Source organism: Cloeon dipterum, chromosome X (assembly GCF_949628265.1).
Source record: "Cloeon dipterum chromosome X, ieCloDipt1.1, whole genome shotgun sequence".
Lineage (NCBI taxonomy): Eukaryota > Metazoa > Arthropoda > Insecta > Ephemeroptera > Baetidae > Cloeon > Cloeon dipterum.
The window spans coordinates 15,105,668-15,394,025 of record NC_088790.1 but is presented as its reverse complement, the minus strand read 5'-3'; the positions used below and the strand labels follow the sequence as shown (position 1 = coordinate 15,394,025).

Here is a 288,358-nt window from a genome sequence, read left to right as displayed (position 1 = left end):
CCCCGTCTAAAAACCCCAACCCTACCGATCATTGTCAAGTAAAGCATTTGAAAATTTTTCTGACGATATTTTACAGAAGTTTAACTAACAATAAGACAGTACTTTTCACATTTTTAGCAACTTTTATGTGCATGAAATTGTCTTTGAAGAGATGATTTGAGGCCAATAACCCAATGGTATTTTAGTTTGGACAACATGCAGAGCGCGCGTGCAAGGCGGGTTGGTATAAATAGGAATCCAGCAGGCGCGTCCCCCTGTAGGCCCTGTAGAGACGGGAAAAGAATCCGGTCTTTTTCCAGTGTTTCACATGGAACCCAAAATTTTTTAACCGGAACAGGATCGGACAGGATCTTCTTCGAGTAGCTAAAACAAGAGCTGGAAACAACCGGTATGTTTTTTTCCCGAAACTGGAGTTGACAGGATGGGAAAATCTGTTCTTATGCACGCTCTACAGTCCTCCTCTGCGTTGCCTGAACTTATATATGTAGACTCCTCTGCCCGCTTTTATGGCACAACTGACAAGCGCGTGCAACATTTTTCCGTTCTCAAGGCTCACAAGGCTGTCAATGATTCGATTCATTCGCAAACTTACTTTTTGCACATAAAATAAATACATGGCGTTGGAGAAATAATAACACACCACTTTGTGCTTCAAGGTTGATCAGTACACTGATATGAAATTTATCCAGGCAACAAAAATATAATTTCTTGTACGTGTTCGAGCAAAAGATTATTTTAAAAGGGGAAATTATAGTGTCGAACTGATGAAAATCAGCAGTCGAAGTTTATGTCATTGCGGGCGTTTACAAGCGAACAGTGTAGTTAATGCACGGAAAATGCAAATGATTTCAGGAAATCCGCCCGGTGATGGATGGCCGGTGATGCTTTGGTTCCACCCTGGAATGTTTCAGGCAGGATTCGCCACCCAGTGGGACGCGTCAGCAATGGCCATCAAACACAAGGTACCACAGACAGAAAATTTGCTTGGAGGCAGCCAACTTTGATACAATTTTTATACAACAAACTCACGTTTAAATATTCATATTGGCGATTTTTTTGGAGTGCAAAGCCTAGCTTTAAAAAATATGTCAGTCAGACACGAATGAAGTGTAATAGAAATTTTAAAAAATGACTTCCCTTCTTAGATTAATGTTTTGTGTACATTGTTGTGCACCAGCCGAAAAGTTATCTGAATTGGCTGGAATTGTAATGTTCAAAGATTAAATTTATTTTTTAAAAAAAAAAACAGCACACATTTTAAACTAAGGAAGTTAAAAATTAAATTCTTAGCTTTTTATGTCAAGACAAAATTAGCCAAAATATAAAATATATGCAAAAACTGCTCCATTTCATATACAGAATTTTATGTTCCTTTTCCGGAACGTGATGATGATGAATTATTCATTAACGGGAGCCAATAAAATATATGCCAAGCCTAAAAGCAATTTTTCTGCTCTGACGCGAGTGAAAAATAACAAGGTCGTGTTAAATATTACATTAAAGTGCTGGTTCAAGGCGAAAACTGACATAAAATTTAGGCACTCTCCTCTTGCGAGGAAAAAAACTAAACAGTTGTGCGTTTGCTGTTGTTCATTCTCTCAGAGCTTGCTTATTCTTTTTCTATTTCCTTGCCTGCTCGGGTTTTCCTCTTCCCACACGCCAAATAGGCTTGCGTGACGCGTGCGTGCAAAGATCTGTGATAAGCCGGCCAACTTTGCATACGACAGGGGTCGCGGAGAAATGTTGTGTATTATTACACTTTCTCGTTCGCCGCGGCTGGCCGCGAGTAATGGCTTGCTCTGCACCAAAAAGTCTCCGTCCGCGCTTGATAAATATGCGCGACGCCAGTCAACCGAAAAATGAATGTCCGCAACACAACAATAGACGTGCTTGTGCTCTGTCAATATTTAAATCTCTATTTGTAGCTTTCGTTGAAGAAAGCTACTTGCTGTTCACTCAAAAAATCTTCGTGAGCGCTAAAGTAGGATTTTATCAGGTGGGCTACTAGATTAGAATTTCGAAAGCGAAAACGTTGCCCGATGAGAGAGAAAAATATGTCACGCATAAAAAAATGTGTAATGCACAAAATTTAAGTTTCATATCACATGCTCAATGGTAAAAGTAAGTAAGGCAAAGAGTCTTAAAGTGCAATCATTATTTTGTCCGTAGCGAATAGTATAAATAAAAAAGGAACACCATATATGTTGAAACAATTTATTTTCATCCTTTAAAGTAACGTTTAGAGCAATATTATATATGTTAATAAAAATTTGGCCTGATTTTTTTAATTTAGATTAGATAAATAGAGATATCAAAAATCAAGCGCATTTTAATTTTTTGAAAATCCAAGCACTTCATTTTGATTTAGTTAAAATTTTTCTTAATCTTTGATCAGAAATTCCCATTTCAAATTAACTCACAAGAGTTTATACATCCTGCATACTCTCAGAATTGGGGCAATACCTATCATCTTTCTCTCAGGAAAAAACCCATGTGTTAACATTCAGTCACTTAAGTACGGCTTTTATCATACATATTGTATTACTGTAAATAATGGTAGTTTATCAAAGAGCTAACATGCTATACGTAGCCGCTTGTCAACTAGCTAAGCAATCATAAGACAAACAAAATAAAAAAATATTTATGAGAAATGTGATAATAATTTCAATCTTGACTGTAAATTCATAGTGAGACTGTAGAACCCGAGATTTTGAGTTGCCAAAATTTGCAAAACATAAAAAAAGTAAAAAATCATATCTTTTCGAGTTTTGAGGTGGAATTTCTCGAAATTAAAAATAAGCACCAATCTAAGATTTTCAATCAAGCTCAAATATGTCTTTGGAAAACTTAAAAGCACATTTCAAAAATTTCAATCGGGTTTGGCGAGAGGAATCCAAAGCACAATTTTTGTTTAATTGCACCAAGGGGAGTTGAGATACTAAGGTCTCAAAGTTTTCCAAATTTTTCTAGTAAAAACCCGTAAAAATTAGTATTTGTCGAAATAAATTGTTGTGACGCAATAAATGAGTAAAGTCTGATTTCTGGTGCAAATTTCTCTTGACCTCATGCCACTTTTGTCCTCCGACCCGTGACATTTCGTCTGTCATCAAAATGAAATGCAAAAATTGCGGGTCATGCAGCAATAATTCTGAACTATCCAGATGATCGTGGTGACAGCGGCGTACCGGCTCAACATTCTCGGCTTTCTGTCCACGCTGGACGCCAACTGTCCGGGCAACCTGGGGCTGCACGACCAGGTGGCGGCGCTCGACTGGGTCAACGGCAAGATCTCAGCATTCGGTGGCTCGGCCAATAACATCACAATAATGGGCTACGGCTCAGGAGGCGTGAGCGTCGGCCTGCACCTGGTGTCGCCACTGTCTGAGGGCCGCTTCCACAAGGCCATCGCCATGAGCGGCAACGCTCTCGTCCCTTGGGCCGTGCGCAAGTACGAGGTCGAGAAGATGAAGCTAGCCACCATCGCCGACGCCTATGGCTGTCCGAAAAACACCGCCACCAACTCCGCTAAACTGCTTGAGTGCCTGCGCAAGGTCGACGCAATGACACTGGCCAAGATGGCACCTGAAATTGGCATGTGGGGTCCTGTGGTACGTATCTAAAATGTGTTAATTTCCGTGATTTAAAATTACTGATATATTTGTGTGTAATTGACTTTTTTAATTAATTTTTAGTTTATATAATTTATTAATAGGATGAATTATTTTTGAAATCAATAACAAATAAACTTTTTCAGTTTCGAAATAAAATCATCAAAGAATGCATGTTAAGTATAATTATTGTTTGATGCAGAAATTAATTAATGAATTTTTCTGTGCAATTATTACTAACAATAAGTATAATGTCAATTACAACACATATGAATACACTATTATATATTTTTCTCTAATTCAAAAAAAATCTTAATCTTCCATGTCAGATTGACGGGCCTTTCGCCAATGTCAGTTTCCTTCCGCACGATCCACTGGACATGCTGCGGGAAGGCAAGGCGAAGACGATGGTGCCCTTGCTGCTGGGCTACACGAACATGGAAGAGGCGATGGTTTTCGCCACGATGAACATGGACAAAGGCCTGGATCGGGGCCAGTTCGAGGCCACCATGCTCGAGCACATATCGTCCGAGCTGAACGACGCAAACATGACTTGCACCAACGAACAGTCCATCCTGGACGCGGTGCTCTTCTACTACAGCCCGCAGCCCACGCCCGACGACTCCATGGCTCTCAGGGAGCGCCTCATGGGCTATGCCGTCGACAAGAAATACGCTGCAGGTGCTTTTCTACAAGCGGTAAGCCACAAAAAAGGTTTTGTGTTATAAATGGCACCGTAAAATTTAATTGTATATTTTGTACGGATTTCAAGCAGAATTATGCGATTCATTAGTATGACTGCTTTTTGAAGCAAAACATTTAGATGGTTTTAAATGTATCGTTTGTAGCATTTCAAGCGCTCTAGAATGTTTTAAAAGGAAAGGCTTATTGTTTCGTTGTTTTTTTTCTATGAAAATTAACCCAATGTTAAAATGTTTTCTTTTTTCCAGCTGTCCATTATAGGTTTTGAAAAACCTGCAAATAACTATTTGAAGGGACAAGCTAATGTTTGAAGACATTTTACATTGTTGCAATAAATTCGTGCTATAAAACTGTAAGATGGATTTTCGTGCACAGGAACTGAAAACAAAAATAATATGAATTTTAAGACTGACAACCTTTAACCAAACAACTTTTCATCACAAAAAAATGTTTTGTATATCAAGTTACATATTTGGAAGCTTCTCATTGATTTTGTTTTCTTTCAGAAACATTGTAAGTATTTCATTAGGTTTTACTTGATTTGATTAAAAATCTGATGTTATTTCAAAGATCCAATTAAAAGCTCAGAAGAAATACAGTCAACTGTCAACTTTCCTAACTTTAGTGCACAAAAATATTAAATTGTATTACATGTTTTGATTATAGGTGCACAACAGCAAGCACAGTCCGACGTACATGTACCGGTTCGACTACAAAATGAAGACGAATCTGGTGGACGCGGTGCCGGAGTGGGCCGCGGTGCCGCACCTCTTCGACCTGCCGTTCGTGTGGGGCATGCCGTACTGGCCGCCGGCGGCGACGCAGCAGAAAATCGTGTGGAACAGCGCGGACAAGAAGATCACGGACGTGATCATGATGCTGTGGGCCAACTTCGTGCGCACGGCCAACCCGGTGCACGCCGGCGTGGTGGTCAAGTGGGAGGCGTTCGTCGAGGACAGTCCGGCCATCCTGCTGGTCGACACCAAGTTCAACCTGAGCGACACGCACAACTTCGACTACCGCTCCTTCTCCTTTTGGAACGACTACTACCCCAAGGTGATGGAGCACGCAGCCGCATGCTGCAACATCAGCAGCGCCGCCCTCCCAATCGGACACTCGTGGACGCCTTTCGGACACGTGCACCACCGCCTCTGGACGCTCGCACCCTTGTCCGCTGGATTGTTCGCCGCCAGGATTTTGCCCACCTAGATGATTCAATTTCGTGCCCGTCCCGACGCAGGGTTTGCCAATTTTGTATAAAAAATAAGTCGGAAAATAACATATAATTTTAGGTTTTCCCTCAGTATTTGTCCGCATTTTTCCGAGTTTCTGCATCCTAAAAGATAAAAAAATTCGATAAAATTTGAAAAAACTAACTATTTTGTTAAATCAGATAGGCACTATAGTAATTTTTGTTACGTCTAACATAAATAAATATTTTGATTTAATGTACATATTTGTTTCAGAAAAATGCGCATATACGCAGAAAACACTGCAATTGGAAAAATGTGGCAGGTTTTAGCGAACCCTGCGTCCAAAGCCGTCGTGTGCTGCGTAAGGAGCAATATTTTACCAAAAAACCATCTACGTTTTGGATGTAATGCAAAACGCCAATAATCTGACAAGTTTCAATCTTAATGATTTCAGAAGAATCCGATTTGTCAGAATTTCCAAAATTTGATATGAATCTGCTTAACTATGCCAAGAGATTGAAAATTGCGAACTATTGGCGAAAAGCATTTTTTCTTTTTACGCTCGTAATTTCATACATCAATTTTTTTTAGAAAATCGATTGACATGTCGTTACTTTAAAAATTTAAACTAAACTCATAGATTTTTATAACAAATTTTGTAATTTTTCGTGTAACTGTGTTGGTCTTAAGTCTGCAAACAATCCTTCATTTCGCGTCAATCCTACGAATTTCGCTAAATTTTTTTGGAGTGAATCATTTTCTAAATTTAAGCATCAATTTCAAAAAAAGAATTGAATAATGTTATTAAAATTCCAAAAGTAAAAAGGCGGTAAAAGTGTTACGCATTTTAGCAATAATATGCTTGACAACTGCTGCCATCATCGCATGTGCATTTTAATCCAGTAAAAAAATTTCCGACTGAATGAAAATCCAACTATGGAACAAGAAAAGGGGCCATAAAACACAGACAAATTGAACATTTTCTAGTCAATTTTAGACGTGTAGATTCTTTCAAAGCAAAATAATTAAAAGAATTTCATGCTGGGGTCATGTTGCAAATTGGGGCCAAATCCCTGATATTGTGTCACATTTTATAATAGCGTGTGCTCAAAAGCCAATCAAAGAAAATTAAAGAAGTTCACCCAACCACCATAAATTAACTCTGATTATATTTGTACAAAAATTCTGTAAATAAAAGTTGTAGATAATGAAATAATAAAACATCGTTTGTTGCAGCTATAACATCAACATTTCAATATTTATTTGTCTACGCTAATGAGTTTATTGTTACAAATCCTCAAATCACATTTTGCTCTTTTTTAACTAATACTCTCATCATTTTCTCGAGACAGCACAACAATTATGATAGGAGCTTTTAATTGAGTTTTACATATAGTTTTGATTTTTGAGACTTCGATAAAACTGGAACAAAAAGTGTGTTGTTTAGCGATATAAAAAGTTTTAATCAAGGGGCGTGTGTGTCAGTCTTGCAATCATGAAAATCAAATGTTGATGATTGAATTCAAAAGGCGTCTTTGATGCTCTGCAGCTGCCTCACAGCCAGATCAACGGGCAAATCAAAATTTAGTTCGCCGAGTTTTTCCAAGCACCGGAAGCTGTCCTCGAAGCCCGTCTTCGCCACGTAGCTCCACGGCTGGTAGAATCCCTCCAAAATTGGTTGGTAGCGGAAAATCATGCGCAGCCAAGCGACCAATTTACGGGCACTGCATTTTCAAAATAGCAAAGTTACAAAATATTCATCAACACTAATGTATATAAGAGGTAGTTGGATATCAATCAACTGTTCGTTAACATGATTTTTTTGAAAAATGAAAATAAGATTCATATATTTTTAAATGTTTTAAGGCGCATTTAGCATGATGATGAATGTTTAAATTTGATCAATAAATATTACAATAATTAAATTTTAAAATTTTAATATTGCGCATTTATAATAGTAAATATTTAAAAACGCACACATTTTTTCAGTCAAAAATTCAAACTTACTTTAGAGCTGAGCAAACAAATGCTTTAAAATGAGAATCGTAGCTTCTTTTGTACTTGGTGTGGGTTGATATGATGTTTCCAATTGCGCCTAGCAAGCTCTATAATTAAAGAAACGTGTAATAGAGTTTTAATTTAAATCCACTTAGAACTAACCTCTTTATTTGTGGTGCTGGTGTTTCCCGAAAGGTCTAGGTTGAAGCTCTGTGACAGTTTTCTCGCAGGAGTTGAATTGAAAGTTTCGCCGTTTTTCAGTTCGTAGTATTTCAAAATTAATTCCCAAGCGTGCATCATTCTTCCAGACGAATGACTCCTCGGTGGAAAGCAGCCGATGAACGGCACTAGGCTCACACTTTGGCCAATCTGGAGCGGGTAAATTTTACATCTTTATTATATTGTAACAATTTTGCCACATTAGCAAAAAATATTGTAATAATTCTTAGCTGCAGTTAACTAATTATCAAAAAAAAAAAAAATGACAAAATAAAGCATTTGGTTTTATTAGTTGGTTTAGTCGAGAAGATTATTTGTTGGTTCAAAATTGTTGGTTTTAGTTTATTTTAGAATTTTTCTCTCGTGTGAAGTGTTTTGAATTTAAAATATATTTTTCTATAAAAAATAATAAATAATTTATAATTCAAAAGCAGCAGCAATGAAATTCAAGAAAATGTTTTTATTTTTAGTTTATTATTCAATAATTTTACTCACTGGCATGAGTCCATGTTGAATCAAGTCGCGCAAACTGATCGCCAGCTCTTTCCGAACGGCCGTTACGAGCTCTTCATTGCACAGGACTGCAGGTGCGTCCTCGGTATCTGACGTATAGTCGCTGTCCAAGGGAAGGGGCACGTGTCCGGACGCCAGGAGCAAAATATGTCCGACCGCCATCTCCAGCCTCGCCCTCAAGTCCCTGAGGCAATTTTTTTAAATGGTTTTAAACTTTTTAACTCAACAAGGATTTAAAAATTCAATCATAAATAGTTTTTATAAATGCCAAACTCTGGAACTAAATTTTGCTCTGACCTCCTTAAAAAAAATAAATAAAAAGAAAATTACCCCCAGTGATTGGCTTTAGTTGTTTTCTTGAGGCTATTCTTTTTGAAGGCGGCCTCGGTACCGCACCCAAACTGAGTCACTGCAAACATTTGTAGTAGATCTGACATTTTCTTCATAATACTAATCGTTTTTTCTCTCATCTGAAACAATCAAAATATATTTAAAAATCTAAAATTAGATAGAATCTATGTGAATTTAATTCACCTCATCTTCATTTGCAGTGAAATTTTTGGTTTTTGGTATGGTTTCTGTGAATGCCGGTCTTTTTTTGCCCTTGCTGGTCGCAGAACAGTTTGAAGATTTCGCCGTGCCTTTGCATTTGCACGAACAGTCCTTGATTTTCGCACTCTTGAAAGCGGGTGCTTCGTCTACAATTACGAATCAACAAAAGTGAATCATCATCGTGGGAAATATATAATGAAGCTCACCTTGTAGAAAATCGATGAACCTCTCCAAGTCGGTAATTTGCGTCTTTAACTGAGCCACCAGCGTTTCTTTCATTTTCAAAGGACTCACAAGCTGAAAATTGTACAATAATTCAATTTAAGTTATAACTGATGAAACAAAAAGGCGTATATGATTTACAAGTTGTAAACCGAGGAGTGGATTTTAAAAGGAAAAGAGATTTTTTGCTTAACTCACTTGAGAAATTGCACTGTCGACCTGATGCTTCAAGTCGTCCACGGTTAATTTATCAATGTTGTCCACGTTTAAATTCAGCTTTCCTTTTAATTGGTCTGTCAAAGTTACAGAAGTTATAATTTTGAATAAATAACATACAGAAATGCAACAAACCAATAATAACTCTTTGTCGTTCGAGCACCACACTTTGCGGTAAGCCAGCCTCGCCAGTTTCGTAGGCGTACTTTTCCAACTCCTCTAACTGGGATTTCAGCTGCGTGATCAGCTCTTTCTGCTTTTCCCGTTGTGCGTTCATTTTCTCCTCAAGGTCCTCGCCAACCTTTTGCAAATTAAATTTCATTAACACAAAATACCAAATTAGTTTTTTTTAATTCACATTTAAACAATTTAATTCAGGAAGTGAATTTTTTACGTATTTTACCGAAAATGGTTAGCAAATTTTTGTAAGGAAATTAATTTTACGGCACTATATCCATTTAATTTTTGAATGACAATTCATTCAATAATTCCTTTAATTTTTGGATGTTTTTATTTAGTAAAATAGTCGGTTCTAGAAGATAGTTTCGTGTATGATTCGTGCTCTGAAAACAATTGGAATCTCGTGAAAAATATCCAAACGTAAAATTTATTTGTATAAAGGTACACCTTAAGGGTAAATAAATGTAATTTTTCAATTGCATTAATTTATTTTGGTAGCATAAAAGTTTTTAAATACGGTTTTCTAGCAAACTTTTATATTAAATTATTAGATTTTACCGGTGGCGTAGAGCAGAGCAATTCTTTCGGCGTTTTTTGCTCTCGAATATCTGGAATGCCTCGAAACGCAAACTGCTCTAGATCTTTGAGCAGTTCTTCTTTTTCCGAATTCGGCGCGTCCACGATTTGTCTCAGCCGAAATTGAACCTACTCGCATAGAAGACAAATTGTGAGATGCAAAATTCATAATTACTACACTTTAATTTCCATGCCTGGGCAAAGTGTGTGGTGAGGGCAATCAGCGATGAATTCAACATTTCCTGCTGTTCTTCCAACTCCCGCATTTTATCAGTGTCGAAGTTGAAACTAAAAGGAAGTCACTGTGGTATAATACGCTTGCACGCAGGTACGATAAGAAAAAAAGCTTTTTTCACTGTAAAAGTTTTCTCTTTGTACAAAATTTGATCTTGGACAATTTAACCCTTTCTTCCTATATTTCATCATAAAGTGATATTATAAACATTATGAAACGCACTAGCACAAAAATGGGCATTGTTGACTCTCGAGTTAACAATTAATTTCAAAAGTTTCGTTACCCTAGGTCACTGTTTAAAATTTTAAATTGCCCATCATACTTTGAATAAAAATATATCTTAAATAAATACATTTCTTAATTGTGACCTATAATCATAGAAATGCGAATGGCGAGAGTGGCGTATTATCTAACCCCGAGAAAGAATAATTCTTACTGCGATTTGTGATCGTGGTAAGCATAACAAGTGGCTTCCTCCTCAGGGTCGTTGGCACCGAGTGGGGCCCACCTTTCACCTGCCGGCTTGCCGTCAATTTCCAAATCATCTGCCTCCGACGGCGCTTGATGATTGAACTCTTCCAGAGACATTTTCCTGCGAATTTAGGCCTAATAAAAATGGCATACTATTTTGGATGATATTCATAAGAAATTAAATTATTCAAACTCAAGCAAAATTAATAAATAAATTCAGGGCAAATGAATTTTTCGTGACCTTCGGGATGGAGATTTAATACCTGTTATAACTGTTGCAACTCTTGATTCTTTTACTCCGCGCAGGTTAGAAGAGTTTTGGCGCCGGGGAACTCAAGCTAGTTTTGCTTTCAAGGTCCAACTTATTCCGACTGCGTGCTGCGTGGAAATAAACGAGAAGGAAATAATGAAACACATGACATGCAGGGAGCAACTGATAAATGCGTAATCGCCTTAGTGCGGGTTGCGAGCACAACGTCGGCGCGCGGGTCGGGTCGGAGCGCGGTCGATATCATTTTGCGCTGAAACGGGCATGACCGCGGCCACATCCCTGTCATGCGCCCTTCACCACCGCTCAAAATTCAAATTTTACTTGCTTTTCAAGCAATTAAACTTGACTTGCATTGATCAGATTTTATTAAATATTTCCTTCATTTCTACACAATATTGCAATTTCCTCAGCTGCAAGCTGAAACTTTTTTTCGTAATCTCGAAACACCTATTAATAATTGTTTAATTTTTAGTTTCAATGGATTTTGTAAGTGAAAAATTTTACTTTTATTTAACTTATTATACGCCAATTAGTTATTAGGATAAGCAAAACAACCAGCCCCTTTGCTCGCATTGTTAAGTTATTCTCAAGCAGTGTCAAAGCAGTGTAAGAAATTTGAGCAGATTTCTGGGATCTATTAATACTAGCTGTTTTTGTCAGAGATAGAATCCTTGAATATAATGACTCTAGCAAAAAGTGTTTAGTTAATGTGTTCCTCGAAATGCTCAAAAAGCTCAACGGGCTAGAAGTACTTGCCACTTGCCGTTTTTCGCATATTTCTAGTGGCTTTTTAGGGACAAATATCTGGCGTCTTTATCTTATAAAACCTTCTTTAGAACCAAAAACCGTCTTAAACCGAAAAACTACCCTTTAAGCTAACCTTACTTCGTCGCTCGAAATAATTCACCGAATTAAATTGTTTACTCCGAAAATCTGAATTTTCTAACGATTTTTTATACTATTTATTTAGTATATAGTTAAGTTAAATAAAACATTCAAATGTTTAATTGAACTGTTAGTTTGAAGAAAATTTTAATGGTTGAGACAACCTACACCATGCAAGAAATAACCTGTCAATATATGTCTGTATGTTCGCTGTGTCTGTTTTAAGATTGTACAGAGTTGTAAAATGTGTTTATGGACTGCAAGATTCCCTGAACAGTCTAAATTTAATTTAACACAATTAATTTAATCAAGAAAACCATCTGAACCACTTGAATTCGACACAAAATTCAATTTTCAAGTAAAATGGAATTGCAATCACAGTTCTTTTAATTTTAATCCTATTTGAGATAAAATTGACAACTTTGGCCGAATATGTTTTCCTCCTGGGTGAGCGGAAAAATGAATAATCCCGCAACAGCGCATCTCCTGTGTGGGCTAAAAATAGAGTGGGCGCACGAATGAGGGTGGAAAGGCGTGTGATTACGCAAGTTATGATGTCACGGGGCGCGGAACTGCGTGGGTGGAACTCGCTCAGGAGGATCCCAGACCCAGATGCTTTTTATCACATAGTTAGCAAGCTCCACTTCTATTACGCATGTTTTCTCCAATGCTCTATGCTGAGCAAAATTTCATGAAATTATGATTTCCAATAAGAAGGCAGTGCTCGCCGCTTGATTGGCATGGAAATCATGGAGTTGATTTTTTCACAAATTTAAACGGTAATCTGGGAAATGTTTAGCTATTTCCTCATTTTTAAATAGCTTTTTAAAAAAAGACAAAAATATTTTTCATAATTTGTTTGTTAAGTTTTACTCCAAATTGATTTTGATTTGTTTCCAATTTTATTATTGCTTGTTTATTCTCACCAAAAGATATGTACATACATGTTAAAAAACAATATGTCAAAAATTAAAAATATAAAGCACAGTGAGAAAAGGCACCATTCCTGGCAAACATCTCGCTAAAACTCTACCCAGGAGGGCAGAGCTGGAATGGGCCTTGAAAGGAGGGGAATTTAGCTGCACTAGAAACACGCACTCACATACGCCTTACACTTTGAAGGAAACTGTGCCGCTGAACAGTCTTTCAATGCAGGTGGTGCAGCATTCCAAAAAGCGATGACTCGAAAATCAAACGCACACTGGCCGAGTTCGGTGCGCGCTGGTGGCTGTTTTCTGTATCGTAAATCGCTAAAATCATCTAGCCAAATTATCCAAGACCAAAAAAATCTTCAAAATTATTTCATTATTATCGATTGCCTTGATAGGCCTTCTATAATACGAATATTACAAAATCAGATAATAACATCAGGAGCAGCTGTTAACTTTATTTTTATAGAGCTTTGTATGGGTATTGAAAACATTTTTGTCAATTAACATATGTAATATTTGTTCATGATTCATACATTACATTAAAGAAAAGACAATAAATAAATTACACGAACAAAGGCATGTCCAAGCAAATGTCCAGCAGATTTTTTGCGGCTGGGAAAGAAGGCTGTATGTCAGGCCATCTTTTGGCTGGTGGGCGAATATGCCTCAAAGCTGGCGAACCCTAACGCCATCAAAGAGCTCGTCACACCAATCTTAACAGGCCTTTTAACTTTTCAGAATATGGTTTTTGTTTAATTCATAAAATGTTTGTTAATTGAAAATTAAACCAGCTTAGGCTGCAATAAAAAATACAAATCATCAACATTATTTAAAATAAATTTCGAGTATTTTCTTGATCAAATTGTTAGATTTAATAATTATCTCAACAAAGTGCAATAATCTAATTATGATCGAGTTTTATGTAGTCAAATTTCTCGAAAAACTTAACGGTTTGTAAATATTTTTTTCGCTTGGTTTCGATTCCTCTCGTCTATAATTTAACTATCGTCTTGGTACCGTAAAAATTGCGCAAAGCTCAACAACCAAACGCGATTTTTCCTTGTTGCAAGAATAGGGCAACAATCAATTTGTCAGTGTACTAACTAACTAATCATTGAAATATCATAAAAGATATTTTGAACTTTGCCATGTTTTGAATTCAGTAAAAATTATAGTAATATAATTAGAAATGACCCTTGAAAAACCGAAAAACGGATTTTCGTTTGATATTTCTTTTGTTGTTGCCTACAGAAAGTAATATCAAAATCAGTGCTGATCAATGTGTCATGTTCAAAATAATATTGAATAAATTAAAGTAGCTTTCTCGATGTTATGCTTTTATTTATATTCACAGTCTTGTACTAGTTTTCTTACTATTCAATGCTAAGCTTAACTCCGCATACGTTTCACCATGCGTTCCATTCTTGCTATATTTTTGATTGGACTCCTTTCTCAGCAGGCCTTTGCCATCAGAGAGCCTAAAAGTATCAATCTTCAGAAAATTAGGAGCCGACGAGTGGTACCAAATGAATCTGTCACTGGAGGTAAGATTTATCAGTATTATTTCAAAAATCTTTTCAAATATGTTCTCAATGCGAAACCATTTTTCGAAATTAAAACATTGAACTAGTCAACAACTGCTGAGCAAATTTCTTAGTGTTAAAATTAACGACAAGTTCACGAGGAAACTCGAATTTTGACTAGGTGGGTTGTAAAATTAAGACGATCGATTTTTCTTCTGAGCTTCCATTCGTTGCGGGATCACCAAATGAGCACAAATCACGCAGTTTTAAGCTATTAAAACTGCGTGATTTAAATCGTCTAAAACTGCAAACACCGTCCAAAAGCTGTTAAAAAGCGTACAGAAATAACCTTAACGATTTTAAATTGGTTAGCGTTGTTTATGTATATTATTCTAGGCAATGTCATGCAATCAGAAAAAAAACACATTATATTGTTACAGCAAGAAATGGCACAAAAAAATTTAGCAGATGTCTACAAAAACGATCAGATTACGTCAAAATCACGCCGCACTGGTTCAAAGTCTACAAACAACACAACATTTTTGCTTCGGGACGGGGAATTTTTCTTACGATTCCAAATATTATTTTAGTAATCGGTTTTCCAGTCAAAACAGTTGTTCGTGTGGGAAAGTAAATTTTGTTGCTATTCCTAGACCTGCTGTAAAACAGACAGAACGGTCCACGTGTTTTTGTTCAAAAATATTTTTACCTTTATTTGAAAAGTTTTCATTCGGGTAAAATTCCAGCAAAGAAGATGATGTTTGCTTTTGTAGAGCATCTCAATGCGGTAAAATGTCATGTTTGGTTTGCTGGTAATGCAAAAAGTATTAAAAAGCTAAATTACTTCTCAAGTAAAACCTTTTTTATATAAAAAAGAGCGGAAAAATTATGCAACGCTTTCTTTTTAATAATTTGAAAGATTGCTATGGAAAATATATATTAACTCAAAATGTTTGTTTCAAAAGGAGTTATTAAGGATCGTGCTATTCCCCTAAACATAAATAATAACTTGAAATATGAACAAAACTGTAGGAATTTTCCTTTGCAATTCAAATACTTAAATTTTAAAAGTGACGTATCATAAACGATGTCTAAAAACACTGTCAAAACACGTCTAGTTAGCACGTAAAGTCTTCTATTTTTTTTTTACTTTTTACGAATATTAGTTTTAGAACTTGGACTGGTAGTAATTTGTTACCAACCACACAAAGTAAAATTGGTTAGAAATGTATTTTTGGAGATGGATTATATTTATTCAACTCGTTAATAGATAAACTGAAAACACTTGATCACCATAAAAAGTTAAAAAATAAACGACGCTCACTTTTAGCACTTTATAAGTTAATTACTTATTGAAAATATGATTTCCTTAAAACTATATTAAATCAAAATCATCTTTTATTTCAGTTGCGGAGGCAGCAGACAGGGACGTGGTGATGAATATAAACGAATATGAATATGTCACCAACGTAGAGGATAAAAAACTAAAGGAGACTTTCACCGCGATGCTGTTGAATTTCATCTACACGTTGCTTGGGGAAGCCGAATTCGAGGACGCCCTGATACATCTTGTCGACGGTACGCTGCTGCTGATTTACTCCTTCAACGACAGCATCGCCCGCCAGCCGGTGTGCGACGAAATCCCTTACTGCCCTATGATCACAAAGGCAATGCGAGCGTGGGCTAAGGAATATACAAACTCTGATACTAAGGATACGCTCATTATGGTCGCTATTAAAGGCATCCACGCATTCCTCAGCGTAATTCCTTTGAATGATTAAAGTGGAAAAAACATACTGTTATACTTTTTGATTAACATCAACAAGCAAATAGGAATAATATTAAATTCTAAAGAAACCGATTGGCTCTTCTGATTGGAAAATTAATTCTGGATGGTTAGCCAAAGGTGAAAATTCTACATTAATTATTATTCATTTTATTGGACACCATCGGTGTACAACTAAAGTCAATTACAATTTTATTTATTATAACGGAATGCTTGTGATAAAGTTAAAGGTTTTTTGACACAGTCTAGTAAATGGTACATACTAGAAAGCAAAGAATCACAATAAATACATTTACAATTAGCGGTGACTTCGAGATGAAAACATTTATGTGAACAGACGAGGAAATGATAGCCATGAAAAGAATATCAAGTTAACATAGCCCTGTCTTTACAATTTGTATTAGTCCAATCCAAATTACACATAGCAGGGGTTTCAAAAAATTTTGGGTCAATAGATTGTCGTTTAACATTCATATTATTCAAAAACTTCTCATAGGCAATTGTAGAGGGAAGAGAGTATTTAGATTTAAGGTCATATATTAACAAAATAATCAGTCTGAACCAATTCATAGACAAATCTGGATTTCATTCTCTTGTCTACGCTGAGGGCTTTTTTAAAGAATCTAGATTTAGCACATTCCAACTTGTTAAGATCATTCAGAGATAAATGAGACCAAATTGCTTCTATACCATACGAAGCTACAGGAGAAATTGCCAAGTTAAATAGCTTTTTTGCAGTGGAAATAGACGATTTTGAAAGGTTTTTAATTTTAGATGTTGCAAAAATTGACGCTTTAACTCTCTTATCCAGATGATTTGAAAAGCAAGTTCCAGACGTTTGGAATGTCACGCCAAGATAGTTGACAGAGGATAGTTGAAAATTCTACATTAATAAGTAATTTTTCCTAAATAAATTATCATGTTAGAAAAAGCATAATTTCTCTTTCTTTGGAATTAGCTGTTCATTACAATGGATGGTATTTTTGATCTGTTGAATTTTTGTTAGGGAAGGTTAAATCACAAGAAGGGCGAGTGGTGGTGATGGCAAGATTTCGTCACTTTGTATATTCTTTTCGACTTTGCTCAGAATTGTGTAAAAGCCGGGTGTTTTCGACGATTGCTAATTAAGAATTATATGCAGTTAACTGAAGTTTGATTTTGTTTGGATGCAAAGCACTGCTGATGAGGCCTGCGAGGCCGAATCAGATACTGCACAGTACTAGAACGCGTTATTTAATTTTTCCTCAAAGAATTTTCACTATTACCTAACCGTCGAGGGTTAATTTTCCACGCAGAATTGAGCCATTTAGTTTTTTCTTAAATTTAAAGATTTATTAAGCATTTGTATGTATTTCTTTGTTTGTGTTATGAAATAATATTATATTATTTATACATGTACCAAATAATGTTGTTTCGTTCGTTGAGGAAAACCTATTAAATTCGAACAGATTTGTATAGCAAGTAGTTTTTAAGTATCTACTATCAGATCATAAGTAAATATTGTTTTTTTTAATATTTTATATTGTACGCTTTTTATTCTGATTGCAAAGAATCCATATAGTACTTAATTATAATTGATCAAGCTGATATATGATTCGTTAATTCAGGCATTTAATTTGATCATTCCATCAGAACAAAGTGATAAATTGGATGAAATAAATTAATAAGGGACTGAGGAAAAAATTGAAACAAAAAATTAACACTTGGTTTTTGTTTCTGTTTGGATAAAAACTGTTTTCATTATGGTTTAGACAGACGTTTTGGTACGGTGGAGTTAATCCCCAAAGCTGATCCCTGAGAGCCTTCCGAACTCCTCACAATCAGGAACACCATGATCAAATTTGACCGAAATCCCGACAAATTATTCGCACTGTCACTGTCAAGAGTGGAAAATATCACGTTTTACTAACTCTGAACGTGATTTTCTTGAAGGTATGAAAAGGTTATACCTCGTTATTATATGAAAATCAAAACAAATCTCAAGCATGTCCGCCTTGCACAGGTAGAGGGAAGCTGTGCCGTTGAGCAGAGCATTGGTGCGGGTAACATAACACATTCTTGCATCTTCCCATTGTTTAAGCACACATTTAAAAGTAGCCTTTAGGTAACTTTAGAATAACAGAATCATTTCATGTCTTGATTACAAACTGTTAATAAGCTGAGTTTCGAATAAAAATGCTCAATTAATTTTTATTATATCAGAGTTTAGACTCGTTTAGACATTTATGGACGGTTTTTACTAAATTGGATGGTTTTATGCTGTTTTAGCCATTTTCTTGCAAACCTAAAATCCTTTTGAAGGTTGCTATTCCTATACATGAATGATTTCGATTCCTCTCATCGCGATTTACCCAATGGTATGCGAATTATGACCTAAATTTCCTATTTGGTGGAATTGTGAGAATAAACAACAATAATAAATTATGATTTTTGCAATAGGAAATCAGTGCGCACTGCTTGATTAATAGCATGCAAAATTTTAAACTGAAATTTATACTCAGAAATTTAAACGGCAACCTGAGAAAGTTTTAGCTATATCCTCATTTTCAAACTTTTCAGAGTATGTTTAAGGAAAAGGTTTGTATAATCATGTTTCAGAATTATTCAGTAATGATCCACTATGATTTATAATGTTTTATAAGATAGGAAAAATCTTTGAAAATCTGCTCATTTTTCATACAAAAAGAACTTGATGATTCCTATGATCTATTGATTCAAAAGATGGAAGGGGTGAGTGATATATCGTAAAGAAAAATTCACACATAAATGCTTACGGTGAACATGACCAGCCGCTGTTTCGCCCCCTCAGGTCTCGTCAAAATTTCAATTTATACAAAATGAGTTTCTTTGGTTGTGGGATGAAATTTATAGGAGGGAAATAGGTGAAGCATCAATACTACTAAACAGGACTATAAAATAATAATGAAATTTGGATTCTCTGAATGCATAAATTTTATTTAACAATTTATCACATTAAGAAATGTTTCACAATAATTTTTAATATTTGTGTTTGAACTTTGAACCATATGGCTTAAGATGTAAGTTAACAAAAAATCAGCTCAAAATGAGCAGCATTAATTGTTTTCCCTCAACAGAAAAACTGAAATGTCTCTTTAATATATATATATAGACATAATTACTTTCAAAAATATTGATATTGGTAGTTCACAGCAGCGATATAATATGATTCACAGCATGGTGCAGATCATCCGCAATAAAGAAAGGTTTTACCTCTGGATGACGTTCGTCAGCAGGTCTGAACTTTCCTGTCCTCACCAAAATTCCCTTGATGCCACAACCTTGTGCGCCACCAACGTCAGAAACCAGATCATCACCAACCATCACAGCCTGGATAGCAATTAATATGTACATTAATCATATTTTTTATTTATTCTAATTTAGGGAACAATTATTTTCTCTGAGCTCCATTTTATGAGGAAATAAACATGAAATTAAAAGTCAATTACTTTTTTAAATAAAAATGTCTACAATAAATAGGCCTAAATTTTGTACTATTATTTACCTCTTCGGCTTTGATTTGCATCATGTCCAGCGCTGTCTGGAAAAATGTTGGCTCGGGTTTCCCAACAATTTTTGACTTTGCACCGGTGGCGTACTCAAGGCAAGCGGCGTACGATCCAACGTCTAAGACCAATTCCCCGTCCTCCCGGAAATATTTCCTGCAACAAAATATTAAATATAAGCATCCATCTTCTTCAATTTCCAAAAACTGCATCTTCTAACCCCTTGCCAAGCGAGTACAGTAGAGGTTCAGACATGTTGATCAAGACACGGAAGGCTTTGTTCATGTTTTCATAGCTGAAGTGTTCAGCGCAGTCTCCTATTACGACGCAGTTTGGATTTTCCGTGCTCACACCATCGAACTCCTCCAGAACCTACAACCAGTATAATTAAAAATAAGTTTTGTTAACAATTTTTTTAAATGCTTTCCATACCGTGGGGTGAACCAACAGGTGCGGTCGAAGTCCGGTTCTCCGGAGTTCATGCGCCATGGCAGGGCAAGGCGAGATGACTTCTTCCTCTGTCAGGGTGAAACCCATTTTCGACAAACGTGACACAAGCGACTTTTTAGTTTCTTGCGTTTCATTTGTGACAAATCTAACTTTCATGCCCTTCTCCCGCAACCTAAAATTAAAATCTAGACTTAAACATCAGTGAAAATGTAATAAAATATTCTCACCTTGCTACAGCTTCAACCGAATTCTTTATTGGTGAGTCCCCTTCTTTTAACACGCCAGTGATATCAAGCAGAACTCCGTTGATTTTTGACATTTTAAAATGTCTCAACTGAAAGAAATATTATGAACTATGATTTTGTGAACATTTTTTAACAGAGTTCTATTTTATATAATTTTTTTTAGAAAAAAACATAAATAATTATAATATTCATTGTGTACTGTACAAATAATAATACGGTTTACAAGTGGGTTTAGATGGGTTTGTTTAGAACTATTCGCAATAATTTTACCTTTGCGCTTTTAATACGGCATTTCTAAACTATCATTTTTGAAGTATTTTATGAAACTTAAATTTTTGTAGTAATATCATGCTGGTTTGAAGGAAGAATTTTAGAAATTTCTTTGGCAGTTAACCACTGGAAAATTTATCTTTTTGGCAATAATTGCAATAATATACATTTAAATATTATATTTATTTGATATTTTTCCTACACCGAATAACCAGTGGAACAGTAGAGATCACAAGCACTTCCCAAATAACCGCATTAATTTTAATTGTCATCAAAAATGTTTATTTTGTTAAAAAGCATTTTTTACAAAAATATAATAATCAATGATTTCTATATTGACCACGTTAGTTATTTTTTTTATTCTGTTATAAGTAGAAAGGTTTAGATTTTCTATTTTTAAATAGCAGTTTGATGGAAACTTAATGAAAAAATCTAAAAAGCATAAAATATCAGACTATTAAATCACAATACATATATGTATTGTTTTTTAACATTTTTATGTGTCGTGCAGTATCAAATAGTTGAAATATCTAAATTTTTGCAAAAAAAATTGAAATTATTTTGCTGAAATAGCGAAAATAGTATGGTATAATATTATTCCTGCATAAAAAATTCAAAAATAATTTTAAGCGTTAGAAAAACTCAAGGAGAATGTGTTAACCTCTGTATACGCATGTGTACTAGTGGGTAAGGAACCTAAAGTTGTTAAAGGAACACTAAAATTTTGTTGATAACCACTTAAGAGTTTAAGACGAATTTTAGTGTGCGTAAATAGCTTTAAATTGCGATCCTTGCTCACACATTCCAGTATTGGAAGCTCCGAAAAAGACAACCGTCTAAAATCTAAATTTCACAGCTTCAGCATCAGCAAGCCTAACTCGTACATAATTTGATAATAAAAATGGAAAAAATATAGCAAAAAATATTGAAATTTTACCCTGATGATTGCAGTATTTTGATTCTAGATTAAGACACTGACAACAGAAATACGGCATACGTGCTGTCCCTTAGTTTAACTAATTTTAATCTGAATAGAAACTTATGTTATTTTTATACACCTATCGAAATTAAATTCCCAATGGCCAGATTCCAGAGCTGCTTCCTGGCAATGAAGCCACGCCTTCTTTTTTGTGTTTACAGTATGGTACTACTTCTTGTTAAAGGTGGTTCGAAGCGTTGTTCGAAGTAGTTAAGGATTATAATAATATAATGAGTTCTGACTTTTAAAGTTCATGTGATCTATCAGATTAAAATTGGAGCAATTTTGTTTTCAGATTAGATATTACAATCTTGAATTTTGTAGTGTAGTGGCCAAAACTCTCAAAGTTCATGCTTTAATTCTTTATCTTCTTTACAAACCACCTTTGCACTACGCCCCTTTTACACAGCAGCCTTAATTTTTTGCTGTTGCTTTGCCCAGTTACAGGGCAATGCAGTAACAGTGCAAATTGCTCATTTCTGCCGAGTGGCCAAGTGAATTCTGCCATTTATGCGAGCAAATTTGAAAGTCATCATACACGTCCACGCATACATGCGTGTTTTTCTACAATGACATCGGTTCAAGGGGAGAACCGCATCGGTATATATTAGTAGTGCTTTATTAGATTAAGCCTAGGAAGGGCACACGCGTCAAAGTGCAAAATCATTATGAGTAGGGAAGTTTCACAAGTTGAACAATCTGTGTACAAAGGTGGGAGGCGAAAATGCTTCTACTGGAATAAATATAGGCTTTTCTAACTGGACTCTGATCACTCCGTAGATTATCAAAGCATGGCACGGCTTTTATCAGTATAAAACGACATTATCGGGAGAAAACAAAACATTCCTCACAATCTCGTGCATGCTTTCGGATTTCTGATTGAAGTGGACCGTCAGCCTTTTGAGCAGAAACACTTGCACCCTGGTTATATCTTATCATCTTACAGTAATTAGGACTGGAGAGATTCATTTTTAAAAATTCTCACGTTGTAAGATGGCAAAGGTAAATATTTTTATTTATTTATTGAAAATTTTTCAACATCTGTCCTTGTTAGTTCGACCGTTCAGTATTTTTGACAACCAAAGAGAAAACCTTCGGAAGAGATGACACACTTCCTAAGTTACCAGTGCCTGAGTTAGGAAAAACGATTAAAAAGTACCTGGAATCAGTGCGACCTCACGTTGACGATGCTGCTTTTAAAAAAACTGAAGCGATTGCCAAACAGTTTGAAAATGGAGTTGGCAAATCCCTTCACGAAAAACTCTTGGAGAGAGCAAAGACGGAGAATAATTGGGTAAAAAATCGCTGTAATTAAAATTTTATTATTATAAACTAACTGTCTTATCAGGTCAGCAAATATTGGGATCAGTACGCGTACCTTGTGCTCAGGGAACCTTTAATACCTTACTACAGTATGGGTGGCTCATGGGACCGAAATTCCTTGCCCTGGCCCAAAAATTCCACCATGATCCAGGTGAAATTGATTTATTAATTTAAGCTAGGACCATGCAAGGTCTTGCTTGTTTGACTGCTAATAAGGAAACCCTGCGCACCTTAAAACTAACATTAAATCTTTCAGCAAGCCTCTCTGTACGCCTATTTCCTGCTGGAGCACTGGCAGTTGCTGCGAGACCAGCGGCTGGCGCCTCACAAAGCCGTGGATGGGCGACCGTTCACGATGCTCAACTTCCGCAACCTGTACAACACAAGCCGTGAAGCTGGAGTCCACGTTGACGCCATCCGCAGCCACTTCAGGCCAGATGAGTCGTGCCCTTCGCACATGATCATTATGTGCAGGGGCCGCTTCTTCGTGATTGACGCCCTAAGCGGTCACTCAGGTCTGCTCACGGCACCTGAGCTGGAGGTGCAGTTTGAGCGCGTCCTTGAAGCGAGCACCAGCGATGGTGACGGCGTTGCTGTCCTCACCGCTGACAACAGAACTCAGTGGGCGAAGGTAAAATTTTAATTTCTTTCTGCAGGTATCCATGAGAATTGAGAATATTATGCGTTTATTTTTTTATATGTGTTAATTTATGATTTTATCCGCAGGGCAATTTAGGGAAACCGGCAAGAAATTAAAATTTGTTAAGACTGAAAAAGAAAGTAATTTACACGCTGAAATAAGCTTGTCGTTAAAAATAAAATGAATGAGCTTGTGGATGTGGGAAGGATGGGAAGGGGAAGGTTAAATCACAGGGAAGGTGTGTGGCGGGGTGGACAAAATTTCATTTCTTGTATCCTCTTTTTGATTTAACTCAGCGATGAGAAATGCCAAACTTTTTTGACACTACTTTTTTCAGAATTCCCTACAGCAAACACTGTAGTTATGAATTTTGTTTTGAAGGTGCGGTTCTGCTGATGAGGCCTGCGGGGTCGAATCAGCCGCTGTACAGTACGGAACTGTGTTTTTTATTTTCCCTATGAGCTGAATATTCCTGAATTAATTTGCACGCATATTAGAGCCATGTTTTCAATTTAAAATCATGTCATGTTTTTATTGATCAATTATTTCCTTCCAAGTTATCATGCAAATTATATTAAATTTGTGCTAATGAATAAGAATCTCGTTGTGATATTCTACCTTCAATTTAAATATTGATGGTCTTTTTCCAGAATAAAAATTGGCTTGTGCAGATAAGCGTGAACAATCGGAAGATAATAGAGCTGATCGAGTCTGCCATCACGGTTTTTGTGTTGGAGACTGAAGGTGCTCCTGACGAGGAAGGATGTCTTCGATACTCGCTGGGTGGAAACCTGGCCAACCACTGGGTGGACAAAAGCATCGCCATCACTACCTTTCCGAACGGCTCTGTTTCCTCACTGTGCGATGTGAGATTTAAATTAGACCTTATATTTGAATTATATTTTTTTATTTAATTTTTAATTAAGAAATTAGTCTCTTATTTACTTCAAAGGACTTAATTAATAGCCAATATTCACTATTAAAGAGCTCTTTGGTGATCAAAACCTCTTAAACTTCTTCTGGTAAAGTGATAGTTTAATCTAACACCAAAAGGATTTGGTTTATACAAAACAAATAAATTCCAGTTTAAGTTCCATAGCCTATATATCTGAACACTATATAACTTTAATATTTTTTCTTGCATCAGCATGCAGCTTATGATGGTATGGTGAGCATTTCCGCGTTCATCTACGTGCAGCACGGAATTGGGGAAATGAACGGCAAATGGAGTGGAGAGCGCAGGGTACTGGAGAGTCTGAGACCGCCTCAGGAATTGGTCTTTGACGTTGATTCCATTATCAAGGGCGAAATCGCTCGCTTGCTCAAGGAGGCTGAGGCTGTTGTATGAAAACCACATTCTCTTTTTTGTTTTGTTTTGAATCTCTAGCATAATTTTTCAGACCAAACCTGTCACAGCCACAAGAAAGGCTTTCACCGGCTACGGAAAGAGATTCGTTCAGAGCCAAAAACTCCACCCAGATGCGTGGGTACAGTTAGCGCTGCAGCTTGCCTTTTACAGACTTCATGGCAGGTAAAAATATTTATAGCAATTACAAAAATCCCAGACAGTTAAAATAAATGCATTTATCAAAATCTTTTTACTGATGAATAAATAAGTTAATATCAGGGTTGAGAATTGATCACGGACATTTACGGCAATTTAGAAAGACTACATTTACTAAATTTTATTTAGTTTAACTCTAGTATTAACAGGGCTGAGCTTTAAATTTTTAGATTTGCTCCTATGTATGAAACTGCAACTACAAGACAGTACCGGGAAGGAAGAACTGAAACAGTGCGATCGTGCAGCCTAGAAGCAGCAGCTTGGATGAAAGAAATGACCAATGCGAATGCAGACGTGAGCACATTTTTGCATTACCAAGCTAAATCGACATAGAAAACTGTTATAGGTTAAGAAGTGCAGAGAACTGTTGGCAAAAGCGGCCTTGAAACACAATGCCATGATGAAGGAGTCTCGTGATGGCTTTGGCTGTGATAGACACTTGTTTGGCCTCCAGTGCCTTGCCTATGAAAACGGCATCGCACCACCAGAGATATTCACAGATCCCTCTTGGGCTCTCAGGTACGCATTCTGTATCACCAGTCCAAAGTCCAAGCATTATATGTTGTGCCAGGGTTCGCACAATTTTCTGTCTGCTTTTCCACAGCTGTTTTTTTTTCGGAATAAGAAACAGCAAGAAATGTTTGGTTTTTCCGTTTGATTGATTTTTATGTATTTTTTTTCCTAAAAACCAATATTTTTTTTGCAAATGAAGTCATTTTTCATTGAATAGAACTTGATTTTTAACACGACTTTTTAGTCGATTTTCCACCTGTTTATCAAACACTGTGTTTTTTAAATTATGTTCTCTCCCCGGTATTTAAACATCTAAATTGGTGCTTCAGTGGTGGCAACGGCAATTTCTACCTTTCGACAAGTCTACTGGGCTACCAAGAGAACGGAGGTTGCGTGGCTCCGATGTGCTTGCACGGCTACGGCTGCTTTTACAACATCATGCCTGACCAAATTTTGATTGGCATCAGTGCTTGGAAAACAAGCAACGAAACCAGCTCTGAGAAGCTCTTTGCGGCCTTTACGACTGCTTTGCAGCAAATGCAGTCAGTTATCGTCACTGGTGCTTCGAAAATGTGATTTTTAGAAGTTCATCATTTGCTTAGTTTTTTAATGCCACAGTTATATTTTGTTGTTATTCTTTAATTAAATCGTTTCCTTTTCTATTTGTTGAGTTTTGCTTGGAATCCTTTGATAAAGCTGAAAAGGAAGGCAACGTTTTAACGTTTGGCGATATCATTGACTTGCAGTGTTCTGTTCAACGCGAGTCTTAAGCTATAGGAAAAAATTTCTATTCAATGGAATTTTGCGAGCTATGCACCTCCAAACATTGAAAATCCTTATGGGATTTTAACGTGAAAGTTAACTCTAAATTGATTTTTTAAGCCAGTGCTCCACCAGTTATATGAAATGATAATTTACAGTCTTTATTTGACCAAATGTTCCGTAAAAGTGCCAGAATTTTTGGATTTTGCTGGGGAAATCTTGCTCAAATTCTATATTAATATTAGGGTTATGTTTAAAAAAATATATTAGCCCTATCATAGGTTAGCTTCATTTTGGTCATAGGAAAAAATTATTGAAATATATTCTATTAAATTTAATTTACAGATTTTCATGTTGGTCATCAATGTATCAGGAAATACAAAATTTGATCAACTTTGGAAATATTTGGTTTTTCCAGTTTACTTCGACCATAAAAATAAACTAAAAGGTCCTGGTAAACTAAACTTTCTCAATATGTCAAAAATGTCTAATCAAACACTTTTTCAGGTACAAATTTAAAATTTAAATTAATTGCTGAGCGAAAAAATTTTCAAAAAGATTTTGAAATAAGGTATTGGTAGATATTAAAAATACCGCGAATTCCTAAAAAAAAGATCCACTAGGGTGCACATGATCACATTCATGATAGTGTTTATACGATTTTGATGATTTCAAAGAAACTGAAACGTTGCATCGATCTCTCTATGGTTTCCCTCTTGCAAGAGTTGCAAGTATAATTCCAGAAATAGAATAGAAGATGTGATGTTAAGGAAACACACATAAAAATTACCTCAACATAAGCAGCAATGAAAGTGAAATAATTCCAGCCTGCAACCATTTTTTTAAAGAACGTTAATGCATATATATACATTTTGGATTGAAACAAAGAGCGCAATAATTAACAAGAACGATTTAACATATATATACTTGATATTTTTCACCAGAGATCTGGTTAGATCTCCGGTATATTAATATTTTGGTAAATTATTTTTTGTTTGATTGATATTTGTTTTAATCCAAATAAATACTATGTAGAGTAAAATAATTTTGTGAATAACTGCTGCAGGCATGCATTGCTGTTTTATGATGAGTGAAGTTTTAATTTCCCTTATGATCATTTTGCATTTGGCTCACTTTTTGAAATTATTAAGAGTTGTTGCTTAATAATTTTATTAATTATATCTTGATGTTGTCCCAGAATATTATAGTCATCCTTTGTAATTCTTTGTGGCGCATTTAACAACCGTCCATCTGAGCGATTTTGAGCAGCTCTATTTATTTAATAACAACTTTAAAAATAGAATTGCCTCACAAAATCGATAGCAAAATAAGTGTTAACATCAATATTCCAACTTCAGTCTGTTGCATCATTATTATAAGCTTGAGAAATCAATATTATCCAAGCAGCCTTATTATTGTTACGTTACCACTGATGAATAATAAAAACGAAAAAATTATTCCTTCTCTAGACCTTTACTACTACCAAATCTTAATTGAAATTAAAAAAAATATGTTTTAACTGAAAATGATGGTGTTTTAAGAAATAATCCTTTTTATAGACAATTAAATATATTTTTATTCCGATACGATACACATGATGTTTTGAACATTTTTAAATAATTCGTGATTATTACTTTTCCATCAATACATATCAGTACAAAAACCAGAGGACTCCTTTCGTTTTCGAAGGATGCTGGGTATCAACACATTTACATTCATTTATTTTAGCGAAAAGGAGGTTATTCGCGCTTGTTCTTGTTCCTGCTGTCCTGCTCCTTCTTGGTCAGGATGATGAGGAGGCGGCGGAAGATGCCGACAAGGTCGATGAACAGGTCGACCGAGTGGCCGATGTAATCGTCGTCACCCATCAGCCGCTTCTCCACGATCAGCTGAGTGTCGAAGAGCACAAAGCCGCACATGGCCAACAGGCCGAGGTAGACGTTGGCGTTGAACATGAACGCATACGTGCCAGTGAAGATGGACAGGGTCAGCAGCAGCAGCATCACGTTCATCAGGCTAAGCAGGGGCGCACCCAAGAACAGCCATTTGCCTCGTTCCGCCAGCAGGGCGCACATCGAGAAGGACACGAAGACCACTGAGGTGCTCAACAGGGCCGTCACCACGATGCTAGGGTCGACCTTCAGCACAGAATCCAGCAGGGGTACCAGATTCGTTCCTGGAATTATTTTTCAATCAGGCTTGGTTGGATTACATTGGACTTTATTTTATATCTAACACAAAGAGGATTGCATTTTATTACCACCCGGTTGATTTTTTCCCACCTGCAAATATTTACTGCTATGGGTATAAAATTTGTAATTTAAATGCTATTCTGGACCTTTCATCCGAATTTCTATCCACGCATGGCATTAGTAGAGGTTTTTAACCATGTCGTTTTTCCAGAGGAAGAAAAATCCACTTTTTTAAACTATTAGACAAGGAATAATAATAATTCTGTCTCAAATCAAAATTTTCCCGAATAACTACAAAAAGTTGTAATTCAAGTGGCGATAAATTTTGTTTGTAAAATAAATATTGCACAATGAATGTGTATTGTTTAAATACAAATATTTAGAATCAACATATTGATATGAAAACGTCACTTAAAAGTGGGATCATATTAATAACAGTGTTAGGAAGTGACAATTCAACTAATTAAATGCTCTACATAAATAGATTATCTAACTTTTGGAGGTAATTTCAAAGTTTAAAGTATATATTCATCAAAAAATTTAACATATCACCGCGACATAATATATTTATAGTTTTCATCACCCTTTACTTTTATCATATAATGACATTCTCAAAAGAACCGGCAAGATGTGTAACCTGGCGCAAACTGTAATTTTTCTATTATGCATCAAATTTAAGAATTACAGAGTGAAATGAAAACATCTTCGAGATTTTCCAATAGTGAGAGAATGGGAATCTTTTTGTTTCTAATCATAACCTCTGCAATTAACTCCAGAAATTTCCAGGACAGTAATATTTATGTAAGCTATCCGCCTGACAAAATAAGAACACGTCAGTGGATTGACATGAAATTATGTACCAATGCAGTAGGCGAGGGCGGCGAGCATGCCCATCCTCATCGGCTGGTTCTGCTTGCTGTTCCTGGTGGCCATGAGTCCAATGAGCAGACCAACAGCGCCGAGCTGTGTCAGAAAGCCAGGTTGGACGATGCTCATATTCGGGTAATTGAGGCCGAACCAAGCAGCTCCGCCGCTTAGCATGGTTGACACAGTCAGGCAGGCGTAAACATTCTTCAGGTGGTCCCTGACTGGTGGTTCTCTGCCAAAACAAGTCTTGATTAGATAATGTTTGCGTATGACGTGCAATCGTAAAGGTCGAGCTACGTCATGCTTTGTCAAGTAGTGCGAATATTAATACAGGAAACGAAATCTTACAGTTTCGATTGAAATGTGTTGACAAACTTCCGTGCGAACTGGGTGTCCATCTTGCTGGTTCAAACGAGAACTGAGAGATACTAAAGGCACTGTCCGTCGTCTGGTACAACACTCGTAGACTCAATTTGCTAAGGGAAAACACTTTCTGATGATCCGTTCGGGGTTCTGCTGTTTTGCTATGAATAAACGAGAAACGACTAGAGCCGAACGCATGAGCTGTTAGACTTAAAACGGAATAAGGACACCCTAAAGCGATCAACAATTTTGAACTTGTAACAATCCAAACATATTTTGAAACATACCGCCTCAAACATGGCGCGGTTTGCAAGCCTTGTTGAATTATATCTCACTCTCTATCTATCATGTGATGCATGAACTAGGCTCTACTTTCTCTTATCAGAGGACAAAAAGTTTTAACTTACTCATCAGAGGCGCGCCCAGCACTTTTTCTGCCAATCAGAGGCTGCCAACCGAAAAGCTTGCTCTGCTTTAAGGAGAGCAGATGATGATACTCTCCTTACTCTGCTTACTTAGGAGAGAAAAAAGAAGAGTTTAGAAGTTGGTGGCATTTAATTGGCTGGAAAAAGTGCTCAACCTGCCACCAACGAGCTGCCCTAGAACTTCTAAGTTAGCCTACGTCCAATCCACAATGGTGAGCAGGGGCTGGCATAAGTGGCATATACTGGCCGGGAGGGGGGCAAGGTGAGTGCTGCTCCACGAGAGTGCGCCAAAAGTCTGGTCACGTGACCGACGCTCCGCTGATATATCACCATTTGTGAAATCGCCCTGCCGATTGAGTGCCGAAAAGACGAGCCGAAAATGTCTGCATCAGAAAATTCTGTCGCCGATGTGGCACCCGAACAGGTAGGCTGTCGACTGATGCCATTAACGATAGCTCGCACGTGCTAAATTAGCGCGCAAAGGCGGATGAAAGTGACAACACTTAAGGGGGAGGGTCCATCCATCGATTTTCTTCTCTTTATTTACATTTTCCATTGTAAACACGTCTCCGAGAAAAAATAGGTGTTCGCATTCGAAGCCTTTACATCCATTTGTCTATTTTCGTTTCACATCTCGATTTGAATGCGCTATTTGGCTGCTGATTAGCTCAATTCGAGTTTAAGAAAAATGCTTCGTATCATATGGCTCTATTTACAAAACAAAAAGTCCGCCAACACGACCGACACAAAACACAATTTTTTGCCCCTTTCGCCCTGCATTCGCACTCTTTAGAATGTTAGTGGTATTTCGCTGCTCCGAGCTTGATGCGAAAGTCTGGTTTTAGCCGTTTTTTGAACGCTTTTTTAATTTTAATCAAACCGGCTTTTCGGTCTACGGTGGCGCTATCTGCCGACCACCTTGAAACTAAACGTGTTTTGAATTTGCAGAACAACACTCCGGCAAAGGAGGCGTCCCAAGGAAGGAAGAGGGCCGCAAAGGAAATCGAAGTGAGTGTTTCCAGCAAAAAACAAGTCTTCATCGACAACAACGTCTCTTTAAATTGCAGACACCTTCAGTGGAGAGGCGCGTAACAAGGTCGTCCGCTCGTGGTGGTTCCACTCCAGCTCCTCCTCCTCCAAAGAAGGCAGCCACACCAGCGTCCAGCAAGGGTATTGAATTAAACATTTAATGAAAATCAATGCTAATATAATTGTGTCGATTTCAGGTGGCAGTCGACGCGGCAGACCGCCGAAAAACGCATCTCCAGCTGCTGAGAAGAGCCCTGCTGAGAACGGCAAAGACGAAAGCGAGGAGGACACCAAGAAAGAGGACGCAAATGGCAAAGAACACGAAGAAACGGAGAGTAAACCTGAGCCTGAGGAGAAGCAAGACAAAGAGGAGTCAAAGACCGAGCCTCAGCCCGAAAAGAAAGAGGAAAAACCTACTGAGGAGAAGCCCAAAGTAGAGGAACCTGAGGCCAAGGAGGCTGAACCAGTCAAAGAAGTGCGTTCCTAGCATTGTCAGCCGAGAAAACAACTAAACAAATTTGCTAACAGGCTGAAGCTGCGGCTGCTGAGGCACCAGCTGCACCGGAGTCTGCGGTTGAGGAAAAGAAAGAAGAGAAACCTGAACAGACTGCCACAAATGAACCAGCTAAGGCTGACTAAAGCCTAAAGGCAAACCACGTAATGAACTAAGTTTTTTATTAGTGGATAATTTTTAAAGAAAAACAAGTGCAACTTTTCTAGCCATAAAATCAGAATTAAAGACCTACTTGAATGAAGAAACTTGCTTTAAATTTTACATTTGAAAAGCGCAGTCCTTTGTTGTGTTTCCCACGCGGGCTGATTTTAATTTTCTAATTACCCAAAATGGAGTGTATTTCCTGGACAAGTAATGTTTTTAAAAATAGAAAATCCGATATGAAAAAAACTATAATTAACCTTTAAAAACAACATTTTGGTTAGTGTTTGGTATTTTCTTGAAATATTAGTCACTTTGATATGTTTCTAGACCTTAACCGATAGATTTTCTGGTCAGATTAAGACAACGTCTTTGTTGGACTGTGCCCCTATGGCAGGAGGCTCTGCTTATGTTATTTTTTGTTGATTTAAATCATTTTAAGGACTGCCCAAAAAGGTATTATATCGGTTAAGGTCCTGAAACAGTTCCAGAAGGAGGCTAAAATTATAGGAAATGACCATAATCCATCAAAACTATCAAGGAATTACACTCCTAATTCTAAAAGTATGATTCCTGATGACAAAGCATTTCACAGCACATGGTTCTATCTTAGATTAGGTAGTCTAAAATCTGCATGGTATCCTTGATTTCCTCATTACCAGTGAAAAAATAAATAAGTAAATCTATAGCGACCCATTTAAGAATTGAGTAATAATAATTAGCACACAGGTTGTTTTTTTGGTTGAAAGAAAATAAATATATAAATATACAATAACGAGGTCACCATAAGTTCAAAAACTATGGTTTCTTAATCGATACATACAGCTACATCTTGACTATGTACAAGTAATTGTAATCTAAAGGTACGGGCCTCCATGCATGATGTAATCTTACAAAAACGGTTGTGCGGAAACTTGGAAGCAAATTTGCAACTTTTGCATGAAGTGCAAAACCATTCGTTATTTGAGTGTTTGTGGTTTTATTTTAATTTCCTTGCGCGAGTGATCCATTTCTCTCTCTTCACAAATCCTGGTTAATTACATCCTAATACTGTGTCAAGAGCCTGCTGGTTGGTGAATTAATTAAGTTGTAAAGTTGATTACTATGCAATCAATAAAATACATGTTTGGAAATAGAAACTGAGGCTGCCAGAATTTTTGTTCATTAATTGCCGACGTGCCGAGGCCAAGAGTAATGACAACTTTGCAATAAAATTTCAGATTCTCAGCAGCTCCATCTGTATTGTGCCAAACAAACATTCTTGGCGTTTTCCAAAACAGCTCCTGCAAGAAGTCGAAAGAAAATTGGTTCTGGGCTGACTGAATGCGGTTATCATTCCAAAGCTCTTGTTTGGTTTTACGCCTGTTTCTTTTAATCTAACTTCGGAGTGTTCCTCGTCAGCCAGAGGAAGTCGACTAGACATTACATCAACACTGTACAAAATTTAAATTTTTAACACAGCAGCATTCTGCAACATTTTTTACCACTGTAGTCGTGTGTATGTTCGTTCAATAACTGAGGGGAAAAACAAATATTTTTTAATTCATCCGTGCTGTCTCTAGTTGGTACGCAGGGCCGAAGCTTCTAATTGCGGCGATGAGTGGGCCCTTGTTCCTTATTTAAAGCACAAATCTATTAGTTTGCCAGTAACTATATCCTGTAGAATGCGGAATGCCTAAATCAAAATATCCGGATGGTTCGTTCTTCAAATTGAATGTGGTTTTAATTTGCGACCTGACGAACGTAATGAGTCTACTGTTCGTCAGACAGATTTTGTAATTTATTTGTGTCATAAAAATTTATGCGCTGCTTTTTATTTGTAAAGAGAAAGATTATATTACAATTAAATAACCACATAGAAATGATAAAATATAAATCTACTTACTAGAAGCGATGTGGAAGTGTGAATGGTTGACCTTTATTTTTGCTATTTGCGGGGAGCAAATAAATTGTTCGTACCATCTTGAAAATAAGGATTTTGTCGTTTGCTTGAGGGATGAGTGAGTGTATCTTGTTTGTTCATCCCACCCTCTCAAGCCTTCATCGTGTTTCCTTGTTCTCCCAAATAAAATCAGTCCCTTGGTTCATCTAAGATATCGCATTTTAATTTCTACAGCACTTACTAACACTAATGAAATAATTTAAAACAATATTATATGCTCAATTCCATAATATGTTTAATTTTTTCCGCTAGGTTTCTTGCAACCAAGAAACTCTGATAATTAAAAAGACTAAACGCTCTGAATTTGGTAGCTGATCATTTAAATTTACTGAAAATACTCATTTTAAATAGAAAATTTGTGTGTTTAATGGATTAACCTCAGGAAACCGATAGGGTTTAGTCCAAAATTCTGTGAAGAGAGGTTAAAAAATTATTTCATTAAAAAATAAAAAAATATCAAGTTTAGTAGTAGTTTTCTCTTATTTTAAGTGGATAACTGAAATGGTTAAAAATTAGCTGTCATAGATTTAAGAAAATGTCCAACATGCAAATTTCGTGAGGACACAAAATTTCAATCATTTTATCTCACAATCAGTTAATTATTTTATATTTAAGTTAGTGCTTGGTAGAGGGTTTTCCAAATTAACAAATTTCTAGACTACGCTTGAACGTCTTTACGTACCTCTAAAAATATTCAAAATATTATATTATTGATGACTGTGCTATCCTACCTAGTCTGCTGGTATATGAATTGCGTGATTTGTGTCAATTATTGCGGTGTTCAACCGTATTAAATTCCCAACCTTAGTTTTGATGTCATTGATCAGAAAATTTAATCATAAAAAATAATTTATTCCTATCAAAATTAAAGTAAAAGGATTTTGGGGGCGAGATAATTCGGCTGCGTGAAAATAAAAACTCGCAACAATTTTTCCTTGAGCGGTGCAATTTATTTTACAAACAATCCAAAATATCTAGAATATCACAAATTACTTAAATTGCAAAGTTAATAGTTTCATACTACTAATACTAAGAAATTTTAATGTAATAGATATTTAACATTTTCAACAAGAAAATTCATATAAAGAAATATATATGTAGCACACATTTTAGCAAATTTAGGGAAGCGCTTACCCCGACGAGTCTTGGGTCCAAATTTTTGTAGAGATTTAGCACACGCGCTCAGGGCGCCCTTTAGCTCACGGCTTAACAATGCACGAGTGTTGCAAGGGTTGGAAATTTCAATTACATAGACAATTTATCAATTATTAATAAATTATCACTTAACAAATAAAAGCACTGCGGAAATTAACCTGATATGAATACGAAAATTAATTGATATGCACTCGGATCGTGTCTGCTCGGCCGCTGCAGGGCATGTGAGTATGACACCTGCTGCAGCGATGAGGGTGGAGCAAAGGTAACCCGCCGTGCAGGCTGCCTACTCTGCACGACGGTCTCCATAGGATAAAAGGATGACAAAAACCAAAAAATCGAAAAAACCAAATCAATCCCGAAAGATTTAGCGCCAGTTTCATTGTAGTAAGTATTTTAGCCGCTGAGAAGCGCTCGTGTCGTGAAAACAGAAAACATTGCCCCTGATAGCGCACTGGCACAGCGTAGTGGTGGTGGTCCTTCCGTCATCTGACGTCTGGCTGAGGCTAAGCTTAGCAAGCAATATTATTGCAAACAGTCAGAACGAACAACACTGCTTTCTTTTGAAATCACGTATGGACACTCCTATGCGTGTGTGACTAAATGGGCGTGTAAATCGCTTCGAATCACCGCTGCTCGCACAGGTTGAGATCCTTTTGTTTTCTTGCTGCATGAGTCAGTGCAGCATAAAAATTAATCGAATTCCGCTATGTTAGGGGCATAAGCACAGCCTAAATGGTCGGACACATGACGGGGCCGCACGGATCAGTGAGGAAAATGTCTTTCGTCGACAATAATAATCAGCACCAGGCCAAGATCCTAAACGTTCCCTCCAAGTTGCTGACTGACACCGAGAACGACCAGATTTTCCGACTTCTCGGCCAGAAATGTTTGGTACGTATTAGCAGAGCTGTCAAATTTTTCGAAAAATTAATTTCATGAAATAATGAGACCATAAGTGAACACTGACTGAACATCGATAGAGTTTCCCTGAATTAGCTAAACAATTAAATTATAGTTCAATTATTACTGCGTACTTTCATTAGGAGTTTTCTTTTTCAAAATCATGTTGAAGGTTGTTCGTCTTCTCTGTAAGTATAAAGTTTAGTCACTGGTGTCCAGGTTTTCAATATTTTAATTCTTCGTATTTTCAGCCGTTTCTGGGTGTTTTTCTTCCTATTTTCAATGTCATTTAAAGGGTTTTTAAGGCCATGAAGATAGTAATTTTGTTTGATTTGACCCTTTGCACGCCTAGAGAGTGCTCAGGCACAAGATTGTAGGTAAATCAGGTCGGTTCCTCAGCGTCTTGATGGCATCCAAATGATTAAATTGCACAAATTCTGCAAGCTCCTAACTTAGTCGTCCTAACGGTGTGCAGATCCAATGAATCGAACCGATATAGAGTCTATTAAACTTCAGTTAAGTGGGGTTTGATTTCTCGCCTGTTCTGATGGTCAAAATTAACCCATAGAGAATTTTGATTAAAGTGAACACTAAAACAAATCACGTTTTTTACCCTTTTTGGCCCTCTGTATCTCTCAAACTGAGAGGTGCACCATATTGAAACTTGCTAGGCATGTTTTAGACACTTATAAATTTTTTAACCCCTTAGAAGAAAAATAAAAATCCGTTCTTGAGATAATTTGAACAAGTTGTGGGCTCTCTATGAGTGTTTCTTGGCTAGTACTACTAGCATCATTAAAACTCATATTTGTGAACAAAAGAGACAAACATGTTAATCCAAATTTTCCCCAATTTTTCATAATAGGTACATTTCCATACAACTTGGCTATTAAAACACCTCTATATATATTATACCACATTCAATATTCCTTAGAACATTAAAAAAAACTATAATAGCATTTAAAAAAAATATACAAAAAAAAACTCTAGGGAAAACCCTCATTTGAAATTTGTGTGTTGAATGTTGAGCAGACATTGGCGACGGCGGTGGTGCAGCTGTTCAGCAGCGAGCCTCCGCACCACACGAGCTGGGTGCAGAGAGAGTGTGGAGTGCTGTGCCTAGTCAAGGACAACATTCGACGTTCCTACTTTTTCCGACTCTATTGTCCGACGAGAAACTCGATGATATGGGAGCACGAGGTCTACAACCACATCGATTACAAGTCGCCAAGACCCTTTCTTCACACATTTGAAGCTGAGGTTTGCTCAGTCCTGTGTTATTTGTGGATTTTTTCACCATGTGTATTCTCAGGATGGCATCACCGCTTTCAATTTTGCGGATGATGAGGAAGCAAGCAAGCTGAGAAATGCACTGCTACAAAAAATGGAGGCCAAGCGGAAGAGGAAAATTGGTATGAAACACGAAATTAATTTATTTTAATTCTTAAAATTGCATGAGAATATTAGTAAAAGGGATTTAAATTATTTTCTAATAAAAAAGGACTTTTGATTTAAATTTAGAAGAAATTTCCAGGAGCTTAAATTGCTCTTCGATTAAAATGGTGTTAAATTGAATTGGGCTTAATTTGATTGGTCCTTGACGATTTTTAGCTCAGAAAAAATTGCCAACTGTCTTAAAATCACAGCCCTATGATCATGAACATCTACAAAATCTAAGAATTCATTTTGCCTAGAAAGAGCTGTTTGATGTTATGAAAATAAATGAAAATATTTTCATTTTTTGTCGATATAGTAGTAAATAGTATTAAATTGAATAGCTCATTTATTAAAAGCAATATTTTTCGACATTGATTTAATTGCATGGCTGATAGATAAATCTTTTTGTCAGAGAGGAGAAATCGATTGTCGGTGCTGGGCCCACCGCCGGAAAGGCCGACGCAGGCGAACCAAAACGGTCCACCGCCTCTGATGGCGTCCAAGGCGGCCCTGACAGCGCATCGCCAGAACACGTCGTTCGTGAGCATGGGCAAGAGCCGCAAGGACAAGGAACGAAAACTGACCAAGGCGGACATCGGATGTCCTCAGGACTTCCGGCATGTCACCCACATCGGCTGGGACCCCAACAAGGGCTTTGACATGGACAATGTTGACGACCCGCAGCTCAAGCAGTTCTTCGATAAGGCTGGCGTCAAGGAGTATGAGCTCAGGGATCCCCAGACCAGAGAGTTTATTTACGATTTCATCTCGCAAAATGGAGGCCTCCAGGTATTTAGTAGCTTTGATAAACTGAAATTCGTTTTCCCCCTGTGAGGTTATTGATTAGTACTTCCGGTTTCATGCAGATTACAGAAAGAAACGGATGTGTGATTTAGAATTTAATCTCAACTCTCAACTTTAACCGAGCTCTTTATATCTTTTTTTGTTTAGAAATTTTATGAAATCTTTGAAATAACTGTAATGGTTATCACCAACTAAACTATAAATATTTTAAATTAGTCTTTCAATGATAAAAAATGGTGTAAAATATTAACTGTCAATTATTTTTCCACTCGATGGTTTTGACTAATAAGAAGAGCACACTTACTAATACAATTTTCCTACAGAGTTTCAAACAAGATAAAATTTGTCAAAGGAATTTTTTCGAGTGTTAAATGTTCAAACTAGAATTTTGGACACTATGCACTCACAGAAAAAATTTTCACTATGAGTATGAAAATGCGGCTCTCAAATTGATAATGCAACTTTGAGTCTCACAGTGAGTATCAAAGGCGTCCGGACGCTTCTCGTACTCACTGTGATGACCAAACACTCGTTCTCAGTTGATAATGAAGCGAGCGAGCATTTTGGTCATCACAGTGAGTACGAGAAGCGACTGGACGCTTTTGGTTCTCACTGTGATGACCAAACGTTCATTCTCAGTTGAGACTGACGCGAGCGACGATTTTCGTCATCACAGTGAGTACGAGAAGCCGCCGACCGCTTTTGATACTCACTGTGATGACCAAACGCTCGCTCTCAGTTGATACTGAAGCGAGCGAGCATTTTGGTCATCACAGTGAGACTGAAAAGCGGCCGACCGCTTTTGATACTCACTGTGATGACCAAATCGCTTGCTCGCTTTTCAGTCTCAATCTGAGAGCGAGCGCACATCTCTTTTAAGTACTCACATACCCTGCAGATCATGGTTTCAGTCATTTTTAATCATTTTATAATTCATTTGGATAAGATCTTATAAATTTACACACTCGGCGGCATCCATGTTTGATTTGATTGACATTCTCGAGAGTAGTGTCAAGGACGAGGAACTTAGGACAAGCATTATTTACTTAAGTCGCTAATGGACATTTTTTCATTTTTATTATGTTTTGGCCGATTTAAGTTGCCTTAATTACGAATTATCGCAGCCAAAAGAGGCTTAAATCAGCAAAATTTAGGCAAAAAATATTGGCAAATGAATAAAAATAAAGAAAAAACGTGAGTGTTCAAATATCTAATGCGCTATCTCCTTTCTCTACATGCATTGCTTTAACAGCTGAGTTTTAATTTTTATGTACACGCCTCTCTAAATGTAAAAAACAACTAACTACTACTGGTTTTACTTGCATAAAGATAAAATAGAATAAATCATATTATAATCAACATTTTGTTCAATTTATAATATTATGTGTACAAGATTGACATAGGTTAGCTTCAGAATTAGAGCATAAAATATGTAAAAATTACAGTTTTCGCCACCCATTAAAACTCAGCTGTTAAAGCAATGCATGTAGAGAAAGGAGATAGCGCATTAGATATTTGAAGACTCACGTTTTTTCTTTATTTTTATTCATTTGCCAATATTTTTTGCCTAAATTTTGCTGATTTAAGCCTCTTTTGGCTGCGATAATTCGTAATTAAGGCAACTTAAATCGGCCAAAACATAATAAAAATGAAAAAATGTCCATTAGCGACTTAAGTAAATAATGCTTGTCCTAAGTTCCTCGTCCTTGACACTACTCTCGAGAATGTCAATCAAATCAAACATGGATGCCGCCGAGTGTGTAAATTTATGAGATCTTATCCAAATGAATTATAAAATGATTAAAAATGACTGAAACCATGATCTGCAGGGTATGTGAGTACTTAAAAGAGATGTGCGCTCGCTCTCAGATTGAGACTGAAAAGCGAGCAAGCGATTTGGTCATCACAGTGAGTATCAAAAGCGGTCGGCCGCTTTTCAGTCTCACTGTGATGACCAAAATGCTCGCTCGCTTCAGTATCAACTGAGAGCGAGCGTTTGGTCATCACAGTGAGTATCAAAAGCGGTCGGCGGCTTCTCGTACTCACTGTGATGACGAAAATCGTCGCTCGCGTCAGTCTCAACTGAGAATGAACGTTTGGTCATCACAGTGAGAACCAAAAGCGTCCAGTCGCTTCTCGTACTCACTGTGATGACCAAAATGCTCGCTCGCTTCATTATCAACTGAGAACGAGTGTTTGGTCATCACAGTGAGTACGAGAAGCGTCCGGACGCCTTTGATACTCACTGTGAGACTCAAAGTTGCATTATCAATTTGAGAGCCGCATTTTCATACTCATAGTGAAAAATTTTTCTGTGAGTGTGCGGTTTGTTACAGCTACTAGGTTTTGTTGCAAATGTTGAAATCGTTGAAAAAATCTAGATTTACAAAAATTTTCTCATTTGAAAAAAACCAGATGAATTTCATAAGGGTTTTTAAATTCAGTGGCTATAAGTGCTTGAGCAAAAATCTCGGTAAATTCGTAGATTTGATTAAATTTGCAATCATATCTGGAAAATACCTTGTTTACTATTTCCTGTATAAGCCGTTAAATAAACTCATATTTACCAGCGAGGAAGATATAAGTATCGAATATAAAGGTTGATGGTATGTAAACTATTTAAAAAAATATAGAATTCAACTACAAGCCGTTAAAAATATTAGAAATTTTTAAATGGCAATCATGACAATGTAAAATTTTATATCTAAAGTGATGAGTTAAATTATTTTGATACTATTTAATGAGACAAATCGATTGACGTGTAATTTTTTACTTTCAGTAAGCTACAGAGTCATACTGGATTCTCTCATGATATGCCTATTTTTTATTTTAAATATATTCTGGGGGCTGATACAAATTTTGATAACTTTCACACATTATTAAGTTATTTCAAAAATTAATTTAACAATAATATTCAACCATTAATCTAATGTATGACAAATAAATAAAAAAATAAAAGATGTGGAAATTAAATTAAATGCAATAAACTATTTAATTATAAAGTTACATTGAAATATGCCTACAAATATATAATTTGAACATCTTACAAGTTCCATGATTTTTTTAACCAGTAGATATCAGGAAAGTTTTAAACTAGCAACTTACATTACAAACTCTGCATTTTCTTAAAGCTACCCCATAGAGTTTAAATTATTTATTTTCCTACTGCCATGCTGATTGAAATGAATTTTCAGGCTGTTAAAGAAGAGGTGCATCAGAGTGTGCCGGGTCCTCCGCCTCCGGTGCCTGTGCGGACGGCGCTATCTCAGCCCGCTGAGTCAAAGCAGCGGGGCGCCCCACCTCCACCACCGCCCCCCGACCGCATCAGGGCCACCCCGCCGCCGCCCTCGCAGCAGGTGGCCGCGCCACCACCGCCGCCGTCACGGAACGTGATCGGCTTGAAAATGGCGCCGCCTGCCCCACCGCCCCCAGCCAGCGGGGGCCCGGCGCCGCCACCACCACCCCCGCCACCTCCGGTCTTCGACAGCCCGGTTGCTACTCCCACTGCCCCAAGCGCTCCAAAGCCGCCCCCCATGGGCGCCGGGGACGACCCAAGATCAGCCCTCATGGATGCCATCAGGGGTGGAAGGCAATTGAAGGTATGTAGATACATAAATTTATTTCATGTTGGCGAAAATTTTAAATTCATGAAAAATCAGTTGATTTTTTTTTACTGATAATCGAAAATCCTCCACATTTTTGTTTTTGTTACAAGCCTTTTTTAAACTTTTGCTTTGGTGTTTTTTCAAATGAAAATTTTAAAATAATTTGGAATAACAGTCTTCCCTTGTTGTTTTCTTCTTAAAATGCCAGAGGCATAAATCTGCTAACACATTTTAAAAGATTGAGAGATATTTGCGTCTTAGAAATTGTTGGTTACCATACCAATCCCAACAAAGTACACGTCACTTAAAGTGGTATTTCACTGTCAAAATTTAATTTATTTAATATTTTTTTCTAGAAAGTGGAGCCGGTTTCAAACCCGGCACCGAGCGGTGGTGGCGACGCGCGTGGTGACCTGCTGGACGAGATTCGACGGGGAAAGGAGCTACGGAAGGTGACCCCAGGCGCGTCCTCTGCGGCCAAACCGGACATGGAGAAAGAAGACACACTAGCAGGTGCTCTGGCGAGGGCGCTGGCCGACCGGGCCAAGGTGATTCAATCGGACAGCGACGAAGATGACGACGACGATGAAGACGACGATGAGTGGGATGAATGACCCACACCCCTCTTCCAGCCCAACGCCAGGAAATGGACTTCCTGAGAGAGAGACACTTCAGCACAATTCACGGACACACATGCCTTTTCCATGATGTATTGCAAAAGTTTAAGCTCAAGTTCCCTTATCGATATCAATAATGTACATATTGTATATTCAGAAGAACTGAAAATGCGTGAATGGCTGTTTTTTGTTGAGCCATTGCAATTTTATCAAATAATTATGAGAGATGCCAATCGATAAATTAATAATAATACTGTTGATCAAGTAGAACTTGAAATTTGGTATTCAAATATCAATTATAGGGCTTCGCGTTAAGTTTTTTCTCCTATTTATTTTTCTGGCACGTGCTTCAAAATAAAAAATATTGGGTTTTAAAAGGCATTAATCATCACTTGAAGTCTCTTTAAAATTAAATAACTAACTCTGGGACCTTTTCATTGAAACATTGTCATTTTTTGAGATCTCAGTTTTCTTCCATTTTTTTGCCCTGTCCTACCTTTAAATAAAGTGGGATAAATTCACCCTTAATTTTGTCTAATACTTTCCTTACAAAATGACAAATTGTCATTTTTTAATAACTCCATTTTTTGTTTTGTTAGACATATTAAGGCGAAAGGACAAAAATCAACATAAATTTTTTAACTTTGACCAGATGCGGATTTTTCAAGAAATTCAAATTTTTTTGTTTGCTAGAGTTTCGCTATAACTGGAATAATTTTCTCCATTTGTCAACCATCGACCTTTAAAGACAGTACAAAATACCCTTTTTTGGAAAAAATATGAATAGAAAAAGAAAAATCCTGAAATTTGAAAGGTGCAAAAAAAAGTGAAAAAAACTTTAACCGTCAAATTTCAATGAGGGTTTTAATTCTGGTAAACAATCAACAATCTATTGGTTTTTTTTAAAAAAAACTGTATTTAACTTAAAAATTGATTTTTGATTAATAAAAAATTACCCTTCAAAGTACTAAAAGCATAAATGCTTTAAAATATTAAAAAAACTTTTCGGAGCAAAAAAGCTTAGCGCAGCCCTATTCATTTACCTGAAAATGAGAATATTGAAAGGCGTGAAAAATGAAGTTGACCATTGAATTATATGAATAATAAAGTGCTATAATTATAATAGAGATGCCTTGCGATTTTTTTTACCACGGAAAGGAACACCGGCTGTGCAAAAAACTAGTTGACCAAAACCACCTGGACCGGTTTTTTTATGTCCAACATTTAATGGCGCATATTTTTTAGTTGTTGATCCTTTGCCTTCAACAATTAGCAATATAAGTCAACTTAAAACGAGTCTATCTCATAAACTATTTAAAAAATTCTCATATTTCCTGGAAAAAATCTGGATTTGGGTTTGTCCAGTAGATGGCGTCGCTCCGTCGCAGCCGGGCGTGCGTGGTGCGTGCTGGTGCTCGGCAATAGCAATAGCAAAACACCGCGGCTCCGATGTATGCACTTGTCACGCCACAATAACAGCCAGCCGACGTGTGCAGGGCCTCCGGACGTTCGAGATGGACGAGTCCGGCGTCGATTTGGGCTTTGACCTCAACGTCCTCGACGTCGACATGGACAACCTCTGGGACCTGGAGGCGCGCTTGGACGAGGGCATCTTCTACGAGCTCAAGTCGAAAACAGTGCCTGACGAAAGGTGAGTGCCAGTTACGGCGACGTGAGTCCTTGACAGCTAGGAAAGAAACGCAAACACTGAAAGGCGCCTCGCGCCTCTTTGGAGGTTATAATACAATTATTAATTGCGATTTTACACTATAGGTAATACATTTTAGCTGTTTTATCAGAGTTGATGGCACCTTTCACAACAGATTAGTTTTAGAACAGATTTTTGGAATTCTGCATAATTAGGTGATGTGATTTTGAATTGGTTTTTAGTGATCAGAAAGCACTAAAATATTGATTACATAATGATAAATAGATTGAAAGAAAAATATTTGAAGCTTTGATTAAACAATTTTCTAGTCACTTTAGAGAAATACCTTGTGCTTTCGTTTTGTATTAAAAAAACAGAAGTTTCATCGCAGTCCAAAGTTGAAAACGTAAATTTGGCATTATATAATCTATAAAATCTATAAAAAAACACACCAGAAATAATGCCACTGTAAGCAGGCAAATTTCAGCAAACATCTCTGGTTTTCTTTTTCCAGTGAAAGTGGTTCTTTAAAAAATAGGTAAAGGAAAAGTTACTAATTAATACCATATTTATACAAATAATTACATTTAAACTTTTCCAAAAATTAAATAAATATTTAACATCTGTTAACAGTTGTTCTGAATAAATAATATTACTTAATTAAAGCATTAAAATTAAAATGCATTTTTCCGAATGGAAAAACTCGTTTTTTAATATATTGATTTTACAAAGCTCTAGAGAAGTTTATAGATTTTGAACGCGATTAAAGTTTGTCGCTCATGCAGTCTTATTTGATGCGCTGCTTTTGTGCTTATCTAACTGTCCAGAATTTGATTTTTCAAAATAGAAGAAGAAAAATCCCTAAAATATGTCGATGAAAGTTGTTTTCTGCCTGCTAGTTTCAGCTGCAAATTGCATCGAATTTTCTAGATTAGGCAGTTTCCTTCTTTAACTTCTAAGTTCCCTAAAAAAGCCAACTTGTTCAACAAAGTCAAAATATATAATTTAGCTTATAAAAATATAAGCCTGAATCAAAAACTTATATTACAATTTTAGAAATGACTTTTTTAGGCTATTAGTCACTATCAAAAAGGGAAAATCAACTAAAGTCTGAGTCGCCCCTGACCTTGAAAGCCGCTGGACGAATTGTGGCAAAAACGGTGAAGTTTTCCGTATTTCTTGCGTAACACGAGCTCTGCACGCAGAGGACGATCCTTCGCTCGCTTCCCAGCGTTAAGTTTGAAATGTTGTCCAGCTTCCCTCTTACGCTTGGAACGTTGAAATGTTTCTCAGAGGACACCAAACCCCCTCTCTTTCAGTAAAATGACTCCTGTGTATTTCATTAGATTAGGTTGGATTTTGGAAGTATTATTAATTTATGATTTTTGATGGTATATCATACCGTTAAAATTAATAAAAAATTTAAACTTTGAAAATGAATGAAAAAGATAAAAATTAGGTTGAATTTAATTTAGTACGCTGATTTTACAATATGGCTACTCCCGTGGGCGAGGAACATGGTATGGAATAGGCTAAAAATAATTCAAGAAAATGTGAAAGAAAAGTAATAGCACACGCTCTCGCACAAAATAAAGCAGCAGCTTTTTCGGCCCCACACACCTCATCAGCAGTACGTTAACTCCGAAACATAATTTATATACCACAGTATTTGCTGCATACAAATCTACAAATGGGAATTAGCGAACTTTGAAAACGTCTTCCTGCCCTCATTTGAGTGCAAACGAGAGTGGAAGAGTAAAGAAACCTTAACAACGAATGTTATTTTCAATTTTTGCAAGATAGTGAAGTAATTTTGCAGAAGCAGTGTACAACAAAAGCGGCGTCCAGCTTCCGCTCATTGCACTTGGCAACAGGGATAGTGCGATGCAAACGTACAGGAAAAAGCGTCATTCGATCCGAGGATGCATTTTATTATTATAAATTACAAGTTGTGTTGAGCAGAAGAGCTTGTATACAGCCGCGCGTGGTGAATCACACAAAGCATGCGAAGAATCGCGTTGGCGGCGCCGAGTGCGAGGGCAAAGAAAGAGTATTGAGTGACGTCGTCCCGGCAGCCATGCATGTATTTACAATTACACCACTTATCGCGCGCTTTGCAAACAATGTCCAATCAAGTATAAACATACTCGCGACTGAAGAGTCTGTTGGAGTCAAAAACCTCTACCAGACATCAGACGCACGACCCCGGGCTGAAGTTGAACAATCCTGAATTGTTTTTACGTAACAATCATTTTCGATGAGTCACCCGCAACGCGGTGTTGTTGATAACAAAAAAAGGCTTCTCCACATCCACTGTGTATGACTCACTCATTGTCATAGCGCGAAAAATAATTGTCTTAGATCTAGGGCTGTGAATTTCAGACCGTTTTATTAGACAATCAAGTATTTCCATCTGTTTCATTTTAATAGATTTTTTTTCTCAGAATTTTCTCACCTGGTAATAATAATGCAAGAAGCTTAAGAATAAACCCAATGATAAATTGTCAACAAATTTTGTCCTGTTCAAATTTATATCCGTAGATTGGCACTTGCCGGTAAGAAAAGTAATTGCAAACCTGCTCAGCCGAAAGTCAAACTGTAACTGCTAATTTGCGATACTAAATTCCAAGCAGGCGGGTCATTTGCCACATCCAGACCTATATCGGTTTAAAATAGATCAATGGAAGCCTTAATGCCGCCAATATTCCATGAGTAAAAATTCACCACGCTGATTTTGTTCTAGTTTTTTGTGTGATAAAGTAAAAAAAGAGTAAATTAAAATGTCCAATTTTTGATAAGATTAAAATTGCCCAAACATTTACGCCAATTAAATGCACATGTGCGGTATTTTATTTCTAAGACACTGTGTGGCGTCAATGTACTGGTCTTAAGACCACAATTTGTCGTTATTTATTTTGCTTTATCTGTATATTGAGACTATTTTCCTGTGTTCAGAAGTTCAGATAATATACCAGTGATTAAATGTTTTTTCCAAAAGATAGCAATCATTTTATAAAATAAATTAATCTTTCAGTAAGGAAAGCGCAAAATTTAAGTCAGGGTCAAGTTTTTTGCACTATGCTTCATCACAACTGATCTGAGTAGTGCAGGATATGCGAAATTTTTGTGGGTAATGTTTATTGTAATTGCCCTACAACACAGGTTATAAATAAAAAGTGTCCGTCAGCAATAAGGTTTTTGTTGTTCAGAGAGCTCAAGAAGGAAAAACACGTATAAAAAGTGGTACTAATTATACAGTGTTCAAACACAGTGAATAAAGTTTAGGGCGTGAGCTATAATTTGAATTGCAAAATGATCTCAAGCAAATGCTAAGCATTAATTATTATCAAACCGACATTTTTGACTTATTTAAAACGCGTTAAGCTTTCATCGATCGGAGAAAGCAGTTTTTTGAAGTACATTGTAATAATTGTCCAGGTTGAACAAGCATAAAGCAATTTGAATTGCAACAATTAAATCTTACATGATCTGATTATTACTAAAGAAGTTGACTAGTTTAAATAAGCGAAAATAATTACTCAATTACCATGAAAAAGCAAAGAGGTATCTGTATTATTTTTTTAATTTTTCGAAATGGAGCTTACCAACATTTTCTAATAACTGCTTTTATATCACTTTAAAATGATACCAAATTTACTATATTTTAATTAGATTTCTACCTTTTCATATGTTTATTAAGAGATCAAATATGACAGTAGCGGATTCAGGTACCACGGGAAAAATTTAAATATGTCTGTCTTACCTTTGTTAGTTGTCACATCGAAAAAATAAATGGTTTTCGTTGATTTAGATTAAGATAGCCAAGGCCACAGCTTGCTTGAGGCCAGATGGGTGCCATTCTTCGTCAGAAGTTTTGTCTTAAAATAAAAGTACCAATTTACAATGTGAATAGAATATGAGGTTCTGTCAAAGGCCAGTTTTATTCCAGAAATAAATATTTGGTATTTTGAAGACGAGAGATATTCTATATTTTATGTAATTTTTGCTTCAATCCACAACAAATGACCGAAAAAGTGGTGGTTGAAAGCTCGAAGGTGAACAATTTTCTTATCCCGTTTCTGGACATGTAAATGACTCGTTTAGGCCGTTTAAAATGTGTATGATGAATATATTACAGATAAACCTTTTGAAGTGAAATATCCAGTTTAGCTACTTAAAAGTGCAGCAAATTACATTGTGAACGCCTTTCATTTATCAACGTTGACTGGTAAAAAATATAACCACGAGTAAAATAAAAATGATACAAATCTAATGCGTTTGATTTATTTGGTAATTTTACCGTTTATTAAGTTTTCGGGCTTCTGAATTAGAACACAGAATATTAAATTTAGGGCTACGTTGTACCGTAGGAATTTTGTTATTGGTAAAAATTTCAATTAAAAAACAATCTAGGTGTACCTGTTCCTATAGTTAAAAAAACTGTAGAAAAAGGTTTTTTTTTAATTTTTCGTCAAACCCTGAGAGAAGCAGAGGCCACTCTTTTCCAAGAAAAAGATTGCGTCAGCAGTGTTGCGCGAGGTGTGAGCGCTCTTGGCTGAGAAAATCAGGCCCGAGACTTGCTGGGCAAGTTTATAAATGCATAAATTGCAAATTGCTGTTCATATATAATATGCGCAAATGAAATGAAAAAAAAAACGAATACGTGCAAGTTCGTAAAAGCAATCAACTCGCTCGCAAGCTGAAGGTGAACGCTGCAATGAAGCTGCATCTCTTGTAATAATTCTGTTTTCTGAATACGGACAGGAGCTTGCTTTCTTACAGGTTATAAAAAGTGCTGCTATTTTTTAATTGGCATGCAGACAGTTGACAGCAATGCGAGCGGAATGTTTTCGCCTAAGGAATAACTAATGATAATAGTTGTAATCCTATGTATTAGATTCTGCATGGGATGAATTTAAAACGTCTTTCTATAAATCTATGCACCTTCCTCACCGTCTTTAAAGCCGCCCGAGGTCGTGTCGTGCGTCACTAATTTGAGTTTGAGCAAATCCCTCTACTGTTCTAATTTCAATTTTTTTTCAAACTGTCGATATAATTAAAATTAATCCCGTCAGAAATTCTGCATAATTTATCAAACTTGAATTAAGCTGATCAAAATTGTACATATTTATTAAGTCAAGCATAATGTCAAAGAGCACAATAAGTTGTAAATATTCACAATCAGAGACGCCAGAGTGCTCATTGAAGGTCGATTTCATACTCTTTGGTGATCTAGATCTCTTTCAGTTGTATAGTTTTAATCCATCACTAAAAAGTGATTTCTCTGCAAATTTATCTCTGATTGATTTGATATAAGAATTAATACCAACCAGTCCATACACTACTCGTGAGTTGAAGTTGTCTCAGATCTCAGAAAGATAATTAGGAACTTAACAATGCACCTGTCTGTTTCAAGAATCTACGTCCGGTTTTTGAATGACACATAAATCAAGTCTTTATACATTTTGTTCTCACGATGACAATGTTTGAATTGAACACTTATCGCAGTATACCGTTGGTACTTGACGCGCATAAATAATTAATGAGGACATCTGCAAAAAAGATTGTCTCCTGCGCGTCTTAAATGCAAGAATTGTCGAATTTGAAGCAACACGGCACGAGCATGTCCATTAATATGCGCGGCGCAAACTCGGTTCGAAAACAGACTTGAAATTCTAGTCAACAGGACGAGCAAAAAGTCTTTGAAATTTATATTTCACTTGGCACGGGCTGTAGTAGAAGTTGTCACACATTTTGGGGGGCATTTACATTCAACGTCATGCAAGATAAACTTCTTTAGCATATATACGTGACTTGACTAGTTTATGCTACATGTTTATAGATATAAGTTTCAAATTAATCGGATTCCAACCCGTTTGATGGGTTGTTTGGAAATACAAGAATTAATAAATATATAAATAAAAAGTTAGTTTGCTTTCAAATGATGCTAGAGATTAAGTTAAATGATATTTGGACAAAATTTACCAAAAAAGTAGCTTTTCATGTGAAACTAAAAGTTCTGAAAGAATGCATCAATTTTTACAGTAATTCTTGGGCTGCTTTTCGGATTTTACTTTTTTATCTATGCTTCGTATAAACCAAACTGTCGACAAAGAAAAATCAAGGTAACAGGAGGGATGTTTCTTGGGCATCAACTGCCATAAAGTAAAGCTGAACAGAAATTTTTGAAAAATCTCTTTATCGTTGCTTGAATTACTCTCTAAAATTGTGGGGGGAAAACTCAAAATTATACCCAGGTTGCCGTTTAAATTTGCAAGAAAATCGGCTCCAAGCAAGTGGTAAGCAGAACCTGTTAAAAATCAGTAGTTATCTCTCCAGAAGGGAAACTTATCTCTTAATTCACACACCATTGGATAGATCGCGACGAGAAGAATCGAATGCAGCCAAAACTGTATGATTTCTCGAGATATTTGGCATAATCTGAAATTTCACTGTAACTTGGTCCTGATTTCATTTATTTGCTCATTTTGGGGACATACAATTGTTAAATTTCACAAACAAGACCAGGACATTTGCTTGTAGCCAAATATGCATCATGTTCTTAATCGTTGGCGTGGAAAGTGGAAAGCTCCACTTAAACATACTGATTACGTCACAATGTATTGGCCGCTCTCTTTGAACAGCGCTTGACGGCTAACGCGGCAACTGATTCCAAAAATTCCAACGATATCATTAATTTCCAGATTTGATAGCTGAACGTATAAAAATACATTTTTTTCAACGTCCATGTCCTTTTTTAAATACATATTAAAGCTCTGTTGAAACATAAAACCATCGGAAGCATTTTAATTTGAATGGGGACCAATTCAGTTTGTTGACCACGCCGTCGTATGTTTTATTTTATTGGCAAACTAGCGTGGTCGTTGGCCGATTGGAACAAGAGGGCGAGCGTTCTAATTATGAATGCGATGCTGCGAAATGATTTCGAGGCGCTTTTCGCAGGCGGTGCGTCGGAAATAGCCGCGCAGAAGCTCCGTCGGCCCGTCCGTCAGTCGTGTGCTTGTTGCGTGGCGCGATGGCCAGCCAGACGAGGCCTCCGAGCGGCCTCCGGCCACCCCCGCAGCCCTTCGCCTCCAGGTCGTTCGGCGGCGGTGACCAGACCGGCGCAAAGGTCGCCGTCGCCGTTCGCAGCGCCAGTTGCGGTGGACAGGTCAGGCTCTGGACCTTTGCACACACCCTTGGAAATTGTTATATATTTAGCCTCTTCCGTGTCGGATCCGGCGTTTCCTTTGTTTGCGGTAGCATTTGTTTGTCGTGATTTGTGCATGTGACTTGTTACGGTCAGCGGTAATAATAGTTCTGGAGGCCCCCTTTTCGTATTACATTGCAAAATTTTCCGCAACAGTTTCAAAAAATAAACCTTGAAAGTGCCAAAAGTGCTTCAAATTAAATTGACTTTTCATGGCTAACCTTTGAACCGTTTATCAAGATTTTAGCAAATATAATTATTTTAAAAGAGATACTCTATGCCGTTAACTTTCCCCATTATTAAAAATGATTTATTTGTCAAAATTTACATATTGATGGAGTTGTCTCGTCAAGGGGAGTTTGTATACTTAATCTTATCACGATTGCATACAAACAGAGCTGCTAGACGCTTTAAAATATTTTTACATAAAAGTGAACGATAAATTTTAGTTGTCAAATTGAAAAATTAAAATAAGAAAATATATATGGCATATTTTTTATTCATGAAACCGTCTTAGTAATACTAAATTTATGAAAACTAAATCTATGAAATAAAAATCATCCGCAATAAAATCACTTTTAATCTAAATATCATCGATAAAAAAATTTGGATTCTAGATTAGTTTTTAAATTTTGTGAAATTAAATAGGGACCTCCCTAATCTCGGAATCAATGCTAAAATAAATATTTACGGAATTAATTTATCATGACATTTAAAATTGTTTTGGAATATTTAATGAATTAAATTAAAACAATTTTATTATTTGTTCATACCGGGCAATGCTTCAAACACTATAATTAAAAGGAAATAAGTTTCATTGGAATGGTGGTAAAATAACGGATTAACCAACAGAACTTGTCTTGAAAACCTTAAATCATCAGACCTGAAGATCAATGGTGTTGAAGGGAACAGGGAATTCACTGTCAGTTTTGAAACTACATGCAACAATTGTGGCTTATAAGATTTTATGATATTGCATAGCTATGGTGTGCTTTCACTTAAAATGTTCCTTCCAAATGGCTGCTACTTACAACTCTAATGAATCTGGAACAAGTGACAGAAAAATTCAATATTAGTTTCTATCGACAAGTTTAAGTTTGAGCATGTTTTTTTGATTTAAGCACTGGTAATAATATAATTAACTTCTTTGAAAGGTGAAATGACGTAAAATATTCATTACAATTTTAGTTTCAAATTAATCTTTATTATGGTTCTGCAGGGCTATTTTGCCCCATACATTGCCATATCCAGACAAAATAATATCAGTTTGAACATAATTGTTTAAAAGAGAGGTGATTCAATATTTCTTGGGATACTGTTCTTTTAAAAATTCCTTGAAAGCACTTTGGTTTTCGTTGAGACACAAATTCGGCGGAAGATTGTTCCAGAGGCGGTAGCTTTGCACTTGAAAACAGTTTTCGGACACTTCAACACTTACAAATTTTAAACACCATCTTTGAAAGAATCGTTTAATTAAAATTTATTTTCTACGATTTGTATTAATTAAACATTTAAAGTGGAAATCCAATTATTTAAAATTTAAAATTATCGGCGATCAAGCAGAGGCGTCTTTGTGCCCTATAAACTTGATACTCAAGAGAAGGACACTGACAGTTTCGTTAAAAAACTTTTCCAAACAGGATTTCGTCCTGGTCCCGGCAAAATTGCGTAACTTTCAACAACCAAACGCGAATTTCCTTGTTGCAAGAAAAAGTCAACAATCAATCCGACAATGAAATTTTGGGCGTTTGTTGAACGCTGCGCAATTTTGCCGGGACCAGGACGATTTCGTAATCGGCAGCAGTTACTCACGAGAAAATAAACAGACGTTATTTTAACTAGGGGAACGAACCCAATTATTGGTAGATTGCTTTCACTGGGTTTGGTAAGATTATTTGTCACTATTCAAGCTTGAGTGGTCGCAATATCGCTGCTTAAAAGGGTTACCAAACCATTTGGAGTAGTAAAAATCGTTAATTTGCTAATTCACAAGGTGCTCAATTTATTTGTGGACTTGAAAACCAAGAATACCTGCCAAATTTAAATAAGCTTTTTTATGTGAACACCTTTTGCGATGATAACACAAACTATAAGTCGAAAACTATAACATAGAAATTAATGAAGTGATGTAATTTTTTGTATCTGTTATTTTCTTCTAATATCATGAAAGTCTGATGTTTTTAAAATTCGAATTGTATGCAATATTTAGCTGTAAATATATACACATAAAACCTACACCCAGTGGGAAAATTCAATTGGCAGATTTTTTAAAGAATTAAACCAAATATCCCAAAGTCAGAGCACGTTCTCAAAGAAAATCGTTAATATGTGAATATAATGAAGCATTTCCTGCATTTCTTTTCGAATGAGACGAGGCCAGCCTAACCAACACGTCGTGCCGAAAATACAAATCCTACATTCCTGCCTCAGTATGCACCTGAAATTTTTAATTCTCAGTACAACAGAACATATCGTGGAAATTTAAAAATAAGCACTGGCCTCCGGGACGCGGTGCCAGGGGAATCTAAAAATAATTTTTTGCAATATCGTGGCACTGACAGTGGTGTCCATGGGCCGGCAGGTCGATCCCCGCACGGAGGCGCAACTGTGCGAGTTTGACATGATAATCGAGCAGATGGACAAATACTGGCCCTCGAGGACAACGGCAACGCGGCCCCCGCGTGAAGTAACGCCGGTGCAGCGGGCGCACAAGCGCAGCCACCACGGCATCGACGAGGACCTACAAATCATCCTGGACAACATGGACCCCGGACTGCTCGCCACCCCTGGTGACGCCTCCTCCCCGCGTGGAGTCGAGGTTGCAGCCACCCCCATCAAACCCTCGCCTAACGGGTAAACAGAGGCCCATGCCTTTCTTTTCTTTGCTTTTTGATGCGTGTGGTTGTGAGTGCTGGAATGCAAGAATTGATATTCCTTTTTTTAACTTACCTCGACGTAGTTAAGATAATTTAGATATAATATGGTTGTCAAATCCGAATTAAAACACTAACAAGGAAACTCTAGACTCAAGGTAGGGATAATAGGTTTTAATATTCATTTTTAATAATTAATTTAAAAAAGTTTGTTTGCGATAAAACAAGTTTTTCTCCATTTTAGCGATGATTTCAAACCATCAGAATCTGGACTTTTATACATGCGGAGAGCAATGCGTCATTGATTGACAGCATAAAAAATAACTATGCAAATTAGATGATGTCATGCGTGCAGTACAAACGGATAATTCTGTCTTTACGTCAGGCTTTAGAAGGGAAAACGAACCAAACTTGAAAATATTGCAGTCGTTGCTCTCTGATTTATACTGGACCAGTTTATTCCTTACGACTGTATATGTGCGCATTAATTGCTATGAAAGTGCACATATAGCAGTTGTTAGTTTTTGCTCCTTTTTTGTGCCTTGCGGCGCTGTTGAAAAAATCAGTACAAAAAATACCCTCTCACAGGACCTTGGGTCGAGCGAAGTGGTTTTCTGGGACGATCTCTCAAGTTTATTGCAAATCGCGTCTTCTGACGAAGTATTTAAGAATTTGAGTATTTAGTGTGGGACTCGCAAGAACCAAATAAGCATATGTTCCCCAGCTTGAAAGTGTGGAAAAGGCATACGTGAATCGCAAAAAGCTATTTTTTTAAATATAAAATATTTTCCAATGTCTCTACGGTGAATGGCAGAACTGATTTTGGGTTTAAGCACGTCAATAGAAAGCATACTAAGAATGCACAGTAACAGGATTGAGTCTGAAATCGCAGCGAAAGTGTCTTAAAATTAAAATTTTTACTAAAGTATACGGTGGCGCCATCTGTTGGGTGCTTCAAATACTGAGGGTTTATGCAACTGGTGAATTCAGAATTCTAGAAATGTTAACATTTCTCGCAAGTTGAGTTTCCTTGGAAAGAAATTGTGCGGCCTTCACCTTTTTATACTATTTTTTAACCAAATTTAAAAATACACCTAAAATCAGAACAGGCTGGTAGTGCCATCTGTTAGTTTCTTTGAGCAGATGATATTCAACAAAACAAACAATTCGGCGTCATTCAAGCTCGGGGTTTCGTCAAAGTTTGACGCTTTCTTTGCGTGTGTGTTTTCACCTGCAGCCCCGTTTTCACACCTGATTGTCAGCGCTCTGCGTTTTCGCTTGTTGATGCGTCCATTTTGAGATATTCTTCGGTTAACCTTGGTCTGTTTATAATTCTGGTCACGAGCCAAGATTCGCGGATTTGTGTGAGTGGCTGTGGCGGGCCTCCGAGTCTGTGACGCCGCCACGCCGGAGAGCACTTGCTCAAACTTTTACTCGCAAAAATGGAGGCGCGATTACTACTATTCTGTATAGTGCAGTTTATTTTAGCTCAAGAGCGAGTTACATACATTTTGGTGATTCTAAAATTAGATAGAGTGATAATGCTAGCGATAGAATTGCTATTTTTGGACATGAAAACGCGTCGAGGTTTTTGGCCCAGTCATCGAATTCGGCCGTTTGATTTATATTTTAGTTTTGTAATGCTGGACAGTGGGGGCAACGTGCCGCGGGGAAACATTTCCATTTTCAGCACCCGCTGATCCACGATAAATTAAAATATACGTTAAATAACAATTCCATCATGTATCTCCAAAAGAAAATTCATAAAAATGAATGGGCCTCCTGACACACGTCTTGCAATGATGAAAAATGTGATTGGTCTGATAAATTAAATAGTTCGGCCCTTTTTTCGTACCTGTCCTATAAAGATTAATGTCGATGACGTGTGTTAGTAAGGTTCGGCGTCGGTCTCTCATTAAAATTCACCCAGTATCGCGGCTCCAGAAGCGGCGACAGTCTGCATTTTTTTTTTGTCACGTGTAGTGGTAGAAAAAAACAATTTACCTTGGTTCTAATCAGGTGACCGGCTGCGAATCGTGTTCACCGCAACCTTATAAAACTTTCAATGCAACAGAAAAATAGTTACAAATATCGGACTACAGACCGTTGACACATTGCTTTTTACACTTTGCTCAGGAGTCAACGAGATGCTTTCTTTTTAAGTTCAGGCAAATTCAATTTTCAGAGTAAGATACATGTTACTGTTTAATATTAAATTTTCCAGTTTTATTGCGCAGTTAGAGGCAGTAAAATTTGCTTTTTAGGCTTTACTGAAATTAATTTAAGTTTTTTCCATTTCTCTAATACAACTAATCCTGCGGAATTTTACAGCGATGAACTTCCTGGAAATTTATGGCTTCAAGAATTTTACTTGAGAGCACAGTGACATATTTTAACATTTATTTTGAATTCTTTTAATTGAAAGCGAAATGTTGCAACATTCAAACCATCACCGCAATTCTTGGCGTATTTTTAAATGTTGTTCGACCTTCAGCAAGAATTGCTTTGTTATTATTTTAGAAATCTCTTGACTCTTTATCTGATAACATTAATGAATTGCACTTGTTTTATATCACGATCCAGGTCTGATAACGGTATGCTTATTCATTATAATAAGTATTGGAGACACCTGCTGCTCTTTAGATCACCGTTGAGACAAGAATTTCGAGCCTTACTCTGTCCAGCACAATGCATAACCGACAGGGGCAACATAATATTATTAAATCTGCCAGACTGCACACGCAGGTGCGAGATAAAGCACTGTTATTCTGTTACCCTAGTTTTAATGGTTTCCATATCTCAATTCGATGAAGTATTTATGGAGCTTGTTTCTGTCAGTGCAAAAAAACCTTTGATGGACATATTTTACAGACTATGATAGAAATCTTAAATATATAGCTGTGAAACTTAGACAAACTTAGACGATAAGCCATTTTTCTGAGCTTCCGATCCTTGCAAGACCTTTCAATTAGCCCGAATTATATACATTTTTAATTAATGGTTTATTAAACGTAAAATATGCGCGCAACACTCTACATCAAAAGGTTAATTAATTTTTACAAATTTTCGCTTCTCTCAAAGTAATTATACATTTGAAAAACGTTTTATCTATAATCAAAATTGGCTTGAAGTCCATAATCATACAATTTTTTTTAGATCAGGTCTAGAAGTTGGCTTTTTAATTGAGTTTTTCCAACACAAAATATATATTTGATATATGTTTATAGTCAACATGAATACTATTCCCAGCAGTGAAAATCGATGTACGTTTCAAATATTTGGACGTTAAATGCCTCGATACAAGAAACCAGTAATGAAAAATATCATAAAAACCGAGTTGTATCACCAGTAACCTCTAATTCGTTCTATATTAATTTGTTAATATAAAATACAACCCTCTCTACAAAATATAGAATGCAAAAAATTTCAATCGTCCAAAACGTTTCCCGGTCACAAAATTGGTTGATTTGATGAATTTCAAATTTAAAGATGAAAGAATTTTTTAAACTTTTCGTTAAGAATTGGTTCAATCTAATGCCGCGTATTCATCAGTTTATTAAATTAGCGACTTCTCATTCATGGGCCGCGTGCTGAATCATTTTCTCATGACCAGCCAGACAAAAGCACCATCTAGATCTAGACCCGCGTTGAGAGACACTTTATGAAGCATGGTCCCTTTCGGTGAAACTGCGACAAAGGAAATGAACCACTATACCGCCGCTTAATTGGACTAAATCGACGCAAATATGGCTGACAACAGCATCATATGAGATGAGCGGCGTCGTCTCAGCTTTTTTACGTGACTCCTCTTCTCATTGCCTTCTTACGAAAGGTGTGTAATAGAGCACGCTTTGAGTGATTGGACACTCTGATGAGCGACACGTAAACATCTCTCATCCACGGACTGCGAAACCTGTTTCGCTAGTGCGCACTTATTAAAATTAATTGGATTTTTAACGCAGTATACTTTTTCTCTCGTCGCGAAAAAGTGTTTAAAAATGTGTTGATTAGAGGAAGATTTTTTTCTAGAAAATAACTGCGTGTGAATATATTTAACCATCTAAATTTCATTATGCTCTCAATACTTTAAAATAATAAAAAAATGTTAATACCAATATTTGATTTAGATTAAATTTAAACTCTATGAATTTTCTGACCTTTTGCAGATATTTTTTGTTTTTTTGTTTTGTGCATTCTATAACTCTACGTATGAAGCGTTGGGTTTTTATTTCTTGATAGAAAAATTACTTCTTGAGCAAATGGAACCTGATTTAAAGTAGAATGATAGTGAATTTCCCCGTAAAATCCTTTACAAAACATACAGATTAGGTCCTAAGGATCATGATGTACATTTAAAAAAACATGATGTAAATTTCAAGAAAATCGGCCTTAAAGTCAGCATTGTTTTAAATGGAGAATGCTCGAAGGAATTTCGCAATCACGATATTCATTGAAACTCCGCATTTCCCCAAATAATGATTCACACTGTCAGATAGATCTCGATGAACTAATAAACTATTAAATTTTCATTATTTTTCTCCGGGAGCAATTAATTTCCTTTGCTCAAAAAAGAGGGCGTAACCGGTAAAATTCGAAAGATTGTATTTTGGGGCACTTTTGGTCAGAAGTATATGAAAAAATTGGTCGGTTAGTGTTAAAATTTCATATAATTTATCATTTTTTTTTAAATAAAAAACCGCTGTTATCATTCCACTTTAATCAATATAGTATCAAAAAATGTGAACTGTTTAAACTATATATATAAACATGTCCAATTCGGGTCCATAAGTTTTGTGACATTAAAAGATTTTGAGCAAAAAAGGACATGAACGACATATTAAAATTGTAAAATGGGACACAATCTTTGCTGATGCTAAAAGTGACAGTATAAGCTCGTAGATAATGTATTCCAATCTTTTAATTAAATCTCAATCAGTGTCATCGTTGACGGTTAGGAAAATAAAAAGTAGAGCTGCAACTGATGTCAACATTCATTCAGGGATTATCTACAGTGCCGGGACTGCCGGGAATCGCTGCCTGATGGCACCACAACTCGCCGCCGTCGGGCTCTTCCGTTCAGATCTTAGAATCTATTTTTATTGGAAAAAATCCATTTTAGGTCTCTATAAGTAAGGATGACGAGTTAGACAGTTTTAAGAAAAGTTTAATCGTAAAATTGAGTAATTTTGTTGTTGTTTTTGGTTCGGGAATAAGCCTCGATGTACATTGGCCTATTGATAGTTTTGTAATGACATAAAAGAAGAATGAAAATATTTAATGTAACCAAAATGTCGACCAATTATCTCGTTTTGTTGTTGTTTATTGGGAATCAAAAGCAATTTAATATTAATAGTCTCCCAATTAAGGCTGCTTTTAGCGGTTTTAGACGATTTTGGGCTCCAAAAATGGTTGAAAGTGTGGCAAAAAAGTCCAAAGATTACGTGATTCATGCTTATTTGGTTCAATTAATTTTAACGCTTAGAAAATTATCAAATTAATTTTGAATTTTAAAGCACTTTAAAAGTCTGCTCGGATCAAAAGAAATTTATTTTACAAAATTAAATTTAACCATTCTTGCAATCTCGGTATCTACGCACTGTTCTATTGATCACTTTAACAATGCATGAATTTGATTAATTACACGAACAAATAAACATAATTTAGTTAGTTCAAACATTGAGTCGGTGGCCCCAGATGGAGATGGCCTAGATTGCAATCGATCAAAAGCGTCATTAATTGGGGGGGGGGGGGGGGCTATCAATCACGCTCGGGAAGTGCCATTCATAAACAGCGGTCAAAGATAGCGGAGGAAATATTCAAAATATTAGCGGTGACCGCGTTATCATCGAACGTTATTTTTTCTTGAATTCCCGACGCGCACGCATTGATAAGTGAGCGACGGAGGGACGAACATGGCTCTGTTGGTGTCGTGCTGATAGCAGCGCACTCGACTCTCTCTTGAGAGTGTAGTTGTGAAGCGGCCGTGGCAGCGATGGTGCAGTTGGTGCTGCTCAACGTGCACGACTCGGAAAAGCCGCTCGTGTGCTGCCTGGCCGACAACATCTCCGCCTCCCCCAGGCCCAGGGGCAGACCGCTCAGGGTGAAGGTGCTAAAAAAACTGCTGTGAGTCGCGAAAAACACTTCAAATGCGTCTATTTAAATAAGTATATTTTTAAAACTTTAGAACAGGGCAAAAAATATTATATTATTATACATTCACTGACCCCAAAATGAAGATTTTTAAATTTCAAGTCTGAGAAATTGGACTACTTAAATTCATAATTTTTTTCTCTAAAAAATATGTGGAAATATTGTTATTGATTCTATAGACCTAAAAATTTAGGTTTCACAACATTTCATTTCTTGAGCGCGTCGTTTGTCATAAAAGCCTCAAAATGATTTTTTTCAGTTCAATAACCTCTCTTGAGACATTGTGACGTCGGTAAAATCAAACGGACTTGCAAATTAAATTAGCATGGCACTATTGTTTTCACTTTCTATTCGTCTCATCAACTCCAATTCTGCTCGAGATTTTGCTCCCAAACGCGATTTTTTTATTGTATGGTTGTTTCACAATAGGTCTGGTTTTCCATTTAAAAGTTTGTTAATCTGTTTAAATGTTGAGTTTTGATAAGACGTTAACCCGTTGGATAATGAATGGAATTGTAAACAGGCGAAAGGTAATTTGATTTTAACCTATTTTAAATATTTATCTCCCACCTGAAAGTCGGTTGACCATTGCGACGCTGGGTTAATGATTGGTTGAGAGCACAATCACGCTTATTTACAATCGCTAATCTCGCTTGGTGACATATCCACATAGAAAATAGCATCGCTGATTCAGCCTAGAGAAAATATTAATTTCAAGTGATTTATTTGTTTCGTTTTTATAGACTGTTTTTCGGAGCAAATAAAAGGTTTTCTGATCCATTTAGATCTTTAGATGATATTTTGTGAAACGTTTGTAACATTCAGACGGTCTTAACGCTTAAAATTTAATTACGTTTTTAGAAGGAATAATTTTTTGCCATCTCTTACAAGAGTTTTCTTGACGAATTTCATTATTTCTCTCAAATAATAAAATACGAATATTTATTAAAAAGTTTGGTCATCTTAGAGTAAAGTTGCATTTTTTTATTCAAATTTTTAAATTAAAAAATGACGAGTAATAATCCTGCAAAATTCTATCAAGGAGCTATGATAGAACTTTCAAATAATTCAATTTTTTCAATATTTTTTTTTTAAATACTAAATTGAGGTAGAAAAAAGTAAATATGCAATTTTTACCATTAAATTTATTTTGATCAAGATTATTTTCTTCCTTGAAAAAGTCAATTTTTTAAAGACCTTTTTATATTGTTAAAAAAGTTTTTTCTCCCCTCAAAGAATAAAGTTGTAAAATAGGTCCAAATATTTGCAATGTAAACGACTTTACATGCTAAAAAAACTTTTTAGACAATGAGCTTGAAAAAAATTTCGAGTGGAAAATTTAACCTAAAATAAAAAATGCTCTTGTGGGTGTTTTTGTAGCTTTCTTAAAACAAAAGCAGCTGCTTGTCTAAAATTCATAGCTCTGCATTGTTATTTCTATTTTGAGGCTGTTTGCTGGGGAAATAAATATGTAGTCTTCAGCTCAAATCAGCTATATAACCTTGTGATAAAGTAGACAGAGAGAGCGTTACGAAAACACCAGACGTGCAGATTAAATGGACACTCGCGGATTATGTAACCTGCAAAAACCAAACTAAATACACGATTGTGACTGTACTCAATTTTTTCTCTCCATGTGTATGCATGGTGAACCAACCAGTTTTTGTTCATTGCAGGAGTACCCTCGGCCCCGCATTTTAATTTAAATTTCCAACCAAAACATTCCATATTTATGTTCTCAAATAGACTTCTTTAACTTCTGATTACGCTAGTACATGTCTCTGCTTTTTAGTTAACGCTTTGCTTTGTTGCGCCCCACTGAGTGCGACATATACTCCTGCAGATTGGGGCCACTGACTTCATGCATACGAACAAAGACCGGCTTCGCGTTGGCGCGTGTTATCAGTCACAGAACGTGATAGTGCACTTTTCCGCTAAAAAAAAGAATGAAAGAAAATTCAAGATGGACTGAAAACGCAAATTGTTTGCGCGTTATTTTATTTTTCAATAAATTTTACTCGCTTGACGTCACATATGAGAGGATTACACTTGTTGACTTAAATCAATAGGCAGTTTAGTATCAGCACGTCAAGAAAAAATGCGATGTCAACACATTGTGATGCGAAAATCAGCAAGCTAGTAACTGACACCTGACAAGGAAACTCAAGGAATGAGACAAAATGATCGGTGGGCCTGTTTTAACATACCGAGTATAATTTTCCTAGAGTGTTTGCCCAGGGCTTTGTAAGTTTTTGATTGTATAGCTTACCATGAAATTCTCATAGCGTTGACAAAAATTGTATAGTATTACAGTTTATTTACGAAAAAAAGTAGCTTCATATCTGTAAAAATAATTACTATAATATGTATATTATTTAAGATTTCTTTTCAGTGAACCGTTTGAACTTATTGCTTTTTTAAATTTCTTATAAATTTTACGTTAGAGGAAAAGTGGCGTATCAGACAATTCACCGAGCGGTATGGTCTCTGAAATCCTTTCGTCTGTACCAGACACTTTTTTCCTCGCGTCAATCTTATCTCGCCAATTGTGAACGTTTGGCCGTTTTTTTGCTCGATTACCTCTGACACAGCAAAGCACCTTTATAATAACAACAAGCCACATTGGGCGGTGCGACTTTCCAATTAGTCGGCCAAATGTTGCCGCCGTATGTAGTGACCAATGCGAATGCCCATCTTTTTTATGGACACGCTGCATTTCGTTGGTGGGCCAGCTGGTGTTTTCATTAAGGTTAATTGCGGATTTTTTCAGTGGATACAGTTGATATGATAATTTTGTGCCCAAGCTCTCCAAACTCCATTCAAATGAAAAAAACTGGCCCTCTAGAGAGACTCTTATTTTTCTCCTGGTGAGCTAAAACGAATATGAAAGAGCAATATAAAGTTCAGAGAGCAAATCTTACTTTAAAATTTTTTGAAGCCAGTACGTAACCAACTTCCTATAAAAATAATACAGCATTGAAAAAAATAGTGGGTTTTTTGTTTTTTTAGCCTCAGATTGTGAAGAAATTCCCATACAGGTGTTATGAAACGTAAATTTTTCAAATTGCTTCACTTTAAAAAATGTATTTTATTTTTTTTCTCAAAATCATTCTAGCTCAATTAATAGGGCAACTATAGTCTCTAGTGATGTCTTTTACTCTTGGCCGTGTGCTTGTTTCATTTTTTAAATGCCAAGCAATAAAATGTTTAAAGTGGATCTTTACAAAACAACAATTAACATATTGCATTGATTTTTCCCCAATTTCTCAAAACATTGAACGGCTCTTCAGTTTTTTCCCCTTCATTTCAATTCCTCTCGACCTATTCTACCCAACAAAAAGCAAATTTTTTATTTAATTTTCCCTTTTTGCGAGATCCATCAAGATTTGAAATGGGAGACAGTGCTCGCCGCTTGGTAAGAATGCAAACTTAGGAGCCAATTTTCTTACAAAATAATGTAAATGACACTTAGGGCAAATCGAAGCTTTTTTCCAATTTCTAGTTTATATATTAATTGAAAATATCAATTGATTTCCATCAATTGGCAGTACAGGTTGCTCTGCGTAACGAATTAATAGTTACTTCAAAGCTGCCGAACCAAAAGAACGTCCAATTCTTTTAACATGTTGCTTACCACCGGTAATATATTTTACGGCTGCTCGCGTCAAGCAGACGACGAGGCCTTGGATTTTTATTCCTACACCGTGGAGGCACCTAATTACACTCTCCAAACCTATCTAAATTTTTCGAGTTAGGCAGGCTAGGGATTGTCCTGTAAGTGCAACGGGTTTGACAGATTTATCGGTATTCACTCTCTCAATGTTAAACGGGATTTTTCTTCCACACTCCGGTCACACAGCATGAAAGGTACAAAATTAAATACGGACGCTCCTCCCGGTTCTTATTAATATTCAAAGGATGCAGGAAGCTTTGGAAAGTGAGGCGTTAGCTGCAATAAGTGCATCTCACCTGTAATAATATTTATTCGGAAAACATTCATTACATGCAAAATTACATTTTTTACATATTATTTACAATTAGAAAGATATGTTGTATAGCTCATTCAAATCCGATTTCTATAGCTTTAATTAGAGTTAATTTTTATCACAATCAATAAATTTTTTTTAACTATTTTCATAAATTGCAAAAAAAAATGAAGATAACATTTTTCGGTTAGGTTATTCTTAATGCAGGGGTTGTAAATTTTGACGTTAAAAATGTGGACTTTTTGCGTTAAATAGTAAATTTTAGACTATTTTGGGTGTTTAAACTTCCATTTCTAATGCTACCCCAGCAAAATAACTGTTCATCAAAATTAAAAATTCCTGCGCCTTAATTTTTTTAAGAGAAAAACACTGAGAAGTGCTTACAAATGGGCCCTTGTTCCAATAGAAAGCGCCAGGCAGACATTCAAATCAAAAGTAAGCAACCTTAAAATGTGTGCCCTTGCGGTCTCACCTGCAGCGCGGCAGGGAGAGAAAGAAAACCTGTTCTCCGCAGCATGGGCATTCAAACAGACTTTCCGGCCAATGACCAAGCGCCCGCTTCTCTGTTGCAGCCCTCCGACTTTCAAAACGAGCAGTGCATCGTCGCGCACGCAACTCAAGCAGCAGTTGATGCGCCAGCAGCTGCAGGAGCAGGAACGAAAAGAGGCCGAGAAGAAGCAGCCGCCGCCGATCGCCACCCCCGTCACGCCAGCCGCCCCCATCAACACACCCTTGCCACCAACTCTGACTGCCGCACCTGTCGATTTGCCTCTACAAGTCCTACAGGTAAAATTCCAAATACATTATTCCATAGCCTGAAATTGTAGGCAGGATGGATTTTTCAAATATTCAGTAAAAACAAATGCTATTAATTTATTTTGCATATAAGCTGTTCATCATAAATATGATCAAATATATTTAAATTTCTAAACATATCTCCGCTCAAATTAAGATATGAGACATAATTTAAAAAAGTTTTTTAATTTAATTCCTTGTATTTTTATTGTTGTAACTTTTTCATTAATTATGCATGCATGCACGTATATTTCGTTACATGAACCGTCTGCTGTAATGAAACGAAGAGAAAAAATAACGGACCCAGCTCTAAAAGTTGAATACACGTTTAAAAATTATCAAATTTTAAATTTCGTGTAACGACTTTTTTATCTTACTAGTTCAGCATAATTTCAAGACGTTTTAGTGCTACTAAAGTGATGCATATTTTAGTTTACGTCTTGAATATGAATTGTGTGGGCCTTTTTTGTCCAAGCAAAGATTTAGTTTTGCAATTCGACACACGCAACCAAATACTCAGCATTTGTTTTATTTGAATCTCTTTTCGGGCTGAGCTCTTGCGGTGGCCAAAATTGTCGCTTTATCAATTGTCCTGCAGTATCACTAAATTGTTATGTTAATTGGTTTCTTCTCTCCCTCCGCTTAAACACCTTGAGCGTAGGCTTACCACTAACAATAGAAATTTGGTCCAAATCACTATTCGGGATTATGTCATTGTCTAGCCATTGACTTATATTTCTTTCACTCCCTTTTTAAATTCCAGGGAACGCCCATGTGCGCGTTATGAGGAGAGTTTATTTATAGTCCTGATTTCTCCTGCAACCTTTTCTGAAGGCGAAAAATATAACAATCTGACGTGATGCGGTTAGGATTGATATCACTTTTCGCATCCAGCTTGATGCGAAAAAAACGTTCAAGACCTTGGATTTTTTTTAATTCTGAACAAAAAAACCAACCAATCCTTTTTTTCTAAAACATCCTAACGAGGTCCTTTGCTAGCAGGAAGATAAGAATTTTGTCTCCTCTGATATTAAATGTGTTTTTGTAATTGTTGATACTATTTGTTTTGTTCGCAAACACCAAGTTTTGGCGTCAAGAAGTTGTGTCGCTTAAATTTTATGCACTTTGTAAGGAAAACAAATAGATTTCACTGTTCTCAATATCTTAAAGAAAAAATTGTTTGTGAGTAATAGAATCTTAAAGAGGATATTTTAATCGAAATAATTTAGACAAAAACGGAATATTTTACGGAAAAGTGCCATTTTTTATATAAAAATATACAATTTGCCTAAAAAAACTATAATCATCACGTATATTGCTCTATATAAATTCAACACTTTCTTGACATGCTAATTTTTTTGTACAGTGTGTGAATTTTTAAAAAATACATCGATCGTTTGGATCAGGTCAAATTAAATCCAAGTAACGTGCGCACTGAGATCGTATTGAGTGCGGAGCACGCCGCGAGATATCCCGTGATCATTGGTGGGCACTAATTAGAGCGACGGTCTGCTCTTTTACTCAGGTGAGGACGGTGCTGGAGAACCCAACCAGGTACCACGTCATTCAGAAGCAGAAGAGCCAGGTGCGGCAGTACCTGAGCGAGTCATTCCAAGGCGACGACTCGCTGGACAGCGGCACCCCTCCCGCACGCACCACCCGCTCCAGCAAGAGGTCGGCCACGGCCAGCTCTGCCCCAACCACTGCGTCCCACTCCCGGAGGCCGTCGGCGCTTGCCTCTAGTACAGGACCTCAGGAAAGGGTCATGTCACCAGGCCTCAGTTCAGTTGCCACCAGCGTTTCAGAGGTGAGTACAACCACCGCCGATTTTCTCTTCCTTTTCCGAATCCACGCGGTCATGTTTTATTACAATTTTATTTGGTTAAATTTTTTTGCTCCATATTGAAACAACCAAAAAGCTTAGAAACAAAATTAATTATGATTACTTTCATTGAAAGAAGACCAAAATTAATTAAATATTAGAATATTGACTATAGTAATACCACCTATATTTTCTTTTAATTTGAAATAAGTGTAGGGTAATCTATGTTCCAAAAACTAAGGATTTTTAATTTGGTTTTTAGAAACTTTCGTGACTCAGAAACAACACAGATAATAATTTCGACTGTAGTGATTGTTAATATTACAAAAGTGAGCACGTTTGATATAATATGCTGAAAATTACTTTTTTACTCGATAGGTATGTACGTGGGGTTCCCTTGTTTAACACACCGCCATTTCGGACAAACACGCCAGCTTAGAATATTTAAACGATAAATGTTTCTCTACTATATCTATGATTTCCATTTAAGGCTCGAATTTTATATTTGCATAAAAGCTAAAAGAAATGCATGTGCCCATTTTTTGCACAATTAATTACCACTTTCTTGCTGTTTATTTTGGGCATTCTAATATTTATTTTTCCATCCAACTGAGGAAGCCGATGCAGGTGTAAATTAATGTTTTGCTATAACTTCCAAACCTGCAATTTTTTATAATCAGCGTGATGGAGTAAAAAAAGATTTATTCATTAACACACGCAAAGACATTTATTCTCTCTTTATTCAAGAAGGTAAATTCTGAGAAGGAATAATTTGAATTTCATAATACCCACAGAACACTGAACTCCGAAAATAGAACTAAATGCAAAGGAGGCCTATTTTTTCACTTTGCCACCTTAAGGCACATTTTTTATATTATATCTGCTCTATCGCTTTAGCCGCGAAGGAAAATGCCATTAGAGGCAGTTAATCCACGTCCGTTTGTGACGTCAATGCCGTCTTTATAAAAAAATCAAACTTTGTGTGCCGCCCGAGATTGAGCCAATTGAATCGGAAGCTGATGCCGCACTTCCAGCAGCAACAAGACAATGAATGAAAAGTCACGTTATCAAACACTAGTAGCGTGTCGCAAAGAGAAGCTTGCGCTTATTTACTGCGGCGTTTAACGCCTGTCCGCAGATTATCGCGCTTTTTATTTGTCTTAAATGTGTTTAAGCGGTCGCTCGGCGAAAAGTTTGCGTCCGAGTGAGGTGTCAAGTGGTCCTGTTGTCACTAAAAGCTTCTCTCGCGGCGTGTGTCAGAATTAAATTCACCTCCGTCGTGGTTAGCATTACAGTGCCGACACGGTAATCGGCTGGCGGCGTCGGCGGTTCATACCTTTGTTGCCTTACACCAAATGCAGCGAACACCCGACTCTATAAACCGCATTGATATATTTAAAACTTTCTCAAAGCTTGCAACGAGCTGAAACTCATGAAAAAATTATTTGTTCTTTTCTTCATACCACCTCGAAAAAGTTGGAAAGACCATGCTTTCAAAGCTAATTATAAAATCATATATTTGTAAAAGTTTTTAAATTAAAAAACCAAATTTAGAAACACAATATACGAATTTTTTTACGTATTTTCCCTATAATTGAATATATGTAAGGAGTTTCCTTCGTTTTCCTCCTATCTTAGACGAATTAATGAGGCTTAAATAACCAGACTATTTTTCTGGGTGCTCACACGCGATTAATTCGGTCTGATAGCGCTCTATATAGCTTGTAGTTGTCGAACCCGTGATAAATATTTAAAATCTCGGCCAGCGTTGAAAATTTTGCCGTGTCCGATTTCCAATTTATACACTCTCCGCACTATTCTGAAAGAAATAATTTAATTTCTTGATATGTTCACTGATAAAATTGTGTGCAAAACACGGGTTATCCATTAAATTCCACTAGTCTTTTTTGCATTTAAATCTAGGTGACATTTTTGGAGGGGCTCTATATAAAATGGAGATTTATTAATCGCAGGGCAGTTCATTTGACGTCTTATAGAGTGTCCCGTGACTAAAAAACCTCAGATTCAAGGCCCAGACCACTTTTTTTTATCTCCCAGCACCCAGATTTTTTTTTCTTCTTGCACGGCTTTCTGAGCGATCACATGCTTTGCAACCTTCATTATGTAAATAATGTTGAGAAATCTCAAGCATATTAGAATTTGGTAGACATTTATTTGCAATAATTATTTCACTAAAATATAATTACACCTTAACAAATGTAAAATGCCTCTGCTAATGGAATTCTAAAATTGTTCAAGCATATTAACAAAGTTTATTACTATTTTATCAATACACGTACCTTGGAAGTGGGTAAAATCTTTTCAATGTTCAAGAGTTGACCGGATATTTTTATATTTTCCAAAAATATAGCAGATACATTCGTTCTTTGTTATATTTTTTCTGTTAATCAGTTTGAATTTACAGATTGCCATAGGGCTGCGTGTTAATTTTTTTAAACTTGTTTTCTTAAGTGTTTTAAAGTGAATGAACGAGAATCTAAAACCAAATACCATTTCCAGAAAACCACCAAAGATCAACTTTTACGGTACATCTTATTACGCAAAAATTTTTACCATTTTTTATTTTTATCTGGGTAATTATTTTTAACATTTTTGCTAAAACTTAATAAAATAATTTCAACAAGCAATATCTTGGGCAAAACGGTAAAAATATTGATTTTAAATTATAACAATGGCAATTGTTCCAATATTATCATACAAATTTCAAGGTTTTTTTTATTTCCATTGAGTTTCAGGATTTTTGTAATAATAAAATTAATCTGGATTCGTCTACCACGAACCCATAAAACATTCAAAATTGTATAATCCAGCATCATAAATTTGTATATCAAACTACTATACGTTAAAGTAAAAACAGAACAAGGCAAAGAAGCGGGAAACTTATGATCAAAATTATTTCTTCGTTTAGGGGCTATAAATGTCTGACACCGTTCAAATTTTGCTGAATTTGTTGCATCCTTTTCTTAAAAAAATCTGGCTAATTTTCTGGTCTTCTTTATCATCAGCTCGTGCCTGATAAAAAAACGTCTTAGGGGGCACTAATAACGAAGAACAAGAATTACACCTTGTTTGAAAGTTGATGGACTAGTCTAAATTTAGACTCTCTCATTCGTACTTTTAGCAAAATATATATTACCATAAAAAATTATGTAGAGATAGCGGTGAAAACCGGCTACTTTCCAGATAGTCCCATTGAAAGTGACCGCAGTGAGGCTATTTTTAAATCAGAAAAGAAAGAGTTTATTTTTTGCGGTCGTCCATCCTATGCTTTCATCTTAAATTTAGTACGGAGCTAAAAACGACCAATTAACCCACCATTTTTTGTGCTCCCAGCTTGATTTTTTTTGCATTGGAAATTTAAGAGAAAGGGAGAAAGCTCGCAAAAATGACGCACAAGCAGCTTCATCTGTTTTTACTGACATAAAAAATAAAGAAAATCCACCCTCATGCCATTTCTATCGGGGTAATCGGCACAAAAGAAATGCAGCTATATAGTGGTCACTATATATAATGCCACTTAGAAAAAAGATGGCGCATTGAAAAGCCCTCGACAATTGATCAAATAAAACGAATCTTTCTATTTGTAACGATTAGACCGAACATTTCTCTTTATCAAGAGGAGCTCATGCTGGTCCATCACCTTTTACGACTCAATAATCATCCCCCTAATTACTGCCACAATCGGTCTTATTAATGTCACTCGCCGCGGCTGGAACAACCCTCACGGCCGAAGCCAACATACGGGCCCTCTGTGCATAATGCAGGGGAACATAAAATCGGGTTCGTCCGGCCACCAGAGCAAATTTACCTTTCCGGGGGGAGAATTTACTCAACGTGATTTGTTCACAGTTGTTTACAAAGTTAAAGGTTGCTTAGCATTTGATAGGTAAGTCTTTAAAATATCCACACACCATTAAAATATTCCTTGAAATTAAAACTTCAAATTTGGAAACATATATTGGTCTGTGAACGATCGTGTTCACTCGTGCTAAGAGAACATTTCACGTTTTCTACCCACGGTAGCAGAGCATGAATGTCTTGCGTAGTTTGTTGCACAGGCGCTTGAATGGGCGATGAAGGTTAGTTAGTCTATTTGGCTGCTGGACGACGGATCGGATTGCACGCGGTCTGCGGAAGGGACTAAATGTGATTAATTCCGGACTTGTTTCTCAAGGGATTACTCATTGTTTTGAATTTGTGCGGCTTCCTTTAGCCGCCGCGGTGTTCTCGGCGTTTCACAGCCGCGCGTCGTCTCGCTGCCACGCACATGTCGCCCGTACCCTGGAGAAAATTCGATTCACACTGCGCCTACTTTCACTAAAACAAGATATCGGACATCATTGGCGAATAAAATGGCTGACTTTCAAGCTATAAATAGAATGAATTGGTGATAAAAATGGCGGACGCAACGTTTGGGGAGTGAGAAATAAAATGAAAAGAATTTTTCGCAACGAGAGTGAAGATATTTGAATTTCATCACGGAATCTAGATCTGAGATATTTTTGACTGTTGAGAAATAGTATGTAATAATTTACAGAAAAATTTATTTAAAGTTAAAACTCTCCCATTTTTAAAAATTTGAACTTAAACATGCATTTTGATATCATCATCACAAATTTCATCCTATTTTTTTGGAATAATCTTTATAACAAGCTAAAATAATGATTTTAGGTTATACTAGGCCTTAAAGAAATAATAAAATTGCAAAAAGTATACATGATAGTAGAAATTCATACGCCATATGGATTCATTCCGAGTTTTAAAATTTCAGTGTTGCTTTTTCTTATTACGTTTAAAATATTTTAGAACAAACAAATTGGACAAACGTAACATTTTTTTCAAATTTAACATTCAAGAAAAAGCAAACTGACGAGCTAGCAAATATTGCAAAAACGAAAATATTGCGTGGGTAATATCTCGCCGCACTGAGCCGGAATCACAATCGATTTAAATCATTGATCACTCAAAAATTGCCACCAATAATGCTTTTTGAACAGAGGGGAATTAAGCCACTGTACAGTTCTTGAGTTCATGCGGCAGGCCACTCCAAGGATTTACCAACCTGAGGGTAAATGCTCGCTGGCCGAAAACGGTGCGCACTGGCGGCGGCTGCAGACAAGATTGGCAAGATAAAAGCCGCCGTTTGATAATTGTTACTTTGTATAATATGTATGCGGTATTTACAATTTTTATCTCCTATAATTAAAACACATTTGTTCTCCACCTTGAAAACGAGCTTAAAGTTTTAAACGCGTCAGGCCGGATGTCGCGTTTTGGCTTAAAGGATCGCCGAGGTGAATTAGTGGCCTTGCACTCTATTAAATTGACACTTGGACTGATGGCTGATCTAATCAGCGATCATTTGTTTGCGGCCGCTCTGCATCCCCCGCGATGGAATAGCATGCGGGACGTTTTTTACGTTTCCCTTTTCTTTCTTTATTGGTGCACGGTGCAGTGAGAGTGAATTAGCTGAACGTGCCGGTCAGCCTGGTCACGGCGGAGTGAAATTTCAAACCGCCTTATTGGCTTATTGGCCGGCCGCGAGAGGGAAAGGCAAGAGCAGCTCCCCGCCCGTCTCGCCGCTGACGAATTAATTTGATATTTTCGTCTGCCTGCACGTTGAAGACCATGCGTGCGGTGTGAAAATCGCTCGGATATGACTTCTTCTTCTAATGTTCTTTCCTCTCCTGCACGACACCTTTACCTTCCTTTTGATCTCGCCAGTTCACTCACCTCTTTGCAGGAGTTGGCAAACTTTGAAAATTAAAGTCAATTTCTTTTCATGATTTAATTTTTAATGTACTACATAGATTTTTCTATTTATAATTAAAATAGTTTTTAAACTAAACTACAAAAAGTAGAATATTTTTTATCTATCTATTAATCAGTCTTAACTCTGCTTTGATTAGTAAAAATTAATAATTTAAGTATTTTGTAGTTTTATTTATTGTTAGGCAAATTTTTCCAACCCATTTTGGCTTCCCTCGCGTGAAAAAACTTGACAGATTTTGCCTGTAATTTACTAATTAAATGTATTTCCGCAAAATAGTTGATTTTAAATCCGGTAGACTTGTGGAGTTTTCTTTTCGGATATTTCCTTATTTTGTGAGAAAAAATTCGGCTGATGGTTTATAATTTCTGGCTTCTGATTTTCTTATCAACAATTTCTCTTGAGTTCCTGAAAAATAAAATAACGTATAACTTTATCTTATCTATTTTTTGTCTTTTCCAACGACAAATCTATTTTTGTCCATTTCACGGCCTAATTGATTCCGTTTTATCCCATTTTCACTCGACGGCGTACACGTGTCTCGCGTCCTAATGCTTTCCAGTTAAATTGTGTCGACGGTTTCAAGAAGCGTCCAGCCGGCACGTTTATCGGGAGAAAAAACAGCAAGGATTGTACATCACTAAAAGCAGAAGCGATAAGACGGGTGGGACGCCGCAATTTTGTTTTCTTCCAAGTGCGCGTGCTGGGCGCCAACCTGCAAAAAAAAGAGTCGGGAGAAATAATTATATATATATTGGCCAGCTTTCTCGGACGAATTAAGCTTGAATCGCGTTTAAATTGATGAGATAAATCCGGTAAAATAAGGAGATAATTTCTAGGGAAATTGCAGAACGAAAGTGACAGTTCTTATCTGGATTTATTGCGGAAATTATCGCAAAGAGCAAGTGGTCGAACTTAATTTAAATGTATAATTTTTAAATGACGCTTATAAAAAGTTGTACCATTTGTATGGAGAAAAGTATCTGTCATTCTCACTTAGGCCATTCATGAACCTTGTATTTTTGAGTGGGAAGATCACAGAAACAGCGCCACTTAATTTTTAATCAAAAACAGGTGCGCAAAGTGATATTTTCATCAATGACTGAATTTGGCCAGTAAATTAAACGGTAAAAGCTGACTAAAATTTAATATAGAAATCTAAATATAGAATAAAAAATAAACAGGATTTGGTCTTCTTTTTGGAGTTTTTGGTTTGACATGCGGACTTCTCTCATACTTCACATATTTTTCGCTTTCAGTCAGAATTTGAGATCGTCACTATAAAGACTAAAAACGGCTAAATCTGACAACATGTGATTTATACCTTATGCAAGCCATTATTCTTTGGCACAAGAGTGAAGAGATGAAATAATGGAAATAACTATTCAATTGAACAGTAAAATGGTTTGTATTGAAGAAAATCCTAAACATAAACATATTCTGAAAGTTGAAGGAATTTCCATTTTTAACATATTAGCCACAATGTTCTTTATAGTTTATTTTATTTTCCGAAAAATTTGGTCAGTCGGAAAACAGAATAATTATTAAAAATGCTTCAGGTGGTGTTTTTTTTAAATTTTGTCTTCTGTGTGATGTTGATCCTGATTTGTCTCGACAAGTGGCATGTTTGAGTTTTCCTGCCTATAGGTATCGAGCGCACAGCGTACTGTATATTTTATTATCATTCGTTCGTTGGGTCGGTGTGCGCACCTCGTTTAAAAACAAGAGTAAATATTAACTGTCTGCGCGCGCCCATTCATTTTGATTGGATCCAAGGCCGCGAGACGCGTCTGCCCCTTTCGTGCGATCGGTATGTAACGTGAGTATGCATTATTGTACTCACGGATAATGGAAAGCGATCGCGGTGCAGGTCGGATGCCTGGACTCATCAGTCCGCGAAACGAAACCGGACACTGCGAACACGCCGTCGCGATGCCCGGCGGCGATTACACCCGACTAATTTTCACGATCGGCGTCTGCATTTTTGCGACCCGAGTGCATTTCCTTCGCTTAGCAGCTTGCGGTCGTGGCTTGTCTGTCGCTCGGATGCTGCACTATTTGCATAAGATCGAAAAACCGCAGCCATGCCGGCTCGTTTTCAAGAAAAACTGCTTGCTACCATTGCGGGTAAAAATATATAAGTCTCCTTCGTCGGTCACTTTCCCAGCAGATTGCTCTCGGAACGTCTGATTTGGGTCATCGCCGCGTTTTCACGCACGATGACCTCTGCTGTCAGAGGCCGGCCGCGGATCGTCCCACTTCGTGATAAGCTTTTTGGCAAACTCATTTAATAATCCGCCCTCTGCCAGCTTGAACTGGCCAAACGAATTGATTTAAATCTCAACAAATAAAAGATATTGATCAAACAGTTTGCTGGTGGAGTAAATATTATGTTCTACAAATTTTCCTTTACAGTGCATCGGAAAGATAAAATAGTAATATAAAAACCTATTTATTATCTCTTTAATTACGTTAACACTAGAGAAAAATGTTATGGCCATTTGCATTCCTGGTCTCAGTTAATTCCAACCGGGATATTATGTGAAGTCAATTTTTAACCAATCCTGTTTTTCACCGTTTGAATCACAGATAAAATTTTTCTTGAACCCTAAGAAAAATTCATAAAAGAAATGTTACATAGGTTTTCAAATGCGAAGTATCATTTGTGGATCATTTAAAATTTCGTCTACGTGTTGCTGCGTTGTACGATTGGCCTTTTACGAGCTGCGTGCAAAGTAAAGGAGACCTCGAAACCAGATAAATAAGATGCGCTCGAAATTGGTGGCAATAATTTTGGTAAATATCTGGTCAGACTGTGTATTTGTTTTGAGTGTTAAAAGTTTTGTCACGTTGTCTTGACATTCGCTCAGGTGAAAAACGCCGTAAACAAGCGCAAGTCTTTTATCTCGATGGCCAAGGAAACGCTGAATATGAGATTTAAGTGCCAATAATCTAATTTATTGATCAGGCACAAAGTTTTAACGATGCAATTAACGACCGAACGTTTGCTCTCCGCAGCACCGCTGGTTAATAGGGATTTGTCCACTGCTCGCTCAGCTTTAGAGTCGCTAAAAAAAGTTTATGCTATGCCAGAATCTTGACGATTGTTGTTAAATAAAACCTTCATTTATCTTTCTATGCTCGCTAAAATGGATGGTTGGATATACCGGCCATTTAAGTTTGGAAAATTTTTTAAGGGGATCTTTTTTGCAATGGCAAACTTTTTAAAATATAGAAATTTTGTAAGGCTACGCGTTTCGTTTTACGAAGAAAGATGGAATTAAAATGAGCATGGTCGAATCATGAAATTAAAGCAATTTTAGTCAGTAAACTATTTTTCTTGAAACCAGCTATACTTCTAAAAACAACAATAATTGTAATTATTACTGCTTTTCCGATGAAAATATTCTAATGTCTTTGCCCAAATTTTCGTTACACTTGATTTTTTTCTCATTTACTGTTTTTGCATTTAATTAACTCAATCTCAAAATTAATTTAAGACGGGATTAAACTGTCTCGACTTAATAAATAAATAAAATGAGATATTTAATTTAAGAAAACTGCAAACTCTAAACATTTTTTAATAAAAAAATCGTAAATGTTTCAGTCAAAACATTTTTCCATCGTTAATTATTTAAAAATGTTTTAAATTTGCACTACAGTTTACAATTTCTTTATTGAAAAATTCCACCATGATGCTCACTATTATTTATTTTCATCATATACGCTTTTAAAACTATCTCGAAAATTTTATGAATTCTAGAATTTACGGTAATCAAACACTCATATTTAAAAAAATGAGCTGGTCAAATCCACTGATATTTTGGGGAATTTTGGTAGAATGGTTCCCCCATTCCAGCTAATTCCTGCCACATCCGTGCAAGTGTGCGGCCGAATAATTCTGGATTCACACTTGACAGGCTTTGGCATTGCGTTCACTTCCATCCACCCTCTCGGGGGCATCTCGAGTTTCAGCCTGCACTCTTGACAGTCGAAGCAAACAAAGTACAGTGGGCGTTTTTCACCCACTTTTTCTTTTTCGTCGGTGCTGCTCTTGATAATGAACAAGCAGGCAGCTAATCCGACCGGCCGACCGATGGCCGAGGGGACCGCGAGTACCGAGACGCATGCATAGGGGCCGCGAGGGGGCGGGAGTGGGGCCGGAGGGGCCGCGCCGGCAGTGCACCGACGACCACGGCAGCGGCACGACTCGCTCGCTCTCGGAACGGGACGCCGGACATGCGTGTCCTCTGATGTCGCCGACGCTGCTGAGCATGCCCTGCAAGGTAGGACCCTGGCACAGGCCTCTCCTCTTTTAAAATGATAATTTTGGCTGGTTGAATTAATCAACGAGCGTGGCTTAATCGATTAATATTTAATAGCATTTGATTGAGGTGTAAAAATAGTCCATGAGATTACGATTTCATTAGTTGTAAGATCGGATAATTTATTATATTCTTCAAACAGTTAAATACATCTGCTACATATTCAAATCTCGCTCCTTAAATAATAATAAAATATATATTACTTTATCCAAACGTTTTTGGGACTCAACTTGCGATCATGAGGTTTTACAGGTAGCAAAAATTTCGACCGTTCTTTTTTTTCGTGTTTTTTTTCCGTCCAGTGACGACACGGCGCCTCACAAATTTAGACTATTTTAATGCTGTTTGCTTGTTGCACCGCTTGCAGTTTTCGTCGAGATAAGCAACTTAATCGTTTCAATATGCGTGACAGGCAGGTGTCGTGGCCATTGCGAAATTTCATTATGTGCTTGTTTCTAAATAGACCCACAACCACAAAAAAATCACGTCTGTACAATTATTTTTTTTAAGTAAAATTAAGCTGTAACTAAAGCATTGACCTTGAACTCATCGACCAATTGTTGAAGAAACTATGACTTGTAAATTTGCTACTTGTTATTTTTTACTTATGCTGGAAATATACAAAATTTAAACCATTTCCACCAACGTTTTCTGTTGTTGTTCAGGTCTGGGATTTTATGGCACTGTAGTAATGATTGTCCTTAACTGGATCATGTGTTTTAAACTAGTGGAAATGTTGACGCATTTCCTGATTTGATTGAAAAAAAGAATCTGTTCAAATTTAAAATATTTTAAGGATACGGGACAGCTCAAGTTAGCAAAATTTAGTCTCAACATACACACACTTGGATATAATTAGATTTCAAAAGAGAAGTTTCCGAATCCGAACACCTCTTTCAGGGACGAATTCTTGAATCAATCCTATCAATTATTTTAAAATTTAAAATAAAAAAACGCAAGTTGTGATTTTTTAAAATGCATTTTATTTTTTTTGTTCTAAAATATCCACGAATGTGTTTTTAATTATTCAGGGGTACAAGTTTGTGGTGACCTTTTTACATTGACCGTTTCTGCTCGATAGAAAAAATCTCGGTGCGATTAAGGTAATCTGAGGATGATGAGCGGATTATACTGGCAGTAAAAAGGCCACCTCTGATAAATGTCAAAGCAGTGCATGAATATCTTTATCGCTGCAATCTGTTAATGCTTTATTTATGCATGGTGGCGTTGACCCAAGCCATACACACTTCAATGCAATGACAATATATATTTACACACACAAGAGTTGACTCTGGTGCAGGACTAAATTTAATTTTTTAGAAAATAATTTAATTAATATTGCTAATGTAAGCGGTAATTGTCTTTGAAAAGAGGTTTCACAAGAGGGCGGACGTTTGACATAAACTCTCCATTGGCTTTCCATATAAATTTCTGACAAAACAAAAGGAAAAGTACATTATTATAATTGGTACTAAACATTAAATTTACCTCCAACAAAAATCCAGGGGAAACATAACACTTCCATTTTTTAATCAACATGAAGCCATTAATAGCGTTCTCAATTTTTTTTATACTTTCCAGTTCAACATATGTTTTGATATTGTTGATCATTTTAAGTTTTGTTAAACAAGAAAATTAAATTTCCTTTTAAATTTACATATCGCACATTTTCAATATGGCCTATATATACGAGCCATTTTCATGTCCAAATCGAAATGGATTAAAATTGATTTAGAGACGATTGAATTTGATCACCTGAAAGCATATGACCTGAACCCTTTCACTGATTCTACAAGGATTTTAGCAAAAAATATATTGATTGTCCGGATTACAGACATTTTTTTTCAAATGAAACATAAGTCAGCATACAATATTTACTTTTGATTTTGAAACCAAAGCGGCTGCATTTCTTAGCTCGAAACTGGTTAATCAACATTTTTTTAATACAAACCAAGATGCATACCAGTTTTTTGTCAGCCCTACCTGTATATATTATGCCCCTGTTGTTAATTTAACGAAAGACAGAGAAAAATAATCAGATTCACCAGCACTTAACTAAAACTTAATTCGCTGAAATTTCGGCGGCATATTTTATTCTCTAATCGGGAACATCAAAGTGTCGCGTATTTTAGCAACTTTATTGGCCCAGTGTCCAATTAATTATCTGGCTAATAAGCTTTCCCAACCGTGGATCGAGTTTTTTGCCCTTCGCGCGTGTAATTCGATTAGCCGATACGCATGTGCATAATTATGCCTCACATCACTTGACCCGCGGCTCGATTGTTTTTGACCTGCACCAATGAAGGCCCCGGCCAATTGCCGCCGCCATTATCCAATTGAAGCGCGCTCTCTTTTCTTACGCATGTACATCTCTATATTTTTGTGCCCCTGCTCGCTCGCATGCGTGTTTTACGGTCTCGGCAATTTGCTGACGCGCACCACGCATGAATCAGCCGCGCCTTATCAATAACACATTTAATTAATTCAAAGCTGAATTTACTCCAGCCATGTGCTGGATACACAGACACACGCAATTCTCGCCGCTATCGAAGGAGACAGAATATAAAAGCATGTGCAAGAAATCAACACTTTTTGTCTCTGATTGTCGATCCAATAAAAAAGGGAGAACGGCCGAGAACGGGTTTGGAATGTACTTGAGCGACGGCTACCACACACAGTTTATTTTCTCTGGACCACAGTTACTTTTATTTCGTCTGCAGGTCAGTTTTTGCGTAAACGTGACTCTCAGCCCCAATTTTTTTTAAGTGGATTTTGTCAGAAGGCAACAAGTGAAAATTATTATAATTGTTTCCTACAATAAGCGCAGTGGGTTATTAAATTATTGTTTTTGACAGTTTATTCTTCTTTATGCATTAATCAAAAGAGGACCTTACTAAAATTTCGCCAATTTCCTCCAAATTTTTCGGCGCTTGTACATATTTTCTTGGCAGAATTCAATTCCTCTTGCTGAGATCTATCCAACAAGGTTTGGCACTTTTTGGAGAACCTCTTTGTTGTGAAATAAAAAAAAATCTAAGTAGGGAGACGTCCTCAGTCCTCACCGTGTGATAATCATGCTTGCTTTGCGTCTACCTTTCTAAAAAAATTAACAGTATTGCCTACGTCAATTATTTTTAAAAATTAAATTTATTTCAAAATAAGATAAAGTTATAAAAATACTTAAACATTTTGCCTTCGGTATAATGATATAATTCACGTGAATTTCTCTCGCAATGTGTTATATAACATTTTAAGAGGCAAAAATGCTTTAATCTCCATGAAGGTTTTAGTGGTTGAGAATCAAAGGTGGGAGGCGCATTTTTAACCTGATTAGTGCCCTAAGCTTTTGGTAAAAACAGGCTTTGAGAGGAGAAACAAGCACTTAGCTGGACACACCTGCCAGTGCCGTCTAATTATACGGTAACTCCTCCCAGACATTTTTCTCTAAAGACGTGAAAAGTGCTATGAAATTTATGTAAATGGGTGTCATTCGCTGCTTCTTATAAAAACCAGTGAATTGACGTGAAAATCGGCAAGTTGCGCCGGCACAGAATAAAGTGGTTGAGTCGCGTGCCTTCGTTAAATTCCCAAAGCGTGAGAACTTTTATAACTAGACAAGAGTTTGGATTTGCCTACCTGTTTTTGCTGTTAAACGGCTACAAATATATATTTTTCTATTGCCACCAAATGAACCAGCTTTTCAACGATTCTTACAAACATTTTGGATACTATTTACATATTAGTTTTTGGCGATATAATTGCCATCCTGTTCGTATGAATTAAGATGCATACACATATATCACCGTAGGAAAATTGTGATTTGGCGGAATCGGAATACTTGCGAGATATGGTGCTCCTTTGTGGATTTCGCATTAGAATAAAATCGATTAAAATCGAATTTTGAAGCCACTATTGCACATAATTACAATGATATTATGGACTCTACTCCTCTACTTGATGATGTTCCATTTTTTTCCCGGAAAATATTCCTTTAATTTTTTTCTGTTTCTGGGAAAATTACAAATAGCTCATTGATAGTTTGAAATCATGTTTTCAAACTTTCTGAGTTGACTGCTAGGTCTTGTAGCTCAATTAATTTGGTCAGTTTTGCTGTCAAATATACTAAATCATAATTTTTGAATAATTTATTTTTGAAATAAAAATACTTAAAGAACCTTTTGGTCAAAAATGTTAAAATAGGATATTTCTTCAGCTTAATAAAAATGTTAAATTTTTATTTGCTCTATATATGGTTAACCATTAAAAAAGGTAGCACAGCCTATCTAGGCAAAATTCTTTTGGGAAAATTTAAGACTTTTTCGGAATATCAAAAATTTGAAAATCGTGTTGTGTCTCTTTTATCAAGGTGACTCTTATGGTGATTAATAAAATACCTACTGTAAAAAATTAAAAGGTGACGATCGCTCTTCCTCTGGTGTTCCTGACTAATCGAGACTATTACCGATAAATATTTTAAATTTCTCAAAAGATGAAACCAATCGAATTTTCTTATCAAACATTGCTTACTAACCAAATTTCATTTAAATTTAGAATTAACTGAAGACTTATATCGACTTGGAAATTTTTGGTGATTTTCTTCAAAATCCGTAGATCGCTAAATTCGTCAAATTGAAAATTTTCCACGCTATATATAGTCAAATAAGCCCACACAAACAAAAAAAACTAAAAAGCCGGCCGCTATGTATTTCGAAGTTTTATTTTCCAGTTTCAAAGAAACCATTCTTGTTTTTATAGTGATCCATTTATAAAAAAAAATACGAAAAAAATATTTAATTATGAAATTTGCGATCCCTTTTTAACCATCAATAAACACAACAAATATTAGTTATTTAATTTGATATTTGGCAACATTTGTGATAAAGATTTTAGTGTATTAAAAACACCATGAGCAATAGGGATTGTAAAATTGGCGACAGGCGACTTCTTTGGCAGCTAATTAATGGCAGCAATCGCTATCCGACACGCTCCATGTGCCAGTGATTACTATGGAACAAGTGTCAGTGCGCTGCTCGTTAAAAAAACGAGTGTAAAATACACAATTAGGAGGCAGCTCGCAGATGCCTTAATACAACGCATCGGTTGTTATTATGCAAACTCGACTCATTATTAAAAGAGTGACACATGCGTGAGTGGCGAAACGGCTTCTCCTCGCATCACTTGTTATACTCTGTGCTAGTTTTCTTTCATTGGAAACGCGAATTAAATACGTGTTACTCGGAACGGCTGGTTGCTCCATAATCACTGCTGTCGCTTTTTGCAATTTACCGGGAAATATATTGCCTCTGATGATTTACATACCGTTGCCAACAAACTCGTCCGAGGAATGTAATTGACCAGAAAGCTTAGATTTTAGTAATAAAAATTCAATAGAAATGTGAATAATTTTGCATATTAACACCGTTGCTTGGGTCTGTGAATAATGTGCGTGGAAACTGGATCTTAAGCCTGGAAAAGTAAAGAGCTGCTCAGCTGCTGTCAAGAAATCGTTGATACTTTGTAAAGGATATTACAAACTTGCGTAGGATAATTTTTCCGCGCTTTCGTCGAGTTCTTTCCACCGCGCGTCGTGAAACTTAAGACTGCTACTATACTTGCCGAGTTACACACTTTCCTTGCGAAGGAAAACAACCTTTGTGATGCAAATACATTAAATATATTATGCTCAGCCGCGCAGTAAAGAGCGCACTTCACGCCGGATTAATTCAATACACTTATATGTCAACTTGTTTTCGTTCCAGGGTGAAGAGTTAATGGACGACTGGCTGTCACTCGGCGAAGCTTCCTTGCCTTCGGACAATCAACTGAAAAATGAAATCGACCCACAGGTAAATGACCGCGTGTTGTAATATAAATAGACACGCTTAAAAACAAATAAAGGAGATTGTTCAATAGTTTAAACTATAGAAAGCCTATTGAACCATACTTTTTTAAGGCTTTGTATTATAGACAGTCATTCTATTAAAAAAGGCAACTATTTTTAGATCGCCATGTAGAGTATTGAAGTCCAGTTAAGTTGGTTTCCAAGCCGTTTTATTCTGGGACAATTACGTGGTGTTCGGCATGAAATTCTTGAGTATTTGTCCCTATGTATGACATTTTTTTATGAAAACGTTCTTTTGGTCTATGTTTAACAAATATTTTTAGAACGTATTTTCATGGTAAGAGAAAGATTTTTTTAATTCAGAGAAGTTATTTTCTATCTAAAATTAATTATTTTGTATAAAAATACATGTGTTTTCTTACATCGAATCACACAAATGGAACGAGTGGAAACCAGTCCTTATATTTAGTCAAATATAATTTCAATTAATTTTCTAAGTCAGCTTCTTTTCGGGATTTTTCCATTTTTTTTTTATTTAAATTACGTAAAAAGAGCTACATTTTTCAAATAGAAAATAGGTATAGTTGAAGTAAAATCAATGTAAATTGTCTTTGATACCAAATGAAACGATTTTTTCAAAAGAAATTTCAAAAATTCGTTCCCTAAACATGCTTTAAAAAGGGTTTAATATGCACTTTAGTCTAAAAATATATTAATTTATGAAACTTAAAAATTGATTTAAATTGTAGAAACGTTAGAAAAGGCATTACTTTTTTTGAACCCAGGAAAAATCAAGCATGCTCTAGGTAGGGCTCAAAAAGAATTTTTTTATCTTGGGAGTGTATTACACTTATTTGCTTTCTATTCCCCCTGCGTTCACCTATAAGAGAAAATTAGATTCAAATAGCCACAAAAATGGAGCTGGGGTGTGATATATAAAAAAGCTAAACCGATAATGATATATATCGAAGCCACTTTTTCACTGTCTAGTTGAAAGATAAAGTTTCCAGAGCTGTCATCGCGAGCAAAACTTGACAAACTGAATAATGTCAGCACACGTATTTTTCCTTCTGTTCGCTGGAGGAAAGAAAACCGCACTTTTTTCACCGTCGGCGTGCGTGTTTTTTTCGCAGGCTCTGGCAGAGGCTCTGGGTGGCGGCAATGCTGGTCTATACGGCCAATTCCACCCGTTCAACGAGGTGTTCAACACGGCGGCGGCGACTGGAGCGGCGGCGACCTCCTCCTCGTCGTCGTGTCCTCCGGACTTACCACAAATCAAAGTGGAGGGCAGTCAGCTGAGCGACAACGAGGTGCACGCGATTATTCGCGATAGGCAGAAGAAAGACAACCACAACATGAGTGAGTCTTTTAGAATATAATGATGCGGCCCCCCGGCACAGTGCCTCGTTTTCTCTCCCTCTTAATCCAGTTGATTTCCCTCACCTTCAAATCAACGCTTCTTGCTTTATTCTGGAGTTGGATAAAAATAAAAACAATGCCACAAACAGAAATTAAAAAAAAAACAATACAATATTGTATGTATTGTTATAATGAAGATAATGTAGCCAATAAAGCTAAAATTAGAAATTATCTGCAAAGGAATGCATCCAATTAAGACTGCAAAATTAAAAAAAAAAATCAGTCAGTCTAGAATTTTTTCCTTATTTTTAAAATTAAAAATTTACGGTCAATTTTGGCCTTAACTAATTTTGGTTAAAGAAGATTCATACTGCTGAACCCTGGAAAATTCCTGATGCCAATGCACATCGAAGGATTCAGGGCATTCAGTTAAAGCCAAAAATTGACCTGGTTAGCACTGAAAACTATTTAGAACAATGGCTGCAAAGTTGACATGCTTTTGAAATAATGGCGAGAACTGTCTCCCTATACTTGTTATCTTATTTTAATTCACAAAGACTTTCATCAACCGCATTCGATAGGTTTTGATAAGAGGAGTCAAAATCTGCTAAGTAAATTGGTCAAGCGCAGTAAATTTCGAAGAAAATTGGAATTTTAACTGGCAAGGTCCTTTTTTATTACTGCAATTTGTAGAACAAATTGTTTAAACTAACAATTGGATAAACCTTTTACTCTAGCCTAAAATTCCAAAATTGCCTTCAACCTTTACACGTTATTTTTTGAGTAAATATGTAATTATTCGTAAAGATGTCACCAGCTGTCATCTAAATAGTATAAAACACTGGAATAAATCAGATACCACTGTAGAATAATTTATAATTTGAAAAGTAATATTAAATCGATATCACACGCACATATCCCGTTTTTTTATGACGAGGACTCGCGACAGAGAATGTTTGAAGTTGATGTCCCGCAGCTAGTCATGTATCCTAAGTGGGCGTAATCCTCTTTAACTTCTAGTGGTGACATTTTCCTATTACGATTATTTGGCCTTGAGCAAATTGATTTTTATAGACGCACCTGTCAAACCGAGTAAGGATTTAAATTTCTCTCGTCCTATCTCCCGAGCCAGTCTACATAGTCCCTCCCTATAGAACGTGTCAGTTTTACGACTTGCGAATTATTATTTATATTCCTGCTACATGCACGCACACACGCTCCAAGATGGGTCTTAGCGATGTGTGGCGCGTGTGCCGAATAAATTTGCTTTTTAATTGGCACCTGCACCTGTGGCGTTTCACGCCGCACTAAGAGCCCATGACAAATTGCTTCATTTTGGCCCGCGTTTTTTTCATGCGTGAAACTCACCATATCAAGATCATTTTTAAATGAGCAGCACATTTAGCGTCCCTACTGAGAATTTATATTTTTTAGACTTGAAAAATTGCGACAATCAGCCATATTTTTCATGGGCCTTAAAAACCATGCTCATGATGCCTATTTTCGCATTTTTATGTCACTTTATACGCCAATATATGTTAATTTACGTTGCGACGAAGGGCAGCCGAAAATGCCTAAACCAAATCACAATTAGATAGAAGCGAAATAAAAACGTGCTCCTTTTTTAGCTTGTATCCCCTCATCAGATTAGAATTTTTATTTAAAGCCGGTGAAGATGTTTAAAGAAGAAATATCGTGGTGCAATCATGGAGTGGTTTATTGTCTCTTTAGGGTAATTAGGCAAATGCGCAAGCGTTGCTTTAGCCTTAAATTGTAAATTAGCATGAAGCCACACACGCACTGGCCCTCTGAATTCAATTATTAATGCGTATATAAATGGTTGAGTATTTTAATGAGGCATAATTTACATTTTCGCTGCCTATAGCGGCCACTTTGAGCATTTTTTGCGTGTCGTTTTTTATAGCTTTGGATTCACATGACTTATAAAAAAAGGGCATTCTAAATTACAGTCGAGAGGCGTCGTCGTTTCAACATAAACGACAGGATCAAAGAGCTCGGCACCCTTCTGCCAAAAAATAATGACCCGTGAGTGATAATCCGCTTTTCTATCCACATAAATTATTAATAGATTGTACTGTATCAGGTACTTTGAAGTGATCAGAGACGCGAGACCCAACAAGGGGACCATCCTGAAGTCATCCGTGGACTTCATTAAGTGTCTCAAGCAGGAAAACGAAAGACTCAAGCAAATCGAGGAGTTTAGCAAAAAGACGGAGCAAATGAACAAAAGGCTTTTGATCCGAATAAGGGTAAAAACATTTAATCCAAATTTCATTGTTGCATTAACAAGCCATACACGTACACAGAAAAATATAAATTTATTGCTTACCTGCTGAAGCTAAAATTGCAAAATGATTTGCCAGGAGCTGGAGCTGCAAGCCAAGACGCACGGACTGATAGCAGATTGGCAAGCCTCGGAGCCCCTTCCACCAATGAACATGTCATCAGGTTACATCAAAGCCGAAGATGGCACAAGTCTAATCTCACTCAGCAATGTTGTGCCGCAACAAATCCAGGTACTTTCAACTAAAAGAAACTGGGAATCTGAATGAAATAATGACGTTTGAGGCATTTGGCAAGCATTGCCCATAAATATGGATTATTATTATTTTTTTCCTTAAGGTGGCCTTCATTGAGGTCAACGTTTCTCGAGATAATTTGCACAATACTTGTAGAGATGTTTACAAAACAATCCAGAGTGGATGCGCAGTGGGATGTTGTGAGCAAAGTCCATGAAAAAATAGATGACGTGTTGCAAGTAAAGGAAATGCTACCTGAATTTGTGTTTTTGCTCTGGCACAAACAATAACTTGGAGAGCTTGACAAACTGTGTACAAAATAGGCATCAAAAATATTAATGGCAATTTATAGACTTAAATTTAATTAAATTTAATCTATTGTTAATAATAGTTGAAACGTCAACACTGCATCAAGCAGCTTGTCACTATCCCCGCGAAACGCATCAGTATGCTAACTGACGGCCTTGATTATTGCTACGCTTTGCATACAATGAATTGTCTGCGAGTAGCCAACAACAATGAGCCTAGAAATAAATACAATATCAAACGACAAATAATAACATTCAGGTTTCAACAGGGAAGACATAAATCAGGAACGCTAGGTTTAACCTTTGATGTCTTTGTCTACTAAACAAGGTTGTTAAAAGGCTCACCTAACAAATCTATATATTGATCGCAGCAGAACTTTTACTGCTTGGCAATAAAAATATGGATTCAAAATTAATACCTATGAAAACTGTGTGCTATTTTCCCCAAAAAGAGATAAGTGGACTGAATTTCGTGCATTGTTGACGGATTTTCCTAATCCTCTTATCACTTTAGAAATTCTTGAAAGCAAAGAACAAAAAACAGTAAACCATTTTCATTCTGGGCACGATTGTTCTACCACATTTAATTAATTAAATACATATTTCAATAATTTTGAGTCGTCAAACGAGACAATTCTGGTTTGACTTACTGACAGTATCAGCAAATATCGTCTTATTTCAAATATTGCTTTGTAAATTTTCAAATTGTGAAATAAAAATTAAGATTAAATTTGTTTGCCGTAAAATGTCTCACAAAATCAAACCCACGAATCTAAAATTTAAGGTGCATTTTGTGCCAAAAATTTAAAACAATTTTTGTTAATTTAAAAATGTGGTATATGCATGACAAGAATAATAATCCAAGATATTTTATTACATATGTGAAATTGAAGTACAAATCTGTTCAGAAATTTCGTGAAAAAGAATTTAACCTGCACTTGCTACAGTTAACAGTGCCAATTTTTTTTAAATTTTGAGCCTGTAAATCTCAATTCAAATCCCAATTTCCAATAAACAAACAATTAAAAGCACAAAAACTCAAGGGCTGATTTTCTCAAAAATAAATGCGTCAACCAGAGAAAAACTCGCATTGTTAAGGCACTCTCAGGAGTGTCAAAGCAATGTGAGGTATTTGAGCAGTTGGGGGATCTAATACTGGCTACCCAGTGTCACAGATGGCAAAATGTGGTTAGTTTAGTGACTCGAAATGCTCAAATTTCTCAACGGGCTGGGAGGCGCACCGGCGCCAACTCGCTACTTGCTGGTTTGCACCTTTCCAGCATGCGTTATTTGGCTTCACGGGACGCATGTCTAGCGTTTCAATGCAGTCCTCGGTGCGGAGGCAAGTGGCCCTTGAGTGGGCTGGGTCCCTGTGCGGCCTGGTGCGCCCATGTTATCCGTTCGCGGTGTTATTGGGACCGGGTTTCAGCATTCGTGCTAGTGCAGTGCGCGCCCTTCCCGGTCCTCCGGTCCTCGGACAGGGATAAAAAGAGCAAAAAAAATTTAGGTTTTAAGCTAATATTTAAATTTCAGATTGTAATTTGTGTATTTTTCAAAAACTTTCAGATGCCAGACGTGGTGACAGAGGCAGCAACCTTAAGTGTCTCGTCGCACATGGAGGACTTGATGGAGGACGATTTGCACGCAGTGACCCCAGTGAACCTAGTGAACGGGGACCCAATGTTGTCTTCTCCAAACGTGGCGAGTCCAGTGCACAGTCTCATCGAAGACATTGACATGATGGTTTAGGATAGGGAGAAAGACAGCCAGTTGCGTCTTCAAGTGCCAATAGATCGCCTTGTTCAGAGACCGCCCAGTGAATACGTTTTAGCTCAATAATTACACCCACACACATTCACACAAGTGAGAGAGCGTCACGGTCATGTTATGAAACAGTAAATAATTGTATTTTGTTTAGCAGTTAATTTGATAGTACTGGTATATATTGATATAATTACAGAGTTTATTAACAGCCGTAAGAAAACTGTACTGTTGTTTGTAATCCCATATTCTCCAGATTTATTTGTTCAATTTTTTTAAAATGAAACTTTTTTTAAATTAGTAGGGCTGTGAAATCAAAACATACAAAAAAGTTATATGCCCGAGTTATTGATTGGTTCTATCGCTGGAATTAAGTCCCTTGTGCTCCAAGAGGTTGGCATATTAGTTGAGATTTTCCAACTCATAAAATTGTTTTTGGTCTGTTTTAAGTCAGAAATAATATTTTTAGTAGTAAAATTTCGATTTAATTTCAAAATCGAGATAGTTAACGCCATGATACAATGAATAACTGATTGTGAGTTATATTATAACTAACCATATAAGCTTCCTTTATTATCCTTTCGGAAATAAGTAATTACAGCCCTTGCAACCAATAACAGAAGAAATATAATTAAAAAAGTATCTGATACTGTCACAATATAATTCATTTTAAAAATATAAAAATCAAAGATGCTTTTCAAAATATTCTTAGGAGATTATACATATTTGGAGAGTGGTTTCATAAAATTTCAAATTAAGCAATTTGGTGTGGGATTTTTTTCAATTTTTCTAAATGAAGGCCTGGACAAAAAGTCAATTTAAGATAATTAACTGTCACAGAAATTTCTTTAAAAAATTATTCCTCAAATGAAAAAAAAAACGAAAATAGCAGCTTTTTCTGGTAAAAAGCCAATTATAAATATGACCGCAATGGAAAACCTCAAGAACCCGAAAAAACATGAAAATTGGTTTAAAACAAGTTTTTTTACCTTTCAAAAACAGTAATTTATTTTGAAGAAAAAAAAACCTCAGAAATTCACAGCCCTATTAAGAATTAGTTAGCAAATCTAGGTTAAGTTTGCGCGCGCGCGCGCGCGCGTGTGTGTGTGTGTGTGTGTGTGTGTGTGTGTGTGTGTGAGAGAGAAAGAGTGATAAAAATGGAATGTGGTCAATTTGACAAGACTTCAAGGTGCTTCCATTTTCAGCAGTCATTTGTTTGTGAACTGCTGTTGCAGAATTCCATTCAGCGCGTGTACAGATATTTTAAAAATAGGCACATGGCGGTCAGTACAATGTAAGTCAGAAGTTTCCTCTCTCTTAAGCTGTTGGTAAAATTTCTCTGTCAAAACTTAAATCGTGTGCCTTTTCTAGTCAGCCTAAGAAAACCTTCACCTTGAAAGCGATTGACTTCTTTTTGCATTGCATGAATTGACCATTCCATCGATATGGTGCAAATGACATGTGTGCGATTAAAAAATACTGGTATTTTCCCAGGGACGAGACTCACGAATTCAATTAGAAAGGAAAAGGGAGGAAATAAAATCCAGCTAAATGTGCCTTAGTGTGAACTCATGTAACAAAATCGTCATCCCTTTGATTTGTCAACTGAGGAAACTGTTTTGTTTGTGACCTATTTTGATTGTTTTGCAGAGACACTCTAGCAAGTAGATGTTGAATTGCCTCTGAACTGAGTATTCACTGAACTGCAATATTGGCTTGCGATCAAAATAACACGTGTAATATTTTTGCTGAAATAAATACACAAAAATTGATCTATATTACTTAACTGTTGACTTTTCTCTCTCCTACTTATGAATTTGGCTTCACTCACAGATGTGCTTAATCACAAATGACATTAATCTCCTGGCCTGCACAAATCAATTAAACTCTGCCGCACATAATGCTTACTGACAGGTATCTTACAAGGCAGGGAAGTTGCGCTTTTTACTCTTACGAACTGGATATTCCATTGCCAACCAGTTCTTGACTGAGTAATGAGGTTGGTTACTTTCTTCTTAATGGATTGTATATTTATGCTAGGTCTTAATTCTGATTTTTAAAGCTAGATTTTAAGTGCAGCAGTCACTCTACTTACGAGGTGTAAATAATTTTAGCTATTCGGAAAGCAAAGAACAGGACAACTATTATCCTAGCGAAGGATACCAAGAGTCAAATGAAATTATTTGGTAATTTTTAAACTATTTAAAATTATTACAGTTATAATCTGAAAAAACTTTTTTAGTACTACTTTTTGGGAGGCAAGCCACTTTGTACATATTAATATTGTCCAAATTTTCTGAACAATATTTTATTTCACTCCACCCGACAATGATATCAAGACTTGACTAAATTATTATCAAATCATATAGCAGGCAAAATATATAAAACCACTTAATACAAATCAATCCCTTTTATAGTATTTTTAGGACATATTTTTTGTTTAAATTTTGAGTTAGAGATTTAAAGCTTCCAAATCAATAGGCTAAAAATGCACATAAGTCTCACATTGTTAGGCATTTTAGGTTTTAAAGAATTTAGCTTATATTCGATTAATTGTTAAGAAAATCTGAACAGAAAAGTCGATAAAAATTATTTTTACTTAAAAAATTGGAAAAAACTCAAATTTTCTCAGTATACCATCGGAATAAATATACGAGAAAATTGGCACCAAAGTATGCATGCTAATCAAGTGGTGAACTCTGTCTCCTTATTGTCTCTTAATATCTCCGAAAGGTAAATTTATCATTTAACAAAACCACCTTTTGCGAGAGCTACACCACAGCAAATTCGGAATGTTTGCACTGGAAAATTATATTCATACAGTTTGAACATTTCAGACCACCGCGTGTGTCTCGACCCTTGTCATCTCTGAGGACTTGGTCTGCGCCGCCCCCAAAACTTTTCATCCCTCGCGCCCCCGCAAGTTTTGCAAGTCAGAACATGAAGAAGCAGAGGAAAGGAAGCCATGACTCCTGCAATGGTGTTACATTCCATTAAATTACCGCAGCTGCACGCGCGTACATTTGTATTCGTCGACAAGCAACGGCGGGGGCGACACCCGAGCTCCATGCCCCTGCGAACCGCACTTTTAGCCAAACTTTGGGCTCATTTTTCGGGTGCACGTCAAACATGACTGAATACTTGTTCAACCGCAGGAGTCGGACGGTTGGGTGGCCAAGCCAGGCCAGGCGAGGCTTGTTCCTTTCTCCTCAACGGCACCAGAGGAAACAAGCTGCTTTTCTTACTCCTCTGGTGCTCTTCCGTGCGGGGAAGGAAACACCCTCGACCAACAAAGTGCGTTTAATTGGTTAGAAAGTTTTACACGCCGAAGAACTAATTGCCCAGCTCTGTTCTGTGACCAAAAATTCTGAATTATTATTTTTAAATGTATTTGATTTTGAATAATAAAAATAGCAAGAGATATAATGATTCAAGTGATGGATTAAAACTATTTAACTCCTTATCAATAGAAGTTAAAGAGGTCTTGATCACCAGAGTTAAAAAATTAATGTAATGAGTAATGCTAAAACAACACGTCTCTCTGATTGTGACCATTGTGTCATTGAAACGATGTTATTGTACTGCTTTGAAATTTTTATGAAGCTAATTTTTTTCTAATCGTCATAGAAATATTAAATAATCTTGCAATAATTTTACTATAATCTCTATTCCGACTTGATGATAGGTTTATTTTTTATTTTTGCACATTTGAAGTTGCTAAACAAGACCTTTTATTATTACTTAAAATAGGCCTCACTTGAAATTTTAATCACAAAGGCATTATTCAATTGCCTAATCAAAGTCATTTTCATGTTTAAAAACGCCAAATAAATTTCGAATTGTTTATTTTTATTTATGAATATCGGAGCTATTTTTGAAAAATTTTCACCTCTTTTCTTTCAACCTTAACTGTTCAGTACTTTTTCAAAAGTTTGTTGCATATAAATTATATCAAATATTAATCAATATGGCCAAAAGTAAAAAAATACGTCCTCTTTTGCGTCCACAAATCTCAGTGTAGGTCCTAATGATTTCAACTAAAGATAATCGTGCTAATTCGTTTGGTTGGTTGTGATTTTGGAAGAGCTGCCTCATCATCTGCGGGAGAAGAGGGCTGGGAATAGGAAGAGAGAAAGAAAGCAGGCAGGCTGGGCACAATTTCGAGCGCAAATAGTAGGCGGGCGGGCAGGAGACGTTGCGAAAGGGCGAAGCCTCATTAATGCTCACGGCAGATTGAGTCTGGAAGAGGATTAATCCTCTTGAAATGCAAATTGCATCGCTGGAGTTATCAGAGAGCGCTTTTTACGGCTCAAATCACTCGATGCCGGTTTTATTTGTTCGCCCGCCGGCATAATAATTTATTTAAGGGTTCGTTCACATTGAGCGCCGGAGCTGCAGAGAAAGACTATGTTGGCAATCAGCTTTAATTTCAATATCCCACTCACAGAGTAGGCGGGTGGCGTTTATCTTGCTCAGCTGCGGAAAAACGCGCGCCTCTCGCGCTCTTGCTTCCATTATTTCGATATGAATAATTTATGCTACCTATCAGCCGCCGGCATGGCTGTTTAATTGTGCCTGCGGGTGTGACTGCAAAAATTTATTGCCCCCTCAAACAAGATCCTCCACCGAGATAGCGAGAAAGAACTCTCGTAATTGTTCCGCGCTTGATTGCTTTATCTTGGCCTGCGTGCGTTTTTAATTTGCAACAAGTGTCGCACTGCTAACTCAATCCGCCTCCAACTAAAGAGGAGAAATTTATCTCTGGCTTATATAGTACTGCTTCTATCGTAACCGTAAAAACTCTTAAAGCTGTAAAATACATTATTGAAATTAACAAAACTGAGCATTATTTCACACAATTTAAATAATTGGAAATTATGCGAGACAAAAAATTCAACTATTTTAGGGCTATTTTAACCCATTTTTAGTAGTGTTTTTTTTGGCAATATACTTAATTTCTTTGGAGCTCTTCCATCCTTTTTATTGTTTTAAAAAAAGCTAGACAGTAAATTCAAATGGTTTTACTCGCAATTATATATTATTATCAAGACAAAGAATAATTATCTTTGCAATTAACAAGAAAACAAAATTTACTGGTCAAACTAGCTGCCAAAATAGCCACATACTCCTGAATACAAAACCAACAAAATTCAAACAAGATACGCTTTTCCTTGTTGCATGAAAAGGGCAACAATCAATTTGACAGTGAAAATTTAGGTGTTTGTTGAGCTTTGCGCAAGACATTATAACATTTTGTGCATTGTTGGTTTCTTTGAGTCTACATTGTTTGTAGCAATAGTTAAAGAGGAATGATACTGCAAAAGCCTGGAAAATGCTTGTTGCCAATGCATAAACTCATCCCTTAGGATTCAGTTAAAGCCTAAATTGGCCTAAGAAGCACTGTAATATTTTGAGAAAATTGGCTGGAAAGTTACCGTGCTTTTCAAATGGTAAGGGATGTCTCCTTACTTGAAATCCGATTTAATTTCAAAAGCAAGAGTTTCCCCATTAAGTGGCTTACAACGTTGGACAGATCTCGACGAGAGGAATCGGAATATGCCAAGAAAATATGTTCAAGCACTGTACATTTTGGAGAGAATTGGCCAAAGTTTAATTTTTACTGTAAGAAGATCCTTTTTTTATTATTGCAAAATGTTGAGCAAATTGTTTATCGATTAATTGTTGATGGCATCCAACAATTCAATTGTTGCCCTGTATCATTCCACTTTAATTTTTAAATTGCACAATAATGAAATTATGACTGAGGTAATAAAATACGTAATAAAGAATTTGACAAATTCATTCCTCGTAAATTAAACGGATTAGTTCATCATTAAATTGTTCGATTTAGATTATTCTCATCTCGATGTATTAAACAGTGATGTAAATTTGCCTTATGGTGAAGTAAATGATGATTGATGATTTTCAAGATTAGGTGTTCGCCACTTGATTAGCATGAAAAATTTGGAGCTGATTTTCTCATAAATTTATAAAGCTACAAGGAAAAATTTTAGCTTGTCTTTCCTAATTTTTAGATATTAAAAATAAGGGTTAATAAGTTTGTTTTACTATTTTTATGTGCAGCTTTATTTAAATTCATGAACAATATGTTGTAATAATAATAATTTTCCCTACGAATTCACATATATTATCTCGACAGATTTGATTGCTAAACGTAATGAACTTATATCTCAAAATCACTTTGTGCCTTTACAATTGTCGCCTCGACACAGCATCTTACTTAGAAACTAATTTTAAGCAAGTCGGAGTGAAATGGAACGCAGCTGCTGCCAAGCTCTTGTCGCCGCAGCTTTGTGCGCCAACAACACGCTGACGCACTAAACAAGCAGCCCTGCGATACGCGTTTTTTGATCAGCAGTACAAATGTCACGACTGCTGCAAAGTTCGCTGCGCGTTGCGTTGCAGAGCAGGTGTGCATAACTAAGTAAGACTCGGCTCTCGATTTCCATTATTTCCGATGATTGTGCCGATATTTGCGCCGCTCGCTCAGGCTAACGAGTTTTGAATTGCAAATATTTTATCAGTGCCTATTTCACTTGATTACCATAGACTCCGAGTTTTGGCGCAGTCTGCAGAGCTCGTTCTGAATGAGAAGTGCAGGGAATTGTAATTAAATAATTTGACTTCACATTAATTCAAAGTGGATATACATAGATCCGAGTTAGTTTCTATGTAATTCAACTGATTAGAGGACTATATATGTATTACTGTTGTATAATTGAAATAATCAACTGTACTTAGTTTTATCCTTGAGCTTTTATAATCGTTTTAGGAGCATCAGATAATGCAATTTTAAATAGCTTTGAATAAAAATATACTTAATTATTTCTACGCCTGAATATTAAAATCGTTTTAAACTTAAGATATTATTCAATTTAAAACTTGGCTCTATAGTATCAATTTTTTAACTTTAATATAATATATAATAAATTTAAGATATGATCCTAATTTTGAAAATTGATCTAAATTTCAATAATTGTATAATCTATGAATTTAAAGGAAGACAGATTCCTGTAAATGACAAACTAGGCTTCATATGCGCATATATTAATTTGTAACCTGACAATTTCCAGCAGTTTGATTCATGGACAATAAATACGAGAGAACACAAAGAGAAAGAGAGAAATTACTGAATTTTCTTCTTGTAACTGAATTTCACTGCCTTAAATTCCATTAGCAAATATTAATTTTTCAAGAGGAATTATTTTCCAAATTTAGCAAGAACTCGTTCTGAGAGTATTTGCTTATATTGTCTCCCGCAGATGTGCTACTTCCATTCGTTTTGTATTCAAACAAAAGACAGTAAAATGTAAAGCCATTTAAATCACGCTTGAGACCATCTAAAATAGTTTCAGGGCACATTTCCCATTACATTAGTGTTCTCGGTTTTGAGCAATTAAAATACCGATGGCGAGGATATTTGAAACATTGAAACAGCAGCCTGCAGGTGCCGAGCGGTGTAATGAGCGAGCAGAGATTGGTGCAGCGCTGCTCCAGCAGAGCGAGAGGGCGCGGAATCCACATCATTAGGGCCCGTCTTGTTCTGCGGAGGATCAAGTCGCTAAATACACACACGTACCCAGTCAGCAAAGCAGCAAGGCAGAGAGCTGCTATGCGCCGCTGGTACCGCTGCAAGTGCACACAAGGCAAATTGAAATCAAATATTAGCCGACAAACACCGCCTCTTGCTCCTCGCAACACCAGCAAAGTCCTTTTGAACTTCTTTTACAGAGCCAATTGGAATGTGCAAGGGCACATCCAGCCTGTCTTTTTACTCTTAACAACTCGCATAAACGGTTTAAACATTTTTTATTTTTTTAGTTATTTTTTTGAAATAATAAATTTTGGCGTACCACCAGAAAAACACTTTTTTTACAAGATTTAGGACCAAATTAACAAACGTTTTTTAGCACAAATTTTAGTCTCATTTTTAAATTTATAAAACTTTTTTTATTTATCAAAAATCATAAGGTATTTTCAATTATTCATTCATAAACCCCTAACATTTCATTATTTTTTGGTATAAAAAATATAATGGAGTGAAGAATGGTGCTATTGAAACTCTTCGTGAACATTATTTACCCGTCACTTCTAAGCCTTATATTGTATAAAAATTTAACTAATACAAGCGTACCTGCTGTTGTCGCAATTATCTGACACTAAAAGCGCATGTTTCAAATTTACCCTCTAACGAAGTAATTCTAATATTTACAAACGAAATTCCTATTAATTAAACCGTAAGCTTCATCACATGCTGGTCGCACAAATGCTAGAAATTAGTCTGCAGCGTGCTTCAATTAAAACGCTGCCGTCATTACCGGCAGACAGTGAGAAACCTTCGCTCAGTCTGCTGTGCAAATGTTATGAATTTTGGCTCACCGGTGAGAAAAATGAAGTCTTCTCGAAATTGTTATGTAAATACACTCCTCTCTTTACTTGTTTCAAGTTTGTTAATTAATTTAGCCCCCTGTTCCAATTTTCAAAATAATGCTTAATGACATGAGTAGCTCTCCCAACATTGGGCCGTGCGCCATATTTAAAAACTGTAACTTTGAATTTGGTAAAATTGCCTAAAATGTGCAGTAAAATATAATTTAAAATTAAACATACAATAAAATTTTTAACTTAAATCTGTTTTGTGGAAATTAAATAAATAGTTGACTTCATCCTCGAATTCTGAGTTTGGTTCCCAACAGTAAATCAGACGCGCAGACCAAAGGCCGATCGTCATAATTTTCCGAACCCTTCAATCTGAAATTTAACTTCAAGTTCCAGAAATATTTTGCTAATTTAAATTTTTCATTCCAGTCTTCTTAAAAATGTAAGACTGTATCCTCATTGCCTAAGCAATTTTCATATGTGTCTCATTCTTTTGTTATGTGCGCAATTTTAAAATTCCAAGTAAATTGAGATTTATCTTTTGTTGCGAAGGAATACGGCCAATTTAGTATCACTTATTAAGGTCGATAATTAAATTTAATTATTAATGATCAATCAGACTTGCACCTGACGCATAAAAGCAGGTAATTAGGAGAGCAGGCTTGATTATTCGAGAGGCAGAAGGTTCCATCAGCATCTTTAATGAGGCCTGATATCGTTCTTTTAATCGAAACGCACGGCAGAGACGCCGTAACACACGTCAGATTGGAGTTAATTAAAAAGAAAATTGGAAGCCAGGCGTCGATTCTTGCCTATGTAAGACAAAGTTGCGCACTCTCGATGGTGGCTTTATTAGAGTTGCAAATCTCCTGTTAATGCCATCACTCTCTTTCTCTTTCCTCCAAAGATACCCCACGGTGTCAGTTTAAAAGTACACTTTCTGCATTAAACGTCTACACTTTGGTGATGCAAACATGAAAAATTATTTTAATTTTTTAATCAAGCTTGGTTTTTTAGTTACGCAGGCTACTTGAGTTTTTTGAAAAATATAAATAAATATATCCAATTTTTATTGACCGTGATGATTTATTTTACCAAAACCGCATTTTTTGACAGTTATATTTTTTATCGGGAAAATTTAACAAGTCTGGCCAATTCAGGATTAATTATTGGCTGGTGCTCGCTCAGCTGCTACATCAGCAGCAATTTAACGAAAAAATGTTTGTCAATATTTGTTTCAAAATTATTTCCATCTGCTAGAAATTCATAAGACATTTTACCATAATCCACACATAAAAAATTCTGTAAAATACGTGAAATCAAGAAATAGTCATAGCAGCGCGACGCCTCCAACTGGTTACGAAACAAGGTCGGCACAGAATCAAAGAGCGATGTGAAAAAGGGAGGCAAAAGATGCGACGGCCGGAGCACAGCACTTCCGTTCGCGTGACTTTGACGGCACATCTGCCTGCTCTTGATATATAAATGAGAGAAAAGCAGAACAAGCTGCTTGTTAGCGAGCGAGCGAGCGATGGCTCTCTCTCTCTCTCTCTCTCTCTCTCTCTCTCTCTCTCTCTCTCTCTCTCTCTCTCTCGCGCCTTTATCTTTGCGTGCGTGTGTGAAGGAGGCCCGACCTTTAATTAACTAGCCCTCTACACAGATATTCGAGTAGATGTTCCGTGTAATTGAAATCGCAGGCCCATTTTGAAACTGGCGCGTTCACGGCTTCGTGATAAGACATTCGAGCTGAATGTTTTCTCTGAGGGAACGCAAAGAGATCGACCTGGATCTTGAATTTTCGAATCCTATTACTGTTCTCAAGTGTAAAACCTTGTATCTCATCTCTGATGATCACTAATGGGGAGGAACAAATACTTACACACAGACAAATCTAATTTCTTAGAACAACTAAAGACATACACAAACAGGTTTATTCTTTAAATATTAGAAATTACTTTGAAACAAGCTTTTCATTGCAATGGCTGATATTTTTAGAGCTGGTGAATTTTTGTGAGGGAAGGTTAAACCAGCGCAGGTGACGATATTTCGTCACTCCTATCCTCTTTTCGATTTTTACTCAGAAATGTGTAAAGTGCTGTAGAGTACGAAAACGTGTTATTTGACTTTTCCTCATTTAATTTTCACTATTTGCTAATAGCCATCCAGAATTCATTTTCCACATAGAATAGAGGTATTCGCAGTATTTCTTAAATTTAAAAATCTGATTTCTCTTGTACAAATCACATTTATACTCTGCGTTCTAGAGATTTATTTTTAACATCACGTTTTACAAAGCCAAGAGTAGGTTTTGGGGAGCTTCAGAGTCCTGTCAAAGTATCTGTGGCTTTTGCCCGATTGAACGGTGTGGCAGCAGGCAATAAAAGGGAATTCGATTCCCGCACTAATTTATTTATAGTTTATCAGAAGCAAACGGAAAGCGACGTAACGTGGAAAGGGGAAGCTCTTCAAAATTTCATCCCTTTGGCAAACCCTCGTCTATGCACTGAAGATTTTTTTACCCCAGCAAAGGACTTTTTGGCAGTTGCCTTAGCATCTCTATTACATTTGCAATCCAATTTGCCAGTAGCACCCTTGTGACCCTCATTTACAGAGAGGTCAAGTGCAATCCAAGTCGGTGCGTGGATAAAACAGTTGCGGATTCTAATCTAGACGAGCGTAATTTGTCCATAATTAGTCAGCCGGCTGCTGCGTCTGAAAGATGGGCGGCAAGAAACGCGACAGGTTGGCCGGCTCCATTAAGCCTGAAGAAAGAGCTTAATCCGATTGCGATCTCGCTGCCTTGTTTCGCTCAGCTTTGGCCTTTGCTTGCCGGATAACAGTCGCCTAATTATTCTCTGAGCTCTTGTAATTATAATGCTAATTGCTAATTACGCGTCGGCACTGGCTCTAAAGGCCAGTGCCGGGCCATGAGAGACTAGTGAATAATGAAGCAGTTTCTTGAAATTTAACAACTCTAGTTTCAAAATGGGAAAGATACTGCGCACTTTAACATTTAGCCATTTTTAAATTTAGCTCACAGTGAATTCTAATTTTTCATCTTCAAAGGAAAGAGGTCAGGTTTTTTCTGTTAGAAAGAAAAAAATCAATGGAAAAAGTTTGTCGCAGTTGCAATGTCATTTATAGATCAAGAATTATTATTTAACTGAAAATATACGACTCAAAAATATTAATAATTGGCTCAAACGAACTGCTGATAATTTTGTATAATGTTTTAGCTAGTTCAGACTATTTCAGTCGGTTAAATGTTACATAAAGAAATAAATGATTATTGTTGAAATATGAAGGAATGTGTAAAGCTCTATTTTAATTTCTCAAATTAAAACATTGACTCTCCGCATCTTGAAAATTACTGCCATAGCTTCATATCCTTTGTTCTAAGAGTAATCGCACAAGTTCCTCCGTCACGCACATTTTAAAATAAAGGACAAAGGAGCGAAGCATAAAGCGTCTTCCTCTTCACGTATTATAAACGCTGCTGTACAGGAAACGTGCGGAAAGCCTCTTCAAATATAAATTTCCCCGTGCTTACATATAAAAGTGACGACGGCCTGGAGGGTAATTAAAAATGAACAAGAAATGTATTCAAATGTTTTACCCGAGGAAGCGCCTAAGGAGCTCGATCCTCGCAAGAAACTGAGGCAAGCGCAATAATTGAAATTCCATATTTACTTTTAATTACAAGCAACCAGCTTCCGTGCAATTTATTTTTAAAGTGGGAACGAGTGCAAATTGCAGTGCACTTTGGGGTGAGAGAAAAAGCCTTGATGGTTGAATTTCGAAAATGCTAATTATTATTTATGCAGGTTGTGTGCAAAACATTAAGTGGCATTTAAAGTTAAAAGTGGCTTCTCTCATCCTGGGTAGAATTACTCGAAGTTGTCATAATTTTTAGTTGATAAAAAATGCATCCTCCTCGATTTATAGTGAGCTGACACTTTTACTGTATTTCCGGTATTTCCACAAAAATTAGCTGCTAGTTTCAGACTAGCTTCCTTTCTACGACATGCTGGCTGAGGTTTGCGAAAGCAACATTTCCATAAAAATCGTATTTTTGACGAAGAAGAACAAATAAATGTACTTGTTCTTGTTGGTTTCAGTTAAGACTTTCATAGGTAGTTTATGACAATGTTCCCAATCAGAAAAAAGTACAATCTCATGATTAGGGGCGCCAGCTAGTTGGAGCCGAAATATGTCGAGAACAAATAAATATCTGAACTGAATCCAATTAATACAATTCTGTTTATTTCTTTATCGTCAGAATTGCCATCCTAAAGTGAAAATTTTAAGTAATTTTATTTTTCAAGACAAAATTAGCGAACGCTCTGATTATCTAGCAATTAATTCTTCATAAGACATTTTTCAATTGCTTTACAGCCACGACAATCAATAAACACATAGTTTTATTTTAATATCGAAGTTGAAATATAAAGAAAAATACGATATCAATAGATTTACCCTGGAAATAATAATAATAAGCGAATCCGACGAGTCATCACCTACCTTTGCGGCGGCCAAACTAACTAAACTATGTACACCTAACTAAGCTGGAGCGCACCTGGACGAATAGTTTGCCAAACTAATGCAATAATCTCTGTGGCTGTATTTCGCCTGCAAAGCATTTCACCACGTATCAAACTGGTGCCCAAGTTGATCTTTCGTCCCGGAGACTCATCTGCATGCCGACGCGAAAAGGAAACGCCTGCGGCTCGCGTGGCATGCAACCTGCGTCGTGTGCATGCACAACTTGTTGCCTGCATACGTCAGCACGACTTTGATAATTAAGCCACATTCTTGCGGCTTTGCGGATAAACAAGACCTTGCTACTTTTATTGGCTCTATGTCGTGCACGACGCATTTCCTATCCTCTACATAGAAAATAAACTTCTGACACATTAAATAACTTGTAAATGAACCAGAGCTCGACTTTGAAAATAATGTTATAACCACTCTGTAGGAGAATTTCATCTAGACTGGGGAAAATTGAAAAATGTTCATTCTCCATTTCTTATTTTTTTAAAATAATTCAAGCTTTAAGAATATTAGTGGGTCTTTAAGTTTTAGACTTTTTTCTAGATAAGAGTCAACTATTTTTCTTGGAAAATTCCTGCATTTTTAGAACATTTTTAGGTTGTAGAAAGATCTTTTTATATAAAAAAATCTGTGACAGATAATCCACACAACCATGTAACCATCGGAATAAAATTGATGATTTTGCCCGTTTTTACTGAGAGAAATACGGAGAAACATTGGTTCTACCTGATAAAAAAAGTTTAAAAAACATTTTGATTTGAAATTTGAAATTTTTTGAATTATTTTAAAGCATCAGATAATCTTTCGGTTATTTTTAGTTTCAAATTGGTCTTTATTATGGTTCAGCAGGGCTATTTTTCCCCATATTCGGACAAATAAATCATATAACAAGATAAATATTAAAAAGATGGTAAGAAATCGGTTCAATATCTTTTGAAGAACAGCAGATCCTTTAAAAATTCTTGAAAAATGTACTTGTTTACATTCAAACGCATATTTTAATTATTGTCTACTATGGTCTAAATTATTTAAGAAAATAATAAAAGCTATATGTTTATTAATAATACTCAGAAAAGGTGATTTTTTGGGTTAAAAATCTCAACAATAAAGCTAACCTAAGCCTAATTTTTCATTAAAACTCGATGCACACTTTTCAGATCAATTTTCTCTTCAAGGATTAAACAGTTGAAGACTAAATGACCTTGTAAAAATCCCTTATATTCATTTTATATCCATTGTTGGAATTTATTTGCTGAGCATCTGAGACAAAGAATATCAAATAATGATTTTAATCCGCTTTCCTGGAAAGCCGGAATGCAAAATTACCCACAGTTTCCTTATTACGAACAGCATAGCTCGTTTAAAACGACTTGACATAAGACGTCGTGTAATTAGCGGCGGAAATCTGTCGCAGAAAGCTGTAATTGGATTACATTTGTGGGAGGCAGGTTGTGTTGCAAAAAATCAGCATTAAGCAGACGTGCGCGTTTCTGGAAAAAAGATAGCATAATCAAGAGCCTGGCATTTCGCCACCGATGCAAAACAATCCGCTTGTGATGTGCTCTGGATCGGTACGTTTCTATTAAACAGCGAGCACTGATTATTCGAGTGGAACAAAGGAAATAAGCGTAGAAAGTTGAAAATAAGGAAAGTGAAGCGGACGAGTATAGAGGGTAAATATAGTTTCACTTGAGCAACCTTGTGCATTGCAATATCTATTTCATGGAATGATAATTTATTGAATATCATTATCGAGCTTGGAATTGATTTGAATAAATTGAACTGTATGAGATTTCATGATTATATTGAAGCGGAAAATAATATTATGGTTTAGTGGACTGATTCTTTGCGCAGAATAAACATTTGATCGCAGAAATGAAATAATGGATGTAACGACCAAAAAAGACTTCATTAAAACATTTTTACATGTTATTGAAGATTTTTAACTGAAAATGGAACCACCTGAAATTAGCAGCCTTTTTGTAGGAGTTAGTTTGTAATTTAGCACGTCTTTTTGGCGTACAGTAAATTTCATTTGTAGTCATTAGAAAAACTATATACTTATTATAAAAAAAACGTCATATGACGCAAATTAGTTATTTATGCTACCACGTTGTAAGTATGGACCTAATTTCCGCTTTGAAATCTACACGAACTATTAATTAATAACTAGGTTTTTGCCCCCGTTTGACGAATCAGCGAGAAAGCACGCAGCCCGCGCTGAGATCGGAGCTCGTGCAAACACGCCGACGAGCGGGAGCAAATGTGTGTGTGTGTAGCTTTGTGGCAACAAAGGGGCCCGTAAATATCATATGAAGCGTGGTGTAACGAGCAAACACACGTACACATCCAGCGCAGTTAGAAGCGCGCCGCGATGGTTGTTTGCAATAAACAATAAAGTTCCTGGAATTTTATTAACATGAGGGCAACTTCAGCTCTGATATGAGAGCTAAATTCATGTCGAGCTGCATTTTGTCTACTCGAATGTACCATATTAAATTTGCAGCGATCGCAGATTAAATTTCAACATTACATCTGTCTAGGGATGCCACGTCCGTTCCGTGTTCAGGTTTGCATTATTACTGCTTTAATTCCAGGCTACTATGTGACCTCCTGGGATAACTGCAAATTTTAGGCGAAGGGCGTTAAGGAAAGGGTTTTGAGGAAACTTTCGAAATTACCGAAATTACCATTGAGAAATAAGAAATTGAGGAAGAAATAAATTTTAATTCAAGACATCTCTTGGTCAAATATTGTACACATTTTTCAGTTTACATTTTATTCTATTACGATAATTTAGACGTTTCATTACTTTATAAAAAATATGGAAGTGAAAATGTCAGTAACTCTGAAATAAGTAGTAGTAAAATTCTTAACTTTTCCAAACTTTCTCTATAGAAATAAAAAATCCAGCTATTCTCTTTTTATATTTTAGAATGTAGGTAAATTTAAAAACCTAAAATAAATCTGACATGGTCAGAAAAAATATTTTAAGGAAAAAGAAAAGAATACACTCGCTAATTTATAAATCAATTGAATGGTTCTACTTTGCATGAAAAAAATAATTCAGGATGGCTAGCTAGGTAAAATTCTACGAGGAAAAAATTAAATAACACGTTCTCCTACAAGACAGTGGCTGATTCGAGCTACTCAGTTTATTTAAATTTAAATGAAATTTATTGTTTATAAATAAACTATAATGATAGATGCTTTCCAAAATATCATCTAGGCAATTTTCTTGTCTGGAAAGTGCTTTCCTTGACAGTTATATTTTGGTGATTACGTGTGGGAATTTATTTATTCTTTGTTTAATCAGGATTTCATCCCCGTAAATTTACCCTCATAATATTAAGGTTAATAGAGATCAGATTTGATCATTCCATAAAATATTTTATTTATGAAAATAGCGCACAAGTCAATTTCATATCTAAGGGAAGATGGCAACCCTGTGCAAACGAGCCGCAATATTTGTAGCACGTGCATTCACTGGGCAAACGTAATTATCATCAGCACAACTGCATGCATGTAAATTGCAAATGCAGTGGTCAGTGTGTTTGTATTAATGCGATGATCCTCTCACTAATTAAATGCGATGCACTATGATTTCTATCATTTCAATATGTCATGTCGTGTTTCCTGTTCATTTCAAATGCAATGCTTTGCTCCAATTAAAATCAGAGTGGACCATATTGTTGGCTTGTGCATCCTGTACAGAACTTGATTGAAACAGCGGATAAGAACTAAACGGATTCTTTGGTATTATGGCTAAAATATGGTTTTGGTAACGAACCAGAGAAAATTGGATAGTCAACAAGTCTCAATGTTCGTTTATTTCAAATTAGTTTAGTTTAAATTGAGTTCAAATCAATATAGATGTAGTGAAGATGGATTCCACCCCAAGATTAATTCCAGGATTGGGAATTTTAGATGTTTTTTTTTTTACGAAAAAAATTACGATGATTTTTATACTACCTTACCCTTGATTTCTAGAAATATTGTATCCAAATAAATCACATTTTGAGGCATTGCACATCCTTATCACTTATCATCGTTTCCAGCTCTAGTTAGTTTAAATGGTTCAAATAAATAAAAATCGCATGACGCGTGCTTAATTGATGGCCCCGTGACGATCAGGATCTCAGAAAAAATTATTCAATCGTTTAAATTCACAGACCTGATATACATAAAACATAATAATACTTTCCTCAAACAAAGTCTGAATTTAAATACTGGAATTCTTTTCGAACCTAGTATAATACAGCTTTATTATTGCGCTATACTACTCTCGGCTTTCATAAACAGAAAATATTCGAAATTTTCGTTTTAATAATCTCAAAGGGCTTTGGGCCACTGTTAGTAGAGCGCAAGAAAGACGTTATTAACTTCCAGGAATATGTCCTGCATTTAAATTTAACGTGAAACGTACAAAAGGCCTCAATTAAGGAAGGGATCTGCAAATTTTTGTTTACGACTGTTACTCATTGTCAGTTTGAAAGAAAGGTAGCGCACCTCCTTTGAACTTATATAATTAGTGCTCGGCACAGATCAGATTACTTCTCAACACGGGGAGAGACTGTGTTTGTGCCGAGTTTTGTGCATGTGTATCAAACTGCGGCTTGGCTGACACCGAGGGAAGAAGCTGGCAGCCGTCTGCTGTCAAGAAGTGTTGATACAGTTTTAATTATGCCACCGTTCGGCGCAACGCAGGATGGAAGTGACGCCTGCCTCGCCTGGCGAAATTCAGAAAGCGAGGCACACACATTCACACACAATGCGTCGCAACTCTTCCATTATTCCACTCGGCGATAATGAGCTCTTTGAGAGCTTGCAGCCAGCCAACCAGCGCGCACTCGACTCTCGGCAGGTGGATTTGTACACGCGCGCGCACTGCATGAGTATAATTGTCGAGAGAGTGTATTGCTTTCAACGGTCCTTCGCACTTGGATTGTGTTTCACGGCGATGCATGCCCGTAGGGTTGGGAATTTTAGATAAAAATACCCTTTTTGTGTTTTTTCCTGGTGCTTTGCTTGCAAGTTAACGGGTTTTGCAATCCTCTTTTGAATTGTTAAACTATTTGTGTGGCTTGACTGTCAGAAAACCAAACAGTTTGTTTGAAAAATGGCTACAGTTTTGCAGCATTTTAATCCATTTTTTCCACAAAATGGCAACAATCATTAAATTTATGGAGCTTTTAAGAAACAGTTCAATTGATTGCAAAAGTAATTGAACTTTTGTATGGTTATAAATCGAAATTGGGATTTTTTACCAAGCTCTTTGTAGGTCAGCAATAATTGACTCAATAACTCAGGATACAAAATTTTTGCTCAAAAGGAATCATTGGTACTGCACAAAAATTGTTGATGCAACTCTGTTTTCAATGGTAAAAACGAAACCAGCCCGTTGGCTCGCATTGTTAAGGCATTTTCAGGAGTGTCAAAGCAATGGGAGGTATTTGAGCAGTTCGGAGATCTAATACTGGCTACCCAATGTCAAATATGGCAAAAAAGTGGTTAGTTTAGTGACTCGAATTGCTCAACGGGCTGGGAGGCGCACCGGCGCCGACTCGCTACTTGCTGGTTTGCACCTTTCCAGCATGCGTGATTTGGCTTCACGGGACGCATGTCTAGCGTTTCAATGCAGTCCTCGGTGCGGAGGCAAGTGGCCCTTCAGTGGGCTGGGTCCCTGTGCGCCCATGTTATCTGTTCGCGGTGTTATTGGGACCCGGGTTTCAGCATTCGTGCTAGTGCAGTGCGCGCCCTTCCCAATCCTCGGGCAGAGATAAAAAGAGCAAAAAAAAAAAAATAATAAAATAAAAATAAATACAAATATCAAAATACAATTTTATTTGAAGTTCAATTTACGAGAGTATATCTTATTGAAAAATAGATAAACAATTCATCTTAACATTCATTTTGCTTTTTTTTGCTATTTCTTGAAACACAAGTTTAAAAAAGCTCCAGTTAATTTACGTAAAAAATACATAATCATGAATTTTCTTTCGCTTATTGTACATACCTCTTGTGCAATTTTTTGCATTTCATTTGCTTGTTTTGGGTTCTAAAGATGGTTTCAAAAAGCTTTAAAATTTCCTAATTCATGCTCAATTTATGTCTGATTTGTGAGTTTAAACTAATTGACCGTCGTAAATTCCCAACCCCATGCACGCGTCTCCGTCTCTGTTTATATAAACACATACACGTACGCACCGGAATGAAACTCTTGTCGCGACACCGCGCGCGCATTGTGCAGCCGCGAATTGATTTTTGCCTCGCCGCGTGTTCCGCTCAGGCAGCTTTTAATCGCACTCTTTTCCACCAAGCCTGCCCAAGGGCCAACGCCTCTGCACTAATAATTAGTAATTCAATCCCGACAGCAAGTAGAAGCCATACATTTTAATTTGAAATTTGGCCCCGGCTGCTTTGAAGAGAAAACGAAACCCTTCATCAGGAGAGGCTAAAATAAAACTGGTCAGAAGTAAGTTTAATCTTAATCCTAAATTGTTAAGTGGAAATTTGAAAAACAGAAGAAATTGTAAAACTTTACGTTGTTTAGGGTTCTAAAAAGGGGGTTGAAGGGTTGGCAGCTATCTAGGGTAGATAGGGACTAGTATATCTGTGTGCGGTTTTTCAAAATCTGACTATTACTGTAGGAGCTGATTGTGAGGCAACAATTTTTTGAAACACCAAAGCACAAATTTGGCAATTATTTCTATTCAGAATTTGACTAATTTTTTACTTTCTACAAGATGGCATTATCAAAATTAATTAAAAAATCTCGAAAAATACATTTCCAAATTTGAGTTCCATTTCGAAAATTAGATTTTAGTGCGCCTTTGACCTACCACTTTCAGGTCAACAGGAAAGTTGTTCCAATTGATGTGACGATCAATTCAACGGTGTCCAAATTATTTTCTACCGTCAAACTGCAACCGATTCATAGAAAACTTGAAAATACAAAAACTTGAAATTAAATTGCCCCCATAAAATCCACAAATGTGGGAAATTCGGCGATTTCTCAATGGTTTTATGGGTAAAATAGGCTGGCATATATAGTTCCAATAAAAAATTCATCAAAATCACCAGACCCCTGCTAGAAACCTTTATGTACCTTTCCTGGACATATAGGCTCAATGTTTGTGGATGAGTACTTTTATCTCTTTCATAAATAAAGCTGGTGGCTTTTACTAGTCACCATCAACTTTCAATGAAATGAGAGTAGATTAATCTGCATATAAATCACTCAGATAGCTTACTACAGATAATAATGTGGATGAGTATAGCGCTTTCCTTTGCGTGGAGTTGATTGAATATTTCCACCGACCGCGGCACGGCCTTACCTGCTCACTCATTCAGCGCGGCCCATTGTACGTCTGTGTGTATGTATGTATAAATGTAGGTTGGCTGGCCAGGCACGATCGTTTACATGTGGTTAGCTGCTAGGTTGGCTCAAACGAGTCCCCCGAGAGCCATTTCTGCAGCCAGCCACGCGTTTCCTGGCGCGAAAAGGCTGGCCGCAGCAAACGCGCTCAAAGAACGGGCATTTTTCTTTAAATTCGACGCACTAAAAGCTTACGGCTTCTCCTTCCGATTAGGCTGAAAAGGATGATTGCATCCTCCTGATGAGAAAGGAGGAAAATGGCTTGTTTTCTTTTTCCATTGTAATTATTGCTGCTTCCTGTAATACCGAATAAATGAAAAGGGAAACAATTGAGAGTGATTAATTGAGAATGAGCGATAAACTCTCCTCTCCAAAATGAAATTATGAGATAAAATTTATATTGTAGCCCTTAATTGTAATTTTATATTAATGATTCAGTGAAAATATATATTAGTTAAATTCACCAGTTGCATAAACCCTCAGTGTTCGAAGCCACCAACAGATGGCACCACCGTATACTTTCGTAATTAATTTAATTTTAAGGCCCTTCCGCTGCGATTTCAGACTCAATCCTGCCACTATCCATTCTTAGCGTAATATGCTTTCTTTTGACGTGCTGTAAACCAAAATCAGTTAAGCCATTCGCCGCAGAAACGTTTGAAAAGATTATATATTTCAAAAAATAGTTTTTCATGATTCTATGGCGATTGGCTTAACCGAGTTTGGTTTTCAGCACATCAAAAGAAAGCATATTAAGTTAGGAATGGAAAGTGGCAGAATATAAAATCTGAGTCAGAAATCGAAGCGGTAGTGCCTTAAAATTAAACTTATTACGAAAGTATACGGTGGTGCCATCTGTTGGCGGTTTCGAACACTGAGGGTTTATACAACTGGTGAATTGGTTTTGATTTTTCGACTATAAAATATATTTTTTGTATTCTTTCTTTTCTTCAACCAAAAATAAATACCTGCCAAAGTGAAATAAATTGAGTAAACAGTAAAAAATTCCTTATATGAAATGAAACTACGGTTTTTTTCTCTTTCCAGGAGAAGCACTTCTGTATTAATGTCATTTTAATTATTTTTTAAGCAAAGATCTTTCAGCAAGGATTTCATTTCGGGAATCGGCAAATCTAATTGCAACAAAGCACACCTGGCAATCGCGCAATTTAATAAAGTGTGGCTGATTGTCAATTTGAGACCTGGCTGGCTGCACTCACCGAGGTCGTCAGCCTCGATTTGTATGCATGTGAACGACTTAAACTGGGTATTAAGCTGCTTCCTGCGGCAAGCCATTAATCCCGGGGCTGGAATTCTGCCTTCGTCCAGATTCAGACCGACGGCAACAAAGCACTGCTTGCCGATGAGATAATGTTTCAATTTCAAAATACAGGCGCGGCAACCGGATCCTTCCCTACCCAGAAAGAAGTCGAGACATGTTGGATTGCAAAATAAATATTTGATCTGCAGTGCGTCAGTTCAATATGATATCTCTGCAAAACAAAACCCGTTCTCGTTTTCTTTCTCTACTCGCAATAAGGAAAATTCTGCGGAGCGTTCGTATTATTAGGCTCAGATGGAAATCATAATATCTCAAATAAGGAAACCGTATATTCATAAATGATCACAACCATCATTTGCTGGATTTTCCTTGATTTCTGTGATCAAAGCAGAACTGAAATCACGTGTCAATGCAGTAGAGGAAAATAAGAGAACGAGAATCTAGAAATTACGGGCAGGGTGCTCCTAATTTTAAAAATAGCTGTTTGGTTTGAACCTATAATATATTTAAAAATCAATACGCTTTAAAATTGAGGGATTTGTCCTTAAATTAATTCTAGCTCTAACCGATCTATGGTCTCCAAGATTTCATTTGTGAGAAGAATAGCAACGATCAAACAAAATCTTGGTTTATAAATAATTTAGACTTGACACGCTCTTGGCAGTTTTAACTCGAAAAATCAGCCCACACACAACCACCAAACATCCACTCAACAATATGAGCCATGGCTCATTGCAATGGCTTGTTTTTAAATTGGGTTTTAACTGCATAATTTGATGATATTTAACAATGATTATAAAATTTCCCTTTACCTATGACGATAAGACGCTCAGAAAAAAAGACGCTTCAGACCTTTACATTAAAATAATACCTGTTAAAAGGATCAAGTCGAGTGGTTGATGTCAGAAAGCAATTAGTGCAGCCAGTCGAAAGCTGATTATCATCCAAATAATACTGATCAAGTGTCAACACTCGACAGCCCTAGAGATCCTGCACGAGTTAATTACGAGGACGTGTTCTTCACCGCTCACTCGCCGGCATTATCACAAATGAGAGACGAGCTCGGCTTGGCGTGCGTGCTGCGTTCGATTCGCGAGCAAGGGCGGAATGAAAGGGCCACGAGTGAGTGTGTGTTTGCGGTTGCCGACGAGTCGGTGCTGCACTCCTTGCTCACCATCCGGACTGATTTTAATTCAATAATACCGAGCGAGTCCTACATGTTAACAGAACTCGTTATCAGCCGAGCAAATGAACTGATCCCACTCGAGGCCTGCTGCAGCTGGACCGGCCAGATAGCTTTGTTGGTAGGATTTTAACCCTTTCGAGCCAGCTGCTGGATTATTATGGAAATGAAATGCAGTCAGCAGTTGAGGCCCTTGATTGCATTCTGCTTTATCAAGTGGCAGGATTCGCCCGCGGCGCCGGCCAATTGTTTTTGTTGCCTCTCCATTTTAAAGCACTAAACTGACTTTTCCTCTCATTCTTACAGTCTGCATGCGAGGATCAATGGAAGACGCGATTAAACTCTCTCGTAAATTGGATTTCCGATTGATCCAACAGCAGAAAAAAGATCAAACTGCAATTACCTCAGGTAATTACATTTTGCTGATAAATTTAAACAAATTATTACATAATCAAGCTTAAAGGAAACTCTAATGATGGTGCGATTTGGTTTATCATTTTAATGACCATAGTTTTTTCACCAGCAAAATATTAAATTCAACGCAGTTTGTACATAAATTATGGAGCTCTGAGGGTTAGTTTTAATCTAAAACATATTTAAAAATGGCTTTATTCAGTCAGCATAATTTTTGCTCTATGATTTACAGTAAAAAACTTATAAGCCCAGGAGAAACACTAACGAGGTAAAAATATTTTTTTCTAATATTCTCAAAAAAACTATGTCCATTGATTAATTGGTATTTTGTAAAATGTTCTCTATAAACCAAATTTAATTAAAATTGATAAAAATTGTTTTTCAATCGTTTTTCCCATTCCAGTCATTATTAGAAAATTGCTGAATAGAACAAAATTCCACTTGTCTACTTGAATCACATCATGAAAGCCTACACAGAAATTGAATACTTTCTCCTAAAATTAAAACGTGGAAATACGTAGAGTTTTCTTGGAAGAGGCAGAAGAAGGTGGGCTTTGTAATGGAGGAAAAAAATTATTCAAGCACGTTTTTTTAACAAATTAATCCGGCTAAGAGCATCCATTTGGTGCAGACTTTTTTGGACAGATTTTAATGACTATAATCCCATCCCTCTCGGCCTGCGTGGTCCAACTTTTAAGCTGTATTTTTGAAATATCACTCTAGTTCTTTTTAATTATGAAAAAAAGATTCTCATTATTCGAAAGTTTTACTTTAATTTTATTTTTACTATCCCATGAGGAATAACCCAAATTTTCGAGTTTTGGGGTGGTAAAAAAATTGTAAACGGAAGAGCCATTTATCACTCGCAAGCGGGATTAATGGAGCTTGGCCAAACTAAGAGGGCAGCATTGCAATTGCAGCGCTTGATAGATATAAAAGCGGGAATTGGAGCTTTGTACTGGGCGTGACTCTTGTGGCAGATTAAGCCAGAGAGAGAGGCTGCTAAGAGGATATCCCCTTTTGGCTGTCTAATGAGAAGATAATGTGGTGTTCTGGCCGCATGTTGCGGTCGCAATGAGAGAATGGACTTGGCGCTGAAATTCGGCTCCGCTCCTGACAGCACATTAATTACTCCTGCCCTGGCGGGTGTCTGCCGATTTTACTCTAATCGCGTCCTGCAAATCACGCACTACACCGACACGCTCTCACTTAGTCCATTTCCTCAATCCAATGGGAATACTACTATCCGGGGGTTGTTGCCATCCTGCAGAAATCTATATCAATAAAATTTAATTCGATAAATTTAAATAACAATAAAAGTCAAATTTTAAAACGATTTTAAGCCCCGTTCAGATCATTATTTAAACGGGGCTTGTAATTTGTACTTCCGATTTTCCTTCCGAAAAATCCCATTTCCAGGGAGTAGCAACTATTTTGTCTGGTTTTAGCTTCTAAAACGTGCTGTAAGATCAAATTCAGTGTTTCTCCCACTGGCGAATTAAAATTACCATTGCAATTAAATTGTCGCTTTTTAAAATCTACAGATTATTTTTTAACAACCACAAAAATCATGATTTTTAGAAACGCCCGAATGAAAACCAAACAAGGGACCCAATTTCACGTTTTAAATGAGTTATACTTACTTCTTAAGTGATTTCGATGTTTTTAGATGGTTTTTGGCTCCAAATGAGATGGTTTTAGATTTTTCTCCTATTTAAATCTTCTTAAACACCAATTTAAATGGTTTTAAACCAGATTTATGTTTCTCCGTGCTTGTTAATAATGTTCAAAATCCTGATATCCAGCCTGCAAAGACCTGCCCGGTCTGCTGGCGAGTGGCAACCAGCTGTATGAGAACCTCTTCGGCTGGAGTGCCAATGTCACAGCAGTGCTGAGTGCCCTAATTCCAAAGTGTGCAAGATTTTCAATTATCCTCCGTAGAAAAGAAAATTTTCACCGTCAATCATGATAACTGGAGAATAAGTGGTGATTGCAGTTTCGAGGTTGAGGGCGTGCCACGGGGCGAGAGTGTCGTGCGTGTAGAGCACCCTGTTGACGTCAGGAATGAGGCCGCCGTGCTCCAGATTGGTCTTGTCCACGCCCGCTTACACGGTCATACGTGAACCTGGAATTGAATTTTTATCATTTTTTGTAAGACAAAAAAGCTGTTTCATATGTATGTATGTTGGGTATGTAGATTAATGTAAAAAAACATTTATAGCGTTTTTTTGGACCATTTTAATAGTTAGAGAGTTTATTTACATCTTAAATCTCTCTACTCATAATTTAACTGCACTATCACTGCCTGAGAATGTGTTATGAAAAGCGTTAACGTGCACTGCGAGTGTTTTATTAGGTTTAGCAAATTTCAACGGAGATTTTTTCGCTGCAAACAAATGGTAATTTTTGTAAATGAAAGACAAAAATAAAAAAGACTTTGATCAACTAGCTGGAAACGATGTTAAAGATTTGCAATCAACCCCTTGAAAAGTATGGAAAAAGGCTAAACCCGTCTAAATTGGCCCTAAAAATTTCAACCCTAAAACAATCTCAAAATACCCTTGGTAAAATTAAAGAGTGGCAAAATGGCAGAAATTTTACCTGTAAAATTGACCTTAGCCTAGATGGGGCCACTGGATGCCCATGCGGCGTGATGAGGGTATTTGGCTCTAGCCCAGGCTGCTATGTTGGCTTAGTGAGAGCAACTGATGACGATCCAAGGTCCGTCCAAGTTCAGCTCATTCTTGATTGCCAGAGTGAAAGCAGCGGCGTCTTCCAGTACCTGGTTCACATTCAGATATTCTAAGCTCGACGTCTGTAAATCTCTGTGGAAAAAAATATCTTTGAAAAGTGGCCTATATTCAATCGTTGTTCTTGTTGGAAATTTATACCCATCCAAAATTTGCATGTGAACTAATAAAAGGTATTTTTTAATGCAGACGAGACTTCCTTTGTATATTCCTAGGCCAACTTAAAGCAATAAACTATAGTTTCATCCACAGCCAAAAAACACTAGAAGATGAGAATCATTGGTTCTGTCTGTTTGTTTCTCTTGAGAAAAACTGGAAGGCAAACTTGAAAATTGAATTACGGCGGGAGTAAGAGTGGTGTTCGAGGTCGATGGTGAAGGCACCGAAAGCTGCGGCCATTTGTCTGACAAACGTGTCCTCAACCTGCGAAGCACGCGCCTCCCACTAGCCACTGGGGAAGAAGAAGACGGGCGCGCCTGTTGTGTAGTTTGCGTCCGGTATGAATTACCTCTGCGAGAGAGGGAGAGAGAAAATGAGATAATTAATTCTTACAAGAAAACGTTTATGTCATGCACGCGGTATTGTAGTTTTCAGCAAAATCATTGATATCGTGTTTAGAAAATTAACCATGGGAAAATTTTCGATTTGAGAAATAATTTCTGAAGGTGTAAAATCCTTATTGAAGAGAGGGGAATTGATAGCTCCCTGAATTCTAGACTTAGGAAAGGAAATTTTCAAATAATTTGTTTATTTTTTGTTTTCAAAATATAATATTTAATTACCAGGTCATTTTGGTGAGCTGTAAAATATTTTCATTATTTATTGGCTTAATAATTTTCAGACTTTCAAATAGTTTTTTCAAAATTAAAATACTTCTATCGATCTCGCGAACATTTTCTATGAGCCATATTTCAAATCAATAATCGAGCCAAAGTTGTATTCTTAATTCAATTTTGAATATTTTCTTCAAAGTACTAAATATCGTTAAAATTTCAACTTAAGTCAACACAAGTGAAACAATTTTTAAAAAAAATCGAACGTAGAGTTTCCTTGTAAAGGGGGCTAAGCGCATTCGCCTGCCTGCTGCCACGTTTGCGTGTTGAGGATGTCGAAGTGATCTAATTTTTGCGTGAAGTACTTTTCCTGGTGCGCTTTCACGTCCGTTGAACTTTCCAAAGGAGTCCCTCTCCAAGCCAATTTGTACCAATTTGTGCTTCCATCTGGTCTAAAAGCTGCGTGGCAAAGGGAAGTCAGTGAGAGCAGAAGAAGAAACTTTTGAGCCCACATTCCGGCTGATCGCAACCTACGTGTGTGCGCCCGCGGATGGAAAAATTGTATCAACTAGTCTCTTTGATCTCGTACGTCTGACACTATGTATTATCTGGCCCGACGTGTTTCACAAATTATCAAATCATGCCTTGGGAAATTCGTGTTTTTGCACTCTCATCCCCATCACAGATGTTGAAGATATTTCATTCCTGTTGGGATTTTATTACGGAGGCCCATAAAGTCTGCTGTATCTAAAAAAATTTCGCAGATCCTGTATAAACCCGTTTAACCATAAATATCTGACGAACGATACCGCAATGTTAAAAATAAAACAAGATATTAGATCGAGATAATTTGACGATTTTACCTTTTTCCCAATTAAAAATATTTTTTACATGTTTTTTAACAAATTTTTGTTAGAACACAAAATCCTGATTTTTAGGTATGTTGTCAGGGTTGAATAGGGTGACATCATAACTTTACTAAGTTATGAGTTATCAGTTACACCATACTAAGTTTGTATGGAAAAAATTTAATGAGATTTTTTGGGAGAAAGGAATCGGGGTGAAATGTGGAATATTCTGAATGCTTAACAACTTTCGATCAAATAAAGAGCCCGACATGATGGAAAATAAATTACATACATCGTTCGAGGCCTACCCTGACGCCAGGGTTCGATTTATTATATTTTAGATGGTCTAATGATGGTCTGACATCATGGGTGACCGCAACCATCTTCCTCCGGCATAAAAATCGACCGATTTTGCAATTTTAATTTTCTCACTATTCACTTGAACACGTTCTTCAACCAGCCCCTTTTACTTTAATTTTATGCAATTCTCTTTTTAATGGCGAAAATAATAAATTTATGAATTGAGGTGTAAAATTGTAATAGTTTAAGCGCGTAAATGCAGACAGAGATTACTGCGTTCCATATATTTTTCCCTTCCAGATATCGGCAAAAGCCTGTGTCTTTCGTTTGATGCATGTACGAGGGTGCTTTGTGACAGTGAAAAGAGTTGTGAGACTTGTGAGGGATGATAAAGGGCGCGGCGAGATTGATCCTGGAGAGGAAGTGCATCAAAACAAAACCGCTCCGTGTGCCGCACAGAGCGGGCTGCTGCTTGTAATTGAAAACGGGGCGCGCAGGGCAAATAATGATTAATGTTTGGACGAGCAAGATGAAAAGGAGCAGTGCAATCAGAGCAGCCGAGAGCCACTTCATCTGTGTCTCATTTGGCATTCCCCAAAAGCGCCGCCGCTCCACCACTGCCGTCCGAGCAGGCAAAATCTAACGCACTCATTGCGAAATTGAAAACGAGCATTTTTAAAACAAGCTTTCTATTTTTCGCTCATACCTACGGGAGGTTGGGGAACGGGAAATATTGGTAGAAAATAAGCAAGTACCTCCGGCTCGCTGGATTGTCAGCATTCCTATAGAGTTCTGGAGGTAAATGAAATTTTTTGAACAATTAAATTGTAAATTTTTTACCAATTGTGATGTATTATTACATATTCATTCACCGTCATCTTGCAGAGATTCATATTTTTAATAACATAAATCAGAATTTGGGCATATAAACAATTTATTTTTTATGTTCTTATATATTTAAGCTTTTGCTGATCATCAAACAGATAAATTTGATATTTTATTCTAAATTTATGTGCAGTAGCTAACAGTTTATAAAGTAAAAATGTACTTAACTATCAATACTGTAAAAATAGTTACAAGATGGTAATTTTTGATGGAATATTTCTTTATTTAATAAATAATTTCAATAATAACACTCTTAATAATTTATTAGTAAGCAACTCTAAGGTAAATGAAATCAAGCTTAATAAAAAAAACACAGATTCATTTAGTCAAGAAGAGTCTGCATACCAAATTACATCATGATTAGTCAAGTTTTTAATATAGGCTCCGTAACTCGTCTATGGTGCTAAAATATTAAAAAATATTTTACTGGCCATTTTCATTAAATTTGGCATTCGTCTATGTTGGATGCAAAAAATTACATTTAAATTCGGAAAGAATGCGGGGTTACTTCGTTAGTTAGATTGAATTTCCGGAGGAGATTGAATTCCTTCTGTGCTACAGTTGGTTTTGTGCCCGTCTGCACGGTAATCGGTGGGCATCGTGAATAACCCTTTCGCCGTGGTTGGACTGACCGCAGAGCGGGAGAATTGTGCGCATCGAAGGGTGGTTTTCAGCCCGCTCTCTGGATTTAATCTCGATACAAAGTGCGGAGCTGCCGCACCACAAAGGCGTGTTTAATTTGCATCTGCCCTGTGCGTGCTGCTGCCGTGTTTCTCTTGTTTGGTCATCGTGCGCGACGCACCGAGGTAAATAGGCGGAATACTCTCTCGCTGCGGTTGCTTTAGCCCTTGATTGGGTGACCGACTGAACTTACTCCCTCAATGGCCACTCACTCGCGGACGCATGAATGGACTGACTGTCGCAAAACATGCTGACGAGCTGGATTATTATACCTGGCCTTTCATAGCCTTTTCAAGAGTGAAGAGTAAACTGTTATTCTGTGTTGCCTTTTGGTCACCTGTCAAGTTTAGATTATTTGGTGTGTAGCCTCTCTTGAAAGTATCCTTTTTTATTTTTACGTTGGTACCTAACAATGCTAACAATATTAAAGGTTGGGAATTCACGACGTTCTACAGTGTAACTGATTTTATTGTTAACACAAGATGAGCTCTAATCACGCAACATTAAAACTTTCAAGCCACGTCGCATTTCGTTTTAAACCTCACAAAACAAATTAAATTACTATATTAAACTTAAAATTAATACTGGACTTATATTTTATGAAAATATAAGCCTCTTCCTAATAGCTGATATTTTTATTATATTTTAAAACTGCGTGGTAATTTGTTTTCATTTCGATTTATAATAAAGGATATTTTGAATTGAAAATAAAAATTTTTGCAGCATATATTTATTCAATTTTTTATTAAAGGTATTTCCAGACAATTTCAGTCTAAGACTGAATGGAAATTTGGTGGAAAAATACCAATATCGAAAAATTCAGATGAAAATAACGTTGTTCAATGTTGCCCTGTTATATTATAAATAATGTCCACTTACTTTAAGGGAAATTGCCTGATTCGCTATTTTAAGATCAGACTCTCACATCCAAATTTAAAAATTTGTTCTTTTCAAAATCACACAAGCGATTCTGAATTTCCCTCTTTTTTGTGCAAAGGAGAGAAGTGTCCGTCCCTAGCCTCTGTTTATGGTCTTGCTGAAAATAGACAATTTCGTCAAGCCCTCTCGCGAAAATGCGCTCGCCGCACATTCAGCCCGGAGCTTGTTTAATCAGAGAGTAAATTTCTTTGGCCAGAAAAGTATCTCTTCTTGGGCCCTCCGGAACAAACATAAATTTGAGGCCGGACTGAGATTGCCGCTTTTGAGGCATCTTTGGCTGTATTGCCGGCAAGAGAGGGTGCCAACGCCAATGACGTCTCTCCAGCAAGCCGTGTCATTCAAACAAATAAGGTTCGAGAAGGAGCAAAATATCAAACAGGACAAAGAAATCTGCTGCCAATTCTGGCAGACAGATTTATCTGAATGAGTTATGTGCGCGAACGGGCAACGGCAGCGTGTACATCAGTGCCAACATATCAAAACTGCTTTTGACATCATTGAATCAAAATGTAGGACATGTGTGTGAAAACGTGTTTGCTGAAAGGATTCAACCCTCTCCATGATCAAATATTCAAGAGGGGCGAATATTTGTCTGGAAGGGACCGAGAAAGAATAGGAATTCCAGCGAAGCATTGGGATTTAGAGTACATATAATTTGTAGAGAATATGATTGTTGTAAATATATACCATTTCCACATTTCCTTGAATTTATTTAAGTCACCACCACTGTTATTTATTAAATTTCTAGCACCAATGTGCTGAGAAATTAATTGAAAATTAATTTTAGGCAATTAAAGCCTACATTATTGAAATCAACAAAACTAACTTAAAAGCAAACTTTCCCTCAAAACAGCTAAAATTTTCAATTTTTCCTCTGTTTTAAATTTAAATCTTTATACATAGCCTTTCTATTTGATTGTTGGAGTGATTAACGAGATTCCCCTAATTAAAACCTTATAGACTTAGAATAAATAATAAAAAATCCATGTTTTATTATAAAGTCAAAATAATATACTGTAAAAAAGAAATTGCGAAGAAGGAAAATATATGCTGGATATTGATGCCGTTGTGGCCCAACACGCCCATCACATATATACTACCAAAGCAATCAAAACGCAATTTTCAACCACACGCACACTCTGGCGAGGACAGCAGCTCGCGGGTTTGTTTGCAGAAATTCCATCCACCCTCGCTGCCTCTCTCTCGTAAATATGTATGTATGCATTCGGCGGTCTGTTGGTTTGTTCTACACGCGCTCACGGTCAGTTTATTTTGCACGGCCAAGTGAACTGAATGATGTGCTTGGCAATCGGTGCCGCTGACATTCGGATCTCTGATAATTTATCGGCTGACCTGCTTATATCGCTCTATTATTTGTCGCCACGCAGTTTATTATTTATCGATGGACGTTTCGGCCACTCAAGCACCGCGCGCATCGCTCAACCGAAAAAAAAACAACTTAACATAAATGAGGATGCAGGGCCGGCGGCGATGCAGAAATGTTTGTTTTTAATCAAGGAGCTATAAAAATAAAACTAATCTAAATTTATGGCAAGATGTTTACCTGTGGTTGCGACCATGTCATGTAAAAATATCAATAAGAGAAGAGTTTGACTTTTATCCACTCCTTTGACTTTGCAGAACAAACCACGAAATTGTTCTTTAAATTTGTATTTAACTGTGTTTCATCGAGTATACAAATTGAAAAATAAAAACCGGAGCCAACCTATCAAGATAAAAAAGCATTTTATTACGATTAGAGGAGCGGATTCCAGACGGTTTTTTTGGAAAAAAGTTGATAATACTCTTTTTTTATTAATTAATGAGTTTATTTAACTGAATAATATTATTATACATATTAATGGTAATCGAAAAAGTAAAAAGGCACAAAGCACAAAGTGATCTAGTCACTGAAACGTCGGCAAATCAAAAAATAATTGAGTCGTGCACGGCCTAATCTAAAATTAGGCTTTAATTATTACTAAAGTTTTTACATAATCATTAGCAAGATTTCGTTCAAGTTGATTGAACAAGAATACTGTTCCTCCAAATTTAGGAGATAGCTATAAGCTGGATCAGGGTGGGGGATCGTGATGTAAAAAGTGTTCTGAGAACTTGCTCTCCCCAAAGACAAAACGCAGTTTTAGTAGCCGTGGGATTTAATTTGGGAGTGCACTAAAGGGGGCATGTAAGCGACAGGGAATCTTCTTTTCCTATCCGCCCGCGAGACGGAGAGACAGAGAGACACTGAAGTTTTCATTCCACCGAAAACAATGCGCTTAGATGGTGCGAGGAAACTGACATAATTGCCCTAACGCGAGCCTCTGTGACAATGGAAAAGTTCTCCGGCCCGCGGGCTAATCGCGCTCTCCAGATAGTTCTCGACAATTTCGACGCCTTCTTGTCTCTTCTAACGTTTTTGCGTCACCGAAAATGCGAATGGTCTGTCCGATAGGGAATTGCGCTTTCCTTTCTTGATTTTTAGGTTTGACCAGAAATATACTACCAGGAAAAATTTAGTTTCAAAAGAATTAATCAAATCCATAACCTAACTTGATACAATATATATTTCCGAGAATTTTAATTATCCAACACATCGTTTTACAAGGCTTCATTTTATTTTTCACTACACATAGTTCATACAGGAAAACGGAAGCCCAAAAAAGCATTAGAGCCCTCAATTATCAGCTATATGTATAACAATACACATTGTTCCACAACCAATCAGAATATTTAAAAATGGAGTTGGATCTGGGTTGACCAATCAGCGTCGAGCATTGCTCAAACAATAAATTCCTACGATTGTATTTGTTTTCAATTGTTGCATCAACACTTCAACGAACTAACAGGAAACCTATAAATACCTGTTTATATTGTTTTTGCAACAGTTACATATTAATATTTTACTGCACCCTTATAAAAGTCATTGCTTCGCGGCTGAATGTAATGTTTCGCCGAAATTTAAACCATTCAAATAATAAATAATCATATATGTTAGCCTATGACCAGATAGGGGCCTGATGAGGATCTTGGTAATTTTTCTTTCCTGACTTTTCTCCTGGCAAATTTCTAACTTTCCCAAATTTTCAGATGCTTGAATTTCAAAATTGTGGAATTTTTGCGAGTTTTTTTGAAGTGGTAGAGTAGGTTATTGATTTTTGAAATGGAACTGAAATTTGAAAGTGAATTTTAGGCTATGAAAATTATTTAAACTGCTTAATTATACAGAAAATTATATTAATTATTTTTAAATTAAATCCAGATATTTGTCACAGTAGCAAATTTTAAAAGCAGCCGTTAAAAATGCTGAGTGGAAATGTGATATCAACGTCTGTCTTGTATTTCCAACGCGAAATTTGCACTTCCAAATTAAATTTCAATCGGAATGCAAATTTTTGTGCTGCGCGCGCTTGGGAAACAAAAATGCTGGTTGGTTGTCGTTCGGTGGGAAAAGAGCTGAGTAATCAAAGCCTGGCGTTTTTTTCGCCTGGGGCCCAGTGGTGCCATTTGGTGGTGATTTATAAGAAAGAAATATACGTAATTAATGACGAGCGATGGCTGGTTGTAAGCGGATATGTCGCCCATTGTGTGCGCCCACCAGAGGAACAAACAATGCTCGCGTCACTTTAATCGAAATGAGTTTTTTCTTGCCTCGGATTGGCCGTTGCGCGCTGCTGACGTTTTCCACGCCATTCATCATGCATGCGAGCGCAAAATTCAAAACCGCGAGATTTTCCGAAGAGCGATTTTCGTAGAATGTGCCAGATGGTTTATCGGGAGAGTGCCGGAAATAATGCTCGCTTTGCTTGCTCATTCCTGGTGATAGATCTTCCTAGCAGTGACATTCATATTAATGGACATTGGGGAATTATTCTGCAATTGGAAAAAAATTGATTAATTTTCGGTCGTAAACTAAAAAATATCGTGAATTAAGATATATCAGCAGGGACTTTTTAGAAATGACGGGAGTAACGATATAGAAATTCTCATTTTTAAGCCAATTTACGTTCAATCATTGCGATAATTTCAACTGTGTATAGAATGCACTTCACGCGCTCCTATTTATTTTTTTCTTTTTCTGGATGAGTCCTTAAGTTTTTTACTTTGATTGGGAAAATTGCAAATGCTAAAAAAGAAGATGATTTATTTGGGGGGGGGGGGGTAGCATAATTCAAAATTTTCCAAACTTTAAAAATAAGAAAATTACATAATATTTTGCTTTCAGAATAATGTCTTTTGCACTATACGGTCAATAATTAAAAAATTATAGTTCATAAAGCCAAAGAAAAACACACAAGGGATATACGTTTTTCGGGAATGTCTAAATTGATCCACTGATCGGTTTTTCTTGTCAAGAATTTTATACGCTCCGATTTTTATCCTAAAATTTTAAAAACTTTTCCTCTCTACATCAATTATAATATATTTAGTAATTTTCTTGAAAGTCCTGTGAACTATTAACAATTTTCCACCATTACACCACGATTCCCATCACGCCTTTCACCCAAATTTGAAACATATTTATCATCCCTATTAAGTTTCCTAGTGAGATCAATATGCTGAAACAAATAGTTAGGAAGGAAACTTTTCCTATTGACTTTTATTTAATACTAGATCTGTTTTTTTAATTACAAGTGGATATCTCTCAATGTGACTGCACTAAAATTTAAAATAAAATAGTAGTAGTAGTTTGTAATTAAAAATATTAATGAGTACCTGTTAAAGTTTAATTTGCCATAAATCCTGGTTGACGGCCTGAAGTCAATCTAAGTGGCTACTTTTCTATCTGGATGCCTTTGTCGTATTTTGCTTCTCTTTGATAGTGTGCTTGGCTGCGCTGTGCGACGTTTCTATCTCTTAATTAATCAGCAAGCTTGCGCTAACGACATTCTCTCGGCGACCACTCGCTCCGTCAGATGTGGGCCGACGTCATCTTCTTGCTCAAAGAATCGCAGCATAATCTTGCGCGCTAAAGTTGCCGCTGCACCCAGCTAACTCGGCTGCCGGAGTTTTCCTGGTTAAATTGCTAATTACGGCTTCAAAGGACGCACGCTCCTGCCTTGCCCAGACAAATGCACGACGCGGAAAAATGTGCACCGTTTTGTTTCTAACTTTGTATGCCCAGCGTTCTTCAGAAAAGAGAAAAATGCGATGTAGAGTGAAATAATACGTACTTATTAAATTGGTATTTAATTTAAAATTAAAAATAGCAGGCCAAATCTATCATTACAGCTGTGCGTTTTAGTTTGATCCTTGGGTCAATGTGTTGTTAGTATTTTTTTTTTGCTTTTAAAGTGGATTGATATTATCAGTTTTTATTAATTTGTTTTTCAATATGCAAAGGTCTAAGGCATTGAGGACCTTACTTCAATTATTATTCAAATTTTGCCATTTTCTTGGGAGATTTTGATTCCTTTTGTCGAGATTATCTAACGGCATATAGCATATTTTGGGAAAACTCTTTGCTTTGAAATAAAATTAGACTTCAGGTAGGAAGAAAGTCCTCGCCGTTTGAAAAGCAAGCTAGTTATGCAGCCACTTTCTACAAAATTACAGTGATACCTAAGTAAATTTAGGATTTTACTTAAAAAATACGCATTAGTTTATCTATGGAAAATCTATGGAAAACATGGATTTTTCGAGGCGTTGTTAAAATATTTTCTTCAGCCAGAACAAACAAAAGCAAAGAGTTGAAAACAATTTTGCAACAAGAAATGAAAAACTAATTTGATTAGAAATTTTAAAGTCGGGAAAAATAGCTGCAATTAAATATAGGTGTGTATTTTAAGAATAAATCCTTTTCAGTAAATATACGCCCCAATTCAAACAGATTTGTTCAACTTGCAAATTCCGTGAAGTAACGAGCTAGATTGAAAACAAAAACAGACGCAAAAACAGAGAGAGAATCGAAGTAATGGGTTGATAGCGAAAAGCTTTTTTGGCCGTCTCCTCGTTCTGTAGTGGAGTGAGATGTGCAAAATAGTTTCTGCGAATTAGAAGAGCTTGTTTGAAGCTAGCTTATGAAAGGCGGTCAGCAGAATACCAAGTAGCCAGGGGAGACTGACAAAGCAAGTTTGGAGATGAACTGGTGTGCGCGCACGGTCGAGCCGAGAATTATTTAGTGCGGCTGCCGGGAAGAATAGCAGTTGCTGAGATGAATGCCTTTTTCCTTCCCTTTGTTGTCCGCTCGCCCGTTTCTGACTTTCTGTTTGTTTTGCTGCAAGTACCAGTCCCCAGCCCGCGTCTCTTTTCTGCTACACTGGCAGGAAGAAAGAAATAGAGAGAAAGAAACAAAAACTACTATCTATCATACTTTGCATTGGAGGAGGGAATAAGACAATTACAGTGCAAAGGGAGACGTTTCCTGCTGCAAAATGAAGTTTCACTCGCTCAGAATTAGAGTAAAACAATGTCGAGCTAATTTCTTTTTGCATGGGAAGCACATTCAGTCGGAAATGGAGTGTTTTTTCAAAATGAACTTTATTTCATTTTAATGGCACACTGTGAGTAACATTTAATAAGAAAGCGGATGATTTTATTTGAGATTTATTATCTAACTTCTTTGATATGATTGTCATGACTATATAGGGTTGCGAATTCAAGACGGTCGAGTTTTCTAGGTGTGTGATTTTCTTATAAATTTATCAAATAAGCATAACTCGTGCTATTTTTAGAATTTTGATTCGAGCTACATCTAAAATTGTCTAAATCGTCAAATTTTGTTGGTCTAATTAATTCTAATAAGAAACAAAAAACTTTTAGTATTTGGCTAGTGATTTTAAGTAAAAAATATTTATTATAAATTGGAGAAGGAAACTCTGGAGCAAAAGCCGTATAAATTCAAAATTTCACAAAATAATTTATTTTTTTCAAGTTATTTTTACTATATTTTGTTTCTAAATGACAAAAGTCTGTAAGAACTGGTAATTATATTTCTATTGGAGACTAATTTAGGATGATTTTTCTCAAATTCATCTGTGATTTAACATATTTCAAAGCATCAAATAGCTTTTGTATAAGCCAGAAATGAAAATTCGCAGAACGTCAAGGTTCTAAACGTGAGCAAAGAAACCTCGAATAAGTATTTGCAATCTAGGACACATTATTTGCGTCAACAGGTGATGCAGAAGGGCCGCGAACAAAGCAGCTGGGATACTCTCCAAGTGCCAGAGAGGGCAGGTGGGCACGGGGGTGGGAAGGGGGTGAGAGAGAGAGAGACACGCGAGTGCTGCTCTGGACGGATCGCGAGTGGCGATAAATCTCAGGCGTTATTTCCACCTGCTGCGCCTCTTGTTTCACCTTTGTTCGACTTGCTCGTAAAAATTTAATCAGCTCTATTCGTATGTCGCTGTCTACTTGTAAACTGGAATCAACAGGAGTTAAGTTTAGAGTGTTTTATTTTATTGCTACAGATTTTGAAAATTTGATTTATATTCTGAAATTTCAGTCTTGTTTTTTACTATTGTTTCTGGCCATTGTTTTAATTGAAAATACGTTTTTTCTGGATTTATGTTGGAAAAAATGGTTACCTTTTAGTGTTGTTTTGCTCAAAATTAAATATTTTTCTTTTTTTACGATAAATGGCATGTCCATAGTTTCCTTATAACGGACTAATTTTTATTTTAACAATCTCAATCATAAATTTTCTCGTAATTCGGGATAAAATTATGGTTACATTTTTTGCTACTTTTTAATATTAGAAATTATTAAATGTATCACCTTTTGCAAAAATTGAATGAAAAAGGAACGAAAATGTCCTGTGTGACTGTGTCTTGGCAATATAGCTGTAACAGTTCGTTGACGGCTTTTGTCATTAAAATTTTTCATCTTTTATTTTCTTAGCCAATCGAAAAATGTAGAAAATAACTGTTAAAATTTAAAATATATTATGATGAGAAAATTCATTTTTTTAGCAGAAAAAGTATGCAGTTATCGAATTTATACCAGATTTCCTGCTTTAAAATTTTGTCTTCGTTCACGGAACACTCGGGTTGGATGATTAAGAAATCGAAATTACAACAGAAATAATAAGACTTTATTGATTTCAATTACGTACACTCATCAGTAACATGTTTCCAATTCAAATTTATACGCCACTTATAATCTGCAGCTGACACTGCGCCAGTAGTTTTTATGGATAACATTTTTTTTTGTCGCCACTCTTGAACTATAGTAGTAATTATGATAATATCGCTTGCTATGCGCGGTGATAAATCATGTCTCTCAGCAGCAACGCCCGTTTTCGGCGCCGCCGTAGTAAATTCGGAGTCGGATTGCGCGTGTAAGTGGAATCGACAGCTGCTTTTTTCCGCAAAGAGCAGTGCATTTTTTGCACTCCATTAAGCACTCAAAACACTGCGCGTGGATAAAATCTCGCAATTTACATAACATGCACAATAAATATAATTTTAATAATTCACGCAAGCGCAGAGAGTTAGTGTTTAAGTTTGTGAAGTGTCTATGTGAGACGTAGACATGGCCAAATTAGTTATATAGGGCATCACGATATTATGATTAATTGTTGGAAAAAACAACGAGTGAAACATCCTCCGTACTAATAGAAAATATCCGACGGTGAATCCCATTTTTCGGATTTAAATTTGGCCATCTCTATGTGAGAGAGTATATGTTTTTGTGAGGGTGTGTCACGGTGGGCTATGAGACATTTAGAATGTGGATAATCTTGATCGTAGTTAGAGCGATTACACACAGCAAACGCAGCGGCTAAATTGCATTTTTCACGCACCGCTGCTTTTTAGAGTCGTCGGCTAGGCTTTTGTATGAAAATATACCTTTCGTGCCTGTGTTTGAATTTGAATTAATTCGCAGTTGGACTGGCCTGCTTTGAGACGGTCTGAGATGATCCTAAGAATAATGGGGCTCAAGCATTTTCTTAGGATATTTCAAACTTGTTAGCGCCAGGCTTTCTCTTTCACGTGAACAATCTCAATGGAAACACCGAAAACATTATTTATTATTTACAGTGTATATAATAAGTTCGTCAGACTAACAACACTCGGCTCGCATTCGCTCTTTCTCAACAATTGGCTAAACTCTACCGACACTTATTAAAAGCAGCAATAGTTTGGTTTCTTTCTTTAAATACGTAGTAGTTTAAGTTTTAGTTGCCAACGTGTGTGATTTCTACAACAACAAGAGTACCAACCTCCCGTCCGTGGAACACAAAAAATTTGACGCCTGTCTATTTTGGTCTTCAAGAGCAACTCTTCTCGAACGTTTTGATATGCCCTCTCTGGAAAATAATCTCTTTTGAACACACTCCGCGATGATAACATGCACACGACCATGAATTATTTTAATTTTTTCAAATTGCAAAACCGTATGACGTTGTGATGGTCCAAATCGTGTGCATTCATTGTCTCAAATTTAGCACCATTTCGCACATATACAATTTTCGTTGCTTCTCTTTTTTTTCAAATTTCAATGTAAACAACATACGACAGTAATTATGAGTCCTGTTGCCAGGGATTCAGCGACCTCCAAGCTCAGAAACAGGTTACTGAATGCCCACCAACTGGCAGGTTGGTCGGCCACGCCGGCCAACTGATCAACCAGTTTCGTGCCTTTTCTATCTGGATGATTGTACTTGCAATAATGAAATATGACCTGCTCCGTGAGTGAGTTAAGTAATCAACCGCGAAAACGGAAAATGATACGAACGTGTATGGGTGGGTGTGTTTGTGTCGTCGGCAATTCGTCCCCCAAGTCTTGTACATATTATTTTTTATATGTGTTCACAACATCGCATTCCTCGTAAGCGTTAATATCACAGTACAATTATTCCTCTCACGTCAACATTGTAATTAACTTCATTTAATCGATCGCGGTACATTTTATTGAGTAATGATCAAGTTATTATTTCAGTTTATTTTTCAAGCGGGGCTCGACACGGACACAATAACCTTGAGCTGATGTGGCTAGGATTCGAAGAAATAAAATAATTAAATCGCATGTAACTGTTCTTCTTCTGAACAGAATTTGTCTGTAAATTTTATATACACAAAAGGTTTTACAATTTTTTGTATGATTGCTTTAGATGAAAAAATTTACCTCTTTCAATTAAAATATAAACCCTGTTCGTTTAACAGCACAACATTTAATTTGAAAAATCGTTCCACCTCTCACGACATGGTCGTGTCAAGCAATCTCTCCAGATATGAAATTCTATCCGAGGAAAAAATACTGAAGCCTAATTTTAATAATTAAATTACCCAGAATCAAGGTAAGCAAAAATATCATATTATTATTGTTTTTTTATAAATTATTTTCATGTATACAACAAATTATTTATTGAGCATTGTATTAATCTTATTTATGAAACATAAAACTACGAATGCTACGTCTAAGATACCAATTGAAGAAGAATTATTGAAGGAAAAGATGCTGTTCCATTCCGGGGTCCCCTAAACAATGTTGTGCCCCTTCTCTTCCCATAAATAATATCATATTTTAAAAAAGAACCATGGTTGGTAGGCAGCTGAATTACTCAATCGATAATTCGACACGACTTGCCGAAAATCGTTGAAAACGTTCTTGTTGGCACTTTTTGCTAGGTTCTGACGAAAAACCGCTAAATTTACATTTTAGTCAATTTTCAGCACGACATGTCGAATCGTCGGCTGCTCAACCTAATCCAACCTAGGGAATCGACTGATTGGCACTGTCAAAACTGAATGCTTTAAATTGTAAACCGCAATTATCAGCATTTTTTTACTGCGGTAAAATTTAATGCTTTTTAGAATAAAAAATTCCAAATTTCTAGAAAAATTCCATTCAGTTCCATGCGTTTCTATTAAATCTATATTTTATCAGCTCCTGAAAAGACAGAGTTTTATAAAAATGATGAAACAATTGAAAAATGTTTGGCCACAATTTTTCTTCAAATCGAAACCACAATTGGAAGGCGGAAGTGCCGTTCGAGCCGGGCGCGTGTTTGTCTGTGGCGAGAAATGGCTGCTCCGACTAAAAGGGTCATTTGAAAAGTATGCGGCGAAAGGCCCTGCGGAAGTCCTTATTGAAAATGGTGTAGATGACCGGGTTGAGGGCCGAGTTCATGTAGCCGAGCCAAAAGGCGATGGAGAAGGCGCTCGGTGGGATGTCGCACACGGGGCACATGGGCGTGAGGATGTACATGAGGAAGAAGGGCAACCAGCACGCGATGAACGAGCCCATGATCAGGCCCAGGATCAGCGTGGCGCGCTTCTCCTTTTTTCGGGCCAGCCGCCGCTTTTCTCGCTCAGGGTCACGTGGCTTCGGTGGAACCTGGTACTGAGGTAGCTTCGGATAGTCGGGCACCTCGCGGCTGCTGCCCCCGCTGCCCCCGTCGTGTCCCTTTCCCTTTTTGGCACCGCCCTTCTTGTCACCCTTGCTGCCGCCGTTGCTGCTGCCCGACGAGCTGCCCTCCTTGGCCTTCTTCCGACCGAAAATGGGCTTCATCAGCCGCAGCTTGAGCGGCTTCACCACCGCGCAACGGCTCACCACCCCCGAGTCGGACGAGGACGGGTCGAACTCGCTCACCATGTCGTTCTCTATCGCCACGCTGATCGTGTTCGCGCATCTGTGCACAAACAAACATGACCGAAAATGATTAGAAACATCATGTCGTTGCTGATAAGGAATGAGGAAATTTATGCTGTATGCTGAATAGAACTTAGAAATTGTCTTTTCATGATAAATTAAATGAATTGATAAGGGCTGTTAAATTTTACGCTAAACATTTTTCTGTGGAACGATGAAGGCACGAATCACGAAAATCGTCTGTGTCGGCCAAAACGTTAATCATCAACCAAAATTTTTGGTTCCGCTGCTGTTCCATTCCTTTCAAAACATTAAATGTTTCGTAAGTTTATATATTTTCTTATAATATATGGCTTGAAAATTGAATTAAAAACAGTTACACAATATTTTACTGTCGTTATTAAAAAGCAGAAAATAAAGATTGCAAGAAAAGGCAAAACAGTAAGCAAAAAACTGCACAAACAAAGTATGTATAGCAAACAAAAGTAATTTTTCAATGCACTGAGCTATAAAAAAATAAAAGAGTTCTTGGAATTCATTCAGCCAATTATTATTTTTTTGTCAAATAATTCCATTATTCAAAGATAACATCAAGTAAAAAATGCAGACATAAAGTATGTGCGAATTTAAATAGATGCTGGAATAATTTTTCCTTGTTTTAATTCGTCATGGGACCATCAAATATGTATAGACGATGAGACAAAATATGAGCATTTTGAATCATACATTTTATCATTTTCATTTAAAACCTTATTAATGGGCTAAATTTCTGAAAAATGCACAAATTCGGCTTGCTTGTTAGGAAATTAATTTTAGTTGATATTTCCTGGGCAAAAATGTTTCTCCATTTTATCAAATTTTTTCTATTACAAAAAACCTTGCTATAAATTTTTAAATTTCAATTGTGTTAATCTGTAATTCTATTCTTTAAGGGAATGTGATTAAAAAGTGTTGACAGTTCTGAATAGACGAGGATAACCTCTTGAAAATAAAAGGGACCCTGAGGGGGATTAACATTAAAAATTGTTTAAAATCTTCTTGCTTTTTACATGATGTCATTTCACGTGTCTTGGACCCTCTGTAGCTCAAATTTGGTTTCATGGCAGCAAAACAAATTTTCCTAGAAGAAATAATTAGATGATTGGAAGAAGCGACGAGGGTTTTAACAGTTGTAATCATCACGTATTATTCTATCGTTATTACTAACGTCTTAGTTTTTAATAAAAAATTGAATTAAATTTTTCTCAAAATAATATCAAACTATTTTTTTTGTCTTTGTGACTGGTGGCCTTCAAGAACTTTACGAGTGAAGGATAAAACGGCGGACTGGATGTTTTTTTTTATTTTTACCTGGAGGACATTTCGAGGCTTTCGGCCTGTCTGAGGTCACCGTTGACGGAGAGGCTGGAGTCGCGGAAGGCGCTGGCGAGGGGGTGCTTGGTGTGGAAGGCGACGCCGGCCGTGGCGGCGGCGGCCGCAGTGTGCGGCGCCTCGAGGTAGGCAGCGCCATTCTCCTGCATGGAAGGATCGGCGTCGCTGATGCTGACGTCGGAGGCGAAGTCGCAGGTCACGATCGGGATGGCGATGGAGGCGGTGCGGCCGCCCCCGGAGGCGGCGGCCAGGTGCTCGACGGTGGCGATAGCCGGCTGCTGGCCGCTGGGCCCGGCGGCCTCCGCCTCCTCCTCGATGCGAGGCGGCGGTGGGGTCGCTTTGTAGCCGTGCTCGGCGCCGGGGATCATCAGGCCCCCGGGGAAGGGGCCCTCGCCGGCCAGGCTGTGGATGTGCGCCAGCGGCATCAACTTGGCCACCGTGCTGAAGCTCGTGCTCGCCTTCTCCTCCTGCTTCGGCGGCCTCTTCCGGATGCCGCGTCTCGCGCGCGCCTTCGCCGCGAAATAAATCCGGATGTAGACGAACACCATGATGCAGCTCGGGATGTAGAACGAGCCCAGAGCCGAGTAAAGCACGTAGCCGATGTCCTGGCTCAGCTGAAACAAATAAACAAACCACCGTTACTCACTATTTCCTTTTTCAATTTTAATATTTAAGAAATGTGTATGCATCATCATTCATCCGATAATTTGAATTGGAAGTTTAAGGATATTATTTTCTGAAAGTCTGGTTTACACTATGAAATGATTCCGATTCATCAATTGAAGAGTATTTTTTATAATTTTCTGATTGTTAGATACTTTTTGGTTCCTGTAGATTCTGAACAAGAAATCGTAGTTAAAAGTGATTTTAAACCACTTAGTGCACAAAGTGCTTTAAAATCAGCCATGGCTTAAGCATTCAATGCAACATTAATTTTTAGGATTAGGTAAAATGGTTGGATAATCAAAAAAATTTCTGGCGTTTCAATAAAAGACCTCGATGCGGGCAGGCGAAGAGATGGCAACATCAGGCCCAATTAAGTTCCTCTGCTGGCAGTCGGGCCCCTTATGTTACCTGCTCGGCGGTGTTATTTAAACCCGATGCGCTCATGTGCTGAGCAGAGTTTATAAAAAATTGGATTTCAAGTAGGGAGAGAGTCCTCACCATAAAATCACGCTATTTATGTAGCGACTTTTCCAAAACAAAAAAAAAAATGCAGTGCTGCTTAAGTCATTTTTGGCTTTAACTGAGTCCTTTATAGAGATCAATGTATGCAATAACAACAAGGATTTGCCGGATTTTTGCAGATTAAGTACGCATATTTATCGTGAAATATTGGTGCGTCCGTTCAGAGTCTAAATTAACATTAAAATATTTTTTGCATTCATTTAACTGGATTAAAAGTTTTGTCCACAGCCAGCTCTGTTGAGTTGGCACGTGAATATGTAGCGAATTTTATGTATCTCTTTTCAACCACAAGGTAGACAAGCAACGTCTCGGCACGAGGGAAAACACGATCGGCTTGCCCGAATCAACAAAACGATGGGGGTGATTACCGCAACGTTTTGATATGCTCGGCAGGGGTGAAGTTAGTAATCAACGGCGGCGGCAGCGCGAGTGAATCCGTAGTGAAACTCAATCAGCACGCTGACTGACTTTCAATAAGCGGATCCATTTCGGCCGATTGTCGCGCCAATGCGAGTGCAAGCCAATTATTTCCATCACGAAGCTGAGTTTATTGCTCGTTACAAGTGGCTGTAAAAGTGCTCCGTGCTGTTTCCAAGATAAGGTGCCGAGAGCTGTGAGTGTGTGTTATTTATTTAATTACTCGCCAACTACCGGCTGCCGCGCCAGAGCACACAAATAATACGTGCGTGGAAAAGGCAAGCAGCGTGAACACACCACTCGCAAACAATTCTCACTCTCTCTTTGGCGAGAAACTCTTTTCCAACCCCGCGTCGAGCTGCCAGAGCGTGCGAATTGATAAAATGATAAGTTTTATACACTCCTCTTGTCATTTCCGCTGTTACGGCATCGGCAGCAAAATTCATCTGGATGCTGGCGCACGGTAATAAATGCCACCGCCTTTTTATTGGAGCCGTAAATGCCGAACCGGGCCGGCCTTTGTTGTGTGTCCCTGAGTGCTTGAAAGCGGAGCTAATCTCCGAAACGCTTTCCGTCCAATGCTGCATTGCGAAGGGAAATAAAACGATCATTGATCATCTGGTGCATTTTTATAGGTGCTTATTTCGTCATCCTTCAGCCTTAAAGGTAGAATGTTAGGAAATATCGAGAAAAGAGGATGATACACCTACAATTTACTAAACAAATGAAATTTGCGAAAAAAAGATTGTTCCTCCATATTTAATATTTTTTTGTGAGCATATATATGCTACAAAAATCCAGTATTTCTTCAAAAGTAAACAGTTATCTTTCAAATAGAAATTATTGTTTTAGGGGAAAAGAAGACAGTGTTTAAATATACATATTCATAAAAATTTTAATTAGTTTTTTTGGAATCAAGAGGTTTTAGGCTTTGCTATGCTTAGTCAGATTGCGTGTGCACCGAGAAAACTGTCCGGAACAAAAATGTGTTTCCTTTCCAATTTCCAAAAGTCAAGCGCGGCAGCAGCTACGGAAACGCAGAAAATCTGATCGGCAAGACGAATCCGCTGCGGGTCAAAGTGTCCGTTGGCCAAATTTAGTGTGAAGGTCGTCCTCCCTTCGGAGCTTTCTCTCTTTCGCTCAACAATCCAGAATCAACGCTGAGCCGTGGCGGCAAAGCCCGTTTTTATTGCGACCCTCCAAGCGAGCGAGCGAGTCCATCCATATGCGATGCTTTTGCCAAGCCGGCTCTCAATATCACCGCACACACACTGCCTGTTTATCGATTTGTCATCTAGGCCGCCGCATTCGCATTTGCACTCTTTTTCTATGTACCTCCTTCGTCCAACTGAGAAATTTGTTTACGGAAATGCAAAAATCATTGATTTAACACAAACGCAGTGCATTTTAACTAAATAGTGCTATTTAAACTATTCAAACTTTGATTTACATAACTTTTATGCATTACGTATGCTCTGTAATTAATATTATTGCGATTACTGCGTTCATATGCTATACTTATTTATGTTAATATAACATTTCGATTTATGCCCATATTTTGTTAATTCAGGGAAAATGTCTCACAAATAACGCAATAATCTAATGGAAGTCAATAGACCGCTATAGTGAACCCGAAATGCAAAACAAACTGCAGCATCAAGTGAGTGGTAACGAGCTGAAAGCGAAAAAGCGCGACTCGGAGCTTGCACGCACGCCAGTAGGATCACATCGCGTGCGAGTTTTTTATGTTGTTGGATCGCGACCAAATCAGGCAGCAAAAGACACTGTTGAATAGTCGTAACGCGATCTCTGAAATGCAGCATTTATCATACACGCTCAGGAGTCGACTTGCTTTTTTTTGTAGAGGAGCAAACATAAATAAATCTGCGCGCGCCGACGCTCCATATATTATTTTGGCTCGACCCAGCCTATGGCTTTTAAGGGGCCATTTAACTCGCTCTCCGCTTAAATTTATAGCAACAACTTTCTCTTTTTCTTCCTTTATATACTCCCCCTTTTTTGTGCCTTTAGCGGCCTGCCCGCAGTTTGTTTTCATACGAGTTTTTGATTAAGCAGGACGTCTGACCGGGCCAAAGTAGGCAATTACGCGGGGAAACGATTCGTTAAAGTCCAAAACGTCTTTTTGACTACTTGATTTCCTTGCATTTGGAAGGGGAAATTCCGCTAGTCTGCTTACAGATCTTGGCAGAACAAAAGAATAGAATTAGGGCAGCTTGATTTATGCAAACTTTTTCTGATAAATAGAAATTAAAGGTTTAAGTTTTCCTCTACAAAATTTAACCGATAAAATTTCAGTGAAAGTGCTTTTTAATATCAAATATTTGATGAGATGAAGTCAGTGAAAAAACGAAAATTAAAGTTTCTGTCAATGCCAATTTTGCCAAATTATTTTTCGAGAAGTGTACCAGAGCAAAGAAAATTTTTAAAAACTATTGACAACACTTAAATCAATACCTTTTCTTAATATTCAAGACACAATATTTTCATTCTTCCTAAGGAGAATTTGATTTTACAGATCAATCTGTTCAATTTTTAGTGTCTGGAATTTAACTAAACATTTGATTTTAAATCAAACATTTTTACATGGTTTATTAACGGTTAGAACTTCATTAATTAATTTAACTAGTATTCAATTTCAGCAAACTGGGACACTGCTTTCATCGCTTGCATCGTAGCCTTAATAATGCTCATAGTAAGTTCGAGTTTCAGCCTTGTTAATTTCCAAGTAGCCGTGCTTTGAAGCGGAATCATTCTGACGATATCCACTGGATCAGTGAGATGGGTAGTAACCTGCATTGACGCACCACCGCGAGGTTTCCTTCTCTCATTACAGGCAGTTAAGGGACTCTCCGGAATAATTATGAAGCAAATGCATCGTGTTACAATTGCAAGACCTCAATAGCGATTTTTTTTATTCAAGCTAATGGATGCGCCCTAGTTGAGTGGCACCACTCCATGCATCCATGTTTTTAAGCAAAATAGAAAACACGTCGTTTCTTAAAATTTACAGGAATTCAACATAAAACACAAAAGATTTCGAAACAAATTCATAAGGTTTTAAAAGTTTCTTTTTCAAGGGCTAAAAAGTATACTCTAGTTTTCTTTAACTATTAAAACATTTAGTTAGTGGTATTTGGAACGTAAAAAAAGCATCTTGCGAACACTTCAGACATGCCATTCAGCATTACATTTTTTTTGCCACACGAGAGAGCATGAAATAAATATGCAAATGAATGCGCTTGGAGTTTGAAACGACTCTTGGGCGCGCTCAAATTCCATCAGAGAAATCAGTGACCGTGACGACATGTGAGCGTTTCGTAGAAATTATACCAAGAGCAAACGTTTATTTTACGAGAATAAAAGATGCCGGCCTCTTTCGCTGAACTGCACGCGCAGCAAAAGGTAAGTGAGCGTGAAATCGAAAGAAAGAGAGAGCAAAAAAGGCTTGGAAAACTGCGCGCAGCTGCACAACTTTCGGCCACTTTTTATGCCAGTCGACGGTTGTTACCCTGATTATTCGGACGCTAGCCTCTGATTGCGTTACATTTGCATTCAACCCGACCCTCCGTGCGTCGAAAATTGGCGAAGCGCCGCCAATCAGCGAATAAAATTCTGTGCGATTGAACCGGCACACACGAAATCGATCCGCTGAGCTAGCCGATCATGTGTGTGATTTGCATAAAAAAAAACCAACTGTCGACACCGGCTTCCACAATTAATCAACACAGCGCTTTGTTGTCACGTGAAATATGAATTTTGTATAAACGACGCGTATCAGTGGTACCTCGCTGTTCGGATGTATAAAAATTGGACGGGAAACATGTCACATGAATCTAGATTTTTTTTATAAATCTCACTTGTAATAAATAATGTATCATTAGTACCAAACGAGATGTCACGGATCAAAGGACCGCAAACTAAACGAATATAGACCACAGAAATCAGTAAATACTAGTAAATTGGGTCAAAATATTTTGCATAAGCGTTCATTTTAAATTTGAAATTTCGGAATCTAACCATCAGAACTGCAAAAACTACCTGCCATTAGACTCGTGTTGTTTTCCCGTGACAAACTGAGGGCTTCGAGTGGTACGTTTTGTCTGTCGTATTTAAATGAGAAGATTTTTTTTAATTTTTATAAAAAGGAAACTAAAAAAATATATTTGCTTTTTTATTTTTCTTCGCATCAAGTCATTTATGTATATACAATTTTAAAAAAGGAAATCAAATTAAGGAGAAATTAATGTAAGCAATCATGCAGAAGCAAGAGGAAAAAGTAGCCACGGGGTCAGCAGAGGCGCGAAGCTAATCTCGAGTCGGCAGCTGCACCCGCGTGTTTATTGTTGCGAGACCTGCAAATTATAAGCTCATCAAGCGCGCGCGGCTGGGGCTGATTGCCGACACACACACACACACACCTTTCCAACTCAGTTAGGTATAGGAGGCTGCTTAATTTGCACGGGCAACAAACAATCAGGCGGAGTGGCGGCGCGAGATACGCGCGTCAACAGTCGTGAGCGATGCGGTTGCTCAACGTTAATAATGCAGCGCGAGTTGGTCTAATTGGGTTAAGCAAAATACATTTCTTCGCCCGCCCTCAGCCCCCAAGCCCCCCACCGCCGCCGCGAGCCGTTTAATCGAACCAAAAGCTGGCGAAACTGGCTTAGAAAACGGGAGTGCATTGTGCGCTGCAGTTTTTAACACTGGCGAGCGTACTTCCGGCTGTCACTCAAAAATAGTGTTTAAAAATAATTTTTTTTCATATGCTGATAAAAAATTAACTTTGATCGTTTATTAACTTTGACTGTATTAATTGTGCTGCCTTGTGCAGCTGTATATATAAGCTCCAGCTGCTAATTTTTCTGAATTGGCTGGACTTACAAAGATTCTAAATAGATATTTTTCTTAAAAATGAATATTATTCTAATTGAGTAAAAAAATACCTTGTCGATTAATTGATAAAATAATGTACAGAAAATTGTAACAATATAGATAAACCTGATTTCATCCCGATTAATAATACACATCAATAAATGTGATTCAAATTAACTCCACATTTCAAGATTAAGTTCAAACAGTGCATTTCAGGACCGCCTGTTGATTTTGATGAATAAAGTTAAGTAGCTGAATTTAACTGTCGTGCTTCACTAGCCGACTTCTGCTCCTACAATAATTATATGTCTGTTCAAAACAAAAGGAACAAAATTTATGAAAATTATCCATTCAAATGAATGAACCATTGCTATTGTTGTCTATGCAAGTATGCAATACGCTAATCACTTCTGCCAGCCCGGTTGCATACTTTTCCCCACAGCCACAGATAACAATTCAAATGAAGATCAGTAGAATTATTACCATTAAATGAGAAATAAACTCATCATTAAAAAAATTATTCAGTTGAAAACACGCATATCTTTTTAAAAGGCAGAAATACTCGACCAATCCACTCCAAGAATCAATACATTCAGTAATGGTAAATTTCTCAGAAAAGCATATTTCATGACTTCCTGATACGAAGTTGATCGAATCTAGAAACGTTCAAATCAAAATGATAATTAACTAGCTCTCTGCTATGAATTCCGAATAAAATTATGATGATCATTTAACCGAATATATGATATCAAATGGAAACAAATATTTCTCATGTGCTCAATCACAGCGGAAAATTGATGAAATCGTGTTGCTCTAACATCAAAGGGGAAAATCCGGGAAAATCATTTCCAAAACAGCGATTGCCAAATGTTTCGGAAGCTGGATATCAGTCGGCCGGTTGAACAAAACAAACAACGATCGCGTGACGACTGTTTCCTGCGTATTTCACGCTTACATGCATTGCGGATTACGCTCTGGTGATTCATTGGTGGGCTGCAGCTTCTGTCTACAGCTTGTTTTAAAAAAGCAAAATATTTCATGAAAAAGAGAAAAAATGTTTTCCCTAATTCACTATGTTGATTTAGACTTGAATATTGTAACACGCCATCACATCACATTTTCACAAATTTACAACTCCGCGGCTCGAGTAAAGTCTGTTCATCAATCACAAAACACCATTGAAAAAAGGGCGTTTGAGAAAACATTTTTATCAAATAATTTTCTCACAATATCCATTAAACGTAAATATCAATTTTGTTTACTTTTTATGTTAGCTTAATAACATGAAAAACCAAAAGGAGTATAGATATACATACTAAGTGTGAATAACCAAATTCAGGTGAATCCCAACTCATGAAGCCAGCAAATTTTTTGAAAACTAGTTGTTGAAAATTCTTGACGGAATCAAAATTGCTGTTGAAAATACTTTTCGTTCAGATTTATACAATATTCACAAAGATGATTATGCAAACTAAATAAACGATGCGTTCGAACCACTACAAAACCATGATAATGTTTAACGGAATTTCAATTTTATACGTTCAATTCAATCATAAAGTTCTTCCAATTGTTCTGATTCTCTATATCCTATCTTAAAAAACAGCCGATGCAAACAAAATTAATTTTTTCCACATTATCTTAAATATTTATGTAGAGGTCGTATTGTTAGCATCGAGATTTAAGGCGGTGGCTAGCGGGATTGGCTTAGACAAATTTTTCGCACAGCGGGGGTGGCTGACTATATCTTAAACGTGAAGTTTGATAGTGCTTAGCGGCCTGAAGGGCAGGAAGATATTTTTCTCTCCTGCACTTTTTAATTTTTGACGGCGGCTGGCACGACTGGCGTAGCTTACTTAGCAAGATTCAGGCGGCTGGCGGCTGCCCACGTGACCCGAAAATTGCCAGCTGGTGCGGTGCAGCACGTCTGGCTGAGACCTCTACATTCAAATCAATCTCAACAGTTTTTTCTCTCCTGAAATTATGAATTTCTGTCTGTTCAAAACAAAAGTCACAAAATTTATGAAAATGGTCCATTCAAAAGAATTTTATTGTAACCATTGCAATTGTTATGTATGCAACGCGCTCAGCACTTGTACCAGCCCGGTTGCATACTTTTCCCCCGCAGCCGCAGAGAACAATTCAAACGAAGAGCAGCAATAAACGCGTGAAACAATTCTCATCTGCAATTCTAGGATTGAAAGTAGCGCCTTTGTTGCTTTATCTGTACAAAGCGGAGTAAAACTCATCAGGCGCGTCTCTTTGAAGGATGGCGTTGCCGCAGAGCGCATGCAAAATAATTCCACGCGTCGACGTAGCGATATTATTAGCAAAAGCAAACGGAGTTGCGGTGACAAAGACAATACGCGTCTGCTCCACACTCCACACACATTCAGGTGTCTTCCGGGACTTGTTGTGCCCGTGCATTTGTCTGATTAATGAATTCAGCCGAGCCTATTGAGATTTCACCGTATGCCTGCGCCAGGCATACGGAAGGAGGGCTCTCTTTTTGCAAAGCGCATGAATAAGACATGAGTTGGGTTGGGATTTTTAGGTTTGGGCTTTGTTTAGACCGTAGAGAGTTTCATGCCAATTTTCTCACCAAAATAAAATGTTTGTCAGAAAAAAGGGTTTGCATGCAAAATTTAGGTAGTTTTCTCAACAAATAACAATCAGTCTTTACCAAATTTTTCTAATTTAAGAATGGCATAGGTAACCAATAGCTAAAAATTATATATTAGAATTCACCAGTTGCATAAACCCTAAGTGTTCGAAGCCGCTAACAGATGGCGCTACCGTAGACTTTCGATTTTAAGGCACTTCCGCTGCGATTTCAGACTCAATCTAGCTACTGTGCATTCTTCAATTAATTTTCTAATTTTTGACGTGCTGAAAACCAAAATCGGTTCAGCCAATCGCCGTAGAATCGTGAAAAACTATTTTTTGAAATAAAAAAATATTTTCCAACGTTTCTACGGCGAATGGCTGAACCGATTTTGGTTTTCAGCACGTCAAAAATTAGCAAATTATTTTAAAAGAGCAACATAGCTAGATTGAGTCTGAAATCGCAGCGGAAATGCCTTAAAACCGCTCAAAACAAAATTTTTAAGAAAGTCTGTGGTTGCGCCATCTGTTGGCGGCTTCAATAACTAAGGGTTTATGCAACTGGTCAATTGGAAAAAATTATTATTCCAGAAATGAAAACAATTTTTATAAAATTTTTACCTTTGAGGTGATTTAGATATTGTTTCAAGTGTGGCATGAAAAGCCTTAAAATTCCACCATTCAAAGATAATCAGACGCACATATTATAAAAAATAATGATTATCTTAAATTCCCAACCCTAGACCTGAGGCAGCCTTTCATCGTCGAGCACTTAATCTTACTTCCTCTCTGACACCTGGCTAAACAATCGCACACCTCAAGCAAATTTCTACGCAAATGCAAGACCTCATGTCTCAAATTTTGACGTGAATCCAGTGCCAAGAGAGTGACATGTTGATGTAATTTCACAGCTTGTTTGCTTCTTTGTGATTTCCGAACAATGCTCATGAAGAGCATTTTGTAGCTTTAGCAACATAATTTCCCAGAATTATGGTCTTCTTGGCAAAGGCGTTTGCAGCAAATTTTGCTTAGCAACATGCAAGATTAAGCTTTTTTTTCATTGAAAATAGCGATGTTAATATGGTCTATAATGTATACAATATGTTTTTTACTTTTTTAATTTTAGTTTTGTGACAGAAATTCAGTTCATGAAATAATTTTTTGGCAAGGGTTTTACCTATTTTTCCGATAAACGGACTTTATTTTCAGACAATTTTGAGCTCCATTTGAACGTGTTTTGACAGTTTAGTTGGTTTTAGAATATTTTCACCCATTTTCTATGCACACCATTTTCCGCTAATTGTAATGTTTATCAGGCTTACACGTGAATTAGACTGTTTAAAATAACGTGTGATTGGTGCTTATTGAGTGCCTGGAATATCATTAGTCGATATGTAAAGAAACAATAAAGAATGCATGTGACTCTCTATAATTACTAATTTTAGATACAATATATATATATATATATATATATATATATATATATATATATATATATATATATATAATATGTAAAATCTTGTTACCAGGTCAAACAACTAATAATTTTGCTTTACTTGTTCTTGAGACACGAGCCATTCATCCTTAAAACGTCAACTTGCAGCTTTTTGCAAGTAAAAATGGCTTAACTCTGAAAGGCTTTCTCGTGAAGCTATTTGAACACTAAGGATGCTTTTACAAAGTGCAAAGTCAGTGACTAATAAAGCATGCAAAGCTGCTTGGGTGCGGGAGCTTTCCGCTGCGAAAATTAACCGGAATGCACATTTGCACAACCTCAGCAAGCTTCTAATAGGTTTAGGCTCAGTGGCTGTGGCGGCAAATTCAGCCAAAAATTGGAGGCACGGTGGTGGTCAAATTGCCTGCGGCAGAACAAACACAAGTGTGTTGCGGGGATTATGGCCTTACACGGCATTAGCCGCTGCGAAAACAGCATTAATAAATAAATGAATGAATATTCAATTACGGCCGCTGGACCCGGCCGGCAAATCTCTCAGCCAAATTGGATTCCTGGCTGCCCTGGACTGCCCCTGATTGGCCCACGGCCTTGTTTTGCATGTCAAATAACGTGTCTGAATCAAAGTGAATCACGGTGGCTGGCATTGACGTGGGTTCCGGTGCGAAAGGCCCCTAGCTACTTTCCCGGAAATTCCGAAAATGCCTTTTTTAGCCGGAACACAAACGAGGTTTTTTCTGAGGTCAAATTCATGCACAAATTTGACATAAGTCAGGATTAATTGATAAAAAAACATGTTCACTGAAATTTATCATGCAGTTAATTAATTAAATCCATCGACTATTTATTTCAAAATTAACTGACGATGGGTTGGAGGACAAAATGTGTATGGCGACTAGAAAAATTAAACCATAAATCACTCTGTAACAGAAGTGTACATTTCAATCAAATATGAAAATCTTACATGCATATATGATTTTTTTACGGTTGGGAACACTTTCATTGCTGTTAATTATGGCTTTTTTAACGTAATAAAGGTTTTGATATTTTATAGATTTGCTTCATGACACGTGCAAACCGTTGTACAAATTGTAGAGTTTTGAAAAGATTCTAATTAAAATAAAAATTATTATTTTAATTTATGCTTTATTGTAAATTTTGAGCTCTACTCATCAGAATTCGACTTATTCGACTTATTATTCTCGACAGATCTCGAGACCTCTTGTGACCGAATAAATGGTTTAGAGGATGCTCACTCCTACCTTCCCCTGTCAACCCCCTGTTGCAAATTTAAAAGTAAAAAGTCTAGCGTACTATATTTACAAAATATTTTAAATATCCCAAATTTCCCACCAAATTACCAACCCTTTCGATTTGTTCTTGCAGAACATGAGTTAAATTTTAATAAATACACGAAAGAAAACCCCTTTTAAACATTATTTATTCTGCTTTTTTGAGAGGTTGGCCATTATTTAAAAAGTATACCTAAATGCAAGTCGCTTCTGGCAAATTTATTTGTTAAATTTTGAGTTTTGATTGCTCCAATTGTTGAAATACAGTCATTAAATCCAACCAGAAATATTTTGCAGCCAATTAATCGCAACAAATGAGCAATTTAAAGAGAATCTGGCTGGGACGTGGGCAGAGCAAAGGGAAAATTGAATTAAAAGCCGGAAAGTTTCGGCTCCGTTCGAGCAGAGAGCGACTAAGCGCATAATGGAAAATCGGCGCCGCGAAAATGAATTACGCTATATTGAATTAATCCGAGCGAGAGCTGAGAGAGCAGAACTTTTTAATTTAAGGTAATAAATTTTCGCAGGCTCGATGCAAAAAGCGAGCGTTTCCTTCCCTTCACTTCCTGCACGCGATACCTAATGAAAAAGGAGCAAAATCTGCGCGCAAAAACAGTTTGCAACTTTTTGCTGAGCGGCGGTGCAGACGAGTAAAAAGTTTGCACGTCTCTCAGCTCTCAGCTGCGGCGGGCGGGCGGGCAGATTCGAAAATAATTTGCTTCGCCACACGAGCAAGTTTGCTCTTCTCCAATCGCGGCCTAAATGACTGAATGATGGCGCATGAGACACGACGCGCAAATTCCTTTCCGTCGATCGCGTTACACACACGCGCGCGCGCTTAATCTAATTATTGGTTCGCTCAGAAAGTGTAATATGTATGCGGATCAAAGTAATTATAGCTTTAATGCCGCTTCATCCTCCATTCCCCTGCTCTAATTGTTTTCGCCTCGATTAGCTGACTGGCTCTATAAAAACAGGAACCCATTGCTCACCTTTTGTGCAATTAAACCTGTTGATTAAAATAATCACACCCATTTCTAGGCGCGTGACAAGTTTTTATGTTATATAAATTAAAACATGACAAATCTTATCATCATGCACTATCCATGCACAACAAAACAAGATCAAAGAAAATATTATATCTGCTCCAATAGAGAAAAATTTCATCATTCACTGTTGCACCTGGTACAGCTATTTTTTAAGATGGTTAGGGCTTGGACTTTTAGAGAGTCGAATTTTTTGTCAGAACTTCCAAACATCATGTCATGGGTCTAGCGAATAATTCAATTTTAATCTATTAAAACTATGCTACAAAAAACAGTCTAAATTGGCTAAAAATTCGGGAAAAGTGGCGCGCGTAATTATATTTCCCATTAGCAAATTTAATTTTAAATGGATTCCATCAACCTTAATTTTTGTTATCAGTTCTTCAGTAAAATTAAAATTTTTTAGATGGAATAGTAAGGTTTTGTTGATATTTATGCACATTTATATTCTGTCAGTTTTTTTTTCTTGAGGCAACAATTCAGCATAGAAAATGTTGCTACACCCGAGCATTTTAAATTATTCAAACTATAAATTATAGAAAATGAAATGAACTATCATCCCATAAAAAATTGAAATGTTTATTATTTCAAATGCAACTATCCAATCAAAATTTGAGAAAAATTGAATTAAAAGGAAGTTTATGTAAGTTGACAGCCAATTTTTCAGTAGGGGAATAAAGGAGTTTGTCTTTGGACTTTGCTCGGAGGTGACAGCGAAAAATTGCTCCCAGGACGAGGGATTATTTTTTCTTCAGCAGCTTACTGTTTCAGTAATAAATTAATTATGTCATTTAATCCACTCAGGTCTGGTGTGCACGCGAATCGGATTAAGCAGCAGCTTTCGGCGTTTCCCTCGTCGTCCCTGGTCGTCGGCGGGGGCGGACAATTTACGCAGTGTCTAGAGGCGATAAATAGCGTCGTCCTCTGTGTCGCCGACGATTAAAATAAATGCGGCACGCACGCCGCACGCCTCAGCCGACGCAAATAAATTAATTTGCCCGCACAAAAGTCTCCGCGCCAAATTGATTTACTCCCTCAAGAGGCTTTTGCACAGCCGACGCCAAGCAATTCGCAAGCGTCAATTTTTCGACGTCGCGCTAAACCCCACGGCAAATATCGTTCACTTCGAGCTCCATTAATTCCACCGACAATTCAATTTGCCTTTGAACAACTCGTCAACAAAGCTGATTAATTTCAATTCGGCACGGGCCTCTGTAATTAATTTTACTAATTAAGCTGATCAAACATTGGTTTATAAGCACTAAGTTTCTAACCCGATGTAATATTTTTTTTTAATTTATGAAATCAAAATGATACAGAGTTGTGTGTATTGTATTTTACTGTAAAATAAAACGTCATCTCTCTTAATAATCCTTTTGCAGCAAGTTTGCCAATTGAATTTTGCAAAATCGCGGCAAAAGGCATCTCCGTGGACTCGGGGCGGATGCAATTCAATTTGGCACTTTGGTTTGCAGAGCTGGGCGTCTCGCCGGGTGCCGAAAAAGCCGCAGCGCAACTTCCCAATTAATTGCACTCTGCGAGCGAGCGAGCGGAGCAGTTCCATTTACGGTCTCGTCGCATTACCATAATGAAAACGGCTTTTTCGCTGCAACTCGGCTTTGTTTGTGTGTTTGTGTGTTCGTGTGCGTTAAACAATAATGTGCCGGCTGGCTAATGGCTACAAATTAATCCGCGCGTCCCGTGCGGTTTTGTGTAATGGTGCAGGCCCCGACCCGCCGACCGACCGACCGACTGGCTCGCAAAACGGTCGCCTTTTGCACGTAAGGGCCGCCAACTTTGTCCGCAAAGAATGCGACCCAAATCTAACGTGAGTATATTCTCAGCTTGCTGCTGGAAATAACTGTCTCTGACTCATGGAATTTGAACGCAAAACGACTGTGCAAACTGATTTCCGTGATTATAGTGGCTCAAAGTAGAATTTTAAGAGGCAGATTTCACATATGAGGTTGGTTTCATAATGGAAAATAATAAAATAATAGATTTGTTCCTCAGGAATTGGGCTGCCAGTATATACATTAAAACTTGGTGAGGACTACAGTCTGGTTTCATTCTTTATCAGATAGAAGGACGATCAAAATCATTCCTGCATATATGTTTTTTAAATTGGATTCTTTCCGATATTTATTCATTTTTAAATCTCATTCTCATTTAAAATTTGTAAATTTAGTTCAATTTCAAATATTGTTATTGTTAAAATGGTGAAAAATCACAGGTTACATTATATAATACACTCACTTGGAATATATTGTTCGCAAAAAATGTGGAAACCTGCAATGGACTAAATTTCATCAAAAAACCCTGTAATAATTTTTACGTTTTAAGAATCCGATTTTTTTTAATTCAAATACGATTATAATATTTAAAAGTTTTAAACATCATTTAGACGATATTAAGACCTATTCAGAATATATCTGTGTAACCATATCTTAGAGCTTTTTTCCCATAAAATTTCTGTTGAAAAAGATCTGAAAGGCTGAATTAGTTTTTTACTCTACTTAACAAATTATTTAATATCAACATTCTAATGATCCTCACACAGATCAACAGATGACAGTCAATTTTTTTAGAGGTAACTTAACGATAAAACATGATATTTTGCGAGGTGTAGGGTGACCCTGGCTTGAATATCCTCTCTCTACGTTAAACATTCCAGTGAAATTTTCATGTGTGGCAATAAAGTGCGCGCAGGATTTCATCTTTTTTTGTGTACCGGCTTGTTTGTTGTTCTGTTCTTGTCTAGTGCGCATTATTGTTTGTTCATTGTAGCAATTGACAACAGCGAACACGCGCAAGCATTGTTTGTAGCTTTGGCTAATTAAAATCCGACCGATGGCTGCTGAAAAGTACGTTTCATTGAAATAAACATTACATATGCATGCATGCAAATCTTTTTTAATATGGAATCTGTACGTGTAAATGTAAACGAGACATTAACTTTTAAGCTAATGCAAAAATCAGTTAAAATGTGCCAAAAAATAGAATCACGTGAGGAGAAGTGCAAGCAGTGTGTTTGATATAAGGGTGGACATGACAGTTGACAAAAACACTATCTATGGTGGTTTCTTCCGCATTTTAAATGATTTTTCTAAGAAAGAATAGAATAACCTACAATTGTTGGTTGTAAACAGATATTGACTTCTAATAAAATTTCTGAAGTATCGTAACACTTCTTCCAATTTAAATTTAGCTTCCCGTGTCTTTCATGCAAAGCCCGAAAATGTATCTAGCAGCAAAAAAACGATCTAGAATATTTTATTCACTTTTGATTATTTTTTTATTCGTTAATTCCTCTTTGGTTTCTGCAAAAATAAGAAAGTTCAGCTCATCTGGAAATAACTGGACGGACAATTGTGTGAACCTGAAGTGCTAGTCTATCTGATCATATTAGAAAATTGCCAGGCAAAACGAAAAGAAAAGAAAGAAAGAAAGGACCAAGAAAAAATGGTCTGAATCAGTCGATAAAAACGAGTCTGGAATTTAATAATGCCGGTGGGCAGCGGAGCGGCAGCAAATGCAATTCCGCCAGCTGTCTCTGCTGCTCTTCTTCGTTTTGGTGCAATCGGCAGATTTGAGCTTTTATTGCCGCCAGTGCGGACGTCAGCGAAATCTCTCTTGCCGAACCCTTGTGCCGCTGTTGCCACCTTGGATGCGGCGCACATTGTTATGATTCCGAGCGGATATACGAACGCTAACGTGGAACTGCTGTCAGTCGGCCTCATCAACGGTGCCAATCAACTGCCCAGCACCGCTGATGACTATTTCCTATCCGCCACATTCGCTTTTCACTCGGATTTCATTCTCTTTTTCCCTTTATTGTCTGGGTATATTAAATTCAACTCAAAAGCTTCAGACTAAAAATGGAGTAAAAGGTTTCTGATGTAAATTTTGCTTGTTTGAATGTTTGGATTAATATAATTTAATTTTAAAAATCTCTATATTTTAATTTATGTTTTAAGGGTGGTAAAAATGGGGTCTCAACAAAAATAGAATAGTTAGTATTTTTGTTACTTAAAAAAATATTAATTAAAAATTGCAGACAATTTAAACAGTCATCTTTTGGATCAAAGTTTCATATTTTTGTATCATTTGAACTCATGATATTATCAATTACGGAAATTTTCCACAAAACTGAGAGGCTTTCTTAGGATTAAACACTTGACGCTTTGATCAATAATTAAAATTTTATAACGAAGATGAAACAGCCCGTAGCCATGAGAGATTAATTGATTTCGTGAAGCAGCAATTCTTCCTGCTCGACAGAAGATTCAGAAAATAGCACTGAGTGAGTGAGGCATGGAATTTACGCCTCCCGCGGCGTAACACACAGCGGACGAGATTTATTGCATGTGCGCACTTTCGGCAGTTTCTCGTCCTTTTTAATAGCGCCGCCAACGACCGGGGGCATCAGGCCGGCCGGGCATTCTGGAAAAAAAGTTTTAACAGCTTCGCCCTTTCCCGCGCCAGTCAGCTGTTGGTGCAGCATCAGTGTTTTTAATTAAGACCAACATAGCCCGAGGCCTTCATTGGCCTCGGCGCAATTTAACTTTTTTATACCCGCGTCGCTGGCCTGTCTGGCGCGTATAAAATCGTTTTACGCCTACCTTGCTTGTAAAATGCTAATTTATGGCACTTATTGTTTTAAATGCCACCTTTATTCTTCAAAGACCAATTTCCTAAAGCATCGTGCAGCGTCATAATTTCTCTAAAATATTAATTAACAAAAGTTTAAAAAATATTGTGTTTCAGTCAGCAGTAATTGATTAACTTAATTTAATCTTATTCGTTCTAAACTTGACACTCTGCACAGATAACTATTTTTCAGAACAATAAATTCCACTCTCAAAATTTGCTTGATAATAATATAATTTCGAAAAAACTAACAATATTAATTTAGTCCTGAAGATTTATAACAGATGTTTTGCAATATTTTTAATTTTTCTTTGAGCACCATCCTGGTTTTTGGCAAGATTTTAGGGTGGTAGAGGTGTTGAAAATTGACGAAGCAATATTTTCATCTTGAAAATGCAATAGAGAGGAGAAAGTAAATACTTTCGTTTCCTTTGTGCTCAGTTTGATATTTTTTTAGCAAAATAAAGCACTATATATATACTGAAATTTTTCTGGCTTATGTACAGTGCACTGGTGACCTAGATGAGAATAAACAGCTGTAATAAAATAGTAATCCCGATTTTCTAAGCATATATTCTATTACTCATAATCATTATTTAGCTGTTAGGCTGGAGTAAAATTATTTGAATTAATTCTCGAGTACAGTTGCCTCACCTTCAGCATAATTAAGGTGTTAATTATTTATTCTAAAATGGTATTTTGCATTTTGGGATTCGACCCCCTCATGGAGTTTTCAATGATCTTTGAGAGGGTAGATGGTAGCCCGACGGCAGGCTCCGGTGGCTATTAGGGCGGAATCGTAATGCACCCGCACCCTCGGGAGCCACCCTCCGGCCAGGTGTCAAGATCGATTGTTATGCAAGAGGGCGGGGAGGCGTGAGGAATCCATCATCGTCTCCCTCTCGAGTTCGCTCCCAGAGAGTTTTGCGCCACGCTCGACGACAGCTGCCGCGCTCGCCGAGACTAGAGGCCGGAGAGAGAGAAAGCGCTTAAATATTCAGCGTGCATGCATAAATTGATTCTGCAAGTTTGGCCCAGCAAGCGTGGGGTCTCGTGAGTAGCGACCTAAATCGATGCTGGTGTATATGTATAATTGGTGGGGTTGCACGTATTTATTTCAATTTGGTTCTGGTAAGTAAGGGAATTCAAATGGGGGCAGGAAATGGATTTTCTGCAATTCAAGCCCTGTAGAAATTTACGTCGAAATATTTTATCCAAAACCCACAAACTTTACCAGAAATTAACTTTTGGACTCCATATCATCGAAGTAATATTTATTTTAGCTAATATTTCGTTTTATTCAACTTTTTACATATGAATGTTTCAATTTTTAATTACTGTTAATGAGCGTGATAAAATTTTCCATGTGATCTTTAATTCATAGCTAGCCAAATTTATCATAACGACGAAAGCTTAATTTTTTACGAAAACTTTTAATTTTAACCTGTTGAGCTGAATGGAGAAATACGTTTTTATTTTAATTTAGGTCAAAAGTGAAATTTTGAAAACTTGAGAAAATTATGTTCTTTTTTCCATAGAGTCGCAAGATATTTTGAATAATAGTCTGATTTTTTCAGCCGTAAATTACTAAAATACTATCGAAATTTTAAAAATTTTACCATAGAACACTATCTAATTTTTTTTTCTGCAACACTCGCCTTAAATATAAACAAAATTAATCTCAGGAAAAGGAAAAATCGTGAATCTGATGGGCAAAAAAACCTTTTTATTTTCATAAAAGAATTTGAGCTGTAAAAAGACTATCAAATTTTTACAAAAGTATTCTTAACCCGTATTGTCTACTGATTTATAAATTTCCAGATAAAAATCACAGGTCTATATATAGTGATTTTATAATAGTTATTTACTTTTAATTAAATCCCGCAAATTTTTGTCAAAATTTTATTCTTCAACGATTTTTTTTAAATAAACCAACGGTTTTTGGTGGCAAGAAATGTGCATCCTTAATAATTGGCAAAGTCGCGTTTGAGGTGATGGATCGGGACTGGGCAAAAACGGTCCCGGCTCTCATCCATAATTTTGATTTATCATCCGCGCACACTTGGTCTCTCTAATGAAAGTGGTGGCCCCCTGGCTGCACTTGCGCGCAAATTTATTATATTTGCACGACCGTCGCTGCGTATTTGGCCGTCACCCCGAGTGTGATTGATTTTGATGCATGGGTTGTCCGAGATGAATAGCAAGAGACTATCGCACTTAATCCCTTTCTAGTAACGCTCAAATTGGCTTTGGGGCAGCTAGACTGCTTGAATCACTAACAAAACAGCTTTTGTTGGGCGCATAGAGTGATTCGAAAATTGGTAATTAAGGACTACCGACAGTTGCAATTGATTAGGTCCAATTAATAAACAATCCATCCAAGAAGTGGAGGATTTTTTTCTTGTTGTCCATGTCCGAGGACTGGGAAGGGGTGCGCACTGTGCTAGCATATTATGAAGCCGGGGTCTCAATAACACCGCGAACGGATAACATGGGCGCACCAGGCCGCACAGGGACCCAGCCCACTCAAGGGCCACTTGCCTCCGCACTCCGCACCGAGGAATTTTTTCGTCCTATGATGCCAATTCACGCATGCTGGAAAAATGCAAACCAGCAAGCAACGAGTTTGCCTAGAGCTATGCAGCCGGCAGCCAGGCGGTCACCCATCCATCTGTTGACTACACACATGCTGCTTAACTTCGGTGATTTAACGAGAACTGGAGTGTCCAGCATACTACTCACTAGAAGGGAAAGAAAGGGGTGGAGATAGGCTTCCCTTAATCCCTTTAGCTGGTCAGGGAAGGTTATGACGAGTCTAAAAGAGTGCAGTCTTTGCAATTCTAATGGTTTGAACCCGATATTTGGAGTTTACAATATTATATTCTTATTTATTCTGCCTTGTCGTAGATACATAAAATAAAATCACATAACGTTTTTGGACAGAATAAATGGCGAACAGTGTGCTGGCAAAATATTTGTTATAAAGAGAAAAAATAAATAAATCGTGTTTTTTTAGCTTTGAAGCGCAATTTCTCGAAAAATATAAATGACTTCAATCTGAAGTTTTAAGACAAGTTCAATCATGTAATAGGACAACTTTTAAACATATTTTCAAAATTCCAAGATTCTGAGCTCATTTCCAATATATGGATTGGATAAGAAACCAAAATTAATATAGGTGACCTTTAGGACATCAACTTTGGTGTAGATTTGATTGAGATCGGCAAGAGCACGCCTTTTTTAACTGCTCCACGGGTTAGATGCGATACTGAGGTCTAAAATTCTTCCACAATGTAAAGCCCGTTAAAATTAATATTTTGTCCATAATAATTTCAAAAATAAAGACTGATTTCTGGTATATATTTCGTTGAGTTTACTAGGTATCATACCAATTTTGGCTACCGAACGGGTTATTTTCGTCAGCAGCAGTCATAATCATCCTTAAATTAATAGTTAACACACGTCTCTCGGGCAATAATTGCAAAAAGCTCTCCGACGGAGGACTAATTGGTATCCAAAATGAAAGCAATTAATCAAAAAGGACGGAAAGCATTAAAATTTGCGTATATATCGCACTTTTGAAAGCGGTGAAGGCAAATATTTGGGCGCCGCTTGCGCGTTAATTAATGGCGCACCACTCGCGCTCACTCTTCATGGCTGGCACGCTACTCGACTCATGCGTGCATGACGAATAATTTAACACGTGGCTGATTTGAGAAGAGGCCCGCATGCAATTAGCAAGGAAGGCAAGCCCAGCCTCGCTCGACTCTACTCGACCGGCTCTTCTTCGCACTAAACACTCTGCTGCGATTTCCAAATCCGCACTGCTATGCAAACAACTTGTTGTCAAAGTGTGAACACGTATAATTACAGGAGATCCTGTTCCGGCTGCTGCACAACGCGACACGCACCGGGAAAACTCCTCTTCAAAGCTCTTGCTCTCACTTTCCAAACAAACAACGCCTGTTTCCCCAAATGCATTTTGAGTGTTTAAGCCGCCGGAGAGCACAACTAACTGGTGGAATATCAAATATGCAATTATACTATGCTGAAAATATCTGCGTCATCTGAATTTAAATTAATGTAGAAATTGTTCAAGGAAGAAGAAGACAGTTTTAAGTAAATATATTGCGTGAACGTCTTCTACAAGAAATCCATGCACCGTGAAATCTGGGAAATAAGCCTCTCAAAGCTAACAAAATTGGAAATATCGAAAGTTCTTCTAATAAGGCTAGAACATCAAACATTGTGCCAAAAGATGCCTATTTATAAAAAAATCAATCTTTTTGAATTTTTCAAATTTAATTGATTTATTACTAAATATTTATTTTTTGGGTACCTCGGAAAACGGCTTCTCAATTTGTTTAAGTATCTGTTGCCCAAAGTATTTATCTTCAGTTGAAAAAGTATTTATTTTTTTGATACAGGTCAATCAAGTTTGAAAAAGAGGTGTTTTTTTGTACAGGGGAATAGTGGGAAAATCAAAATTGCGTGATCAGTTAATTTTTAGACTTGTGATATGTTGGGGTCGCCCTTGAGGTCAGCTAAGACCATCAGAAAAGGTAGAAAATCCAATCCTGGCGTCAGGGCAGCCCTCAAGGATCGATATTTCAATATAACCACTATAATGACGCCTGAGTGGGCTCTATTTTGGCTTGATCTGTAAGTTTGCTCACTATTGGAACGACCAAGCCAAGAAATTTGGAAGCCATTGGGGTGTTCAGGATGCACCCTGATATGCCCAAAATCTTGTTCAACAGCTTAATCGAATCCTTGATTGAGATTGTTGAGATACTACATTTTTTTTCGAGAGTATTTTATATTCACTGCAGTCTACTCAGAAACCAATGTTCATTCTTTAATCTATAGCTGTAACAATTCTGTGAAAAATTTCAATGCCAACTTAAGGTATTTGCATTCCAACGGAAAAGTTGTTACGTGGCTATTCATGCATGAAGCACGAAATTTCTACGTTAGGGTACATAAACAGTTTGTTATTCCCTAAGAATGAGGTAGGTGAACTGAATCCGACCCAAACATAAAAAATGATGTTTGGCAAAGAAAAATGCACACATACACGGCTTTGAGCTGCGACCTCGTAAGAAGCGGCTCAAAACATTTCTCCTCGTAGCAGATTGCATGCGCTTTTTACGTGACGAGAGAGAGAGAGAGAGAGAGAGAGAGAGAGAGAGAGAGAGAGAGAGCACGTGCGCAAAAATGTTGACATTTTAGTTTGAATAACATGCACGATGTCTGTGCAAATTCAAATTGAGCAAATAAGCCGTGCGAGTACACATTCTTCCTGTTGAATGGCATCGCTCAGCTCAGCCAGGAGTAAAATGAATACACGAGCGCTCGTTTTTATACACAATCTTTGTTGGGCCAAGATACACACGTGTGCTCTCTCTCTCTCTCTCTCTCTCTCTCTCTCTCTCTCTCTTTCGGCTCTAAATGGACGCCATACCCACTTGGGCGCGAACAGAAAAGGAAAATGCAGCAAACAGACAACAATAAGTCGGGCATTTTTTCCTTGTTTGCCAGCAGAAAAAGAGGAGATAAAATGGCACGGCTATAGATAAAGTCCTCTCTCTCACTTTGTGCGCAATTTTGCTCTCCCTCTGCAGGGGGTTGCCAGATGGCCTCTTTTGATCCGGCCTTTCGCAAATTCCGCCCCGCCTGACTGTGACCATGGCAGGGCGACAAACCAGATGACTAGCTGAGAAAAGTCTCTTCATTGCCGTTAAAATTGGTTTTACCAATATATGTCACACACTTCTTGGAAAAGACTAAAAGTGGTACAAAATCCATCAATTTAATTTCCTTTATTTGTATTACACAGCGGTACAAAAATCGAAGCTTCTCCATTTCTGTCCGCGCATTTACAAATGAGTCTTAAACAACAAAATAAATAATATAACAATAAAGAACAAACATAGTGTTAACATTTCGTTATGTTTGTGTCGCAAGCGAGTGTGCGTGTTTTGTAAAAGAAACATATAGGAATGGGGGAAAGGTAGTTAAGATTTTTCCGCTTTACCGAGTTTTCTCTTAAATATATGATTTTTTAAACTCATAATATGAAAGTTTATAAACATTAATTTATATTTTGAAGTACAAAAAGTTGAAAGAAAATTGAAAGGGTGGTGCGATTTGCTCTGCAATTAAACTATTTTAGTTTGCTTTTGGCATTTCAAAATATTTGGTCTCAGTTAGTTTTTTCTTTTAAACAATTTGTTTTAGGTCTTTTAAAGTGAAAATTCTCACGAAGTTTTCTAACAACTGGCTATTTTATTATATTACAGAATTTAAAATCGAATTGACAGCAATCTCGACGAATTTTGACACATATTTACAGTTTTAGTAAATGAGGTTTCCTTTTTTCAAGGTGCCCTTTTTATTTTTAAGCAATCGAGATCTGACGTTAGTGCATCACAATATTTCCTAGTTTTCAACTGTATTTATTTATTATAAATTTTAACTGTAAATCAATTTTAGTGCAAAATCAAATACGACCGCATGACCCAATTTAGATTTTCATACAATTTTTGGTGATTGAGATCTACAAACAATTAAACTCTGTGGTAATTGAATCACTTAGTATTGCTTCTGAGAATAGTTTTAAACGCTTTTCGTTTATAGAATTTCTAATTGTTGATGAATACTATTAGGAATTAAAAAACCAATCAAAGTAAGTAAGCCCATACCAAATAGTTTTGAGAATAAGAGGCGCGTCGCAAAGAATTGGCATAATATGCAGAGGAGTAGAAATAGTTGTAGCTATTTCAGTTGGTTATACTGGAAAATGTAGTGTAGTTTTGAGCAATTTGGTTGGTTTTAGTGGCTTCAATAACTTTAAAAAATCTCATTTCAAGTCCGTTACTCCGTAACATGTGCCAGAAAGTAGTTAAAAAACTAAAAGCTTATCCCTATATAGCTAATTATCCTAATTATAGATTTCCTGCTAGTATAAACCAACTTTTCTATCTTAGGCTGAAAAATTACAACGAAAAAATTTTCGTCTCTTGAACTGATGTTGTTGTGCAAAATAATGAAAGCAGCCACGTCCAAACATCTCGATATTTATCTCTAGCGTCAGTTTTAAAGCTTTTTTAGGCCACATGATTGATCACCTTCCGCCCCTTTTAATCCCAGGCATCATTTGTGCCGAAAACGTCATCACGGCATAAGGCCCAATAATGATTTCCCCGAACATTCCATCATGTACAACGAACTTTGCCCGCAAAGGTGTGGCAACCCTACTTTCTGCTTTTGTGTGAGTTTTTCGAGCAGCTGAACGGAATGAAAGTTGGTCTGGTGGTGTGGTCAGACGGCGGCGGAGGCAGCAGGGGGGCGCGAAGCAAAGACAACTTTATTTCCAACGGCGACGGCACGAACACAATCTGCAACTGGCAAAAGTAATCTGACATTTTTCATCAATGTTTTTTGCGTGGCAGCAAAAGAGAAAGGCGGCTGCTGCTGCTGGTAGTTGCCGCGCGTGCGATGAGCAGATGTCATTTTTTCGGCGCAGCAAAAGGGAAAAGTTAGGATCAAAGCAACGGCTGCTCCTTCGAAAATAATAATGGGCCGCCTGGAATGAGCGGCAAAGTCTCTCTTCCACTCGGACGATTTGCCTGCGCTCGGCTAATTTTTCGCTGCAAACTTCTGATTGGAACAATTGTTCCTTCGCTCAGCGCCTAGTGATAAAATTGTTTCCATCAGAGAATTGCCAAGTTTTCAAGTCGGGGAAAAAAGAACAGAGTATGGTAGAGTGTTTTTAATTAAAGTTGTTGGCTCACGCGCGCTGAGGTGGCCATAAAATGAGTAACGACTTCTGCTTCCAGACTAATTAGCTCTTACACTCAGTTTTTCCTCGAGAAATTGCTTTCTGATCGCAGACGACGGACTGACCTAATTGAAAAGCAGGTGAGCAATGCCCTTTCAGATTAATCTGCCATCAATCAATCCCCACGTCAAACTCTTCCGATAACTACTTAGAAAACATTATTAATACCAAGTTTTCTCGTCTTTAAATTATGTTCCCTTCTTTACAACAGTAAGAATTTTTTTGAAAATATTTACTTCTATGAACTACTTTTTTAGCTATACCGAACAAAAGAAAGCATTCCCGTTCCTTTTTGAAAACGACCTAAACATCATTCAAGCTGGTAAAACAGCTTATGGGATATACACAAAATCCATGCAATGGCTTCCCTAAATTTAATATTTGATCTTTTTTCCGCAAAGCTACGCAAACTCTGACACATGCAATATGCACTGAGACGGCAAAAATAACAAAAAGGAGCATTTTACGAGCAGATCTTTTTTTTTTCGAGGAAAACAGGGAAATCTCAGCGGGAGGGTCTCATTTGCGATGAATTTTTTTCGCAAAAAGGAAAATAGCATAGCATTTGTATCTTTTCTTGGCGCTTTATTGGTATTGAAAATATTGCGATTTGGCGACGATTTCTCGCCGTGAAGGAAATGAAAATTTTTCGAGATTACAGGTATATATTAAAAGATCTTTTTGACTCCTCCACTCATTAAAAATCAGCGATCATGAAGGAAAATTGTATTTTTTATTGTAAAATCTTTATTTGCTGCACAAGAAATGAAACCTCGAGCTGCAAATATTTTAAGAGACTGAGTAAAATTATACGACGTGTCATCAAAACGCGGAACTCGTCAATTAAAATTTGGCATTCGTGGAGCGCGACGGTGCTATGTTCATTTGGCGTCAAGACGAGCCAGCAATCTCGTCATTTTTAGTGTTGAAACCCACTGTCGCGAATTATGATTTACAAACACAGTGGCGAAAATAAGCAAAAGAAAGGGAGAAAAACTCAGCAGGCCAAGTTGAATAATTTACAGTGCAGCAGACGAGTTATAAAATTTTCATGAGCCATAAAGCGCGAGATAAATTCGCTGCTCGCATGCTGCTGCATAATGTGCGAGTGTGTATACACTTTGGCGGATGCCGCGCAAGAGGATTATAAATCACAAAGTCGGATGCTGGCGCGCAGGTGAGCCGAACCAACTCTGAGATGTCAAACATAATTGTGTTATCTGCGCTCAACGCCGGCCCGACAGTCGCACGTACTCCTCCGCACAACGCACATATTTATTTTTTCCCTCCTTTGTCGCCCGGCTTTTTATTCCGACAGCGACGATGAGGTTTGCGTTTGATAAGCAGAGAAGCCGCCTGTGCTTTGATAGCTTGGGCACAAAGTCAGGGACACAACACGGGCTTAGCATGGGAATGCGGGCAAATATTTATTTTGTCGCACGCCTCGCATGAAAATCGCTTTATCCCTGCCACGGGGACCTCATCTCAATTTCACAGCGATTTTTGGGAATTTCTCCATGCTTGAAAATTTCTGTCAGTAACTTTATTTTTTTCACTTGGTTGGACTTATCTTGAAATTTAAAACAGTTTTGCCTGTGATAAAAACCTTTTGAAATAGTCTATATTGCCCTTTCCCCTCAAACGTTTCCTTTTTTTCCCCCGAGATATCGTTTATTATTTAATTAATTCGTCTTTTTTTGCTTCAAAACTAAACTTTTAAGTTACTTTGAACAGGATTAATTGTCCCTATAAGTTATCAATTTAACTGGGTTATATTCAACATAACTACAAAGAAATTGATAATTTTTACGGCCAAGTTAAAAAAATTGCTTAAAAATTTGCAACCGTCTGGATTTTTTTGTAAAGCGTCTCAGTGCGATAGCAAATTCACACAGAATCATGAAACTGAGGTTAAAATATTATTTGCTTATTCGAATATGAATTTAAATTGTCCACAGATTAATGCACATACATTTTTGAATGTTTTCTATCTCAAATCTGTCAGAATAGAGTAATTCAAAAACTCATTTTATGGCTATTCAAACGGAAGTTCAAGAAGTGGCTGTCGTAAAAAAACCCGATCGACTCCCCAGCGAATTAAACGCTGCTGATCAGTTTTGGGAGGCAGTTACGCCGAGAGCAAATCCCGATTCGAGGCCTGATTTATTGTGCACGTGTGTGGCGTGCGTGCCACCGTGCACCAAAGACGGGAACAACCTGCTGCAACAGATTAAATAGCTGCTCCTGATTCAATTGGGGACAGGCACAGAAGGGCTTACTCTTGATCACAACAGACGCACTCCTTGGGGACTGGCGCACGCAGCTCTAGCCAACCCTAAAGCGGAAAGTCCGCAGCTCTGCTCTGCTTCGATCTGATGCTGCGCGAATCTGCTTAAAATCAACGGGTTTGTGGACAAGAAATAGTAAAGAACTTTGTGGTGAGGGAAAAATGTGTCTTTTCCGAGTTTCGAGTGTTACTTTTTCCCTAAAATTCACAATGATTTTAAATGCATACTTTTTAGAATATATATATTTTTTTTTCAGGAAATGACTAGACTTTTAACAGTATTATAAATAATTTTTGGATCAATCCTACTATCCTACGATTGAAAACTTAGAAAAACATTTTTGTTCCGCTGTAATTTTGTTAGCTTAATGTGTAGTTGTCTTTATATTAACGTATTCTTGAAAATGTAAAAACCTGCCTTTACTAAATTTATTCCTAAAATTTGAATAGCTTTCATTGTCTTTGCTGGTTTCCAGAAATATTTGCCTCCACAGGAGACCAATATTTTGCCAACTGATGCAAATGTTATCAAGGCACGATGAGTGGCGAAATTAAATCAGGCCTTGAAAATTATACCATGGAGAGCAGGAAGGAAAAACTGCTTTAAAATGCACAACGACACTCCTTGTCATAGTTACAATTGTTTTCCATTCCAAGCCATCTCGATCTGCGCAGTTTTAAAGTCCAATTTATTCATAAAACGGCCAGGCGTTTTCCGCGACTGGCATCTGCTGTATCAATTTAAAAAAGATGTGCAAACACGCGAACCTCTCTTTTGCATGGAAACAAAGTCAAGTGTAATAATACACAAAACGTCGAATAACAAATCCCGAGGGCTTGGACGTGTGCGCAAACTTTTCGCTCATGTTTATTGTTGCCGCGGGCTGTTCGAAAACTCGCTCCATCTCTGCGCGTTGCTCCTCCTGTATTATTTGAGAAACTCGATCCAGGAAACACACATCTATCGCGTTTCAGCCTTTCAAATGCTCACACCATGTCACTTTTCGCCACAAAGGCGCGCTAATTAATCGCTCTCTTCAAACCTTGCCTTTTGTTTCATCCGAAACCCAGCGTCTCGTAAAAGCATCCACACCGCAAATTAAAGCACACACAACTTGCAATTTTAGGTTTTAATTCAATTTCCTCGCGTTGATGTTAATAAACGACTGATTTGTGATTTCCTTATTTATTTGATGGTTGGCTACGATGTTTTTTTTATTGTTTAAAACGTAACTTTTATATGCTTTAATTTAAATAAACACAATAAAATGTTAAAGATGAAAATATTCCAATTTGACATCATAGCTCCTTATAGAAGCTAAAGCCATGTAAAAATGTTTTCTACCACCCCAAATATTACTGGCAAGTAAATTTGTGAGAAAAAATAGTGAAAATACGATGTTTTAGTTGTGATATAATATAAGATTTCAATTAAAGAGACGGTCCTCACCATTTGAAACTCAGAATGCTACTTGCAGCCACCTTTCCCAAAAACTTAGTGCTATCAAGGTCAATTTTTGTCTGAACCCAAATCCTTCGCAATTAAAGTATGCAGTGACAACAAGGATTTTCGAGGGTTCGCAGCATCAAACCTGTTTAGAGCTGCAAACAAAGATTAGTGTATAATTTCAAAAACAAATTTAACTCTCGCTGCAATGTGTCCAAAAACGGTTGCATATTCCGATTCAGCTAATTATTAAATATTAATTTTCATGTTTTTTAATAAACATAACAGGCTCATTTACTGAACCAAAAATGGTCCAACCAAGAGAAACAGCATCTCAACAATTCCTCATATAAGGTTTGTATTTCAGTCATTTGGGAGAGCATGTTTCGCATGAAAATTCATAAAAAATATAAATTAAACACCCGTGGCCTGGTGCTCCGTCTCTGTTTGCGGCGCACGACATTAAAAAACTGTTGCTCTGCCAAGCTCTCTCATTCACTTTTTTTATTCAAATTATACTTTGGCTGTGCGTACAGCCGGCAGCGTGCGCTTGTCCTTTTTGCAGATTAAAAATGATGTAAAAACGCGCCAACAGATTGCTCGGCCCCTTATCGCTGAGCAGCTGGAAAAATGACACCGCCGCAAATCTGCTGTTTAATACCATAGGGCGCGAATGGATGGATGGATGGGTGGATAACTGGCGGCTGAAAAGTGCTGTCGGCCCTCCCACGGCATGGCACGCATTTAATTGAAATTCGTCCGGGCCGCGACTTCCCGCTGAAATTGAATTTTCATTTCGCTTTAATCCCTGGATTTTTCTACGTTTAACGCGAGAAATGTTTGTTTTAGCTTTTGGAGGGAAAAGTGGAATTAAATTCCTGAAAAGAGACTTCAATTTTACAGAAATACTATTTTTACTTGTGATTTCCTGTCTGTTTTTAATCAGAAATAATATTTTCGACAGTAAAATTTCAATATAATAACAAACATTAAAAAATCATATCTGACGCGCATGCTTAGAAAATTCGGAAAGTTCATATTAAAATAACATGGTGCCTGCATGAAATACCGTCTGAAACTGACTTTTTTTCCAAAAACTATCTATAAATAACCCTGTAAAATTCACAGCCCTATTTATTAATCAGTGTTCACAAGCCAAAAGTTTGGACGGTTTAATGTATTCATCAATAAACTGTGAATCTATTTTTATTTAGAAGCATAACTTGATCGAGAAATACATTCTACCATTCTTGAATAAAATCGAACAAAATTATTCGCGATTTTCTTATTCACCCCTCGACTGCCTTCAATTTGCATATTTACCCTCCCATTGTTGTGTTTGCATTTCTGCCAGAGTGGAAATGGCTGTTTTTCTTTAGAAAGAAACCTCTTTACTCCAATCGAACAAATCTGGTGCGGAATATATGGACCTTTTGGGTTTTTGCAATTCAGCTGCAATCGCTTCCATAATGAAAGAAGCGTTATCGGAAACGGAAATCTTTTAAAGCAAAAATCATATCTGTTAAGTGTTTTAACGTGTCAAAGCATTGACGCGTCGGAAAGCCGAATGGAAAAGTGTGCGAGGGCGCCGGCAAACACAAAACACGAGGCTTTCTCGCATCCATCAAGCGCTGCCTTTATTGAAAGCTACGAGCGGCGTCGAAAAGCTGGCTGCCTGGCGCCGCTTTTGTGTAAAAGTTGCACGTCTTTGGAGCAAATCAGCTGGAAAAGTAGTCGATTCCTCCATTCGCTCGGTGAAAAATGATTTTGACTGGCTGGCTGGAAACGCGTCCGAGTTGTCTGCTCTGCGTTTTGATGACGCCGCTTAATTATGTGTTGACTCTGATTGGCGTTCGTTCGCCAGATTTCAGCGCCTTTGATCTTGGCCACAAACGCTGTCATGACGTCTCCGAAGAGAAAAGGAGCAGTTGGAAATGTAATTGAATTATAGATTAAGAGCTCGCACAACGCCACTCGCACCAGGCCCAATCGATACGATTCTTGTTCTTCAGTGTAACATTTTCTTACTCGGGAAAAATACTTCACTTATTTTAGCTTTCCCATCTACGTCAAATTTTACATTTGTTGCAGATTTTGAATCGTAAACTAAAACACTGTGAATTTCAAATTTGAAGACGGAAGTCTCGGAAGGACTTGAGATAAACTAAAAACTCACAATTTATATCAAGTGTAAATGTATATTTTCATTTTAACTTTCTAAACACTGGTAAATAATTGTGCGTCAAAATGAGAAAATTTGTTCACAGTACATTGAAATTTTAGCTAATAAATAAATATATAGCTTTAAATTCAAATAAATGAAACTGATCAAAGCAATAAACCATGAGATGAGGCGGTAAACCTTTCCTGAGATGAATTTTTATACCAATCATGTAAGTGTGTGTCGTTTATTTGAGCTCTCAAAGGAATCTCTTGTCCAATCAATGTAAATTGCTTTCCATTGGAAAAGTTTATCGCAGGAGGAAGTTTAATAAATAGTGCAGCTAGCCTGGTTGAAGTGCCCAACTCAATCTAGCGATTGCGTGCGTGGTGCTGTTTGAAAATTGCAATTCATCGGAATGATCTGCACCACCGCTTATACAATAATGCGGGCCAATTTCGTAGGCGCCATTGTTGTTTTTTGTTGTTGGGGGATTGAAATGGGAGGCATTATTGTACCGCCTGATCTTATCAGTGAGTGCAAAACAAGAAAAGAAGCGTGCTCTTTTATCTCAAAGCCGGTAAATTTTCTCTTGTGGCGAACGCGGGAAACATTTTCAAAACGCAAATGAGAGATCGTCCATCTCTTTTTAAGGAAAAACATTCAGCAGCTCGCGTGCCGTTTTCCCCATTTTCGGCCTGCCCCCTTTTTGCTCAATGCTGCGTGTCGTTTCATTTACTCGAGCCGCTCGTTTGTAATAATAGTGGCGAACATTTAAACGCTCTTTGGTCCGGCCAATTGCGGCGGCAGAAATGAAACAAAAGGCAGCTTTAAATTGCCGCACTCATGAGGGCTGCTCAGGCCAGCTCACAGGCCTGTCCGTTCCGCGAAACACCAACTCTAGCCGCCCTTTGAAGTTTATCTTTCATTCCGCCAAATGTACATTTCGGCGAAATGTGCGCACTGGCAAGCGGAAAAGGGGCGAAAAATCGAGATTTTAAACACGCCGGGCAAAAACTAGGCAAACTAATTTCCGGGATAGACCCACACAAATATAGTACAGTTAATTTTGCATGCAATCACAAAAGCAATCTTTTCGTGTTCTAAATGAGTACATTCCTACGGTTTTTTTTTAGCAACAACACGAGTGCAAATTATTGTACAAACAAGGAAAATGTCCTGGCTCATTTTAAAATAAGTACAATATTTACAAAGAAATTTTTAGCAATGGTTGATGGTTATCCGTTAAATTAAAATTGTTTGTTTAAGATTTTTTCATTTAATTCCTACATTTCCGTGTGGTAAAGGAGGTAAAGGATTTATTTAAATACATTTTGTGTTTCGACTTGATTTTTCTAGGCTCTGTTGATGGTAGCTGGAATCAACCAAGAATCAAAAGTTTGTGTTTCGCTGAATCGATGAAAACTGATTTTTTGCAACAAAAAATTCGAATAAATCATAAAAATGTGAAAAGCAAAATAATCATGAGTTAAAATAATTGCCCTTCAAGTTCACGGGTGTTTCACTTTTGCAAAAAAATTCGTTACTAAAAATATTTTTTTCTGCTATGATATGATATGTTTTGCTCGTCAGAGGGTACCAAAAACTATAAAATTTGCTGAGATATGCAAATTAACGTACCGTTTGGACCGCCAACATACGACGCCACTATTCGTTTACCATTTTCAGGTCAGAAATAAAAAATAAAACCAAGACGGAAAGTTTTGTTGTGTTTTTAACGCGATTAGCCAAAGCGATTTTGGTTTTCAGCACATCAATCGAAATCTTTTTATAGCAACATTATGCATACTAGCAGAGGAATGAATCTGAAATCACTCTGAAAGTACCCAAAAATTGTACATGAACGGTGGCGCTATCTGTTGGCAGCCCCCAAACGCAAAGAAATTTCCCAATTAGCGAGTGTTTTTTTGCTGAATATCTTTCCTAGGAAACAATTTCCACAAAATCTATAAATTTTAAGCAAAAAATCAATAAAAGCAAACTTTTTGGCCGAAAAACGACCGAAACTTCCAAGAAATCTAAATACGGTCTTTTGAAACGATTGCAGCTGAGAAATGACGCAGTATCATCAATTTTACAAATTTTAAACAAGAAAAATATCTTGAAGGGCTTGAAAAATGACACATACAGCGCCAGTGTTGTAAAATGCGAGACAAGTTTAATCGCGCGCAAGCCGAGCGCACTGCGTGCATGCAGAAGGGCTTTGAAAATACATCGCTCAAGTAAGCAAGATATGTATAACGCAGCGCACAGCGCACAACACACGATCTGCGAGAGGCACCGGGGGTTTTGTTTGGCACGCAAAAATATGCAATATAGAGACACGGCTCAGTGAATAAAAGAGGTTTGCGCGCGGGGAGGAATGCCTCTCGCACCTAACAAGAGGGTAGCACACTCTAAACCCCCTGCCAGAAGGATCTCACTTCACATAATAGAGCTAAATTTTCTGACTGATAATATATATAGAATGACTTTTGTGCGTACGATATTCAGATTTGAAGCGTCTAATAAAAAGTTAGGGTTAAATTGAGCTTATATTTAAATAGGTGCATGAACGTAAATTCATTTAATAGCCCAAAGCGAACGATAAATTAAAAATTGTTCTTTTCTTGAATCTTTTAAGGTAGACAAATTAACTGATAATAATTCTTCAATTCTAAAACGTTCCAGAGACTCTAACTTAAAAATTGGGTCAAATTGCAATAAAAAATTACATATGATTTCAAAGCAAATTTATATTAAAGGCCAAGACTTTCAATAAATTTAATAAATTATAAAAAACAACTTTAGTTACAAGAAGTCAAGGATTTAAGATGGGTGACCCGAAAGAAGAGGTTGCTCGGCATAGAAGACACGGCGTCTTGAGCGCTGCGGGAGAATAAAATTGAATAAGCGAGCTAAGGTGAAATGACACCGTTACACCGCAAAAAGCCGGCGAGGCGAGGCAAGGCGTGCGTCGTTGTCAACAAAGACTGCATTGTGTGCGGATATGATAACGAGGCCAGGCCATTGTTGTCAATGAGCGCGTGAAATGAGCTCTCGCGACACACACCGCGCCCTTTGCACAACCAGAGAGAGAACAGTCAATTTCCACGCACGACACCTCGTTAGCCGCGTCGGATCACGCGTCAGCCCGACGACTATTTGCTGCCTCGCCACGCGATCGGTGCGCCGCATTACACAGCTGGTTTTTTAAGTCCAATTTACATTAGCGTCAGACAACCAGGGCCACCTGTTTGATCTCATTGTCAGCTGCCAAACCAAAACAGAACTGACTTGTGAGAAAAATCGTGAATTTAAAGTGAATTGATACAATAAAACAATTGAAATTAATTAGAGTTGTATATGTAGTTGACTACAGTAAGCAAAATGCAGTGTTCAATAACAAAACTAGGCCCAATCAACAGTTGTTAAATCTCAGATTTTTCCTAATTTCTTAAAAAATCTAACAGTTTGTCAGACATTTTTTCGCTTGATTTCGATTTCTCTCGTCGCGATCTATGCGACGGTGTGCGAATTACGCGGTAGATATGAGTACTCTATGGAAATAAATCATGACTTTCAATTGTGAAACAAAAATGCCGTTTGATTAGCATTGAAACTTTGAAGCAGAGATTTTCTAGGAAATTTAAACGGCAGCCTGGGAAAATTTAAGCTCTCTCCCAATTTTCAGAGAATATTTAGGGTAAAGTAGAGACCGTTAAGGTGTCTAAGATAAAGGAAAAAATTTGAAAGTGCATATTCAATAAAAATAAATTAATATTATGCGCTTTTTAGATTTAAAATTATTTGTTGTTTTATGAAATGGGATGAATTGGATCAAATTTTGTTTCATTATTAAAATCCATTGGTATTATAAAAATGTCTAGTCTTTTAACAAGATTTAACCATTCAATTCGTTTATAATTTTAAATGAGTGATATTTTCATGAAAATGAAGCTTCAAAAAACAATCTTTTCACGTCATTTTAACAGATTTTACTGACTTTGTAATCGGTTAAACTGAGTTTGACCGATACATTATTTTAATAAATGTGATTTAAAGGGGTAAAGAGTCAAACTCTCGAAAATACAGTATACTCAATTGATTTGTTAAATAATTGGAAAATTCATGTTTCTTCGAAAAACAAATTTTTTATAACATTAATTTGAAGGATATTTAATTATTTTTCATTCCAGTACAGTTTTGATTTTCGTATTTAACTGTTTAATAGGCAAAAACTAAATGTTTATGATTTTCCTCTTCAATATATGAGAAATTCACTTACTTTGAATAAAATAAAAGTATTAGGCCATTTTAAAGCCATTCTCAGTCAGATCTCGCTGGGAAAACTCACCTAGAACAGAGAAACACAGACCATTAGAGAGCAATGCCGGAGGACATTCAAATGAGCGGGCTAAAATTTATGCAACCGGTTGGTCATTCGTGGCGTGCGGGTGTGTCTAAAGTTTGAATTTCGCTCCGGCCGGGTGGAAATAAGCTGCGATTGTGCGGCGCCGGGCGAGAAGTGCTGCTGCCGAGTTTCGAGAGCTGCTCGTCTCACGCCGGTCGGCGAGCGAGCATATTCCGATAATTTTGCAGGCCCGGCCATTTTTGCTCAGGGCCGGCCTACGTGCAGGCAACTTTGCTCTGCTGCCTCCAGGCCGCTTGCACAGACAACCCCCGAGAAATGACGGGGTACACATTTTATCGCTTTTGGCACAAGTGCAGCAGGCGGAGTGCACGGTAAAGGCAGCTGATTTCAATCGCTGACGCTCTACCGGTAGCAACAAAGGCGAGCTGTCATCTCGTACCGTTTTTCTCCACGTGTGAAGGGCATGAGATAAAATACATATAAGCACACCGAGCAACAGTGTTTGAACATTTCCACCTATGTAACTTGGCAGGCATTGATGCAACTCTTTTCTTCTATCAAAAACACAATATTTCCTTTAAAGGAAATTCTTTGGGCTTTGTCAATAAGCAGAGATGTTTCTGGAAAATGAAAAGAGCAAGAAAAAAATTCCTGACCTACTTCAAAGGTTTTTTACTTCGCATGAGGAAATCGAATTTTCACGGAGGAAATTTGAAATTGAAATCCCAGTAACTTGTTATGAACGGGGAGCAGAGAGTCAAACCAATAATTTGTACCTGTGCGTGGTCTGAAACAGCCAAACAATTTTTTAAAGAAATAAAATTAAGGACTGCCAAATTTTGCAAAATCTCTGTACGAATTTCTCTTTAGTCTCAAAAAAGGTTGGAAATCTTAGATGGATTTTATTCAACAAAAAAGTTGGATGACCTGGTCAATATTGTTGGGTTTACACATTTTTCCTACCAAAATTTCTTATCAATAATGTTTGGTATGCTTTCAGCATTTTAAAATAGCGACCGGGGAGGAACTAATTTGAGTTTTCAGGCAATTTTCGATTATTTTATGCAATCTTAAATTCGTGAATATTTCAAGCTTCAAACCTTTTTCTAAGGTTCAAGCGTTCAAGCAACTGACTTTTTAGCTCAAAAACAGCACAATTGGAAATTCATTTTAGTTTTCAGCCCGTCAAATGAAATATTTTCTAACAAAAAATGTACATCAGCAGGTTTGAATCTTGTCGTTGTGCAAGTTCATTATAATGAACAGTGGTGCCATCTGTTCTCTCAAAACCAAGCCGTTCACTCTGATTGTTGCGTGTACTTGCAATGTGAGCTTTCGAGCGATGATAATATTTAGGGGTTGAGGGCGGGCTGATTTTGATTCTGAAATGCATTGCAATGACGAGTACATTCGGTTTTGGGATGATTGCGAAAGTTTTCCAACTTGCTACTTGCTGCATGGTTTGCACTTTTCTAGCATGCGTGAACTGATTTCACGGGATGAATGACTAGCGTTTCAATAAAAGACCCCGGTGCGGGTAAGTAGTACGAGCTAGTCCTTTTCTGGACTAGGTTTCCTCCAATGAGCCCATGCTATTCGTTTGACATATTATTAGGACTCGAAGTGTTAACGTGTTCTTTGCTATCCATTAAGAGAATGATTAACTTTTCAAAAAGTAAAAATAAATTTTATATTCTCGAATTCTCGTTTTTAAAAGAAAAAAATCAGTCTGGAAAACATACGTGATATAGTGTATGCTCGATGCCAATACAAATTTTCAACAACTTGCCCCTTATGGGACCTCAAGCAAACTTTGCCGAGAAGCTCTTAACGCTAAGTGGTGCTTTATCACGCCATTATAAATATTTATTTGCTCTGCACAGAAGAGAATGATTAAGCAGATCATCAACACCAGCAGCAAAGAGGGAATTCATAATTTTTCTCTCTCTAAGCGCGTCCGACTGACTCCAGGGTGAGAGAAAGAGAGAGTGCAGTCTTCTGACGAGTTTTTCATTTCTCCTCTAACATAATATAAGCGGGAAAGGCGAGAAGCAGGAGAAGTCATTAAGCTGCGAATAATAGCGTTTGCATACATTTTCAATGCTTGTTTTCACTGCGGCAACTTTTTACGCCTGCGAGCAGAGCGCCAGAGGAATTTGTTGCTGCGTTTCTTTTGTGATGCAAATCATCGCAGCACCCACTTTTCGCCGAGCGCCAACACCCCTTGCGCGATTTCGGGGCAACGAGAGCTCGCGCGTGCTGATTCGACAAATCGCGCCCCTGGCCTCAAAACAACGCGAGCAGGAACACTTACGAATCAGCCTGATCTCTCTCTCTCTCTCTCTCTCTCTCTCTCTCTCTCTCTCTCTCTCTCTCTCTCTCTGCATATACAAAATTGGTAACTTTGTTTATTTTGTTTCTTATTACAAAAAAACATAAACGCCTCTGGCAAATCACCATATGTATTTAGACGGAATATGTTTTCCGTTTACCTGTTATATGTTCAATAATGCCTGATATTCGTGGAATTTGACAAAAAATTATGTGCACTATAAATTTCAACAAGCTCCAAAACACAAAACTTGGGCTGCTGATTGTTTAGTTTTTTTAACTGAACGTAGAGTTACAAAAGCAGGTACATGTTACGAGCACAAATCATGTAATTTTAAGTAATTGAGCGAAAACTTGAGTAAAACTTCAATTATTTTGCACCAAACCAATCTACTTTCCCTGGAACCAAAAACCATCAATATTTTGCCATGTTTTTTTCTGGATGATAAATAACTTTATTCTTAACTTTATCTCTTCTTTTCTGAATCCAAACTCATCCTTGAATAATTGCAAAGAGATTAAATTTGTGCCTGATATAATTTTTATTGTAAAATGATTTATTTTTTAAGTTCTTCATCATTCCACATTAAAATGCAATGAAGATTAAATACTGAACATAAAATCAATATATATACATTACTATAGGAGCGGGATTTTCAGAAGGTGTTGAAAATTTGCTTCATTCTGAAAGAAATCACTTCCTGGGAAAACGTTCCAAGAGTTTCGCTTTCGGTTACGGTGAAATGTGGTTCCTAGCTCATGAATCCCTTTGCGACATTTGTTTTAATTTCGCGTCTCTGCTCTGTCGGTGACGTGTGCGTGTACGTTTCCAGCCAGAAAAATATTAAACGTCTGCTCGTCTCGGCGCTGTCCAAAAACAGAAAGAGAGAGATAATAAGAATTCGAGCAGCGTTCCGCCTCTGCTCCGTTCCTCAGCAGCACAAGACTATTTTAATAAAAACTTCTTGCCGGTTCGCAAACATTCCTGCGCTGCTTCGACAGGCAAGGTCGGCGCCGAACGAATGCAAGGGAGCGCCGCATTTGCATATGCAAATTGCCCAGCGCGCAGGAGGCAGTAACAGGCGCGCAGCTCGGCTGGGTGACAGGTGGTTTGCCCCGATGTTTTTATTCACGGGAAAAGAAAGTTTCTGGTCCGACGAGATGGAAATTATCATCTGCGGCACAGCATAACGCACGTCGACTAAATGCCTCCCGCGAGACTTCGATACAGCTGGGGTTGGAAAATTAGATGAGTGAGAGAGAATACCTGAATTTGAGTAGTGGAAATCAGTGTTTAACAAATAAGCTGTCACGTTTTTATTCGGAAATCTTAAGAAATATCTTCTTTTTTCTACAGCTCTACACGTAAAAAATTACCAAAATATATCCCAAAATTTATTTTATTAAAGATGTTTGTTTTGAATTACACAGAGGCTATATTTTTTCAATAAATTCTATAGTGTTAATTATTTTTTCTTAACATTTCAGCTATGTTTTGACGATTGTTGAACATTTTAAGTAGATGAACAGGAAATTAAAATTTCTTTAAAAAGGTCTCATTACATACGAACATTTTTCAACAATCTGTCATTTTTAGTCGAGAATTTGAATTATAAAATTTATTACTCCTCAGAACCAGCTGGTTGTTCGCATCGTTGGGGAATTCCTAGTGTGTCGCAGCTGGGTGAGTATGCGATGGTTTGGGTATCTGTTCCTGTTGGCTGTCCATTGTCATAGTAATGACAAATGGTAGTTAGCGGCTATTTGACTCCAAATATCTCAAATAGTTATCAGCGAGACTGGGAAGCGCACCGGCGCCGACTCGCCAATTGCTGGTTTGCCACCTTTCCAGCAAGCTCAGGACAAATGTCTGGCGTTTCAATTGGTGGCCCAAGAAGGGGCTTAAGCTCCTCTGCGGCCACTCAGGCAGCATGTTAATCGCTTGGCGGTGATATTGGGACCCGATGAGCTCATAGCACACGGGAAGTGCTGAGCAGAGGTTCTAGTACAAAAATGTCACATGCTACACTTTTTATTTATGTTCCGTGGATTTAAAAAATATTTACCGACTTCGATCAAACCAGACATTACTTCATGGTATTTATCCGAAAAAAAAACAGCTGTAGAAAAAAACTAGACAAACAAATTGGACAAGTCCTGCTGGAAATATCAGTTAATCCGCTCCTGTGCTCGATTTGGAGGTAATTTGCATTTAAAGTGGTTGTGAAATCAAATTTCCAAAGTGAGACAGCCATAGGGATAATCGTTTGGAGGGCGGCGTTGGGACACACAAGCAGCCGTCGGTCATCAACGCACACGCAGAAAAGGATAAGAGGCTTTGTGCAAATCCTCGACCAAAAACTCGCAGACACATATGCGCGTACATGCAAACAAACAAACAAAGTCCGGAAAGAACTCCTAGTATGCGTTTGTGTTGCAAGCCTTACGCGAAGGCAAAATTTTTAGAACTTTGATATAGTGCGTCAAAAACATATAGGCAGGTATTAGGATAAGTTTAAAATTAAAGACCGAATTATGTAGAGCAAAACCTTTTGTGAATTTTGATAGAATTGAATCAATTTTTAGCTCTATTTAGAACTGAATGAGGTCTTAATCACTAAAGAGTTAAAAGTGTAGAGAATTTGAATTAAAAAAGTTTTCACATAGTAGCTTAAACGTTCAGGGGCCCATATTACAATTAAAAAAGAAAATCACAAATATACGATCGACCATTTCTTTGATATCAAAGATTTTAAGATTTTTACTAAAGAATTTCGATGCACTTCAAACCTTAACATATTCGAATTTTAGCGTGCGATGGGCAACATGCAAATTCAGAGCTTGTGTGCTGGTGCTGGCACACGGCGGTTGGCGGTGCCGAGCTGTTTTTCTTGCCCATGAGTATGTGTGTGTTTTGGGCTGTGTTTGTTTGACTTTGTAATCCACGCTTAAGCTGACCTGGTTGAGGACGGCGCACACAAATAGGCCGCTCGCACCCAGGACCCAACCGTGTCGCTTCTACGCAAGAATTAACTGCTCGGAATTGGCGCTAACTAAGACCCTCAAAAGAAGTTTAATGGCTGAGTAGTTTTCAGGCAAACTAGATTAATCTGGCTTTGCCTAATTCTATTTATTCTTTAGGGCGATAATGAATTTAAAAATGCATAAAAATCGTGGAAAAATTAAGTAAGCCAAAAATAGTTTTCAAACGCCGTTGGATAAATCTCAACGAGAGGAATCGAAATTTGCCAAGAAATTATGGTCAAGCGCTTTAGATTTACGAGCAAATGGACAAAATTTTAGTTTTAATTGTAGAAAAAAGTCCTTATTTGATTATTGAACATTGTAGAACGATTAATTAAATTGTTGGAAATTATTAAAACTGTTGATTTTTTCGTCTTTGTCATTTTCTGTTTGTAAGTTGGAAACTTAATTCGTCTTGACATGTTTCAGCTCCAACTACCACCCTAATTATTTTATGTAACCAAATTAACCATGCCAAATTCAAGGGATAAATGATTTAACAATGTTGTTTATATATGTCTTCTAACTCTCTTTCAGACGTTTGTCAATTAGATTAGAAATCGCAAGCAGAAAAAAGCATTATATATAAAAAAAACATTAGCTAGCCACCCTGGCCACCACATAGGGCGCAAAAATCTCTCTGGGGAGATAAATTGGGGCTCTTGGAAGCAGGGAAAGTGGCGTGTGTGTGAGTGTGTGTGCTCTAATATTTTTTGCGGTGCGTGTTGCGCGTTAGGGGCGATCGTCTTTAAAGGCAACAAAAACACTTGAGCGGCTGGGCAGGCTCCTCGCTCGCACCGCTGGAGGTGCTGCAAAGAGAAAGAGAGGCAGAGAGAAGGAACAACAGCTGAAGAAGAGGTCTGGGTAATGAGATGTTAGAGGCAAAAAGAATGGGTGCGAGAGAGAGAGAGAGAGAGAGAGAGAGAGAGCTGGCAGAGAGTAAAAATAAAAAGGAGCTGCCTGCTGGATGGATGGATAGCTGCTGGATGCTGTGGCGTATGTGTGTGAGGATGCGAGATGGGCGCGAGATAAAAGGATACAGAGCCAAAGTGAGAGAGACTTCCTTCTTGCTTGCTTGCACTGCCTGCTTTTATTCAGCTTTGAATCAATGTCGCCATTGTTGAGACGGCGCGCAGCTCCAAAAGAAGGCCCATCATCGCAAATGGAAGGAGATTCTTGAAAATTTCGGCCCGACGCACTCCAACTCCGAGCGAATGCTGCAGGGTCGCTTCTTTGCGTCGATGGGACAGCATTTTTGCCCTTCCGGCTAATTAGCCGCACTGAATTTTTCATCACGTGCTCCCGCTGACGTTTGCCGGCCTGTATTAATCTCAATAATGGTTCAGCTTTTTGTCAGACACCTCTTGAGCCTGAATTAATGGGGTTTAAATTATTTACAACGGCTTCACGCTGGTGACGTTTTTCCCAGAAGATTATCTGCAGCGCCTGTGCAAATTTAAAAATTTGTAAAGCTTAAAAATTATCCTCTTTTCAGAGATGAATATGATTTTTACAAACATTTCATTGTAGACTAAAAACTCGAAATGATTTTTAATATTCTAATTTTTTTGGTTTGAATTAATTGATGAAAAAACGAATAGTTCTTCTTCTCCTTACCCACAAAAATGTATAAATATAGTTCTAATCTAATTGGATATAAAACAGAAAGTTGGCTAAAGAAATTTCATTGAAATTATAATATTTTTTGAGCTAAATATTTTACTAGAAAATTCACACAGTAACAGTTTTTTATAGAAATTCCTCTACATTTAATGATAAAAAATCGCAACATTTTAGCCCTTTTTAGACCTCGTACGTTTCCGTTGAAACGATAGATTTCTCTATTTAAAATAAACACATTAAATTTGTAATGGTTGAAATATCTCTCTAAAAGCCGTGAATTTCAGCCGATGCAGTCACGCAGAGCCGTTTACAAAGCGTTTATCCTCACACGTGAAATAGCAATCGAGTAATTTGGCAAAGTAAATCGGCTTTGAGTGCATTCGCCAGCAAACACGACACGCACGGGCCAGACCAAAGTAAACAAGCGCAGCTACTAGGGCACAAAGAGCTGCGGGTTGCTAGACGAGAGTAAATTCGGCTCACGTCCTAGCCATGGCAAATATCATCAGAATAAATAATTCCGGCACACGGCTGCTTCGTCTGGCTCGCGGATTTCAATCCAATATGCACGACGAAAGCAGCAAAGCGAGCAAGTTGAGTGTGTGTGTGTGGGGGGGGGGCAGCGCCGGCGGCGGCATACGGCATGCGGTATTGCTCGCGAGTCAAATCAAATAGATCGTGTCGGGCAGCTTGTCGGTAGCACGCCCCAGGCAATGAAGGGCTGACCCAGCCAAACGCCCGTGTTCGACTCGTGGTTTCGCCCTCTCGTCCCACGGAGGTGCGCGGTATCCTCTGCGTCTCAAAGTGACCCTGTCAATTCCGAAAATCTCAAAGAGAGAGAGAGTGGATAGCAAAGGCTTTGTGCGGTTCCCGGAATTTGTTATTAGATAAATCGCATTTCAAAGGCGCAATCGGTTTGTGGGAGATGGAATTGAAAGCCTCGCTTTCTGCTGGTTAATTTGATTTCTTTATTATTGCTGACATGTTAATAAATTTCCATGTAGTTCTAGGCAGGGTTTGTATTGTCTATCCCATTTTAATGAGAAAAATACCTTAATACTGCATAGCTTAAACAGCAAATATTTGATCTTGATAAACAATATAATGTTTGCTAAAATCAGAGAAAATTTTCCGAAAAAAGTTCAGAATAAAAGAAAAATTTACATTTCATGAGTTATAATTATTCATTTGGTTTTTTAAAATAGAAACATTCATCAGTTTCAAACGTTCTGTAGCATTTTGTTTAGGAATTTTTTCCTTTATTAATTTCATATGGCATATGGCTAATATAAAATTACAGGATCAAAAATATCTCAGGCTAACCCTTGTAAAACAAGTAGCTTATTTTTTCTTTTTGAAATTGGCACCTAAGAAATCATATAAAAAAAATGATCTTCATTATACTCTGGTGACGCAGATTAATCATGATGTGTCTCAACATCATTGAAATAGCTGATGAACGATGAGGAAATGATAAATTAACTTTAGCCCTGAAGCTTTCGTGGTTTGAAGCTCGAGACCGCGAAGCTCTATTTTATGTTGCTCAAAGCTCGGTTTGGGAGCTCACACACTGCCTGTGGCGGTCAAACATTGAGGTGAGATGCTAATAAAGGGCCGCTTAATAATCCGCAGCCTCACCTGCTGATGCGAAAAACCTGCGTTGGTTTCTCTCCACTTTGCTGATTAAATATCGAAGCATGCAAGGAGGAGCAAAATTCCATCGTTAAATTGAATATCCTCCTGAGGAAAGAAAAATCTGTAAATCACCCCAAATACCAATAAATTCCAAAAGATCCGAATTAAGAAATTAAATAATTCGATGTCCTTCAAATATTAAAAATAAAATGCAATATGGATCAAACCTGAATTTATTTTCCATGTCACCAAAATAGCTATTTTATTTATTTCAGCAGTCGTGCGAGTTGACAACTTAAATCGAACAAACGCGTAGGCCGTGTGCGCTCTAAAATCAGGGTCAAACGTCGCTCCACTTGTGACCGGAGAGCGGCTAATGAGGCGTGCTGGGATTAATTTGACCGCTGAAGCGTCGCTTGATGCGGGTTTGCGATTGGCGTTTTTTTGGCTGACGTCCGCTCGATTTCAATCATCTGTCCGAAAAGCGCTGTGTTTGCCTCTCGCTCCACCACGCTTTCCGTGCCGTTCAATTTTGCTCGCGGAAGAAAGCGAACAAACCCTGGCGCTTTTCAACTCCTCTCGTAATAATCGGAATGCTCGTGAGCCGAACGAGGAAACTGTGTTTGATTTTGCTCAGTTGGGCTAATGATGTTTTTTTTCAAAATATTACACGAGGGCCCTCACTTGAAACCTATTCATTTCGATTGCTGGCTGAATCACATGGCAAAAAATCTGAACATTCGTGGACATGACATATTTGAGATATTTTCCATTTTACAGTTCTTAAATAGATATCACAATAGAAATTTATTTTTAGCTTTGAAAATTATTCCAGGAAACAAATTTTTATTTTTTTTTGTTCGTTCGGAATGAAAATTATAGCTACTACACAATACCAACGGATAAAAAAGGAGAAATAGTAGAGGCGGCAGAGCATAAATATGATGTAAAAACTGAACAGATGGAAAAATCAAACGTCGCGCAGCACAAAGCGGATATTACCGAATTACACCGAAACGAAAATTCAGAGGGGAAAATTTTTAAAAGAGAGAGAGAGAGAGAGAGAGAGAGAGAGAGAGGAGTATGGCGACACCAGCGTTGTGCGAAGTGCAGACCCTAGCTCTCGATTAGTCGGAACATACGTACATTTATCGATTTTTAAAGAGCGAGGGTGCGAGAGGAAGATCTCTCGGTGACGCAAACGCAAATCTGCAAGTAGCTGCCCATGCTGCCCATAAACAAACGTGATAACTTCAAGCCAAGAAGCAGTAAAATGCTTCTACTTCCGTATTGTTTTGCGTTCATATGTATTTTGGCTACTGGAATTTTTATTACAGATAAGATTTTGTCTGAATGAAAGTCAGACAAAACCTTTCTATTAGAAAATTTGACTTGTAAAATGGAACATAATTATTAGTTCAAGAGAAAGAAACTAAAATGTGGACCAAACGTTAGACGTAAAAACAAAATTCAAGTGTACAAGATTTTTTTTCATGTTTTTTGCTTTTCGATCCTCTATAAACATTCTAATTATTAATTTTAAAACAAATTTCTCGAGTCTGATGAGATATTTTTACGCTTTGAAATTCTATTTGGTGCATTTTATCGGATATTTTGACAGTTTAAATCTTTTTTTAATTTTAATACCATTCACAGGGTTTTATGATTCCCAGCTAAAAATAGCAAGGGAAATTTATATAACTGAAGCTTTCAAAACCCACAGTAAATTGTGTGAACCTCAGTCGCATACATCAATCAAAGCAAACCTCAATGATTTGATCTTTTCCTGCTCGGCATCTTGCGAAATATGAAATTAGACAGAATTTATGATCATTAAAATTGCCTTTCGATGTTTGCATGGTACGTATAAAGGCCATTAGTAAACATTGAAAACGATTTATGGCGAGCAACGCGAAAGAAGGCAAAGAGGTACCTGCTGCGCTTGTTACAGACGTCGCTCGTTCGTTCTACTTTGATTCCTACAATATTTATCGCACGGACTCGAGTAGCGAGACTTGTTGCTCAGCGCGAACAAGAATATTATGCATGAATTTTTCAGGCGGCGGAAACACGCATTTCCCTCCACAGCGCTCGTTCAATAATAAATTTGTCCTTGTGCGCAGGCAGCACTTGACGACAGCAAGCATTAAAATACTGAGACCCGTGGCTTGAATACTCAGTGGCTCATTACTAGGGTTGCGAATTTAAGACGAACCGAAATTTTTTTTTGTAAGTCTGATTTGATTTAAGATAGAAAATGAGCAGTTTTAAGATAACCATCAAAATCGCTCGATCGTGCTCAGATTACACCCGATAATCATGCAAACTTGTCTTTAGGTTTGCTAGTTTAAGTACAAGGGATTAAAACTCAAATCCGTTTCGCAGTCGGGTGCAAACAATAAAAAATACTCTTTTAGGGTGCAAAAAGGGGGACTTCCTTGGCTATATATCTAGGGGAAGTCAAGATAAGTCTAACGGCGGGCTGCGATTTTTTCAAAATCCAAACGTTATAAGCTGAGATTTGGGCTCAAAAACCGCAAAATGCACTATTTTTATACTTGCTATTTATTTTCGTTGGGCCAAAGCACTGTTCCAGTTTCATAAGTTTCTATTTCAAGTTTTTGCGCTCTGAAATATGGCTGCACTACAAAATTTCAATTAATTAATTTTCAAATTTGATTTTTAGTGACCTTGACCATCGACCTACCACTTTGAGACCATTAGGAAGGTTGTTTCTCTAGACAAGACGAGTTTAACGAATTTTTGTTATACGACAACTTTGAACTGATTTTGAGAAAACGTTATAAATTCCGAAATTTTAAATTCAAGCTCCCGTAAAAGCCGCAAAAAATAAGGGAAAATCAGTGGCGTTTTGTTTAAATTGGGTTGATTTTCAGTAAAATTATCAAGATCGGCAGACCCTAGCCAAAATATAACTCTACCTTTCCTGGACATTGGCTCAACAGTTGTTTTCGTAAATAATCATGAAAAATCGTCCCTGAAACCGTTTCAAATTGCCTTAAAACTTTTAACCATGTAAAAGAGTTGCAAACCCCCAAAAATTTGATATTTTCGCCCAAAATATTCGCTAGGAAATTAATTTTTCTGAACTTTAGTTACAAAATATTTTTAATTTCATCAAGCCAAGATGGGCCTTTAAAATTTAAATAAAGAAAAAAATTAGTGAAAGTGTAGTCTAAAACCAAAAGCAATATCACCATTAAATTTATTCCCTTTCTCATTACTCACGGCACTTCAACTAGAACGGAAAATATTTTTATCGGTCTAGCCGCGGAATTGCATTTTCCGCATTTTCCAATTCTTAATCTTAGTGAATCAGAGCTTGAAGTGGTATATTTTCCCCCGGCCAAGAGAGCAGGGGGAGCGAGAAAAGGCTAAGTGGGCTGCTGCAGATTTTCGGCGCTCATTCCTTCGCGAAACTCTCCATCATTTCCGCGTCGGCAAACCGCGTGCGCCGCCGCTGCGACTGAGTGAGGAACGAAAAGGGCGGAGGAGCCGCTCCGGTGCATCCTTTCGCGGTGGATTTTTAATATCGCACGCCATTCACCGCACACCTCATAAAAGGCAGAGCGGCTCACAAAATTTGCCTTCATATGCACTGCCGCAGCGTTCTAAATTTAGAACGACTTCTTTACTCGCAAAATCAGCTTCTGTGGGTTCAGCAGCCGCAAAAATGATCTCGGGCACTTTGCAGAGTAAACGCCAGCGTTTTATATTTTTTCAAGTTCTTTTCAGTGAAATGCTTCGCTTGGGTGATATGTCACTGAAGAAATAAATGAATGCAATAGGCAGCAATTGAAAGATACAAGGTCGCATTGTAGAAGCAAAAACACAAAATTAAAAAATATAGTCTCGATTTTTAAATTATTTATCTAATTATTGTTCGGAATAGAGTCGTATCAATCGTTTTGTTCAAAAGCTCGATAATTTTTAGTTGAGAAAAAGGTAGATGAATTTTTAATTTTTCTATTAAAGATTTTATGTATGTTCAGCAATTTTTAAACTTTCATTTGAGCACAACCCTGGGTTTTAGTTTATTTAATGGTTTTATGGTGGTGTCGAAATAACCAAGTTCACCAAAAATATTTAATGCAATTTTCCGAAAATCAGAGTGAAATCTGTAGAAACCAGCCTCTCGGCGATAAAAAAAATATATGAGAAAATTTAGAGCTAGAACATTCATCTAAGTGCCAAAATATGTCTATCTAGCGACAGCCAATATAGCTTTTAAACTTAATCCATTTTTTAATATAAGTGATTTTTATACGCATAAAAGTGCATTGTTGAATATTTGACATATGTACTGTATAATAAAACTACATATAATAAAATGTATGTTTTAAGGCTCGAATCAATTAAATCAGCAACGCTTGAAAGATCTGCATTTGTTTACTAATTTCTTTTTAATTTTTTTACCTAAAATTTATCCAGCTGTCAAAAGGAGCAGTTTTCCTCTCCAGTCGCAGAAAATGGGCTCTTACTCCATTAAAAATGCGATCATCCACTGAATCTCATCGAAATTAAGTGCCAAAGCTGACTGACTGGCTGGCCAAGCTGCTTTTTGAACTTTGTAATCCAGGCGAAGGATCGGTCGTTACCGATGAAACCTGCCCGGAACAGATTACTCGCGGTTAAATCTCATTAGGGCTCGTTCGAGCTGCTTTCTCGCACAACGGTGTCCGAACGCCTCATCCGTGCGGGGGTGAGGGGGTTGGCAGGGGGCGGAGAGTATCAAAAACAATGCCTCGCGTATATATCTCTCTGGTGGCAGCGTGCGTGCGGGCTAAAAAAATCCTCAGCGGCTGCCGGGGGAAGACAAAAGGCTTTACTTAAGGAAGGAAAGAGGAAAGTATCTGGCGCGGCTTCAGAAAGGGAGCGAAAAACTCCTGCGGCGGCAACAAAAGCTGCTGCTGCAAGGCCGTTTTTGCCCAGGCTGTGTGTGTGTGTGGTAATTAAAATTAATTGCCAAAATATGCGTGCAGCTGCGCCGGGGGTCGGCTGATGGCGTATTAATAATCGCAAAAAAGCAGCATTAACTTAATGGCGCGAGATTTTAAGCTGATGAGCTGCTCGGCTGCCTCGCTTTCTTATGAATGCAAATTGGAGCCACTTTACGAGAGAGCTTCTTGAGTGGTATTGAGTTGCAAATCGCGACAAACGGCCTTCTTGACCCCGGGGAGTGCAAACCGAGGGTGTCCATAAATAGCGACTACTACACTACATGTTTATCCCCAATGCAAATAGCGACGAACCGGACAAACAGATAAAAAGCGGCACGACACACACACACAGCATGCAGAATCAGAGCACTCTACGAAAAACAACAGTCATCAGCAACAAATTCTTGAATTTGAAGCTCGACATTTGAATGCATAAAATCAGGCACAACATGCCCCAATTTGAATTCAATATCTTTTATTAGTAGAACATCCACTCAGCACATCCCATGGGCATTGAGCTCACCCTATAACACCGCCGGGCGGATAACATGGGGTCTGAGTGGCCGCAGAGGAGCTTGGGTGTTCATCTTGTTGCCTCCCGCCGCACCGAGGTCTTTTATTCAAACGCCGCTGGAAAGGTGCAAAAACCAGCAAGAGTGGCGTGTTGGCCTAATTCACTATTTGAGCATTTTAACGTCTCTTAATTAACCATCTTTTCCCATTCTGGTATTGGGCAGCCAGGAAAAGATCCCCGAAATTCTCAAATATCCCCTATTGCTTTGTCACTTCTAAGTCTTGAAAATGCGAGCAAACAGGCTGGTTTGATTTTGGCATATCAAGATGGTAATCTATGACAAAGTTATATTATATTTCTCATTAATGTTAGCTATTTTAGTCGGCAAATATGACCAACCAAGTCGTTTTGTTCGCCGTTTTTATTTTTGATTTGAAAGCTCCTGAACACCATAAGCTCTCATATTTGCTAAAATGTAAAAGTTTCAGAACAGTTTTAAGAGAGCCATCAATGAAGTTACTGAAAGGGTTTATAGGGACAAAATAATTATCCTGTTACTAATTTCATTGAACTATCACATCAACATAGTTTAAATTTTAATTAGTTTTAAAAAGCCTGATGTTGCAAATGTGTACACTAGTTTAATCATTTAGTAATCTCTTTCTGTTCATTTTCCTATTTTATTAAAAACGACGCGTGGAAAATATATAACTCCTCTAAAACCTAAATGAATAAAATTCATGCCGCTGGAACGAGTGTTCCGTATATTCAATAGGCACACGTTTTTTCCTGAGCAGTTTTGCCAATGTCGGGGCGCAATTGCATATTACCGCACTTTTGGTGCGCGAAATGCTTTTCCCGGTGGTTGGGTTCTGCAAAAGTGTTTCCTGCACATTAACCCTTTCGCTTGAACGCTTTCGAATCTCTCACATCGATATTGCCAGCGAGAGAGAGAGAGAGAGAGAGAGAGAGAGAGAGAGAGAGAGAGAGAGAGAGAGAGAGAGAGAGAGAGAGAGAGAGAGAGAGAGAGAGAGAGAGAGAAGGCCATTCATTCCGACACTCGGCGAACGTTAATTCAATTTAATTTTTCGTAGAGACAAATTCCGGCCGTAAATTGGCTGCCAGAGGCAAAAAGCTGTTCTTTCATACGAGCCGGCGTTGAAAAGGCTGCTTGCGCGTGAAATGCAAATTTCTTTTATGTGTCGATCTAATTAACTTTCTTCATTACCTCACCGGCCGAATGGATAAAAAAAACCTGGCATATTGAAGGAATGGAGAGCAGAAATCGATTCATTTTTCCTTGTCCTTTTGACGGCTTTATTGGATCGGCGACTGCCTCCGCACTTGAAACCCTTGATGAAAATCTTTCTCTAATAATTTTTATCTAAAGGGCTTTTTATTATTGACATTTAGAGTGGACCGGCGTCGGGATCTTCTTCTTTCATCTCCAATCGTTTACTCACCCCTTGAATTAGACGATAATACGATAAGTACTGATCAATCATGGCAAACAGATGTGTGAAAAGAGATAATTATACTTTTCAGATTTGGCAATTCGGCTTTGACAGAATGACACACGGGACAGAGGAAAAAATTCGCATGAGGTCAAACAAACCCAAAGAAAAAATCTTCTTCAAAACCAAAAGACACGAATTTTACGTGTTTTGCAAATATTTTCAGCGCCAAATCTCAGAATAACAAAAACTGACGTCGTTAGACAATTCTTGACCTCCCCTGACCAACTAAAGGATTTAAGGGATATTCATATCCCCACTCCTTTCAACACCCTAATACAATTTTAATTAATTAAATTAAAGAACAAAAATGTACAACTATAAGCATGCTCTTTCTCAGGATTCAAATTTAAATTTAATTTGAATACAAAGGCAAATAATCCATTGTAAGAAAATTTATTACTTTGTTTCTATCTAAGCAATTAAACTCACTCTCTCTCCCATATCTATTAATATTATTTTTAAGGGGCAGTAAATCACCATGACACGGTTAAATAAAAGGCAAATTAGCTTGGGGAGTTTTACAGAAAAATTCCAGCAACAACTTTTTGGCGCGGAAAAACAACGATTAATCAGACACAGCCAACTTCGTTCGAGAGGATTTTAAGTGTTTTTATCAGCCGACGAAAAGTTGGCGGAGCTAATTTCAAAGTTTCGCGCAGGGTGGTGAATTATTAGCACACTGATTAAATTGATATTGGATTTATTATGGGTAATTAAGCCTTTCTGCCGGCGCAAAGAGTGCATTTTCGGCGGTGAAATTAGGCGGGCTGAACAACAAAGTATAGCGGGTTATCGACGCCAATCGAGCGTGTTTGGCTAAATGGATCAGGGCCCTCAAAGGATCGCCGATTGCATTAACGGCTCAAATTATTCATTCACCGCATCTCTTAAGCCACACTGGAGATTCGTTCAAAAGCACCCTGTGTCTCCCTTTTGCAGCGTTGATCCGAGGGTGTGTTGCGGCTTCAATTTTATCCATACGCGTGCGAGGAAAGAGTTTTCAAAACTTTGTTGCAAGCGAATTTTTACTGGCGAGGATTTTTAAAAATTCTACAGGAATAAGTTTATTCTTTACCCTTTCCTACATGAAAAATGAATTGTCTAAAAATGACATTGTATTTAATTAAAAAATATTTATAAAAAATCATACTTTTATCGACTCTTTTAAAAGAGTTGAGCTTAAAAGCTTTTCGTCATCACTGTCATCATTTTTACATCACTGACAGAAATATAAACGAGCTAGATACACCCGTCTGGAGATCATTTTAAAGTCTCTTTTATACAGAAAATGCCATGCAAAGTGCAGTTTCGCGTTTTCCTTTACTTCCTTTAGAAATATTTGATTATGTTCTCACTGTACATTACGTATTGTCGCTTCATACGCAGGTTCCGTTAAAAGCAAAGTTGTAAAAATATGATTACGTTAAGGGGGAAATGTGATTCAACCAACGCAAAAACCACGGGAATATTATCTTTTCCTCCGAAAAAAATGTAAACATAGAGGAAAATAACAAATCCGCTAGTGCGAAACTAGTTTCAACGCGGAACGACAAAAGTTTTAAGAGAAAAAGCAGCTGGATACGTTAGAACAAGAGTCCTGCAGGCTGTCCGCTGGGACGCAAAACCAACACAATTTGCGTAGAACGTTGCGATACCTTATCTGCAGACGGAAAGCAAAAGGTTGCCGTTCGTGACCCCAAAAGCAGAGCCGAACCGGAAACGCACGAATACTTTAATTAAATCTACTCGACCCGCTGATTCGTGACAGCTACGGACATGTACTGTCAAACCAAGACCAAGCAGGGTTTGGCAAAAGAACGGAAAATAGACGAAAGACCGCCAGGTGGTTTCATATGCGGGAAATAACCATCTTGGTTTACTTTCATTTCAAATTAGATAATTTCAACGGGTCTTTTAAAAGTTTTTTTTCTATATTTCGTTTGATTAAAATTATAAGCAACTTATGTGTCATTTATCAAAATTAATAATGAGGCCAAGCACGCACGTGTGTTATCGCTCACTGCTTTTTATTTGTATTCCGGGAGCGAAGTGTCGTCTATCTCCATGTTGTCGCGCATTCGCTCGTCGACACGGCAGCCCTTCGCCCCTAATGCGAGCCGACGTCGTGTCCTTTTTTCACCCAGATATGTGCGGATAACGGCACGCCCTTGCCGTCACTCGCGCCAAACGCTTTCCATAACAACTGTTGGCGTCAAAATTCTCCATCGAATGTCTATCACGATGCGATCAGCCCATGATATCGATTTAAAACGGGTTCATATTTAGACCAAGAAAAAATCGACTTTGTAGAACAATAAAAAATGAATTTTTATAACAGTTGCCCTTCAGTGGGCTGGGTCCATGTGCGGCCTGGTGCGCCCATGTTATCCGTTCGCGGTTTATTGGGACCCGGATTTCAGCATTTCGTGCTAGTGCAGTGCGCGCCCTTCCCGGTCCACGGACAGGGATAAAAAGAGCAAAAAAACATTTCATTCTTAAAAAAGTGAAGTCCAGAATACAGCTGACAACTTCGGCTTTTCAGAAAATCAAAGGGACATTTTTTGGTCAATTAACTGTTTCTGGTGTATAGAGAGCGTCTTAAAATGGTAAATAAAACAACATTATTTAACCCTAAATGACCTAAATCACCTAAATATGGACAAAAACTTCGTAATCTTTAAAAATGTTGTTAATTATTTATTGTAGTATAAGCTGTGGTGTGGTGAGTGATATGAGTAGTGGTAAATTTACCCCTATTTTATTCACAAGTTTCAGCGGGTTGTTCGCTAACACTACAAATGCCTAATATTTCTCCTGAATGCTATTTTCTTGATTTAAAAAGATATATAAATGAATGATATGATAACCAGTTTTGGAGAATTAAATCGAATTGAATGGAAATTTATCAATGAGCAGTTATTTGCGAGATTGGAGGTCGATTGGACGCGATTTTTCAGCGTTGAAATTTTTAGGTGGCAGTCATATTTGCTTAAAGTACTTGTCAATAGATGGTAAAATTCCAAATTTGAAGCTCGGGAATGGGGGCGTTCCATATTTTTTCGGTATCTCAAAAATACCCAAAAAACGAATTCTGTTAATGAATTCTAAACTGCAACTCTTGACTGCGTTGAGTTATCACCTTGAAACTTTTACTGCCCAACCTAGTTTTTGATCCTGAACAACTTTTGCATTTACCAAAAATTCGCAGGTTGAAGGTCAAGGTCACCTTTTGCGACCTTTTTTTTGAAAATTCAAATTTAAGGGATGATAGCCCCCTACGATTTTTTGGGGTTCAGAGCTGAAATGTAGCCCGTGAAATTCTGCACAAGTACACCAAGTTTGATAGGTGCAATCGCAATAGTTTTGCTGCAATTTGAATTTGAAGTTTGAAAACCTGCTCGAGGCCGCTTGACCGCGCATGCACTCAGAGCGGCGAGTTCGCCTCTCGTTCTTCAAGTTGATTTTTTTCGCATTTCCCTTGCTTAGAAACACCAAGAGGGCCTAGGGTAGATCAAAGAAGGTTGAAATCGACCTTCAGGGTCTGTCCCTGACGTGACCCTGAGATAAAAAAATTCAAAAATTTCCAATTTCATCGAACTTGGTGTCTTTTTATAGGTTTTCACCGATGTACAGCTCAAATATAAAGCCAAAATTGCCGAATTACAATCCTGAAACCGATTCTTGAAGTAATTGTGGTAGCCATTCATCCAGACGTGATGTGCAAAATGGTCAAATTATTAAAATCTTAAATTTATGAAAAGATGCTTCTATTTTACACCAATGAAGTTCATAATATGTGTTGATAATAAAGGATCTTATGCTTAATGCTATGAAAAAATGTTATTAAATGCACTGGCAAATCAGCTACATCACGTCTGGATGAATGGCTACCACAATTACTTCAAGAACCGGTTTCAGGATTGTCATTCGGCAGTTTTGGCTGTATATTTGAGCTGCACATCGGTGAAAACCTATAAAGAGACACCAAGTTCGATGAAATTGGAATTTTTTGAATTTTTTTATCTCAGGGTCACGTCAGGGACAGACCCTGAAGGTCGATTTCAACCTTCTTTGATCTACCCTAGGCCCTCTTGGTGTTTCTAAGCAAGGGAAATGCGAAAAAAATCAACTTGAAGAACGAGAGGCGAACTCGCCGCTCTGAGTGCATGCGCGGTCAAGCGGCCTCGAGCAGGTTTTCAAACTTCAAATTCAAATTGCAGCAAAACTATTGCGATTGCACCTATCAAACTTGGTGTACTTGTGCAGAATTTCACGGGCTACATTTCAGCTCTGAACCCCAAAAAATCGTAGGGGGCTATCATCCCTTAAATTTGAATTTTCAAAAAAAAGGTCGCAGAAGGTGACCTTGACCTTCAACCTGCGAATTTTTGGTAAATGCAAAAGTTGTTCAGGATCAAAAACTAGGTTGGGCAGTAAAAGTTTCAAGGTGATAACTCAACGCAGTCAAGAGTTGCAGTTTAGAATTCATTAACAGAATTCGTATTTTGGGTATTTTTGAGATACCGAAAAAATAGGGAACGCCCCCATTCCCGAGCTTCAAATTTGGAATTTCACCATCTATTGACAAGTACTTTAAGCAAATATGACTGCCACCTAAAAATCGCGTCCAATCGACCTCCAATCTCGCAAATAACTGCTCCAATATATATTTGTTTTGCAGGTTATGTCGATTTCGTAAAAGAAGCGCACTGCTGCTGTTGCGCGAGAAAACCGACTGCTGTATGCCTGACAAATAAAATAAATGTTTGTTTCTATTTGTATTTGATTTGTTGGATGCAACAGAGAAAAGTTTGCAAGCGCGCGACATCCAGGAGCAGCAGCTCATCAAAATGCTGAATATCGAGCAGCTATAAATGCATAAATGCTAAAGTAATATCCGCGTCTCTGGCTCGCTCAAATCGATCACAACGGCGCATACACATCGCACATAAGGTCACGAAAATGTTTTCCAATTCCGCAATTTCCATGCAAAAACAAGGCAAGAAAAAATGGGAATAAAAGCTCTTGCAACGACAAAAGCCTGTATGCATTATTTATGCTAATCCGCGTCGACAGTTTCAATTTAGAACATCGCTCTCGCTGCCTCGCAATCCATATCCGCGCGTTTGTGCGCCCATCGAAAAGTAGAGCGCGCATATTTTAATCACCCCCGTTTTCCCGCTGATATGCATTGCGGGCAGCAAAAACGTGATGGAATTGATAGCGTGTCCGGCACATCAAAGATGACAAAAGCGGCCATGATATGCAGTGGACGGACGGCCCCTCATGCATAAAGTATCACTGGTGCGCAGCGCGTGGTTGACAGCCGCCGCCCAATTCGCCGTCGCCGCAATGTGCATTTCACAATGATTCCTGCATTTCGCACGATTCATGCTGACTAGGTCATTCTATCTCTGACAATCGATCACATATCTTTTGTTCACATTACTAAATGAAAATTTGTATACGTATTTTTAACTCTTTCAAGGACAACAAAAACCGATTTAACTTAGAAGAAAATTTTAAACGTTATAATGAGTTGAAAAGTGCTCAATTTATGTATATATGATGGTTAGGGACTAAGATTTGGAGAAAAACGTGTTTTATGTCGGAGACTGCCATAATAATAATAATAAACAGTGTGTTAACTACATCTTGGCTGATCTCGGGTCCAAAGAGTAGCAATTAAAATAACTGCATATATACCACTCGACTCGTCTTCACGTCCCGTGATGAACTGAAGTTGCTTTAGGGTGATAAGCTAAAGCACTTAATTCCGTTTTACTGAGTGAGGGAAAAACTACAAAAATCGATCAATTTGTTGTTTTTTAGGGTCAAAAAGATACTTGAAGGGTTGAAACCCCTAGACAGAGTTGGCTACCTAGGAGGGGTTGAGATTACTGTTTGAAAATCCGACCATTAGAAGCTGAGATTTGGGCGCGTGTAAAATTTTTTTAAAACCCAAAAAAAGTAAATTTTTAGCTTTTTTAATTTAAAAAAATATATTTAAAATACTATTTCAGAATTTGACTTATCCAACCTATTTTTAGCGCACTACGAAAGATTAAAATATTAAATTGAGTGCCCGTAAAACCCGCAAAATATGGTAAAGCCGGGGTTATCTCATTGACGTTTTCGGTAAAATCGGTAAAACAAATCATGAATATCCTCAGCCCCTTCACAGGCTATGTAACTTTCCTGGACATAGGCTCAATCACAACGTGCGATTTTAGTTGTTTCCTTCTCAAATATTTCACAAAAGCCCTCATCCATATTCAGATCAGCGGAGAGAATAATATATATTTTGTAGTTCATTGTTTGTTAAAGTATATAAATTTCTTCGGGTTTTTTAGTTTTGAACGCCTCGTAAAAGTCAAGTTTGATAACAACAAAAAGTTATTTCGACATGAGCTGCCATTATTTTCGTTTCTGACGTCAACGGTCTTTTTCATCGGCCGTCCGGTGGACCACATTTTCGCACGTTGTGCCAAATTTTAGAGGCGTTGTAAACAGCAAAGGGCATTAGGGAGCGGCTCTCGTTGTCCTCTCTCGCAACTCTGCAGTCGCTCGGGAATATAATAAGTGGGAGAGGGGCATTTCGCATTATATAGTCCTTTGTTAAGTCGCCGCTCTATTATTATGCCAAGCCTCGACAGACGCACACACACGCGCACGAAGAGAGGCAAGTGTCTTCAGATTAAAGTTGGATAAGTGTGTGTTCGGGAGTCTTTTAAGGGTAATTGTCAATTTTACCGACTTTATTTCTCCATCCTGAATTTTACATATGTTGTTAGGGGTGTTTGATAGTGTGTAACCTGAAATTTTGAGCAAAAAATTCGGGGGCTTTTGTTGGGAAATCGCGATTTTCGAAAACGGAAAATTTCAGATAGTAAATCCGAAATATCGAGGTATCTTCGGTCCAGATTGGAATTTCGATATAGTTTTTTCACCTCCACACGTAACTTTTTCAGTAAAACAAATTTGCCATGGGTCAAAAATTTGTAGGTCAAAGGTCAAGGTCACAAATTCGCGTGCAAAATGTTGAATTAAAAATATCGCAAAATACGCCCCCTCGGATTTTTTTCATGAAAACGTAAAAAATGTAGCCCTGAATTTGTAGAATCGAATGGTGAAGAGAAATCGATGGAGACTCTAATAGATCGCGAGATATTTTGAATTTAAGGATTCGTGTCGGGCGTCCGGCACGACGACAATATCATCCGGTGATTTTACTTTCGTAATTTACGTCGGAATTTGATATGTAACCCCACATGTTATGCATATGATTACCTAGAAAAATAAACGAGCTTTCTAGTGGTGTGCTTACATTTTGTTTTGGTTTCAAACTTCTGAAGAAATAGCGGCGCGCGAAAATAAAATATAAATATTTCAAATTTTGATATTTTTGTAAATCTCAAATCTCGGGTTCTAACCATCAGAATTGCAAAAACTACCCACCGTTGGACTCGTCTCGACCTTCCCTGACCAGCTGAAAGGTTTAGGGGTGTTTACCCTCCACCCCTAAATTGCTTAACTTCAACCCCCTAGAAAAAAACAAAAAAATGTAGCGTCTTACAGTTAGGGGTGGAGGGTAAACACCCCTAAACCTTTCAGCTGGTCAGGGAAGGTCGAGACGAGTCCAACGGTGGGTAGTTTTTGCAATTCTGATGGTTAGAACCCGAGATTTGAGATTTACAAAAATATCAAAATTTGAAATATTTATATTTTATTTTCGCGCGCCGCTATTTCTTCAGAAGTTTGAAACCAAAACAAAATGTAAGCACACCACTAGAAAGCTCGTTTATTTTTCTAGGTAATCATATGCATAACATGTGGGGTTACATATCAAATTCCGACGTAAATTACGAAAGTAAAATCACCGGATGATATTGTCGTCGTGCCGGACGCCCGACACGAATCCTTAAATTCAAAATATCTCGCGATCTATTAGAGTCTCCATCGATTTCTCTTCACCATTCGATTCTACAAATTCAGGGCTACATTTTTTACGTTTTCATGAAAAAAATCCGAGGGGGCGTATTTTGCGATATTTTTAATTCAACATTTTGCACGCGAATTTGTGACCTTGACCTTTGACCTACAAATTTTTGACCCATGGCAAATTTGTTTTACTGAAAAAGTTACGTGTGGAGGTGAAAAAACTATATCGAAATTCCAATCTGGACCGAAGATACCTCGATATTTCGGATTTACTATCTGAAATTTTCCGTTTTCGAAAATCGCGATTTCCCAACAAAAGCCCCCGAATTTTTTGCTCAAAATTTCAGGTTACACACTATCAAACACCCCTAACAACATATGCAAAATTCAGGATGGAGAAATAAAGTCGGTAAAATTGACAATTACCCTTAAAAGACTCCCGAACACACACATAAATAAAAAGTTTCGAGAGCAACTCGTAAGTAGCTGTATAGCGGAGCCAATTTAGCGTCGGCGCCGACCAAATTAAATTTCGCATCTCGACTTCTTTGTTCAGGCTGCGCCCGGCACTGCGCGCATTTCGGCCGCAAATTTAATAAAATGGAAATTCGCCGCGGCGACGTGACCAAACAAAAGCACAACTCCACACGCGAGACGACACTCGGTCCCTCTCGTAATAGCTCAACGACTATGCGGAGACGAAAACAGTTTGCATTCTGCGACGGGCTGCGAATTTTAAACACCCACGTATCTACGCGTAAACCGCAGATGGAATCGCGGCTAAAGTTCGATAATATTTCCACGAGTTGGCACTCTCTTTGAATAGCACCGATACCGACTCTAGAAACTACCAAGCTGCATACGCAGCTCTTTCATGCGAAAAACACAGATTATCGTACGCATTTTTATTTGACCTCTTTATCAACTATTTCCGTATTATATGAGCTGTGAAAAGAATTACCCCCGCAAGAAATTATATCCGGAATAAAGATTTTACATTTTTTTTTTAGATGAGAATTACGAAAGTTAATCTTTTTATAAAATTATTGCTTTTTTCTAGGTTGTATTGTACGATAATGTAATAACAAAGAATAATAAAACTGAAGCTGAATATTTTTTTATTTCAATGCTGTTTTTCTTTATCGCACACTGTTTTAAATCAAAGCTCCAGTCATAATGTGTCGGTTTTAACCCTTCCATATCGAGATAATGAGATGGGTGGTCGGTCGATGATTCCAACGCTGCGTGTGCTTGTTAATTTTCATTTTGCCAAACCACTTGCTTTCCAGGGGTTAATTAAAATTGGGGTAAATGTTGCGGCTTATGATTGTTCTCTTCATTAATGTTTAGCCGGGGAAAATGTAGATTGAGCTTTTAGCTCCACCGATTCAGCAATAATCACTGTAGGGTACGGAATTCCAGACGTTTTTTTCGATAGAAGAGACGAAAACTCTTTGAAAGATGGTTTTAACTATCAAAAAGAGTGCGTGTAAAGCCTTATGTTTGCGTGATTTGGCATTTAAAAGTAAATCAGACGTCTAGAAAAAATATTGTTGACCGTCTAATATTCCCAACCCTATGATAACAAACCTCCGGATGCTCTGAAAATAATTCGCTTTACTCGTAATTAGCGAGGGTCAAAATGCTCTTGCGGGCACTTGTTGAATTAGTCAGTCAGGCAAAATGGGGGGAGGAGGAAGTTGCGTGATTAATGCAGTGCAGGTGAAATTTTCAATCGGCACTCTCGGCCCGGCCATTAAGAGCGGCGTCGGCAGAGGCGGCGGCGGCGGCTGCGAATTTAATGCCAAGGCTGAAATTCCGGAGGACGACATGCCCCGCCGCCGCCTCCGCCTTAATGCTGCCGCCAGGAATTTTAATATTCCGCATTCCGCGCGCGGCTCCTCGGACTGATCCACTCGCATAAATTGCGCCTCGACAAGCCCTGCTTTTATCCATCCCTTGCCACTGCTGCTGCTAATGGCGGCTGCTTGTATGCCTTGGGCCGGTCACGGGTCATTCCTGTACTTAACTGCGTCTGATCAAAGCCCGGCCGATATACTCAATTTGCTCCGGGTCAAAGGCGGGCGCGCTGAAACTGCTGACTGACATCGACCCCAGGGCCAAACTCTTGGTTTCTTGTTACCACTTCAACTGACCACCCCAATCTTAAAACTTCTTAACAGCAGACACTCACCTAAAACCAAGCAAAAATTTAAAATTAAGTCGTGTACATGATATAGTGCTATGCAGGTCAAAATAATAGGCAAATTTTTCTATTGACTAGATCAAAGATTTCTTATTATTTTTAAATATATAGAAAAGCCTCAATTCTGTTGATTGATACAATGGTACCCTTTTATAAAGTGTCTAATTTTGAAATTAAAATAAAAAATGTCAATCTCCTCGCATAAGACGTATTTACTTGAATGTTGCGTACGTTAGATTTAAAAAAATCTAGCAGAATATGTGCTAAATTCTCCAACCTTTTGTTGTGCAATAGTATTAAGTAATTTTTACAAATACCCACTTTAACTAGAATTTATTAAAGACTTTTCAGCCAGTTAAGTTAATATGTTTTTATATGGTTTTGGCTGATTTAGCACAAAATAACAAGGCGATTGTGAACGTTGCGCTGCAGGCATTGCGGGTGCGTGCGGTAATTAATAACAGTGGCTGCCTAATTCAACAAGTGCCTGTGCTGACCTTTGTGCCGTTCTTTTCCTCCCTTGTTTGGCCCATTTTGGCAGAGGCCGATCGCTCGCCAAATCAAATAAAGGAATCCCCGAGGGAGGAGACGCAGAGCAGCGTCTGCTTTTGTTGGCTTGTTTGCAGCGCAGCCATTCGCTTCCCACAGGAGTCGCTTTCTCTCACACAAAATTTTTGGGCTCGCCGACAAAAAGTGCTCCTTCTGAAATAATTCCCAATTGCGGCGTCAAAATCAGAGCAGCTTTGTCAACAGAGTCTTCCGTTTCAACCTGTTATCGTGGGAGTCCTTAAATTTTATCAGCTTTTGTAATTATCGGTCTGAGATTGTAAAACCTTTTTCTACGCACGATTCCGTTAATTACATTTATGTTTTTCAATGTATACTAATTCTGCTGTGAATTGACAGCTTTTTAAGCACGTATGTGTGTTCCACTTTCTGTTCCTTCCGTTAATTCATGGAAAATTTCTAGTGGGAAATGACAAACAAAGTTCGTTTTCGCCATTAATATTAGGTATATTATTTAAATTTAACAAATTACCTAAACCTGTGAGTCCAAATAATTTTTATTTAATTAAAATGGCCACATATACTAAAAAAATATTAAAGACAGATTTTTAAAACTAATTTAAGAAATGAAACTTAATATTGAATATCATTTAGTAAAAATTTAATCAATTATTTATCTAAATGTATGAATAGTATAACTTTAAATTATTTTTAAAAGCAGTAATTATACGCTTAAACTCTTCTATCCATGTTTTAACAGTGTTTGAAATCCTGCTTTCCATTTATCCACAACACAAAAGCTAAGTTATCCTATGTTTCTCTGAAAGTTCATTGTGATATTCAATTTAATCGAGTCGGAAGTTGAAATTGTGTTTGAATAGGTCACGCACGAGCTGCTGGTGGCATCGAACCAGCACGCTGGGCGAGTTATGCAACCGGCTGCGCAGAGGTGACGAAATGTTTGCATAACTATGCCTCGCCAAGGCGCTCTTCCGGAATTTACGATACAGCCTGTCCTCACGAGATGCACGGCGAATATTAAATTTGCACAGCTAATCGAATTCGCACCGGGCACGTCGTTCACACCAGTTGCGGTGGTCTATCGATATTTCCACCGGCTCAAAATGGAATATTAAAAATGCCTAACATTGCCTACAGGGGGCGGATTACGGCACTGTTTTTTAACACTGTTCAATGCTATCATTATGCCCAGCGTTGCCATTTTCTTTCAAGGTTGCGTTGTCGTAATCCGCCTCCGGAAGATAAAAAATTGCATGAATTGTTCGATTTTTTTTTATTGTGATAACTTATAACGATTTCGTTTCAGCCAAATCAAAGGAAATATTCGGCTTTACAGGATTAAAAGTCAAATCAGTTTTGAACCATTTTTATACGTTCATTTAACGCCAAAATTGACTACAAAATTATTATTCAATAAACATGGCATAATTTAATATCTCACAGACCAAAAAATACAAATAAAAAATAAAATCACTAATAGCCAGTCCATGCTTTTCAGAACACATTAAGAGAAACATATTTACTTGCTTTTTTTAAGTAGACAAAAATTGATTGCTCCTTGAGCGAATTTTTTAAATTTCATAAATTTTATGTAGTATTAAGAGGTTAAAATATGAAGAAAACAACATACTAATAGTGTTCATAAATAGACTGGTTTAAATAAAACAATTTTCTTCACATACGAATACGAATGCAAATAATCAAGCGAAGTGCCAAGTTTAAAATGCAAATTCCCGTGAGCGATGTCTCTATTGACAGAGTGAGCAAATGCGGGTGCTAATTTATGCCATTTGATTTATGATTCCGTCTCGCACGGAGGCTCAAAATAACGACTTGTTCCTCGAGAGGCAAGCTTCAGCGCGAAAGCCAGCCGGGCAATTTGCATAATTCGCGTCACTAGATGGCGTGTGAGTGATTTCAAAACTGAAACTCCTTCATTCCAGCGATGTCCACAAGTATGCAAATGCTCTCTCGTTATTGTATCTAAGTCCGTTTTTTAATTAAATTTTGTTGGGCTGATAACGGATTTAATTACACTAATGAAGAATTCTGATACTACTCTCGACTTGAGCCTTGCAGCGATATTCATTAATGAACTTTTGTGTCTCGCCGGCACACTCCGCCATTCAAGCGACACATCACAACTAACAAGACGTAATTATTGTGCTCAGAAGGAGGAAAAATATGACGAGATATATTGAATTAAAGCCGAGTCTTGCGCAAAATCGCCTCGGGAATAGATGCGAAAAAAGACGAATCGATGTTTTGCAAGAGAGATAAAGAAAATAGTATTTTTCTTCCACTACATCAATAACAGCTTTTTCTGAATAATAATATTCTTGCGGAAAATAAACAAGGAAGCAGGGCAATTAAATCAAGCTGAACTTGAAACTTGGGAAATAAAATTGCAACTCTTCCTTCCGTCTTGAGAGGAAAATGCCGATTCATCGATCGGAAACGAGAAAGACGCAGTTGGGGAGAAGAATCATAAGTTTAGCTGTGAAAGCTTAATATAGAAATGGAAGTGTCATTTTCAATCTGTCGGCCCACGAGTTTTAAGCAAGAGTCGCGACGTGGAAACCGCAAGTGGCAAGTGAAAACCCGTTAATACCAACTTTTAAGCTTGAGAAACCATCAGTTTATTATATTTTAGAAAAAAGTTAAAAATTTCCAGCCATCTTGCAATTACTTTTCCAGCTATGTAATCGTCTCTCGAGTCAGCGCGCAGCCCAATATTATTTGATTTGGCATTCGCAGCCAGTGCTGCAGCTAATGGGCTTGTCTGACACGTTATTTGAACCGCATTCTGCACATTATCGCATCTCCGAGGCCGTGATCCACTTCCCGGCGCTGCTGCAGCTGCATTAATGCAATTTTCTCACTTCATCTCGCTGCTGCGCTCTCTCACAATCAGGGATGCGCGTGGGTCAAAGGTCGGCGCAGTTCATTCCTCTTAATCTGTGCGTTGTATTTCATACTTTTCACGCAATCTGAGAGGACGGGAAAAAGGAGAAAGAGTCGTCATTAAAATTGCAAATGTGGTAAAGTTTTTTATCTACCCATGCGTTTTTATTAATGTCAAAAGAACTCTACCACAAGCGAAACAGAAATGGCTTCTCTCCTTGAAATTATCTTTCTTTAATGATTTTTATGTAGACAAAATTTTGGCTGTGTGTTAATATGATAGCTGCGATTAGCAGCTGATTGAGAGCAGCAACTCATCTGAATTGGCTTGAATATTCTAACTAAATATTTCTTGAATAAAAAATGGTTTTCTTATTTCCTGAACGCAATCAAAATGAGTGAATACATTTAACGGAAAATTATTTGAAGTTCAGGGAATGTAGACTATTTACCGCGTTCTTTCAGGGCCTCACAATTGATATAGACGGGTTCTAATCGGATTTAACGTGGCTTTAAATTATTAAAATTGCGTGATTCATGCTCATCTCGTCACGAAAATAACATCAGACGTTAATCGTCTTAAGTTTTCAACCCTTGTTACATATGACGAGCAACTAAAAATAGCATGGCATTTATTTAAGATGGATAATTTGGTGCAGCTTTGTTGTCGGTTCAATATGTAGTTAATTAAGCGAATGCTTTTCATGATTTGTGGTTGCAGTGTTGAATGACAAGAACAAAAGACAAACTTCGATTTTCATCTCACTCAGTCTAAAACAAGTTGATCAGCTTACATAGCAGTGTTTTCTCTTCCCATCCATCAGCACTCAAAACCAACAAATCGTGCGCTTGTATGATAAGCGATTACCGCCCGGCACACATGACAGCCCTTAAGTGCTAGAAATTGTTGATCTTGCCGGCGCCAGACGCTGACGCTTTGCTTGCCGTACGCGTGATGATTTAATCTGATTAGCCGCCCTCATTGCCACGCGCATTTCACATAAACTCAATACATGTCGCCGAGCACAATGCGCTCCCTCTTTTGTGCGCTGGATATCATCATTGTGCACAATTAAATTGTCGTTAAGTGCTGCTCTCGACGATAGTGTACGAGTGCAAGAGTGTAACGCACACACTTATTGCACTCTAATAGTGTTAGGGGCGTGAGGAAGAAACATCTGTGTGCCGTCAAGTCGTTACCCATGCATGCGTGTCTGCGCGAAACAATCCCAATGCTCTGCAGTAAGTAAAATGCATTGTGTAATTCCACGATAGTTTAATGACATTTTTAAACTTACATTTTAAATCCTGATTTTCTGGTGTGCTGTTAGAATGGCATCGAACTACAGAAGTGTCGAAATAACCAGGTTTGGTGGAAAATTTTAATGACCTTTTCTGACACTTCAGGGTGAAATCTGGAGAACGGGTCTCTCAGCTTTATCAAAACGGTAAAATATCTTGAGTTCTAATTATATACTATATAGCATTGAAAGTTCTTAAATTTAAACCACATTTTCTTAAAAATTCAATGCTTTTTTATTATTTTGTATTTTTCTTTGTATGAGTTTCTAACATGTCTAGAAATATTCAAGATTGTGTCCCTCTTGGGCTTGGAGATATGGAGGGTCAAAGTTTGAAAAAAGGTCATTTTTAGTTTAGTTAAGTAGTGAGAAAACCAAAATTGCACGATCGGTATTACCCCTGAGATCAGACAAGATCATCAGAACAGGTAAAAAACAAACCCTTGGTAGCCCTCATTATTCAAATCCCGTATATTGACACTTAATAGACACTTGTGGGTTCCGTATTTGTTTAATCTTCGAGATATGTACATACGCCGTTGGAAAGACCAAGTTATAAACTTTCAGAATATGTACGTGCGAATTTACCGCAATTTGACCCTCCGCGCGCATTAAGGGTACTCAGGAACGAGATTATGGGCATATCTTAGGGTCTCCTGAGCGCCCTGATTGCTTCCAAAAGGTCGAAAAGAAAATATCCTGAAAAAAATTTACGAATTGAAACAATAGAGATACTATGGTTGCTTTTCTAATTTAATATGGTGGCAATCATACACTTCAAAAGTCCTCGTCGTCACCAAAAGTGTGAACAGAAGAAACATTTAACCAAAAATGATCGGATAAAAATTATGCTGATTGAAACAGCATTGAACACGAATCTCATCTTTGCTGATGTGAGGCTTGGAATTAATTTGCTATTCCGTACAGCCCCCGGAACAAATATGGGCTATTGTGCCCGTGCGCGCGTGTGCCATTATCGTTGGCTCTCCAGCGCGCATATATGACCTTATTGAGCTCTAAAGCAACAAGTCACGCAACTTCATTACAGATAAAGAGAAACACACAGAGACACAATGCGCCTGTCGTCGTCGCCGTCGTCATCTATATGGCCAAGGATATTGTGCTGATGAAAAGAGAATGAGCCTGCGAATAAACTCCTGCCTTTTATACTGCGCTCGGCCCGAGCAGAAACGTGACATTCATTTTTAGCTCAGTATCGGTGGCGACGAACAGCGTGTGCTCCTTGCTGGAAAAAGTTGGCCGCCGCGAAACTTTGTGAGCGGCTTTTAATGGAGCCGAGTTTAAAATGGAGCTCTGTCCCGGCTGTTTACTTTGCAATTCCGACTTCTTGAATTATATAACGCGCCATCAAATATTTATTTGCGCTGCTGCTACAGATTTATCAAGTGTGATTCAGCTCATGCAGTAAGTGAAAACTTTGTTTGCCATGGTTTCTGTTATGAATTTGTTACAACGCCGACTCTGTGAGTGCACTGCAAACATTTTAATGGCAACCACGGAAATTCTACATCAAAATTTAGCAGATTTACATTGCGCGCGATGGATGCTTCAAAGGCGTCCGTGTGTGGTTGTGTTGAGGAAAACGCGGCTTCGTGATTAATTCTCACAGGGGATCTGAAATGCCCAAATTTCTTAAGTAGAGTTTCTGAACAAACCATTGTTTTAGTAATAGACGTTTGATGAAATGTTTTGAGTCTAATCTTATCTGTGATAAATGTGGTATTTTTATTCTTTTAAAGAGGATCGATCCTTCAAACCCCTGGAAAATCCTTGTTGCCAATGCATTAACTAATCCCTAAAGATTCAGTTAAAGACAAATTTGACTGTATTTTTTTAGAAAGTGGCTGCAAAGTTGGAATTCTTTTCAAATGGTGAAGACTATCTCCTAACTTGATATCCAATTTTATTTCACGACAAAGTTTCCCCAAAAATTGCCACACACCATGTAATAGATCTCGACGAGAGGAATCTGCAAAGAAAATATGGTGAAGCGATGTAAATTTGGGAGGAAATTGGCAAAACAACATTTTGATTAGAGCAAGGTCCTTGTTAAATCATTGAAAGTTGTAAAACCAGTCGTTAAAACTAGCAATTTGATCAGATACATACTTTTTAAATGAGTAAATTCCCTAATGAAAGGAAAACATTCAGCAAAGACTTTTAAAATGCAGCTTCGAGCTTTGGTTGATCAGCCGAAAGGAGAAGAAAGCAGCGATTAAAAAAAGAATTTTCACCCAAGTGGTCGACCGTGCCTGCGCATAATCAAATTTATCATGGGCTGGAATTCCTGCGGGGAGTCGTAAATAGTGTTGAGCCGGCGCTGGGTGGTGTATTAGCAGGGAAATTGGGGCGGTGCGTGCGGCCCATTATTATTTAAAGACAATGCCGAGGCACATGGCCAGTAATGAGGCAATCGATATTTGGGGAACAATGCGAATGCGCTCGTCGCTCTCGTAAACATGGCAGAAACGGGGGGCTCAAGTGCTTAAACGCGCGGGTATAAAAGAGAGCAGATAATAGTGGCGTCGAGAGAGAGATGAACTGAACAGCATCTTGTCACAGCCGATGGCAAAAAAGGCACGCGCCGGCCTGCTGAAAATTTCATTTCGGCCTAGACGAATTTTCGCGCACAAGTCGGCGAGGGCCCTTTTTAAGCCGCTTACAAAGTGTGTCTTCGCCGCTGGAAATGACTCCTCCGCTAACTTTGCCGTTTACACCACGACGCTTGATTGATTTATTGATGAAGAGGCCACGAGATGGGCTCGTTACAAAAGACTTGACCTCTCAGTGAGCACCTCGCACTTCGCCGTAAGAAAAATGTCGGAGAAACTTTGCAAAATTTAAATATACGTCGATTCAAAGAAATGGAGCTCGGCTCAAAATTAAAACTCCATTTATAGAAGACGAGCTAAACGAAGAGTTTGACAAATGGGTGAACAATTGACACAATTGACTCCAGTGTTTTATTTTTACTTCAGCATTTTATGAAATTTGTATCGAGGTTCCTCCAGCGAAAATCCAAGGTAAAGTTAACCTTAAATTTTAACATTTTGTGCCATGTACATAAGAAGCCCATAAGCGGCAAATTTTAATAAAAATCTGGTACAGAAAATTCCATTTTGTTTTCGATAAATCTACCTGAGAAATTTTATCTTCACACATATTTCAATGGACCCAAATAGAGCCATTGTTACTTCCACCAATTTAAAAGAAAATATTTAAAAATTCTTCACCTTTGATCTCTTGATCTGCGCCTTTCCGGAAATTGATTATGGCTCAAATAGTATTACAAAAAATCTATTGCCTGGTGGGGCGCGGCATCTTCTCTTATTTGGTCCTTGAGCCAGGGCAACGAAACAGCCCGTGCTATATTTTGGCGGAAAACATGGCGATAAATTGTACAGCGTGCGTGCACTTTATTATATTCTATATAGCTACGCCTTTATATTCCCGGGCGCACATTCACAACCATGCTCTTTCACGTATCGATGGAGGGATGTGAATATTGGCTCCGGTATTGCGTCCGACTATGCACTCAACCAGCTGGAAATAGGATAAAAAGCAAATTTCGTTTAAAACGCAGCCCATCGACACGGTTTATGGTAGTAAAATAAACGGATTAGGTTGAAAACCAACGCAGCATCACCCCTTTTAATTCCATTTTTTAAGCTCAAAAACATTTGTATGGAAACACTAGCTGATCGTTATTTTTTCTGTTGTTCGCTAAAATGTTGTGTGAGCCACGTTTAATTCTAGAGGTGTTTTTACATTCTGATCAGATCGGTCATAATTTTGCCCTTTTTTGATATTTTTGTTTTTGTTTTAGCAATTTGATCGTTCGATAATTTTCAGAATTTTTCAAGAGAGACGATATCGATTTGGGGATGGAGTGTAAGCAAAACACGCCTTTAGCTGGTCAGGGGAGGTTGAAACGAGTCTGAGCAGTTTATGCAATTCTGATTATTAAAATCTGACAGTGAGATTTAGAGTTGATTATATCTGTAAAATAAAAAGTCGAGTGTTTTTTCGAGTTTTGATTTGGAATTTCTCAAAAACAAAACAGATCGACCACTCTGAAATAACGTGACCCTGATCATCAATAGAAAATCCTGACATCGCCAGAGAACAGAGAGCAAATTGGTTGTGACGAGCGTAATTAAGAGAGCGGCTGGAAAAGTTTCGGTTCGTCTCGGCTCATTAGCCGATCGGTTGGCGTGAAAGAGCGTTTTATTTTTACGTGCGACACGAGTATTAGAATCGTGTGTGTGTTGCGGGCTGTCTAGCAGCAAATGGCGTGGGGGCAATTAGAGCATTAGGTCGTGTCAGCGGCGACGCTGAAAGCACTGCCCAGGCCGGCAGGCCGGTTGTGTTTTGGCGAGAGGCCAGATGCACCGGCTCCCACAGTAAAAAGCGTAAAAAAAGCTTTCACAATCGTCCTGCTCATGGGCGATAAAGCTGCTAGTTATTGAAATTACACATAGCGAAACAAAAGAGAACAACACGGCTATCAATCTTTCTACCGTCGTCTCGTGTTTTCATTTTTCGGTTGGCGGGAGCGGAAAAAAATTGATCGCGAGCCGTCGCTGTCTGCAACAGACGAGAGAAATAGCGAGCGAAATGTGCGCTTTTTGCTTCGCTTCACTATTTGTACACATATATACACAAGACAACAACGGGCCGATTGATTTTGTGATCAGAACGCGTGCTCTCTCTGCTACAAGAATGAAAATTGATATTGACATTCCAATATTTTTCCAACCAAGAATTTCACCGCAAGCAGATTTACAAAAAGTATTGTGTCCCAGATAAAATTTGTTAACCTTTACACAATATGTTTAAAACAAATTCATTAGGTTTTGGAAAAGGGGCTAATTTAGTTGATTCTATACTCAGGTTTTAGTTGCTTGAAACTCCAGAGTCTTTTAGATTGTTAAACGTGCCAGAAAAACAGTTGAGAACCAAATTCTCAGCTCTATTTATGGATTTTTGCATTGAAAAACGTTATTTTCAGGAAGTTTTCCTACATGCAGATATTGATATGATTGATTTTAGTCCACAAGTGTGAATTTTAATAATGGCTACACTCTCCATAAAAATAACAATTTTTTCCTAAAATATGTAAGGAGAACGACTCCACTTCATTTCACTTATTCTTCAAAAACCAGCATTATTTTGTTCTGTATAGTTTTACCTCTAATCCACTCTTGGTTGAATAATATTCCCTTGCTTTAAATATTTTCCTGTCCTTCGTTTTTGATTTACCAGAAATTTCCCATAGTAGACTAAAATAATTTTTTTAAAAACAAATGATCAAAATTAACTATTTTCCTATTTTTAGAGTAGTAGAAAAATGAAAAGAAAAATAACTGTTTCGACCTAGAAAAAACTAAAGCCCACATCCCTTAAATTATAATGATGTATCAATCAACTTTCGGCAGAGAGAAACCCATCAATATTCGTTTGCTATATACCATTAGTAAACAATGAAATTCTATGCACTGCAAATATTAGGTTATTGAAGGTTGGTGAATATCAATAGTTATTTGGTAAATTTATCGGAATACGTGTCCGTATCCGCGCTAGATTAATTTTTCTCGCCGCCATCAAAGGCTCGGCGTGAAATGAAGTATTTACGAGGCAACAGGGGCCGCTGGCTGCTAAATCACCGAGCGTGAAGGTTGAAATTCGCTCATTCACTCTTTGAAACCGGCCTGCGTGCTCGCGGCTTTTACGAGTTTCGATTTTATTGCGCGCGCGGAATTCCGCTTTTTAAGCTAGCTTGGCCAATCGCATGAGCCGCGCAGGATTTTCAAACGAGCCAGACGAACGATTGCTGCCACGAGCGGATCAAATTGCATTATGCTCTCCAAACGAACTAACCAATTTCTTGTTGTTCTTTTGGAAACCACAAGCTTTTTGGCATTTTCCGTGAACGAGGCCGTACGATCCGCTCCGCAAAGCAAATTATGGCCAACTTTTCTACGGCTTCAACACAAAAAAATACGCAAGCTTCAGACTGATCATTTTGAGAATGTTCAAAGGAAATTTAAAAATGATAACCTGGTCTAGATTTTTTCCTTTCTTTGAGAAACAGTCCATTTGTGGAAAGATTTTTTAATAAGGGCATTTTGGACAGATTTGGAATGAATTTTTAAGCCGCATGAAAGCAATTTTAGTAAATTTCAAAATAATATAACAACCTCAGCAAGTTTTCACACCTTTCTCATTTTTTTAAAGTAAATTAAGGTCCGACTGTCAGTCCATGACAACATTTTCTAGTTATTAAATTGTAGTTTTTTCCAGCAGTTACATAAAATTATTCTAAAAATTAACAATTAGACGATTTCATCAAAAAATGCTAAAATTAATGTTGAAATTTTAAAGCATGGCTAAAAACACTCTTACTTGAATTTTATTTTGTCAAGAATATAAATGTACACATCACGATCGTAGTTAAATCTCAAAAATTGCAATTACGGTGAGGATGTGGGTATTTTTTTTTTTAATTTCCTTTGGGAGTGAAAAGTAACAACCCACATCTGATTTTGGAGCTTTTTGTGTAAAAACTCCTTTTCTGACCTATTCAAAAAATTTATTTAAATTATAAATCCAGCCTTTTTAGCCTCCCAGGTATGACAAAAATAATTTTTCTATACCAAATTATTGATCAGGTTCATTTCCCTGGTGCCGAAAAATCCGTTGGTGCTCGCGGCGTGATTAATTCGGGCGATCAAGATTATTCCATTTTGGCGCACCGCAATTCCAGCCAGCACGAGCACTGGCAGCGTCGGTGGTGCGCGCATAACCCTTTTGATGCGAATCAGCGTGCGCGCGCGAGAGAGAGGCGCGCGGCTCGGCGGCTGTGCAAACAAAGGAGCAAGCCTGACAATCCAGGCAAAGGGTTGATAGGTGCGGCATTATTAGGCCCTTATCTGAAACTCGCAGGCTGTTTACCTCACAATGACACACGCACACACAGCCACACATTCCCAGCCAACCGCCGGCACAGCCAGAGACGCATTCCAGCAGCTGTCACGCGACAACTTCGCACAGAGCAAGAGAAAGATCGAGCCAGCCGCCGCCTCACCAACTTCAATTATTTGTCACACAGAAAAAAGCAACTTGACAGAAATTGAATGGAGAACTGAATTATAAATTCTTACTTTTGAATGGGATTAAATTGTCTTTTGTCATTTTAACTTGTTGATTTGAAAGAATGATCTGGGGGTTTCATTCCTATATATATCAAGTTTCAAGCTGAGTGAAAATATATTAACTTAAAGTAAAAAACACGATATATTCAACCTAGAACAGTAATAGATAGCTTTTCCAATAAAATTCCAAATTTTAAAAACGACTATTTTAAAGTAAAGATATACAAACAACAGAAAATATTTAAATACCTTAATATAAATTCCAAAAACTGGGTGCGAGCTAAATATTTCCTAGATTTCCGTTTAATTTTGTTAAAATCAGTTCCAAATCTTACTATGCTAATCAAGCGGTGAGGACCTCCCAATTTAAAATCCGATTTATTTAGTCAGATGGGAAATTTTCTTCATAATTCATACACCGTTGTGTATATTACATCGTGACGAGAGGAATGGAAATACAGCGAAAAAGTACTGAAAACTGTTTAATTTTTCGTACAATTTGGCAAAATCTGAAATTTAACTCATACTCGGTCCTGATTTGATTAATAATTGCACATTGTTGCCAACAATGCAAAATGTTATTGGTTACTGACCTGTAAAGCTCCATTTTGAGGGTGGGGGGGGGAAATTAAATAAATAAAAACGCATATCCACATTGATTATCGAAAATATCCCCATCCCTCAAATTACAAGTATGGAAATTCTAATAATTTTTGCAATTAGAAGCTCTCCTGAATAGAAATATCATCAAAACCAACTAAGTAAGTGTAGAATTAACAAGTTTTTCATTTGTCTAGCGCATCCTTGAAAAAAAAATATTGCAACAGCCAGGATGCGTAATTACTGGGAAACGCGCTTCTCACCGTACAACAGATTACAAGCTGTGGCCATTGAGTATCTTGTTTAATTCATATAGTGCAGCGGCTATATAATGCGATCATGCTATAAGGCAACTCGCGGTGAAAGGAGCTGCACTCAGTCAGTCACATGCAGAGAAAGAAGAAGTTGCGGACATCAGTCTTTGAAAGAGTCCACTTGTTCTGCGCAAAGAACGAGCGTGCTGCCTGCCATCTCTCTGGATGCAGAGAGCAGAAATTGTTTTATCGGAGAGCATTACGGAAAGTGCTGCTCGGCTGTATTATCCGCAGCCGTGACCTGATTGCCTCACGTGTCTCTCCACCGCCACCGCCGCCAATGTCGACGACGGCGAGACAAGGCGGGTATCGAGGGAAAAGAGAGCCGTGTGTGCATAAACATCTCTAAGGGTTGGGAATTTAAGACGGTGATTGGCATTTTTTTCTGTGTGTCTGATTTACTATTGGATGTCAAATAAGCATGAATCACGTAATTTTAAGACTTTTTAACCTCTCTTACAATTACAACCACCTATAACCGTTTATTATTGTGAGAAACCATTAAAAATGTGAGGAATTGTGTGTGTGTGTGTGTGTATGCATATTTTTAGAAGTTCCTACAAAAATGAAATTTTAGGTGACGTTCAATAAATTAAAAAATTTATTTGAGTATCATGTTGATTCCTAGTAATAGAAACAAAACTATCATTACTTTAGCCGCTGCTGGTTTTCAAAGCGATATATGTGTGAAAATTTAGCATCGGGAAGTAACAATTTTAGCATTGTTTGATCGTGTGCCTTTTTAATTTAATTGGACTTGTCATCAGAAACACGTTAATTGAAAACCAGTAAAATGAAATTATTTTGTATTCATGGAATTTATTTTCAACAACTTATTTCGAGCTTTTGTTTTGAAGCAATATAAATTCCCGAATTTTTTGTCGAAAATAATCGCAATTTGCTCGTGAATGCAACTTCAAAGCTCTTTCAATAAATTTAATTGCTTCGTTGTAAAACCGTATAAAATTAACAACACTGATTCCCTCCCCCTCCATCTTTCAATGCTCCCCATCCATCCTTCCATCCAACTATCCATCTTCAACAATGCCAATAGCACAATGACAAAGCGCACTTTTCTCTTCGGCTGCACAAACGCCCCGTGTCTTGGAATTGCATGCACTTTTCTCTCTATTGCTTTTCTACGTGCGAGGCCAGAAAATGTATGTGGGACATGCATTCATAATGCACTTGACGGCTCCTTTTGCAAGAAGTGCTGCACTCGAGTGTGACTGCATTATGGAAATGAACCAAATGTGCATGTTAATTAAAAGAGTGCTGAGTGATTTAGTGATGCTCGTTTTTCGCTAAGGCGGACTGAGTTGACACTCGCCTTGCACAAAGTCCGAGTTCATGATGGAAATCCACGATGAAAGTTTAATTTTCTTGCTCTCCTGGAAAATCTCATCAAGGATTTTCAGAATAATTCTAGAAATATGTGGGTCTCCAGGGAGAAAATTAATGTTTATTAATGAAAAATTTAGTCTCAAGATGGAGTGAGATATTTTCCCACGATTTTAAGAGTCAAGAAAATGAAATTTTATTGAAAAATTAATTCTAAACGAGGGAATAGTAACAAAATTGATCCAGCACGGGAGTCTCACTCGTTTCCAATGAATTTTCAAATTATATTTCTATTTCATGGACTTGCAATCTTGGGAAAATATTGCAATTCACAATTCCCTCGCGGTAAAATTGGAATTTTTAACATCAATTCTACAGAAAAAAATAAAACTGTCGATTTCAACTCTTTGATTCCACTTGAGGACAAGGAGTCTTCGAGCAGGAGAGTTAAACCCAACCTTGATCATTAAACGTTTTCAAGAGGTAAAGCCATCTCGGTCTTGCACATAATTTCTCCGAACAAATACGCGATACGCAGTGGAATGGCCGGGACCATTTTTTTCTAATTTGGCAGAAGGAGCATCAGGTGCGTGGGGGGAATAAGTCTGCTCGTCGCGAGCGGCACACGCATTTACCGCTCAGTCCATCGGCTTTATGAATATTGAATATGGAAAAATGAGGGCACGGTGTGCATGAATGGAGCGAAATAAAGAGCCCTAGCAGCAAGCACACGGCGAGCGCGGCCTGAAAGGGGAGAACCGGGCGAGCAGAGCTCAGCGAAATGTACACTCGGAAGCTGAGCGTGTTTGCCAGCAGCTGCACTGCACCTCGTCCGCGACTTCTTGCAACCGGAACTATGTTTTGCTTTTTACGCGCAATGCTCACGTATGCAATTTGCGGTTTAACTGTGGTGCGCGCAGGCAGAGATTCCATCCGTGGCGACGCTTTCTCTCCAGAATTACCATTTTAAAAGGGAAAATATGTCCTTTCCTAATACATTCCTGTAGCTTTAGCTTAAGTGTGTGTTCAGGAGACTTTTAAGGGTAATTGTCAATTTTACCGACTTTATTTCTCCATCCTGAACTTTACATATGTTGTTAGGGGTGTTTCATAGTGTGCAACCTGAAATTTTGAGCAAAAAATTCGGGGGCTTTTTTGGGAAATCACGATTTTCGAAAACAGAAAATTTCAGATAGTAAATCCGAAATATCAAGGTATCTTCGGTCCAGATTGTAATTTCGATGTGGTTTTTTCACCTCCACACGTAACTTTTTCAGTAGAACAAATTTGCCTTTGGTAAAAAATTTGTAGGTCAAAGGTCAAGGTCACAAATTCGCGTGCAAAATGTTCAATTAAAAATATCGCAAAATACGCCCCCTCGGATTTTTTTCATGAAAACGTAAAAAATGTAGCCCTAAATTTGTAGAATCGAATGGTGAAGAGAAATCGATGGAGACTCTGATAGATCGCGAGATATTTTGAATTTAAGGATTCGTGTCGCGCGTCCGGCACGACGATAATATCATCCGGCGATTTTACTTTCGTAATTTACGTCGGAATTTGATATGTAACCCACATGTTATGCATATGATTACCTAGAAAAATAAACGAGCTTTCCAGTGGTGTGCTTACATTTTGTTTTGGTTTCAAACTTCTCAAGAAATAGCGGCGCGCGAAAAGAAAATATAAATTTTACAAATATTGAAATTTTTACAAATCTCAAATCTCGGGTTCTAACCATCAGAATTGCAAAAACTACCTACCGTTGGACTCGTCTCGACCTTCCCTGACCAGCTGAAAGGTTTAGGGGTGTTTAACCTCCACCCCTAACCGTAAGATGCTACATTTTTGGTTTTTTTTCTTGGGGGTTGAAGTTCAGCAACTTATACTTTAAAAATATAAAATGATGAAATATTTTGTAACATAAACTCTATTTTTATATATTACATTAGAAACAAATTGCTTCAATAAATTTTTCTCCCTAGTAAAAGTAAAAATTTTACAACGAAAGTATACTTTTTATAGTCTGTCTACCTGTTATACACAGGATGTTTTTATGTCCATCATGGAATGAAAATGAGCATAATTGATATTCATTCCTTCTCTACAAGCTTTAAACAAACGATCGATAGTAAATGTCAACTCGTCTTTGAGTCAGAGTATTTTTCCCACCACACAATCAACAATTTGTGAGAATAAACAATAATAATTTGCGCCCAATGGTTTTCAAAACAATTGGATTTGTCGTCCCCTCTATGATTAATTAGTAAAAAATGCAAATAATTTAATCAGGTGTTGATTGTGCAGATTTTTTTAGTCTTTGTTAAACCTGATCTTAACATTTCATACATCTCTTAAAACATATACAAATTTGTATGGCAGTAATTATTGGAGCAAAGGTAACTGGCAGCATTATTCTGCATATTTTTTTATTTCATTCTTTTGTGTCATTTGGTAATCTTGGTTTATTATTTTTAGCGTTTTCTCAAGGGCTAACTGAAAGTGATAAATGACATTATTACGAGAAGCATAAAATTTATGTTCTCTAAAATGGATTGTTACAGGGCAAAACTTGAAATTAATTTGAATTGTTGACAACAATAATTAGCAGTTGATTAAATTGTTATAGTTTGAATAATCATCTCAACAAAGTGCAATAATGAAATCAAGGTCAAATATTACATAGTAGAATTTCAGATTTTGCCAAATCTCTCGAAAAATTTAAGGTAACAAGAAATAATTTAATTTTAAGAATTTGACGAATATAACAGTAAACATCCACTTTAAGTTTTCAAAATTCATGTGGAACAACAAACTTTAACTTCCTGGAAGAGATCCTCTTGAAATCATCTCTGCTTTTACAGCATGGTTTTAGTGTGCACGATGAATAAAACTTATTTGTTTATTCCATCCGCAATAAATAGCTGTGGTGCCATAAAGAAAAACATTGGCTGAATTCCCAGTGGTGAAATTTGTGGAATTTAGCCACGAAATATTAATTTTGGAAGTATTCTGCATTGGAATGCGGTGCCGCGTTGGCAGATAGCACACACCGCGTGTGCACACTTCAAAGAGGACGAAAATATATCAGCGAGAAGCGAATTAAATTTGCTCAAATTTGCATGCGGCACGGTTGCATCGAGCGCATCGGCTGAATTAAATTCGAGAGAGGGATGCGGCTCCAAAGAGAGGGAAGAAGAGACCTAGGGTTGAGAATTGAAGACTGTCGACTGTTTATTTAAGCTTCAAATTTTCACGAGCTTTTAAATTTTAACGACTTTTAGCCACATTTATAACCATCTAAAAACAAAAAAAAAACAATCTAAATTTCTGTGAAACTCATCTCAAACCTAAAAATTTCTCACAACCGCTCACTTTTTTAGTGCGTAATTTTTTATATAAAAAATCAATTTTTAGATCATTGCTTCCTTTCAAATCTATTTTTTTTATCAAATTTCCATATCGGTAATTCAAAATATGACAGCATAAAATAATTTAATGTTTAGTGTTTAATAGTCGATTTTTTTAGAGACATTCTACAAAAATTATCGTTGAGCTACATGGACAGATTTAGGGTTGAAAAGAGTTGGTGCAAAATAGTTTATGGAGGAAGTAATGTGGTCTCAATTCTATTTATGGTTATCGAGAAAACCAACTGATTATAAATTACAAAAAAAAATTGTTGGAGACACATAAAAATTAATTAATCAGGCAATAGCTGAAACTCTTTTGTGGGAAAATTGACCTGAGAGATGGGTTCTAAAACCTTTTGAAAAGTTATCATTTCTGTCGAAAGAGCCCTCTACAAATCCCAACCCCAGAGAGAACACATAAAGGTAATGGGATTTTGTTGGAGCGAAACGGCACACAATTCATTTGCCCTGGTCTCTGCTTACGGCGCGAATCGATATGTTTATCGTGCCGATTCGGTTTAAATTAATGCAGCCCGCACGAAGCACGCACAATGCCATCTTATTCATTAGACGCTTGCTCGCAATTAATCTTGCCCCGACGCGCACACACATCAAACGCGCCCGCAGGGCCAATTGATAATTAATTCGGCTCTCGCGGCACGTCACGCCGCGAATTAGCGCCATATTTATGCGCCCTCCACCTCATCGCGGCTCAACCCTCCACATGGCTTGAAACAATTCCACCACGACACGCGTTTGTTTTCGCTCGGCAAGGGCTCTCAATTATGCAAAACAGGGCGCTCTTGACGTGGATTCACACCTAATTATGCATCCGGCGGAGTTTCCAAATGTGACAATCTGACAAACTTTATGCCAACAGTTCTCTAATATGGATGACTGTTTAATGGAAACTTCTTATCGTGCAATTTCAAATCTCAGTAACTCACACTCAACCCCGAGAAAATCCAAAACCACATATATAGTCACTTTTAATGTCTAAACAGAAAGTCTAAAATGATTTCCATGGGCGAGGAGTAAAAATTGTCAAAATGTAAAAAAGTAAAAAAATTGTCCAAAAATAACGGTTTTTCCAAAGAAAAGCTTTTCTGCATAAATGACCTTTCCATTCTTTATTTAAATAATACATTATGTTTTCTTTTCCGTTCAAAGTTTAAAAAAGCTGTTTGAATTAGGGTAAAAGATGTCGGTTATAAAAAAAAACATTTTAAAACTCCAGAATACTGCAGTTCTACGAATTAAAAGCTGGCTTAATGAATTTATTTCGTGCTCAATGACAACCATATTCATTTCATATTCTAGTTTAGACAAACAATATCCTGCGGCTCTTTACATTTGAATGAGCAGCAAATTTCTAGAATGACGCTGGTATGAATAACCAAGCCGACATTGTCGTTGTTATGGTGTGGTGCCATTAGTAGATCAAACATTGAATAAATTAATTAAAATAGCTCATAGAATAAACAAAATTCAGCTGTTCTTTGCTTTTAAATATTCATTCCTGACTAGATATTTATTTAATTAAGTTGTTTTCAAATGGATGTTTGCTTTTTATTAGTCTACTTCAAAGGTTTCGCTTGCAGTAATTTCATCAAGCATCGGCAGAGTTCCAGCAAAATCAAGTTTATTATGTTTCTAGCAAAAATTGTGCTCAGTTTTCCTGGAAAGGCGAAATGTAATTGAGGAAAAGCACGAGAAACCTGAGTATGAACAGGAGTGGTGTTTAATAAAATGCAGACTGTCAGAGGCAACCTGAGATGCAGAGATCTGGATGAATAAGTAGTGGCATACATAATAACCACCGCATATGGGCTGAATTGATAACGAGTAGAATGATGTGCACGTTGCAAAAACTTGGCGATGAAACGAAAGATATCGCACTAGCTTTTAGAATATACTTAATATCGGTTCAGGAGCGTGGTCCTGCCCTTTTTGTTGTGAGCTAAACAGTTGTCGGTGATTTGAATTATTGTAATTTTGCATTATTGTTCAACAGCAGAAAGATGGTTTTAAATACAAGAATTCAGTTTTAACTGTGCTGACGCGGGTCGGTTAACAGTTCAGAGCTCGATTCAAAGGGATGAGTCCAAGCAACAGTGTTTTAGCAAAAGAATTTTGTCACTTATTATCGTGAAAACAATTTCATTTCTAGTGTTTGATTAGAGTCCGATCGGATTACAACTGTAAACCATTCCATGAACAAAATCTTCATTTCTATTTATCGGTCTTCATTATTTAAACCCTTCATCCCCAAAAATATAATGCTGTGAAGTTTAAACGGTTGATTTTTCTTTTCCAATCGTTTGCATTGCGCTGCTTCAAAATTATTGAATTAAAAATTTCATAATTGCAGAGAGAATGGAGAAATTGCGCAGAAAAGCTGTTTTTTTTCTAAACTCGAACACTGTCAGAGCTAAGGTAGTTATAGTTTACGAGTACCTTTAAAAATTCAAACATTAGAGAAAATGGTTCTATTCAGCAGAGGCATTACAGGCGTCATAAAGTTAGTGAACTAGTCTGCTCTCGTTCTCAGCCCCATTGAATGAACGAATCACGTAAAATGTGTTACATTGTTGGAAAAATGCCGTAAAAGTCGAGTGAAACGACAGCGCATAGCAGTCAAGTGCCGAGAGCAATCACCGCGCCAGCCTATTTGTCAGAGAAAGGCCTACCTTGCAAAACATCCTGAAGGCGCGAGAAAAAGAAAGTTTTACGCGCGGCACTCACCTGAAACAAAGGAAGATTGAATTAGATAAGAAAAGTCGAATGTCTCGCAGATGGCGACGGACAAATTATAGCTGGAAAAGAGAGCGAGAGTGTGACAAAGTTTCATTCGGGACAACTGTGCTTAAGCCGACTCCGCGATATTCGCGCAGATGTGCACTTGCATCATTAGAGCGCGTTTTGTGCTCGCGCGCGGAAATAAATTACCTTGAACGCTCAATCCGGCGTGCGGTGCGCCGCTCTTAGAGAAAACTTTTCTCTTTCTTGCATAGCAAAGTGCGCGTGCGACGTCTGTGTGCAGCTAGCGCTAACTCAATCGATACGCTGCCAAACGAAATTTCCAAAAATCCCTTAAAAGTTCCCACTAACTATGAATTTTCTCCCAACTGTTAATGTTGGAGTTAATTTTGTTTTATTTGTAACTTCTATTACTATTTCCAAATATTATTCTCATTTTTAAGCACATGCACTTGCAATGTGAGAATCAAAGCGATGTTTGGAGGTCAAGTGCAGGCTAACTCGCACCTACTTTAAACTCTATTGCGTTGCAATGATAAGTCCATTCGGATTTGGAAGGATTGCTTTCGACAGTCTGACTTTGCACCTTTCCATCATGCAAGAATGAATTTCACGGGACTTTAATGTCTAGCATTTCAATGGAAGACCCCGGTACGTGCGGGGGCTGGTCCATTTATCGACTAGAGGCTTCCTCTCATGTTATTCGTTCGCGATGTTTTTTGAGGATCGGAGTTTTCGCGAGCTGTTCAAAAAACAAAAACTGCTGAAATAGTATCGTTAAGATTTTAGAAAGTTTTCAAATTTTAATTATCTGGTGATACTTCATGGGCCAGAAAAAGTGTGTTTTCATATCTTAGCGCACGAGTTCGCCTTTTGGTGCGGTGGGCCTTGGAGTGAAAGAAAGCCAAGCTCGCAATTCCCGCACCTCTTATCTCGCTCTCAGTGACAAAAGATTGAGCTCAAGCGGCAAAAGTTTCAATCCCCTTAACTCGTAGCCGTTTGCCTCTCTTTCTCTCTGCAGCTCTAGGGTAGGCAGCATTTTAATATTTGGCACCAGCGTCGCACGAAAAGGCCAACTTTTCATCTTATTGTTTCCCGATTGTTTTCCTTTGCTTCCCCTTTGAGCCACCAGCTGAAGAGGATAACTCTGTTTGCTTAATGAAATTGCTTTTCATCCATACCGATTTTCAAATCCCTGAAGTCGTTTTTTTCCTGATTGGCTCGGCTCTTCCGGCTGAAATGCAAATATACTAGCACGCAAGGCAAAGAGGGTAATACGCTCGAATCCAACGCAATCACCGTTCCCATTTTATGTATAAATTTTACCCTCCATTTACAAAACACAATTATAAATGAATTGATCAAACCCAATTGGATTTTCCTCGTTTTAAGTTCAACCTATTATTCCAAGCATATTTATTTTTCCCGTAATATTTTCATTCCGTCAAATGTGTTCAAAGAAAAGCCTGCAGTATCTTATTTCAGAATTTCAAGTAAACAAATATTCTGTTGCTCATGATATAATAATACAAACAAAGAAAAGCCTAATAGGAATTTAAAGACTTTCCCTTGCATTTTCTACCTCGATACACCAGCACTGTGGCATCTGCCTTCGTTGGAGGCCAATTTATCTTATATTCAACATTGGAAATTCCAGCTACTACATTTCCCCGACGCTCTTCAAAGGATATTGTCAGATGGTAATAATATTATTGTTTCTAGTAAAACAGATTATGGCATTTGCCGGTAGCAAAAGAAATGCCAATACAATGTTTATGACCGTAATATAAATTGGAATAGTTGCTGGTTATTATTATCCTCACTTGAGTTTTTTCAATGTTGATTTAAGGATGAGAGAAGAAAATTTACGGTTCGATAAATCATTCAGTATTTTGTTAGTCGAAGAAATAATCTCTATATATTCATATTACTGGTTACCTTTCAAGGCAGTTAAAAAATATAGTATCTTTGATTTGGTGCATATTTTTAAATACAAAAGGAGGACTATCATTCATCCAAGAGGATACTGCATTACAGAGCTTGAAAAACAATAATTCCCAAGTCCACTATTGCGTCATCACGGCGGCGCGATTGAACATTTCCGTAGGACACGTACGTCCTCCCATAAATTGCAGCATATAGAGATGAATAACAGTTAATCCGTGGGCAAGCCGTGGCGGCGAAGGAAATGCAATCCGGCGGAAAGGCTGTATCGCACTTGTAGTTTTTGTTGCCGGCTGGACAATAAAATCCACAGCATCTGCAGCTAAATCACGTCCGTCGGCAGCGAGTGGTGCGAATGAAAATTTCGAGCTGCAAACAGGGACGCGAGTGAGTGCGGCGGGAGCTGCAAAGCAGAGACAATCCGCCATAAAACAGCGGCACGTGACCGTGCACCGCTTAATGATGAATTATAGTCGTGCCGCTGCTTGCGCGAGTGTTAATTCTCGGATTTGGCTTTTTCTCTAGCCCGGCAGTGACCCAGTTGTCTAACGTTGTAATTTCATCATTTTATTTTTCTACTGAAGCTGCGCTGCACTGTTCCCATGTGTCCATTTCATTCCTGGCTACAGCTGGAATAAATGCATGTGCTTCTCTCGCTCGCAGAATGTCAAGCAGCTGGCAAGATAAAAATCCTTCTTTTCCTGGTAAAAGTATCTCTCATTCAAAAGGTAGGCAACAAGTGTAGCACCTCCGCCAAGATTTTTGCCTAACTACCTCTAGCAACGGTTTTTGCTGAAGCTCTCCTCTATGTCACGCATGCTCAGGAATGTGCGTTCAGTTTTTTCCCGTTTTATGTTTTTCTGGGACGTAATGTTACAAAGTCTTGATCAAAATGTACTAAAAACCATTTTTAAGCTATGTATCGTAAGTTGTAGAATGGGCCTACTCGCAACCAAAATAGTACAATGCTTGAAAGATCTTAGGGGCACGCTGTGGAGGAGGTGGCAAAGTTGAGTTTCGTGCGGCGCTGCCACATTGTACTAGAGGTTAAGCTCAATATGGCCTTGCGAAAATCACCCTGTATTTCAGCAAAAACATCAATTTTTCGATTTTCCAGCGGTTTGAGACTTGAGACACGTGTCATGCCTTATTTTTTTAATTTTCTGGGGGGCGAGTCTACACTCTCTTCAAGTGGAGGCTGTTCTCTAATTGAAAACGGTGCACTTTTTTTAAAAAAAATTATCATTTTCACAGATAAGCTAGAGGAAATCGATCGTTTAAAGTGAAAAGTAAAATCTGCGACTTTTGGCAAAAATAAAAATAAATTTTGTCTTTTTGCATATTTGTCTCTTGAAAATCGATAATCAAACAGATTATTTTGCGATAGAAAGTGATTGATTGATTTTTAACATCCCTAATAATTAGTTTGTAAAAAGTTACACGATACAAATAAATACTTACACTCCTTATAATTTATGGTATGCAATTTTAACTGCAAGGTAAATTCTAAACGTTTCTGAAGTTGAAATGATTTTTTAACTAAAAAGAAGCGTCTGGATTTTTTACCCTGAAGCACAGTTGCACGGCACTCGGTCACAAAAAAACAACAGCCGTTTTAGTTGGCCTCTGTGTGTTTTAGGGGCTTGATATCAAACACACATACACGTTGGGGTGAGTGCTGTCGTGGCTCGTCGGGCCAGGTCTTTAGCATGTAGGGGAAAGAAGGCCTGCTCTTTAAAGGTGGTGACAGCGACTGGGGGGCCTCGCATTCAAGCTGCTATGGTCGGTCTCTCTTGCGTGTGTGCTTGTGACGAGGGCAAAAAGGAGCCGCTGCTACAGATTTATTGTCTCATCATCGTCGTCTCTCGATGCGCCTGCCGCCCGCCGTGGAGAGAGATTTTAGGGCTCTTCGCAACTCGCACCTTATGTCCCACTTTAGCTTTTACTCCACTCAATTTGCAGCCAATCTCGACAAACTTGCCGCTCGTAAATTACATGTGATAGCGGTGTGATGCGTCATACTTGAAATATAACGTTTTCTACCGAGATAAAAAGAGTCGCTTTGCGCAGGGAATTGTTTCAAAGCGGCTTTTCGATTCAGGTCAAGATATAATGTCGATTACTCGTTTTGCTTATCTAAAAAAGGTCAATGAAAAAAGTTTTTGGCATCCCCAAATCGTAGAGAGCTATAAGATTCATCTCCTTTTTCTGATATTCTATGAATCATTCTAAGTAATTATTTTATGTGTTGATTTTGAAGCAAAAATTAACAAATTTAAACATGTTTTAAGTTTTTCTTGTAGGTTTGTGATGCTTTGCTAAAATTCTTAAAGGGGGTCTTCAAGAAATAAGAAATAACAACATTTTGCTTTGTTTGAGCTCGAAAACGAACCCTGTTCTATTGATCGTGGAAATTAAACCGCTTGTTTGTGTTTTTTGCGATTTAAGAGGTTTATTTCCGCTTTGAGGCAAAGGAAATCCAGATTTTCAATCATTGGAGGTTCTTTTTATTTTAAGGTAAAAATGATTTAGTCAAAATTTTGTAAGTGTATTACTGCGTTTAATCAAATCGACTGTAAAATAAGCATAAAATTTGACTGATTACTTAAAGAACCAATGTTTAGAACAACAATTAATTTTAAGCATGGTAAAAATGGTCTGTAAAATATTTTTCTTCCAAATAAGAATTAATTGGAAATGCAAACCAATTTCCCGGAGCAATTCCCTTTGAATCGACTGCTTTTAATGACTGACAGAAGTGTCGATAGGGCCTCCTTGTTAAAAGTCGCTTTCTTGCACAAATTTTTTCCCGTTTGCGTAGAGTTGGCCAATTAAGATCGGCTTTGCAGGGCTACTTTAGGCCCCGAGTTGCCGGGCAAAGTGCGCCGTAGCGTCTTTTCGCGGCACAAAGGAGACAATGGAAGCGCCTCCTTGGGCTAAATCGGTCGAAATTAGCCCCGGTGCGCCGAAATTCAAGAGCCCCGAGCCGAACGCAGAGCCAGTTTTTAATCTCGCTGAGTGAGTGGATGCGCCAACAATGGAGCGGCCAACAAACAATGGGACCAGGGAATGCGCGTACACACTCCACCGCTACTTATTTATATGCCGTTCGTTTTGTTCTCCAGTGCCGATTGTGTGTTTACGCACCTGTTGTGCGCGTTTAATCGAAAACTTGCCGTGTTTGTCCATCGGATGGATACACAAAACGTCTTTGCTCCTCTCCCCAAGCGAATTTTACAGCGCTGCTTCGTTCAATTTATGAGCAGCCATGGCTTTTTCACTTTTTATATCGTATCATGTTGCGAAGTGGCTCGATAAAAACAAAAACATATATTCCAAATATTTGTAATATTGTAACGAGTATTTGGATACTCGTTTAGTTGATTTGTTTCTGCCATCTGTTAGGGCGTTTGAGAAAGAATTGTATTTGTGAATTTGTGTTATTTTGTAAGCCAGCAGGGGCTTTATGCTCAGCTCGGCATAAGGAGAGTGTAGCTGGCCGAGTGCAGCACGACTCGTCCGCCTAGGGTGGCTTGGCCGCGATGGGCCAAGACCACGAGAACGGTTTCGCATTGAGTTGCGGATACAAACCATTTCAAGTTGATTGTACAATCTACCCAAATTTTTGTAAGTAATATTGTACTTCAAAAATAGTCTCTGTTGTGATTTTGTTTATTGGAATGTATTTTGATGTTGGCATAAATGATTTGTTAAAAAGGATACCTGGCCAACTGGCTGTAGTGCGCCCATGTGACGACTACAAATCTGATATAGGATAATTCGGTGATGACGGCGGAAGATCTGAGTTTAGAGGACCTTGTACCAACGGATTTGAAACGTTAAAGTGCAAGACTCTGAGTGAAGTCCAACGTTCATGTCGAACGCCCTTTCTGTGTATTGATAAGTATGAATGTGCAATATTGTATTGACTAACCCCTGAAATTATCATTTGGCCGAAACGTCTTTATAATTAAATCGACGTCTTTAAAAGAATTTTATAAAAATTCCGATGTTTGATTGCTACGTCTTTCCACAATTTGTGTGATAATGTTGAGAATTTCCAAATACTTAAGCCACCCTAAAGAATCTTGTTCTCCTGTACTGGCATCCCACCTTCTACTGTGATATGGCATCCCTTATGGGATATCACAGTAGAAGGTGGGATGCCAGTACAGGAGAACAAGATTCTTTAGGGTGGCTTAAGTATTTGGAAATTCTCAACATTATCACACAAATTGTGGAAAGACGTAGCAATCAAACATCGGAATTTTTATAAAATTCTTTTAAAGACGTCGATTTAATTATAAAGACGTTTCGGCCAAATGATAATTTCAGGGGTTAGTCAATACAATATTGCACATTCATACTTATCAATACACAGAAAGGGCGTTCGACATGAACGTTGGACTTCACTCAGAGTCTTGCACTTTAACGTTTCAAATCCGTTGGTACAAGGTCCTCTAAACTCAGATCTTCCGCCGTCATCACCGAATTATCCTATATCAGATTTGTAGTCGTCACATGGGCGCACTACAGCCAGTTGGCCAGGTATCCTTTTTAACAAATCATTTATGCCAACATCAAAATACATTCCAATAAACAAAATCACAACAGAGACTATTTTTGAAGTACAATATTACTTACAAAAATTTGGGTAGATTGTACAATCAACTTGAAATGGTTTGTATCCGCAACTCAATGCGAAACCGTTCTCGTGGTCTTGGCCCATCGCGGCCAAGCCACCCTAGGCGGACGAGTCGTGCTGCACTCGGCCAGCTACACTCTCCTTATGCCGAGCTGAGCATAAAGCCCCTGCTGGCTTACAAAATAACACAAATTCACAAATACAATTCTTTCTCAAACGCCCTAACAGATGGCAGAAACAAATCAACTAAACGAGTATCCAAATACTCGTTACACTCCGCCGGCCCAGAAAAAAATAATTTTCACAAGAAAATTATTTCCTGTACAAATTTTTAATAATCAGTTTCATCAGTGGACTTTCGTGTGCGACGCAATGCTCGGCCTAACTCCCGCAGTCCGACAACATGCAGATATGAACCCTGGTTTGCCCTTAAATCCGCCCTTAGCGATGACAAAACCAGGAGTTCAGTGATCCATGCCGTACACGATCATACGAGCAGTTCAACACCGCAGCACTTGCTCGACCACACAAATGCCTTACAAAAAATCTCAAATCTCTAACAAACATTTCAAAATATGTGAACAATGAAGTTCTGGTCTATGTCAAATACAACTTGGTTAATGGGTTCGGTCCTTGTTAAATATCTAACAGGATATTTTAACAATTTTGTCGGGGATGCCATATCACAGTAGAAGGTGGGATGCCAGTACAGGAGAACAAGATTCTTTAGGGTGGCTTAAGTATTTGGAAATTCTCAACATTATCACACAAATTGTGGAAAGACGTAGCAATCAAACATCGGAATTTTTATAAAATTCTTTTAAAGACGTCGATTTAATTATAAAGACGTTTCGGCCAAATGATAATTTCAGGGGTTAGTCAATACAATATTGCACATTCATACTTATCAATACACAGAAAGGGCGTTCGACATGAACGTTGGACTTCACTCAGAGTCTTGCACTTTAACGTTTCAAATCCGTTGGTACAAGGTCCTCTAAACTCAGATCTTCCGCCGTCATCACCGAATTATCCTATATCAGATTTGTAGTCGTCACATGGGCGCACTACAGCCAGTTGGCCAGGTATCCTTTTTAACAAATCATTTATGCCAACATCAAAATACATTCCAATAAACAAAATCACAACAGAGACTATTTTTGAAGTACAATATTACTTACAAAAATTTGGGTAGATTGTACAATCAACTTGAAATGGTTTGTATCCGCAACTCAATGCGAAACCGTTCTCGTGGTCTTGGCCCATCGCGGCCAAGCCACCCTAGGCGGACGAGTCGTGCTGCACTCGGCCAGCTACACTCTCCTTATGCCGAGCTGAGCATAAAGCCCCTGCTGGCTTACAAAATAACACAAATTCACAAATACAATTCTTTCTCAAACGCCCTAACAGATGGCAGAAACAAATCAACTAAACGAGTATCCAAATACTCGTTACAATATTAATGTAATTAATTGCTTCGTGAGAGTATGGTTCCCTATTATTGCAGTTTGGAATTTTTTTCAACGAAGACACCGGCTTTGTAACCAATCTAGACGGGTTTAGACAATTTTACCCTTTTTATTTACCAATTGAATAAATTCCCCTTTGACGTTTGCATTGACGCTGTCTTGCGCATCAATTTCAAAATCAATCATCTTCCTTGTTGGTGCGGGATCATTACTTTGCTATAAATGAGACGGATGAACACATGACCGAGTACCTTGAAAGTCTCCAAGAAGAAACACACGGAGGAAAGGAAGAATGAATAGCCAGATCGTTGCAAAAAAGGAAAGGTTTCCGTGGCGTTGAATAGTTGTCAAAGTTAGAGAGCGTTCTCGACTAAAAGCCTTGCTAGATATATTTGTTGTTGTGTGGAACGGAAATATTTGTCTTTCGCAAAAGGCAGTTTACTTGTACATGACTGCGGCAACGTTTTTCGTCCTCTCCACGTAATTTACTAATGCTAGAGTGTATGTGTTGTTATAGCCAGAGACAAATAGAGACCGGCACGTGACACAATCTTCTCATTTTAAAAAAAAAACACACATTATCCGAATTTTATTTTATTACAAGCTGAATTTTGCAAATATATGTTTTTATAAATAAAATAATACAGTCAATAGCTCACAGTTATTTGTAATCGGTGGTATTTTGACATAAAAGAAAAGCTTATAGATTTTGTACCAAAAACCCGCCCCCCTAGTTGACTTTCAAGCTCTATGTAACGACTAAAAAATAACTCCAAATTTAATGAATAACCTAAATAAAGCGATTATTTGTTTGCACCTGACCTTACAATCGTCACACGACCTTCAAATGAACACAAAAAACCACTTAAAATCATGAATTGTCGTAACTATCAAGACTCTAGAAGTCGAAAATTATCTACATTTACCATCTAATTTAAGTTCGCTGAAAACCTCGCAATGAAGAGCAGTAACTGCTCTCGTAAAACAAACAACTGTTGTTTGTTTTACGAGAGCCAATTTTTTCCAATTTTCAAAGTTTAAGCTATAATGTTTAAATTAATATAATGTGTTTCATCTATTTTATAGTCTATAGGTGATTATTTTTTTATTTTGACTTATTTATTATTTAGCAATAATTTTGGTTGTTCCGGCTTTGTCCTCCTGGATTCAGTTTCAGTGAGTTGTTTGTCAGAAATGCTGCTTTTCTCATATACTTTAACATACATATTTTGACCAGTTTTAATAACGTGAATGTATTTCGATCAATCGTGAGAATAAACAAGAATTAATAATATTTGGGGGAATAAAATAAAATTTTGTTGCTGTGATTAACTTTTGCAGATCAATTCAGTTATTTATTCCAATTTAAAACCTGACCCACCATTATTTAAGATGAAAAACTTCAATTGTTGCTAACAAAATTCATATACTGCCTGCATTTTTGATTTCTTTGCTGGGGGAGGGAGAGAGAGAGAGAGAGAGAGAGAGAGAGAGAGAGAGAGAGAGAGAGAGAGAGAGAGAGAGAGAGAGAGAGAGACGTCAATCTGGCAATGCCGAAACCAGGCGGAAAAGTTGATTAATAGTTAACAAGCCTGTTTAGCAACGCGAAACAGGGTGTACCTACGTGGATGGGGATGGGGCGGGCGAGGGAGGTTTGAATAATTAAAGCGATAGCGAGAGAGCGAGTCGGTTTCGAAATGATCGGCGGCAGGTCCCGCGGGCTCGTTTTGGGTGTGGCGCGAAATAAGACCACTGAATCCCAGATGGAAAATAATGCAGGCACGGCTGCGTTTGTGTGCCGCTATTCCGCGCGTGTGATTTATCAAACTCATAACAACACACCCGAGGACTGGTGTGTGCGCCGAGTGGGCAAAATATTGCACGCAATTGCGGCGAAAAGAGCGTCGGTAAACTGCAGCCCGGCCGAATCGAGCTGCGCGTGTCGCTGATGTCCGATATTTTTTTTCTGCTCTGCTCTCTCTCCGGCGATATCCATCCATCCATCGTAATTCGATTTGCGCAGCTGCTTTCGAAGTTTGCAAGAATGATACTTTTGCTGTTTTCCTCTCCATCGCCAAATTGGATTCCGCTCCTGCGTGTGTTGTTCACGAAAAGTGCAGATTGGGTCTCTCTCTGCAGTCAATTTTGCGGGCACGTCAACCTGCTTTTGAAAGGCCCCGGCATTGCAGTGAATCACAAAAGCCTGTTTAAACTCTTTGGGAGAGGGAGATCAATACAGACACTAAACTATAAATTGTTCCACTTTACTGTTTTGGCTCAAAAAATAAAACCGCGTTCAATTTTAAGTTTTTAAATTTAAAGGGCTGCTAGTTATGGACGATTGTCTATTTTTTCTGAGCTTGAAATCATCATGAGGTTATCAAATAAGCATGGATCATGAAATATCAAGCCTATAAACCACATTTATCACCACGCAATTACATATATTTTCAACTCAACTCATCTCATTAAGTATATTAGTTGGTCACATACTTTTTATTTTGTTTACAACTCGCCTTCGGCAACTCCGTTTCAATTTGCGAGACATTAAAAATAATATAGAAATGGGTTTGCCTTGATATTAAGTTAATTAACCAGCATTATTTGCCCGACTTGGCGTAATAACACGCTCACTTCTTGCTCAGGGTATCAGCGCGGTATTCCTTGGTTGTAATCCACGGGCATGATCGCGTAATCCGTTTTTGCTAACGTTCGCGAACTTCGCCCTTTGCCTTGCCAACAAAAACTTTCGCCGTGTAAGCCTAACTTTCCTGCAACTCGCACATATTTGTAAGGCATTGGCCATTGACAAGAAGATAATTCCCAGAGCTGCTACTTTCCGGAATTGCCCTAACAGTCCATAACCATCAAAAAGTTTAGACTGAACGACAGCAAAATTTTGCATCAGCTCGACACTTTCAGCCCTGAAGGATTTTTTGTGCAATATGCCGTTAAATTTGATGGCATTCATATCCAGGATTTGGCATAACTGCTGCATGGCACAGTTTTTTCGTAAGAATATGATGACAATTTTCTGGAAAATTGTCTTTGTACAAGAAATATTTTTGTGACTAATTCAGATTATTTTGGACTGGTTTGAATCATTCCAATTTGCATGATCAGTGCTTGAATTGTGGTGGATAATAAGTTATATGGGGATGACCTAATTTTAGCTTGGTTTAATATTTATAAAAAGGAGTTTTGTAATAAGATGGAGATTTCGTCACACATTTCTTCTGATTCTGAATTCTCCGCAGCTAATACCTTGTCGTTTGGATCTTGTTTTTTTGGAGATAAAAAGAATGCTGCTTTGAGGTCTGTGGGGCAGAAATTGCGAGTTGGACAGTGCAAGAACGTACGTCAATATTAATTTGACTTGCAATTGATTTAATTTTGAGCCATTCAGTCTTTATTTGTTTTGCCTATGTGAGTAACAAGTTAAGTTAAAATCTATCGTGGCTGATGAGTAAAAATTCATTTTACTCATCTTCGTAGCTACAGATTTTTAATTAAACTCGTTAAAAATGAAAAAAGTGAAGTATTTTGCAAGACCAAATAAGCTGAAATTTTATCTCCAACCTCAAAAACTCGTTATAAAATTTCTGTTCTCGATTTAGATTACTTTTTGTACTCCTTGAACTGAGGCACGCTATCCGATTTCTCCACCTTTTTAAGCAGAGTAAAATTTTTCGCCTCACTTCTTTTTAATATAAAAAAATGTGAGTACTTACCCTCCACATTTCCGCGGGAACAGGAATGTTTTTCATAAATATAACACCGGGCGCGTTTTGATTAACTTTTGGGCGAGGAATTTCATCCCCTTGTGTACCTTGGTCGCACGTATTTGGCGTTCCTTCATTTTCGCAGCAAAATGAGGTCTCAGCTGCGCATCGTGCGCGAAAACACACACGCACACATTTTGTCGCGCGCTCGAGAGGGCGAGAACGAATAATAAGCAACCGCAAAGGGCGGCTGGCTGGCTCTATTTTCGCGAGAAGAGCCCCTTTCGCAGCTCCTCGTCGCCGGTAAATGGTGATAAAATATAAAATCGATCGGCCGGCGAGCTGCAAACTCGGTTACAACACAACTCATCCACGCCCGAGAATTTTTGCACATACACATACACACACATTCGCTCATGTACTCATTGTATCCGGCGTGGCCCTGGGGATGCAAAATTATTAACGTTCCGCGGCTGCAGCGCCATGTCGGACAAAAACTCGTGCAAATGAATATTTCGCATCAAACGCTCGTAAAACAATCTGCTTTTTGCAAGCCATTTTATTCGATTTCAATTAAATCAGACTCTACGTTTGTCTTGCAAACTTCACTCCGCAACTCACTCATGCCAACGGGGCACATCGTGATTGCAATTTTGCTCTTGAAAATTTACACACGGATATTGCATTTTAAACTTTGTTTTGTTTTCAAAATTATATTGCCTTTTCAATAGATGCTTCTGATTCCAATTGCTGGAGTTACGGAATCCAATTGGATTGATCGCACAAAACGTACCATGAAAATGTGTAAGTATTTAATTTTCATTGTTTATTGGTCCTCTTTTCTCCCTCTTTTGTAGAGCTTCATTGTTGAAACAATAAGCTCCTTTTTAACTGTTGCTCTGTATGAATCCATTTTAATTGCTTCACGAATTTGACGTTGTCACAATCAGTTATATTTGTGTGTGCTTAATTTTTACCTCGTTTTTCATCGCTGCAAAGAGAGTAAATTCTAATTTCTTCCCGACTTGTTTCTACTACTTTCAGTTTTGTAAACAGCTCCTACTTGAACAAGGACTTCATTATATAAGCTGAAAATATTTAGAAAGGAATAATATTGACTCTTTTTGCAATGAGGAAAACTATATCTGGATAATATGATATTTCAAATGAAACATTGCTTTTACAACCGGAGGGCCGCCACCCACTCTTGATGTTATTTTGAACATATTTTTTCCTTCTTTATATTTACAAGAAATAGTTTCTTATGAGCAGCTTAATATTGAATAAAATGTTAAAATAAGTCTCAGTTATAGCATTTTCTCTTCCCCAGAGAAAAGTCCCTCAAAAGGTCTAAAAATTTGCACTAAATGAACCTTCGTATTTTCAATTTTTTATTTGACTCTAATGGGAATTAGCAAAAATGTTGATCAGAAATTTAATTGATAATTCACAAACAAAATCTTGACGCATTCAAAACAGACCAAAAATGTCTATAATTTTGAATTTCCACGTGAAAGACAAATTCTAGTGTAATTTTTTCTACTGGTAAGACAATTTAACTTTTGCACGAATTTTCAGGCGACGGTTTTAGATGATTTTAAGTACATCTCCTTTGGATTAAAATTGCATGTTTTGTTCATTCGCATATTCTCAACACCCGCATTGAATGGTTTTGAATGAAATCCGATCTGCTAGCGCAGTTGGAATCAAGATTAGAGGCGTCCGCAGTGCGCAAAAAGCTGGCATGTAAATATGCAAGCCAAGATGAAATTGACGTACCTAGCGCGAGAAAGTGCTTTCAATATACACTTTTCGGCGAGGCGCGGAAATAACCATCAGGCACGAGTTAGGATGCGGCCGTAAAAGTGCACGACCACCATTTTTTTTTTTTTTTTTTTTTTTTTTTGCTCATTTTATCCCTGTCCGAGGACCGGAGGACCGGGAAGGGCGCGCACTGCACTAGCACGAATGCTGAAACCCGGGTCCCAATAACACCGCGAACGGATAACATGGGCGCACCAGGCCGCACAGGGACCCAGCCCACTCAAGGGCCACTTGCCTCCGCACCGAGGACTGCATTGAAACGCTAGACATTCGTCCCGTGAAGCCAAATCACGCATGCTGGAAAGGTGCAAACCAGCAAGTAGCGAGTCGGCGCCGGTGCGCCTCCCAGCCCGTTGAGCAATTTGAGCAATTCGAGTCACTAAACTAACCACTTTTTGCCATTTCTGACATTGGGTAGCCAGTATTAGATCTCCGAACTGCTCAAATACCTCACATTGCTTTGACACTCCTGAGAGTGCCTTAACAATGCGAGCCAACGGGCTGGTCTTTCAGAAAACAGAGAATCGAGGCTAACAATAAGAGTGCATATAAAAGCTTATCACCGGGACAGATGGCAGACAACTCGCTTTCGCCGCCGCCGCGTGTAATCACAACTCTCGTAAATATTGTGCGAATGCGGGCAAGCCGCGGAGTGATAGAGCGAGTGCATTCAATCAGCAGGTGAATAAGCCGCTTAATTGATGTATCAAGGCCTCGATTGTCGGCAGACTGGCGGACGAGGGCAGCGATCGAACTGGAATGCCTGTTAATTATTGCGATTGTCGGCTGCATGCACGCCTCACTTCATTCTTCCACTTGTTGGCTGGCGAATCAGCTGTCTGATGCACCGTATTGGCTTCCAATTACTCCACTCTTGATAAAGCCAGCCGCACTGCACTGCACACAGCACGGGAAATTAATATGTGCGTGCGTCGAGTGCTGCAAAATAAATTGAAACCTGCTATTTGTCCGACTGAATGATTAATTTGTCGAATCAGGCTTTTATTTCCACGCATGATAAGCCCCTCAGTGCCTTAATGCCAGTAATTGGATCATCGAAATAGTTATTGAATTCAGAATTTTTTAACAACGCTCATGTCGGTGATGTTGACATCAAAATTTAAAATGTAACTTTCCGCATCAATAACGCAACTTAAATATTTTGTTTTTGCGTTGTCAATTTATTTATCAATAATATATCATTGCTTTTTATATTCATTTGGGCTTCCACATGATAAAAATTCCGCAGCAAAGTATCGATAAAAATCTACTCTCATAAAAGACCGTTATTTTTAGCGAAATATATTTTTTCATGTGATACATACCAATTTGCAGTTGTAGCACTTCCCCTAACTCAGCCTTCCTCAGCAGAGGAAATTAATTATTCCACAAATAATGCAGATTGCGCTAAAATCAGCACAACCATGCCGTTGAGCACTCCTCGTATTTCCTTTGATTGATACTTGCCATCCGTTCAGCAGCGCCAGACGCGCAATTTGTTTTGCTGCAAAGCAGATTATTTTCCCGCAATGAATGCAAATTTGCCAAGCTTATTCAAACAGTCAGAAATAGCGAGTATTTACCTTCCTTGCTCGCTCACATAGGGTAATGTAATTTGATTGAGCGCTTGAACGGCGCATATTGACTGTTTTTAATAGCGTAATTATATTAGTTCACATCAACAACGTTTATCCGAGGCTTGGAAATGAATTAAAATAGCCCTTCTTTTTTATTATTAGTTTTATTTCGCACCTCATGCAAAAAAAAATGAAAGAAAATATCTCGTTAAATGATTCAATTCCCAACAAGGAATGCCCGCTTAACTGATTTTTTTCAAACTTGAACAGCTTTGTAGAAATTTTCCTACCTGTCATTTTTTAAGTCGCTAAATTGAAAAATCGGTGATAAAAATTCAATTTTTGTTCAATCTTGAAGATATATTATTTGGTATTAATAGATTACCCTCGATGATACGAATCGAATGATGGACCACTTTTGACTCTTTGAAAAAGTACTACTTGATATTTTCTAAAATCTTTTAGTTCATTAACGAGCTACCATACGCCTTCTTTCTGCACAAATACACAAAATGAAAAATTATATAAAAATAAGGAAGTTGTCTAAATTTCTAAAAATAAAATACCGATTGAGATTGGTCCCCATCAAAGGAGAGCATATTATTATATGTATACCAATTTTGACCATAAAATAATGCCCTATTATTAAGAATTAGCACGGAAAATCCCAAGACACAGACACCATGTATGCTTAAGTTGCGCTTCGTAATTCTACAGTGGTGATGGTGATTGATGGAAAAAGTTTTTTTTTAAATTTCCAGCAGAAAATTGCTTTTAAATTCCAGGGTATACGAAAGTTTCCCTGTGAGTACAGAAAACTCTTTTTCTTGAGATGAAAACTGTATTTATTTTTATTCTAAACTTCATCACAAAACAAAATCGACTCGTTGCTTTTGCACACGCGTCGCAGCAAAAAGTGCTCGAGTTTGCGAAGTCATCTGCAATCTCTTTTGTTTTGACGCGCGCATTTCGCTCTTTTCCGGAAACTCGCTTCCAACTGACAATAATCCTGCTCGCTCTGCGACTCGTGTGCCTCGCGTAAAAAGCAGCTTTCCCAGCTCAGGAGGAAGAAAGGAGGGCGAACCTGGCCCTGGGGCAAGTGTTTGGTGCCGATGAGTCTGATGTACTTGTATCCCTCCGAGATACTCACTCTTCTCGTTCAAGCTGCATGTTTCTATACTGCTACATTCTCCACACAAAACTCTCCTAGCCTTTTCTACCTAGAACCCTGAACTAGTTATGATTTTTCGAGATTAAAATTTTTTAATTGTAAGTTGCACCGAGATTTTTAGCACAGCACCTGTAAATATATAGGCATTCTCCTGCTGTATCAAATATATTTTGATCTAAAATAAATAGCTCAAAGAAGTCTACATTTTGCGTTTTCATAAACTCTGGCATGAACTGAAAACCTCTTTTTTAGAAATTATTCTGGAAAAATTTGGAGCATGGTCGAATTTTTTAAGTGCTGTAATTAGAGTTTTAAGAATATGGGTGAAAGAGAGGAGATCTGTGGTTTATCTTAAACCACAGCAGTACTTAACAAAAATGCGAAAATAAGAAGCAATTTAGGATCAATATGGTAGGAAAATTTCGGCTGAAGCAAAGACGGACCTGACGAGAAATTAAAATGAATTATGGTATAGTAATAAAGTGAAAAAAAATTGCACAACGGTGCTAAAAAAATTAATTTGATTATTTCTGCTGGGGATGTGGTCGTTTTTTTATTGATGCCTTGTTATGGTGGCGTGACAGAAGCTAATGCGGCCAGCTCAGGAGTCTAGTTAGTTGTCTGAGAAGCCTGCTTGCTGGCCTGGCCGGGCAACACCGGCGAGGATGTTCGATAAAACTCGGGAAGCTGTTTTCCGTGGAGCGCACAAGATGCATTTTTGTTTCGTGCTCACAGCTCACATTCGCCGCTAGCTCCTAGCCGCTGCCGGGCTCTTTCGCAGCAGCTCAAATTCAATGTCCCATGAAAGGGGGTGGACGCCTAAGTTCCCTTTCAAGGTGGCCTCCAGCCTGCAACTTGTAGACAGTAAACTTCGATGCAAAGAGATTAAGGTAATTTGTATAATAGATAATGAGGCAACAACGGTGCTTGCCTTCGGCTCTAAATTCTTAATATGATGGTATTTAGAAGCAAAATAGATTCGGTTTAGATAAAAACTGCATATTTATTTAATCGTAAAATATATAAAGCAGCGTTTCCTATTTCTAGGTGCAGATCAAATAATAAATTGAAAAGGTTAGTTACTTCCAAATTCCGGAAATACCAAATGTAAAATGTTTTTTGTCAATTGGTCACTCATTTTCCAAATCCTGGAAATCGCTAGACGTCAAAACTCTAGCTGATTTTTAATAAGCTGTTTGTATGAAATAAAATTAAATACTGTTTCAATATACTTTTAATTTTAATTTCAATAGCGAGAGCTATTACAAAATGGATAAAAACGATTTCCATTTCTGTTAGCGTTTATCTCTTTCATTTTGTACTTTCGAAAATCAATTCCCAATCAGCACAGGCATTCTAACTCACTTTTCAGTTATCGCAGACAAAAATAATCATTTCCCCGGCCCTAAATTTCCCAATCTGCTTAATCAAATTTCTGAGCTCCAATCGAGTACAAGCTGGACCTGCTGCAGGATGCAAAAAACGATGCAGATTTTCGGTTTAATTGCATTTCACGTGGAAATACGCGTCCAATCGCCTTTCCTGCAAATTTCCAATTTCGAGTGCTTTGCATGGTTGCAAAAGTGATTTCGCGTGGCAATGAGAGCACCCCGCACCCCGCTGAGCCCAGCCAGTAGACTCCGGGCCCAGTGGTGCAGAGATTACTCGCCCGGCGCCGGACGGACGGATCGTACGAGCAATTTAGCAGTCATTATCTGGCCCGGATCAACTGCTGAAATGGATTTTGCCAGACGGACATTTGAATGGAGTCCATTGTGCGTTGACAAGCAGCCCTGGCCTGCGTTCACCGTGCTTGTGCGGGCAGACAAGGTCAAATTGTGATTAGCAATAATTCTACCTCTACTAAAATTGTTTTGGCATACTTACCACGATCTTTTTCTCACCCTTTTTCGACAAATTTTATTTTAAAATTTTCAAATGGAATTATACGACCAACGGAAAACTACTATATTTCCAACTATCTTATGAGAGCAGTTTAATTTAGAGGAGTGATTACAAAATTTACAACATTATTTTCAAATATATATTTAATCGAAATTAATTTTTCTATCTATTTAAGATAGTATTTGAATGTTTGAAACGTCTATAATTTTGTGTAATCAAAATGCACAGAAAAAAATGTTCTGTTGTTCATAAATTCAACAGCTGCAAAAAAAATTTTTGGTTTCGTAGGAAAAGCAGCTCAGCACAGTGAGCCTTTAATATTCCATCAGATCACGTCAATCACTAGCAGGCGGAACTTTTACTTAAAACACGTTTGCTTATTTTCCTTATTTCGCCCGTCGAAAAGTTCTCAATAGAATCAAAAGCCCAGCAGCACAGTATTGAAGGTGCAGGAAATTTCTGGCGAAAGGGGCAGAGAGTTTTGCCAGGAAGGAGCTAATGGCCGCGTGCTGGCGGCGAATCTTAATGGCCGCCTTAATTATACATGCAGCCTAATAAATAAAGAGCGCGCTCTCTCCTCTCTCTCTCTCTCTCTCTCGTCTTTATTCATGCTCTGTGCGCGCGAAATTTCCATTAAGATTGAACGGCGCGGAAAACTGAAGGTTCTCGCATAGCTCGTGGACATTAAGAAAATGCAATGTGTGCCCCCGGCCGAGGCGAAAACGACTCGCATGCAGCGCCAGAGATGACATAAAATAAATCTTTGCCGCCGGTGCGTGATACACATCAGCGCCAGCGGAAATTTAAAGAGCGACGCGCAGGCCCTGCTGCCGCAGAAAAGCATTAATTTGCCGAGAAATGCTGTTGGTCGCTGGGAAAGCGGTCGCTCGCAAACACCTGCTGTAAAAAATCACGTATATTGAATCGAACTGAATTCTCACACTAATGAGCAAAGACTCAATGGTGATGAGATGGAGCATCTGATTTATTATTCACGCTGCTTTGTTTTTTTTCAGGATTAATGAGGGATCTTCTAAGGAATTCAAATAAATTCACAATAAGTAAAAGAATTGGGAGAACGAGGAAAAAGAAAGAGAGGAAAAAATTCTAAAAATATGACAAAGTTGGTTATATTTACATGGGATTTTCAGAAGCCAAGAATGTGTTTCGGTATAAATACAGTATGTTAAATAATCAACTCTTACTTTCATCTTGAACATTTAAAGCGGACATTTTGAATTGAAATTCTGTACAGGAGATTCCAGAGAAAGTCAGAACACACATTTCAAGAAAAGCTATTTTTTAGTAGCCATTAATGACCCTAAAGAGTGCCGAGTGGAGTAAAAAAAATTCACCAAACGATTTTTCCTCCCACATAAGAGCCCCATTTTAAATGTCTCTGGCAAATCACTTACCATTGTGCTACAGATGAGCGGAAAACCGATTATTTGGTGTCTAATTGCAGCTAAAGAATTAGTCTATCGATCAATCATCGTGAAACGAATTAATAGTTGATTTAAATCTATATAATTGTGAATTAAAACACGCAAATCGGATATAGCAGCAAAAATTTATGCTCGAAAAATCCTCAATGTTGATTGGCTGACGCAACGCGCATGTCAGCAGCTCCCACGGTTATACAGCGGGCTCATAATGCTGCAGATTGCGTGGAAGCTGCTGACATGTGCGTTGTGTCAGCCAATCAGCATCAAGAGTTTTTTTAGCAGAGAATTTTTGCTGCTTTCTCCGTTTAGCGTGTTATCATTCGCAACTAAATCGGTTTAAATCAACTATGTATCTGTTTCTGCGATGATAAATCGACAGGTAAACTCTTAAGCTACAATTATACTCAAAACAATCTTTATAATTCCAATATTTACCAAAGGCGATATTAAAATGGGGTGGATTTAAAATGCGTTAGTTGAATTAATACTCAGCCTGTCTATCTTTAAGGTCTCTAGTTGTCAAATAAGCACGCAAAAAGCTCCGTTTAATTCAGTATTTGGTTGATTTTAATTTTTTTGATAGACTCATGCTGTTAAATTAAACAACTATTTTGGCAACATACCGAATTTCTCTCAAGTTTATTAGCCGCTCAAAGAAAAGAGTTCATTTGAGTAGACTTAAGTGTAACGCAATTTTCACAGCCTCTGCACTGCCAAGAATTTAATCAAGAAGACAAGTGTTTAGCACTGATTCCGTGCCTGGAAAGCAGTGAGTTTTGTAATTGAAAGGCTTAAAATTCCTCGCAAAGACGGGTGGCTGAGGTAAATTTTCTTCCGAGCGAGCGAGTGTGTACCAAGTTGCGCGCACCACACCGAATAAGGCTGCTTGGGTTATCACTCGATGCACGCTCGAGCAGATTTCTAAATTCCGCTCCCGGAGCTAAACTTTAAATGTAATGAAACAACTCGCAACCCTTTGTGTTCAGCAGACACACACACACACACACACACACACAGAGCGAACAAATTTAGCAGAAAAGCGCCGGGTAAACTTTTAAATCAGACAAAGCCGAGTCTTTCTTAATGAAAAAGAAGCGGAGCCGCTTCTTCTTCTTCTCTCTGGCTCGGCCGAGGGGATGAGACGCGAGTTTCGCAGCAGTGGCGCGGTGGTGCAGCTGAATTAATTTACAATCCGGCCGAGTAGATTACACCTGGCAGGTTGCCAAGCGCGCCGCCACCAGCCTATGTATTTATATTTATTGCATATTAAATGAACGCGCGCCTCGCCTCGCACGCCATTCCGCGCGTGTAATGAAGCTCTCGGTCGGCGTGACGACTCATTTGCTCTCTGGCAACAGGTCGGCCGACACAAGCCCCAAAAGGCCTGCTGCTGTGTTGCAGCTAATTTTTTATAGTGATTTATGTAGCAATTTTCTCGAGAGGCACGCGTGCCGAAAAATACCGTCGAGTACATTAGCAGCTTTTGTGTTCGTGTTTGTCAAGGCTTACACAATTGTCCGTCCAGTTTTCCGTGTTTGGATATTTCTGGTAAAAACAGTAAGAAATGCCCGGTTTAGTTACAGATGATTTGAAATTTTATTTGTTTTTATATATATACTTACAAATTTCATAAATATCACACCAGTTAAAAATATTAGCCTACATTCGGAGTAAAGGGGAATATTTTTGGAAATTTCCGAAATTTCCAGGAACGAACTGGACAGATTTTTCATAATTTCCCCACCCTTTTGTCCAACTCTGGTGTTTGTACTTGCTTTTGATACTCTCTCTGCGCTCCATTTGCTCTGGAAATGGCACTCACCTGAAACAAAGAGGACGTTACGAGTTAAAACACGCATTGCAGCCAGATTGCAGCCATGAACATTTTGGAAATTTATGTGTGTACGAGTCAGAATGACACAACAACATGATGCTCAAAGCAACCAGAAAAAAGAGAAATACATTTTTTAGGTGATAAATGGTTTTATTTCCTTGCCAGAAAATGTACTGTTTTGGGACATACGCCATTCGATTTGGAAATGAGAAAGTGGCAACGCTTCTTATTTATGTGCAAACTATTTGTAGCATAAATATGTTCTCTGTATTTTTAGCTTGTAACAGCTTTGGTAACAGCTGGTGGGTAAAAAAAAGTTTGGAAGAGCCTTTTTTAAGGTTCTTAAATGTCCAAAGCCACCATCAGATTGGGTCACCGTCAACTGTTTGGAATCTTAAATTCAATTCTACTAATGTTAGCATTGAATTAAAGATCCCATAGTAGATATACACGATACCATAAACAAATAAAGTACTCAAAACTGTCAAAAATCAAAGCAAAATTGTTGTATTTTAACTTTCGCCATTGATGAAACTTAAAAGGGATTGTTGAAGGCAAACAATTGAAATAAATTTGAACTCTCTAGTTGATTGAATTGTTAGTTTGAACAAAAATCTCAACTATGTGCAATAATCAATTTAAAAGCAGACAAATTTTTACCATGAATCTAGAGCATAAATTTTGATCCTAAAATTTGTGATTCTTTATTTTCAAATATTCTGGAATCAGAATAATCTGATTCGTTTTGGAGGCGCACTGAAAATTCAATTAAAGAGTAGAGTGCTGGATGATTGAAAGGCGGCGCAATTTCAGCTGGGCTTGTGTGTTATATTAAATTGATGAACGCGCGTTCAGAGTTTTGCATGGAAATCAGTTTGGAAGCGATGAAGCTCTTTAGGCGGGCGCACGTGACTCGCCGATAAAAATTCAATTTTCCGAAATGAGCCCTCATCTCGGCGCGGTGCGATCAGAAAGAATATTTCGCCGCAATAAAATCGGCCTCTGCTCTGCGCTCCAGAGCAGCGCGAGATCGTATGACAAACAAATTCCCTCGATCTGATAATGCAGCTCCTGGCGCACGCACACTCTCTCCTTCTTCTTTCCGGCTGCTTTCTTTTCTTGTTTGCTCTCACATCTCATGTATATTTCATTCAAATGTTGCTCTTCATACCACATTATCCCTCAGTGCGTGGAGCAGAGCTGCGGCAGACGAGGAGGAAGAAATCTCTTTGTCCGCTTCTCGTCGCCGAAAAGCTTTTTTGCCTGCGTGAATCTTATCTCACAACCGTCCCGTGTTCACCATGTTACATCTGACGTTTTCATTTTTGCCAGAGTGACTACTTACTCCACATAATTATTATTATAGTCAAGTAATGAGTAACACCAATAGACGCACTTAACTGATGGTCAATTCTTTTGGATAGTGAATTAGTTAAGGAAAAAAAATAAGAAAGAACCCGGATTAGTCTATTTAGTATATTTATATTATATTAACTGAGAACTGAGTATGAGCAAAAAGGTCGCCCAACGTGGGGCTCGAACCCACGACCCTGAGATTAAGAGTCTCATGCTCTACCGACTGAGCTAGCCGGGCTTGAGAGAGGAGAGAAATATCTAGATATTTGAAGATACTATACAGTTGCATTTGGGGTTTCGTCAACTTGATAATGGTTAATAGTTTGAAGATAATTTTGATTTTAATTGTGCAATTATACATTACACAATTATATATTAAATATATCAAAGCAGAGAGATACTAATTAAAATTATTTTCCTATTTAAGTATGTACGTAACCTGCATAATTTTTTTGGTTATTATGTTCATAAACTTTTATGTGTTTTAAACGTTCAATTACTATTTTGTTCTATATTTATTAATCTTTTTAATACATAGTTATTTTAATTCTTTATATTTTTATAATTTTGAATAAACCTGTTGTATTTGATTGTTAGGGTTGTGTTACATAAAATTTTACATCGTAGACATTTGGTAGTTACTTCATTCCTTTTTGAATTGTGAATATCTTCAATTATTTTCACTATCAATAGAAAGTGAGTAAAAGAGATTCAAAATGACTGGAGGACTGTGGATTTATGACTGTCGAGAGTTCTCCATTATCCAAAATCGATAAGGATAATGAAATTAATGCAAGAATCATTAGAACCACACTAAAACCATTTAGAAACTGTCTAAAACAATCTAAATCGGAATAGTAAACTGTGCACATTGATACGCGTTTTAACTAAATTGTTAAGTTTAAAAATATTTTTTATTTTTCGCAAGCAAAGTGGTGATTGCATTGAAAATTGAAAGGTCTGCAGGGAGGATTAAAGGGATAATTCTCTCCAGCATCAAGTACAGTGTCTTTGTGGCTCGCGATGAGCTTCACTTAATGACGCCGATGACGCGGACCTATCGCCAGAGAGCGGAGCAAGATCACCAGCTCATTTGAATCTGATAAAATGGTATTTTGTGCAGGAAAAGTCAGTTTCAATGCAAATTTATTATTTGGTCAGCTTGTTAAAATAAAACAAGTTTTAATTCCTTGGGAGACAAAAGTTAAAATTTTGTTCACTGTGACGAACTATTCAAATGAACACAATTTTATCTCATAAAAAAACCTATGGCCGCTCTCTATTAAACCAAAAGTTAAAAATACTTTTTTTAAAAAAAAATCGGAATAAAATTATATTTAATTTCTATTTAATTTTGTTCCTTATTCCAGAGTTTAAAAAGTCTCTGAGATATATCATACCACTCAATTTGCTCTTCGATAGAAGTCTGCTTTGCGTACAAGGATAGAGACTCTCTATTTTTCAATTTGAATTATTTTAATAAAAATGAAATTATATTGAGATCCCCTGTCCCTTTATCTCTTTCTTAAATATACTAGAAATTAATTACATTGATCAAAATAAATCAAATTCCCTTTATAAACCATCCTAAAAATTGGTTAGAAAATTGTTACGCCTTGTTGTGCTGCTAGGCGAGAACAGCGAATAATCCAAATAATGAAGCAAAATGCATTTAAATAAACAAAATGCTCAAAGTGTGCTAACGAAAAACCCGCAATTTGGCTCCGCCATTGTTTTGCCACACAAAAAGGATGCAAATTTATGCGGCGCGCGCACTCACTCGTTCGCTCGCTTGAGTTTCAAAGTAATTAACGAGAAATGCAAGGCGTATAGACCTAAATTCGTCTGCTGTTTTTGGTTTGGCTTTTGTGGGGAGGCGCAAAAAACAGCTTTGGTTGGTCGGCCAGCATTCCGGATATTTGTTCGTGCCCGGCAAAGTTTGTCTTTCTCGTTTCGAATGTATGTGTGACCGAAGCTGGGACAATTAATTCGTAAATACGCGCCAATTTGCATTTCATGCGGCGCAGCCAATTTGCGAAGCGGCCGGGAATTGAAAGTTGGCTGCTGCCGCTGCTGCCTGAAATTACACAAAAACTCTGTGTTCTGCCTCGCCAAAACCAGGCCGCAGGGCGCTTGCCAATTTTTCCATGAACAATGTTTTAATAACGTATTATAAACTTGGGGAATTCCGTCAGAAATTGTGGATTATTAAAAACGTGGACATTTTGCTGGGATTTGGGACAAAAATTTACGTTTTAATAGCGTGTTTGTGTGTTTGTGAAACATTTAGTAGAGAGGTAATTTATTAATTTAATTTGTATTCGTGTCAAAAAAAAATGTTAGTTGGGTTTTGTGCTTGAACTGAACTATTTTAGGCAGTACAGTCATGTGTGTTTAGTCAGAGTAGCTTTTAAATCAGTCTAAACCCCATTTGTAGAATTTTAATGTAAAAGTTTTAAAGAGTTAAAAATTTTTATTAATTAATTATGTTTATTTATTCAGAATTGTCATTTCCTAACAGCAGAAGCAAATAAAAGAGGATACAATTATTATCTCTCTTGAAAACTCGTTTGGTTGGATTGAAAATCCAATATCTTGTCATTATTTCAGCACAGATTTTATATAAAAAAATTCCCAAATCATTCAATCAAAATGATCCCTTTGTAGCTTTTTGCAGTGTATCGATAAAATTCATTTCTTGCCGGCCAATTGAAAGCAGCTAGGTCGGTCCGTTGGCTGTCCTTTCCCTGCACCAATATTGTCAGCAAAAAACCGTGTGTATTTTTCCATCGGTGTAGCAATTGCATGCGTTGTAGCCGTCGGCGATATTCAGGCCGTGCACAGCACAGCACACACACGTTCCAACCCAGAGAGTACATACACACAATGTTAATACGAAGCTGATCTAGCAAATAAAAAGCCGCTTGGCCGGCAACAACAGCCCCTGTTCAAAGGCTTTTTGTGCTCGCTCGCTGGCTGCAGCTTATGTCGTGGTTTGGCAACCGAAGCAAAGTTAAATAAAACACATCGCAGCTGTGTGCTATGCGCGCCGCGTGGTTTGTTTCACCGCAATGTGCCGCGAGTTCGGTCCTAAGTACGCTTTTGGGGCTTTTCTGCCCTGATGAGATTCCAGAGAAAATGGCACGGGTTGTAGGACAGTTTTGGCTCGCTTTGGAAAAAAATCAACCAAATTCACACCAGAATGTGAGAATCTGCGGAAAAAATCATCCGAATTTTCATTTTTGTAAATTCACCGGGAACAATATTGGAAATTAAAAAGAGCTGTACATTTTTGGATTCCCTTTTTCAAGTCCAAATTGTCGATTGAATGCTAAATTTAATGTTGATGGGTCAGAGGTCGTTTGAGATATGAATTTTAGAAGTTTTGTTTTTCCGAAATATATTAGACCATTTTTAGATGTATCCGGAATATTTATGACAAGTTTATTTTTCAAGAATATATAATATTATGTCCATCGAAGGAATCGTTTTTATTATTAATGTTCAGTGACAGGAAATTTACTCAATCCCAAGCTACTTAAGAGCTTGTGTGAAATTCCGTTTTGAAAACCAACAAACCAAAGTTTTTCAATTGTTGCAACTATAAACACTGACAAATCTCCGTTTCTAACCATCAGTATTGCTAAAACCACACACCGTTAGACAGGCAGTCTTAACCTTCTCACATGAACTGAAGCCGTTTATGTAAATTATATTGAATTGAAATCTTAAGAGGATTATGCAGAATACTGTTTTAATCACAGCACCATTGTGCAAATTAATCTCTTTTACCATTGGAAAAAATATTATCATGAATGGAGATTTTTATTCAAAGCCAGGCTCAACGAACATTACCATATAAATTCTGAATTATTTAACTTTTAGTTTTGCGTTTGAAACTGAAAAGGGAGGTGTCTACCGCTTTCAAAGTGCAAAGTTTGCCCGCCATCTTTCATTGTAAAGACGCGCCTTCTCAAAACTTAATTTCCGTTTTGCGGAGCACGAGAGGCAGCAATCTCGCTGGCCAGGGTGGCTCGACATCGCAGCGAATGCAATTTCTGGCATTCCAGGCCGGATGGCAGGCTACGAACGTGACTCTAGCGCGCGAGCAGGGCCGCCGCCCAACGCCCAACTCGGCCAGGAAAGGGGTCAAGCGGCAGATTCGCACCCCGGCAACCAGATAAACTCCCGCGCTCAGCCGTGTTTAACTCGGACAGTAAAATGCAATGCCAAATGCACTTGAATTGCGGCGTCCGACGACAGAGCATTTCAAATCCTTTTCCGCTGAGAGAGAGACACACACACACACACATACACACTCACGTTTCTTATCGGGTTGCTCGATGCTGATATGGGGGCATGTAACATGGAAATTAGTGCTAAAACCAAGTGGTTTCTGCATCGTTTAACATTGCTCAATTTATCTGAATCATCTTAAATGTATTTTTATCTAGATGTTTCTGCCAACTATATACCAATTTTGCCACCAAAGAGTCTTTCAATGCTAGTGAAAACAATTTCAATTTCATATTTTTTAAATTTTGAGCGTTGCTTTCTTGTTTTTCATGGGTTTTATTGAAACTCTTGAGTGTTTATAAACTACCCATTTTCTACTTATGTAAAATTAAATTACGAAACTTTACTGCAACATGCTTTTTCAATTCAATTAGCTACATCAGAGTTGTTTCGCTCGAACAACGCCAAAAAAAGGATTTCATGGGTAATTCCTTACGGCACTTGAAAACAGGAGTGTTAGCAAAACTTTAAATTCTATTAACCTTCTTGCAAAAAAAAATTTCTTCCTTGAACATGCCTTTATATCCCTTGCAAAGCTCGAAAGTTTCTACATATTTTCCACGAAAATCTGTGCGAACTTTTAGCTATTTAGGTTCTAGAGCTTTAACATATTTCAATTAGCTTTTCTTTTCTGGCAAAAATATATTAGCTATGGTTAAGGGCTGCAAGGTTTAGTTTTTTTTAAGTCGAAATAAAATAGTTTTACTTTACTTTAAAGGGTAAATTGTTTCATCTATTTGAACAAGAATTTCGTAGGATATATATGTGTGTGTGTATATATATATATATATATATATATATATATATATATATATATATATATATATATATATATATATATTATAGAACAGAAACTGTTTAAAAATGTAACAATAGGAACTGTGACCCTTAACCGCAATTTTGCAATGAAAAAATAGCAGTTTTTACAAATTATTGTATTTATTTGAAATTTTTTTCGCTAAGATAGGGATCAAGTTTTAACCGTATTGGTTTAAATATTTTTCTTTCTTCACCTGGTTGATTTTTTACGTTTTTGAGATTGCAGGAAAAATTCAGGTGGTTGAATGTTTTCATGGACACGTGGTTAACGAATTCAGACACAAATTCAAAGATTCCTGTAACTCTGAGGAAACAAAAAAAAAATTGAAAAATTTCTAGATTAACATTTCAGGTTACTTTCGTTCATATTGGTAGGTCTAAAAATCGTAATAAATAAAAATTTTCAGAAACAAATATGGAGTTTTTGTCATTCCATCGGATAATTCTTTTTTTGGCTCAAAATTAATTTTATTTTGAATTGCAAAAAAAGAACAAGGAATATGACATAATTTAGTTGATTTCGATACACTATGATGCATGCTTGAATTATTGCTTTAAATTCCATAAGCTGTGCTGTGTGGTTCATTAATTCGTAACATAATAATAGACCATAAATAAATATTGAGCAACCCTAAGATATAGTTAAAAAAAATCACTTTCTGAGAATAGAACTCATTTTGCACCACCCTGTGACCCAGCAAAGGAAACATAATCCGAGTGCGCTCATTGAAATAGTCACAATATTGCGCGTTTGTGTTGCACTTCACTCGCAATACTCCTTGCTGTGTGCATGGTGCGCGCAGCCAGATGGAAAAGTGATCCTGGTAATGGCTAATGGATCTTCTTTTCATGCACGTGCGCTATCTCTTTTTCTAACACACATGCAGTACAATTCTTTGCTCTCTGCATTTGATACTCTCTCCGCAGGCAGTATCCAATATCTACAGCAGAGATAATTGAATTTTCCCGTGTGCTCCTCGGACTTTCTGTTATTAAAAAAGATTCATGGCGCGCGACAAATGCGAAGCCAGGAGCTCTGCTTGTTTCAAATGGGAATGGGCTAGATGTGCTCTGAAATATCCTAGTTAAAAGTAAGGAATGGAGATGTTACGAGAACACAAAGCCAGAAGCACATAAAATGTGGAAAATGATAAAATAAAAGATTGCATTGGATATTTAATTTAAAGTTAAAAGAATAGAACAGGCTAATAAGGAATGCGAACCAGATGAAAGTTAAAAAACATCATAATAAGTTACTTTTCCTCCAAAGTGAATCCCCGTTTTGGATGGTCAGCGAATTTTGCTCTGTTGAAAAGCGATCAAATTTCGCTCGGCGGATGACCGTATATAGGTATTCTGATTTGCCAAAAATGTCGGATCCCGCCAGTCAGGAACGTCCACTTCCTCTGACGCGTGAACCTTATTATATTTTTAAACTATCGTCTAGTTCAATGGAAGTAAACTCGAACTGATAATAATTTTTATATCAAAGAGCTTTAAGAGAAAATAATTATATTCTTTCTTAAATCAACACCGAAAAGGGGATTCAAACGAGAAATTTACTATCTATATTTTTTGCACTGATAAAATAATATTTGTGTAAAATGTACTTAAAATTCTCTTAGCCATAAATTTAGTTATTGATGGAGCTATGAAAAATTGTTTCTTTGATATTCTTTGGCCTAAACATAATTTACTCATCGCTTCAATGTAGCCTTGCAGCTTACATTAAAGTAGTTACTGGATGACTTAGATGAGAAGTGAAACGTAAATAAGCATCACTGCAGAGGAGATTTTATTTCTGGTCCATCGGCTGGCAATGACGCTGGAGGCGTAAAGCGAAAAGTGTGCTCTGCACGAATCCGGATTTTGCACACACACAACGGCCTGGAGAGAGTGAAATTGACACACACGGGCGCGTACGGTGGCTTGACTTTTATTACTTTGGAGCACGTTGCGCGCATTTTACGACTTTGCCGCCACTGCTGCACACGAGCAAATAAATTTCCCGATTCTAAAATGACGACCGTTACGGCTGGCATTATATCATTTGCGGCCGGCGCACTTTCCCGTTGCCAGCCGGAATTCGGCTCATTTCGCATAAACCAGCTCATTATCGTGGAATTAATTCAATTTTCCCTGCTTTCTTTGAATTTGTGTTTAAAAATACACTTAAGTTTCAACGGAAAACTCAAATTTGTGTCAGAAAAATGTAGAATTGCCTAGTTTGAAAATTTGCTTGAAAATTTAGCTGCAATACGTGTTCTGGAAAGCTTAATCGTACAGTGCATTGATTATTTATATTTTGGAATGTATCATAATATTATAGCGTATTGTTGATTTGATTGTTGTATTTGGTCTGTATTATTTCATTGTTGCCGTGTAAGAATTTCATATTGTCATTATTGTTTTCTAACTGTTAACGCGAATATTCAAATTGTATCATTCTTCATTTGGCAGTTCATTGTAACGGACGTTTAGTAGTTCGCGGACCCAAGAATTTGGGTCCTGTTGGTGATTAAACAAGTCTGTGTTAAAAGAAGAATTATTATTTGGTCAACTCTTCCCTGCGACCAAAATATCAATAAATAAATTTTATAAATTAAGAATTATATGGCAATTTAGGAACTAAGCGAACTAACAAACCAATATTTGACAAGACTGATTAAACCAAAAACCGATATTTGTTCCAACTTGTAAGTATTTACCACCAAGAGAGGCAGCTACCTCGTGATTTAAAAGAATATTTTTACGTTAACACAAGACTAATTTTGCTGCTACCCGGCAAGAAATAAGATATCCGAGGATATCCGCTCTATGACAGGCATATCAAAAGGATATCCAATTTCTTGCTGGGTAGCTGCCGATAGTTCGTTTGTACTGTTGGATTTCTAAATGTCAAATAACATACATTTGCTTTCTACAAATAATTTTATTTGAAATTCATGCTGCCAGTTCAATCCAAAAAATTATTAACCAAAAGGTTTAGGCGGATGTCATAAACTTGACGTTAAGATAGACTCCGTGTTGTGCAAGGAAGGCGTTCCTCTCTTGAATTGAACGCAATTCTTCTCTGAGCTGTATCAAAAAGAATAAGGAAAAAGGCGCCTGCTCGCTGGCGCAACAACAACGAACGGTTAGCAAGACAAGTTGCTCGCGCTTAAAGATTTGTTCTCTGCGCCTATTTTCCGCGACGACGACGACGACGACGGCTGAATTTATGTACATGTGAGAGCACCTTTTGCAGCAAGCGCTTATTTACGGCGAGTTTTTCCTCTAACACGGCCTGACAGGGCGCACGAAAGAGATTGCACACTCGTTGGCTAAAATGCTTTCAAAATAATGGTTTGCGCTGAGCAAATGGTGTGGGGCGATCGCTTTTAATTAGATTAACATGTACAGATAGGCGCAAAAAGGGAGCGAGAAATGTTTTGCTAATGTTTTCACGTGAGGATATTGTTTCGCTTCAATGGCTAATTTTGAGTACGATAGCATCAGGTATAGAGTTTCACGAACACGTCGTTAACCACAAAAACGGGGAGGTGTATAATACATATTACTGCAGAATCCGATGTTTCAGCATTTCTGCTGGGAATTTTGTTTCTTGTGTTGTGAATCTATTGACTGAAGTTGTAACAATTTTCCCGCAAAATGATTTTATAAGTTTGTTTGGGAACTTTGAACAATTTACCCAATCTACAATTTTCTCTGTGCATGATTAGGCCAATTCTATAACGCCAAATCAACATAAACCACGCAAATTTTTGGTTTTTGAATGAAATGTTGTTTTAAGGCTAAAAATCACTAGGAAAAACGGGTATAACCTGTCTTATTGGGCTATTATTGTTAGACCATCTAAATATAGCCGTCTAGTTATACTAAATAACTGCGATATTTCACAACCATTTTCATAAAGACGTAAAAATGTATTTTATGCTTCAACTCAGATTTTCGTTTCATGTTATTCCCGAAAATTGACAGATCAGTGGTTACAACAACACATAAGTTTTATGGCTTTCTCGGTTTTGTTTTTCCCAAACACTTTACAATGCCATTACAGTGTCTGATGGCGGAGAAAACAACGCCAGAGATCGTGTTTTCTTTTGGCCAGAAGAGACAACTTTCTGCGGAGACGGTCAAGGGCAGCCAGCCGAACAAGAGTGATAAAAAGTACGTGAGCTGATAAATTTACCTTTGGCTTTAGTGCCAATTTTTGCTTAATAAATAAATCAGGAAGTAATTGGAAAAGTTGCCTAGAAGATAGTAATGGTATTGAATCATTGAGATGCAAAAAGGAAAGGGAACAAATCTATATCACAGGGATATAAAAGAGTTAACTGTTTCATCAATATATTTTTTTGCAATTTTCTTGCCCACCAACTCATTTTCAGGAAACTATTTCACGTGTTTTTAGCTTCTATAAATCTTTAAAATCCAATTCAGACAGCTCAAAAGATGAATTTCGATTATATCCAATCGGAACAAATCATTTTACTTTTGGCTTTGCCCGAAATCTCTATCAAACTCTTAAAGAATTTTCAACTGACTTACAAAAATCTGTTTGCAATCAACAAAAATAACAAAGTTTGCCCAACTAGAAATTGTAATTTGAAGCCCGATTTTAGTGAATAATTAATAATTTTTTGTAAGGTTCATTTTTGCGACATCTTGTGTATTTTATTTTTAAATAAGTGGTTTGGATGATTTTTTACTGTACTTGGCAGTTTTTCGGCTTTAAGTAGTGTGGCTACAAAGTCCCGAAATTGCGTGATGCGCGCTTCTTTGCCAAATAATTACTGTTATAACTTTCTTGCGTGAGATCAATCGATGAATTGTAACGTACATATTGCGAGAGAGGAAGAGGGGTCAGTGGCTAATGATTGTTGTGCGGCTTTTCACCTTGGGCGGTGTAACCGAGAGAGTGCATTTTATATTGCTTGCTGCCGCACAGACAAAAGTAAATAAAACAAGAGGGGAATACATATAAATATACAAATTTTTATCAGCGCAGCGCACGAGCAAGAGCGAAAGAGAGCGCGATAAATGGTGTAGAATGGCGCAAAGGGTGCTGAACAAACACACATAGTGCAGGCGGAGGAAGCAACTTTTTTCAAAAGCCCTCGAGCTGCTCGCTCAGGAACAATGGCGACGCACCAGAGAGAGAATTAATTTTCATCATTTTTTCGTACTCTCTGCCGCGTATGTATGTTCGAGTGTGCTGTGCGCGTTTATGTATGGGCTGAATTTATAGTGCGTGCGTGTCGGTGGCACCAGCGCAGCCCACGGGTCTCGACTCTCGGAATTAAAGCCCAAAATGGAAAACACCGAGACCAGAACGCTCCAATTTAAGTTCGTCTCAAACGTTTTATTTGCCTTTTTCCGCTGCCTTTCTGTGAAAAAGTGCGTCCCTCTGGCAAATTGTGTAATCAATCTTTCTTTTGTTCCCTCCTTTGAGCCGCATTTCCTTCAAAGTGTGGCTTTTGATGACAAAGTTTTCTTTTACAACACAAACGCAAAGAGAGAGCAGCAGTTCTTGGAATGCAAGCGATTAGGTTACTGAGTAAATGAACACAATTGTAAGGCTCAATTTGATTTCAACACTAAAGTAAATGGGTTTTAAAGTAAATTTCTGGTTTAAAATGTTGAATTTTAAATGTGACACAATTCAATGTGTTTTGTGTGTTTTGAATTTAAAAAAACATCAATTTAAGTAGTCGAGCACGTGCTCACTTATGGGTGAATTATAAGTGCACACAAACAAAAGTGTTGTGTCCAAAATTTAAAGAAAATCACTTAAAATACGTACCACTGCATTTTTTATACTTAACAAAGTTGACAGTTCCCGAAGCGGTAGCATTAAATTAGATATTAAAGCCAAAGAAATTTACATTTTTCATCTCACAATATAGAGAAAATCTTTAAATTTGAAATTATGTATAGCTTGAAATATTCCATTGTCTTAAAAAAATATGATTTAATGCAGTTTTGAAATCTCAATAATTATAGAGGGTTTTTTTCTGAGTTATTCTGGCTTTTCATTGTAATGAGCAGCGAAATTCGCAACCCTGTAAGAATCCATTGTCGTGCAAGATTCTGAATAAATTAAAAATCCGGTGGCACTTTCGGCTTCTTCCGTGTCATTAAATTCGAATCAAGGCGTCTAAAATAAATTCAATACCCGCGGCTCGGCGACTCCGCCTTGAATTAGCTGAGAAAAGTTTTCTCGTGCCAAAAGTCCGTTCTCTCTCATGTGACCCCGGGCAGGTCAAACGAGATACTTCTCATCCCTTTTTGCACCCCTTTCTGGCCCGCGGGCACTTGCTCTGTGCGAATGAGAGACTCGGTTCGTTTTGGCTCCGATACAAGAGAGAAAAATGCGTGTAGCACGCTTCCTCTCACTTATTTCGCATAAAAGGGGTGAGAGAAGAGAACGAGAGACATCCAAGCCTCACTCAACCGACTCATATTTTTAAAGAAACAATTTGTTACAACAGATTTATGTGTAAGTTTTAAAATTTTTCTCAATGAATTTTTTAAATGCTCTGTTAAAAGACGGCTGTGAGTTTCAGACGAATCAATTTTACTCAGCTACTTATCATCACTATCATCACATCTAGTGAATATGAATCGAGATCGTTTTAATAAATATATGGAGACTTTTCACAAGCGCAATAAATAATTATTTTTCTATTAACATTAATATTGCATCTTATTATGAAATTTTTATTTTTTAATTTGTATAAAAATAAATGAATAAATTATTTAATATTAATAATAAGTTTTTAATTATCATTGTATTATAAATTTTAGTTCTTGGTTTTATTAATTTTTATTATTATTATGAGATGAAACAATTTTTTTTTCCAATTGTACTTTTTAATAATATGAACTTTCTTAATAAAATAAAAAAATTCGTGTCCTCTTTAATTCCAAATCCAAAACCACTGCTTTGACATTACATTTTTCCTGTCCTTTGATTTTATTCCTGGCTAGTTGAAGCAGTGGTGGACGCAGGGCAGCTGATTAAAATTCGCATCACGGGTCAATCGCAGCTCCACAAATAGCGGCCACTTTGTGCCGTCGGAGTCTCCATTTCAATTCAGGCTGCTGAAAAGGCAGCGTGAATAAAATTTGAATGCACTTAGCCGTTGAATAGGTGACAGGCAACACGAGAGCTTGTCTATTTCGCAACACACGCCGAGCAGAGGGAGGAAAAGATTTCGGAAGGCTCACACAATGCGTGCGGATTTCTGAATTGTGCGAGAGCGAGCGAGTTTTCTTGTCACAATATCACAAGGAACGCCGGGCTTAACGGTTGTATGCGCGCTTATTCGGCCTGGCAGGAGGGAGGTGCCGCCGCCAAAGCGTCAAATGGAGCGAATGTATCTTCCCAGCTGGATGGGTGCATCTTCCGCCGAGCTCAGAAAAGGAAAAGCCGGGACAGCGTGTTAAACCGGGGCCAATTTTCATTTCGTGCAAACATCTTGTTTTAAAACGATGAGTCAATCAAGTCATTTAATTGGGAGCAAATGTGAAATAATTTCAATGGTTTGACATTTATTTTACACTCATTGATTAGAAGTGTTGTAATATTAAGGTAAACGGGCTCTTTGTTCGAATTCTTTTGAAAAGAAAAAAAATACTAACAAATATTTTTCCGTGAATTACGGGGAGAAGAGATACTGAGAAGTTGAAGTTTTCCAAAATTTGTTCGTAAAATGTTTGAAATCTACTCACATAACAGTACACATTATTAATAGAATCTTTGTGCGAAGATGATTTTTTTTTTCGAAAACCACAGTGTCACACGAGCGTACGTGAAAGGTTGGTTTTGGAGTTGTTGCATTCTCTTCCTCAATCGGTTTGATTTTTTCATCGCAGGTTCCTTCTCAACGTTCAAAAGCGAAAACGTCGCATAGTCAAACGACCGTGTGTGCTTTCTTCCTGCTAAAAGCCTTTTCGATCGAAAAACGGAATAGTACTCATAAAAAGGTGGAGCAACGGCGGAAAAGATATGCTATTTGTATAGAAAAGCTGCCGACAAAATGTGGGTTATGCGTTTTCCCGTCGGTGTATAACAAGTTGCAAGTTCAAAAGGACGGCATTGGCAAATGGGCCCCACCCTTTACATTTATATGTATATAGAGCAGCGCCATAGTTCCCTGGGAATTTGATGCGACGCGAGAGGCAATGCAATTTAGGTTGTTAAACCGAGTGTGGCTAGGTGCTCCATTTTTAACTCGACGACAAGGGGCAAGCGAAAGTACCAGAATGAGCAACCATTTGTCACCCTCCGTTGGCCAATTCAATCTTCTCGTTAATGCAAAAGAGGCCTTACTGCTTTTGTCGTGTGAATTTTGACAGGCTCTAATATTTTCTTTTCAGCGAAAATCTGTCATTTTAGGCCTGAAATGTCTAGAAAGAAACAAGAAATTTCAAGAAAAGATTGGCTTTTGCTAGAGCAGTGTTTTTTTACTTAAAAAGAAAAAAGTTAAAGATTTTTTATTTTGCTTTTTTGCCTTCCAAAATAGTTTTTAAATTAGTTTTTTGTTTGCTAAAATAGTTGATTTTTTATTTCTTCTTCGGCTATAGATTTTAAATTAAGATTAAAAAATTGCTAGAGTTATTTTATATTTTAAGATTTTAGTACGTTAAAGGATTTCAGAAAAAAATATCAAAACAAAGCAAAAAAAGGTTTTATAAAATGAAGTTTTAACGAGATGTTTGCCAGGAATGGTGCCTTTTCTCATAATATGTTCTTTATGTTTTCAATTTTTGACAATTTTTTTTTTAACATTGTATGTGCATTTTTTTGGTGATAATAAACAAGCAATAAGTTATATCACTTTGAAATTTGAAATCAGCTGCAAAGTTCTCAAGGTAGGCTGGAATTGCAATAAAATAAAGTAGAACACGATTCGAGAGTAATTTCTAGCCAACATGAGTGGAGATGATAAATCGCACAACTTCACGATCAGCACACAACATCGCAGGCTGTTTTATCTGATTGAGCTATCAAATGACACTGCAGCAGCACACACGTCTCATTAAAAAGGCGCAAATCGATAAAATCCACGCGAGAGTCTCGTTCCCGGGATGGAAAGTCATTTGCGAAGCAGCCAAAGTTGGAAAACGACTGAATTATCTGGGCAATAAACTAATGCATGTCCAAAGGGAATCCGAGGCTGCAAGGTGGACAAATTGCATCATGGGCGCGGTCTTGCCGCCCTTCTCGACCTCATTTGCACATTGATGCACAAGGACGGAAGCGACCAACAACAACAACCGACGACTGCGTTTACTCTCCGTCGCCTTGGGCAATCGAGTGCATATTTGTGCCGTCCGCAGGGGCAGTGTCACGCGAACCAATTTGCTCTCGTCTAATTGATATCGTCCAATTAGTCCCGCTTAATTACGGATTTCGAGCTGGATATAATCATCAAAACGTTATCAATAAATTAAACTCATAGTCAACTAATTCTCAATGGGAATATTGGCATATTGTTTAAATAAAATTCATAAGCTGTATGGATTTTTGGTATTAATAGATGTTAAAATTATCTCCAGTCTCGTCTCCAGATATAAATTTACGCTTAAAGGTATAATTTCAGCAGTTCAGAACACGCACATCATTTTTAAAAATGATTAAACCCTGTTCCTTTCCTTCAATATAGTAAATGCTTAACCAAATAGAAGCTCAAAATTAAAGAAAAAAAACTGAAGTAAACTATAACATAAAATTAAAATACTTTGACATAAACTTAAATAACATAATTATGGCTTGATAAGCCAAAAATATTTTGTTCCTTTTCATATCACCAAGAATCAGGGTTAGGTATTTTATACTGTATTTCTAAAAAAATAGTTTTCAGTCAGTTTTTGAATGTTTTTGGTACCCAATTTTTCTGTACTGATATTTTCCAGGAGTCTTAATAATATACCTCGTTTTTGGCTTAAAAAAGCTTGTTGTGTTGGGTGTTGGGCTCCAAAGATGGTTTAAGAAAGTTAAAAGTGTAGCTCAAAAGCCCTAAAATTGCTTAGTTCTTGAAACAAAAAATGCCAAGGAAAATAGGTCGATCATCTTAAATTACTACGGATGTTCTGCTGTTTGTGCATTTTCAATTATTGACTACTAAAATTATGATAATAAACAAATCACTTTTTTTAAGCAGAAATCGTTTGGAAATTTCTTTAAAATCCTCTTTCAAAGATAAATTTTACCAATAAAATTTGACCTTTTTGCCATGTGTAAGATACAAAAGAAGATACAAATAAAAGAATTTCTGCTGGGACAAAAGAAGTGGCTTTCATTGAGGCCCGGAAATTCACTAATGGGTATATCGTCAGATGCGATCGGAAATAAACACAGGGCTACACACACATCGATTTCCCGTCAGCGGTTGCTTTGCAGCACTCCCCCGTCCCCGTCCTCGAGGAGCTGCTAATGGACGCCTTGTCGTCGTATATGTGCGCACACTCATTTATGTTTGCCACTACAAATTTGCATTCTCGCGTCATCGCAAATTTGAGCGAAATTGCACGGCGCTGGGGACATAATGAGGCTTGTCAGCAGCATGATGAAGAACATCTCAGCACCGCCAGAGCTGCATGATTATTGAAAATTACAGACCAAGTTTGCACATATCTCTGCACATATGGGACGTGCTAGATATTCGGATTAAAGAGGATCTGTACTGCAAAACTCTCATAAAAATTACCTTATGTATGTATCTTGTCTACAAACTGGAAGCGAGCTAAGGAACTTCTTTGAATGCTGTTGAAATTTCCGAAAAAAATCGTTTGAGTTTGCACTCCAATTTTTATTTCCCTGTGGACATTAACCTCATGATTCACACACCATGAGAGGATTCGAAATTAATCGAAAAAACATGGAAAAGCCGTTCAATTTTTTTTTCGAACTATTTTACAAAATCTGAAATTTAGTTGTTGCTTGGCCTTACTTAGATTCTTGTACATTTTAAATTTCAATTGTTGTTAGATTCCACAAACCCCGTGGACCACTTACTATAAATCCCAACAATGCAAAATACCGGAAATTTGATTGTTGCCTTGTAAATATCCACTTTAATGCGTGGAAATGTGTTTTGTGTGAGACGAAATTCGGCTGGGAAATGTCACCGCCGTTTCATTAACCCCATTAACCTAATTATTGCCATCCTGCTGCGAATGTCTGCTCGCTCACCTGCCCCTGCAGACAACGGTGGGGCATTGATTTCGCTCTACGCGCGTGTGAGTGAGTCGCCCCAAATCAATTTACGGCCTCTGTCCGCCCACAATAGTCGCTAATTTCGTTATCCAATACCACGACGCCACCCGCGTCTAAACACCAGCAAGCCTCAGCATAATATAAACGTTGTTTGAATATGAATGGTTTAATTGTGTGTATTAAATCCAAACAAAGCGTAGCAAGTCATATCAGACGTCAATTCAAACGATTTCACTCACAATCAAGGAAATTCAAAAAATGCGGGAACGTTGAATTTTTGTTATTGGGAAACATTTTTTATTTTCAGTAATATTAATTAACATCATGAAAATATACAAGAGCTCAATGGTTTCACTAGAAAATTTGAAAATCGTCGGAAAATCTGAATTAATCCTAAAATCAAACCATCCAATTGTGCATACAATTTCAAAAGCAGATGTATTTATGCTCAAATTTGTAGTGTTTCAGGGTACTTTAAGACCAAGATGAATATACGGATCAGAGACTGAGTCGTTGGAGAGAGTAAAAATAATGAAATACCTTCATTGCTGACTTGAAGGAAAGTTAAACATTAATTTACAGGTCGTGTTCTTAATTAGAGTTGAAACACGAGACGGAATGCTGTCGTCTCCCCTCGCTTCACCCAGTCAGAGAATGAAGGAAAAGCAAAATATCATGTTTTGCAGCGCCGCACGTTTATACAAAGTCCGTTGACGAATAAGTGAAAAACGCTCTGCTGCTGGAGAGCCTTTTTTAATTTGCAGCGCACACCACTTGGCTTTATTAAAAGCATTCTAATAATTCTTATATATGCAGAGCTCACTTTGCTGATGTGAGTGCAATGCTAGTTTATTTCACACCATTATGCACAAAAGGACTGAGCTCTCGTGATATTAAATTCAGACTGGAGTTTAACTAGGTGAAACAAAATTTGAAAAGCTATACATGTTCGTTGCTGAATTAAAAGCAGGGCTGACTGTGTGAAACTAAGCAAAAATTCATTTGGGTAATTTTTATTCGTTTTATCATTTAGTTCTACGATGTTCAAAAATCAAAATAATACATTTTTGCAATATCATAACCCTCATAAAAAGTTTACGCAATTGAAACCCCCTTGTATAGTTGTGTCCAAAAAATATAGCCAAACGCCAAATTGTTTATTTTTTACAGCCCACAGAAACCAAAAAATGACGTCACGCTTTTTATGAGAAGTCATATAACGTCATTTATACAACAGGGTTCTGCAATACACTTTGATATATTCCATTTTGGTCGATTATCTGTCCTCAGGCGTGTTTGCCCATTGAAATAGCCGATTCTATAAATAAATAGAGAGAAACGGCCGGGCATTTCAATTCCGTTCTTTCACCAGGCTGCTTGACGATGAGTTGTCGTCAACGACGATATATATATTTCGGGTCCCTGGGCTGCCCGGAGGAGCAGAACACGTGCTAGCGACGCCAGCCGTGCAATTTACAATGCGAGCATATTTCCTAAATACGCGGCGCGGTCCGTCCCCGCGGAGACACACTCAGCCCTCATATGTATGTATAAAGAGGGATACGTGCTCACGTATGCGCCGTGTGCGAGCAAACACGGAAGAGAAACGCTCCCCGGACAGATCTTGGGGGAAAGCTTAAGTGGCTGCTTTCGGGAATTAAATTATGTCTTTGTGTGCCCGCTCTGCGAGATATGCATTTGCATACTAAGGCAATTTCGCGCTTTCATTAATTTTAATGCCTGTTCTTGTAATTCGCAGTCGAGTTTCCAACAATAATTTGGAAGGTGCGGCTGCTTTGGACGTGTTTTGCTAACCCTTATTTCCATGAAATAACTCATTCTGCTGCCTCAGATTTATGGCCCATACTCGCATTTGCAATCACTGATGAATATTCAATAGTTTTAAATTCAACGCGGACTCAGTGCAAAGTTTGCTTTTTGTATATTTGATTTGGAATTTAGTTGATATTGCATCGCAAATATATTTGCTGCATATTGTTTGTTCAGCTTGCACAACACAACACTGCGTGACAGAGCTGTTTATTTTCCTAGGTAATTAAAATTAAATACGCCGGTGATGTTTAAAAGCAAAACACGAGAGGAAAATGCCATTAAAGTGTTTGCCCACAAGTGTTTTTGCTTCCGGCCTCCCGAAATGCAATTTTAATGCCTATTTTAGATTAAGGATGAGACAAACCACAACGCTTGTCAACTTTTTGCCCTTTCAATTGTTGTAAAAATTTTCTAAATGAAGTTCTGAAAGAAATTATTTTTTAATACTATATAATTTCGCTTAAGATAAGACTTAACGGAGGTCAAATGCTATCTTTCCTTTAGACTTTGAAGCAAAAAAATTCGTTTCGAATACAGAACTAGAGCCAAGGAAAGTAGGACTGACGTTTCCGCGACTTGATTTTTTCTGTTTCGCTTTTCTTTATTATAATTACAATATATGTGTATGAATCGGTGAAATACATTTGTTAATTAAAAGTGCAGAGGAATTGTTCCTGTAGACTAAAGCTGGGTATTAGCTGTTTAGCCAGTCAAAGGAGGCCACGACGAGTTTGACGGTGAGAAGTCTGATTGTTGGAACCCGAAATTGGGCGTTGACAGTATTAGCTACAGTCATAACATTTATAATTTTCAGTTTCAAGCGGGGTTTTCTCGAAAAATTTATTATAAACCAAAATTATCAGACGTGACTTTTGACCTTGACCTCAGGCAAATTATTTGGTGTTGATTCAATCGGGCTCGGGGAGAGGAATCCAAAGAGTGTACCATATTTTTTAGGTTGCACTAAGGTGGGGAGATGAGATTTTTGTGGTCTCAAAGTTTTCCAAATTTTTCCCGTCAAAGCCCGTGAAAATGAAGTTTTTTTACATTATTTTTGTAATCTTTTGATACAGTTCGATATAATGACTTAAATTACGTCGATATTAATTTCTTCCCATCATGCCAATTTTTTCCTCCTACCCGACACTTCTAGAGGCAAAAACTTAAATTAAAAATTAAATTATTTTTTAATCTTCACAACTACAAAAACTCATGATTTTTCAGTGAATATAGAAAAAGTTATAAATTTACTCTTTTTTGGTGAAAAAAATACTTCGTTTAAGAAAAAACAACAAATTTTGATGTATAAAAATTTCTCGCTGCTTGCACATAGAGGGTGCTCCGCATTGTTTACTGGCCGAAACCCGAGGCAATGGGGCTAAATTACCTAGGCCGTGGTTCGAAAGCTCCCTGCAGCCTCTCAACTGATCACCTCTCTCTCTCATAATTTAATGATGCAAGCTCTCTCGTAAATTACTCGGGCAAAAGATGGATTCGGGCTGCAATTCGGGAACCGCAAAAAAGCAGCTCAAGTTATTTGTCTGGCGGAGGGGGAAGAAGGGCCGGGGTGCTGCGAACTGAAATTAAACCCCCAGGGGGCGGGTTAGGGTTGGAATTCGAGAGTGCACGCGGCGGCGGTGGCGGTTTATTTATTGGTGCGTCAGCACCGTGTGATCCACGGCTGGTGCCTGACTTATCCGGCAGGGCGAGTACATTAAAATATTATCCAGCAGCAGCCGGTCCAAGAATAGGGACGGAGGCTGCAAACAATAAATCATACGACCGCGCCGGCAGCTCCACCGCATCGCCTGGCCCGGCAGCTACTTTATTTTGCACGCTCGAGCTGTACGAATATGAAATTCCCGCTCACGGCACCGACGGATTTTTCTTCTCCACCTCCTCATCCTCTTGCCAGGCGAGAACAATAGGGTACGAGCAATTATTTTTCATATCCAGCACGAGAAAGCCGAGAATAATGACTTCTGAGAGCCGACTTGAGCAGATTTTCCTATATTTTCCGGTGTTGCACTGCACTGCACAGCGCTGTCAGGATTGCACAGTTTGTCTTTCCCTGCTGCACTTTTTCCCAGCACTGATGAAAGAAAGAAGGTACAGAGTGTGTGTGCGCTCGGGGACTGTAACGAGGCCTTGTGTGACTTTACAACAGCAAATTTGCCGCTCCGGGGAGCACCGTTCCCGTGTATTAAACGCAAACTCAGTGATCCGCGAGTTCAAAAGGTGCGTTGAAACACACATAGAGGCAAAATCGGCAAATTCTGGTGGCACGTATTTCCAGAGGCTCTTAAAAGGATTTTACCGCTCTCTTTGTTGGGCATAAAACAAAGGCTGAAAACTGAACAGTATTTTTTCGGTCGACTTCTCTTTTACGATTGTTCCATATAGAAAACGCCCTGCATGCACGCTCGGGGTTTTAAATTTTAATAGATGTTTATGTCGCTCTTAGAGCCATAAAGTGTCTGAATTTATCTTTATGATCGCTATCCCCTCTCTCAAAGGTGATCCATATCAGCCCCAAATTTCTTTTGCAACAGCAAAACCAATAAAGAACAAAACTCAATTTTTCAATTGATGCTCTGATTACATTGTTGTAACTCTTTAATATCACGAACTGTGATTGATTGATTGAGAGTAATTTTTCAATCTTTTAGATGACAAAAGAGCTGCTCTTCTTAATCTTGATTGGTGACACAATAAGGCTACCGGATTATAGTTCTATCAGTGTTGTGAAGTATTGGTGTTTGTTCGGTGCTAATATTATATTAAAAATATTGTACATAAGCATTGCAATGCTTTTGTCCGATTTCATCCCTTCAAAAACACCCCTATGATAGGAATTCTTGTTGTTACGATCTCTTATTTTTTTTAGATAAATCAATTGGTCAGCAGTTTGGAATTACTATAGCTGGAATGAATCGTTTTTTCAACCACTAAACGACTCCCTAAGTCGTATAACTTTTATTTCTTATTTAAAACTCCTTTTAGAGTAATTTGGTTGATTTCTTCGCCTACAAATTATTTTATGCAAAACATTTCACGATCGTCATCTTTCAACCCTAATTAATCCCCTTAAAATAACCACAAAATCCGTACAAGTAGAAATTACGATAGCATTGCATCATTCTGCCAGAGATTTTCCGACTCTTGTGACATCACTACTGAATGACGAGAAAAATTAACAAAAAAGGATAAGCAATGCAGGCCATTATTCATGCACTTTTGATTACGAAGAAATAGTGCCGACGCGCCAACTTTTGCCACTCTATTTAAACATACACTATAGCAGTGACAGCGCAGAGTAAGCAAGTCACATACACATGGCAGGCCTGGCAAACTAAAAAGTGACACACACGCGACACTCGCGCTGCTTTGTCGATTTATTCACGAGCGAGAGGGCAAAAAGGGACGATCTGATTTATGATCTGTCTGGCGTATCCAAGCTCGCGCGGATCATGCCCGGCGATCGGACGGCCGGGTAATTGAAAATGGAGATTTGGTAAACACACATTCGGGCCCTCTGGAAATTGCACAATCAACAAGTCGAGCAGGGAAGAGAGCGAGCCCATCTGGCGCGACGCAAACGGCCCATTCGACCCAATTGCTGCCGCCACTGCCACGCGAATATTTCTGTTCCACTTTGATTCGCGCGCGTAATTCGCCGGCGCTCCGTGCCGAAAATGCAAAAGGAGGCGAGAGCAGAGAATTCCCGGGCAAGGAGCTGCGCCGCCAGTCTTGTACTTTACGGCGTGCGTGACTCGCAATTCCGACGCTCGCAATTCGCACGGGAATGCGCGCAGCGGCGTCACTCCCTTTTGCTTTTAATTTGCCAAAATAGAGGAAGTCGTGCACAAAAAATGTGTTTATTGTGAGTGAATTCTCGACTTAGTGTCACATCTTGCTACCAACTCTAAGCAAACAGTCTCAACAGTTTGGAAGTGAAATTTCATCTTTGAAAAAGGAATCGAACTTTGTCTCGTAACGACAAACACAAAAAATATCCTCTATTTTGACTACTGATATTTTATTTCTACAAATTTCTGATTTTGGACACAAAATTTTCCTGTAGAGTATTTTCACGTTATTCGATAGGAAATAAAAATATTCTAGTCAGTCAAAAGCAGCAAAGCATAAGTAAAAAAGGTTTTACATTTTGAATTTAGTTTAAGAGCAAAAATTTTAAGCCATTTCGTGATTTCTAAGTACTCAACGATGAGAATTATGTGAAACGTCTTAATTCCTATTTCCTGTTCTGAATAAAGATCAGAATTACACGGAAATACTACCTGCGAAATTCAAAGAAATCAAAAAATTTCTAAATATTAAAATTTTCTCATTTAATGGAATGAAATTCTGGGATTCCATATTCGATCAATACCACGTCCGAACTCGAAGGGTGCAATTAAAATGGATGAGCTCGGCTGGGGTGGTATGTGGAATGAAATCGCTCACGCAGGTCACATGTGTGCAAACGAAGAGCGACGTGTATATGCCTCCCACAGGAAAATGTCATCGAGATGCAAAAACGACGTTAGCGCGCTCGCACTCAGCATCAGCACGAGCAGACAAGACGATTGGCGCGCATTTAAATTCATGGGACGACACGCGGAATCGAAAAATTGAGAGACGGCCGGGAAATAAAAGATGGCGGCTGCCGGGGGATGAAAGAGCCGCAGCCGCACACGGCGAATGGCAAAGTGTGCCTTATTGAATCAGGGGCGTCTGCGATAACGTCGTTCCAACGAGAAGCAAGAGGCATAATATCAATTTCGGCACAGCTCCCCGTCAACTAGGATCGCTCTGCTCTCACTGCACTTGCCCCTGATTTCGCCGCCGAACGGACCAATTGCGCACTGTCAAAGACATTTCCACGATTCTCGATCGCCGGTCCTTTTGTATTTACACTGCCACAATGAGTGCCTTTTTGAACTGATTGGACAACCGGCCAAAGCTTCACAAAAGGGTTGGCAATTGACAAAGAGACTTTTCATAGTGTTTACTTTTTCTACATTTTTCCGGAAATATCCTCCCTTTCGACACATATTTTTAGGCAAAAATAAATGCTATTATTTGTAACATTGGTAATATTCGTACCATTGAGCAAATTTACCTGCCCAAAATATTCCCAAGAAACTAACCATAATAATTTAAAATTTTCATGTATTGTGTGTCCTTCATGAGATTCCAAAATATTCAATAATCGGAAAAAATTACCAAGAAATAACCTCCAGGATAATCTAACTTACTGCTAAATTTAACCATCACACATTTTCAATGGCCTTAACGAGTCATTATATGTGTCCAGATATAGAATAAAAAATATGGGTCCATCTCTGACTGTGAGCTTTTTCGCTAGTTGGTCATTCACCACAAATTACATAAAATATTTCTATTGTCTGAATGAAACCGGACCTCTCTGTTATGCACAATACCATTCCGATTCTGTCATGCCGTGGTGTTCAAAAAGTGAGATTGGCATTCCTTATCATGTTATACTTTGCTTCGAGCTCCCATTTTCACCCGACTGTGTGACGGACAATTTAATTGGACCGAGAGCATTTCCTTGCAATCCATTTTCTCGGCGGCATAAAAAGAGCGCTGAAACAATTTGCCCGGCCCAGTGGGCTTTTCGCCCTTTCCACTTCGCATTCCACTTCACAAAAAAGCCATTCATAAAAGTTGCGAAAGGTCATCTTTTTCCCGTCCGACGCGGCACCTGCGAAAAAAGTTATCCGCCAGCAGCAAAATGAATCATGCTCCCCGCGCGGAGAGCCCAACCGAAAAGACAGATATTATTTGTCATCCGGTAATTCGCCGCCGTGTGCTCGTGTGTTGCCTACCTTTCAGGGGAAGTGCACTTGAGGGAGCCGCTATTTGCGGAGCAATTGCAGCGCTCGTGTCGCGGATATAAATTTCTCTCGCTCCAGCAAGAAAGCCGATTGGCGCGAGAAAACACACATTCCTTTTAACCGTTCTTAAGCCAAGTTCGATACAAAAAAAACTGCTTCCGCATGATCGTGGTTTTGATTGGTTTATTTTTTATTAATTTTAAAATAAAGCCTAAAAACTTTAATTGGGCTTTTATTTATTTTTGTAAGATTAATTTGAAAGAGTTTTTCAAGTTTTTTCAGTGCAAAATATCGGGTTGTAATCGTCAAAGTTGCAAAGACTACACATCGTAAGAGTCGTCTCGACCTCTCTTAATGGTCTTTGAAGACGATCAACTCCCATCCCCCCTCCACCCCTTGGCAATGTTACAGTAATGAAAAATATGAAACGCTACTACTTGCTCCTCCAGATGCTTGCTCAGGGTTCACAACAATTTTAAATGAATTTAAATCCACCTCAAACTAACAATATTTACCTCTTTTGAGAATGATAAGTTAAAATTCATATTTATGATACTTGAAAAGACAATTTTTATTGCATATTAATTATACAATTTCTTTACTACTGGGATTAAAAAAGGTAATTTTGGACTCAAATTTACTGTATAATCTTGAATGTGTTTGAATGTACTATAATTAATGTATTAAATCAAAAGACAATTCCTTAATTTAATAGTTACAACAATAATTTTCTCAGAGGATAGTTGTTCCCCATGAAAAAAAAATGTTTGGTAAGCTATTCAATACTATTTTATTTTTCAGTTAGTACTGAAGTTAAAATTCCAATTTGGAGCGGAACTGGGATATTCTACGTTCCTTCTAGTGCCATCTGGCTATTACTCCCAGGGAATAATTTTATAATTTATGGAAAATAAGAATAGGCACGTATTTTAATTTTAAACTCACGTGACGAAATTACGCTCAATCATATCGTGAAAACACCTGATTTGAATTAAATAGTTAGTTGCTACAAAATTACCTATTCATGCAAGAAAGTTGTTGATGGATAGTACCCTTTTAACTTATTTTTTGAAATTTTCAAGTCAAAGTAAAAGCATAAGAGTTGATCGATGGGGAGGGCATGATATTGCTCCCCGGCGAACATTATGTTTTTTGCACGGGCAGCATAGCAGACGGCTTTGAGTTCGAGCGTCGTGGGTTATTGCAGCGTGTTATAAATTCTTTTATTGTTTGGGTGACTGCAGGCCGGGGCGAGCAGGAAGCGAGAGAGGCTGTCAGAGGGCCGAGAGTTATGGCGCCGCGCCGGTGGGCTACCTCGGTTTGAGTAACAAATGGTGTGCGCTTGCCAACGTCAAACTGGAAAATTGCGATTCAGACGGAGTGCGAAAATTCGGCCCTCGGCGCTCGCTTGCTCGCTGGGTCCCGGGGATTTGGACCTGCTGATTGATGGCCTGATTTGCGGTCGAGCTTTGTTAAATTACTCGGTGTTCCCTCATAATTTGCGCCAAAGACAAGCAAGCACCAAGTCCGAATTTATGACTGTCGCTGCTGCGCCACGACATTTCCCATTTCCAACTTTTGTTTCTGCCGTGCGAGAAACGCGTCCATGTTGACGCAGGGAGGTGCGTTTTTGACGAGAAAGAAATTTGTTCTCTGCCTGAGAAATGAGTTGGAAAATTGTTTCGGGCACTGCGAGATTTGTCTCAACTAACCATTTTCATTCCTGACAACGAACCTACCTACAACTGCCCAATCCGCGCATGAACAAGCTCTGAAAATTGAGTCAAAATTAAATCAACCATGGAAAATTTACAGTTTCCGCCGGGTTACCCATCTCGCCCGTTCTTATTTATTTCAGAGCTAATTTCACTGTAGCTTTTGGCCCTGAATGTTTGAAATCGCCACACCCTCCCTCACCAACCCCCTGACTCACGACTCACCCTTCAAAAAATTACCGTGTACCAATACAACAACGTTTGCTTTTAATATTGCAAAATACTGCTCTTTTAAATTGATTTTGAAATTTCTGGTCATTTTTCAAAGTCCCATAAATCGCTAAAACCTTTTCACTAATTTAACCATGATTTACATCTCGAAAGCATACAGCAATTTATTTGTTCCAATTAAAACTTAAACGTAGCACCCCAATAGTTTCCTTGAAAAATAGATATGAAAAAATGAGATAAACTCTACACGGAAGTCATAAACTAAAAAGCTCTCATATTTATAGCAGATGCTCGGCAGCAAATTCTCCAAATATGAACCTTTCTAAGACTCGGAGAGCATTTTTATCCATTCGTGCAGTCAATAAATTAAGAGCTGAGCGAAATTTTATGGATATCTCCTGTAGATTCGCCGCTGAAATTGCGTTCGACATTCTCGAGACACAAATTGAGCAGCGGGCGGCGGCACTTTCCATAAATCTGCGAGAGGCTGGAACCAGGCTAATTGGGTGGAAAGGCCGACCTTGCACGAAGCAAACTACACGCCAGAGGGTTGCATTAATCTCAAGATTCGATTATGCATGCAGACAGGTAAACTCTCTCTCTCTCTCTCTCTCTCTCTCTCTCTCTCTCTCTCTCTCGCTCTCTCCTCCCTCTCGGAGCAGCCTGGCCCTTTCCTTATTTCATTGCAACATTCTGGTGTGCGCGACGCGGCCGGGGATGAAATACCAGAGGTCATCGCACACGATCCGCCACGCGCACTCTTACGAGTTGTTGTGCGGGTAATTGCAAACACACAAATGTATAGCTCTCGACTCTTGTGTTTGCGAGAGGGCAAACCCACATTCACGCGCTTTCAGATTGAGCACAAGTGCGTGGCTAATGAATGACGAATTCCCAGATGCGGGACGGGATTTGCTGCGTGTTCTCGTCCTGGTTTAATCAGCAAATTGAAGTACCTCACGCCACTGCTTTAATTTTGAAATAAGGCATGGAGTGGGGATTTAGGGTGAGTTTTGAATAATTCAAAATATTTTCAAGCTCTGAGAAAGCATGCTTAGTAGTACATTTTGCTATTAAAATTGCAGAAGGGGGTTGTGTTAAAATTAGCATCTTTTCCAACCCCATACAAAGATATTGTTTAAAAAGGATTTTGAAACTGCAAAATCCTGGTAAATCTTTGTTGCCAATGCATGTACTCATCCCTTAGAAGTCAGTTGAAGCCAAAATTGACCTAAGCAGCACTGTAAAATTTTTAGAAAAGTGGCTGCACAGTTAACATGATTTTCAAATGGTGAGGAGTCTCCTTACTTGAAATCTTATTTTATTTCACAACAAAGAGTTTTCCTAAGAGGTTTTATACGCTGTCGGATAGATCTCGACGAGAGGAATCGAAATCAGCCAAGAAAATGTGGCCAAGCGTTGTAAATATAGGGGAAAATTTGAATTTTTACTGTGGCAACGTCCTTTTTAATTTGTTGCAAATTGTCTATCGATCAACTGCTTATTGCATCCAGAAATTCAAATAATTTTCAATTGTTGCATTGTATTGGTCCACTTTAATAATACATTATATCCTAATGTTGGCTCTTCTCAATCGATCTCATAGCTAATTTAACCACTGGAGAGTTTCCACCACGTCTTGAGGCCGAAATTTGCGAACTGTTGCGAAATTCGCGTCTTAGGGTGTCAGGACTGGGAGTGGGAGTGGCACGAGACGCAATGAGGCCGCCACGGTGTATTAGAATGTGTGGAGGAGCTCGTGACTGGCATACCTCAGGGGGAAAGAGAGACGAGGGTTTTGGGCGACGCCGCGCGTCAAGTGGCGGCTTCAAGGCGCTGTGCAAGACTCATCATTAAACACATCCCGCCGCTGCAAATGATACACACGCACCCCGCCGCGTCGAGCAGTACACCAAGCGACAGCTTTGTCCAAGGCGCCAATTGCGAAAATGGTGCAATCGCTTCGTTAGAGATGTATACTGCCGGCTTAATTGAATATTGAGACGCAGATGAGCGTTGGGAAATATGTTATTTTGCAGCATATTTTCGAAATCTCTAGATGCATAAACAAATATCACAATGGGTAACAAATCTCAATACTGTGCCAAGACGTTAATTTAAATTAATTTATTACAAAAATCAGTACGACGCATTTCATTTAGTTTAATCATAGTAAAACTTCATACCTAAGCGTGCTCATCTGCTTCAAATCATATGAAACTATTACTCCAAATTATCCCCCATGCCTTTTTTTAAATCCGATGGGTAATTATATTTTATTTAAGGACGAGTCTAACAGCGTGAAGTTGTTGCAATCCTGATGGATGGCAACTAAGATTTAGCGGTGAGATTATTTGCAAAAAAAAATCGCCTTTTCAAACGGAATTTCTCGAAACTTGAAAGAAGTTCACAAAAATCTAACATGTCATCAAAAAACTTGAAAAATATATATATATAAAATCTCAAAACCCTGTGCACTTTTTCCAAATTTTGAGTATGTTATTTTCGTTTATTCTTGCCAAAGCCATACAAATAAGACAAATATTATTATATGTTTATAATAATAATAATTGACCTTGGCCTAGGTCAATAGATTTGGTGTTAGTTTGATTGAGATTGGCGAGAGGAATCCAAAGCACTCCTCTTTTTCGAAATTGTACCACGGGTTTATTGGAAATTATTACAATAAAACTAAAAGAAATCAAACATTTAATCGAAAAATATGACCTAATAAACTGTTAAGAGACTAACCAATGGTGTAAATTTCATCGCTTTTTTAGGGCCTCATGCCAATTTCATCCTCTGACCCGTGGTATTTGGTCTATTGCTCAGAAGGTGGAAGTGACAATTAATATTCCCGAGAGTTTATTTTATGTCCAATTTTCCTCATTTTTTTGTTTGCTTTCCTAACCAACCGCGTGAAACCAAAATAACAAACCACACTACCTTCCTTTGTTTTAATTATTTTCCCATCAGTCCTCCACGATGACGGCAGATGTGGCAACTCCAGCACTGCTCGCGATAAATAAATAGCAATCGCAAACCTCAGCTTGCAGAGGCAGATTAGGAGTGTGTGCCTTTTTGTTTAACCCCACTGCGTATCTAATTGAGTGGCAAAAACGTTCGTTTAGCCTTCGAAATCCGTGCTGGAGTAAATTACACTGATGTGAAAGTTGCGTAATTAACGCCTGGCGCTCATTAATTCTTCTCTTTCCAGCCGAGCGCGCCGGCCAGCCAGAGCGTCGAGTGAGGCCAAACAAATTACACACACACGTTTGCTTGCAAATTATCTTTGCATTGAGTGGCGCCCATTAGTCCCTTTGTTTTCACCATCGCTGCAAAACTGCTCGTAGCTATGGCCGCCCCAATGAGATGGAAAAATAAAGCTCAACCTGTGTCAGGTCTGATTATTAATAAAAAATATTCCTTTGAATTTTAAACTCTTTAATCTTAATTGTTAAACTTAATTTTAAAAAGCACTTCAGCTGCACACTTAAAAGTAATACAAATATTGACATCTTCTCAAGCAATGATGGATTGGTACATATAATTACAAAATGGTCTAAAGAAAAAACTGGATATTAAAAAATGTACCTGCAAATTATTGTAGCATAGTATTTGTGACGTATCACTAGTAAGATTTTTGCTATTTTCATTAAGTAATTTGCATTTTTCCCCTTTAAAGTTTTCGATCTATCAAGAACAGTGATGAGCATTTAGGAATATCTATAATGAGAAACATATTAACACAATATTTAACTTCACCAATAATTCCTGTTCGTATTACGAGCAGTGACTTTCTTTTGAGCTGTTTGTTGGAGTTCCGAGTTGCGAGAGGGAGAAATGCAGGCTACTAACCAGCGTCGGCGTAAAGCCCAATTATTATGCCCTCGCGTCGCTTTTGTTTTTTTTTCGCCGCTAACAAGGTTTTCTCGGCGAGAGTGCGAGCGTAACAAAGGCAGACTGGATAAATTTTTAACGGCGCTCTCTCGCCCCACCGACCCACAATATCACGCGAAAATAATAACAGGACACTTTGGCCCCTGCCCACTTTGCCCCCTTCTTTTTTGTTGTGTTTTGAGAAGTGGTAATTCGACTTGCTTTTGTTCCAGTGCGTCGAAGAACAAGCCATTTTCATGATATTCGCTCTCGTTTTTTTCCTGTTAGAACTCAACCGTGTATGGCGCAACGTGGAAAGTTAGCTAAAATGTTTGATATTTCAGCTGTGATGTAACGTGCGCTGCCGAGTAATGTTTTTAACAAACACACGAGCTTTTTAACGCTTGAAATTACACCGGTGTTGCAATTTTAACTCTCACTCTTTTCTGCATGGAAACAAAACACAAGAGTTGAATTTTGAAAAGGGAGATTCAACTGTCCTATGGAAATTAGCTCCATTGTCATGTCATTTTTTTCTTTTAGTCCTAAAACTGCTGGGTTTTTAAATTTTAAACTCTCTGCACGTTCGGTATTGTTCCCGGCAGGATAAATTTTGACGTGGGGTGGCTGTTCCTTTGCTATTTTTAGCATATTTATACATTATTTGTGCAATGGATAGAATACACATTATAAAAACTTTTTTGTTTCTTTTCTTTACAAACATGAGCCTCAATTTGCCGTTAAAGTGGATTGATGTTCGGCGACATTGGAAATTAAGGAAATATTGATTAAAATTACCAGCTGACTGGATCGTTATTTTGAATAATTTTCTTAACAATGTGCGATAAACAAATTGAAGCAGCGTAGCAGTTAAATTGCAGGTTTTGCCAAATTTCTCGAATAAGTTAAATGATTTTGCAATAATTTATCGGTTGATTTTGATTCCTCTCGTTCGATCTATTCAACGTTGTGTGAATTATGAGGTAAATGTCCCTTCTGAAGAAATAATTCCTTATTTTCAATACGGAGACAGTGTTCACCGCTTGATTAGCATGAAAATTTTGAAGACGATTTTCACAGAAATTTAAACGACAACCCGGGATAATTAGAAGCAGTAAGTAAATACGGATCGCATTCAAAGGAATGAGTATATCGCCGCAAAACGGTGGCTGCCTCTGAAAGCCGCAAATTTCACCGCGCAAAATGTCACAAAGGTGGGTGCTGATCGCCGGGCCCGTCGTTGTATGGGGCCCCGGGCTACGCGCAGCCATAGCCCCTTTGCGGCCGCACAGAGCACACGGCGCTTATTACTATTTCTATTTTCTATCCTGTGCCTTTGTGTCCCGGTGGAAGAAGTGCAGCAGCGTCAAAGTTCCTTCATGTCTCTCGCAGATTGGCAAACGCACTCCTCAGCTTTTTGCAGGCGTGTTTGCCAATCGATGTCGGCGTGATATTGAGCCCCAAGAGAGAGACAGCGGGGAGTCTTTCGCCCCGTCCTCGAGCTGATTCCTCTTTCAAAGAACAAATTGTACACTGCGCTGCAGCAGCCTGCTTTTCGGTTTTTATCCGCCTTTGCTCACCGATGCTCTCTATTTCTTTGTGTTTGTGCACCTGCCCGAAGAGAATAGCAGTCTGCCTGCCTGCCGAGATGGGCTTTGGCAGCCAGAGGCGTGTTTTTGCGCCTCGACTCCACGGCTGAGGAGTAACTAAAGGCCCGTTTCACTATGCACCAAGCTTTTTCCTCCTTTTTGCAAAGTTTGAGAGACGTTTGATAGGCTCCGTCCAATCAGTTTGGTGCCGGATAGAGGAACGAGAGACTTTCCAAGAACCAGTATTTTATTTACTATAATTTTCTGAATTCCTTTGAGGACAACACTAAAAATTCGTCAAATTTTTATTTTTTACTCCTGCTTTTTAAACCATTATTCGCTCATCATAAAAACGTAATTAATACAAATTCAGAATTAGTTCCTATTATTAAGGTTATGGAGAATTATCTTTTTCAATGAAAAAATGCATTTTGAGATTCGAAAACATTATTGTTTCATTATTTTTCTTAGAGCGATGAGCCGCATGCATGTTTGAATTTTTCATAATTTTCGTCATCTTATTGAAATTATAGTCAAATCAATTTCGATTTTTTTTTTTTAAATTAACTGAAGAAAACCATTAAAATTAATCGGTAAAGAAGCACGTTAGGAACAAACTATTGCAAGGGGCACATCTGGGGTTGAAGCATTATTGAAAACCCGCCGGATATTTTTCGAGACAAGCGCGTTATTGATGAGCCGATCTTTTTTACGGAATTATCGCGTTCGCCATATCATATTTTAGCATGCTCGAGATTATTTCACTGAAGAAAGCACTTGAGGAATTCTTTTTTGTTTCCCAGAAACTCCAAAGCTGGCTGGCTGTGAGCAAAAGCAGAAATGTCTTTTGATCTGCGTGTGCTTCTGGCCGACGAGGAAAAGAAGGAGAAAAATGCTAACCATATTTTGCAGTGCTCTGCTCGGGATAATATCAACTGCTTCTTTTTTCTGCTGATCCTACTTTTTCTTTATACATATTCTTTGCTGCTCTGCCTCCCTCTCGCACAAAGTTGAATAATATATCACTTTCGGTCGGAAAATAATGTACAGAGCGCCAGGCTCTTTTTCTTTCTGCGTCTCGAAGGCAAGTTTAAAAGACGATGCCCACCTTTGGGCTGCACGACATTCCTGATATCAAATAATTCATCGCGGAACGTAAAACTTTTTGCACGCAGCCCAGGGGTCAGACGCAATTTTGCTCCGACAGACCGGCCAAGTGGACAACTGTCAAAAATGAAATATTAATACACACTCGTATCAGGACAGGAAATCGGCGAACGCTCATCGATTCGCGATACAAATCAGAGAAAGACGAAAAGTAAAGCGTTCTATTGCTCAGTCAGTTGGTGTCGATTCCAGGAGAGTTTTCTGAGTGAATGCAACGCACAAGCGTTTGAAACTTTGAACTTTGACCTTGAATTTACGCACTCCATACGGTTCACCAGTGAAATGTAAATTTATTGAGTGATGAACAGGGCAAATAATGTATTGATTTTTTCGTTCTGAATTTATTTTTTGATTTTAAATTTAGACATTTTATTTATGATCGTGTTTGAACTCTATTTAAATGAATTATCCCCCGCCATTATCAAAGCGATTTTCATAGGATTAATAAAAAAATCTAGGCTACGTTTGGGTTTATATAAATGAATATTTGAAAGATTCACTGCAGAGAAGAGAAAATATGAAATTTTTCTTTGATAATGAGCTGGAAACAAAAATTGGTCCCTCCAATCACGGTAGTAGCGACAGCAATAAATTTTGTTTATAAAATAAAAAATGGATTTGCCGCAATCAGCTGAATTGATTATGGTTTCTTTGTCAATAACAAATTGGATAGCGGGACAGCCACTAATTAGTAACATTTAATTCCTTAACGAGCTTGTAAAAAATTATGGTGACACAGACGGCATCGTTTTTAGCGCACACGACTTTGAAAGCGGCTGAATTAGTATATGGGTGCACGTCCGGCAGCTCTAGCTCTAGCCCGGAAGAAAAAAACAAGACAATCGACAGAGCACAGAGGGCTGAGTGGCTAAAAGCACCCGTCTGCCTGCCTTTTCGCTGTTGCATATTAATTCAATTGCACCGGGAAAGGGTTAGCGCAGGCAGGCAGAGAGACGAGAGGGTCAGCGAATGTTGTGTTTCCACGGCAATAAATTTATGCACGTTGCCGGCAGGCGCGCTCCTCTGTGTTTCCACAGGCACTTTGGGTACATTCACGGACGCACGGCCGCACAATACTCACGACACACTCGGGGCTGTTTGGCACCCGTTGGCGCGCGTGTGCAATTATGTTCGTCGAATACGCGCTGTTGTTGTCGGCTAACAATTATGCTCTGCGTGGGTAAACATCCAACTCAGTGAGCCTCTTAGCGTTTCACCTGCGACCAAGCGAAATGATGGAAATCAGCCGGTGTTTGTGAATCAAAATGGCGTATCTGGAAGTCCACTGGACTTCAGCAATCCGTATGCACTGATATCAGGGGTAAAAGAGATTTCTTTTGTTCGAGTCTTCTTAAAAAATCATAAAAAATAACGACAAAATCAGTTTCAGTTGGTTAAAGAATTGTACAGTTCCAATTCAAGGTTTGAATCAAAAAATTTTGACCTTTTATGTATATGTTCGTAACTGTAATCTCAGGAAAGTGGAAATCATGCTAAAAAATGTACCTCTTTTGAATGGTTGGAAAGGTGAAGGTTTAAATTTCTGTACCCAATCCTACAGCTAACATTTTCAGGGTGCTACCCTGAAGATTTCGTCCTAATAAGTAAATAATGGTGGTCTCGGGAGGGGACCCCTCACGCAGTTCCTTGCGGAAACAAGTGGATTATTGAGTAGAAACTAAGGAAGGTAAAGACTAGGAATCGACAATCTCACTGACTGATTGTTACAGTCAATTTTTGAATAATCCTTTGTTGGATTTAATTAATGTAAATCCAACAAGCAACCCAACAATAAGAGTAAGAGATTCTTTTACTTTTGTCCCCTAATCTCTACAATCCTAAAACTGCTTGTTGGACGCCTCGAACTCATGGCCGATTTAGACAGTTTAGATTGTTTTTTGACGGTTTTAGGCGCTTTAAACAATTTTAAGTGAGGTGAAATGGCTTAAACTACATGGTCTGCGCCTATTAGATTGTATCGTAACGATGTGAAGCTAAAAAAAACTCACAGCCCTATTAGTGAGATATGACACTTCTACCATAAATTAAAAAGGATTTTTATTGCTCGTCTGAATTTTGAGCATGCATAAATAACAAAAAGGCTAATTCAAAAGACGCGTGTGCTTTCGAGAGTCGAAATATGATAAAAATTTCATAGGCGGCAGATCAAGTAGGCAGCTCCGAGAGGCATAACATTTTGTTGTTTTACGACACGCGCGCGCCTCTCTTTCTCTTCACAACACAGGATGAGTTTTGAACGCATATAAACCCGGCGCGCGGCGGCATTACCTTGCAAGAAGCAGTATCTCCTTTTATTTTTATTCCGTCGTGACGCGAGTAATGCGTGGTTGCATAACGAAGGCTGCGGGGCGTGTTTGGGGAGAACCACCCCGGTGTCAGCCGGCAGCTGCACGCACACACATATGTACACGCGGGCGGACAAACCAGACGTGCGCGCCGGTTAATTAAAAGCAGCGCCAGTCAAGGGCTGCTGCGCTCGCTCGCTGGCTGTGCGAGTGGCGCTCACCTCAGGCATTTCATCCATTTGACATTTTGAAACCAGCAAGCGGCGTGGCGCCGAGCGCCGGCGAGGCCAGCAAAATCCATCAACTTGCCCCGCTGCATGCGCAGGTAACTGAACAAATACCTCGCAGCAGGGCCAAGATTCGGGCTGGATCCAGTTATTAATTAAGTGCGGCCTATGCATGGTTAAGCAAGGTTCGACAAAAGGGCGGACAATTTACAAAAAGACTTTAGTGTGAGTTGTCAGAAGAGAATAGAGGTCTCAGCCATCCGCGCTGCGCCGTGCCAGCCGGCAAATTTTGGGTCACGTGGGCAGCCGCCAGCCGCCTGAATCGTACTTAGCACTACCGGGCCATTAAGCAAAACTGCTTGAGGGATTCGGCGGTGCCGATTTGTTTGCTACAAATTGAACTTCTCTGGACTCGTCAAAATTCTCGATGTCTACTAACTTCGCGTTTTTTTCTGTGATCCGATCACGATGAGATGGGGCTGTGTAAAACGATTTATTCATCATTTCGAGCTGTTTCGCAATTAATCCTGTTCTTCTTTCCGCGATTTTGGACTTGGCTCTCGCGTGATTAAATTGCTGGATCGCGTACGCAGCAGTGCCTTTTTGCTGGGATCTATTCCGGTCGAAATGTCGAATGAGCTGACCGATTAGTTCATTTGGGTCTGCTTCGGACAGCGCGTCCGTCATCAACACGTTCTCGCACATTCCGCGAAGGCTGGGAACATGAGTTTTGACGATAGTGGAGTTTTGCAGTTCTTCTGCTATTTCTTTCTCAAGAGTTTGTGATTCTGGATTAGGTTGATGGAAAATATCACCTAAATCTTTGGAGCTAAACATGGTGATTGTAGTGAGTCTCTAACTTTAACGCGAGTTCCGATTTTAATTTTTGCCTAACTCTATGTGAAATAAAGATAAACCGATCTAGCGCAAGGTGTTCCTAACTTAGGTTCTTGATAGATCTTAAATCGGGTCGGTTTCAACTTTTATTAAGTATTTTTAATAGGCCGAGCCCCCACTGAAGCGGCCTACCGGTTAGTCTAGGGGTTTAGGTTCTAAATACTAAAACAAAAGCTAACGTGACGAGCACTCCGACGACGACTAGTGAATAGCCGACCGGTCGCGCGAATTTAGAAAGGGACTTCACTCGCAATCGGCGTCAACCGGAAGAACGGTATGACGAACAGCCGGGCTGTACAGGGGAAACCGCAGGCCGGTTTCTCCCTTGCCGATAGCGAGTTAGGGTTTGGGATCTAGGAATAAAACTCTAACTAGCTGAGCTGTATCGCTCCTGCTCTGGCCGGCTAACTAGAGCGGCCAGGTAGCAAACTCAGAATCAGAATGATGCCTTCCAGAGCAGGCGCGCTTTATTTATATGCTCGCTCCCTACTCTCATTTACATTCATACATATATGTACAGGTTATAATGTGAATATTCTTGTTGGTCGTCTCAACTATCAAACTTCATGTTTAAAATATTTTCAGCCGCACCAGTCGCCGGTGAAAATGGTTAGCCACCGCCTCAAATATTGTGTCTGAGACCTCTAGAAAAGAACCACACCATTTCTAAAATAATGGTTTACTATAGAAAAAGAAAATATATATTTTTCTAAAAAAAAAACGGAAACCCTCCCAGATTAAACTAGCCCAAAAACTTAAACTCTATACAACATTTTCAGATAAATCGGTCCCAGATATTTCAACTCTGTGATGTTTTTTTTATTTCAGTTTTATGATTTTGTGCGTATATGGTTCTATTTTATTAATCAATCTCGATGTTCAGAAATGTCATCCTTCGATTTAAACTGATTTTTCCACTACTCTCTAGCTCGAAATTTTGTTTATTTTTGCTAATTTTAATAATCTAAAAACTGCGGAGATTTTTATTATTTAACCCTCGAGGATTAGGGATACTTGTTTCAACGTAAGGATTAGCGTTGAGTCCTTCCGAGACCCCAGACATTATCCGCTCTCGCGAGACCACATTTTTTGTTGACTCATTTCATTAAGGATAAAATATCAGGGCAGCACCTTGACAATGTTGGCTAAATGATGGAGTGAAAATTTTTACCTCCCGTGATTTTCAACCCCTTTCCAAAGATAACAAGTTTTTGCATGATTCCTGCTGACCTGCGATCAACAAGAAATTTCAAATTAAATTTACGCTTTCACCTTCTTAACGTGTCTCAAACCCTTTAAAACACTCGAATCTATTTGAAGTTCAAACGACTAATTAATAAGTTATTAAATAAACATTTTATGACCCTTTTAAGGTTGACTTATTCATCCCATTACGAACCCTTTAAACCTACAGTTAAAGATATCAGAAACGACGCATATAATTTAAATAGAGACGATTTTCACTTATTTTGAACTGGTCTCTAGAGAGGTTTACTCGGCGGAGGTGCAAATCACACCGCAAATCCTGCTCGGTTCCGAAACGAAGTCTGCTTATCAGGCTGCAGCGCCTTAACTTCCTTCCCAAACGTGTCGATCGAAGCCACTTTTTGGAAAAGCTGTTGCGCTTATCCCGCCGAGACCGAACTAATTTCCGACCAGTTAAGGCAAGGCTGGCTTGATTGCCATTTTTGCACACGCACTGTGTTTACGCAGCCGGGCGCCGCGCATAATTGAATTTCCCCGAGCAACCAACGGTTGCATGGCGGCTCAAAATTTAAAGTTTCGCCGCAAACGAGGGTGAGGAGCGAATAAATTTGCGTTTGGAAAACGAGCAAACTGATGGAAAGATACGAAAATCAACCTTATATCGAAAGATTTAATTAAAAAATATCAATGTTTAAGGAGACAACCCAACCTGAAGAAGGAAGAAAGAAAGTTTTTAGAAAAATTAGCAACGTAAATTTCTAAAATCGCCAAATCTTTCTTCAAAAGCCTGACAATTCTTTAGGGAAAAGGCAGCAGGTTGAATAAAAAATCCTTGAAGCGTAAAAATCGCATAAGGGCACATTTATTCTGTTTTTGTGCGTTTTGCACATTTCCGCGAGTGACGGACGGAAGGAGCGCTCAGTCGGCCGACATGCATCACGCTTTAATGAGTGCCGTTGGCGCTCTTTTGGTTATTAATTGAGGCGAAAGTTTGCTCGCTCCTTGAGCGCTTATTTGCATCACAAAGCGCATTTCCAGCAGCAATTCGTGCTTCTCTGCGCGCTCCGCGGTAATTGCCAGAGTTATTAATTTCTGCTAGCTTTGAAAAGCGCTCTCGTCGCTCGAGGAATCCAATTCCTCTGGAGCAGCACCAGCAGCAGCTTCCGACCAAGGAGAACATGGTGTTGCGCTAGACGAGGAAGGAAAGAAATATTTTTCCCAGCAACACACCAGTAAGAAGTAGCCAGCAATAATTCATGTGAGCCATCTAATTAAAATTTTCAGTACGAGAACCGCCAGCATTCCAGGAAAATTGCAGCTTTTCCTTAGTTCGATAAGAAACATTCAAAATGAGGAAAGTAAAAAAATGAAAAAAATCGTGCATTTTAGAAACACTCTTTAAATAATGCTAAACTACCAACATCTTAATTAGCTAGAAATCAAACAAATCGTGCAAAGTTTCAAAATTGTAGGTCTAATTTTCAGTTCAAAATTATTTTTCCCTCTATTTTGGACGGTTATAAAATAATTCTGAAATCACATTTATGAGGTTTTTTTGCTTTTTATTTAATTTTATAGGTATAATTTTTTAGACTTACCATTAAAAATTAAAAGATTATATTTTAATGAAAAAATGTAATGCGGGTAAGTTGGCTTGTATTCTTTTTTACTCCTAGGTGGAAAAAATAAATTCATCAAGTTTAACCTTTTACATTACTGGTAAAAAACTTATTTTTTATTTCATTTTTTGATTTATGAAGCAAAAAAATCTTGATTTTTGCCATCAGATTAACGCTTTTTAAAATTCATCATTTTTTTAATGTAGCGCAACTCAAAAATTCTCAATCATACTACAAACGATTTAAAAACAATGTTGATGCTCTGCAGAAATGTTTGCAGAGGTGGAGACAAGCAAAAAGTGCGCATACGTGATCCTGTCGAGCACAATTTTGTAGACGCGAGGCCTTTGCAGACCCGGAAAAGAGTCGTGCTTCATACATACAAGAACGAAACTAGGCTGCCAGTTTGTGTGCAGCAGCAGCGGCAATAAAATAAACAACATGCAAACACAGCGCGTGGGTTTTTTCTCCTCTAATTGTCCCTTTGTAATACAAAAGGGTTCTGCGCGCACTGCCGGTTTAAATAAAAATTATTGCTAGCATTTTTCACCGCTGCCGCATGGATCTGGAACAAAAACAGGCCCGACTACAAGTACACACACGTGAATGTGCAGGCGGGCGAATCCCAGCCGGTCGGTCCAGTCGGTCGGCGCCTGAAAATCCGGCAAACAATGGACACGAATATTAAGTCGGTGCGCAAAAGTAATTTCCGGCATTATGCGTGGATTAGCATAACAAATGACGAGCGCATTCGCGGACGGAAAGCACCACCACTGCACTCCCTGAAACTCGACCGCCCAGCGCAAAAATATCCGGCCACGTACAAAATTTAATTTGCTACCAAATTATGGATTCTGATAACGCAAACTCGCCGAGAGCTTTTCATTTTTAACTCGGAATATGTCTTTTTAATTTCATTTTGTGTGGGCTGCGGGTATAATTGAAGCATAAATAACAAAAATGCAGGCAGTTTCTACCATAATGACTCTGTGAAATGGAAAAAAATCGTAAATTAATATCAGCTCACAGCCCAAAGAAGTGCTCTGAAATATTTCATAAAAATCCATAAAAAATGTTGGTTGTGTTATTAATATGTATCTTCTTTTTGGTATTATTTATAGGAGTACTCGAGATATTCTCATTTTTATGAACGCACCAGGCCCTTTTTCGATTTCTCCCCTATTTTCCAGAAAAAAGCATCAAATTTTTCTAACTTTTCAAACTTAATTAATTCGACACCTATGTACAACCCTAACAACTTACCAAAATATTTTTCACGTTTCTAGAGGATTTAATCTAAAATTAGTACTCGAATGGCCTTAAAAATTCCGTGGAAGGTTACGCCAATATTTTAAGGCAATTGGCCAATTCCCAATATTCTGTTGTTTTCTAATGTTGATGGTGTTAAACGGTTTGAAATCTAATATAAATAGGTTTTATAAGAACTCTGAATCTGACAGGAATAATGTATTTAAATTGTTGACTATCAATTCCATTTCTAAGTGACCGATAGTTGGCAAGCATCTCAACGTATGAAACTAGCCTTTAGGTTGAAGTGCAGCCTTATTAAGTATTTTTTTTTAAATCCAGTGTGGGTTAAAAATTTAACATGAGCAATCTATAGTTTTAATCATTAGCTTAGGCTTAAACCGCTAGTGAATTATTTTGTAAAAATAAATTTCATAATGTTTAATTAATAACACATTTCTAATCTTTGATCACGCACACATTTTAAGTTTTAGGGGAAATTCACTTTTCCCCTTTCAATAAATTTGCTGTCACAAAATGAAAATTGGTTAGCACGGCGCGTTACGTGTAACATTTTGAATTTCATGTCTTATCGCAACATTCATTTGGCTGAGAGCGTTAATTGTTTCGCCAGAACTGCATGAATTCCTAACAATATATATGCAGTTCATAAATTCCATTTCCCAGAGCTCGTGCGGTAGAAAATTATATACGAAATCACAGAGTTTGTGTCATATGTGTGCCGGATAAAGTGGCGCGATAAGTTGATGTTCGCCAACTCTCCTGGCGCGCGTGCACAAAGTTTGATGCGTATCTCATAAACACGTCGCTGAATTTGTTTACGAGCCCAAACATGGAATATTCACATGCATATATGTGACAAAAAGGGTGCGTCGCGCAGTCGCTCGCCCTGCAGGGGTGGCTCGTTCCAAGTGGCACCCCGCAGATGTAATTGCCGCCAATTTGACATCCACACGTGAGCAAGAAAACGGCCATGTTGCACGGGATGGCCCTAAATTATGCAGAGTGCACCGAGCAATCTCATTCTCGTTAAGTGCAATTAGCCGCTGGATTATCAGCGCGGATGCTGCCTTTGTCACACATGAGCTTGCAAGAAAAGTTACACACTCATTCTCTGCTTTTATTTATTTTGCTTCTCATCACATTTTTTTAAAATTGTTTGCTATTTTAGCTATATATTGCTTAAAATGTCATAGTTCATATAAGCTAATTCCTGGAAAAATACAATAACGTGATGACAATTTTACTTGTTCTATAAAATTGTAACGTGCTATAATTATTTAAAATTTAAAATCAAAGTATTTTGTATGATGATTTTCCTAAATTAAACTACAATAAAATAGTAAAAATATTCCTATTTGTTTGAAGTTAAAACTGGTTCAAAATGTACTAAAAATAAAATCATTTTTTTGTTTTAAATATTAATATTTTAACTAAAAATTTAACAAAATGATTTAAATATTTTAGTGTATTAAATTTTTTGAGGTTTAAGCAAACAACAAAATAAACACTGCCTTACTTGGTGCTTGACCACGTTGTCAGGGCATATTTCCATTCCTCACAATGAGATCTATCCAACGGTGCGTACGCCTTAAGGCGGGGGCGCTCTTTGTTAGTAAATAAAATAACATTTTCTCTATGTGAGAGGTGGGACCCAATGTTCCCACCATTTGAAAAGTAAACGAATTTTGCAGCCACTTTAATCTACCATACAAGTTCCTTTCAAGCACTTCGTAGAAATAAATATGCATAATTTCTTTTAAATTAAAAAAAAAAATTGTTAAATTAAAACCTTTTTAAAGAGCAGAAAATTAAATTGCTGTGGTTCTGTGACATTTCACTTTGAGGCACCACAAAAAATCGCACTCCGGAAAATTAAATAAACGCCTTTTTCGCATCGATAATTGTATTTTAATTGCTCATCTCGTTAAAACTCGGCGAACGACTGCGAGTCCATTTTCCACCCGCATAAATTTTAACGACATATATTATAACACTTGCCGACGGAAAATTCCTAAAACTAATTACAATGTGCAGCCAGGCCCAGTCTCGACGGATAAATGAAAAGTCCGTGGCTCGACAGTAACCGAAACTGAGAACTGGAGCGGCAAACTCGGGCCGTCACCGCACCGCGTTGTTTGCTGCAACGCAGAAATAAGCGCGGCGGTGGCACATGTGCTAATGTCGGCTAATCGAAAAACTGCGTCTGAAGCAGGGATTGCGAGCGCTTTCCTGCCGCACCTGTGCTCCCTTCAGCGGACACAAGTCGCGCCTTTATTCAACTGAACGCTGCCAGTCGCCCTTCACGCCGTGCGCGGCACTTTGCATGTAATCGGCAAAGGAGCTGATTAAAAATGTCAGGCTCGGTGAACACGGTATTAATTCAAATCTCTGTGTAGCCTCGACGTGTCCACAAGCTGGAGCGGGAGCAAGTACAATTTCCAGTATGCAATAAAGTGTCTGCGATAAAATATCTGCGAGAATGCTTACTCAGCTGGCCTATATTACTGTAACCTTTCATGTTCAACATTGTTTTCATGAAATTATACTGTATAATTATTATGAGAAGTTTGATACTAGCTCTTGAAAACAAATCCGGTCTCAGCCACAAAAATTAATGGGCCGTGGCTGGCGGGACTAGCTTAGCCAAATTTTTTGCCCGGCGTCGGCGACTGGCCATTTTTACCGGCGGCTGATAGTATCTTAAACGCGAAGTTTGATAGTGCTTAACGGCCCGAAGGGCCGGAAAACATTTTTCTCCTGCACTTTTTAATTTTTGACCCTTTTTTACCGGCGACTGGCGCTGCTTTGCCAGATTCAAGGCGGCTGGCGGCTGCCCACGTGACCCGAAATTTTCCGGCTGGCACAGCATAGCACGGCTTGCTGAGACCTCTACAAATATCATTAATTGAATTTCCCAGCATCTCTAAAATTAACAGCAGAGGTCAGATGCGTGTTGAAATTGGTTCCCTCCGGTCAGTTCCATGATGGCGTCGTTATGTGAGAAGTCAAGACTATCTTTTCATTTCTGTGCGAATGTCGCGAGTCTTTTATCGATTTTATTGGCTTCATGAATTCATGTACTGCAAATAATACCACATAATCAGTTGCGCGTTTCAAAGAGCCATTCCGCAGCCGACGCAATATCTGCGCGTCGCGGAAATCTGGCCCTCCTCCCCCAAAGATAAATATGGAAATTTTGGAATGTTTATGAATTAAAAGTCGTGAGTTTTCACCAGAAATATCACCGATCAATTTATTTAATCAAACATTTTCTATGAGCCAAAATTCATTCCTATTGAGCTAAGACTCTTTTAAATTGATTTTAAAATTTGTAGTCACTTTTTCTAAAAGTTCTGTGAATCGCCGAATACTAATATTTCCAACAGAAATCCCTAATGAATTCTTAGTGAGATTATCAGAATTTAAAATCGTTAACTTAAATTCAATTTTTTTAATTCTATAATTTTTAGTACATATATATACACACACACAATATACACAACGCCGTTGATTTGGAACAAAGGAAGGATAAAATAATAATGGCGTGAGCAGGGCGTGAGTTTTAAATGTTTTATTTTAACTAATTTTAATGATCAAAGCGTCTTGTCTATATTACTAAAATCTGAATGAATAGGGTCCGTTTATTTTACAGACAGAAAAGCAAATATTATAAAGTGATTGGTCCCAGCTCGAAAATTTTATTTGGCACCTGTTCTGACAGGCTTTTAAGAGAGAGCATTAAATTCTTGTCCTGAATTACACCGGATGCCATCAGTAAGAGGGTGGGTTTTAACATATGGACGTGTCCCCAATAACGAATACGAAAATTTGTGCACAAACAGGGGTGGCGAGGGTCCAGCCAGTTTTTTCTCGCGCGAAAATAGCTCACACATTATTTTGCATCGTCTCCCAAGCGCGTGTTAAAAGTTTTTGCAGTGAAGCGAGCGAATCAAAAAGCACTCTTGTCGATATTAAAAGAGCATATTGCGCTGCACTGGGACCCCTGGCGTGCGCGTTGTGGGCTTTCGCAACCCTATCCGACAGCCGGGGGACAGTGATTGATGGAATTCGGTGCGCGAGAAAGCAACAAACAAGCAATAAGCGCGCGCGCTCGAAATAAATAAATAAATATAAATTCGCGTAGACAGACAGAGGATGGGTTCTCTCGCCTCTCGATACATTTGTCCAGACACGCACGATTTATTTCCCCTGCTGCCAAAATAAAGGCTCCGCGCCGCCAAAGTGATAGGCAAAACCAATTGCAGCAATTTCGCTCGGAACGTCTCACTGCGCAGGAACAGTGCCACTTGAATTTTTTGCCGTCGTTCAGGATGCCAGATCGAATAGCTAGTTACTTTATGATATTAAAAAACAAATTCACTCGTAAAGTGTGGTTCTAGTGCTGTAAATTTCTGACAATTGATTATTTTTCTGGGTTTTCAATCAAAAATAGTTGAAACTATTTGAATCGTTCACTACAATTCAAATTGTTAGTTTGAAAAATAATATCAACAATGCACACTCATCAAATGAGAAACTTAAGGGATGCCATGTCGCATTCCACTAGGAACACAATTACGTTTTTGCCAACTTGCCAATCATATAAATAAACAATTCATTGTCACATTTTGTTAAATTTTAGATTTTGCTGAATTTCTCGAAAAATGAAACAGGTGGTGTTTTTTATTGATCTTTTTAACTTTATTCCAATTTTTCTCGTTGCGATAAACGGTGTGCGAATTATGTGGTGAATATTCCTTCTGGCGAAATAAAACCTGGTTTTTAAATATAGCTTTTCACTCCAAGATGACGAAAATTCCATTTTGAAAACGGCAGGTAATAATTCTATTCATAATAATATACCAGAAAGAGCATTTTTTGGATGAAATATCCGAATTCTACTATATTAACAGCCACCAAAAATTTACCGTTTCCAAGTATTCGTCACAATCGAATCCTGCTCCAGATTGAATATCCCCAAATTGGGCACTCAGCAAAAACCGAGTGCTATTTTTGAGTGTTTGTTCTCGCTACTTTACTAGCTTTATGCGTTCCGTCCAAAGTGTTTTATTCGTTGGGGGAAACGGCTGCTGTCGCATTGATTGAATTAGCAACATTTTGCGAGAATGCGTGCGTGTTTTTGTATCTCTCTTCTCTCTCTCTTTCCCTTTTGGCAGGCCCCAGTGAAAAGCTCTAGTGTAAATAAGCGCCGGCCGCTCTTTCGGAATGATGATTCGTTGTGTTTGCGTGGACCGCGTGTGTTTTCCGCCGGCAAAGCTGCCAATCCAATCAAACCTTTAATGTCCGCTTTTTAAGCCTTCACACCGGCTTTGTGCAAACAGCAAGCGCGGAAGCTAACGTTCTCTTTAAATTGACCTTTCTTTTCCTTTATCAAACTACAACAACAAAAGATAATTACTTCAGTGGGATAAATATATTAACTAATTAGTTTCAAAATTTTTTAAATATACGTTTTTAATTGGGGAGAAATAGCTTTTTTGCCTCAAACGTGAACACTTTAACATGCACCACCACCCGAAAATGTTTTATCTGGAATTTTGTTCGTTTCTAGCTAAGCATAAGTTATTCAAAATTTTTGAAAAATGAAAAATCTATTTAAAATCTATTTTTCAATTAACCATCATGATTTTTGGTGCATTAATTTTACCATTCATTAACTCACCGGGAATTAACTTAATTTTTTCCTTCATTTAGGCTATTTTGGCCTATAAAAATTCATTAGGTGCAGTAAAATTGAAAGGTGCATCTCAGCTCATGTGTATTATAAATTTTTTTCTATATTTTCAGTTTTTACTTTTGTAAAATATATATCGCTTTTCAGGAAAAATTAATCCTTAGGTTGAAGGTACATTTGCTATTTTCTCAATATTTTGCGGATTTAATTGACGTTTATTGCAACGACCTAAAAGATAGAGGCAATCAAAATCTAGAAGAACTAATTTCACCAATTCCTCACAACTTTTAGGTATACAAAATCACGGCACGAAAAGCAGGAAGATGCAATTGAACCGATCGCTCCGAGAGTTAATCTGCGATCTCGTCCGCCGTCGTGTGTAATCTTGTTTCTGCAAATCTCTTTTCGGACTGCTTCTTTTTTAAACACAGCCGGCTGCGTGCGTTTAAAAGGATCGCGATTTTTGCGCTCAAGAAAAGCTGCTTATTCCGTTTGCGACCCTGATCGGCTGAAAGGCGAGCGAGCCTGCTTTTCAACTCGCACCTACCCTTTGAGAACAAAAAGCAAGCGTAGCCCCAGTAGCAGCTCCTTTCAAAAGCACATCTGGTCAAAAGAAAATAAATTGAGCTTTTAGCTTTTAAAGTAGCGACTCGGCCTGCCGGCCCGCCCGCCTGCCTATCCACTCGATAAAAATTGCATCTCCTTAATCAAGCGAGCCGCACTCTCGGTGAGAGCGGCGCGCGTTTTTCTCAATTTTTCTTCGTCAGGAACGGAGCAGAGGCCGGCGAGAAAGCCGCCGCCGAGGGAGACAAGGGACGTTTGGTGCTCACAAACCCGGCAGCACCACCGCTTTTGCTTTCCAAACTTGGACAAAAAGAAGGTAATAATGGTCTTGACGGAATAAAAGCTTTTGCCAAAATAGCTGCTCTGTGATAAAACTTTTCAGCCGAGAGGAAAATTATAGTTTAATGCCTACTACAGTTTTTTGCCCTGTAAAAGTGTCAGGAAATTAGCTATACTCTTAGAATAACTTTAAATTTAGGCTTCTTTTCGGCTAGAGTACGAAAAAATTGCGTCTCTACATATTCTTCAAATTCTAAAAGCTCCACTTCTATTCCCTTCCCTCTTACAACATTGGTTTGATTTGAAGGGGGAAACATATTCACATCAATTAAGGGGACTTGGTCTAGATAAGAGGTGGTGACTCGGAAATTTCAATAAACATTTTTACCATACGCGTTTAAATTTTATTTTTCTCTCTCAAAATATAAATTAGAAATTTTAAATAATTCAGAATTGGACACCAAGTAAAATATTGATCAAACACTGGTCCTCAATAAAAAAGAATTCTAAAATATTATATTTTTTGTTTCATCGATATAAATTTCTTCAGCTCGTCAAAATACTAGGATTCAGCTATTAACTAGGGCCATGCGTTTCTTTAATTTTTTATTATGAAAATTCACAATAAATTCTACGTTCTTTGAAGCTTCCCAGCAAGTAGTCAGGGGGAGAAGTTCTTGCGTTTTTTTTTATAATAATCCTGATTTTACGACTGTGATTATTTTTGTAGGAAATATTCATGCTCATTTGATGGTCCCGCAACGATTGGACGCTCTGAAAAATGTTTCGATTGTCTAAATTTCACAACCCTAATTTTGACTAAAATGGTTTATTTAAAAATTTCCGTTTTTCACTGAACTAAGCAGACAAAAATAGTCAAAATAAAATCAATACGGTTGTTCACACTTGGGTGACATTCTCAAATAATGGCAATTCACAGTTGGTCGCTTTTAAGGGGAGGAGAATAATATATACGATTTTAAGTCGTAATTTTATTTGGAGCTATAAAATTTTGTCGAGCATTATTATGTTCCTCAATTAGAACATGACAATTCTACATTATACTCTTCCCTTAGCCAGCAGCATATAATTTAAACCAATCGTTTCCGGTTGTTAAGATTTGGATGGAAAATGGTAGATGTTCTGTGCCACTTTTACATCTACGAGATTAACGCCATAAGTGTTAGTGAATTTCCAGTTGAGATTATATTAAAATTGTGTCGTAAAATTCATTTCTCCGTGAAAGAAGACACAAAGTGTGGAATGCGCGTAATGAACTTACCTCGCACTTGGGGAACTCTTCAAAGGGCCGTTCCACCTTCCAGCCGAGCAGGGGCGGAATGCAGATGAGGGCACTGAGCAGCCACACGAGGCAGATCATAATGGCCGCCCTGAGGGGCGTGCGCTTCTTCAGGTAGTCGATGGCCTGCGTGATGGACCAGTACCTGTCGAGGCTGATCAGGCAGAGGTTCATGATGGAGGCGGTGCTGAGGAGGACGTCGAGAGCCGAGTGGATGTCGCACCAGAGCGGGCCGAACATCCAGTAGCCCATGAGCTCATTGGCCAGCGAGAAGGGCATGATGACGAGGCCGAGGAAGAAGTCGCTGACGGCCAGCGACGCAATGAACCAGTTCTGGATGTTCTTGAGCGACTTCTCGGTGGCGATGGCGATGATGACGAGCATGTTGCCCACCACGACCACGATCATCAAGATGGTGACCACGACGGAGGCCACGATGATGTGCATCAGCGAGTTGCCGCTCGGGTAGGGGCTGTCGTTGATCAGCAGCAGGGTGTCGTTGCCGCCCAGACTGGCGTTCAGCCCGGCCGTGCCGTTCAGCAGCGAGCCGTTCAGCTCGTCGAACAGCAGAAAGACGTCGCCCTGCTCGCTGTCCGCGAGCCGCAGCAGCAGCAGGTCGTCGACGATGCCCGAGCCGTTGGCCATCTTCAGCCTTGCATCTTTTACTATTTACAGAGAGCAAAGCAAACACACGAGTTTGCTGTTGGTGTTGGGTCCAAAAACACGAACGTACACACGGACAAGGACGATCAACAGTGTTTTTCTACGAGACTAGTACGATTAATACCCGTTTTCCTCCGAGGGATTCCTCCAATTTCTGGCAGAGACCATGAGAACGCTTGCAAATGAACTTGCGAGTAACGAACGGAAAGCCTTAACCTTACAGAGTACGTGAGTCTCACTGCATCAGCACACTTACTAACTCACTCCTGGCCCGGTATTGTCCACAAAGAGTTTTTGTCGCGCTTTGTTCTTTAGTCGACGGCTGACGAGGCCATCGAGACGAGGCTCAGTCGTACGAGTAGCTGTCCCGCTTGTTGGTGCCCATCGGAGGCGCAGACACACTTGTTGGCCGCCCGCGAGCGAGCCTACTGCTGGCCAGGCATCCTCCTCTCTGTCTCTCGGACCGCACGACACCTGGAACTCTCACTTCCAGCGCAGCGAGCCAACTGATCCGTGTCCCGTCGTCGCCGCCGCCGCCGCTCCAGCAGGAGGCGCACGCGCCCGCATCCTCCTCCTCCTCGCTTGCTTTTTACTGCTCGCCCTCCGACGCCGTCGCTGCACTTTTATTATTTACGGCTGCACCTATATACACACTCCATGGCGATACCTGTTGTTCTGCACTTTGTCCCGATCGACGCCCCGTGTAAAAAGTTCTCAACGTGTCTCGACGAGTTTGCTGATCGTTTTATCGTGTTGCGAGATCAAATCCGAGATGAAAATAATTGCACTCGATGCATGGAGAGATTTTAAAAGCCATAAATGTGACACGGACAAGAATCAATTTTCTTCTTGATGAGTTTTTAAAGAAATGAAATTTACAATTTACATCAAGCCTTCCTGGCGATTGACAAGTAAAACGGACGATTGTATAGAAAAATATCTTTACTGTAATTTCAGATATTATGCAATAAAAACAGTATCTTAGACTTGAAAATAAAATAAATATTAGGGTTTAAGTGGTTTAGCGTACTGTATCATAATTTAAGTATCTTTTCTATAAAAGCAATTTTAATTAAACGAATGTTTTCATCACAGATACTTAGCATTTTTCGTCATTCATCTGCATTGATTCAACATCCTTTAATGTTTAAAAATGTCAAATTCAATTGAAATTCTGATCAGCTATTGTGTCTAAAAAATAGACTATTAATGAAAAAAGTTTTTGCACCGCAAATTTATGGATAATTTGTTCTCTAAGAAGAGTCTAATATTATTGCCGTGAAAATAATATAAAATTAAACTCAATGCTTCTCTTCATTTGAGTCGAAAATTAATTAATAAAGGAGACTTTTCTAATATTTTATTTAAAAATTATTTTCTAGGTCAGCAGGCGTGAGATGACATTTGTTGTCAATCGTTTTTGCAGCAATGCTAGAGTCCGCTGCCTATTCTTCCGTACGTAATTTTTGTGATATGGTCGTGGTTTAAAGAATCTTAATATTTTTGTTTGATTTTAAACTGTATATATGAGACTAGTGGGATAAATAAGTAGATAAATAAAATATCAAATTTGTCCTAATTATGAGGAAATTAAAAATAAATTATACCTATTGTGCTAATCAGTAATGTTAATTGATGTCCGATTAAATAATCGACACCCAGAACTATTTGATGAAAATTTGAAACATGAGAGAAATAAATGCGTATAAGTTGCACTAATTAAATAGAGTCACGCGAGTTATTTCTGGTTTTTCGCTGATTGTGCAGCTAAAAAGATACACACAAACTGATAATTAATCATGTCTGCAAAGAGCGACTTTTTACCGGGTGGCAAGACTTAATTTCCTGGCGCGGAGCAATTAATAATTTGCTGCGCACACACAAAATTTCCGCGGGCGAGCAGCGAGCCGGCAAAAATCAGTCAGCGCGCGGGCGGGCGGGCGTCGCCGGCAGCGATTTTGCGACGACGGCGCTGCTGCGTTTTCTAATTAATCGCTCCGGCCGCCGAGATAATGCGTGCGACGGCCATTACGCTTTTTAAGAGAGACTCGCGGTTTTGCAATATTTTCCACCGACGGAGAGTGCGAGAGAGAGAGAGACGCGCCAGCGTTTATCACCACAGGCTAAAGTATAACGCACATTTTGTGCGCGCATCGCACTCGTGATTTATGCCCCGCGACGAGCTTTCGCCGGATGCTGCCTTGTGCTGCCTTACTTAGTTCTGGCAGGGGTCTGAGGATCTTGATGTTTTTTTTAATGAAACTAGGCCCTATTCGACCAAAAACGCCATTGTTGTTTGATTTCCCAAATATTCGGGTTTCTGTAAATCGGTTCTATTTTGGCCGTAGAGAAAAAATTCGGACACCGATGAACTCGTCTCGTCAAATGGAACAATTTTTTCCTGACCCAAAAGTGTTGTGTCAAATGTCGAGGCCACACAAATCAGAATTTTAAAATGGAACTCAATTTTGAAAATAAATGAATAATTCTGAAATAGCGCTGAAATTTAGGTTTGAACTGTTAGTGAATGACGCGACTAATTGAGCGCAACTTTTCAAAATGGCTCAAATTTAATATGATCAATCAAACCTAAAAATCAAAGTGCTTAGAAATACTCAAGATCAGTTTTAATTAGAAAATTCCCGCTTTTCAACCACATTTGGCTTCAGTATACTATTTAATGCTACATTTATATCAATTTGATTTTATTATTTGCTTATTATACCAAGCAAGAACAGAGATTTCTCTCATAGACTTCCCATAAAAAAGTCGCTTTAGCTTGGACATCATCATTAAAAAAAACACACACATTTTCCCGTTTTATTCTGTCTACACATTTTTGCTGATAAAGAATGTCTCCGCACGAAGGTTGTTGCTTGGAACGAGGGTGGATATCAGTTGGAGCAACAATTTCCAATGAAGTGTCTCTCGTTTGGCGCGAATCCCGATCGAGAATGCAACCGCAGCGTGCTCCCCGTGCGGTTTGCAGTGCAGTTCAGTGACGACGGATCTGTGTGCGCTTTATCCG

At 37.9% G+C, this 288,358-nt stretch overlaps 10 protein-coding genes and 1 non-coding gene across 15 annotated transcripts in view; 6 read left to right on the top strand and 5 right to left on the bottom strand.

The window, feature by feature from the left end:
- LOC135946252 (carboxylesterase 5A-like) overlaps positions 1 to 6,745 on the top strand; it is an 8,133-nt gene extending 1,388 nt beyond the window's left edge. The window contains 4 exon segments of the mRNA XM_065494387.1: positions 853 to 962; positions 3,162 to 3,608; positions 3,938 to 4,306; positions 4,977 to 6,745. Of these exon segments, the coding sequence (XP_065350459.1) occupies positions 853 to 962; positions 3,162 to 3,608; positions 3,938 to 4,306; positions 4,977 to 5,519 (1,469 nt within the window). The 3' untranslated portion in view covers positions 5,520 to 6,745.
- On the bottom strand, positions 6,736 to 11,167 carry LOC135946253 (RUN domain-containing protein 1). Its single transcript, XM_065494388.1, has 13 exons — positions 10,949 to 11,167; positions 10,651 to 10,806; positions 10,174 to 10,267; positions 9,962 to 10,108; positions 9,359 to 9,524; positions 9,206 to 9,300; positions 8,992 to 9,082; positions 8,768 to 8,931; positions 8,564 to 8,703; positions 8,216 to 8,417; positions 7,664 to 7,870; positions 7,511 to 7,608; positions 6,736 to 7,227 (listed from the first exon to the last, which is right to left on the bottom strand). Exons 2-13 carry the CDS (start codon positions 10,800 to 10,802, stop codon positions 7,026 to 7,028), a joined length of 1,758 nt encoding a protein of 585 aa, XP_065350460.1. The 5' UTR covers positions 10,803 to 10,806; positions 10,949 to 11,167; the 3' UTR covers positions 6,736 to 7,025.
- A 3,103-nt stretch (positions 11,168 to 14,270) lies between these two features.
- LOC135946501 (uncharacterized) lies at positions 14,271 to 16,939 on the top strand. Its single transcript, XM_065494729.1, has 2 exons — positions 14,271 to 14,317; positions 15,704 to 16,939. The coding sequence occupies exon 2, from the start codon at positions 15,733 to 15,735 to the stop codon at positions 16,075 to 16,077; it is 345 nt and encodes a 114-aa protein (XP_065350801.1). The 5' UTR covers positions 14,271 to 14,317; positions 15,704 to 15,732; the 3' UTR covers positions 16,078 to 16,939.
- Positions 16,940 to 19,016: 2,077 nt separating this feature from the next.
- LOC135944928 (phospholysine phosphohistidine inorganic pyrophosphate phosphatase-like) lies at positions 19,017 to 21,674 on the bottom strand. 2 transcript variants are annotated; one of them, XM_065492170.1, is made up of 6 exons: positions 21,509 to 21,674; positions 20,284 to 20,390; positions 20,039 to 20,228; positions 19,827 to 19,978; positions 19,606 to 19,762; positions 19,017 to 19,430 (listed from the first exon to the last, which is right to left on the bottom strand). In XM_065492170.1, the coding sequence occupies exons 2-6, from the start codon at positions 20,373 to 20,375 to the stop codon at positions 19,248 to 19,250; spliced, it is 774 nt and encodes a 257-aa protein (XP_065348242.1). In that variant the 5' UTR covers positions 20,376 to 20,390; positions 21,509 to 21,674; the 3' UTR covers positions 19,017 to 19,247. The 2 variants fall into 2 exon arrangements, with proteins under 2 accessions (XP_065348242.1, XP_065348243.1); XM_065492171.1 differs by having other exon boundaries at positions 21,630 to 21,674.
- Positions 21,675 to 22,005: 331 nt separating this feature from the next.
- Positions 22,006 to 26,249, top strand: CROT (Carnitine O-octanoyltransferase). Its single transcript, XM_065492169.1, has 11 exons — positions 22,006 to 22,261; positions 22,331 to 22,552; positions 22,605 to 22,844; positions 22,899 to 23,024; positions 23,130 to 23,504; positions 24,164 to 24,379; positions 24,661 to 24,855; positions 24,914 to 25,044; positions 25,248 to 25,371; positions 25,424 to 25,596; positions 25,920 to 26,249. The coding sequence occupies exons 2-11, from the start codon at positions 22,544 to 22,546 to the stop codon at positions 26,164 to 26,166; spliced, it is 1,836 nt and encodes a 611-aa protein (XP_065348241.1). The 5' UTR covers positions 22,006 to 22,261; positions 22,331 to 22,543; the 3' UTR covers positions 26,167 to 26,249.
- Positions 26,250 to 27,902: 1,653 nt separating this feature from the next.
- Positions 27,903 to 29,938, bottom strand: BI-1 (Bax Inhibitor-1). The gene is made up of 3 exons (XM_065492172.1): positions 29,760 to 29,938; positions 29,405 to 29,643; positions 27,903 to 28,528 (listed from the first exon to the last, which is right to left on the bottom strand). The coding sequence occupies exons 1-3, from the start codon at positions 29,807 to 29,809 to the stop codon at positions 28,092 to 28,094; spliced, it is 726 nt and encodes a 241-aa protein (XP_065348244.1). The 5' UTR covers positions 29,810 to 29,938; the 3' UTR covers positions 27,903 to 28,091.
- A 529-nt stretch (positions 29,939 to 30,467) lies between these two features.
- On the top strand, positions 30,468 to 33,975 carry LOC135944930 (uncharacterized). The gene is made up of 6 exons (XM_065492173.1): positions 30,468 to 30,623; positions 31,148 to 31,207; positions 31,267 to 31,369; positions 31,426 to 31,703; positions 31,757 to 31,885; positions 33,104 to 33,975. Exons 1-5 carry the CDS (start codon positions 30,579 to 30,581, stop codon positions 31,865 to 31,867), a joined length of 597 nt encoding a protein of 198 aa, XP_065348245.1. The 5' UTR covers positions 30,468 to 30,578; the 3' UTR covers positions 31,868 to 31,885; positions 33,104 to 33,975.
- A 1,490-nt stretch (positions 33,976 to 35,465) lies between these two features.
- On the top strand, positions 35,466 to 43,473 carry LOC135946241 (actin nucleation-promoting factor WASL-like). Its single transcript, XM_065494371.1, has 7 exons — positions 35,466 to 35,624; positions 35,697 to 35,874; positions 36,916 to 37,143; positions 37,196 to 37,295; positions 37,733 to 38,109; positions 41,319 to 41,723; positions 42,086 to 43,473. Exons 2-7 carry the CDS (start codon positions 35,716 to 35,718, stop codon positions 42,341 to 42,343), a joined length of 1,527 nt encoding a protein of 508 aa, XP_065350443.1. The 5' UTR covers positions 35,466 to 35,624; positions 35,697 to 35,715; the 3' UTR covers positions 42,344 to 43,473.
- Positions 43,474 to 43,786: 313 nt separating this feature from the next.
- On the top strand, positions 43,787 to 90,542 carry Mitf (transcription factor Mitf). 4 transcript variants are annotated; one of them, XM_065492981.1, is made up of 10 exons: positions 43,863 to 43,997; positions 53,786 to 54,057; positions 64,786 to 64,999; positions 66,534 to 66,815; positions 82,706 to 82,792; positions 83,922 to 84,147; positions 86,118 to 86,193; positions 86,252 to 86,417; positions 86,532 to 86,684; positions 88,562 to 90,542. In XM_065492981.1, exons 2-10 carry the CDS (start codon positions 53,825 to 53,827, stop codon positions 88,742 to 88,744), a joined length of 1,620 nt encoding a protein of 539 aa, XP_065349053.1. In that variant the 5' UTR covers positions 43,863 to 43,997; positions 53,786 to 53,824; the 3' UTR covers positions 88,745 to 90,542. The 4 variants fall into 4 exon arrangements, with proteins under 4 accessions (XP_065349054.1, XP_065349053.1, XP_065349052.1 ...); XM_065492980.1 differs by lacking the exon at positions 43,863 to 43,997 and adding an exon at positions 51,016 to 51,165; XM_065492982.1 differs by lacking the exon at positions 53,786 to 54,057 and having other exon boundaries at positions 43,787 to 43,997.
- A 36,611-nt stretch (positions 90,543 to 127,153) lies between these two features.
- LOC135945840 (alpha-2C adrenergic receptor-like) lies at positions 127,154 to 285,854 on the bottom strand. Its single transcript, XM_065493750.1, has 3 exons — positions 284,650 to 285,854; positions 132,029 to 132,663; positions 127,154 to 130,718 (listed from the first exon to the last, which is right to left on the bottom strand). Exons 1-3 carry the CDS (start codon positions 285,310 to 285,312, stop codon positions 130,133 to 130,135), a joined length of 1,884 nt encoding a protein of 627 aa, XP_065349822.1. The 5' UTR covers positions 285,313 to 285,854; the 3' UTR covers positions 127,154 to 130,132.
- TRNAK-CUU (transfer RNA lysine (anticodon CUU)) lies at positions 236,848 to 236,920 on the bottom strand. The gene has a single exon. It is a non-coding gene; the product is annotated as a tRNA-Lys (tRNA).
- Positions 285,855 to 288,358: the final 2,504 nt, after the last annotated feature.

What these genes read in the sequence shown, in the direction of transcription:
- LOC135946253 (XM_065494388.1), bottom strand. Translation starts at nt 10,802, where the DNA reads ATGTCTCTGGAAGAGTTCAATCATCAAGCGCCGTCGGAGGCAGATGAT. An exon ending in ACGACAAAGAGTTATTATTG is followed by an intron (nt 9,301 to 9,358) that starts GTTTGTTGCATT and finishes TAACTTTGACAG; the next exon opens with ACCAATTAAAAGGAAAGCTG. An exon ending in GTTCATCGATTTTCTACAAG is followed by an intron (nt 8,932 to 8,991) that starts GTGAGCTTCATT and finishes TCGTAATTGTAG; the next exon opens with ACGAAGCACCCGCTTTCAAG.
- LOC135946501 (XM_065494729.1), top strand. Translation starts at nt 15,733, where the DNA reads ATGAATATAAACGAATATGAATATGTCACCAACGTAGAGGATAAAAAA.
- LOC135944928 (XM_065492170.1), bottom strand. Translation starts at nt 20,375, where the DNA reads ATGTCAAAAATCAACGGAGTTCTGCTTGATATCACTGGCGTGTTAAAA. An exon ending in CTGTACTCGCTTGGCAAGGG is followed by an intron (nt 19,763 to 19,826) that starts GTTAGAAGATGC and finishes ATTTTGTTGCAG; the next exon opens with GAAATATTTCCGGGAGGACG. An exon ending in TGCAAATCAAAGCCGAAGAG is followed by an intron (nt 19,431 to 19,605) that starts GTAAATAATAGT and finishes ATTGCTATCCAG; the next exon opens with GCTGTGATGGTTGGTGATGA.
- CROT (XM_065492169.1), top strand. An exon ending in CTGTTTCCTCACTGTGCGAT is followed by an intron (nt 24,380 to 24,660) that starts GTGAGATTTAAA and finishes TTCTTGCATCAG; the next exon opens with CATGCAGCTTATGATGGTAT. An exon ending in TCAAGGAGGCTGAGGCTGTT is followed by an intron (nt 24,856 to 24,913) that starts GTATGAAAACCA and finishes ATAATTTTTCAG; the next exon opens with ACCAAACCTGTCACAGCCAC.
- BI-1 (XM_065492172.1), bottom strand. Translation starts at nt 29,809, where the DNA reads ATGGACACCCAGTTCGCACGGAAGTTTGTCAACACATTTCAATCGAAA. An exon ending in AACACATTTCAATCGAAACT is followed by an intron (nt 29,644 to 29,759) that starts GTAAGATTTCGT and finishes TTGTTTTGGCAG; the next exon opens with AGAACCACCAGTCAGGGACC. An exon ending in CGCCCTCGCCTACTGCATTG is followed by an intron (nt 28,529 to 29,404) that starts GTACATAATTTC and finishes AAATAATTCCAG; the next exon opens with GAACGAATCTGGTACCCCTG.
- LOC135944930 (XM_065492173.1), top strand. Translation starts at nt 30,579, where the DNA reads ATGTCTGCATCAGAAAATTCTGTCGCCGATGTGGCACCCGAACAG. An exon ending in CACACCAGCGTCCAGCAAGG is followed by an intron (nt 31,370 to 31,425) that starts GTATTGAATTAA and finishes TGTCGATTTCAG; the next exon opens with GTGGCAGTCGACGCGGCAGA. An exon ending in AGGCTGAACCAGTCAAAGAA is followed by an intron (nt 31,704 to 31,756) that starts GTGCGTTCCTAG and finishes ATTTGCTAACAG; the next exon opens with GCTGAAGCTGCGGCTGCTGA.
- LOC135946241 (XM_065494371.1), top strand. Translation starts at nt 35,716, where the DNA reads ATGGTCGGACACATGACGGGGCCGCACGGATCAGTGAGGAAAATGTCT. An exon ending in TTCTCGGCCAGAAATGTTTG is followed by an intron (nt 35,875 to 36,915) that starts GTACGTATTAGC and finishes AATGTTGAGCAG; the next exon opens with ACATTGGCGACGGCGGTGGT. An exon ending in CAAGCGGAAGAGGAAAATTG is followed by an intron (nt 37,296 to 37,732) that starts GTATGAAACACG and finishes TCTTTTTGTCAG; the next exon opens with AGAGGAGAAATCGATTGTCG.
- Mitf (XM_065492980.1), top strand. Translation starts at nt 51,031, where the DNA reads ATGGCCAGCCAGACGAGGCCTCCGAGCGGCCTCCGGCCACCCCCGCAG. An exon ending in AAAATGAAATCGACCCACAG is followed by an intron (nt 82,793 to 83,921) that starts GTAAATGACCGC and finishes TTTTTTTCGCAG; the next exon opens with GCTCTGGCAGAGGCTCTGGG. An exon ending in GAAAGACAACCACAACATGA is followed by an intron (nt 84,148 to 86,117) that starts GTGAGTCTTTTA and finishes TCTAAATTACAG; the next exon opens with TCGAGAGGCGTCGTCGTTTC.
- LOC135945840 (XM_065493750.1), bottom strand. Translation starts at nt 285,312, where the DNA reads ATGGCCAACGGCTCGGGCATCGTCGACGACCTGCTGCTGCTGCGGCTC. An exon ending in AAGAGTTCCCCAAGTGCGAG is followed by an intron (nt 132,664 to 284,649) that starts GTAAGTTCATTA and finishes TATTTGTTTCAG; the next exon opens with CTGAGCCAGGACATCGGCTA. An exon ending in AGCCTCGAAATGTCCTCCAG is followed by an intron (nt 130,719 to 132,028) that starts GTAAAAATAAAA and finishes GTTTGTGCACAG; the next exon opens with ATGCGCGAACACGATCAGCG.